The 288358-nt window shown below is 43.0% G+C and overlaps 4 protein-coding genes across 9 annotated transcripts; 3 read left to right on the forward strand and 1 right to left on the reverse strand.

The window, feature by feature from the left end:
• The first annotated feature begins 302 nt into the window (after nt 1-302).
• On the forward strand, nt 303-20031 carry CARNMT1 (carnosine N-methyltransferase 1). Of its 6 annotated transcripts, none has more exons than XM_084834278.1 (9): nt 303-750; nt 2747-2942; nt 3141-3203; nt 4828-4991; nt 10478-10618; nt 11570-11748; nt 13804-13917; nt 14362-14465; nt 17200-20031. In XM_084834278.1, the coding sequence occupies exons 1-9, from the start codon at nt 413-415 to the stop codon at nt 17308-17310; spliced, it is 1410 nt and encodes a 469-aa protein (XP_084690404.1). In that variant the 5' UTR covers nt 303-412; the 3' UTR covers nt 17311-20031. The 6 variants fall into 6 exon arrangements, with proteins under 6 accessions (XP_084690404.1, XP_084690399.1, XP_084690401.1 ...); XM_084834272.1 differs by having other exon boundaries at nt 344-750; nt 14392-14465; XM_084834273.1 differs by lacking the exon at nt 3141-3203 and having other exon boundaries at nt 331-750.
• A 5151-nt stretch (nt 20032-25182) lies between these two features.
• C2H9orf40 (chromosome 2 C9orf40 homolog) lies at nt 25183-31546 on the forward strand. The gene is made up of 2 exons (XM_084834290.1): nt 25183-25580; nt 30342-31546. The coding sequence occupies exons 1-2, from the start codon at nt 25191-25193 to the stop codon at nt 30492-30494; spliced, it is 543 nt and encodes a 180-aa protein (XP_084690416.1). The 5' UTR covers nt 25183-25190; the 3' UTR covers nt 30495-31546.
• Nucleotides 31547-34321: 2775 nt separating this feature from the next.
• Nucleotides 34322-154110, forward strand: TRPM6 (transient receptor potential cation channel subfamily M member 6). The gene is made up of 39 exons (XM_084829662.1): nt 34322-34390; nt 51455-51534; nt 53669-53707; nt 54185-54365; nt 55961-56174; nt 58690-58814; nt 62187-62358; nt 63617-63791; nt 68543-68666; nt 71236-71308; nt 71434-71534; nt 71747-71881; nt 74474-74527; nt 75833-75973; nt 77781-77903; nt 80305-80585; nt 82049-82277; nt 87531-87686; nt 89496-89639; nt 90763-90891; nt 96719-96970; nt 99081-99255; nt 101581-101695; nt 104547-104746; nt 106106-106238; nt 108042-109180; nt 111522-111628; nt 112565-112691; nt 114270-114367; nt 116213-116277; nt 117499-117524; nt 120185-120232; nt 128439-128504; nt 128812-129098; nt 129995-130077; nt 136643-136848; nt 140147-140198; nt 151017-151123; nt 152454-154110. The coding sequence occupies exons 1-39, from the start codon at nt 34322-34324 to the stop codon at nt 152582-152584; spliced, it is 6162 nt and encodes a 2053-aa protein (XP_084685788.1). The 3' UTR covers nt 152585-154110.
• Nucleotides 154111-205781: 51671 nt separating this feature from the next.
• On the reverse strand, nt 205782-275967 carry RORB (RAR related orphan receptor B; the record flags this gene model as incomplete). Its single annotated transcript, XM_084829663.1, has 10 exons — nt 205782-205937; nt 213982-214094; nt 217157-217267; nt 221454-221561; nt 224421-224553; nt 227798-227919; nt 254477-254878; nt 267484-267625; nt 272439-272524; nt 275940-275967. Coding segments are annotated over 10 exons (1401 nt in total), but the record flags the coding sequence as incomplete, so codon positions are not given.
• Between the last annotated feature and the right edge of the window lie 12391 nt (nt 275968-288358).

Below are 288358 nucleotides of genomic sequence, written 5' to 3' on the forward strand. Positions count from 1 at the left end.
CTGCCGCTGATGCACACCGTAGTCCGATGCGCACTTTCTTTGTCCGGTAGGGCTGCAACCCACGGAACACCAGGCCACATTAAGGCCACCGTGGGCCCTGCGCTGGCAGCCTCTACTCCGCCCGCCACTCTCCCCCACAAATCCGAACTCGCAGGCGCACGCGCGCTGCACGTGGCCCAGGCCGCCGGCCACTAACGAGACGGGCGGCCTCCGCAAACCTCCCCAGTCTTCTCTCGAGAATTCCAGTTCGCGACGGAAGTTTTCCTGCGCATTGCGCTTGCGCAACTTCGTCGCCTCTTTCCCCCCCCCCCGTAGTGCGCTTGCGCGCCGGCAAAATCGACGGAGTGCGCGCGCCGCGGCGGCGGCATCGTCGCGTTTCGCGAAAGGTGGTTGGTCGGGCGGTCGCTTCCCTATGAAGCCGGAAGCGCGCCCGCGAGCCAGGAAGCGGGCGCGCGGGGCGACGGCCGTTGGGCACTGGAGGGAGGGGAGCGGGATGTCGGTGGCCGCCGCGTGCGCTTTGCCGCCGGTGAAGGCGATACGCCGGGGGAACCGGCAGAGCGCGGAAGGCGGGGACGGCGAGCAGGAGCCGCTGTGGGACGGGGAAGTGACGCTGGGTAGCGAGCGGTGCAGGCGAGAACCGCAGCCGCTCCAAGAGCTCGTGTCGACGGTGGATGGAAAGGAGGAGGAGGAAGAGGAGAAGCTGGAGCGGGAGCACTTCCGGAGAATCATCAACGCCTTCCGTTACTATGGGTAACCGACACCCCCCTCCCAAGTTACGTTGATAGCCCTCAACCCCATAACTGCGAAGGGGTGCAGGAATCCCCAGCACAGCCCTGGTTCCTATCATGAATGCCCCTCAAAAGTAACTTCCACTGAGCACAATGGGATTTACTCCCAAGTAAGCACGCACTAGATTGTAGCCTTAGGACATACCTGCACCACAAGCTAAGGCTGCCGTCCCATACACCCCTGGGCACAAGCCCCATAGAGCTCCGTGCGACTTACCTCTGAGTAGGCAGGCATGCATAGGATTGTGCTGGTAAACGGGCTTAATCGGCATTGGTCTTCCAAAGGAACCCTGGGAAGTGTAGTTTCGGATCAAAGATCTGTTAACAGGATTCTCAGCAACTTCCCCACACAACAGTTTCCAGGAATCTTTTAGGCAAGTCATGATAGTTAAACTGGTAGAAAGCAGATTACATGTTTGTAGGATAGACAATGTAATCATTTTAGCTGTCCACTATGGATGAAGAGAGGCAAGCTGGCAATCACTTCTGAATCTAATGAATATATATGATCCTCCTCCTCTCTTGCACGTTAAAGAAATAAACATAGCTAGTTACCTAACAGTAGTATCAAAGTCTTCAGTTTAACATCATAGCTCAGGTACTTACTACTTCACTTGTACTCCAAAATGAATGGAAACTTGAAGTTGGCACCTGTACCACGTTAATGGTAAAGACTTTGTATAGTCTTCCTTATAAATTACGTTCTGTTCACTCACACTTTGCCTTGGTATTTCAGCTTAACATTGAGCTTGGGGGGGGGGGCGCACCCAGTTAAAAATTGAGCTGGTGCAGTTGTCCCAAGTACTTGCCACACACACACACAGGCTTGAAGCCAACTGTCTGTCTGCCAGCAGAACAGACATCGCTAGTGGAACTGATTCCCCTTTCCCCTGTGCACACCTCAGATCTGCTCTGGTGGGAACAACAGGAGCAGATTTGGGGGCGTGAAGAGGAGAGGAGGAAGTCCCATTGTATGAGCAGTATTTGCTCACGTAACATTGGATGTCTCCCATAATGAATACAAATGCTGTTTTCTTTATCTTACAGTTTAAAAATTAGCACAACAAGTTAATAGTTATAAGAGTGAATAAACAAAACTATAAATAACTCATGCTGCATATGTAGACCAGACGCTGTATTGACTACAGGTGAAAGTTAGACCATATATAATTCTAATTGCTTAAGGGCGCAGTCTTATTGAGATAGTCGGCAGGCTCCGAATTCGGAGGCTGCCAACTATCCAATGCAGGGTGGCTGTAGCATGGAGGCGATCCTCGCCTCATGCTCCAGCCACCCTGCATTTCTGGCTTGATGGCTGATTTCAGCTGTCTAGCTGCAGCTTTGGGGATGGAGAGGGAAGGAGGCCATGTGGTGCATAGGAAGCTGCGTAAAGCGGCTTCCATGGTCTCCTCCCCAGCCCCTGGGACTGCCCTCTTTTTTCTGTCTCCATGCTCTGTTCCTGAGCGCAGAGACGTAGTTGGCACAGAGAGAACCACGCTGGCTACAAGGGGGAGGGGGCGGGGAGCACATGCTCCGACCTCGGTTCCCAGAAACTGAAAAATCCTATGGCAGTCTAGACCGTGTCTAGTGGCCATAGGATTGCTCCCTCCACCTTTTTCTGAAATACAATATGATCCAGTCAAATCAAGCACATTTGGTCCCATGTTAAACTTATTGTTAACTCTTCCACTGTAATCTGTGGGATGTTACACTGGCTAATTTTGGCTGGATTGTAACCATATCTTTTCTTGTCTTAAGTTATTGCCATGTATTGGTTTTGGTTACATAGTGGGATGTAATGTTGTATCTTCTGCTAATAAACTTATAAATGTATGATTTAGAAACTGGCCCAATGTGGGAATTCTCAGTAGATGTATAAGACTGATAGCAGAGAACATCAGTTTTATTTTATGTTTATGTTAGTTTCTGATATTCATGTTACCGTTTTTCATTTCTAGAATTAATATGCATGAAAGAGTGAATCGTGCAGAAAGACAGTTCAGATCCCTTCCAGCCAGTCAACAGAAATTGCTTCCTCAGTTCCTTCCTCATCTTGACAAGATTCGGAAATGCATTGACCACAATCAAGGAATCTTGCAGTCAATTGTGAATGACTGCACACACATGTTTGAAAATAAAGAATATGGTGATGATGTATGTTTAAATTGTATTTTGAAAGACACCATGTATGTGCTGCTTCTATAGATGTAAAATTTCCAGGAATTTTGATGCCATGGGAAAAAAGTTTCCCTGTTTTTTTTCCGTAGGGAAAAAAAGAAAGATTGGGGGGAAATATGCAGTATTCACCTTTTTATTTTATTTGTTATCCTGCCTTTTTTTTCTTCTTGCAAGGAACCCAAGGCAGCTTACATGGTCCTTCTCCTCTCCATTTTATCTTCACAACAACCCTGTAAGGTAGGTTAGGCTGAGAGTCAGTGACTGGCTCAAAGTCCCCCAATGAGCTTCATGGCTGAGTGGGACTAGAACCTGGATTTCCTGAGTCCCAGCCCAATACTCTAACCACTACACCGCAGTGGCTTTTTAGCACTCTTTATGGATCTAAAGTCACTTTGTTACTTTAGGAACATAAAATATATTGCGTATAACTTGGTTTGCTCATTAAATTGTTGTTAAAATTAAAAACATTTAAGAGCAAGCTCAGTACATTTTTTATTGTCTGAATAAACTATACTTTTAAATTTAATGTACCAAATATGCTAATTTTATGAGCAAATACATTTTCAGAACTTCAGCAAGTAGTCCCTGAAACACTTGAATCATCCTTAAAGCCAGAGTAAGCAGGTAGAACTGAAGGCAGAGGAAGACTGCTGTACAGCATTTGTTCCTGCCTGAAGAATTCTTTAGGATGAAGTTTAGAGAAATCTGGTCTAAAGGAAAAGCTGTTGAGAGCTTGTTTAGCTGGGTAAGACCACAGGACCCACCACTAGTGCAACGGGGAGCTAGCTGATCCTGCAGCAGTCGGAAACTAGCAAAACATTTGTTTCCAGATTGGCGCAGGTCAGTGGAACTTGCAGAAGGGAGCTTACTGATCTCCGTTTCTGCTCGTTTTCAGGATTACTGTTGGAAGTGCTAGTTCTTGTTGCATAAGTGGTAGGTTCCAAGATCACAACAGAACCAGAGATGCACAGCGCATTATTGGATACTGGCCATTTAATTTAAGAACCTTTAAGCACTCTCAACTTATTATTTGTAGAGTGACATTTCATTCCCTTTTGTAAATCCCCTTAATAAATACCTTAATTTCTGTTCATTTTGAAAGGTAGTCTCTAGAAGTAGTGTCAGTTCCATGTCTGTGGTATAGGAACCAGGCTGCTGAGTTGCTTTTAGGTATATAGGTGATTTATTTTGGTGACAGTGGATACAAAATTCATCGCTAAGGCAGCATTCCCTAACAGTGAGAACTAATTAGGAACTTCTATTAAAGGCTGGCAGACCCAAGCCTGAAAGGTGTGTTTTGTTTTTAAAGAAACATAGGTGGGATAACCTATATGCTCTGTCACATGTGGTGGTAGAGGCAGGATAACGCACAGTGTTTGTCACATTTGGATTTTAGAACTACATTCATTGACTGCTACAGGATCAACCAGAGAACTCCATAGAACAAAACCCAAACTGTCAAAAATGCATGTTTTCTTCATGTATTATGATACAGTTACTCTAGTCACATGTTGGGAAACCGAGCATGACTTGGAACACTCCTAGACATTTAATTGGTAAAAGATAAATTAGATCAATAATTTTAATAAGGAATGGAAGAAGTAACTGCTGGGACTCTTACAGAGAGGATTAAAAATCGCCTCCTCCCCATGGCTTCAAATGTCCAGAATGTTTACATTTCTAGTTTTCCTATTACTTCATTTAGAACACAATTATTAACCTTAAGCTCTCGTGTGAAAGTACTTGTCAACTAACCACTCAGTGATATAGCTATTTATTATGGCCAATGGTTACTTGGTTGTTGTTGTTTTCAGTTTCTGGATTGATACTGTGGCTAACTTTTTTTTTACACTTTTATCAGGGAAATGGAAAGATTACACCAGCTTCAACTTTTGACATGGATAAGTTAAAGTCCACTTTGAAACAATTTGTAAGAGATTGGAGTGAAACTGGGAAACCTGAGAGAGATTCCTGCTATCAGCCAATCATTAATGAAATTGTAAAGAACTTTCCAAAAGACAGATGGTAAATAATCTTTTAAGATTTATTTGAAGAGAAGGTATGCACAACAATGCAAGGATTTTTAGACAGAAAAAAGTAAAATACCATTAGAATTAATATCTGGAAACTCACTTGTTAATTGCATAAGGAGAAATTATCATAAACTTTGGTATACCTTTTTAATATAGTTAAGATTATTGGTCCAGTGGCTCAAAGTAAGGGTCCAAATTTATGTTGCAGGGACAACAATTCACTTAGGTTTGACAGGATAACACCTTGGATTAGCAAGTATAAACTTCATGTATACTAATTATATTTAATCATGTAGAATACTATGTTGGGATGTAAACATCTGATTTGACTATATCTTCGAGTTCTCAGAGAACCAGAGTTGAAAGGGGCTAAAAGGCTCTCTAGTCCAACCTTCTGTTGTGAGGCAGAGTAACCACAGTGCACCACAAGCGGAGAGAAGATAAGCTGTTGGAAGATCTTTATTCAGCCAGTCTCCAAAAGAATCATGCAGGAGATCAAGCCACACATTGGAAGAGAGATAGAAATATATCCTTGAAGCAAAATCAGAAAAGAATGAACGAGATGCTGTAATTCACATGGTGCTTATTAGTTTGTGCTCTTTATATCCATAAATGTGAGCATGCATGGCAGTCTCGATCCATTGTGTGCCTCTTCTAATGTGTCACTTGACCCTGCTGATAAATTTCTAACTGTAACTGTGGTGGGCTAGTCTGAAATAACCAGTTTTCTTCAATCCCACTTTTAACTTAGTTTGTGCTCAGTGCTACCGCATTATTAGCCAACAGAATTTTAAAGAAGATAAAGGCTCAACAGCTCATTCATTCAAAATATAACATGAATACCCTTCCCTTGTTAGATTCAAGGCATTCAAGAATGTCTTCAATTATAGAAAAACCTACGGTAAGTTTTTATACATTTAAATCAAGAGGTTTGGGTTTTAAAAATAATCTCTCCCCTGCCCCCCAGCTTAGTGAAAAAGGCAATATTTCCATGTATTTGGTAGTTTTAAGTTGCACAAGAATGCTTACAGTTGAGGATTAGCACTGGAAGTTTTCTGTTTTTCTACAATGTAACTTTTTTTTACTAGCTAGCTGTACTGTATGCATATATCTGGAAGGCTAGTGCCACTGTTGTTATGGGTTCACTGAAATTTTCCTTTTTTGGACCATGCAAATGTGCTACCATTAAAACTATTTGTAGATAAGTAGTTATTTATATTGTAGTAGTAAATAAGCTGGATGCAAACTGGAAATAAGTTTGATGCTTTAAAAAAAAAACCCTTTAAGGGCGCAATCGTATTCAGATAGGTGGCCGCCTCCGACTCAGAGGCAACCACCTGTCTATCCAATGCAGGGCAGGAGAAGCACAGAGGGAATTGTTCCCTCTGTGCTTCTCCTGCCCTGCATTTTTGGCTAGACAGCTGATTGTGGCTGTCTAGCTGTGGGAGGGCTGAGCAGAGGGGGAAGCTGCTCTACGACACATTGGATGTGTCGTACAAGCATTTCCATGTGCCCTGGAACGCCCCTTTTCTGCTACTCTGTGCTCCTCGTGCGAGCATGGAGTTGTTCCGCGCTGCCTCCAAGGCAGCACAGAAGTGCAGGGAGGTCAGTTCCCGGAAAACCAGATATCCTATGGCCGTGTAGCTGCTGTCTAGTGGCCATAGGATTGCTTCCTAAGTTGCAAGCTGAAATTAGACACAGTGATGTAGGAGTTTTATAATGCAATCCAATGCATGTCTACTCAGAAGTAAATCACACTGTCTTCAGTGGGCCTCAATCCCTAGTCGTGTTTAGGCTTGCAGCCTTAAAGCACATGTTGAATTGTACTCGCAAGTGGAAATGTTTAGTTGCGTACTTGCTAAAATTAATAAATAAGCAAAGTAATTGTATAAAAAGCGCTCGGATGGTTTTTATTAATTGAAATTGCTATACTTTTTGAATGGGTAGAACATTCATTTCCATAAACCTCTTTCATTCCAGCTTAAATTGGAAGCCATTTTTGTTTTCTAAAAGAAAATAAATTGTGCATAATAAAATGTTCCTAGAGGTTGGGAGATCATCCAGAACAGTACCGGATATGATACAGAGGACTGCGTTAGATAGGGAGGAATGGCAAAAAATGGATGCTCTGCAATTCATGAACATAAGTTGTTTCCACTAGTGCAAAGGCACCACTAGATACAAGCCATATTTCACCATTCCAATGCAGGTTTATATGTGTCTTAAAGCATTTGACCAGCCTAAACAAGTGTAATCAGGTTTTTAAAAAAATAAATATTAGATCATTGAAAGGTGTTCTAATTAAAAAGTTATTTCACTTATAGTTTTGAAACATTTTGGTGTCATAAAGGCCAGTTGGTTGAGCAATTTCTTGGTGGTAATTTTGTGGTTTTTTGCAAACATTTTATGATTTGAAAAAAATGTAGGCTCTGAGCAACCCAACTTGTTGGGTTTGTGAGAACTGTGAACAGTATTTGTAGTTACACACACAAAACTGAAATAAGAAGCTTTTCTGTTTACTGTATCTTTTGGGTTTCCTTGTTTTAGTTAATTGACTTACTACATTTGGTTTAATTGTGTGCAGTTTTCAGTGAATTAAAAATAATGGGTTGGGGTTGGTGCAGAAGTCCATTATTCGACTAAGGGAAATCTTATAGTTGAACATTAGTGTTAACGTTCAAATAGTCCTGTGAGATACTGAAAAACATACACTGCTTAAGTCTTAACACTGTATGTCTGAAAAAATACATGTCAGAATTTCAAGTTTGTTTTGTAATATGCTTGTGTCATTATATTTTAATTGATGGTTAAAGACTGGTTCATTATCCATCACAAGTTTATGGAGGTTAAGGCTCTGTATGCCTGTTGCTGGGGAACATGACCGGGGGGTGGGGTGGGGTGGTGAGTTCTATTGCACTCATGTCCTTGTGGTTCTGAGTTTCTGACAGGCAGATGGTTGGCTACTGTGTGAACAGAAAGCTGAACTAGATAGGCCCTTGGTCTGATCCAGCATGGCTCTTCTTATGTTCTTAAGTTTGGTACTGCTGAATTTCACTAGGTTAGTTTCAGAGTACACTTTCCTTAGCCACAGAGCTCTGGGTGCTCAGATACGCACTCAGAACTTGCATGTGGGAATGCAAAGAGTTGTGTACTCAGATTAGTTCCTTCACCAAAAATAAATGGAGCAGTTCTTCTGAATGGGAGAGCTCCTCACGCGTTGAAATGAATGCACATGAACCAGATTGCTTTAAGTGCTAGAAACTGTAATATATTATAAAAATTAGCTAACCAGACATCTCATTTGCCCCTTTCAGTGACATAAGTGGAATTAGGTTAATCTTTGGGTGCATGTCCAAGTTCATTTTTTTCCCTCCAACCTTTCTACAATCTAGTACCCTCTATTCTAATGGGTTTTTTACATGTTAACATAACTAATAACACCTGCATTTGACCAATCCAGGGCTGTTTTTATGACCTACAATATAGCCACAGGTTTATTCAGCTGTAAGAACTGATAGGCCTTGTTTTCCCTGTTTAATGAAACAAGAGAGTTTCATTGCAAGGAAGTTGGTGAAAAGTTCCAAGAAAGGGGCTATCATGCAGGAATTTAGATGGTTGACTTAGAACAGGGGTACAAAACCTCTGGCACCCGAGTCCAGCCCATGCAGGTTTAGAGGCATCCCCCTGCAGATAGCCTGGATTCAATCCTGGGAGGAGGCACAGTAGGGAGGATAAAGGGGGTTGATGTCAGGGGGCAGGGTCATGCCCCTTGATATCATCCAGCCCACCACCACAAAACTGTTGACCACCACTGACTTAGAACATGCCTCCAAAGACCATAGCCAAATGTTCAAGCTGCTTTCAGGGCTTTTGATGCAAGTAAACTAGTACTCCTTGCAGTGGACTAGCAATGATCTTGTATCAGCAGGATGTGCAACTGAAAAAAGATCTGCATTCATTGTTAAAGAATGAGAATGGTGATACAATAAGCCATCCACAAACTTGCTTGTTTTACTATGATTGTATATAAAATAAAATGGTGGAGCTAAAGGTGTCGGTGAAATACAAATAGCAGCAGTAACAAAAGCAATGAGCTAGCTTTCAAATTTCACAAAACAGGCTAAATATTAAACAAAAGTGTGTGTGTGTGTGTGTGTATAGAAGAGATGTTTGTGGTGAGGGGCATAGTGAGGTTTGTCTGCAACATGAGAGTCTTAGGGCACAATCCTATGGGGATAGGTGTCCGCCTCCGAACTTGGAGGCGACCGCCTATCCAACGCAGGGCAGGAGAAGCATGGAGGGGATCATTCTCTCCGTGCTTTTCCTGCCCTGCATGTGCAGCTAGATAGCCGATTTCAGCTGTCTAGCTGGGGGAGGGCGGAGCGGAGGAGGAGGCTGCCGGACAACACATAGGATGTTTCGTACCAGCATTTCTGCCTGCCCTGGAACGCTCCCTGGAACACCCCATTTTGGCTGCTCCGCGCTCCTGTGGAGCACGGGGCTGTTCCATATTGCCTACGAGGCAGTGCAGAAGGAGGGGAAGGTCAGTTCTCCAGGAACTGACCTCAGAGCATGGGCTCTGAGGTCAGTTCCCGGAAAACCAGGTATCCTATGGCCCTCTAGCCGCTGACTAGTGACCATAGGATTGCTCCCTCCAGGCACAATCCTGTGTTTGAAAAATGCAGCATGGCTGGCTGGAGATGCTGGGAGTTGTAGGACTTTTTCTGTCTAAATATGCTTAGGATTGCGCCTTTAAAGTGACGATTCAAGGAGCTCCCTGCAGACTCACTAGCAACATAAATAACACTATGCATATTTACTAGGAAGTAAGATCATTTTCACCTCTACATAAGTGTGCATAGGCTTGCGATCTAAGGTTGTAATCCTATACACACTTACCTGGAAGTAAGCCCCGCTGAAGAAAAGTGGGACATAAGTTGTGAGTAACATAAAGTATTTGTGCAAAGTCCAATCTGAGATCAAAGAAACAATAACCGTTTCCCCCTTTGAAAATATAAAAGCCAGTAGTTATTCAGAACTGTCTCCAGCACTAATTAGAACATATGGGTGGCTTGGAAGACAGCAGAAGAAAACATGATAATTATATTAGCAGATTTTGGAGTTTAATTTTCGATGATACACTATAGTAGATGTAGAGAACATAAGGCCTTCCAGATGTTGGACTCCAACTCCTACCAGCCCCAGTTAGCATGGCCAATGGTAATGCATGATGGAGGTTGTACTTCAGAACATCTGGAGGGGCACAGTCTCTCCCCTCCCATCCCCCCATGTACAGAGTCAATAGAAGCCAAATAGGATTTACGCATTTGTCAGAACACCTGATAAACCAAGTTTGAGAAAGAGCACAAAACCAAATAAATGGGATTGAACCTGTGTGAGTATATAAAAATATTGACCAAGTTTATCTTATCAAAGATACTTAATAAAGGGTTAACAATTATTTTTGTTGTGTTTCAGGGATCTCTCCAAAGTTAATATCCTGGTACCTGGTGCTGGGCTAGGTAGATTGGCCTGGGAAATAGCTATGCTTGGTTATACTTGTCAAGGAAATGAATGGAGCCTCTTTATGCTCTTTTCTTCTAATTTTGTACTCAACAGGTACATAAACTTATTTTAGTTGTTCGTTTCCTTACTTGTACATCTTGTTCTGTATTTGTATCTCTGGCCCGGCTGGTGCTGATATTGTGAATTGTTTAAACAGGGAAATTCTGGCGTAGTCCTTGCTTATATAGCAGGATCTGATCCTGGCCTCATATGCTAATTAGTAAACAGGTATTAAACTACATTTTTCCAGTTCAAATCTAACAGAAAGCTGTTATGGTGTAAACAAGCCACAAAATCTGTGCCAGCACTGGGTGCACATGGGGAGGAGGGCTGGGGTGGGGCAAGGAGGAAATGTGCAAATGCATGGCTTATTCTTGGGCCAATAAATCATAGTTTATCGGACTGAGATCATTACGTTTCAACTGGACCTGTGTGTGTGTGCGCGCGCGTGCATGTACATGTATATAGATCAATAGTCAAAACAGTTAATATGAAATGGAATAGACATAGGCTATCTTTATACTCAATACAAATCTTATAAAGGGCATGCAACTTCAAATATAAATCCCAGCAGTTTGGTTTACACAAATATAAAAATGGTGATGGCAATTTGGAAGTACGCTGGTGAGCGGTATGTTGGAACTCTGTGCTGGCTGCAAGCCACCAAACTCTTAAATTTTAAAACTGGTTAATAAGGTTAATAACAAAATGTACACTTGACTTCCATTTATTGCTTTAAGAATCTTAGAATTTACTATACTTTCTTAAATAGAGCCAACTTTTAAACTGGCAATGGTTTCTTTAATGGCTTCTTTTATAACCCTGCGTAGTATGTTATTAATAGAGGCTTAAGGGAGATCTTCCAGGAACAATTAAAAACACACACATATAAACATTAACTATCAGCTTGTGTTAGTAAAGTTAAAAATATTAAAACTGGTAATTTTTGCAAGGCTGTTTCCTAAGTGACAAGGTAAACCTGTTTCTAATAATCATGTATTACAGATGCTGTGAAACCAATTCATACAAACTATATCCCTGGATTCATCAGTTTAGCAATAACAAGAGATCTGCTGATCAGATACAGCCAGTTTATTTTCCTGATGTTGACCCTCACAGTCTTCCTCCTGGTGCAAACTTTTCTATGACAGCAGGCGATTTTCAAGAAATCTACTCTGAATGTAGTAAGTAAGAAAAAAAAAATGCAGAGATAACATTGATAACATGCAGATGATAACATTCATGAACACATGATAACAAAAAAATGCAGATGATAACATTCATGAACACACAAAACAGAATCATAGAATAGTAGGGCTGGAAGGGGCCTATAAGACCATTGAGTCCAGCCCCCTGCTCAATGCAGGTATTCAAGTCAGAGCATCCCTGACAGATGGCTGTCCAGCCTCATCTTGAATACCTCCAGTATGGGAGAGCCCACTACAAATAGTTGTCCAACTATGTAAAACAAAGTTATATAACACTCATCCCCAATTTGCTGCCCTCCAAATGTTTTGGACCACAACTCCCAGCATTCCTGACCATTGGTGATGCTAACTGGGGCTGATAGAAGTTGAAGTCCTGGTGCCATGGGGAAGGCATCAGGTAGGGGAAGGCTACTGTAAAACAACACTTTGATTATTTAGGTGTTTTTAATACTACATTCTTTTCAAACTGAAACAAGATCTAACTGGTATTTTTTAAAGGTGCCTTGTAGTTGTTTCCTATTTCTTACATTTCTTTTGTAGATAATTTAGGTTTTAATTTCTTCGTTGTCTTTCAATTTTCTGTCTTTTTCAATATACATCCTTTTACTGGAAATAGCCTAGATCCTAATCTGAACCCCTCCCCAACAAATATTGATGGCTGGAGTGGGTTAGGATGTAGCGTTGATGCCCCTACCCCAGTGGGTGGGCTCCATGTTGGTGGAGGCCCCTGCAATACACGGGTGGGTGGAAAGCTACTTCCATTAATTGGTAGCAGTGGGTGGAAAGCCCTGAAATGGGGCACTCAGGTGGTGGTCTGTGGACAGGCCAGAGACAACTTTGGATCCACTGTATCCAAAGTTGCTTTGTCTCTCCTGAGGCAGGGAGGGGCTTGCCTATGCTAGCTTGGACCCCTCACCTAAGCTACTTGGAGCAGGCATAGGGAAATTCCATCCTGTTATGACCAATGGCATGGAAAACCAAACTACCCTCCTCCTCTAGCAGTGAAAAATTGAAGGGAAAAATGGACCCCGCCCACCCAACTTTCACCCTGGTTAGTGTGAGCTATGAATGAGGCAGTAACATTCCTCCCGTCTCCCTGCCAACCCTTTTTAGGATTGATCTGCTAAACTGTTTATTTTCTCATTGAAAAGCTAAGATGATGAACTTATTTACTGACCAATATTCAGTTAGTAGAGGAATGCGCAGATCTTTCTAGGTCAGCTGGTTATTTTTCCCAATTAAGTGACTAGACAAATCAATTAACTATAGTGATGGGCACTATGTCAAGAGGATCCTGTACTGGCCCTTCTCTGTTGGAAAAAGGACATGTAACAATGTTGCCTTTTCAGTAGTGAAATGGTTGCAATCATCTTAGGAAGAAACTTCTATCTTTAACATTTAGTTTTCCATTCCTACTCTGGCTGTTCACATTTGGAAATTGTGAGATTATAATTGAAGATCAGAGGCATCTACCCCATTGGTAGAATACAGGACAAATGGATTAAGCAATTAGCATTTGTACATAACCTGTGTCAGTACCTGAGACATTGCAAGGTCTCGAACTAGGGTTATTGTTGATGTTAGGAAGTTTGTATCTGTGATGTATATTGACCTGCCCAGGGATCCTGTGGAGTGTCGTGCTGGTTATCCATGTGCTTGATTAGCTTTCTTATCTGAATCCACAGTTTACCTAATACCGAGGCCTTTGCCTGCCATAAGAGCCAAAGAGTTTAGTTAAGGGACATTATTTCAAGATAACTCTTATGTAATTTACTTCTGTCTTATTGTGTACAGAGGATTACTTTTCAGGCCCAAGGGATCCAAAAGCAATTAAACAAGCCTATGAGTAATAATGTGCTTCAGTTTCGTTTTGAGAAATGGTTGGATCCTACAAATCATGAGCAGAATGGGGTTTTCCTGCTTCAGACCCTCCCTTTTACTTGTGGTATCTTAATTTTAAAGTGTGGCTAATGTAAGTCACAATAAAAGATTTACAGCTAGATTTACTTTTTTTTTTCTTTCTTTATACAGATATATGGGATTGCATAGCAACCTGTTTCTTCATAGACACAGCACATAATGTCATAGATTACATTGATACAATATGGAAAATACTCAAACCAGGAGGAATATGGATCAATTTAGGTAATTTACTCAATTGTTTGTGCTGTTAGAATTAAGAGGGGAAATCCAGATATATTGCTTGATGTTAACCTGTTTGAACTGAGTGAATTTTAAGCATTTGTCGATATTGTTCTTTTAATGCCAACCCATTTTGTAGAACTTTCCTTCAAAATTGGACTAAGGCAGATTTGGCATAAGGGATTGGTTCCAGACTTAGTCATGCTTAGAGCCCTGTGAAATAATCATTAAGACTTAATTAAATCATACCTAAATTCATTACGTTCAATAAATTCATTAAGTTTACATTTCTACTCTAAGCATGACTGAATCCAACTCAAGAAACTAAAAGCTGGCTTTACAATTGTAGTTCTTGAACTATATTACTTGTAGGGGATGTAGAATTTATAAGCACAATTGTCAGAAGTTTGATAATTTAAATGTACTGATTGTTCTAATATATCTTAGGTCCTCTTCTTTACCACTTTGAAAATTTAGCAAATGAATTATCTATTGAGCTGAGCTATGAAGATATAAAAAACGTTATATTGCAATATGGATTCCATATAGAGGTAAGGAGTTTGGTATTATGCTAACACAACAACAATATAAAACATTGGCTATTTGAATTCAGATACTTCCCTACCCAGCCTTATCGTCCATCTACATCTTGTAACCTTTTATCATTGTGATGCCATTTCAGTCATCATAAAAGTTTATAGTTGAGTGCCTTTCAGTTTGGCAGTGAAACAGGCCACCAAAAAATAAGTTTGAGTTTCAGCACATTTGGGGAACTCCCTAGGTATGCAGAAGTATATACATCCATAATTTAAATAAAAATGAAATGGCATGACAAGGACCTGTAGCTTCCAGGACACATGGAACATTGAGGTGTCAGTTGAGGGGAGAATTGGAGTTGGGAGAAGAGGGAATTGGCTTATAGGCCCCTAACAGCTAATAGTAAGTAACCTGGAGGGGAAGAAGCATGCAGTGAATTTTTTTAAAAAAAACTTTCCCTGCACAAGAATGTTTCAGGACCAAAGAAAGAAAAGGGACATCTTTCCCCTTCCACTCTCCAGAAACCTTCTTGCCCTGCTGATATAGCAACAGAGGGGCCCAGATTGCAGTGAGCACTGTACAGCAGAGCAGGGGAGAGTTCAGGAGTGGGTTTTCCTGCTTTAGATCTCCCCCTCCCCCAGCCCCATGAGGTCCAAGGCTCCTGTTCTAGCCTGAAAAGAGCCCTGATTAGGGCTGGAGATACAGTGCTACATTTTGTTGCAGATGTCACATGTAAGATTTGTTTTTGATTAGCTCAATATTTTCAATGTTTCTGGCCATTCAGATAAATCAAGGTGCATTTGATACCTACAGTGCCTTGCATAAGTATGCACCCCCCTTTTCCACATTTTGTTGTGTTACAGCCTGGAATTAAAATGGATTTAATTAGGATTTCTTGTCACTGTTCTACACAAAATAGTCCATAATGTTGAAGTGGGGAAAAATCTACATATTTTACAAAATGATTTACAAATAAAAAACTGAAAAGTCTGGCTTGCCTAAGTATTCAACCCCTAAAGAAGCTCTTATGCAACCAACTGTCTTCAGAAGTCACATAATTAGTTGAATGGAGTCCACCTGTGTGCAATTCAAGTGTCACATGATCTCATTAAATACACCTGTTTTTGGAAGGCCCCAGAGTTTGTTGGCGAGCATATCTAAACAAACAGCATCATGAAGACCAAGGAGCTATCAAAACAAGTCTGGGATAAAGTTCTGGAGAAGCACCAATCAGAGTTGGTTTACAATTCCCCCCCCCCCCCAAACTATGAACATCCCCCGAAGCACCATTAAATCCATTATTACAAAATGGAAAGAATATGGCACAACCACGACTTGTCTAGAGAAAACCGTCCACCAAAACTCAGTGACCAGGTAAGGAGGCCATTAGTCAGAGAAGCAACCAAGAGGCCAGTGGTAATTCTGAAGGAGCTGGAGAGATCCACAGCTGAGATGGGAGAAATCATCCCTGGGACAGCTGTCACCCAGATGCTCCACAAAGCTGGTCTTTATGGAAGAGTGGCGAGAAGAAAGCCATTGCTGAAAGAAAAAAAACATACCGGGTTCCGTTTGGATTTTGCCAAAAAGCATCTGGGAGACACAGCAAATATGTGGAAAAACGCTCTTTCGTCTGATGAGACTAAAATTGAACTTCTTGGCCTTAATGCAAAATGCTGTGTGTGGTGCAAAGCCAACAGTGCTCATCACCCTGAGAACACCATCCCCACGGTGAAGTATGGTGATGGCAGGGACCGGGAAACTGGTCAGGATTGAGGGCAAGATGGATGGAGCCAAATACTGAACAATTCTAGAGGAAAAGCTGTTCCATTCTGCAAGGGACCTGGGACTGGGGTAGAGGTTCACCTTCTAGCAGGACAATGACCCTAAACATACAGCCAAAACAAGAACCTGAATGTATTTGAATGGCCCAGTCAAAGCCCAGACCTCAATTCGATTGAGAATCTGTGGCAAGACTTGAAAATTGCTGTTCACCAATGGTCCCTACCCAGCCTGGGCAAATTTGCCAAGAAGAATGGGCAAAAATTGCAGGATCCAGAGGTGCAAAGCTGGTAGAGGCTTACCCCAAAAGACTCACAGCTGTAATTGCTGCCAAAGGTGCTTCTACCAAGTATTGACAGGGGGCGGAGGGCATACTTATGCAAGCAACAAATGCCAGTTTGTTTTTGTTTAATTAACTTTTGTGTCACAGTAAAATGTTTTGCACCTTCAAAGTGTTAAGAATGTTGTGTAAATCAAATGGTAAAAATGCCAATTAAATTCATTTTAATTCCAGGTTGTAACACAACCAGATGTGGAAAAGTCAAAGGACTTGTGTGTGAATACTTATGCAGGGCACTCTGTTAACTTGAAGATAGTTTATTTCACTAAATGGTGTATTGGAGCTATTAATCAACGGCTAGCACAGAATATGTTAATCCTGAGTAATGATGACACCAAACAAATATAGAGAGTGGGTTTTTTAAAAATTTTCCCAGCATCTCTAGACTTATTTAGCCCTGCTGACTTTTAAAAAATCTAGATGTTAAGATCTTGCTGCCTATTTAGTCCTTGTGTTTTAAGTATTATCTGTACTTTAATTGGGGGGTGAGGGTTGTATGGTTTATGTAAAGTACCTGGAGTATTTCAATTGAAGGGCAATATAGAAATGTCTATAATAGTAATAATAATAAATATAAATATTTTGAATGAAATCCATACAAGAATATTAAAGAAAATATTTATTTTCAGGTGGAGAATGAATCTGTTTTGACAACATATACTGTGAATGAGCTATCTATGATGAAATACTACTATGAATGTGTGATGTTCGTGGTTAGGAAACCAGAGAGCAGTATCTGAAATGGATTTTCCAAGGAGGAAAATGCTGGCATTTTTGTTAATAATGTTAGCACAAAATGGCCTCTAGGAGATGACTGGACACAACCTCACATCAGCGGTGCCTTCTTCTTCCTCATAGAATGTAGCTCTGTTTATTTTCTTATTCTCTCATATGATCTCCAGATATGTACTTCTGGATATTTGTATTTCAGTAATGAACGTGGAGTGCAACTATTCCTACAGTTTTCCTTTAAATTCGATTATTCAGTCCTTCCTGAGACGTCTGATACTTTTAACACTCACAGTTCTCTGTAATATGCAAAACTGTCTATTTCTGTCTTTCTCTGAAAGAATACCTAGCCTTATATTGGATACACAGTTGGTGTCCTTTGTCCCCTATTGTATAGAAAACAAATTGAAACACCCCCCCAGCCCTCCCCCCCCCACCCATGCTAACCTTTGTTCCACATAGACATTTTTTTGGTGCATATTTCACAAGCAGAGTCATGTGAACTTGGCCATCCACTTAACAAAGAGTTGCAAAAAGGTAAACAATTTGTAAAACCATGCACATGCCATTATAACAACCCTTAACATGAAACCGACATTTGGGGCTGAAACTCTTAATGATGCCACTTTTGGTCATGCCATGTCGAGCATTTGATAAGTAATTTGAAATATTGATATGTTGCAGCAATCACTCAAACTAGTATCTGATAAAATTAGACTGTTAACAGTAATGTTTGTATATTAATACTTTGATCACTTGAACTTTATTGCCACAATCCAACACTGAAATGGCTGCTGTTAAATATGCTTAATTCTGTGTGGGATTGTCCTATGATTTTAAGGTGGTATTTTTTGATGGAATTAAAAGCACAAAAACTAAAACCAACCTCTAGTTACTGTTCTTTGGGACAGTGGCATTGGCAATTCTACCGAGCTCACCCACCCATGATGTATATATGTTAATAAACTGGATGAATACGGCTTTGATGAAGCCAGTTGTCATCTCTATGTGCTGCCAATTCTAGCTACTACCATTTAGCTTGACCTGCTTGTTGAAGATTCTTATCTGGATTTCATGCTAATCACCCACTTGTCCTCTTCTTTACTGCATACCTTAACGTTCTAATTATGTTTGGAGTTATGCACCATTAATGACTCTTTGTGTTCCCAAAGTATGTGCAAGATTTCTTAAAAATTAACCACAGTCAAATTTACTATTGAAACATCCACATTTTCAGATCTCCCAAGACATGAAGATGTGTTTAGGTGCTCTTGTCCTTACTCAGTGTGCTGACTTGTATGGCAGATACAATCCAAAATGCTTCTGGTGGGCTAAGTGAGTTTACATGACTTAAAACTGTTCAAGTCATACTAATGAATCATTGAACTCCAGGGGATGTGAGTGGCTTTTGCTGAGGCCACCAAATAATGCAAGCGGGGCCCGGTTTGATGTTCTTCCTGTGCTAGCAAGGTCTGGTTAAGCAATTATGCTTTAAATTTATATTAATTTAAAATGTAACATATTGCTCAGTGAGCAAAACTGCTTTACTAATTTAAAACTGATTAGTTCAGAATGCAAGAATTCAAATTTCCCTGTTTGGGGTTGCTTTGGTCCAATATAAATTGCAGAAAATTAATGCTTTGAACTTTCTCTTCTTAGCCTTTTTATACAGAAGGAAGTTAAAGGGGTTTAACCAAAATAAAATTCCAAGGGACACAGAAATTGTCTATTAATTTTTTTTAAATAACAATCTGAACTGCACTCATACAGTTAGGCCCCAGTTCTCCCAGGTGTTAATTCAAGTGATGCTGCAATCTTATACAAACCTACCTGGGAGTACGTTCCATTGAACTTAGTGGGTTTTACTTCTGAGTAGACATTTATAGGATTGCACTGTTACTCTTACTGAATTTAGTGGGACTTTTCCTGGAACCTATGCTTAGAATTGTCTATTTAGGTGGCAGTGCGCTAGCACAGTGAACATAGTGCAGCACTACCTTAGGAGGCAGCAGCTCTGGCTGCTTCTTGGTCTTGGAACTCCCTCATCTCTGTTACCATTTCTATAGCACTGCTGGGATTGGAGCAACGTTTTGTGCTTTGTTCTTTCCGATAGTAGTATTACCGTGTGGATTGAGATTGAAGCAAGATAGTGCTTGACAGTTAAATATACATTTGTATTCATCAGTATTTATGCATAAATAGTTAAAGTAATTTTACTATGCACATCAAGTTTCTTAAATTCATAAAAACTTGTTAAGGTTTTAGACTGCATATTTGGAGTTTAGCCAAAGAGGATCCTTTGTCTTGCTGGTTGCTTTAACATCCCCCCCCCCCCCCCCCGTTTTCATGCAGAGGACTTGTCTGTATTTACTTTCCGAAATTCAGTACTTTCTGAAATTCAGCAATAACTAATTTTTGAAGAATATTAAGATTTTTTTCCTTCAGTGTGTATAGGAATTTCAGAGTAAAGGCAGGGAAATTATTGTTGAATATTAGGAATGAAGATTGTCTCTCCACTGTTGATCTCTGTAATTCATGTTCTGTATATGATGGGACTGATCATGGATTAATCTGTGTCTTTGTTATTCCGTGATGTTTATATACAAAGGGGAAATTACCTGGCCAAAGGAGGCTGACAGTATTGACCTTTTAAATATAAAATGCTATGTAGTGTAAAATTTAAAGGTGCATACTCAACCAATTACATTTGAGTAAAGAAAAAAAATGTAAAACATCTCATTTTAAAATAAGTTTGCAGTCAGCTATGAACATGTTAGTTGGAAACCTTGTTGCAACATGACTTCCAATTTCATCAGTAGCAAGTAAAATTGCCTTTTCCTCTACTAATACTAGTTGTACGCATGGCCAATATTCTGTTTGCTTTTCTATAATACATACCATGCTTTGGAAAGTATTAATATCTTTAATGCCTTTTCCTCAGCTTTTATTATCTGCCAGATACAGCCGACCGGGAGCCTATAGTTCAAGGATTGAACATTTGCTTATTTAAGGGCGCAATCCTATGAGGATAGTCCGCCGCCTCTGAACTCAGACGTGATCGACTATCCAGTGCAGGGTGGGCGGCGCATGGAAGGGATCTCCTCCATGCTCCAGCCACCCTGCATTTACAGCTAGACTGCCAATTTCGGCTGTCTAGCCAGGGCGCCGTGGGGCGGGGGGAGACGGATGGTGCATAGGAAGCATTGTAACAGTGCTTCCGCTGTTCCCGCACCATGCCCAGGAATGCCCCCTTTTCACCCACTCCGCACTGCTCTTATGAGCATGGAGTAAGGGCTGAACCATGCCGCCTACAAGGCGGTGGGGGAGGGGAGTCAGGTTTCTGGGAAGTGCTGGTTCCGAGCTCAGTTCTCAGAAAATGAAAAATTCTATGGCCATCTAGACATTGTCTAGTGGCCATAGGATTGTGCCCTAAATGACTTTAAACAAAGAACACTATAGTTATGATTAATGTGAATTAAATACATCACAAATGTAATAAAGTTTCATGGCTCTGCTTCAGTTGCTCCATCTGTAGAGGATCCTTTACCTAGATGCATACATAGGCATACATGCAGGTACCTCAACAGGATAGTGGGAGCAATTGGAGTTCTCAAGTGGATTGTGTCCAGTAATAGAGATATGTTGAAACACTTAAAGTCAGCAAAAGTCCATTGGTGGCTTTAGTAAGTGTGCTTTTACTTGATCCAACATCTATTCTAGATCTCACTTCTCTAACAGAAGAATAGCCATACTGGATCAGACTAAGGGTCCATCTAGTCCACCATTCTGTTCACACAGAACACTGTTCACACAGTGGCAAACCAGCTCCCTGTAGGAAACCCACAAGTAGGACATGAGTGTAATAGCACCCTGTCTGTTCTTTTTCCCAGCAACCGGTGTACCTGGGCATCTTTCCTCTGATACTGGAAGTAGCATATAGCCTCAGGAGATAGTAGCCATTGATAGTCTTAACCTCCATAAATTTGTTTAATCCCCCTTTAAAGCCATCCAAATTGGTGGCCATCGCTACATATTGTGAACAGTAACATGGTGTGTTCAAGTCAGCTTTAGTTCCCCCCTCTCTATTTCTGGGTATCCTTGTGTACCCTGTCTCATTTAGTTACATGGGTGATCCAATCATGCCATTCCACCAGTGGAAAGTAAACCAGTGGTGGATGGATTTTCTCCCCCCCAAATCTGCTCCAGAGGGTTGAGGGACCCTCTGGAGCAGACTGCGGGGGGGGGGGGGTGCATGGGGGAGGAAGGGACGGGGAAGTCCAGTTGTGTGAGCAGTCTTCCATTTGCACAACCTTGGATCCAAGCCATTGCTTTAGACCTACCTGGAACTGTCTTTCCATCTGCCCTTCTAATCATAGGGCCTGAATATTCCTATGAAACTGCTCATGCTGTTCCCTAGAAAATTAAGGGACCTTAAGCCAGGCTGTTATCCATTATTCTCCTTTTTCCATAAGTGCACAGGGCCTAGGCCTTAGCTACGCCAATAATATCATTGATCTAGCCTAGCGGTGGGGAACATGTAAACCTCCAGATGTTGTTGGACTGCAACTCCCATCATCTCTAGCTGCATAGCTAATGAAGGATATGGGTGTTGCAGTCCAACAATACCTGGAGGGCTACACATTCGCCACCCTGGTTTAGCAGGTACACTGGGAGTTTTAGGTCACATACATAATCTTTACTTGAAGGATGGAAGCTCTGCTTGTGTAAATAATTTGAAGACAAAGAATACCAACATTGTCATAGTTATGATTTAATATTAAATCACAAGCATCACTTTGACAATTTCAGACAATGTTACAGATAATAATGCATAATTTAAATCTAATTTGTGGTTCACTGAAACGAGTGCTAAAATTGTATCTTTCACTCTGAACAAGATTGTAACTTCGGTGAAATCGTTACTCTAATTAGTTTTACTGATTAGAATCTACATTTCTATGGATTGAATTAATCTGAAATAAATAGGGTAAATGTCCTCCATCATAACTAATACATATAAAATATAATAAAGCAGCAGTGAAAAAATAACACTATAGACCTATACCGCCCCAATAGGCGGTTCATAATTCACAAAAATTACAAACCAGATACATGATAAAACAGTATAGTTTTTTTAACATACAAAATTTAAAACTATTTAAACAGCTGAAAGTAATTTCAATAAACAATTTAAGTACTAGACCTGTTGAAGACAGCTGACATAAATGCCCCATCATAAGCCATTAAATGTCTGGGAGTAGTCTTAACTTGGCATGGAAAAGATGACAGTGTTGGCACTAGGCAGGCCTCAGTGGGGAGATTGTTTCATAATAGGGGCCACCACTGAGAAGACCCTTCCTTGTTGCCACCTTCCAAGCCTCCCTCAGAGGAAGGTCTCATGCTGATCATAGTGTCTGGGTAGGTGTATGACGAGACAGCTGCTCTGTCAGGTACTGCAGTCCTGAGCCACGTAAAGATGTATGGGTTAAAAACAACACCTTGAATTGGGCTCTGAAACATACAGGCAGCCAACGCAAGTGGGCCAGAATTGGTGTTATATGCTCAGACCTTCTTGTCCTAGTTATTAATCTGGCTGCTGCATTTTGCACAAGCTGCAGCTTCTGAACAGCCTTCAGGGGTAGCCCCACATAGAGTGCATTGCAGTAATTACTTTGGAGGTTACCAGAGCAGATTTTTGAAGCCAGGTTATCCCTGTCCAGATAGGGGCATAGCTGGGCTACCAGCCGAAGCTGATAGAAGACACTGTACCACTGAAGCCACCTGAGCCTCAAGTGACAGAGATGGATCCAGGAGAACCCCCAAGCTACAAACATGCTCTTTCAAGGGGAGTGCAATCCCATCCAGAATGGGTTGAGCACCCTCCATCCTGTCAGCAGAACCACTCACTAGCATCTCAAGTCTTGTCTGGATTGAGCTTCAGTTTATTAACCCTCATCCAGTCCATTGTTGCAGCCAGGCACTGATTTAGCACGTCCACAGCCTCACCTGAAGATGAAAAGAAGCAGAGCTGTATGTCACCAGCATACTGATGGCAACACACTCCAAAACACTGGATGACCCCACTCAGCAGTTTCATGTAGCTATTGAATAGCATGTGGGACAAAACAGACCCCTGGGAAACCCCCATGTTGGAGAATCCACGGGGCCTAGCAATATTCCCCAAGCACCACCTTCTGCAGCCAGCTAGCTAAGTAGGAGCGGAACCACTGCAATACTGTCCCACCCTACTCCCAACTAAAGTTGCCCCGGGATACCATGGTTGATGGTATCGAAAGATGTGTATCAACAGGTCACACTCCCATTGTCTCTCTCCCATCATAGATCATCATACAGGGTGCCAAAACCAGACCTGAACCCTCACTGAAATGTATCCAGACAAGTTAGAATATTTATATGTTTGAAAACATGTTAAGTGTTGGCGCTTTAATTTTAAAGTCAAAATGCATGCAACTGATGGAAGAAATGTTTAGATATGAGAAGGAATCCAATGACTTAAGTAATTACCCTGGACAGTATCCAATGGGGCACTTGTGAGTCCCCCTTGCACAATGGAAGTGGAGGGAGGGGCCGCTTGAACCAAGCTGGTGGAGGCACAACAGAATTGCCAGAGGTGCAGTGCCCCACTGGATGCTTCCTTTTGTATCAACATAAGGCAATATTTTAATATATACACAATTATTTTATCTTTCATCCCTAAGCATTTTGCTTTTATGTTTCTGCCACTGAAGCCTCATTTTTCTATACATCTCTGTACCAAACTCACTTAACCTTTATCACCTGTGGGCAATGAGCTGCTGAAACGGTGCTAGTTAGACATACTGTATTACATGTTAGGAGGAAAGACCAACTCAGCATTTTACACTTAACCCAGCCAGCTGAAGAGAAAAAGTACAGAACTTTTATGTTACAGCACTGAGTGAAATGTTGGATTATGTGCTCAGGCTGATACCCACCCTCTACCCAGAATGAAACGGCAGCAGCTCTTCATAATGAAAGCAGGAAGCTAAAATGGACTGCAGGGGCTTTCATGTGACATTTTTATAGCACCATCACCCTGCCTCATTTACAGAGGCTGGTGGTCCTGAGAATGGTGTTTTCTATTTGTAACCTCATGTTTTCCCACTGCTTCCTGAGTCTTTTGTTTTTTTGGGTACTACAAAAAAAAAAGAAACAGGTGATAAGACAGATTAGCTGCACAATCCTTTCTGATTGGTACTGCTAGGAGTCCTCCCTCTGGAAGCACCTTGTAGCTTCAATCCAGTAGTGATTTGGAATAAACCCTTTCAACTCAGTAGCATGTATTTCCTAGTCAACATGTCTGTGCTTTGAAGGCATGCTCACATAGCTATTACGTATCGCTTATAAAGCGCCTGCGCAAGCATACGTAAGGTTATGGTTTGTGAATGCTTCCATAACTAACCAAATCCAAGGCATGCTTGTTCCTAAATTCCACTGAACTAAATGGATCCAGGTTCTGCACACAAATTGGAGCCTTACAGGCTGCACACCTAATTGGGAGTCGTGCCCCACTGAATTTAGGATTAGTGGCATAGGGTTTGGCTATGATCCCATACATACTTACTTGAGGAGAGGGCCCCTTAGGAGCAAATGTGATTGATCGATCTGCGAAGATGAGGCAGAAGCAAATACGTGGGCTCGTGAGCGTAGTAGTAGCGTGTCAGCGCTTGGCTGGCTGTCTCCGCCAGGGGGCTCCGGGCAGCGCGGAACGCAAACCCCCGGGGCCGCGCGCGCTCCCCGTTAGCCCCGCCTCCATCGTCGAGCGTGGCGCCGACTACCTACGCGTGCGCGGCTGGTTGGGGACCCCCCCCCTTCTCCTCCTTCCCGTGGGGCCGTACCGAGCCAGGGCTTTATGGCGAAACGCGGAGCGGAGGCGCTGGCATGCCGCGCGCCCTGCCAGAGCTTGCTTCCTCACGCGCCGCTGCCGAAGCGCTCGCGGAGCGATTTCGAATGGCGGGATCCGCGACACGCTGCGCCCCGGAGCGAAGGCGGCGGCGGCAAGAAGCGGAAACGGGCGTGGGCGGCGGAGGAAGGAGAGGAGGAGGAGGAGGAGGAGGAGGAAGCAGCAGCAGCAGCACCTAGTGGGAAGCGGCCTCCGAAAGAGCAGGGACGGGGCCTCGGCGCCAGCCTCCTGGAAGGAAGGGCGCGGCGCCAGCCGCTGGCTGGGGCAGACATGGACGCGGAGGCGCCGGCGTTGGAAGAAGACTCGAGCGACCGTCGGTCGCCGAACCTGCCCGCCCAGGTAAAGGGGCTGAGGGAGAGGCTGGGACTAGAAAGGGGCGGCTCCTCCGCTCGGGGCTTTCGGGGCAAGCGTCGCTGGAAGGGCGGGGCGGAAAAGTCCCGCGATTGCTCTGAAGAGCTTCCGGTTGCCGTAGTCAAGGGGGCCGCGACGGCGATCGCAAATCGCGCGTGTCGGGGGTGGCCGCTGCTTCGCGTGCTAGATTCGTTTCCATCCTGGAGTCGCTTCCTCTGGTCACCGCAGCTCAGCACGCTCCGGAGTTTGTTAGAGCCTGCAGCAACGACGCGCACTGTGTTTTAGGGTTTTGTGTACGAAGTAAAGTGACTTTAAATCAGCCATGAGGAAGGCAGCAGAGGAAAAGGATGGAGAAATAAATGTATTTATTTATTGCGTTTATATCCCGTCCTTCCTCCAAGAAGGTGGCATACGTAAGCCCACCACGAATCTTTATCTTCCCAACAAACCTATGAAGTCGGCCAGGCTGAGAGAGGGTGACTGGCCCAAGGTCTCCCACTGAGCTTCATGGCTGAGTAGGGATTTGAACTCGGGGTTTCCCCAGTCTTAGACCAGTACTCTTAATTGTAAAGGAGGCAGAGTCATCATGGGTCTTTGCTGCTATGAAGTTTTGTTACAGAGGGAGCACTGACCACACAGCTGTTTGAGCGCGAGCATTCCTTTGTTACGTTAATGTATCTGGAGAGATCAGAAAGGAATAAAAAACGGTAAATGATAAAGGGTAAAGTAAATGTCATGTGTTTGCAGTGAGGATGACCATCTGCTCTTGTTCCCCCCCCCCCCAGCAACTGGTATTCAGAGGTATACCATCTGTGAACTTAGATATCATTCCTAATTACCATTGATAAAATGCATTCAAGAAGGATAGGCTTATCTCCTTTTGTGGCTACCATAGCTATCAAATCTTGTGGCAGCAAATTTCATAAATGAAGTGTGCATTTATGAAGAACTTTCTTTTGTCTGCCGTGATTGCTAATCAGTTTCATGGAGTGATCCTGAGTTCTAGAATAACTTGTACCATTAATGATTCTGTAAACGTCTATTAAAGGGCTGGGCCATATGTGGCCTGCAGGCTGCATATGCTCCCCCAAATCTTTTTTAAAATCCCTCCCAATGGTAATCCTAACACCTACAGTGCACCCAAATGGCGAAATTTAGCTTGTTTGCAAGCGAAATTTGGCCCTTTGGGCACTCCATAACTGCTATGGGACACCAAAAGGGTTAAATTTAGCTTGGGGACAAACTGAGTTTAACTGCTGTAGCACTATTTCAGCAGCAAACCACTCTTTTTTAAACTTTTTTTTCAGGCGCCCTATGGACTGCAATTTGTGCTGAGGGTTGAAAATGGCCCCAAGGCCTCCGAAAGTTGCTCAACCCTGCTCTGTTGTATCACCCCCAATTGCCTCTTTTAAAAAACTAAAAAGTCCCAAATGTGTTTTCTAGTAGCAAACGTGCTCTGACCCTTGATTATTTTGGTTGTTTTTCTGCACCTTTTTCAGTTCCACAATACCTTTTTTTAAAGATGGGGAAGGCCTATAAGCGTACACAGTATTCCAAATAGTGATCACACAAAACTGATATGATATCAATTTTATTTTCAGTCCCTTAATAATTTCTATCATAGAATTTCTTTTCTTCATCTCCACAAACCACTGGGGGCAGGCTGTAGATAAGAGGTAATGTGGATGCCTTGCATGCAAAAGGTCACAGATTCAGTTTCTGGCATCCTCAGGTGGGGCTGGGAAAGATGTGTCTAAAACTCTGGAGAGCTGCTGTCACTCATTGTTAACAGTACTGAGCTGGATGGGCCACTGGTCTGAATTAGTATAAGGCAGTTTCCTACATTTCACTGAATTAGGGTGCAATCCCATGCACGTTAAGACACAAATAAGTCCCACAACTCCCCGCGTTCCCCAGCCAGTTTGGGAATGCTGGGAGTTGTAGGACTTATTTCTGTCTAAACATGCATAGGATTGTGCCCTTAATGTTTTTGTTGCACTAGTCATTACCCCAAGATGTCTTTTTGGTCGCCACCAGTTGAGACCCAGTCAATGTATATGTGAACCTGGGACTTTTGCACTTCACAGTTATTTACACAGAGTCTTATTTGCAGAGAGAAGATAGATAAGAACTAGTTTGTTTATTTGCAATTCATACTTACTGCTTTTGAACTGAATGTTCCCATAAATGTTTACATAAAAATGTAAAACAGATACTGGCTGCATAGAAGAAAACCAAATCATTTTTCAGTATTTGTATTAAGATTATAGACTGGAACCTAAAGAGCAACTTCAGATTTTTCACTTTTTTCCTTTGGACTGTAGATTTTTATACTATACCACAAACCTTTTGGAAAGTAGAAGTTACTTGTCATTTGCCATGGGGGTGGGGCTGCTATTTGAAAAACACAAGGTCACTTGGGCGTTTAAAACTAGTTGTACATTTCTTTGGATCCAATTCAGATGCAGGAAAGAGGGAAAAATGTTACCTAGGAAAATCTGACTTGAAAATAAAGGCATTGATTAAAGCTATGATTCTGTGCCCAGTTGCTTGACAGTACATTCTGTTATATGCAGCAGTGTTACTTCTGCTTAACATTATGATCTGGTTTTGAGATAGTATGTATCTCAAAATTTTACAATAGTGTATGAAATTACTGATATGATGACATACATAAATATAAGGAGGAAAATAATACAAGTGGGAATTTATAGTAATCTCTCTTCCCTCCCACCCCAGATGATACAACAGCTTTCTACATAACCAACAATCTCACTTGCTATTAGCACAAAAACCAGTTTTATGCCTACTTTGTAGCCTCTGTGCAGCAGGCACAACAGTAGTATTTGTATTTCCTACATTCTTTAAAGCATTGGTCTTCATCTGGTGGATCAGGACCCTCTACTTAGTTGTAACCAGACTTAAGGTTGGTCGCAACAGCAGTACTACTACCATGCAAATCTAGATTCTCGAAGGCATGTTTGTACTAAAGGTTGGTCCCATATCCGAAAAGGTTGAAGGCTACCTTAAAACATTATGTGAAATCCAGTGAAGTAGCTCTGCTGATGGAATTGCTTCTGTCTTCAGAATGGAGGGAGGAACAGATTTGGTGCTGGAGACCACAAAGGGGAGAGGGAGAAAGTTCCATCGCGCAAGTGGACCTAACAGTTATTTCCTCTTTCCTGCATTTGGGTGGAATTCAAAGAAATAATACGTATTGCAGCTTCTAATTTAGGTTGGTAAAATGTTTAGATTGTAATTTCCTCTCATAGCTAAGATAGGGTACGGTGCTCAACAATCTTGCTCACCACGCTCTTAATGATGAGTGATCAGCCAGGCTCTGGTGACCATAATGAGCCTTAAGACTTCCTCTCAACACCACAGATGCAGAGGTTGAGGGGAGATGGCTTTTGTCCTCTCCCGAGCCCTAAAGTTGGGTGGAAGTCTGGGATTTATTTTTGTTCAGCACGTGCTGAGCACAAGTGCAAAGCCAAAATGAGCCTCTGGTTCTGAGCTGGGAGCAGAGATGTGTTGGCTTTCTTTGTGCTTGCTGGACACTTGGAGTGCTTGGCAGACGCAGAGGCAAAGCAAGCCCACATATTGCTGGTTTTTCTCACCAGCTTTGACTGGAGGAGGGAGGCAGAGCCACGCAGCTTATCTCTGCCCCTGCCAGGTTCTCCAATCTCAGAATGTCCAGCAGGTGCAGACAGAAAGCGAGCCAATGTGCCTTTGCCTTCCGTATCCAGCTTAGAGCTGGAGTGGGGAGGTAGAAGCAGGTGGACTTGCCTTTGTTTGCTGGGCCCTCCACTTGCCTGGAAAAAGAAGGAAGAAGACCTCCAGGTGCAGAAGCTTTTTTTGGTATGTTAGCGGCACTCTTGAAAAACAAATTTCAGTTTGTTATCTGCACACTGTTGCAACTTCATTCTGCAGCTGGCAGCTTCCTTTCTGCCTTTTCCATGTGATTGGTACCTTCCTAGTTTTCTTTCCTACTCCAGGTGCCTAGCAGGCAGAAAACCAACGCAAGGCTTGTTCTTCCTCCAGCTGTAAGCTGGGGGTGAGTTTTTGTCTTTCATGGAATTCCCCAGCCTCTTTGCCAACTCTACTCTTAGGGCTGGAGAGGGAAACAGGATAGTCCCTGACTTCACAATGTGTTTCAGATTGCACAGCATGACCCTTCGGGGCATGGTCCTGGCAGCCACACATTTTTGGTTGACTACCAAGGCCAGTCAAAATTTGTAGATCCCTGGCAGGCTATGGAATATTTATAATTCAGATTAATGATTTCATGAGATATTATTGTTTGTTCTCCAGCTAATCCACCAGAGGGAGAACAAGTTAAACCATTCCTTTTGTCTGTTACACTTGATATTAGAGGAGGCTTTTTCTTTTATTTCTGTTTGTGTGTGTGTGTGTGTGTGTCTGTGATTGCTAGCACATACTGCAGCAAACAGGTATCCAGAAAAGAACATGCATGTGAAGGGGAGGACTGTGCATATAGAGGAATGCAGGTGTTGCCATTATTGAAAAGATCAACTTAAACCTAAGCAGTGGGAACTGCTGCAGTGTTAACAGCTAGAAAACTTTTGGCTGTTTTTGTGATTCTTTCTGTGATGTAGATGTTCATTCTTTAATAAATGTAAGGTTTTTAAACTATTCCTGGAATTTGATTTCTCATATGCAAAGGGATTTTTCAGACGTATTTATTTTATTGCTGCAATGATATCTGTTAATAACTTTTTATTTTTGTAGAATGAAGATGACGTTTGGCACTACAACTCCTTCCAGTACTGGAGGTCTCCATTACCTATCATTGATTTGACTGATATTCTGGATTTAGAGAAAAACAACACAGTAGAAGCAAGAGATTCCAGCAGTGGTGGCCTCTCAGAAATGGAAACCTGAAAAATGGCCCATTGGCAAATCTATTTTGCAGAATTTGGATTCTGTTTAATTCTGTTTTTGCTTGGAAAAGTAAGCAGAGATGAGACTCTGTAGGAGAGAAAACTGCCTAGAAGGAAGGATAACATTTCCTAAAATGAAGGAATAACAGTAGAACTCAGCAATGGGTTGTCTAGAGAAGCTGATGGTGTCCGGAATGAAGAGAGTATGAAGCTTAGAGGACTACAGGAACATTTGAAAATCGATAATATCCTGACCAAAAGGCTTTACTTTCATAGCCAGTAAAATAAACAGCATGCAGTGCTCCAGAAGGGTGTGTGCTAATGTGCAGCCAGTCAAAAGAATAGGAATGAACTGTCTAATTGTCTTTGTTGCTGGAACAGCTTAACCAAATAAAAATGAAATTCCACACTTCTATGCAAAATGAAAATGACTGTGGCAATCACTCTTTGCAAAGAATGGCCATGGTACAAGTTCCCTTGTTCTTTACTGGGGTTAACTTAAGTTCTTATGTGAGAAGATACAAATGATGTTAACATCTTATTACACTTTGGCTTTAGCCAAATACAGTGACCATGATGGACAAGGAAAGGGAACCATCCAGAGCAAAGTGAAACAATTGGGCACACTTCTCAGGCCTTACTGATCAAGGAGAGGCTCCAATCCTGACTATATAGTATCATGTTTTGCCAGATATTGGCCATAGTATTAAAGTACTCTACCACTGAATCATCTTTGCTAGCAATGAATGACTGCCTGAAACTAGAAGCTTATCAGTAGACTTCAACCATTTGTTACTTAGTTTTCAGTCAAGTTATATGTGTTTCTTTCATTGTACACCATAATTTTGATATATCTAATAAAATATTTTTCATTATATAATAAAACTGCTAGATTTTTTTAAAATTATGAAGTAGAGTTCACACTGGTGATCTTTTATGTTGATAACTATTTTCCTTTGTACAGTCAGTAAACATGGGGAAGGGGGACTTATACAATGTTTGTGTTTTGTTTTAACAGAATTTGTTTATATTTTTCTGCCTGAAAATCTGGTTAGACTCATATGAAGCTTGGGCTGTGAACTATTTTTAATTGTTTTTCCAGTATTCTCTTAAGAGTGTATATGCACATTTCATCTTTTACCTTTATATCAAAATGTAATCCTGTGCACACTTTTTATAGCTATAAAGTAGAGTTTCACAGTCAAATCCTATACATACTATGGGGGATTTCCTCTCTCCAGCACTACCGTCGCCTATGGGGAAACTGCTCCTTCACTGGGCAATCCCACCTATGGGGTTCCTTTATATAGAAAGTGCTTATTTTTCAGGGCCTAAGGAACTCCCTGCCACTATAACATCAACTAACCCTTTTCCGATGCCACCTGTTCTGTTAGAATACTTTAAAACTTCCTAGTAGCTGATATAAGAGGCTTTGGCAAGAGATGGGCACCAACACTAGAGACAAGATAAACTATTAATTTATTTAAAGGGATATTTTACACATAAAGGATTAGTAATATTTACTTTAGGGTTTTCAAGAGAGCTTAGCTACAGTTCTTAAGGTCTCAAGAGACACTGTTGCTATTATAAGCCTCTAATGACTTGCACCTCAGGCCAAGTTCCCCAAACCTCCACCTCAGCCAAATGCCCTTACAAACAGGTCCAGCTTCTGGGCACAGTCTTCCTTTGTCACCAAAGCTTCTCCTATTCTATTCCTGGCTGCTTGGACAGTTTATCTGGGTTTTTGCTGCCTGCTTGTTTAACCTTCTGGTAAGATGTTAGGGGCTGCAGTGGCTTAGTGGTTAAGACACTGAACTGCAGACTGGAAGGTCGGCAGGTCAGCAGTTCGAGACCCGGGTGCTGCATGATGGAGTGAGCTCCCGTCTTCAGTCCCAGCTTCTGCCAACCTAGCAGTTCTAAAGAAAGAAATTGCAAGTAGATAAAGAGGTACTGCCTCGGCGGGAAAGGTAACAGCGTTCCGTGCACCTCGGTGTTCGGTCATGCCGGCCACATGACCACGGAAGCGTCTTTGGACAGCGCTGGCTCTTCGGCTTAGAAACGGGGATGAGCACCGCACCCTAGAGTCGGACACGACTGGTTGGGGACACCTTTACCTTTTTAAGATGTTAGGGCAGCCTCCTGGCAGAATACAGCCACCTGCTCCTTACAGGTGATCTTTATCAGCCACATATGGCTATTTCACAGAGAAAGGATAGCTTACTATCCAAGCCTTAGCTATTCACTTTCTCCTCAGCTTTCTCCTAGTCCTGTTAAAACGCCCCACTTCAACCAGCGGACCTTCTTCCTCTCCGACTCCCAACTGGCATACCTTAACTGTCCTTTCCCAACCGCTCTTTTCCACCTCGCTAGAATCCCCAGGCAGTCAGAATAGAATTTACCTGATCCAGTTCCCATCTAACAATACTCAAAGCAATTGTTTTCTCTTCCCCTTCAGAATATCACCAAGCAACTACTACACAGGCCTTTGACAGTAACAAAACAAGGCCTCCAATGTACTCGGATACATTATTGCCACACAAAGCAAACATTACAGAACAACAATAGTTATATACAGGACATTTTTTCACACATGCCTACTCCAAAATAAGTCCAGTTCAGTGGTGCTTACTCCCAGGTAAGAGGGTATAGGATTGCAGCCTCGCTTAGCCCAATCAGGTGTGCATATATGTTCTTCCTCCTTGTTTGTACTAGAAGATGTTGAATGTGGATATCCAGCCTTTTTCTCATCCCTATGTCCAGGCCAGGTATCCTGACTACTATACTTGTGAAGCACTCTGCATCTTTCTCCTAGCTGGGGAAGGAAAAGGAAATGTGGTCTTTCTCTCTTCCTCCCCCTGTTTATCATCTGTTGGTGGTGTGGGGAAAGGTTATCCACGGATCTCTGGATTGGCTTATTCCTTTGCCAGTGTTATTTCCTTATGTAGCTCACACAGCAAAAAAAAAGTAGGAAAAAACCCACTGGGGGAAAATGAGAAGGTACAGAAATAACCCATGGGATAGTCAGAGGAGCCACCATTGTTGCAAGAACTATTGATATGTTCACTTCTGCTTGAACAATATTATGTTCCTAAATAAGTGTCAGAGTGGGGATGGGGGAGATATGTGTTGACAGAGCTCTTTTAAAAAGAAAAAATGTTATACATGCACTGTAACTTAGGCATTGAATTTTTTTCTCCTGAACAGTCTGAGTATTCACCCAGGATGATGACACAAACTGGTTTTTGCAGTATACAAGTTCTACCAGAACAATAAGTTATAAGAATATCTTTGGTTACATACAAAGAACACGTTTTCTGAAGATAATTGTTGCAACTTATTTTGTGGCAACTGCTACCATTTGAGAACGGCCCTGTTTTTATATTATTGAGATTAACTAGTTGGAACTAGTGCAATCCAAATAGCTTTTTGGTGACTATAAAGCAAACACCTATAAACCATACTCTTCAGGTGGCAATAGAAATGCACAAAAAACTAAACTGTAGAAAATCTGAAATTCTTTTCTTTGGTAAAATTTTATTTTGAACCAAGTTTCTGTTCAAACTTCAAACACGTGACAATGTTAACCATTTCCCTAATGTGGCATATAAACTTGAAACCACACAAAGTCACATGTTCTTGATTATAAAGTGATAGTCTCTTCAGTTTAATTGCAGTACAAATATTTCACTAGAGTTTTCGGAGTCCATCTCTTTCCCTCTCCCATTAAAGCTTTTCAGTGTAAGCACATGGAAATTTGTAATCATTGCTTTTCAGCAGTGTTTCCATTAGTTGCTAGTGCTAAGCAAGCTTTATCTGATTGTGAGGTAGATGGAAACTTCGGTCTTAAATCCAGTGGCTGAAGGCTACAAAAATGTTTTAGTGTTGAGGATGAAGAAGGTAAGTAAGTGGACTTTTCTAGTGCAATGTTTCCAGTTTTGATATGGGTAATACTTACATTTGGAATACGAATGTATAAAATGTTTTTACTGTTGGAATGTGGGCTCTCTCTCTTTTTTTAGAAGACATGCATTTCTGACAAACATTTGCTAATATGATCTTTATGGAAAGTTAAGGACCGGAGAAGGAAAAGTTGAAATGAAAACATGCTTGCGCTGGCAGCCCTTGTTCAAGGTTCAGTTCAGCTTGGCTAGTCACCCTCTCTCCATCAGACTATGGAAATAGTTTAGGGCAAAAGAGCAGTATTGTGACCAATGTAAGGAAATGTTGGCTTTGGTCCTCACAATAAATCACTAAGAATGAGACTTTAACATGCTTATGGATCTGTAATTGAGCACAAGGACCCATGAAGCAGGATGAAGAATTGGAATTATACACTTAAATTATAGATGTATAATTTAGACTATAAATTGTACCAAATAAGGCTTCCATTCCATTCTTTTTTCTTTATTTTTTACTTTAGCCAAATCTAATTGTGAAAATTCTTGAACCCTCCAAATCTGGTTTGTTTGTTTGTTGCTTATCTAAGGCATGTTTACAGCCCATTAATTTTTTGATATAGCTATTCTAAGAGTGAAGCTAATCAGTGGGGTGATACCTTAACTACTGCTCATACTACTTTAAGAAAGAAGAATTACTGTTTGCTGTTCATTCTTGCAGATTATTTTAAATAAAAATATTAGAAACGAAGAAAAAACAGTATCCTTTAGGTATTTAACCAATAAATCTCAATATCAAAGGACTTTTTCCATAAATCGTGGAGAAATCCAAAAACATGTACATTCTTTGAAACTAGTAAGAGAAATTATGCCAAGAGATTATGCCTTAATAATATAGAGGATTGCTTTTAGGAATTTCCAACAGGCTGCACAAAGGAGTAAACCCTATTGAGCACCAATCATTTGGGACGCATGAGTAAACTTGCCAAGTATGGTTGCTCTTATAGCTAAGTTTGCCATGTGTAAATGTGACAACAAATTGACGAATGTGCATTTTTTAGAGGTTAGTACTCCTTTGTAAGTATGTGCAGGATTAACCTTGCATTTCAACAATAAACTTCTGCATTCTGTTTGTGATGTCTCATTTATACTTGATCTTGCACTTATCAGGTGATAATATGTGTGTATAACCCAGGTCAGTAGTTTGTATGTGGTCAGTTTTGGTTCTAGTCGACTGATCCAGTCAAGCAGGCCTGTGACTGGAAAAATTTCAGGTGATCAAATTGAAAGGTGGTTGAACTTGTATATTTCCATGTTGGCTGTTCCTAAAAGATAAGGTAGATCTGTAATTAGGTGTTCTGTTGAACTGTATCTTGATGGTGAAATTAGATCTGCAGTGACACACATCTTACATTCAACAATATATATATTTAAAACATATAGACAGACAGACCATTTAAAACCAAAGTATATTTTTTTTAAATCAGGAGGCTGTGAGTTCATAAGAAGCTGCCTTATACCAGATTAGACTATTTGTCTATCTAGTCCAGGATTATCTACCCTGACTGGCAGTATCTCTTCAGGGTCTTAGGCAGAGGCTTTTTGTATCACCAGCATCCTGAGCCTTGCTTGAACCTGGGACTTTCTGCATGCAAAGCTGAGCTGTGATCCTGAGTTATAAGCAGAAGAATGTTCTGGGAATGCTTGCTCCTTTGGTCATTTCCCCATAAAAATCCCCATTAAAGCTGCTTCTCCTGACCCCCCAGTGGGATGAGATATGGAAACCAAAATCTTATCCCCTGCAGGGAAAAAATATCAGTGGGATGGCCGGGGGGGGGGGGGGGGGGGGATTTTGAACAAAAAAACTTCGTACAGGCTTTGAATGCAGCCTTCTCCGTAGTGGCCTCCCATCTGTGGAATATCCTTCTCAGTGAGATCTGCTTGGAGTCTATACATTTAGACACAAGGCTGAGACCTTACTCTTCTGGCAGGCATTTAGTCTTTGCTGTATTTAATATCAGTTTTACTGCTGGCTCTTTAATATTTTAATGTTGTTTTTCAATATTTACATTGGCTGTATTATGTTGGTGGTTGTACTGTTTCAGGTTTTTATGACTGTAATCCACTCAGAGGGCAGCTTTCAGTTGGGTGGTATATAAATCAAATAAATAAATACTGGAGGGAAAAGGATTAAAGAGCCCTTTTTTCTTCCAGTATGCCTCGACTTCTATGGCCTTCTGGGTTTTGTTTGGGTTTTTGTTTGTTTAAGGAGTTGAGAAGGTACCATTGAGTTCATACCCAAGAAATCATCATTTAATTTGTATGCCACTTTCCTATAAAATGTGCCCCAAATGGCTTATACACAACAGCAATATAAAAGCAAGAATACATACCAATGCATCAATTGCAGTAGTACATCATTACAATAATAAACAACCCAAACAGATCATTTCACTAATACTAACATTATAACATTTCAAATTAATTACAAAATAGGCAATATCAACCACTGCAACACAATATAAATTATCGGATGTGAGTTGATCTCTAGAGAAGGATATGCTTCTATTTTTCTATGTATGTGCAAATACTTATGGCTGAAACATCAAGTATTAGCTGCTTATTTCTGGAGACTCCAATGAATCCTTATATAAATGATGCCCCAGCAGATATGAAATAACAGCAATGCCAAAGTGACTTATCTATTTCAGACAGCTTTTCCTCTTCCTTTTTTTTTGCCTTGAAAAATCTCTACTTTTTGGAAAGCACAAGGCAAGCCAGTTTTGTGTCACAGTTCATGACCTTAAAGTAAAATATTTTTGCCTACTTGGCTTTTAAATGTGTTGCAGAGAATCCCAAAACTATGACAGCAGCTATACCATCACACACGAGCCCCCATTCGAACTGAAAGCTGAGATTGGCTGGCCGGCTGGCCCAGCCCAACCCTGCTTGACAAGTTCCCAGTAAAGGCTCCAAAAGGTTTGAAACGTTACTCCCTCCCATTTATTATTTTAACCCAAGAGTTGTGGGTTAATCTGGGGTGGAGAGACACCAGCTGGGTGTTTATAACAGAACAAACTGCATAAAGCAGAGCTATCACAAATGGATGACGCACCTTAGCCTAAATGCTTAAGTGTTGTGCAAGACAGAGCCTTGGTATGTAACCTACAGAGTCCTCGGAAGAACCCACATCATAAAGACAGTTGCCAATCACCGATAGGGGAAAGTGGAACATTAACCATCCTCTAGTGTGGTCCAAGGATCAAGCAAAGTATTTCTTGAGATTTGAATGGACTTTCTTTCCTCCTGCGTACACTGGTGTTCCTGCAGGAGCTTCAGGGACTGGAAAACAGAATGTAAAACTTTGCTTTATGAGCACAGCCCAGACCTGCAGAGTCCCAGACCAAGAAGCAAGAGAGCAACGGCTGGACAAGATGAAAGTTCAAGTGAAGGTAAAAAGTTGTGCAATTAGAGCTGTGCAATTAGGTGAATTTGGAGCTGCTAACTAGTCCCTTTAGTGTATTCTTCTTGTTGTTCAGTCATTAAGTCGTGTCCGACTCTTCGTGACCTCATGGACCATAGCACGCCAGGCCTTCCTATCCTCCGCTCTCTCCCGGAGTGTGCTCAAGTTCATATTCATTGCATCGGTGATGCTATCTAGCCATCTCATCCTCTGCTGTCCCCTTCTTCTTTTGCCTTCAATCTTTCCCAGCATCAGGGTCTTTTCCAGGGAGTTTTCTCTTCGCATTAGGTGGCCAAAATATTTGAGCTTCAGTATCTGTCCTTCCAGTGAGCAGCCCAGGTTGAAATTAGAGCATCTTAAAATTGCTGGTCTAATTTCTTCCCGTCTGCAGTTGACTTTCCATCTGTTTTCACATTGGCCTAGCCATCCTGCTAACCTTGTTGCCATAATGATATGCTGAAGCAGGAAGGAAATGTAGAAGCAATGTAGCATATGCTGTGAGTGTAGTCGTATTTGGGGGAGCTAAATGGCTTTTTGTTGTTGTTGGTTCTGTGGCTTCAGTAGTTCAAGAGGTGATTGTGTATTTTGAATCTTTTGCCTTTGTGACTGTGAATGAAGAAGAGAGACCTATAACAGCATTCATGGCTTGGCAGTATATTCAAGAGAATAGACTGTGTTGTTCTAGGTTGCAAAACAAGTTAAGATGTTTGTTCTGTGCTGACGGAGGAAGGAACAATCCTTTAAAACAAGCCACCTGGCATCACTAGTTTCAGCAGTGATGATTTCAACAGAATTGCCAAATATGTGTTTGTTCTTCTTTCTGGCAGGGTTCCTCTTTGGAGACCTGGTATCCCCTATAGAGCTAATTGAACCTGCCAAACTTCAGGAAGTTAGGTGCAGTGGTTTTTGTGCTAGTAACAGGTAAAATTTGCTATTTTCAAGAAAAACTGTCAAAGCAAAGAGCTAAAATGGGGGGGGGGGTTTCCACATATGTACATGGACTTTGTGGACCTGGCTACCCCTATAGAGCTGAATGAAACTGCCACATTTCAGACAGTTAGGTCCAGTGGCTTTTGTGCTAGCCACAGGTAAAATTTGCTTTTTTCAAGAAAATCTCTCAAAGTAAAGAGCTATACTTTTTTTGTGCATAAGTGCATGGAATTCGGGGAACTGGCAGCCTCTTTGAAGCTGCCTGAGCCTGCCAAACTTCTGGAAGTTAGGTGCAGTGGTTTTTGTGCTAGTAACAGGTAAAATTTGCTATTTTCAAGAAAAACTGTCAAAGCAAAGAGCTAAAGTGGGGGGGGGGGGTTCCCACATATGTACATGGACTTTGTGGACCTGGCTGCCCCTATAGAGCTGAATGAAACTGCCACATTTCAGACAGTTAGGTCCAGTGGTTTTTGTGCTAGCCACAGGTAAAATTTGCTTTTTTCAAGAAAATCTCTCAAAGCAAAGAGCTATAATTTTTTTGTGCTTCCACATAAATGCATGGAACTTGGGGAACGGGCAGCCTCTTTGGAGCTGCCTGAGCCTGCCAAATTTCAGACAGTTAGGTCCAGTGGCTTTTGTGCTAGCCACAGGTAAAATTTGCTTTTTTCAAGAAAATCTCTCAAAGTAAAGAGCTATACTTTTTTTGTGCATAAGTGCATGGAATTTGGGGAACTGGCAGCCTCTCTGGAGTTGACTGAACTTGCCAAATTTCAGACAGGTCCAGTGGCTTTTGTGCATAAAATTTCCTTTTCTCAAAGACTAAAATAAAAAGTAAAAACTGTCAAGCCACACAGGGGATTAGAGATCTTAATCAGAAGGTGTTTAAGGTGACCATTAGGAGGTCACTATCTCTAATCTCTGGTGTAGGTTTTTTTTCAGGTGCAAAAAACCTCTGTCCCTCTACTTTTCTGCTCTTACATGCCCACTGTTGTGAGCTTGCTTGCAATTAAATTTTGAAGAGGGAAAAGGAATGGAAGAAAGAGCTCCATGTGAAATACTGGTATTTCACATAGCATCTGATTTCACTGCCCCAAACTAGAACCTTTGCCTTTTGCAGAAGTTTAGTAGCTTCAGTACAGCAAAGGATCCAATCAGCCCCCACAAACGTCTTTCTCCCCCTCTACTTTATTTTCTCCTAAATAGCTGTAGGACTCAAATTATTCCAAAAGGAGGGTTAGGACTATGTGGCGTCATGATGGAGGAACTGCTGAGGCTTTTAAATAGGTTCTAGAATTTTTAAAAAAGCTAGAAAAAACCCTCAGCCACCTCACCTCATAAAGTTAATGTAAGTACATGCAATCCTTACAAACCCTCCACAGCCTCCTAAATTCCTCTGAAGTACTACCTCTCTGAAAGGAGCCACTTGGCTTAGGGAATTCTCTCTACCCCCCCCCCCCATTTCCAATCACTAGTCTTCTTTTCTCCTTCCCTCCCCTATCCTTTCTTTCTCTTCTTTATTCCATCCAGGGTGTATCTTGGGGAATTCCTAAAGAGAATTCTCTTCGGTGGGCAAGAGAAGTTCTGAACTGTATTTGACTTTATACAAAAAGACAGGAGGGTTAGTTTTTCTCCTTCTCCTCACTCAAGTCTTTGAGAAGAGTGGGTTCATATGGTTGCAGACAAACAAAGTTAGGGCTGTTTTGTTTGGCAGTTGCCATTATCCAGCAGTAGGAAGGGCTGTAGCTCAGTGGCAGAGCACATGCTTGGCATTCAGAAGGTCCCGGGTTCAACCCCCAGCATCTCCAGGTATGCCTAGGAAAGAATCCTGCCTGAAACTCTGGAGAGCTGCTGCTGCCAGTCAGTGTCAATAATACTGGGCTAGATGGACCCAGGGTCTGACTCAGTATAAGGCAGCTTCCTATGTTTCTATGAACAGAAAGCTTTAATAAAAATAGGAGTTTTTGGTTTTTTTTTTAAGTGGAGGGGAGATAAATACTGCTCATATATGCAATCCTATGCCTACTCAGAAGCCCCATTATGTTTAATGAGGCTTACCCTCAGGAAAGTGTGCATAGGATTCCAGCACAAGTTGCTTTTGCAGGGAGGTTTGCACCTTGATGTTCTGAATGTTTACTCAAAAATAAGTCTTGAGTTGTGAGTATGGTACTGCAGGCTTAATACAATGCCTACCCGATTCCAGCTAATGAACTGACTACCCTTTCAGCTCAGTCCTATGCATGTGTTGTCATTTGTGGGTGGGGTGGGGTGGGTGGGTGGTTTTGCATGAACTCTAGCTTCAGTGGTGAGGGAAAGGCACTTAGTACATGCTCAGAGTTTCTCCATAACTTAGCCTTAGTTTTGAAAACAGACTCATTGGCTGAATTCTGGTGAAGTCTTGGCACAAATGAAGTAATGGGGAGGAAGATACAATGAGAGTTTGTGCGTAACAGAGAGGAGGTAGAGGAGATTTGCACAAAACAAGACATCTGTTTTGATGAAGAGTTGCTGGAGGATGGTAGGATGAGGAGAGATGGTTGCATGGAGAGGAATAGAATTGGTAGGGGGAGAATGTAAGTGCTCAGTGGTGAAAGATAAGCATTCTGCATATGCTCAGAGGCACTCTCTATTTAAGAACATAAGAGCCATGCTGCATCAGACCAAGGTCCATCCAGTCCAACATTCTGTTCACACAGTGGCCAACCAGATGCCACGGGAAACCCACAAATAGGACATGAGTGCAATAGCACCTTCCCACCCATGTTCCCCTGCTGCTGACATTGGTGAAATGTAAATGTTGAAATGTTACATTGGTGAAATGTAAATGACATTGGTGAAATGTAAATAAATTCTAGTAATTCCAAATGTGCAGGCATGTATATCCTTCAGAAACCAATCTACCCCAAAACTATTTGGGAGGGGCTGAAGGGAAGGGAGAGCAAATCACCCCCTCCTCCAAATTGGAGAACTCCCCTTCCACATGAACTGCTGTACCTATCCTTCTGAAACTTTGCTGGTTTCTTACCTAGGGACAACTCTAGACTGTCTATAATTTTCAGAACAATGATCCACAACATAGAGAGAAAAATATGTCCTCTTTTGGAGACCTCAAAATATCAAGGCCACCCTTGCACAAAACCCCTTGTGGCTATCATTCTGAAATTTGTCAGGTATCATCTCCTCTGATGGGGCAATGAATCCTGAAATTTTTTATCCAATTCTTCCAAGGAAGAACAATGTTATTGGCAGTTCCCTTTAAAAGAAAATCAAAATACAAACCCTGCACCTATTTTTTCTGACATTGGGCAGGTGTAATCCCCTTCTAGGGGGCTACTATGCCTGAAATTACCATCCAGTTCTCACCAAGAGAAAAAAGTTACAGGTTTGTTTTTTTTTCTAATTTCCCATGGTAGTCAACAGGAAGAATAAAGACTCATTTTTCCAAACCTTGACTCAGGTCTGGTCTGAGCTGAAGTGGACTGACTACAAACTGGCCCGAGCAGTAGGGATGGGCAGATTCCCTACCTGTCATTCTGGGGGGGAATCTGTCTGCAGGGGAGGCGATACCTCCCTCCCCCCGGAATCCATCCAAGCCAGCTCCGCTCCATGTCAGTTCTGCAGTGCCAGCTGCCAGCTCCGCTTCACTGGAGAATTTCGTTGATATGGGCAGCCAGCAGCCATTGCCGTGCCGTACCACTGTATAAGTAAGTCTGCAGGTGCAAATGGCGTAGTGGGCGCCATTTGCAGCTGTAAAGCTGGTAGATTAGCCTAAATGCAGCCATTTACAGCTGCATTTAGGTTAATCTACCAGCTTTACGGCCACAAACGGCGTCCAGTACGCCATTTGCATCCCTGTTTTTTGATGTGATAGGCTACGCAAATATTTGCGTAGCCTATCACGTGAACGGGATGTTTTCCAAAATGCTGAATCGGGGTCTGAGTTGAAGTGGGCCAGTGGGTCAGTGCACACTTTTTATGTATGTATGTAATCTATGCACACATGTAAGCACACCACATGCACACCACACACACACACACATATTAGAGGTCCACTTAGACTTGGAATTATATAAATATATATACGTGCAAATTTGTGTTATGGGCCTGTGCCCGGGATCTTTTAAGAACCTAGCAACACCCATGCTCTACAGCCTAAAACCCCGCATTTAAAAGGGGGCTTTCTGCTTCTGTTTTAAATGCAGGATCACAATGGACTCCCTTTACACATGCTTTGTTTCCCCCCTCATCGGAGTCTTCCATATGTTTCATTGATCTAGCTCCTCTTTTTGCACCCTGAAGGTTAATGGCATCATATAAAGGGCCCACACACAAACTTCTGTGAGTGAGCAATCTCAATAGGAGGATAAAAGCTCCGTGTGAAGAAGCCCTGTCTCAGTGCTTGAAAAAACGTCACCAGCTAACTTCTTGTGAATCAGCTGTTAAACACAAGAGGCCTGCCAGGAAAACAGTTGGCAACCCCAGTTACAAGTAACATTCCCATCTTCCATGTCAAAGGTCCTGCTTATCCCTCAAACTCTTGAGGCAACAAGAGAGGAAAAAGCCCCTAGTACCTCTTGCCCAGTTTCTCCTGCTGTGGCAAGCAGGCCTCTAGGTTTGTCTCCACAGCAGGTAGAGGAGGAGAGTGACCAAGGGAAACAAGAGAAGGAATGGGGCAGGGCAGGGGAGAGTATAAGGGTTCATCCTTTCCCATACCCTGGAACATTTAAAGGTAGGATGAACAGGATCACTTGCAATTCTACTTGCTAACACACCTTCGTTTGAGATAGAAAATAATGGCCCAATCTTGTAACTCCAATCCTAAAAGCTCCTAGAAAGTAAGGCTACATTTATTCAGTGGAACTTATCCTCCAGATCAAGAATGTTTAGGAGTTGCTGAGCCAGCAGGTAATTGGAGTTTACGTGTGCATATTAGCTGTTATGACAACAGAGTCACCAGCATTAGCATGATGCTAATGCTGGCAATGCGCCAATGTTAAATTAGTGCTGAGGGTGCAGTTATTTGTCCTGAGTTTCTCCCTGCAAACACGATGTCCCTCTGTCTTTTTAATCTGTTTAAAACTCATATTTACTCCCTGAAATAATGTTCCCTTTTGGGTATGCATTGTCAATTTATATAGGTCATGATAATGTTGTACACTGCCTGTAAATAATGTATGAAGTACACTTTCACTAGGAGCTAATACACTTAGCTTCAATGTGCAATTTAGATTGAAGAAAAGAGTGAGGGCTTTTCATTCCAGAAGGATATATTGTGATCAATTGGTCATCAGTTTACTGTATAGCCAATATGGCCATTGCACTTAATTTTTCCCTGTTTTATGTACCCCCTGTTCATTTATTTATTAACAAAACAGATAACACAGAAGTATAATACAATGAACACATCTTTTTACAAAAATAGCAGAAATGATAATAAGAATAATTATAATAAAATAACACATTACATTATATCCAGGTAATTGTAAGATTATCCCAAAACAGAGTAAGGTTGAACTGCACTTTGAACTCTTTCATTACAATACAAAATGAAGAGGCTCCATTTTTCTATATACCATCATCCATTAATTTTCCTTCTCTAACTCTTTATTATGTTAGTCTATTTGGTCATAAAGGTCATGTCCAAAATCCTTACACACCACTCATCAATTGTAGGTGGATTAACTTCTATCTGTAACTGATTGCCATGCATACTATCACTATTTCAGTATCCTGTGTAAACTGAACCCCAATGAATAATAGGTGCTGTCCCTGTAACAATGTTGTGGTGTAGTACATCTTGCATGTTCTATTCCATTGTAGCTATTATCAAGAGGCCAGAAAAGACCTAATGTCTTTTCTGCATCATGCAGTTCTTCCCTGGCCGGACTTATGGTTATTTTACTCCAGGTCATCAATAAGCCAATCACAGAGCAAGTGCCTGAATTTTTGAATCTGGTTATTTGTACTAGACCACTTCTGATTGTCTGATCATATTCCTTGAGGAGACAAATTTACTGTTTAGTTTTTCACAGATTTTGTATTTTATTAAGTATTAATAGGTATTTTTATTTCATTTATTATATAAATATGTATCGATATTTTTATTGATATGTATACATTTAATATGATGTATTAATGATCTGTTGACTGTAATAAAGATTGACAGTATCCTGTGGTGCAGCTATACCTTAAGATAACCCCCACCCCCAAATCACCGATGGATCTAAAGAACACTCATAAACAAACATATTTTTAATCTCATTACCCAATCAATAAATCTGTAATCTTGGGTTACATCCAAAAACTGTGAGATATATTTGCTCTTATTTGTAAATAGTTTTTTTAATTTATTTATTTATATGAAATTACACCGATAAAGTGTTGTCTGAGGTTCCTCTGTTTCATGATAAGAATTATCCAACCTTATTATGAAAATATAATTTCTTATTGGGCAGCATTTAAACTTTTTTTTTTTTTAACTTGTCATCTGGGCCTCATCTGGGTTTTTACTCCAGGGCGGTGCGAGTCAAGGTCCATTGTGATAGATGACGCAGTTGTGCCTTTGCAGCCATCCGTGGTTTTTGCCCGGAAAAAACGGAATTCCAAGGAGTCGTTTTACTGCAATTTTTGGGGTTTGCTGCGGGTTCCCCTGCAGTTGCGGGCCGTCTGTTCCTTCCCCAAACTGACTTTGCATCTTACAGTGGGTGTGTTGTAGGCGTGCGTAGTGCCTGCATCACTCTGTGATGCCCCTTTACTCCCCCATCCCTTCGCAGCTGCGCAGTTAGAGGCACAGTTAGAGGCACAGTTTTCATTTATTTAATCACACTTTCACACAGTTTTGCAGCTTCGTATCTTCGCAACAGTTGTGGACTCAGTACCCAAGGGCCAGGGCAGGGTGTCTTTGGGAAGGGCCAACATCACTCTGGCCACCATTTCGGAGTGATGGCTAGGCACATAGCGCTCACGCTTGTGAGTGCAAACCATCACGAGAGTCTCAGGCTGGGGAACTGACAAACTGATGGTGTTGAAATGAAGGAGCACAAAGCACCCACTTTTTACCTAAAACAGGGCCAGAAAGACACAGCAGAGCTCCTGAAATATCAAACAGCCGCTGAAGTGTTGCACTCATGGGACTGCACAGTTGCACATTTCAGTATAATGGCAAAAAATGGGCACAGCGAGTCTCTTAGGGAAGCACACAGTACGTCGCGAGTGTATTGCAGGGCATGGTGATTCGAAGCTGCGTTGCTGCACAGTTGTGATAGGGGGGAGGTCAAAGCGGTGCCATATAGATGGGGCCCTGGAATAAAAAAAACTGGGTCTGACTGACATGAAAGCCATCTAGTTGGCAACTCTATCTTCACCCCAGGATAAGCTTGTGGTATAACAGTTCTGGAATACTAATGGTTGTATTTATGCTGTAACTTAGTTTTTTCCAGTTTGCCAGTCAATTTCTGAACAATGCTTGTTTATGTCCATACTCGTGGAGACTTGAATTTAGTGAAATTATGGCTAGAGCTGCCTAAATATATGTTATCCCTTGCTCATCAGTGTTTAATTAGTGTACTGCATTAAAAAGTTTTGACTTCTAGTCTAGGATCAGCTTTGTGACAATTGCTAAAGCAAGTATGGTTTAAGGTGGAAAGCCCAAACAATGAAATCAAGCTAGGGCATAACAAACAGCATATCAAGTTCTGGTGCACATGACCTACCTGCTTGTAGCAGCTATTTTTTTTTTTTCTTCTTCTGCCCTGGTGGTTGGCTCCTGAGGGCTAAAGTGTAGTTCTTTTAAACAGCAGATGAGATGGCAAAATGGACTTCAGAGTAGGTGGTGTCTTGCATGGGTTAATATTTCTCCATACAAAAGTATCTCGACATACATGTAGAAATCCCCCATGTGACTCAGTCCCAACCATTCTTGAGGAAGTACCTCAAGACTTATGTCTTTCCAGGCCTTCTCTAATTCACTGAGATCATTAAAAAGTGTAGCCATTGTCTTTCCTTACCCAGTTTTTCCTTTTTTTCTCTCATGTGTCTGATTGTTTAGATTTGGGGTTAGCAACTGGTGGTCATCCAGATATTTTAGCCTACAACCCGCTCAGCCCTAGCTGGCATAGCCAATGGTGAAGAATCATGTGAGTTGTGGGCTAAAACATCTCCCTCCCCTGATAAACTGTAAAACTGCTGGCAGGGTTTTGTCATTGAGGGTGCAATCCTGTGCATGTTCAGACAGAAAAAAAGACCTACAACTCCCAGAATGCTGGCTGGGGAATGCTGGGAATTGTAAGACTTTTTTCTGTCTTAAACATGCATAGGACTGCATGTTTGGAAACATGCGAAACATTAGAATGTTGGAAACATCGAAAACATACATAGGATTGCTCTCTAATTCTATGATTTTAAGGTACTTACATAGCCTTCTCACCAGCCATCTCATTTTAATAATAAGTTAAAACATAATGTCAGGAGAAGGATTCTAGCCTAATTTGTTGTTAATTAAAGGGTAAATTCAGGAATGCTGCAGCTGCCAGTGTTAGAGCAACTAGCTGAGAAGTCACTTCAACAAAAAGGAGTGCAGAGGAAATGATTAAAAGGCCAGTAATTGCAAGAAGCCTCAATCCACATTAAAAATGATGAAGAAAACATGACAGCGCTGTCAATGGTTTCCACAATGCTGGGATTTTCGGTAGATCAGCATGCACACAGTAGATCAGCATATATTTCAGTAGATATACTGAGATTTCAGTAGACCTAACAACATGGCACTGGGCAGGGGCGGGGTGTGCGAGGGTGCATGTGTGTGTGTGTGTGTGTATGCATGGCCTGGGAACGGCACTGGGGGTGGGAAGGGGAGGTGTTCCCTTGTCCATGGGACAAGCAGCCATTCACTGAGTATATGAGGGGTTTTGTTTGGAAGCCCCTATGACTTCTTGCTACCTGGCTTTAAAATTTGTTTCCATTTTAATAGTAGGCAGAGGGTATTCAAACAAGATTCTAGACCAGAGCTTTCCAAACTTTTTGTGTTGGTGACACACTTTTTAGACATGCATCATTTCGTGACACGGTAACTCAGTTTTACTAGCAAACCGGAGGTTAAACTAACCCGTTATAAGAGATATGGACACATACATAAATTGTAATAACAAAATGTATGGGGATACAACATATCTCATGAAAACCTTTCATTTATATTTTTAAAAATATATGATTTGTAAGATAATAACATACATTGTTGTCATTTATGAGTAACAGTATGTAAATATGTGCAAGAATTTAAAAAAGTTGAATAACACCAATAACTACTTACCATTTTAATGGGATGTATAAGGTTGATGGGATGAACACAGCTTTTCAATATTTGGTGGAATATTAGATAAAGACACTCGCATTTCGTCATCAAGCATTTTTAAGCTTCCACGTTTCAGTGTCTTTTGCCATCGTTGAAAAGGATACTTCACAAATGTATGTAGTACAAAACTGCAGAAGAATTTTTAATGCTTTTTTAGCTATGTTTGGATGCATTTTTTAAATGTGAATCCAAAAGCTGTCTAAGTCACCCTGTTCATGCATCATTAACAGATTTCGATCATTTTTTATGTCAGCTAATTCTTCTTCAATAAGTGAAAAATTCCTCATTGCAGTTGAAAGAAATGGATTTCTGATCCAATCATAGTCTTGGATTTCAACATTTGGGAAGTAATGATGAACTTTCTCTCCAAGCAATGTTAAATGGTCAACAATTAGCGAGCTGATATCACATTTTAGCTGGCACTCAGCAGTTTTGGAAAACATTTCAAAATTTCCTTCTTTCACTTTCCTTTTCCAAATTGCTATTTTGTCTCTCATAGCACAAATTTTATCTACCGCTGTTAAGATATTTTCTTCTTTTCCTTGCATACTGGTGTTTATTTTATTCAAATGTTCAAATATGTCAGCAAGATATGCCAATTTTGTGCACCAAAGTTTGCTTTGAATTAGATCGCAGAATTCATTCTGCTGATTTTCCTCAAAAAGTTTAAGCATCATTTCCCTCAATTCATATACACGACAAAGCACTTGACCTCTTGAGAGCCAACGAACTTCTGTGTGTAGTAGAAGCTTTTTAAACCTTGCCCCCATGTCTTCACAAATATGAGCAAATAATCTTGATTGAAGAGGTCTACTTTTAATGTAATTAACCATTTGAACCACTTTGTCCAAAACTTTTCTTAATTCATTTCCAATGGTTTGCGCGACTAGCACTTCGCGATGTAAAAAGCAATGAGTAATTATAAGATTTTCATTCTCTTTCTTTACTAAAGCTATAAAACCTTTTGTTGAACCAACCATTGAGGGTGCGCCATCTGTGCATATTCCTACACAATTTAACCATTGCAAATTATTTTCCTTCATGAAGCAATCAAAAGTTTTAAATATATCTTCACCTCTAGTTCTCATTGGAAGTTCTAGACAACACAAGAATTGCTCAATAATTCTGTCAGTATGAATGAAGCGTATAAAAACCAATAATTGTGCTAACCCACTGACATTTGTTGCTTCATCTAATTGCAATGTAAAGATCATATTATCGTCTTGAAAAATATCCTTCATTTGCTGCTTAATGTCATCAGACATGTCTTGAATACGTCTTCCGATTGTGTTATCTGCCAAAGGGATTTTATTAACTTCTATCTCAAATTCGGGCCCAAACATTGTTTGAACAATAGCACAGCAAGATTCCTTTATGGTGGTGTCGGCAATAGTGTGTGGGTCCTTGTTTCTGGCAATTATTTGAGCAACCAAGTAACTTGCCTTTTGAGCTTTCTCTGATGTCTTCATTCTCTTTGTGAATGATGCAGACTGCTTCTTTATAGATTCTGAAAGCTCAATAAAGTATCCTACTGGTTTTTCTGACAAATGACAGTGTTTTGAGGTAAAATGACACTTTAATTTATTTGGTACCATACTTTCATGTTTTTAGTGCTTATCTTTCTCTGTTTGTTCTTATGAAAATAACAGCACCTGCGCTCCACTCCCACAGCGATAAAGTGAGATAAAGATAGGAATCAGGACCAGGAGAAAATGTGAAAAATAAACAAAATTAACTAAAGTATTTACAATACATATTAGGACGCATAGGCCCAGGTAGGAGCTCAGCTGCAAAAACACATGAAGTAGAGAAGCAAACGTCCAACAAAAATGGTGTAAATATATATGTCTCACTACAAGGCTATACTGCTGTAAATATTTGCAATGCCTATGTCCAGAGTCCAGTTCCAGCACTCTCCGGTGGTACACTGCCAGTGGGTGGTTAATCCACAATTACAGCAGAATAAAAATAAAAATAAATGGCAGAAATCAACTGAGCTCCGTTCTGACTGGCCAAGATGGTGGACGGCCCACTCGGTGCAGTCCCAGGTGGTGTTTCCACCTGTGTGGTACTTTGGCCAGAAGTCCGCGAAGGGCACGCCCGAAACCACGCAGGGCTGGTAGCCGCTGCCAGTTCTCCGCGCCGGTGTCGGCCGAGCTCTGTTCCCAGGGCAGTGCCTCCCTTCCCCTCTCTTCACCCCGCACCTCTACCTTTCTGGGGAGCGCAGGCTCGAAGCTCCTCGCCTGCGCAGCGCAGCCCTCCCTGCTCTGGGGGCGTCCAGCGGGCCGTTGTTCTCCCCCGCTGCCCTGCAGCCACACCGAGGACGTGGGGAAGCCACTCACCCAAGCTGATTGCAAATTGCTCGACTAATTGCTCTGCTAACTTGGAATTCTCCACAGTCCTCGTGCAGCCAGCGTTTCCACACTCCTCATGCAGCCAGCGTTACCACACTCCTCACCGTACCACTCCAACACCGCCAATCACGTGCGTCCTGCATCAAGACGCCACATGATCCTAAAGCAGCGAATGTTAAAGCACCTAAGCCTTAGCAGCTAAGCTGCTTTAACATTAGCTGCTTTAGGAAGTTCTGGGGGAGGGACCAAGCGAAGCAAACGTGAGTAAGGGAACTCCGCGGTGCCCTTCCGCACAATTTTTGCACGACACATCTACACACTGCTGGTGGCGACACACTAATGTGTCGTGACACACAGTTTGGAAAGCTGTGTTCTAGACTGTTGCTAGGTTGGAATTTCTCCTATAAATCTTCCTCTGTGGCTGTCATTGCTAAAGGAATAGCAGGTGGTTAATCTTCCTAGGATTGTATATCCCTACTGGTAAGTGATAGCTGGTACTATCTCATTCTATTGGGAAGACTGTGAGCTTTTCTTCCTTTCTCTAAGTACAGGTTAGTGAAATGGAATTCTCAACTCTAAAAGTGACCTCTAGAGGTGAAATCAGCACAGACTAATCTACAGTGCTCTGACACAATGAAGGAAAGGATTGTGTAAACTAGACTTCCCCAGCCTGGTGCCCTTCAAATGTTTTGGACTATTGTTCCCAACATTCACGACCACTGGCCATGCTGCCTGGGGCTGATGGGATTCTTTGATGTCCAAAGCATCTGGAGGACACCAGGTTGGAGAAGCCTGGTACAAACTGATCTCAGGCACAATTTTAACAGTAACTTTGTTCAGTTATGCATCAGGATGAAAATATTACAAGATGCTTCATATGTGCAGAATTTACTGCAGCTATTATGGAACAGTTGCTTATTTTTGCCTACCAAAGTATAGGTAAATTCTTTGAGATGTATTATTTCTGTTTAGTCCCAGAAATCTTGGATTGAAGGCGTCTTCAGAAAAAGAGAGTGTGCAAAAATCATACCAAGTTCCAAAGATCCTCACAGGTACTTTGCTTCATTTTGTTTTGATTGAATTGTACAACATAGAAGATAGAACAAGAAGACAGAAGCTCTGTAAAAAACATGTAATTCCCACTTTAACAATGTCAACATTATATGAGTAAATATAGACATTTGCAGCTGCTGCAAACATAAATACAACTTTAGTTAACTAACTGTAGCCATATTTTAACTTGGTACTTCCTGCTCTTTTTCTATACTTCCTGCTCTTTCTCTTCATACCCTTAAATTAGCAGGCACACTTCTCAGACTACCAATTTATACAGGATACTGCAAGTGGTATATTACCAGCATGTAATCCATGAGTATTATATTTCCAAAACAGCCATTCCGCCCTAGAACAGCCTTCCTTAACCTGATGGCCTCCAGATGTTTTGGACAACAACTCCCAACCTCCATAACCATTGGCAGTGCTGGCCAGGCTGATGGGAGTTGAAGTCCAAAACATCTGAAGGGCACCAGGTTGGGATGGCTGTCCTACACTAATATTTGCTTAAATATTGAAGGAAGAAAAAAATACCTTCATCACAAGTGACTTGGGGGATTATGAAATGTCCAGTTCTTTTCATAGCACTTTAAAGCAGCATCCCCAAACATGGTGTCCTCCAGATGTTTTGAACTATGACCCCCAGCATTCCTGACCATTAGCCATTCTAGCTGGGGCTAATGGGAGTTGAAGTCCAAAGCAGCTGGATGGCACCAGGAGTGACAGCCACAAAGTTGAAAGGTTAACCTAGCAGAGCTGGAATAAATCCAAGGTGAAAATGATGATGAGTATAGAAACGGAAGATACTACATGCTATATATTAAAGTTGGTCCAACTATCTAGGGCAGCTATCTTAATTGCTCTGTTGTATGCATTAGCCAATATAGAACAGCCCAACTAAATTATGTCTGGTTTCATTGAAAAGTAATTTAAGTATAAGATTGCCATCTTCTTGTATGTAACTGATATTATGGGGATTTTATGGTATCTGATTTTTGGATTACTTTATAAGATACAATACAGGTGATCTGAGCTGGTATTGATGCGGTATCTGTTATTAATTGTTTAAATCAGTGTTGCGAGCACAATTAGGAAGTGGAAGCTAGAAACAGTGGCTTTTTTGTCTAAATGTGAAGCTGTTCTCTTGTACTATTGCATTTTCACATATGAAGCTTTCTGTACAGCCAAGTGATTATGTGAACCAGATTTCAAGTGAAAAGTGTGATTCTGTCTTGTGATACTCCTGCAGTGAAATACTCAAATGAATGACCTGCCTTTTCAAAGAATTTTAAACATTTTATTTTAAAATAGAATTGTGCAACATATTGTTTCCTGCCTTGGAGCCAGATGACTTAGACTAGCAAGGATAATCTGCACATACAAATGTGCTGCCTCCATTTGACCCTGCATGTCAAAGGAGCTACCCAGGATTTTTAAAAAATGCAACAAGTTCAACAATATTTGGGGCTGCACACATGGTTATCTGTGCTGGGCTAAACCTATGCATACAGCCCCTACAATAGGCATGGGGAACTCTGGTCTTCCTGTGGTCCCATATGGCCCTCTGGGGTTCCCCAGTCAGCCATGCCCCCTTTCCCAGGCCCCACCCCCTTTTCCCGAGGCACCAATCATTTGGTGGTTTCCTGGGTTTTGTGTAGTTTGCCCCATTCTAAAAGGTGACTCTCCAAAGGCTGACTTACTGGCAGGAACATATGCTGGCATGTTCTGTATTTTGACCCCACCCCTTTTGCCTTTGGCCCCGCCTACCACTGGGATGCAGTCCCCAAGAGCTCTCTGAAACTGAATTCAGCCCTTGAGCTGAAAGAGATTCTTCATCCCTGCCCTACAAGGTGGTCAGTACAGTCTGTGTTTGAGTGTGTATGATGAAAACTTAATTAAACACCTTCTCCATTCCCCTCCCCAGACCAGTGGCTGGTACATACAGTCCTTGGGTAATGCAGGTCACAGCTATGCATAAGGTGTTTTGGAGCAGAGCCGCAATGCCAGAAAAGAATCCACTACAGCCTTTTCAGATGTCTTTGCTAAACAGCATGCGTTACCTTTTATGAATGACATCATTATATAAAACAATTTAAGTATGTACTGGTATTTTTAACGGATGCTTTTTTCTAGATGTCCTGCAGGATGCCAAGTATGCCAGAACTTAATCCGGTAAGACCATGAACAATTGGAGATTGTATTTTCTAAAATAAAGAATGGGCACAACTTACTTTTAATTGAGATGCAATTACTGTATGAGCATTCTTTATTAATAAAACTGTTAATTGTATATTTCAATAAGCTGCCAACAGATTTACTAGGAATCCTGCTGTGGGCGATAAACTACATGCTGCCTTCCAAAGACCTCCATGTGCGGCTGGGATCGATTGTGCAATATCGAAGAGAAACATTGGATATCTACTTTGGTTGCATTTTACTTATAACTTTAACGGGATCTTTCAGACATCACAAGATGTTCAGCAAGATCTGTGGATTAGTTATTCAGGATTTCTATAAAACTTCAGAAATGTCTAATAGCATTATAATACAATACATTACGCAAGTCAGTGTTTATATGTAATAGCTCAGTATTATGTCATTCATTGAACTGATGCTGTAGTTAACGGCTTTCTTGTCTTTTTATTTGAGATGTTGCTGTGGACGGCTAATTGGTGACCATCTTGGGATAGATTATGACTGGCCTGTCTTTCAGTCTGCAAGGGAGAAAGAGAATGAGGAATGGTCTGTCCAAACAGACACAAAGACAAGCCCCACTGATGCATTTGGTACTATCAATTTCCAAGATGGTGATCACACCTACCATGCGAAGGTTTGGATACATTTAAACTTTGGATTGTAACAATTATTGAATATCTCACTTGATTCTGTAGCATTATGACTGTAAAACTTCAGAAAAGAATATTACTGCTAAACATAAAGCTGTTGAGGTTAGATAAAAAGAAAAAGAAAAAGTTTTTTGGCACCTTAGAGACTAATACATTTATTCTGGCATAAGCTTTCATGGACACTGTCCAGTTAATCAGACGCTAGAATAGTTCATGCTAGAATAAATGTGTTAGTCTTTAAGGTGCCAAAACCTCTTTTTGTTTTTGCTGCAACAGACTAACATGGCTACCCCTCTTGAAATAATAAGTTTGAGTTTTCTACATGATTTCTCATAATGTGATGAGTGCAGCATCAAGGGAGGACATGCATGTGTGAAATGCATGAAACACTATAGGTGGTGTTCCTGATACTTCACATTGTCTCAAGCACAAGGCTTTTAAATTAAGACAGCATGTTCAGCTCTGAGTGATGAAACAGATAGATAAACATGTATGTTTGTCAATCAGTTATGTTTGTCAATCAGTGTGTGTGTGTGAGAGAGAGAGAGAGAGAGAGAGAGAGACAGAGCCAATCTACATTACAACTTTAAACTGGTTTCAAACTGATTTATTTAAAGGGATCCTGCAGTTCCATGAGGGTACTGAGAATTCTTTGCTGGCGACCCCTGTCCCCTGCCCAAGCGGCCCCTCTTCCTAGAGCTACAATTCCCAGAATTCCTGTATAAAAACAGGTTTGAAACCAGTTTAAAGTTGTAATGTAGATTGCCCCTCAGACAGAATAAGAGAGAAGGTGTCTAGGCAAGCATGTTGGGGGCTTCCCTACCCTAGATGTAGGCCAAGCCAAAAACTACTAAGGTCAGTGATAGCATCTTTTTTATTTCACTATAATTATTAATGAATGGATTTCCATTCCTGTTAGAGTTTTGAAGCCAGGAAAGGAAAAGGTGAGGCAACGTTACATTATGCTAACCATGATTTTTGTGTCTGAATATCATTACAAGCATGTCTTTGAAAACTGACCATACTATACAGTTGAAAATATTTGAAATCAACTGAATACCCACACACTGCGATCAACAACTGAGTGCCTCCTCTGAGGGAGGTTCAGAAGAGGGCAACAAGGGGAGAGGGCCTTTTTCGTGGTGGCCCCCCAACTGTGGAATGCTTGCCCCAGTGAGGACCATCTAACATCAACATTACCATCTTTTTAGTGCCAAGTTAAGACTTTCCTCTACTACCAGACATTTGATTGCATATGATGAGGCATTTTAGTTTTTTTTAATCAGGCCCTGGTAGTTTTATTGTTAATTGTTTTTAACTTGTGTTCAAACTGTTTTAAATTCTTGAAAGTTAAAGGTTTTATATTATGTTTTATAATGCAGCAAATCACCCAGAGAGCTTTGGCTATTGGGTGGGTGGTATAAAAATGTAAGGAATGACTAAGAACTAAGCTGGCATCAAACTGAAGAGGCGAGAACTAAGATACTATCTCCTCTCTGGAAAAGATATGCTCTCTTTTCTTTCACAGTGTGTGTATGTGTTCTAACAACCACCGCTGTTCATTTTCCCCACCCCCCAGTATATCAGAACCTCTTATGATACCAAGATGGACCAGTTGTTGCAACTCATGGTGAAAGAATGGCAGATGGAATTGCCAAAACTGGTCATTTCTGTTCATGGTGGCATCCAGAACTTCAAACTTCCATCTAAACTTAAACAGCTTTTCAGCAAAGGCTTGATCAAAGCTGCAGAGACTACAGGAGCATGGATACTAACAGAAGGCATCAACACTGGTACAGACCTCTCTCTTTTTTAATGTAATGTGATATCTTAGGATCTTTCAGGGATGAGTCCAAGCGCCTGGAGATGTCTGACAGCTCTGATTCTGAATCAGAGTTGGAGCAACTAGATCAGGGACTGGGGGAGGGATCCTCCCTAGTGAGCCAAGAGGCTAGGAGAGATTCTTCCAAAGACCTTTACAAACAGATGGCCCAGGCTAAATCCCTTCCCCCTCCCTCCACTGTGAGAACTCAAGTTTCCAAGGAGGAGGAGGAATTGAGGTGTGACTTGAGACATGCTAGGGCTCATTGCAAGGCAAAGCAGGAAGAGTTAGGGGCAGGGCTCAGATGCTCTGCCAGGATAGCCACTCTTGGAAGCCAATGCAAGAGGGTGCCACCCTAAGGGAGGGGCATCACGGCGAAGCAAGTCTGACCGTGAGATTCATGACCAAACTGTTGGCAACTTCTCTATCCTCTGGTTCCTCTCCTCTAATTAGGGATCGCAAATTAGTTGTTTAGAGGCCTGAGGCATTCTGAGTGTTTTCTGGAATCTGCATTTGTAAAGAGGCTAGTTTCTAGCAAAATAAAATAATATTAATCTGGAGCTTTGTCTCCTTGTGATGTTGATTGCGAAGGGGGAAGGAGGATCTATTGATCTGACAGGATCATAGAAACATAGGAAGCTGCTTGATATGGAGTCAGACAATGGGTGTGGCTAGCTCAGTATTTTCTACATGGACTGGGAGCAGTTTTCCAGGGTTTCAGACAGGAATCTTTCCTAGCCCTACCTGGAGATGTCAAGGACCGATGTCTTCTGTATCTTGGTGTGCACATGCTTATCGGGTATGTTGTACACTGGAGTATTCTGGGCATGCGATCCTGCTGCTTTCTGTAATGGATGCCTAGGCTCATTGGTACTTACAGGCAGAGGAAACTCCAGAGAACCAACCAGACAGCAGTGCATCTGTTTGTTGAAACTTGAGTCTGCCTTAATCGTACACTCAGAGGAGTAAGGAGGGATTGAACTTTTAGAGTATGAGAGGGTTAGTGGAACTGTATTCTTCCCACATTTGTTGCTGAAATTCTCTGTAGCCTTTCCCTCCAAGCACTTTTCTCCCAGTTGACTAGTTGAGCTCTTGGTAATCTGAACTTCGCTGACGAAAAGCAGCTTCTAGACTGGCTGAGGGGAGGTAAACTACAGGCAGGAAGAGGGTTTAGCATCCCCCTCACCTGTGTGCCATCCTTGCTCTGAAAATTGTACCCCACCCTATGCTGTATATGAGGTTGGAGCAGACTCGAGTTGAAATGAACTTAACTGCCACCATTACATCTAGTTTGGCCCTCAGGCTGCTTCTGGCTAGAAATTAAGTACCACCAAGCTCCAATCTCAGGCAGGTTTTCTTTAGTTGAGAGGCACTCAGGCTCACTTTCCTCCCAAACTGTCCTGCATCATGATATGAAGAGACAGCAGGCCTGGTAGGCCTGGTTTGTGGCAATGGTGGCAGAATAAGGAGGCACAGAGAACCCTCCTGCACTTTCCCACCCCTGTGTCCAAGGCATTGTTGTCACAACAAAATGTTGGGTTGGACACCAGAACTTAGGAGCAGGGGAGGCTGAGCCAGTTCCCCATAGATTGTTTGGTATCCCCTCACCTCTCCCAACAACTTAGGACTCTTTGAAGTCAGGATGTATCTTATTTTAATCCAAAGGTACCCATGTACTGAAAACATGGACCTGAGTATTGGCTTCCAAGTATGATCACAAGATATTATCTTGTCCTCTTCCTTTGGGAGCCAGTCCTTCCATCCTGTTGAGCAACAACCACCATTGAGAAGATCATCTTGCCCCTCCTACCCCTTCTGAAGGCTGCTCCAAGGCTGCGGAGGAGAGGGAAACATATTTGCATTGCTTCTCTTCCCATGAGAAACATCCGTGAGTTAGGATTGAGATTGGGTTGAAAGGGATGCAGCTCTTAGGTTAGGAAGCGGAAGTGTTCCTCACCTCATTCTCAGGGCTGGAAGCCATGTTTGGTTCGGGGCTATGGGGGGCAGGATTCGGTTTTGAAAAGTAGGCCCACACTTTCACTTTCACAATTAAATGTCACATTTTCCCTGCTCTAAAAGAACTTGCCAAAAGTGCTGGTTAGACACCAAAGCAAAACTGGAGAGTCATAATATTGTTTAAGGAACTTGTAAACAACTGTGAGTAGGGAATGACGAACACAGGATAAATGCCTTGTGCAGAGGATGTTGTGGAAAAGTATTGCTTTATCCCATCAAGATAGTATTTCATTTTGCTGATATCTTGAGGAAATCCACTGGATTTCCAATCCAATAACTGAGTAACAACTGCACATTATTGTGGAGCATTTCCACAGGTGCTACGTCTTCCATAATAGTGCTGCAGTAACTCCACTACATTCTTTGTTGCTCAGCTTCTTTTAAGCTAGGGGCCGTTTCCTTTTTCCTGCTGTAAATGTGCTGTGATGGCAAACTGCCAAGTGTTTTCTAATCATAATAATTTTGTCTAGGTGTGTCCAAGCATGTGGGAGATGCATTGAAAATCCATGCTTCTCAGTATTTAAGAAAGATTTGTGCCATTGGAATCCCCCCATGGGGTATAATTGAGAACCAGCAGGACCTCATTGGAAAAGATGTGAGTTAATGAATGCTCTTTATTTTGTTTTGCCTTCCTAGGATTAGATGTTGGCAAATAGAGGTAGAGATGGATGTTATCTACATATTGATGATACCTTAGAGGTTTCATGTAGATGTTGAAAAGTATGGGGGCCAAGACACCCTAAATGTCAATGGCCAAGGGGCAGAACAAAAGCTCTCCCCTCAGTATCACCTTCTGGGTCTGTGCCCCAGAAAGGATGAGCCACTGTAACACCATGCCCCCCAGTCCCATCCCAGAGAGACTATCCCAAAGGTTTCCATGGTCAATGGTACCAAAAGCTGCTGCAAGGTCCAGAAGAACCAATAGGGTCACAGTCCCCCTCCATCTATTCCCCAGCATATGTCATCCAGCAGGGTGACCAAGGCAGTTTCTGTCCCAAAGCCATACTGGAATGGAACTAAATAATCAGTGTTATCCAAAATTGCCTGTTAAACTGACATGAGACGACCTGCTCATATGTAACATCTGCTTGTTTGATCATCATATATGTCATTTGCCCTCCTTCTAGGCATAGGTGGGGTTATCCCCACCTTATACTCACAATAGCATCATGAAATAGCGGGGGGTGGGGGCTGTTCACACAACACACTAACCCACACTCAGTGGTTGAGAGTAGGTTGTTTTGAATTGTGGGTTGTTTGTTGAACTGTGGGTTATTGTGTTGTCTGAACATGGCCAGGGTGGCTTGTTAATCATGCAATGTGGCTTCTTTTTCTCAATCAAGCCACCTTGAGAAACCCATGGTTCATTGTTGGGTTGTTCAGGGTGGTTAACAAGCCTGGCTGCATTCAGACAACACAATAACCCACCCTGTAGAAAATATGCTGTGTTCAGACAACACGTTAACCCATGGTTTAACAAACAACCTGTGGTTCAAAATAACCCACGCTCAACAGTTGAGTGTGGGTTAGCATATTGTGTGAAAAGCCCCAAAGTGTCTTGCCCAAGGTCATCTAGTGAGGTGTATTGCTGAATGGGGATTTGAACTTGAATCTTGTGATCCAAGTCTATTCTGTCCACTACACTGATTCCTATATAACCATATGTGACTACATCTGGGTCAGAGCTCCTGTAAACTTGGAAATTAACAGTTGCGAGCCTTTCTTTGCAGCTGTATGAATTTTATTTATTTATTTATTTATTAAATTTATTAATCGCCCATCTGACTGGTCACCCAGCCACTCTGGGCGATGTACAACCCACCATAAACAATTTTAAAACAATAAAATTTTACCATAATTTTTTTTTTAAAAAAATACCCTAACCCACCCCAAATGCCTGCCTGAACAACCACGTTTTTAATGCACGACGGAAGCTCATTAAAGAGGGGGCATGACGGAGTTCCCTAGGGAGGGAGTTCCACAGAGTGGGGGCCACCACAGAGAAGGCCCTCTCCCTCGTCCCCACCAGTCTAGCTGTCCTGGCTGATGGGACAGAGAGAAGGCCATCCGAGGCTGATCTTGTTAAGCGGCCTGTCTGGTGTTGCTGGAGGCGCTCCTTAAGATAGGCTGGGCAGGAACCATATAGGGTTTTAAAGGTCAAAACCAACACCTTGAATTTGGCCCGGAAAACAACTGGTAACCAGTGCAACTCCTTCAGCACTGGAGTGATGTGATCTCGCCGGCGGCTGCCTTTAATCAGGCGAGCCACCGCATTCTGTACCAGCTGCAGTTTCCGAACCGTCTTCAAGGGTAACCCCACGTAGAGCGCATTACAGTAGTCTAAACGAGAGGAGACCAGGGCATGTACTACCGATGGGAGCAGATGGTCGGGAAGGTAGGGGCGCAGCCGCCGTATCAGATGGAGTTGATACAGCGCTGTCCGGCTCACAGCTGACACCTGAGCCTCCATGGACAGCTGGGAGTCCAAAATGACCCTCAGGCTGCGGACCTGGTCTTTCAAGGGTAGCTGTACCCCATTCAACAATGAAATGCATTGTTGCTAAAAAAAATAAAATAAAAAGAGCATTTTATATTTGCACATGAATAGCATAAATCTTAATATTTTCAGGGTGGTAATAGGGTGTAGTTTTGTTTGTTTGTTTGTTTTTAATTGCATCTCTCCTGTTTTCAACATGAAAAATGCCTTCTTATCATGCCCCTTTTGAATCTCTTTTTTAAAAAAATAGGCATTTATGATGCACTTTAAAGATAGGTGAACATAAACCGAGGTTTGTGCTTTCATTTGCACATGCAGTTGAAAATTTTATCCTTGATCATTCATTTTTAGTAGGTATTTACATACAGAACTAAGTCCAACTTTTTATCTTTATGAGCTTTATTGCGGGATTTATAATAGAGGAAATGTTCAGCTATAAAGTACAGGGAAACTGTTTGTGTACCATTAACTCAAGGTTTACATATATGCTAAAAAGTGTATTCATATCATTTTAAATACAGCAACATAATACTATTTGATTTTTTTAAATGGTAGCAATGTTGTGGGAGAGATTTGAATGCAGTGGGAATTACTTCTGAGTAGACATGCATAGGGTTCTTCCTTTGATGAAAGACTACTTTTTGTGGGGATGCATTTGCAATCCCTTGCTTGCTAGTGTTTAAGTTAAGCAAGGGGACAAACACTATCAGGCCACACCCTGAAGCAATGCCCTTCCATTTTGTCATGTTTCTCTTTATTTTCAAAATGTAGTTCTTTTTTGTGCACTTGCTAGAGCACACATCTTGCATGATTTTTTTTTAAAGTGATAAAAGGGAGACTTGACATCTGATAGTGGGATACACATATTTTGTCCCACTGCTGCAAGGCTACCATTATTCCGTTACGTGGGGACAGGATAATATGCAGCCAGGGCTGGATCACCGATGACATAAATTGAGCACTAATGCGATTTTTAAAAACAACAGCGAATGTTATCTGGAAAGGACCATGATACATCACCCAGCCAATAAAGGCGCAAGCCTATGCATGTTTAGGCAGAAAAAAGTCCTACAACTCCCAGCATTCCCCAGCCAGTTATCTTGGCTGGGGAATGCTGGGAGCTGTAGGACTTTTTTCTGTCTAAATATGGATAGGATTGTGCCTTAAGTCAATCTATTATCATCAAGCCACAACCCCAAGCAATGGCCTTGAGCACGATTTTTGGTGGAGAGGAATAATAAAAATTTAATAAATGAATATTTCAGCGAGGCCTCTCAGCTCAGTGCAAGGATACTGCCATGAGAGAGAATACTACGAAAATGACTCAGAATAAGTTAATGTCATGACCTGCTCTAAAATAAAATACTTTGTTTCTCTATTAGGCAGAAAGAAGGGATTACGGTAAGAATGGGAGGTGTCCTGGGGGACATCTTCTTTGGAGGGGCTGTTTTTTACTTTGATTCTCCTCAGGTAGTCTGCCTGTATCAGACATTGAGCAGCCCTCTGAGCAAGCTGAGCACCCTCAACAGCATGCATTCCCATTTCATACTGGCTGATGATGGCACAGTGGGCAAGTACGGCAATGAGATGAAACTCAGGAGAAATCTGGAGAAGTACCTGTCACTTCAGAAAATACATACTAGTAAGTAACCCTTAGTCTGTGTTCCCTCTGTAAGCAGCTGCTTCTTTCAGGCACTTCTCAAAGAGGTGACAGTGGTCTAGACCAGAGGTGGGCAGAAAGTAGATCTCCAGACGTTTTGGACTTCAACTCCCAGCATTCCTGACCATTGGCCATGCTGGCAGGGGATTCTGAAAATTGGTCCCAAACATTTGGAAATCTACCTTCTGCCCATAGAGAGAATATACGCTGGGTGCCACCATGACATATTTTCCAGAGAGGTGATTGAGACACACCTTAAGTCTGATTTGCAAATCTCTAGAGCATTTCAGCCACCTGCTCATCATCTGATTCCCATCCTGTCCAGTGTGTGGGGGATTAACTGACCATGAAATTGGCTTATGGTATTCTGGTGTTTATTTCAAAGGGAGCTGAACAAAACTTGGTCCAATTTTTGTTTGGTGAAATGGTACTACATAGGTTTCATATAGAATTCTGTTTGAAAGCAGCTGTTTGTTTTGAAGCCTCTACTCTTGTGTAGTGTTCTTTTCTCATCTCCATAAATTGGTGACAACTCTTTTGGTAGCCAGTAACAACTTAGTCGCAAAGTATCTTGAAAGAGACCATTACATTTAGCACCTTTTATTACAAGTTCATGTGTATTTATTTTTTGCTTTGCATTAAAACTAAGACCCAGAAATAAAAAATGTTATAGCTCTGTCAGTATTATTCTTGTTCTTTCCACATGTTCTTGTTCTTAAATTATTTTAATACATTTGTTATATTAGATTAGTTATGGAACTACTACTATTTGCCTGTATTAAGATGTTTTAGCTCAGGATATCTATGTAGATCTCACCATATGATTTGATTTTTCCATTCAGTTCTAATTAACAGTACAAAATGTTTTTCATCAACAGTAAAAGTACTTATTAAAAAATGCAGATCTTAGAAGAGGCATCCTTCCTTCCCTCTCACACAGTGGGAATGCATCTTCTAATAAGATGCCTGCTATGACACTCAAAAGCAAATAATGTCTGCTTGTTTTCTGCAAAAACATTGCTTTTACTTATATGGAAGTTCGTGCAAATTTAATCGATGAGATTAATTATTTAATTGACTAGAACTCATTTAATTGACTACAATTTCTTTAATTCGGTGTCAGCCTTGCTTTCTCTTTTAAGATTTTCCTCCCCTTAGTGGGAAAAACAATGGATGATGATATGTATTGAGGAACTCTGCCTTGTACTGCTGGTTACAGTTTCTGTGTGGTTTGAAATAGGAATGGGCCAAGGAGTGCCCTTAGTTGGGCTGGTGGTAGAAGGTGGTCCCAACGAGATCCTGACAGTGTGGGAATATGTAACGGACAAACCTGCTGTCCCTGTAGTAGTATATGAGGGAACTGGTAGAGCTGCTGACCTTCTTGCTTTTACCCATAAGCACACAGCGGATGTGATGTGAGTACTTTCAAGTTATAGCATTTGTCTTAGTTTGTAACTTTATAACATAATGCAAAAGATGTCTTCAAATATTTAAAAAGAAGTAGCAGTGCACCATAGTAAACAGTTGTAAAGCTGAGAATTTTTGGATTCAGTTCAAATCTAGTTTTTCTTTAAGCCAAGCATGGGGAACTGTATTGCCCCATCCGTGGGCTTCGAACTTTTAATTTAGAGGTGCCAAGGTAGTGATAAATCAGATCCAGGTTTACTTAAAAGGAGCACTTTATTGAGTACAATCAGTACACAGGCGTACCCAATGGTTGGATCAGACAGCTTCTCTGAACCCAGAGCCATTGGGTAACATGGGTTTTATACCATACACATTAGCAATGAGGCAGCATGACAGCAGCAAGCATCCCCTCGTGTTTATTCCCAGCGTGGACTAACAGCGTCTGGTTCTCAGCACAGCCACCTGCAGCTTTAAGACAAACAAACTTCACTTCCAAGGCAGAGTGCTTGATAAAGCACTCTACTCATTAGTATGGAATGTGCTAGGCTGCGCTATTGGCCCTTTGACTCATCTTCACATGCTCAGAGGCTTACTAGCAGGGGAATTGCACTAATAATGAACTTAAGCAAGGCATTATGGATCTCTAGCCCCTCTAACACTACAGGTGACTTGGTTATGCTCCTGGGGCCAATGCAGGAACATGTGGCTCTCCAGGTGTTGTTGAACTCCAATCCCCATCTGCCCCAGCCAGCATGGCCAATGGTCAAGGATAGTGGGAGTTGGAGTCCAACAACATTTGATGGGCCATGGATTTCCCACCTGTGCTTTGAAGAGTGTGGTAAGACTCTCCAGGGGTGTGTTTCCACCAGCGATTTACTTTGAACTGGCTGCATGTGGAGGTCGTTAGGGATACATGGCGTTGTGGCCATCCAGCAGCCACCCCAGAGTTTATCACGGAAAAACCGGTTCTTCTGAGGCTGATTATAGTCTGACTTTTCCTCTTTACTTCAGCTCAGTTACAATCCTGTTGGGGTGTGTTCCATCACCCGCACCTGCGTCGGTATCATAGACCTGCATATGGGGGCGTGTAGCCAAGCCCATGGGGGTGTGTCGCTCACCTGCCTGTGACCTCACTGACCCAACCCTTTCCTTCCCTGTTTTCAGGAAGTTTCACTGCCATTTTGGAGCAGGATGCCAAGGGACCAATTTAAAAAACAAACCAACAAACATTGAAAATAAGCGCTAGCTCACTAGTGTATATAAGCGTGCTATCGCGGTCCAGCAAGTACTCCCACTACAGTCTGAAAATCAGGTTTATCTCAGGTCACTTCCCCAGAGCTACATATCGGGAGGGTCCACAGCCTTTGTGTCCTTTGGACCTGGGAAACAATTCTGCAAGCATCATAGTCCAGTTTTCGTATTACATGTTAAGGCACTATCTCATTATAACACTATTGCGCAGATCTTCCATCAATATGCATACCCTCTATGTCAGGATGTCGCTATCACTCTATCACTCAATCGCAAAATAGCACTAACACGCATTTGTGCTATCACGTGATAGCACATTAGTTGGCCACCAATTTGGATGGCTTTAAAAGGGGGTTGGACAAATTCCTAGAGGAAAAGACTATCAGTGGCTACTAGTCTTGATGGCTATGTGCTACCTCCAGTACCAGAGGCAGTGAGCCTATGTACACCAGTTGCTAAGGAACATGGGTGGGAGGGTGCAGTTGCGCTCATGCTCTGCTTGTGGGTTCCCAGTCCACACCTGGTTGGCCGCTGTGTGAACAGAATGCTGGACTAGATGGACTCCTGGTCTGATCCAGCATGGCTCGTCTTCTGTTCTTCTGTTCTTAGTTCAGGGGTTCCTGCTAACTCCTGTTGTAGTCAATGAGGCTTGTTCCCGAAAATGCACTATCACACGTTTGTGCTATTCAGGGGTGCCTGCTAATGTTGAAGCCTGGTATTTAGAGGGAAAGGGAAAAAAATGGGCAGACTTGGGCATTGGTCCAGGAAGTCTACTCAGAAGTAACTCCCATTGTGGTCAGTGAGGCTTGTTCCCAAGATTGCCATGAAGGGGAGAAGAGCCTGAAGGGGGGAACCTATCTTATTGGTTGAGCAGCCTCTGCCGGTCTGAGGACATTCACTTCCAACCCCCCCACCCCACCCAGAAGTATGTTTCTGTCAGACACTTATAATGGTGCGGTGCAGTCCTTTGTGGAGCCCTGCATGGAGCCCTGCTGATTCCATGCAAAATCCAGTATTCCTTCATTTACTTCACCCTTCTGTTGTCATGGAAACATGGCACAAGTCTCAGGTTGACACTCCCTCCTTGTGTGTATCCCAACTTCTCAGTCTGGAGGAAGGATTGAGGAGGAGCACAGCCAAGCATTCACAGGCCTTTTAAACAGGCCCCTTCCCCAGTATATTCTCTGCAATATGCTGTCTCACTGCTCTCCACTTCCTCATTGACTGAAGGGGAGTGCTGTGAATACATGCCTGGTAAATCTGGGGTCCTCTGGTTACCACTATTCTTTTCCTTGTGTCCTAACAGGGTGGTTCTAGAGAAACGGACAAAGTGGTGCAGCTAACAGTGAAAGCAATTAAAACTGGGTTGATGGTCAAATTATAACCCTGATAGGATAGTCTTTTGGCCAAACATTCCCAAGAATCCCCATATTGTCAGCCATCCCATCTTCCACTGCCTGTCCAGTTTTACCTCCTTCACCCATATATATTACCATCCAGAGATGTTTTCCTAAATCTAGGTTTGAAATTTTCACTATTTTTACTTCTCATTTAGTCATGTTTTCAGTATTATTCATAAGCCGTTATTTTTTCATGACTTGTACCATAGAAATTAGTGGCTGGCAGCCCATCATCCAAATAGTTGACCCACCATTCCTTTCTGTGCATCTTGTGGTTCCTTTTAGAACCTTTTAGACTGAGCAACATTTCTCATAGCTAATTCTGTCTGCTTGTTCATTTAAACATAAAAGTTAAACCTAAGAGCATAAGAAGATCCATGATAAATTTCCACATGAGCCTTTATTGTGCACCCATGATTGTTGTTGTTCAGTCGTTCAGTCGTGTCCGACTCTTCGTGACCCCATGGACCATAGCACGCCAGGCCTTCCTGTCCTGCGCTCTCTCCCGGAGCGTGCTCAAGTTCATATTCATTGCATCCGTGATGCTATCTAGCCATCTCATCCTCTGCCGTCCCCTTCTCCTTTTGCCTTCAGTCTTTCCCAGCATCAGGGTCTTTTCCAGAGAGTTTTCTCTTCGCATTAGGTGGCCAAAATATTGGAGCTTCAGCTTCATTATCTGTCCTTCCAATGAGCAGTCAGGGTTGATTTCCTTTAGGATGGACTGATTTGACCTCCTTGCAGTCCAGGGGACTCGTAAGAGTCTTCTCCAGCACCACAGTTCGAAAGCATCAATTCTTCGGCACCCATGATTGCTCATTCACAATAGTTTGTGGATCCTTTAGAATACACTGTCATCCTCCATGGCATGTCCCACTCTTTGCAACCATTATCGCTGTTTTTTTCATAACGAGGAAAGTTTAGTATTTTCTCTCATCCCGCCATAGAAGCTGCATATAAAAGTGAAGTTCCGCTATATCACAATGCCATCTAGTGGTTGTATAATGAACATATAGAAGAGCAGAGAGAAAAAAATCCCAGAAAAAGGCACATGTAAAAGAGCTGATTGATCTTAATTTCACAAAGAATCTGGAAGCCTGGGAAAGGATGTGGGATAAATGCTCCAAAGGTCTATCTGGTGCAGCATTCTGTTCACACAGCAGCTGACCAGCTGTCTGTGGGAAGCCCCTAAATAGGACATGAATGTAACAGCACCCTCCAGCTCATGTTCCCCAGCAACCTGGATTGAAAGGCATATTCCCCCTGATACTATATAGAGGTAATATATACCTACCATGTCTAGTAGCCATTGCTAGCCTTATCCTCCATGAATTTATCTAATCCCCCTTTAAAGCCGTCCAAGTTGGTGGCCATCACTATATTGAATTCCATAGTTTTGCTATGTGCTGTGTGGAGAAGGACTTCCTTTTGTATGTTCTGAATCTTCCACCATTCAGCTTCAGGGGATGGCGGGGGGGGGGGGGAGGGAGAGAGAGAGAGAGAAAACGTCTCCCTATCCACTTTCTCTACACCAGGTATAATTTTGTACAGCTATCTCATGTCCGCCTGCATTCCACTTTTACCTAAGCTAAAGGGTCCCAGACATTGTAACCTTTCCTCACAGGAGAGTTGCTCCAGGCTCTTGAGTTCAGAAGGAAGGGGAAGCTTCAAGAAACCCAAAGAGGCTGCACTGATTGCATACCCTACCCAGCTTGTTTCCAATTTGCCAATGAAAAACAGCATGCATATGTCAACAGTAGCTACTAGCAAGTAATTAGGCCTCCAGCCAATCTAGTTACCAATTGCTATTGTATAGTAGTTGGTTTAGTGTTATATGGGATGAATTCCTATAAAGTTGCATTAATTTAAATGGGATCTACGTATGTGTAATGATCCCAAGATTGCATCCTTCATTGTTTTTGTGGATGAAGCTTGACTTTGGTTGTTTACAGGTGATGCTATAGTGGTACAAGCAGTACAACTGAAAGGGGCAGGGAGGCTTTGCTTTGTGTGTTACTCATTCATTGAAAAATATTTACAATATTAAGGTAATTGGCAATAAGTATCTAATGATGTCATATTATCTTTTTGTACATATGTTTCTCTCTCAGGAATTTGAGCCCTCAGCTTAGGGAAGAGATATTATTAATGATTCAGAACACCTTCAGTTTTGGACAGAAACAGTCCCATCACCTATTTAAAATTTTAATGGAGTGTATGGAACACAGGGATTCAGTAAGTACAATGAATTCATGGAATCTCTATCTCTACAGTGCCACTGCATTTTTACTTAGGTTCAGACGTTGTTCCACTAAAATTATCATCTTGAAAGTAGTGATTACAGTAGTCGATAAGTCTTATCCATAATAACCCTTGCTCAGTAGTAATGTGACAACTGCATAATTTGAAGGAAGCATGAGGACATTTTGTGGCAGGAGCATGCAGCAGGAATTAGAATGGCAAATGCAGTTCAGTCATCTGCCCATTAACTGCTGCATGTTATAATGTGCAAGGCCACTCTTGAGTATGATAAACTTTCACCTCCTTGTTCCTGGAAAGGCTTGATAAAAACTGTTGTTACAGGAATTACTAGCCGGTTGCTTATAAGTTATTGACTAGTACATTAAGTCACGAAGATTTTGATCCCATCTGGAGAAAACGTTCAAAGGGCAGATGCAGGGGGTGGGGTAGGAATAGGAGAGAAGTAACTTATTTCAAGATGGGTGTGGCCTAGAGCTTGCCGTCTTGTCCCCAAGATACAAACCATTCTTCAGTATGACTTGTGGAAGTTAAGATACTGGCGTAGGCAAATACTTTCCCTGCTTTAAGGCTGGGCGAGCTTGGGGGAGCTCCTCCCTCTGAGGCTCCTCTAATGGCTTCTCTCAACCTCATGCTCAATAGAAAACCTTATCTAGGAGTTTCTCTTGCTCTTGAGCTGAGAATGGAGCTAATTTCAGTTTCAGGAGCTCCTTTCCTTTTCTGATTTTGCTATACTACTCCGTCAGAATCCTACCTTTCTTGCTGATCCTCTGGGCTTTTCCATATGAAGCATTTCTCATGCACTCACTGTTCCCTACTCATTGTTGTTTATGGGTTCTTTAGACCCACTTTCACTTCTGTGTCTAACCAGCACTTTAGGTGAGGTTTTTTTAAGAGCAGGGAAAATGCGGCATTTAATTATGAAAGTGAAAGAAAGCGTAATTTCCTCTTGTGTATTTCTGCTATTCTGCTATACTTCAGTGCCAACTACACGTTATGTAATAGAAAAGCACGAAAGGAAACCCTCTTTGTGTAGTGCATGGCTCTCAATTCTGTTTGAGAGCCATGCACTACATGCACTAATACCAAAAGTATATACAACAGATTAACAGCCAATTATTGGCCTCATGTAGGAAAGCTCCCAATTTTAGGGCTTTCACTTGTCAATAGTTACTACTAACAACCATTCCCTGTGCTGCCAGTCAGTGGCCCTATTCACACAATCACAGGGATGTTAAGAAGGTACAGTGGCTTGTTTGCTACTCTTGCGTGTGCCAGTCTCGCACCAGTTGATTATGCTTATTTGCATAATTACCTACACTGGGCACAGGTTCTCATGTCATCCATACCCAGCAAGGGTGGCTTGTTGGGGTGGTTAGCAAGCCAATAAATATTAATAAAGGTCTTATCTTAAACCAAAATCAATAAAAAAGCAAATGGGTTTAAGAGAACTTACAAAGTGGAAGATTAGGATGGACTACCATTATATGGGTTGTCATATAATAAAATTTTTATAATTACTTTTTACACTTTGTATTACAGATTTGTTATTTTATCTAATTTTATTAAATGTATTTAATGGTTATTAATTATTAAATTAATAATTAAATGTATTAATTTAATATAACAAACCATCAACCTATGGCTGGTTGTAGGGTTGTAGGGTGGTTTGATAAGCTGCAGCCAGGCAGTGATTGTGCAAATTGTGCCTGGCACAAGACGTGGCTCGTTTAAGCCATGATGGTTTGTTTCGATCATGCAAACTGGGTAATTACTTTAAAGACGTGGGTAGTAGCTATGTCCTTTGTCAATTTTATTCTAGAGTCAGTGCTGGGGGCCTGATCCAGATCAGGACCCTAGCATGGGTGTAGGGAGGCTTTAACCCTTCTCACACACTATGGGCCTGATCCAGATCACACACACACACACACATAACTGCAATTTTTAGTGCAAAATAGTAATCTTTATTACTATTGAATTATTAAATTGAATTGGCATTATTAAATTGAATTAAAGTAATGTTTAATTATTCTTAAAGTAACGTCTGCTTCAGCCCTGAGTAACTCTTCTCCCCTGCGTACACATTTCAGTCATATGCAGTGTCCTCAAAGGGTGGCAAGAGCTCCTATTGCTCATGCTTAGAAAAGTGCACCCAGACATTGCACCCAGAAAAGTGTAAATGGGGCACACTTTCCTGGCCGCCCCATCCGTTCAACCTCCATGCCACAGCTATCTCTTTGATACCCCACCTTTGATTAAGTCTTACTGGTCTTATTCATGTAAAAATAAACTTATTTCCCTACTTTTAATTGTTAAACCACAATTTTCAGGTTTTTAGTAATCTTCTAGCATATTATTAATTCAGTTATTTCCTGTCAATCTTCCCCCTGCCACACACAGTAGCCCTGAATTGTCAAATGGTTTCCTTCCTTCCTTCCTTCCTTCCTTCCTTCCTTCCTTCCTTCCTTCCTTTTCCTTCCTTCCTTCCTTCCTTCCTTCCTTCCTTCCTTCCATCCATCCATAACATGTTTTACCATTTTGACAGATAACCATATTTGATGCAGAATCAGAGGAGCTTCAGGACATCGACATGGCAATCCTGACTGCACTCTTAAAAGGTACTTGCACATCATCCTTTCTGCACCCTCCTCCAAATGCATATCAATTCGTAAGAACTTCTTATGAAACAGAAGCAAAAAACAGTGCATCTTTAACATCTAACAGATGCTTTGCTTGTTCATAGGGACAAATATGTCTGCTCCAGATCAGCTAAATCTGGCACTGGCCTGGAACAGATTGGACATTGCAAAGAAGCATATATTGGTTTATGGACAACACTGGAAGGTAATTTTAACATTTAGTTTCCATGTTCTGTGAGTGAATGTTTACCCTTCTGCTCTCTGTAATCTGTTACATGTCTTATCCTGCCTAAGAAGCATCTTATATCAGAGTGCAGCATTGAGATGAAATATCTCTTTTAAAATATAAAATTAATAATCAATCCTCTCCCCACCCCAATCCCTGATTTCCTTTGCATTCCCCACCAATGCTTGAAGGTTGGCTCCTTGGAACAAGCAATGCTGGATGCTTTGGTAATGGATCGCGTAGAATTTGTCAAGTTGCTAATAGAACATGGAGTGAATCTGCACCGTTTTCTTACCATATCCCGACTGGAAGGACTGTACAATACTGTGAGTGCATGAACCACCCAATATGAAATACATTTTGCTTAAATATGCGTCTTCTCTGTTGATATTGAGGGTTAGTTCCAATTTAGCAACAGGTAAATTGTACTCAATATTCTGTATTTTACATGGCTGTTTGGATCTATAGCCTGGAATCCAAAGAGCTATTTTAGGCATGCCCAGTTGGACTTTTGGCATTTTTTTCTTTGAACAGCAGACCCCATCCCAATGCAGTATCACAGACTGCTTTTTACAACTCCCTTCAATTTCAAAAGTCTTTTCCCATACAGAATGGAAGGAGGAGGGCTGCTGTTCAAGACACACAAAGCTGAAGACTCCTTGGGCACACACAACTAGTTGTGCAGTTCTTTAAATCCTGACCATAGATCTCGGTAAGTGTCTGTCATGTAGATGCACACCCAGGATACGTACAGATGCTCCTGCAAACTTGTGAATCACGGATACTTCATCCCTTTAGATCTGTAGATGCATGGATGGGTAGGTTAAATTAACTATATAGAGACATCATAAAAAGCAAAGGTAACTGCACTGGTCCAGCAGAAAATTTCCAAAATCCACAGTTGGGCAATATTAATTAGGACCAACCAAAATGGCACAAAATAGTAAGCAAGTTTTCAAGTTCTCTAGAACTCTTTGGGCATTTCTACACAGGACTTTCTGCTTCCATTTTAAATGCAGAATCACAATGACTCCCTTTTTCACCTGCTTCCCTTTCCCCCTCCTCCTCCCCATATCTGAGTCTTCCATTATCTTTCATTGATCTCACTCCTCATCTTGCTGCTTTTCCTCTTTTCACAGAGGGAACTCAAGCAGAACACAAGGGGGTAATTTGATAGCTCATTATCAGTGATCTATTTAAAAATGGAACAAAGGGCATTTAGTGCAGACGGGTCGCAACGTCATGTGATGAGCCCGCAAACCTCCATGAAGGAGCAATCTCAATTGCAGGATAAAAGCTCTGTGTGAAGAAAGCCTTCGTCAGTCTGGATGTTACGTAAAGCAGGAGGTAGAGGGAAGAGGGGAGAAAAAACAAAAAAGTACAAAAACATTGGCTTAGTGTTGTAGCCCAGGGGTGGGCAACTTGTGGCCCTCCAGATGTTTTTGCCTACAGTTCCCATAATTCCTCACCATTGGCTATGCCAGCTAAGGCTGATGGGAGTTTTAGGCCAAAACATCAAGAGCCCCACAAGTTGCCAAGCCCCTGTTGTGGGCATAAGATATGCAACTAGACTCGGAAATTTTAGAGTTTATTGGATTAGTCTCTACTTGATGCTGCAGGTCTCAGTTCTGGGGCTAAAGAAGCTAAGGCTGTCACACATTTTTGGAAACATAAAGTCCAGCTGTTATCCATGTCTGCCTCCAGCCTTAAGAGAAGTACACGGGGTTCCTTGTTAGGCAGTAGTAAAGAGAAATATGGTAGTCTTGATATTAGCAAAGCTGGAAATTAACTTTAGGTGGTGTTGTAGGTAGAAAAAGTCACTTGAGGCCAAATTGAGCAGTACTGTGGATATAGACATAGAAAATTCCTCATTACTTTTGTCTTGGAGATCAAATTCACTATTAAGAGAGCATAAAATGTTCTTATTTGAGATCATTTGCAGTGGCTTTGTCATCACATGCAGCCTTCAGAATCTTTTCTGAAGAAAACATGCTTTTCTGTTAAGCCCTTCATAGAACTGGGACATCTAGAATCCAAAATGGTTGCCAGTACACATTCTGAGAGTTTGGCAGGATCCAGATGGAAATAAGATGGAAACTTACTCCAGAGCAGAGCTTGGAGATTTCACCCAGTTTACATGTGTGGTATTTAAAGCAACACCACTGTAATAAAACAAAATCAGTGCCTTAGTCCTTCAGTTTTGTCCTAATGACGCTATCTAAAGTGGTTTGTTCGTTATGTCCTTGCATTTCCCCAGCGTTAACACGTGACAGAGAAAATTGCAACAGATTTCATCTTCCAGTTGAAGGCTCATAAAAATTGTAAAGGACAGCTTCACTTAGGCCCCAAAACAATGAAGAGTGTTGTGGCCCCTTAAAGACTAACAAATGTATCCTTAGCTTTTGTGGATGTTGTCCACCTCATCCCAAAAAGTGCGTTAAGATCTATGAGGGAGGAATGCAAGAGAAGACAGTAGGAATGAAAAATGGGGGATTTACACTTGCACAAGTACCCAAATTCATACAGTCTCCACCGAAATTAAAAAGAAGGCAGTAGTGGGCAGGAGGTTTATGAAGCAGGAGCAAGGAGGGAAGTGCAAGCATTATGGTTCTTTACTAGTGTTTAGCTAGGTGACATACAGCTGACAGTTTTGTTATGAAGGTGGGCAGGAAGTACAGCTGAAGAACGTGCTGTGAGCTTGCTCTTTTTTATTACATCTTCAGCCCAAGTCTTCAACCAGAACTTTATATGGAAATATATACTTGCTGGGAAGGATAAATCTACACACACACACACAAACTGCCCAAGGAAGCTGTTGTGATTTTCCTGAATCTTCCATTCATATATAGTGAAAAATTCTTTATTTTCTTCCTTCCTTGTATTTATTTCATTCACTATCCTTTCTTTTAAAATTTCAGAAGCAAGGGCCAACAAATCTTCTTCTGCATCATCTCATCTGTGATGTGAAACAGGTAACCTAAATCCCAGCAATTTTTGTCCCTACGTTAATGCTAAAATTATTTGGACCACCCTAACAATAACTAAATAAAATAAAGGTAGGTTAAACAATGGCACTCACTTTTGTTATAGATCAGGAGTGGGAACTTCTGGGAGTCTGGGGGACACAATGCCCCCCCCAAATCACCCAGGGGCTGCACTCCATTTCCACACTACCACCCAATTGCTGTCAGTGCTGAAGTTGTTGCTGAATTTCCTGCTGCAGCACTGGCAGCAAAAAAAGTAGCGCACACCTTGTCTGCAAGCAGAATCACACTCCCAGGAGGCTTCCAGAAGGGTGATTCTGCTTGCAGACAAGGCTTGTGCTTTGTTTCCAAGGAAAATTGCTGCGGTGGGGGGGTTTGCCAACACCATAGCAGCAAATATGGCAGCGGGAGCAAAAATAGCCATGGGTGACCACACGCGTGCCGTTCTGCCACGTGTTGCCCACTCCTGTGCTATGTGCTGGAGCTCAAAGATCAGAAGGAAAGGGAAAGAACAAGGCCACACAAGGCCACAGTTGTCCTTAAGGCCACTGAAGACTTGTGCAACTCTGCTTTCCCCCATTTTCCTCATCTCGGTGATTCCCACAATGCGCTGAGAGCTATTGGGCCAGTTTGTGTGATTGTGGTATGTTTAACAAGCCACTGTGGCTTATTCTCCCCACCATGCATGCTTGTTTGGGGGAGGGCAGCAACCCTCAAATAACCCAACAAGAACCCATGAGTCATTTAAGGGTTGCTCCTCCTCCAAACAAGCCATGCCATTTGGGTTTGGATGACATGGCAAGCCGTGCCAGTGAGGGTAGTTAGAGAAATGCAGCTGGGATGCACCTGACACGTGTGGCAGGGTTAACAAGCCACTGTGGCTTGTTAACCACGCTGCATTCATGCAAACCAGGTCAGTCGTTTGACAAGCTCCACATTCTGGCATGTGCAACTACTGTAGAGCTAGAACAAGGTTTGCATCTCTCTTACAAATAATCACACCTCTTAGGGAGGCTTGGCTCACATGTTCAAGCGCCCTGACCATAGGAAATGTTGTTAAAAGTATGTTATTAAGTCCTGGTTCAAATATCACTGTAGCCAGGAACATGCTAATTGGCCTTGAATAAGCCACTGTCTCTTGATTTCAATCCCCAATGGGGATATAACACTGAGTTATCTTATAGGGATGTTGCAAGGATCCCTGAAAAGTGTGAAGCAGTTCAGAAACTCTAAAGCAATGTAAATATGCTAAAAATGTATTGCTTTATAAAATGTCTAATATTTGTGTTATAGAGTACCCTTCCAGTGGACTATACAATTTCCCTGATTGACATTGGGCTGGTAATAGAATACTTGATTGGTGGAGCTTATCAGAGTAGCTACACAAGAAAGCACTTCCGAGTTCTGTACAACAGCCTTTACAGGAAACGCAAGGTACACTCAATGGAAGGGTCACAGCTGTTTCTGCCAGAGAGAACATGCAGAAATGTAGTTTAGGGGAAATGGCCTAGCATAAATGTATAATGACAATTTGGGGCTGAGATGGGTCCAAACAGAACTGGAATATAACAACTACAATCCCACATTCAGGCTGCTTCCAGATGGTTCACTCATGTTTTACAGGGGGTCCACATAACATTGTCATCCATTTGTAGTCATCCTGCGCCTTCTCAGTGCTGTGTCAGTCTTTTTTCTCACTGAAAAAAGTCTGACTTTTTTGAGGAGGATGGAAGAGTAATGCAGTCTCCACAAGTGTAGATGCCCTTAGCACTGCTCTTCTGTTTTTTAAAAGAGGTGTTGTTGTGACATGGACAGTTACCTATCAGGCAGGTGAACCTTTCCTAGGTCAGCCCCCATTCAGTCGAACCTTTGTGGTAGGTGCTGTATTTACCATCCACTTTTAAAAAAAATAAGATAACCTAAAACACGTTTCCATTAAAACTTTTTTGAGTAATAGCAAGATACCACATATATGAAACAGTATTATAGTGCTATATTCAATATTGTTGTAATGTAAGATATATATATATATATATATATATATATTTAAAATGATGGGGTAGGGTGGGGGAAAATCCCCTTTCTGTTCACCACTATTTTAGAGAGGTAGTTAATAGTGGTGATCAGAAAGGTCTTTTTTTTTTTAATGATTTTTGTTTAAATCAGCATTATAGGGGTATACCATTGTATCCCTATAATGCTACTTGAAAGAAAATGTATTAGAACCTTGTTGGGGTATAGCACAATATCTTATAATGCTTTTTTTTTTTGTTAAACCATGTTATTTTCCCCTGTCATTGCCACTAACCACTTTGCTAAAATGATGGTGACTGGGAAGTGTGTGTGTCCCCCACATCACTTAAATATATATATATATATATATATATATATATGTGTGTGTGTGTGTGTAAACACATGCTTGCACGCACGTGTATGCACACACACACACACACAGCACATTTTATAGGTTTATATATTGGAATAGTTTGCATTGTAGCACTACAAAAAATCAAATAAATTAAATAAATAGATGATAACAATGGTGCCCACAGCAAAGGATACGGTGAATGTGTGCTGAGCTGTGGTAGGCTCACCTGCCCACTAAGTCGCTACTTACGTCAAAACCGTGTCCCTTAAAGATGGAAGGGTAGCACTAAGGACACTAGTGTGAATGTAACATAGTGGGCTTTAGAGACACAAAATGCACACAATATTCCCTGATAGTGTGGAAAGTCAATTGCAGTTCTGCTTGTAGCTTACAGTGGAAGAGCTATGATTTATTAGCACAAATGCTCAAGTAAAAAAAGCATTTTCTTTCACCTGTAAACAACCATGAGTTGTAGACAATTATGAGTGCACAGTAAGAGTCACCACCCTCCCCTAACATACTGGTCTTTTTTCATTTGCAGCCTCTGCAACTGCATTTTATAAAACAAACAAAAGTTAGGGATAGGGATAAGAAGGACTGGGGGAAAACTAACCCTATTTCCAGGCCTTTGCATCCCTTCACAAACCCATCGCCCCCGCCCCCTGGCCCAGTCTATATCTCTAATGGATATAAACAGACACATCATATATTGTTTTGGTCCTTATTCTTTAACTCTTTAAGAAAATATAATTATGAACCTCTGAGTGTGAGAACGTTTTGGTGAAGATTGTCATGATCAGATTATAATGATGACCCAGCTCTATTTTTCTTTCTTTCTCTTTGTTTCATGTTTCCTGGCATCTTTGGAACCAGGGCATTGTTTCCAGCTTGGCACAGAACCTCTCTCTTAATCAGCATAATCAGATGGAGAGCAGAAGTGGATCTGCTGAGAACACCTTGCATTCCCAGTTTATCAGAACAGCACAGCCATACAAAGTACCCAGATTCTTTGTTTGCTCATTCAGTTAGTTAGAAGAGCACTTGATGGAAAAATCCTGTTTCATCACCCAGAGACTTTGTGCATGTGAGGGAGGCTGACTCAGTCATGTAATGAGAAGCCACCATGGGTGAATTTTCCCGCGGGGCTTCTTGTTCCCGTGGCGGCTGCCATTTTGATTATTCAAGACCCAGTAGGGGCATGCCATAGGTTGTCATTATGTGTGAACCCAGCAAGGGTGGGTTGTTGGGCTGGTTGACAAGCCACCCAGAACCCGTGGGCTGTTTTAGGGTTGCAAGTGGCTTGTTAACCACCCCAACAACCCACCCTCATCAGGTTCGCATGTAACAACAAGCTACGGCATGCCCCTGCTGCAATTTGAATATTTGAAATGGCTGGGGCCACTGCAGCGAGAAACCCCATGGGGAAATTTACCCAAAGTGGCTTCTCATTATGTGCAAACCAAGCTAAAGTAAAACACTTTCTCTTCGGGGCTTGAGTCAAGGTTGTATCAGACAAAGCCTGGAAAGTACAGTTGGCTATATTCCTCCTGGAGGCAATGACTCATTCTGTGTGGTGAGAGCCAGAGGAAGACTTCAAGCATTTGCTAAAGTCTGACCCTGGATGACTACAGATCAATGGGTCATCAATGCCACTTCAGTTGTGTATTCTTTATAGCATTTTCCAGAATCCTGAGGGTAGAGGTTTCTTCATTCTCCAATGTCCCACAATCCAAGGAAATACGTATGGATGTCCCATGCCATTCAATAGCTTCTCTAGATTTTGGTCATAGAAGGTTGTTCCTTTTCAAGAGAAGGGCCAAGTGACCTTCTCCTTCATTTTCCTCAAGAAGGGTGTTCGGCCCATTGTGGACCTGAAGAAAGTCAGCAAGCAATTGTTAAAGAAAAAGAAATTCAGATGGAGACTTTTTTGTTTTATCCTGGCCAACTCAGAGCAGCGATCATCTGACTTCAATAGATCTTACTCAAGGCCTGTCCTCACCAGCCCTTGTCATCATAGGTTTTGTTAGTTTTTCTAAGTGAACCAACAATTCCTTACTTCAGCTGTCCAGGGTCCTCACAACAATCATGATGGTCCTTGTGGCTCACCATTTTCAGAGGGGGATTCATGTCTGATTCTGACACCATGATACATTCTCCACCAGTTGCCATGGTGGACCTTTTTTTTTTAACAAGAGCTAGCACTTTTCTTCACAGAAATCCCCCATTTGAGAATGGTATCTGGAGAGTTTATGTCTTTAGAGAGGCAAACAGCTTTTTTATTCCTCACCAATAAGACATGGTAGATCTTCCAAGCTGTTAATCTTAGCAAAGTTGCTTGAATAATGGTGCTGGCCATGAACTCTGTACTGTAGGCCAGACTCCATGCCAGGCCTCTCCACCCTTCCTCTTGCAATTTCAGGTGGAGGTTGCAACAAGACAAAACCATTTAGTCTGAGTTCCCCTTTTGCTACGTGAGTTCCTGGTTCCGTGGATCTCACAGCCAGTACAAAGGATCTTAGGACTATTTTCCAGTTGTGAAAGGTGCAGAGGTTCTTCAACACTGGAAAGCGTCCTAACTCTATGACCCAATGAAATCAAGTCAACACCACCAGAAATACCATTTGCAATACAGGAATCTTCAGGAACAGAGACCACAAAGGTTCAATGTGGGGTTCTTTTGCACACTTATATGAAAGTAAGATGTATTGAACTCTATGGGATTTATTCCTGAATAAACATATATTCAGTCTGATGTGTCACTTGCCTCCAACATCAAGTTAGTACTATGGTATGCCTAGTTTAAATATGTAGGTATGCATTGGGATGTTGTTTGTTTTAATTGTGAGCATTCTTATTAAGGGTGGTTTGTACTTAAGTTATACTTCAGTTAATGCTGTCAGAGGTTGTTTCTGGGTGGAATCCAAATATTCATTATGATTTATGTTCTTTGTATATGTAGCAATAGCAATGTAGATGATGTCTGTCACTACATCTTTCTGTGCCCAGTTTTGAAGAATCCAAAGCAGAGGGGTTTTTTTTTTACAACTTTAATAGGGGCAGATATATTGGTCTATCACATGAAAAGTTTGTTGACAAATACTAATTTGCTCTGCAAAACTTGCTCTAGCTACCAAGAGAGAAAAGTTGACATTAATAATTACATTTTGTTAGTTAGGGAGTTTTGTGAATATTGTTTTATATGTTTTACAGTTCCTTTTGTGAATGTGTGATTCTCTGTGCATTGCAGTTGGCATTTTAATGGATTTTATGATCCTTTGTTTGATTATGGCGTATAGCCCCAAGGCACACAAACTTGAGCTGAATGGAGTAAAAAAATAATAGGATCAGACTGCTAGATGTCTAGTAACTTACCTAGATTTCATTTATTAACTTGCAGGAAAAATCAACTGTTCTTCATAAGTCCAGGAAGAAGCTCAAAGATGAATTTACTGTCTCTGATGACCAAGAGTCAGTTGGCTTTATTTACCCATATAATGATCTCTTGGTTTGGGCAGTGTTGATGAAAAGGCAGAAAATGGCCATGTTCTTCTGGCAGCATGGAAAGGAAGCTATGGTCAAAGCGGTGGTAGCTTGCAAACTCTACAGAGCCATGGCACGTGAAGCCAAGGAAAGTAACATGGAGGACGATATATCAGAAGAATTGAAGAAGTATTCAAAGTAGGAGTTCTCCCTTCACTTCAGATAATAAAGATCTACAGTGCTTAGAATGGTTAGACATTTTTCTCTCCATCAACTAAGACTGTATAACACTATGGCTGGTAAGAGCTGAGGGATGGCCTTTGGTTTTGCAAGAAAAGGAGGCATTTTTTTTTTTAAAGGACCAGGTTGATCTGAAATATAAATTAACCAAAGGGCTTACATTTCCCCACTATAATGAAAATAAAATTATATGATGAAAAGCATACTTGACACTGAGAACCCACTATGCCAAATTAATGTTGAATTTCTGTGTGATTCCTATGTTTAGTGTTGTAGTTTCAATAATTTAGTTACTGAAGTTCATTACTCCTACTTTATCAGGTAACTTATTCATATGATCATCTACTTCCACTGCTAGGATACTCAGATCTATCATCTTTTCATCTGTAGGGCACAGAAAGAAAAGGCAATGATTTTAACCATAACTGCTCTTTTAAAAGACATATGCTACCTTTTGTAGTAATATGAAACATTTCCAAAAAGGATCTAAAATGCTCTCTAGTTTATGAATACAGCCCACTAAAATCAGTGGAATTTTTGTCATAGACATTTTATATTTTTATATGAATTCTTTGTGTCTTACAACATTATATAATGTTGTAGAGAGCTTCGGCTATTGGGCGGTATAGAAATTAAATAAATAAATAAATAAATAAATTTGCACAAATGTTGATGAATGAATATTATGAGTTATTTATGCAATATTACATTATTTATATTCAATATTTTTGATATCCATATTTAAATATCTTTTGTTTTAGTGCCCTTGAGTAAGATCCATAATGCATTGGCCATTCTTCATAAAATAAAATATTACTTTCTAGCACCAGCCTGAGATCCACCTCTTCCTTCACTCTCACTCAACAATTCCTATTCGTTTAATCGGATGGAATTCACAGAATCTGGTAGATATTTTAGGCTGCAATTGAGACACACTTCTGAGAGAGAAAGCCCCACTGAACATAGCAGAGCTATGAGCAGACATGCATAGGATTGCACCACAAGCTGTTCAGCAGGTTCCATATCAATGGAGCCCCAAATCCACCAAAATGAATGTCCTAGAAACAAATGGGTTGCTGGTGATACTGTAGTGTTCAACCACATACAAGAATCCTAGCAAAATAGAAAGGTCTGGGCCTGTGATTAGGAGAAGAATTTTTGCATCACCAGAAGAGTTTTCAATGTGATGAGCATGAATGGGAAACAGTAGGGAAAAGATAATGTTGTATATGGCTGCCCGCCTAAGCACACTTTACTTGGAGTAATTCCCATTGAAGTCGACGTTTAGGATCAGGCTGTTCATATGACAAGATCTTTATACAAGTCATATTGCCTGCTGTGGTTAGGTTTGCTCAGTCAGTACTCTAAAATAGCAATATCTCGCTCTCCATCCCCCGCCCCATTTTCTTTTGCCGTCGTAGTGAGTTTGGGCAGCTTGCTCTAGATGTCCTGGATAATGCATTCAGACAAAATGAGCAGATGGCCATGAAGCTGCTGACGTATGAGCTGAAGAATTGGAGTAACTCAACATGCCTGAAGCTGGCTGTGTCAGTGGGTTTGCGACCCTTTGTGTCTCACACATGCACACAGATGCTGTTGACTGATATGTGGATGGGACGGCTGAAAATGCGGAAAAACTCCTGGTTTAAGGTAAAAGATCCTTTTGGTAGCCCTTCATCAAAATAGTTAGAAGGTACTTCTTTGGCTTTGTGCTGCTGGGTTGTTTGATTGTCTTACAGTGTGACTGCATGAGGGTGCCTCTCGTTCCAGTTCAGTGGGTTTTTTGTTATTGACTGAGACGTCCTTCCTAACAGGAGATCAGGCATGGCATGGGAGTCCTTGTCAGCAGTGGTGTAGTGGAGCCAGGACTAGCAGTGATGTAGTGCTGGCAGTTATTTATTAGCAAGGACTCTGATATCGTCTGCCACCCCTTCAGACTTCCCTTTTCCCTCTGGACTTAGCTACAGTTCTCACAGTAGCTGGGAGAGAGTGAATGTTCTCAGCAACAGTATCTTGTTCCTTGTTGTAAAGAGAAGTATTTTGGAGTGCCTTGGTCTTGAAAGGACAATTAAGAACCATTAGCTTTACAAAAGACCTGCTCCCAGTAGAGATGAAAACTGCTAGAACTGGTTTGATGATACAAATAATCACAGCTGCCTGCATTTTTGGCCTCTCCTTGGGGGTGTCGCTATGGGGACTGTCGTGATGACTGCCTGTACTTCAAAACTGATCACTATTCCACTGCTTGTTGGCATCATAACTTTGATCACACAGAGTGTAGTGAAGCCTTTCCTAACCTGGTGCCCTCCAGATGTTTTGGACTACATACCCCATCATCCCTGACCATTGGCCATGCTGGCTGGGGCTTGGGGATTTGTAATCCAAAACCTCCAGAGGGCACCAGGTTGGGGAAGGCTAGTGTAGTATGCGCTATTTTCCTAGGGCACAAATACGTTTTGTTTTCCCCATAGTAGGTTGACTATGTTGATGCATGGACAGATGTTCCCCTGGTTCATCCACTACAGCTAGCAGCAATTGCTGTGAGTGCTACAGCACTTTCCCCATAACTGCTTTCAGCTCTATCTGTGATTGTTAGCTGAGGATGCTCATTATGATCAAAACTTGTGTGACAAGCCTGTTGAGCTTGGGCCAAATGATGCATTCTTCCAAACGTTTTGGTGTAGTTCAGCCTGTTATTCTTCTTTACTTTCATTTAAGTGTGTGCAGTCCCAATCTGAATCAGGACCGTGGTGCTTTGGGAGAGGAGGGTTTAAGTTGGTTTAAGTATACTAACTATGCCCTTATCTGGACAGAGATAGCCTAGCTACAGTTATCCATGCTCTGATAACTTCTCATCTGGATTACTGCAATGTGTTATACATGGGGCTGCCTTTGAAAACGGACCAGAAACTTCAGCTGGTCCAAAATAGGGCAGCTTAACAGATTAACAGGGACTGGCCAGCGAGCTCATATTACACCAGTACTTTTGCAGTTGCGCTGGCTGCCAGTCCATTTCTGGGCCTGATTCAAAGTGCTGGTATTAACATTTAAAGCCCTTAACGGCTTGGGGCCAGGTTATCTGAAGGATCGCCTCCTCCCATGTGTGCCTGCCCAGACCTTAAGATCATTCTCAGTGGCCCTTCTCCCTGAGCCCTTGCCAAAGAAAGTGAGTTGGGTGGCTACTAGGAAGAGGACTTTTTCTGCTGTGGCACCCCGGCTGTGGAATGAGCTCCCTAGTGAGGTTCGCCTGGCACCTACATTGTATTCCTTTCGGCGCGAGGTGAAGACCTTATTTTCCCAGGCATTTTAGCTTTCTAGACTTTTAGCTTTGCTGTTTTAAATGTGTATTTAAAATCCCTGCACTGCTGCTAGGTTTTGTTGTGGTTGTATTGTTATATTGTGGTTTTAATGTTCTATATATTTTATATTGTTTTATTGTGTGCTGTTTGGTTTTAATTTTTGTGAACTGCCCAGAGAGCTTCAGCTATTGGGCGGTATAGAAATGAAATGAAATAAATAAATAAGTGTCCCCCCACTCAGTTTTCCTTGAAATAATCCTCCCCCCCAGTGTTAAAAAAGAAGTCTGAATTGATTCCAACCCTCCTCTCCTGAAGCACCACGCCCCTATCTGGATCAGGACCACACATGCTCACACAATAATAATGAGAAACAGCAGGCTGAATTAAACCAATGCAATTAGTGGAATGTATAGTTTGGCCCCTAGTGGTAGACAGCAGCTCTATGGAGCTCAGGTTCTTGTAACAAACTGTGTCATCTCTGGTCATGAGAAGAAAAAGGGAGGATGGAAACTCCACGTAATCCTTCTGCCACACAACAAACAAGTGGGTGAGTATTATATGGAGAAGGGATGTTGTGAGGGTGAGGCCCAAGAAATCAGCTATACCTGGAGCTCTGACAAGGCACTCCTTCCTGTTTCTCAAGTATGAAGCAGTTTATTATCTCTTCCAAAGCATTTATGTCTAGGACTGCTGTGGGGAAGGCAATGTACTGTACGCTCTTGTAGCCAATTAAAGAAAATTCTGCTTTACAATCCCACAGAAGTACCTTGGCTCCTTTTCTGCCAAAACAAACACAGATTAACAGACTCTTACATTTGATTGGATCCTAATCACTTTCAAAGTCATCATTGGCTACTGCATTTTGCTCACTTGTCCTAGTGTGTAGCAAGGAGACATGAATTCAGAACTGTTTTCTTTCCCAAGCAATAGTGTGCAACAGGCTTCCTCTGGGCCTGTTTTGCTGGGGCTGGTTCCATCTTCCATCATGATCTTTTTTACAGATTTGAGAGAGAAAAAGTGGAAGCAGCACTAAATACAGTCAGTGGCTTTTGGACTCTCCCGTCTACTTGAAGATAAGAAACGAGCATGGGGGAGGAAGAACCAGTACTAAATGTGCATCATATAGGCTAACCATATTTCCTTGAGACAAAAATGGGATATTGGGATGACAAAAACGGGACGGGGTTATGTAATATTCCACTGTAATAAAAAAAATAGCTAACACCCTGTTGAACCGAAATATGAGTTTGAAAAGTCCGAATCAGACTGAATGTAGGGCAGAAAGAATCTCAGTGGGCAGAACGATGGTAGAAATAACAGTAAGACTCACCCTCCTGGCTCCCACACGCTGAATGGGGCATAGCGACTGCCTCTTGAATTCCTCACCGCCCACTGCAGACAAGCCAGGGGGCGGTGTCTGATCATTGCTAGCTCAAGAAGCCTGGCCCTGACTGGATAAAGTCAACGGAACTTCCTCTTTCGTCACACTAGTAGTTTTACTGCACGCATTGATTAGCATAGGGCCTTATGATAAATGCGTTCAGTTTTTTACAAAAAACTAAAAACGGGACAAAATTGATATTTATATTAAAACGATGGGATGGTCGGGAAATATGAAAAAAACGGTACTGTCCCATTTAAAATGGTACGTATGGTCAGCCTAAGAAAGAACATGGGGGCGGGGAGCAGCGGGAAGAGGGAGAGGAACTGATTCTCTGTGTGTAATTTTATGGCAGAGTGGGTGGGTGGGCTAGTGTAATGTACTAGAAGATCAGATCAGATTTATTTGTATATAGTCATCAGACCGTTACAAAATATTTAACAAAAGATATAAGCATCCGTAGACAGATAACATATTTACATAAAGTTAACACAAACCCAGATCCTATAGAATAAACTTCAAATTCTGGATCTCTAGTTGAAATACATAAAATTACACAAACCTGTATAAAATTATATAAGATCAATCATGAAGTTAAAGTTCTGAATCCCCCTGACAAGGTATAGCATTCTCCTTCGAGAATTTTTCCGTAATAGCAAATAATGTAGATTAAAAATATACACATTCTTTGCAGTTAGATACCTATCCTGCCCTCAAAAAAAGCTGGATTACAGAACTAGCTGTTCACTGCACTGGCTGAGTCAGGCCCAGAGTGAAAAGATTTGGGAGCGCCACCCTGATCCTCGCCAGTAGTAGAGGGTGTGTTCTGCCATGATTGGTGGTGGAGGAGTTAAGTGACTAGTTCCATCTGGAGCCAGCGTAAGAGTGGGGATATTCCTAAATTTTGCCCCAGTGGAGATCCCAGGAAGTTAGTACAGTTGCTGGCTCAGGCAAAAGCCTTTTTGGAGCCCCAAGAAGGGGGTGAGTCCAACCCTCCCCCAAGTACTCTGCCATCTGGAGTGGCCAATGGATAATGTCACCACCCACTGGATTGCACTGGACACACTATGCAAGCATCTGAGATGGCTCCCTAGAGTATCTCCAGAGCACTTGAGGAGGCTTCCTTCACTGCCACTCCAGACTAATGGCTGCTATCACATCTTGTGGCTGTGAATACCATGAGTTACATCTACACTGTCTGAAGAACTAGTAGCATGTGCAGCATAGCTTTGTGAAGCTGCTGCTGTTTGTTTTTCCTTCTGTCTGCAAACCACAGAAGTTGTGGGGAGGGAGACGGGGAAGAGAAACACATAGCACAGCAGACCATGGCATTGCAGCAAACACTGGGCCAGGAGTGGTATTTTTTTAGAAGGGGAAATGGTTGGGGAGGGGGTTTGCTTCTTTGGGGCTTAGGGCCTCACCTCTCCCTTGTATCCAGTTTGTGGTCTTGGGCAAGTCACTTCTCTCCATCTGGTTCAACATTCTGTTTTCAAAAGCAGCCAGTATTGAAAGCATCTGGGAAGCTTAGAACTGGGGCACGAGTGAAGCAGAATTCCCTGGCTGTTTTTCACCAGGCAAATGGTGGCACCACCTGGTATACAAAGGAACTCCACCTCTGACCATTTAAGGGAGCCTTCCCCAACCTGGTGCCTTCCAGATACATTGGACTACAGCTCCCAGAAGCCCCCAGCTAGCCCTGCTGGGCATTATGTAAGGCTGAAGTAAGGTCAATTTAGCCATGCAATTAGGAATTGCATGAATGGCTTTTAAAAAGGCAATTCCAGGTGTGAGGGCCTGATCCAGACCATGACCCTGGCATGGGGTAGAAGTGTCAGATCCCATAATCCAGATCATAATGAGAGGCAAAGGGTTAAAGTCCCCCGTAATCCTCAAACTATGGTCCTAAACCAGATTGGCCCTCCTGCGCCTGCTACTTACTTTTAAAATGTCATTCATGCTAAATTGCAGAATGGTGCCTCCTCTGCTTTGGCCCCAATAGGAGGGGCTTCCTTTTTCAGAGCTGGGCTGGAACAGTTTGCAGCAGCTTCGGGTAGTGAAACAGCAGGAAATTATGGCAGGTGTGCCTCGGCAGGGTGGGACTCGTAGCACCTTCTGGTTTCAGAGGCGTCAGTTGCTGCTGCTGTCTAGTGCATCATCAGTACTACATGAAGGCGGAATAATTATACTGAATCGATTTTTGGTAACCACATCATGCTGTTCTAGGTGATTCTAAGTATTCTTCTGCCTCCCACCATCTTGATGCTGGAGTTTAAAAGCAAGGCTGAGATGTCGCATGTGCCTCAATCACAGGAGTGCCATCAGTTCACGTGGTATTATGGCGATCCTAGCATCTCCAGTGTTAAAGATGACCTTTCCTTGGTTAGTATGGTACCAGGTGTAATTTTACTAAGTGTGGGCAATATCAGGGCTTTTACTGCTAAATGTTTTATTTGAACTGTTGTGTATACCAGAAGAACTCAAAGCTGGAGATTCCAATACTGTTAAATGTGGCTAAAGCTTTCTTTATCTTTAATATATATCATTTGACGTTACAAAATTGCAAGTTGGGCCTGCAACAAGATGTTGCAGCATGGAGTGCTCTTGCTCACAGTTTTAGACTGGTAGCCCTCTTGCAGGGTTCTATCCGAGGGTAGCCAACCTGGCGCCCTCCAGATGTCGTTGCACTACAGCTCCCACAATCCCACACTGGTTGGGCCTTATGGAAGTTCTAGTCCAAAACAACTGGAGGGCACCAGGTTGCCTCCAGTGCTCTATTCTATTCCCCCCTTGCGAGTCAGTCAGTATCCCGTGCCCACTGAGCATGTTCAGTCCTCATTAGGCTGCTTGGGGAGCTCCCCCATCGGGCTTTCCTCTTCACCTTAGGTTATTTTTCTCCTAAAGATTTATTGTGCTTCTGCAAATCTTGGGTTTCCTCCAAGCTTGCTGATAATTTTATTTTGTGTGTGGATGGTGCTGTTTTAACTACATAAGGATCTTCACTCAGAATTTCACTATTAGCATATAAGATTGACACTTCTATGAGATCTAGAAACTTTTTGTAAGAAGTAAGCTTGAAATCCTGCTAATCTGACTGCTTATGGACATCTCTACTACAGAATATTCTCAGAAGCACCATGGACATTGTAGGTACCAGTACTAGGAACATAAGAATCTCCCTTATACCAGGGCAGACCCTTGATCTGTCTAATTCAATATTGCCTACAATGACTGGCGGCAGCTCTCCAGGGTTTCAGAAACGGGTCTTTCCCAGCCCTACGTGGAGATGCTAGGTACTGGATATGGGACCTTTTGCATGCAAAGCTTGTGCTCTATCACTGAGCTACAGCCCTTTCCCAACTGGCCCTTCCCTTGGAATGGGAAGCTAGAAGAAAAAATTGCTTTGGATTTTGGGTTCAGAAAAATGCATATCCTCTGTAGCATCATGCTAACACAGTCAGCTTGATGAGAATATCTGCCATTTTCCAACTGCTGTGCTACACTAAAGGGAGGTTATAATTATGTACCCAACAAATGGTGTTTTTTTCACCCTTTTCACCTGTGTCAGTGGAACTGGTGGGCTCAGGATCCAATGGATCCAAGACCTCTTTTGATCTACACCCAATATGCCCTCTTTCCCCTGCTCTCACCACCGGAGCACTGACAGTGGAGGATGGATGACAGCAGAAGTTTCCTCTGCCACAGCAAGGAAGACTCCAAGGGCAGACCTGCCTCTCCACCTGCGGAGAAAGACATCCACAGCATCTTACAGCGCCTTAGCTGCCATTCCTGGGTACTCTGGACATGTCTGCAGTCTTCCATTTTTTAAAGAAACCTTGAAGAATCACTCAGGGCTTAGTGTTTAATTCCTTTTCCTAATTAAAAGACCTTAGAACTGAATAAGGCCTTCTGATTACAAGCTTAGAACACTAATCTCAATATTAGCTTTTATAATTATCGTTTAAGCTTGAAAGCTAAACTCATTGTATAGTTTATTGTAAATAATGAGCTCCTCTTAGTTTGTGAATGGAAAATATTAATTTTTCTTTTGTTTTATACAACACAGTGTGTCCCAACAAGTTGTTGTTCCAGTTTTCTCTTCCTTTTTGCTTATTTACATAAGATGGATAATAGAATTTTGTTTATCTAGCTGGCTGACCGCTAACAAGAACATCTTATTTCTTTATAAAGGGCAATTATGATTTAGAGAAAGGAGTTGAAAAAAAAGATGAAAGCCCGACTTTTCCTATCAGTAATGAGCAGGGAAGCCTTCCGCGGACTAGGAAAGTCTATGAATTCTACAGCGCCCCAATTGTCAAGTTCTGGTTTCACACGGTCAGTCACTGTTGATATTGTAAATGTTTTCACTCATATGCTAATTAAAATATAGATAACATATCCACTCCACTTACCACTGAAGTGGAGCCACTTTAGCAGAGCATGAGAAACCAATGAAATTAACGTTAGCATTTTAAGAAATTTCTTTAAATATCTGTTTTCAGTTTTCTAGTGGCCAGTTCTTCTTTTGATTAAATTAAAGATCTAATTTGGAAAGGTGGTATTCAAAACAGGAGAGGTGGTTCTGAAAGGTATTCAAATATTTGACTTCAGATGCTTGAGAATGTTGCATTAATAAGATAAGGCGTCTGTTCAATGACACAGTGCCTGGATGTTGTTTGGTTGACTTGAGTGGCTGGCCAAATATTGTTATCTGTCATAGGCTTCCACAAGAGATCAGTGTTTCCAGGTTTGGGGGATCCCTTGGAAAGATGTCTTCAGTGGCCTCCCCTCAGTATTGCTGCCTGTGGTGTTGCTGGTGGTGGTTGCTCCTCCTCCTATCCATTTACTTACCAGACATTTGGCAAGCCAACAGATAGCTAGGAGTGGTGAACAGTAGCAGCTAGCAGGCCCAATCCTCACCCGGCCTCCAAGATGAGAGGGCAGACAAGTGAACAGGTGATGGAAACTGCCTCTGCTCCTCAATACCAGGTCTAATTCTCCTGTCTGCCCATCTGAGGAGAATGAACACAGCAAGGAGTAGCCATCTTGGGTGCTTCTAAGAGTGGTCCTACAAAATATGTTCAGTTACATAATCTTTATTCTTTAGCTTTCTTCATAGGGCTGATTCGCACAATACTTTCTCACCCACACAAGCTCCTCCATGGAGTCAGGCTTCTTCATACAACTGTAATATGTGAACATGGAACTCATGGGTCTTAACCATGAAAACTCCTGCAGTCTTGGAAGCAAAATTTTCTGCTCTCTTGAATGCCAGATGTTGCTGTACTCAACATCTATGAGTTTCTGACTCGCTTGCTTTTGTTACTCATGCATACCCACACTGAAGAGTTCACATAAGTGGTGGTGGTGGAAGGAATATTGTGTTGTGCAAACTGTTTGTTTCTATTTTTTCTTGCAACTGTCTGTTTATATGGAATATGTATGGTGTATTCTTCAGATGGCCTATTTAGCTTTTCTCATGCTATTCACTTATACTGTCTTGGTGGAGATGAAACCAACACCCAGTGTGCAAGAATGGCTTGTGATCATCTACATTTTCACCACTTCCATCGAGAAAGTCAGAGAGGTAGGATCTTTATTTCATTCTGATTTTGCTGCAGTCTATTTCTATGGTAGGACTGCACCTACAATTATATTTAGGGTATACAAGGAGAAAGGAGTCACCATTAATTTTAATCAACTTAAAATTCTCATTAAAAATTAGAACTGCATTTTTTCAAAAATAGGGGACTGAATAACACTGAAACAGAGTGTTGGGTAAGGAGCTTTTCAAAAATCCTTTTACTTTTTAGGTACCATATGCATTTAAATGTAGAAATGTACATCGAATTTAATCTGTTCGATGTTCGTTTGCAGTTCTTTTCTGCAGTCTTGTTGTTGCAAAGTCTTTTTCATTTTGATTCCTTAGACTTTAAAGAAATTATTAAGAGGGTTTAGTAAGGCTTCTATTTGGTAGTTACAGGACATTCTGACGTTTCTCATTCAGATGTGATAGCTTCCTGTATCTGTTGGGGTTTTTCCAGGTGATAAAGCCTGCGATTTTATCCTCGACAGTAAACTTGAATTAGACCCAGTTCAGCAGCAGTAGCACAATACTCCTTCTCACTGTAATGAATGGGAGACAGGATAACCTTGCTATGGAGGAACAGCCAAGCGTCTATGGCAACCCTTAGCGGATGCCTTCCCCAGTCGGGAACGTTCCAGATGTTTTGAACTACAGCTCCCAGAATTCGTAACCATTAGCCATGTAACTATGAGACTATTCTTTTATGAAGCAATTACTTAACTCATGTACTGGTCCTGGTCTACTGAATAAAGTTCTGCAGGACAATGTGTCTTAGACATGCTTAATTAATTTCTCAGGAGTTTGCTGTGTGCAACCCTGGCAACATTTTTTCTTTAGATTGTATCAAGTTATTGCTGTACCCTCAGGCCTTTCATTTCTTTTAAATACTGTTATTTCTGACAATAGCATCATTCAGATCAATTGGACTGTTATACATAAAGTTATTTATACATGCCTCCCCCCCCCCCAAGGCCTGGAGGCTAACATTTTAACATCACTCTTTCATTCGTTGCTTATCAGTGTGATCATAGCAGTGTATAATTGTACTCTGTCGTATAATGTGTAAGAACCTTGTTTATGGCCTTCCAAAGGTTCTCATTCCCAATTTGCTTAGCAATGCTGAAAAAACCCTTTGGGGCACTCTTATTGTTCAAGGAAGAAACATGACATTTTCCACCTTCCTAATTTTGAAAAACTCCCTTTCAGGATCAGTATGCCCTTGATAAATGATAAAGATTTGTTCTCTTCTGTTTGTACCAAAGTAAAACTAATTTATTATTTTACTTACAAGAGCTGTTTTGCTTTTTTCCATGCCTCCTGGGGCTTATGTAATATTCATTGTCATCCACAACTTTATCTTTCCATTTCAGCAAAACCCAAGTTTATTTAAACACACACACTTAGCAATTGTACCCCTGCACTCACTTTAGTGGAATAATAAACAAACAGAAACAGAAGTATGTTTCAGTAGAAAGAGCAGAGATGAATTTAGAGTACAGTGTCTTTGAGGAGCAGCTGAATGATTCATTTTCAACTTTAACAAACCACAAGAATACAGCATGTGCTTTGCAATATGAAAAGCTAAACCTTGGTTTTTGTTGTACTGTTTGTATGTCCTGGAAATGTGGGGCCAACCAGAGATTTCCCTGTCTCCTGATTTCCTATCTCCAACTTGCACCCCAGTTGGCTTAATATTAATTTAGGGAGCAATCCTATCGCCGCTAGTCAGTGGCTAGACGGCCATAGGATACATCGGTTTCCAGGAACCAATCTCCGAGCCTACGATCCGAGGTTGGTTCCCTGAGAACTGACCTTCCTCCCCTCCTGCGCTGTCTCTCAGGCAGCTTTGAATGGCCCTGTGCTCCAAAGAGGAGCATGGACCAGCAAAAATGGAGCATTCCTGGGGGTGTTCAGGGCGGGGAATGTGGAGATGCTGGAATGACACATCCTATGTGTTGTCCAGCAGCCACTTCCCCCACTCCACCTTCCCATGGCTAGACAGCCGAAATCGGCTGTCTAGCCACAAATGCAGGGTGGCTGAAGCACGGAGGGAACGATCCCCTCTGCCTTTCACCTGCCCTGGATTGGATAGGCAGTCGCCTTTGAGTTTGGAGGTGGCTGCCTATCCCAGTAGGATTGCGCCCTCCATTAATATTAAATAGGGATGTCAGGGAATTCCGCCACGGATCTCGGTGAGGCCTAATGCCAGTGCATTTGGCCCCCCGAAATCCATGGCAGAATGAAGGCCCCCCCCCCCCCGCGAAATGGGCCCGGAACGGAGCACCTACCTGCTGCTGTCCGCGCTGATTTGCGAATGGCTGCTGTTTCTGCGGCCGCCCTTCGCTTCTGCCATGTAGCCATGATAGGCTAAGTAAATACTTACGTAGCCTATATCACGGTTAACGCAGGGATGCCATTTGCATCCCTGCGGAAGCCGTGATAGGCTACGTAAGTATTTACGTAGCCTATCACGGCTAAACTAAGGGAATGCAAATGGTGGCGGATACGGCGGCCGCCATTTGCATTCCTTTTTTTTTTTTTTTTGCCATAATAGCCTACGTAAATATTTACGTAGGCTAAAATGGCAAAAAAAGGGGAACGCAAATGGCGGCCGCTGTAGCTGCAGCCATTGGCATCCGCTGTGTGTGTTTTTTTTTTTGCCGTGATAGGCTACGTAAATATTTGTGTAGCCTATCATGGCAAAATACAGGGACACAAATGGTGGCAACTATGGCAGCCGCCATTTGCATCCCTGCAGGCTGCCCAGCAGCCGGATGTCCAGCTGCGGGTGGCCCTGGCCGGCGGCTCTGCGGAGCCGCCTGGAGAGAATTTCAGGGGGAGGGACAGAGCACCTCCCCCCCACCGCGAATGTCACCCTTCGAAAAGGTAAGTGACTTTCGTACATCCCTAATATTAAAGAGCCAGCAGCAAACTTAATAATCAGAGCACTGGATTAGAAATAAAATGCCTGCTGGAAGAGGAAAGTCTTATCCTGGTGTCTAAATGTATATAGCGAAGACACTAGGCAGATCTCACTGGGAAGGGCATTCCCCAACCGGCAGGGAGGGGGGCACACTAGAGAAGATGCTCATTCCCTGGTAGCCACCATTGCACCATTATGGGCAGCAACACCTAGAGAATAGCCTCTGAAGATGATCTTAGCAAATATGGGAAAAGGTGTTCCTTCAGGTAGATTGGTCCTAAGCAATTTAGGGTTTTAAAAGTCAGTGCCAGCACTTTGAATGGGGACTTTTCTACACAAGGCACTTATCATGTGCTCATCATTCCCTACTCATGGTTGTTTATGTGTTCTTTATATGACATTGTGACCCTCCAGTTTTGCTTCTGTGTCTAACCAGCACTTTCAGCAAGTTTTTTTTAGTGCAGGGAAAATGCGGTATTTAATTGTGAAAGTTAAAGAAAATGCAATTTCCTCTTGTGTATTTGCACTTTACTGCTATACCACAGTGCCACGTAGAGGTCATGTAGCAGAAAAGCAGGAAAGGAAATGCTCCTCGTGTAGTGCTTGTATCTCAGTTCTGCGACAAAACCAAAAGTAGATGCAGTGGATTAACAGCGGATTTGGAACAGCCTCATGTAGAAAAGCTCTGGGAAACCAGTGCATCCACTTTTCTGGTGATGTGAACTAATTAATAGCTGATATAGGTCCTCCAAGAGACTGTAAAAGGAAGGGCTTGTAAAATGTTAATCAGGAAAGGGTAAGACATGAATGATGCCATCTCTACCATAGTGGAGCTTCTGCCCAGTAACAGTATTGCTGTCAGGGTTCCCTTTTTGCTCCCACTGAACTTCAAATAGCCAAATCAAAACACAGACAAGAGGTTTCTGTCCATGGCTCTTTAATCCTTTTACTTCAGTGGGTAATACAGATGCAAATTGTCAGTAACTCACAGTCTACAAAGGAAATGCCTTCAGGGAGTACAAAGGGAAGCTACGAAGGTTGAAAGTTGCCCACCATTTGAGAAAAGGTGGACACGCTTTCCTAACTTAAGGGTTGGTGGGAATTGCACTCTATCTTGTGAGGTCTCTACGTGTAGCTGTTCCCACCGGGCCAATCGGGCAGATCGCCTAAGCTCTGCCCCTGCCTCTCTCTCTTGGCTCTGCGTCTGTGCCTGGCATCTAAGAATTCAGGCTGTCCAAGCCCCACCTCTCCCTGTTCGCTATCTCTCACAGGGGTGTGTGAAGAGAGGCCCTCTCCAACCAGTTGGACTATTGAAACCTGAGGAGTCTGTCTCTCCCTGTCTGGAAGAGTCTGGGAAAGTTCCTCCCGCATGTTCTGCTGTTCCTCTTCGCAATCTGAGCTACTCTGCCACTGCCTATGCTCAGAGGCACCCCTGATAATTAGGGAATGAGGGCAAGGGTTCCAAAAACAGAAGGATGCTTCCAGATGGAAGGCTCCTAGCACTACCAACCAAAAGGCATTGTGCAGCTATCCTGTCTTTTCCCTCCTTAGCAGATTGGGTAGGAGTCACACACCCCGCCAATTCCCAGTCCATATGCAGCCTCTACCAATGGCAGTGGTGATGTAGCACTTCTGGGGGCAAGCCCCCAAGTGACTGGAAACTCAAGTTTCTGGAAGGTGCGATTTGTCCCTTCTGGAAACTTGTGTTTCCAGTCATTTGAGGGCTTGTCCTCGGAAGTGCTACCTTGCCGCTGCTGGTGGTAGGGGCCATGCATGCACTGCTGTCACCGGGGCTGACCGTGTGCATACTGGGAACTGGTGGTGCTCGCCACCAGCAGTAGGTCCCCCTAGGATCCTACCCGTTGCAGTTTTTCTTCTGGTAAAAAAAGACAGAAGAAGTGGTGGGAAACACAGGAGGGTTACGGATGGACCCCCTGTAAAATTCCGTGAATGAGGCACGGTGAATGCACCAAAAAAGTCTTGTCAGGAAGCACCAGCAGACGGAACCCACACTTCTTGACAATGGCTGAGCAGTGAATGAGGTGTGATTGTCCCCTGCTGTTTGGAGGGATAGGATCACACTAGAAAGTTAAACATAAACAGGAACCCCAGCAGACAATCCATTTACAATGGGATTTCCGGGTATTAGAAAAAATAGAGCAGGTCAGGTTACCCTGACGAAGAAATCTTATCAAAATGTGCCATTTCCATCACGTTGTGTCTAATTGAAAAGGCAACATTTCATGGTCTGAGACACTACAAAGAAAAGGAAAAGGTAGTCAAATAATAAATGAAACATACTGCCTTTGATGTTAGCCTCTCCTGAAACTGTTCACCCACGACAATATTCTTATTCAGGAGCACATTTAGTATGTAAAACTCTTCACCATTTCTATCTGATTCATCCCTATCATGAAAACCATTACAATTGCTGTTTAATGGGTGGGAAACTGATGGTGAGAGAAGGCAACTTTCTAGAGGTGACCCAGTGAGACTATGGGTACTAATGTTTTGAACCCGTTATTCGCTTCATAAAGATTACAAGAATATAACATATACTTTTCCAGGACAATGCTCTCTACTAGCTTCTTCTGCCTTCTAGAAACTGTACTCAATGAGATTTTGTAGTGAATTATGGAAAAGACTACAGAAGAGAACTCTGGTAATACCTTCACCATGATCTAGCTTGTATGGGGAAATGATGCACATGGCTTTTTTTGTTTGTTAAATGTGTGTGAGAGCAGTTGAGATGTTGGGCACTTACACTGTGATGGGCCAGGGGGAAAAATGGGGAAAAATGTGTCTTCCCCATTTTCCCCTCCCGTTGTTCATATCTCTCCATGAAATACATAATGTTGTTTACATTGTTCATGTGAATTCAGGTGACTTTCCATCTTTTTTTAGGTATTTATTTCAGAACCAGGGAAGTTCAGCCAAAAGGTGAAAGTATGGATTTATGAGTACTGGAATTTTACAGATTCTGTTGCCATCATCTTATTCATGACTGGCTTTGGCTTGCGCTGGGCTAGACCTCCACTACACACAGCAGGAAGGCTAATTTACTGTCTGGATATAATTTTCTGGTACACTAGGCTGCTTGATTTCTTTGCTGTGAATCAACATGCAGGTCCATATCTGACTATGATTGGGAAAATGGTAAGTGTCTCTCTACAGAGTACTTTCCCCACTGATTATGCCATTTTTTCTTCTGGTGAGGCTTTGGGCTTCATCACACAGAGCTTTTATCCTTGAGATTGCTCCTTCACAGATGTTTGAAGGCTCTTTACTTGACGCCGTGACTCTGCCGTGACTCCCCTGCACGAAATGCCCTTTGTTCCGTTTTTAAATAGATTGCATATAATGAGCTATCAAATTACCTCATTGTGTTCTACTTCAGTTTCCTCCACGTAAAGAGTTAGAGCGACAAGAAAAGGAGCAAGATCAATGAGAGATAATAGAAGACTCAGATATGGGGAGAAGGGGTGGGGGAGGGAAGGAAGGAAGGAAGCGCATGTAAAGTGGCGATCCCGCATTTAAAATGGAAGCAGAAAGGCCCGTTTTAAATGCAGGATTTTAGGCTGGTGTAGAAATGCCCTGTAACAGCTATGCGAGTGGCAGGATTTTAACAAGTCAAGTTTGAATCTTCACCTATTCAAATTTGTCTGTCATGTACAAGGAGCCATGCCAGAAAAAAGGTGACAACCCTTATTTGTTACTGCTGTTACATAAGACCATAAGAACTGTGTTGTCAGATCAGACCAAGCCCACCTGCTCCATCGTTCTGTTTCCAATAATGTCCATCCAGATGCCTCTGGAAGTTCAAATGCCCTGTTGTTTGTCTTCAGAATCAGAGGAATACTAACTCAGAACACAGAGGGTTCTTTCTTTCTTATGGCTATTACCATTGATAGACCTAGCCTTTATTTTTTAAAAATACAAATAACCATCTAAGCCTAATGGCTATTGCATCTTCTGGTAGTGTGAATTCCATAATGTAAGTATGGAATGTATGAATGCTCAAGGAATGCCAACCAGACTCAAACTGGTGAAATTGTTTTGTACAAGTACGCACTATGTGACACTAGCTGTATCACATGGAATGACAAGCCACAATTCTAGAGAATCCCGCCTTATCATGAACAGCATGCAGGCTGTTTGCTCCACTTTGCAACAGGCTAAGAATGATTTGTTTAGTCTATCTTCCGAACTGGGGATCCTGGCTTGTTGCTTTACAAGCCAGGGTCATAAACCTGTGAGGCAAAGGTTGTGGGAAGGGAAGGGGACCACAACACTCTAAAGGCTCCCTCAAAAATATTACTACTTGGAGATTATTTTTTAATTTAATATTGGCCTAGCCCTGGGTGCTTCTTGGAAAGGAGTTGGGATAGACTCTGATAACAATGACTAAGCTGTCCCTCCCCTGCCCCCCAACCTCTTTAGGAAAGAGGAGAATCTATACTCTCATTCCAGTAGTCAGGGGAGCGTAAAGTTTTTGCCCCATCTGTCCTGGTTGGAAGTGTAGGAGGAAGAAAAACAATGCTTCCTTATATATGTGAATTAATTTGAAGTTATTTCCTTCCTCTGGAATGGAAGACTGTTATGTGCTTAAAGGTGGCTTTGCATAGACTAAACCAGGTGTACTAGTCTTATGCTATTGTTTTTACGTGTGTGTGTTTTTGTGCCCATATCAAAGGCTCATGGTGCATGAACAGCACATTTTGGGCACAGTTCTTCTGCTTAGGTGCTTGTGTATAAGTAAGTACAGGACTGCAGACATAATTTTCTACATGAGGCATTGGTGGTCTGCTTGTCATTCCCTACTCATGTTTGTTTATGGGTTCTTTAGAAAAGTTGGGTTTTTTTTAGAGCAGGGAAAATGTGGGATTTAATTGTGAAAGTGAAAGAAATCATGATTTCCTCTTGTGTATTTGCACTATTCTGCTATACCACAATTCCACCTAGAGTTTATGTAGCAGAAAAGCAGGAAAGGAAATTGCTTGGATCTCAGTTCTGCAATGAAACATGAAGTAGGTACAGTGGATTAACAGCCAGTTAATAGTCTTGTGTAGAAAAGCTAATTCTGAATAAATTAGTATGAAAATATCTTTTAGATGCTGTCACATTCTTTCTTAGTAAGTTGCCCAGCCAAGTTTATCCAGATCAAAAGAGACAGTTGTTCCCTATGCAAAGGAAACCATGTTTTCCCTTTTTGCCGTCAAAGTCGTATCACTCTGACCACTGTGCTTAATTTTCTTTTTTCATGCAGACAGCAAACATGTTCTATATTGTAATTATGATGGCTATAGTATTGTTAAGTTTTGGAGTTTCTCGAAAAGCAATACTTTCTCCGCATGAGCAGCCATCATGGACTCTTGCACGAGATATTGTATTCCAGCCGTATTGGATGATGTTTGGGGAAGTATATGCTGGAGAAATTGATGGTAGGTTTCTCTGAAATGCTGCATGCATGCAACATATATGTACATAATTATACAGCAAAACCAACAAAGAGTCTTGTGACACCTTAAAGACTAGCACATTTATTCTGGCAGAAGCTTTTGTGGACACTAGCATCAATGTGTTAGTCTTTAAGGTGCCACGTGACTCTTCGTTGTTTGTGCTGCAATAGACTGACACAGCTAATCCTCTGGAAATAATTATATAACATATCTCTTAAGACAGCCACTCACATTTTATGGGCTAGTAATGGTAAGACATGGTATGGGATTCTCTCAGCTGTTCTCTGCAACCTGAGATGAAAATCAGAGATATAATTTGACACTATTCAGCTTCCTTGGCATGAGCAGCAATCACTCCTGGCTAATCAGAGGAGTGCCCAATCATCCCCCTCCTTCTGCCAACGCCGGAGCACTGTGGTGATATCACTGCTCTATGACTGTCTTGGAGCATTCAAGCCAGGGTGCGAAGCAGAGACAGCATGGATGACAATAGGTGCTTTCAGATGAGGCTTTCATTGTGCAATTGCATGGCCTCAGTCACAGCATTTTACAAGGGTCCACACAACATCATCTTCAGTTGATAGCACTCCCGTTTTTCCCCACCGCTTCTTCCATCTTTTTTTCTTTACACAAACAAACAAAAAGCTATTAAGGGGGGAAAGACAGAATAGCTGCAAACAACATTTTATTATTAGCGGTAGGAGACCTCTGTCTGGAAGCAATGACTGTTGCCCAGAGGAAGGTCGAGCAAAGCCCAGCTGCCTAGTGCACGGCTGTCATGCACTTTCACCAGGCCCTTTGAGGGCCGGAGAAAGAATAAGCACAGGCCTCTGGCAGACCAGCCTTGAGTGAGTGGTTTGGGAGGACAGGGATGAACAAGTGGCTGGGTAGGCAACCAGCTGCCATTTGCAAGTTTATGTTTTCCAGCTAACATTTTGATGCTAAAGTTTTTATAAGACTCTTTAAAATGTTGAAGATATGATGTAGATGTCCATGATGAAACATCTAATATGATGATAGTGAAGAAACTTCATTTCACAATAGAGTGGAAAGCTGAGACAGCTTTCCAGACCAAAAGGCTTTCCATCAGTGGTGGGGAACATGTGGCCCTCCAGATGTTGTTGGACTGCAGTTCCCATCATCCCTCACCATAGGTTATGCTAGATAGGGCTGATGCCAGTTGTAGGCCCAAACATCTGAAGGGCCACATGTTCCCCACCCCACTTTACACGATGGCTGTGAGAGTGTTCCATATCTGGATCTTTGTTTAGTGATTACTCATTTGCAGATGGATTTTTGATTCAGGAAACCAAGGATGCTTCCATCCAGACAAGGCTTTTAACTGCAGTCACCCTGCCTCATTCACAGCATTTTGTGGCCGGGTCCAGATGTTCCCATATTCAATTTGCATTTCTCCCATGTTTTCCCACCACTGCTTCCATCCTTTTTCTTACCATGGAAAAACTGTTAAGGAAGAAAAGATGGAATTCCTCTATCTGGAAGCACCCCAAGGTTCAAGTCCTCCATCATCCATGGACTTGTAGAGTGGCCTTGGGCAAATTATTATGTTTCCATCTCAGCCTGCAATCCTATGCATCACTTACATGGCTGTAAGCCTGCTGAACACAATAAGACTTATGTCTGAGTAAACATGTATAGGATTAGGATCCTATAAAATTCCATATTTATAAAATGGAAATAATGTTAATATTAATTCATTGGAATTATAGATCCTTATCTGTTAAACGGAAATTAATATTAACTGACGTCATAAGATTGTAATGAGGATGAATGAGATCATGATCAAAAGATCATCTGCATAGTGGAAATGTTATATAAATGTTTAATACTGAGATATCTGGGTGGATGTTAGTGGGCCTTGGTATATAGAGCATTTGAGGATAGGTGTCTTAGCCTGCACTACGGCCTGAGCTATAACACATGGGATTCTCTAATGAAGATGTAGGTCGGTAGTTTCTTGTTTTTAGTATAAACTGAAATAGACGTCAATATGATATGGGTTCTAAAGAGAACTCTGATATTTTATTAGATGTCTTTAAATCTAAACCTGTAAATAGAAAAATTCTCCTTCATTGTGGAGTGTAGAGCAGAATAAAAGAACACCTTTAAAATGATGGGAGATGCTGCATTTTATTGCTGTTAATTATTCATTCTTTAGCATTAAAGTCCACAAAGCTTCACACTTGGTTTTTATCCTGGCCAAAGCTCTGGAGGATGTATGATTAACTAGCTTACCATTTCTATGCCATTTTTATATATGAAGTCTGTCCTTTTCTAAATCTACAGCTTGTGAATTAGATCCGGAATGTCCACCAGGTTCCTTCCTCACACCATTCCTTCAAGCTGTCTACCTCTTTGTACAATACATCATCATGGTCAATCTGCTGATTGCTTTCTTCAAGTAAGTTCGCTGATTGCTTTCTTCAAGTAAGATGAATTATATTAAAGGGACCCAGCCCAGGGGCATTACAGAAATAGGAAATAGATAAAAGTGAACTTTCTGGGATTATAATATACAGGGCAGGATCTGCACTAGAGTCCCTTTTGTTCATGAGGTATTTCTGGCCAGGTATTTCTTTGGAAATACAATTGCTACACTGGGGGCACCCATCAATTTATTTATTTATTTATTTATTAAATGTATTAATCGCCCATCTGGCTGGTCACCCAGCCACTCTGGGCAATGTACAAAGTATATAATAAAACAGTTTAAAACAATAAAATTCTACAATAAAAACATTTTCTAAAATACCCTAACCCACCCCAAATGCCTGCCTGAACAACCACGTTTTTAATGCACGGCGGAAGCTCATTAAAGCAGTATATAATGCAGTATTTGCCATGTTTATAACACGATCAAGTGCCACACACCAATGCATAGTGTTGTAATTGAGGGAGGAATAGGAGGAGTTTGAAAGGTCCCAAAGGTTGTTTGCATTTTTAGCACAAGCATGGTACATAGTGCTGCAATTGCAGGAGAAATGGGAGGACATGCTGCTGTTTCAGTTTGGGATTGTTGTTTTGAGTCAGCTAATTGCATGCGGACCTTCGATGCCACGCAAAAACAGATATTTAAAAATAAATTGCACAGCTGCGTAGCTTTGTAATAAAAGAATAGCTGGGGGGCAGGCAGGACACACATGAATTTCCTGCCTGTAAATCACATCATAAGAACATAAGAAGATCCATGCTTGATCAGACCAAGGGTCCATCTAGTCCAGCATTCTGTTCACACAGTGGCCAACCAGTTGCCCAAGGGAAACCCACAAGCAGGACATGAGTAGAACAGCACCCTCTTGCCCATGTTCCCCAGCAACTGGTGTACATAGGCATACTGCCTCTGATACTGGAGGTAGCATATAGCCATCAGGACTAGCAGCCATTGATAACCTTATCCTGCATGAATAATCAGTGTGAGGAAAGAGCAGGAGAGGCGGAGGAGAGAGACAATGGAGGGGTAAGAAGGTGGGGAATAATGTTGCAGAACAGGTTGTAGAGCTTTAAAGCCACTCCCATCGGTAAGAGTTATAATACCATTAGACTGAAACACGTATGATTGAAGCACCAAAGAAGTCATCATAAAAGTAGTTTGGGAAAGAGTGGAATATTGAGGGAGAAACAGTGTCAGGACAATGGGTTGGAGAGTGCATTGTATTCCCCATGCGTAATCCAGATGTTACAGTACTGGGATTATAGTACTAGTGTAGATTGACTCCTGATGCCCAAGACCTAAGACAGAAGAAATTAGCAGAATCCATCCAAAGACATGTTTGTGGCCTATTGGTAGATACCATCTTTCTAGGGATGTTCAAAAATCACTTACCTGTTCACGGATTATGCTGATGGTGGGGGGGGAGGCGCTCTGTCCCTCCCCCCAGAATCCTGGACGGGGGGGGAGGCACTCTGTTCCTCCCCCCCCGGAATCCTCCTTGGCCGGCTGTGCTCCACGGCGGCTCCGCAGAGCAGCTGGCCAGGTCCAGCCAGGCCAGAGCCATCTGCAGCCGGATTTCCGGCCACGGAGGGCTCTGGGGAAAAAAAAACAAAAACAACTGCATACGCAAATGATGGCGGCTACGGCCGCCGCCATTTCCGTTCCTTATTTTTGATGTCTTAATCTACGTAAATATTTACGTAGACTAAGACAACAAAAATAAGGGGAACGCAAATAGCGTAGTGGACGCTATTTGCGTTCCCCTTATTTTTGCTGTCTTAGTCTACGTAATTATTTACGTAGACTAAGATGGCCCAAAATAAGGAACGCAAATGGCGGCGGACATAGCCGCCGCCATTTGTGTACGCCTTTTTTTTACCCAATTGTTTTAGGCTACATAAGTTTTTACTTTTACTTTAAAAAAAAAAAAAAAAGGCGTACGCAAATGGCGGCGGCCATTGCCGCCGCCATTTGCATACACCTTTTTTTTTTTTTTTTACCCAGACGTTTTAGGCTATGTAAAAACTTGCATAGCCTATCATGTGGGTGTAAAAAAAACCACCCCAAACCTGCAAATGGCGGCGGCCGGTCAGAAGACCAGCCGCTGCTGCCGCCGCCTGGAAGATCCACCCCAGGTAAGTCTCATCCTGGGGGGATCCACGGGGGGGGCGGGGGGGGCAGGCCGTTCCACCACAGATTTCAGGGGGCCGAATGCACTGGCATTCGGCCTCCCCGAGATCCGTGGCGGAATTCTCTGCCATCTCTACATCTTTCTCTATCTTACAAGTGACTTAGACTGTTGAATACTCTCAACAGATTCTTGCTTATGTTTATTGAATTACCTTGGACATAACTTTAGGAATTGTTTTTCGCTGTCAAGGATCAAAGGGAAAGCTACTGTTTAACAGCTATTACTCATATTGTTAGCTGAATGGCTTTGTAAGATCTACGACATAAAATGGAGCATTAAAGAAACCTGTATTTTGTGTGTTGGCTTTCCGCCATATGTCAGTCATAGGATCTTTACTCCCAGTCTTACTAGCCTCATACGATTGATTATGAATATAATCACTAGTGGTGTTTAGTGAGAAATTTATGTTCAGTTCCAATAGCAAGCTTTGTAAATCTCAATCTGTGTGTGCTTTCTTGTCTCTTTTTTACATCACTTTCTCAGTTGGGTTTTGTTAATACATTTACCTTTGCTTGGTTACCTTAATTGGAATAATATACTACACTGTGAGGCAGGTATCTTTTTAAGGTTATTTAGGAAGATGTCATATGAATCTCTCCCCCCACCCCTCTTTTTCCCCTGAACTTACAGTAATGTTTATTTTGATATGAAATCCATATCGAACAAGCTCTGGAAATACAACCGTTACCGCTACATCATGACGTATCATGAAAAGCCATGGCTGCCACCCCCTTTCATCATACTGAGCCACATTGGCATCCTCATAAACTGCCTGTGTCATCGCCGACTGCTAAATGAACTGGATCACGAGGAGGGGCATGTTGAACTGAGTAAGCAGGGTTGCTTATAGTAGGACCAAACCATACATAAAGTCACTGAATCCAAAAACATGATCTCATGGCTTGCCATCTTTATGCTTATATCAGTCACAGAAGTAAGGTCTGTTCCATTTCCTTAGAGCAGTGAGTGACTCAACATGATTTCTGTGTGAAGCAATGTGACGAAGCTTCTCCCCTACACCCCTACCACCAGCTGTTCCTATTTCAGTACAGGTGCATTACTCCTTAACACATTTTCTGGTTTGGGTACATTACCAAATTATGAGAAGACATAAGAAGATAGCACCACCCAGTGGAAACTGACAGCAAATACTCCATTGTAGCAACCTGTTTAATTCCTCAAGAGATCATATATAGTGCCAAAATAGATTACAATCTATGGCAGCATTCCCCAGCCTGGTGCCCTCCAGTTGTTTCGGACTTCAACTCCCATCAGCCCTAGTTTAGCATGGCTGATTGTTAGGAATGCTGGGAGTTGTAGTCCAAAGCATCTGGAGGGCATCAGGTCAGGGAAGGCTGATCTATGGGATTATTGGGTCAATCCCATTGCATAATAGAGATGTGATTCTTTAATACGGGATTCACTATCTGAATTCAACATTTATTAGCTGTTTTCATAATTTTTTTTAATGCATTTGCATTTCCACTTGTTTCTGGGGTTATTTTTAGAAGTGCGAAAGCCCCATTGGATACTTTAAGGGAGCAATCCTATGGTCCAGGAGAGTGTCCCAGGGACCATAGGATTCTTTAGAGTCCTGCCTCTAAGGCCATCGACTCTGCTGTGACCTCAGAAGGGGGACTCTGGTATCTGATCCCTTCCCTGCCCCCTCACAGCTGCTGTGGAAGGAACTATGCCAGCTGTTTCCTGAGGTTGCAAATGCTTCCTTGGAGGGAAGGAAAAGGGGGCATTCTGGTGGGCAGAGAGGGGAATGGAGAGGCCAGGATACAAAGAATCCTTTGGTCTCTCCAGCTCCAGTCCCCCTCCTCCCAGTGTGCCCTCTTTAGACAGGCTCAGATGCTCATCTGGAGAGAAAAACCAAACACAGAGGATGGAGAGGCAAAAATTGTCTCTGTCCTCCCACAGCCCTGCTGGCAGCAGCTCCGCAGGGTGCTGGATATGTGGAAGCCTTTTGGATACATGGAAGCCTCCATTTCACGAAGGTGCAGCCCATAGGATTGCACCCTAAAAGGCTTTAAAAGCCTGGAAGAACAGTAAAGTCTTGGCCTGGTGCAGAAAACAAAGCAGTGTGGGCACCATCTCAACTTCCCTTAGGAGAGCAAGAGGTTATGGCCCTGAGACATAACAATCTATGTCAGTGGCCTTATCTCCTCCTTATTGTCATTATCCAGAGCTGTACATGAGCGATGAGGAGTTAAAAAAACTTCATGATTTTGAAGAGCAGTGTGTGGAAAAGTACCTTCATGAGAAGAATGAAAGCCTGCATTCCAGTGACAGTGAAAGGATCCGTGTGACAACGGAAAGGTAGGAGAGCTCTTGCCATGACAATATTAGGCTTACTGCAATCCATCAAAGTAACACAAAGATAAACTGAAGTTCAGGACTACAGTCCTAAATGTTTAAATATACAGAATTAAATATGTTCAGAATTTTTATGCTGATATACTGAGGAAAGTATGTTTATATGTAAGCTTTTGTTGACTGGCAGGCCATTCTGGAGAAAACTCATCAAAATCTTTGACCTCCCTTGATACATCAGATGCAGCAATCTGTTCAACTGTTGAAGGACACCACTTCAAATACTGATTCAGAGCATTGTCCCAGTATTTTCAACTAAGAAGCGTACTAAAGCATGAAAAAAATTAGGCAAAGCTTTAGCAAGATTCCCTGAAATTACTTAATTAAGATATCAGGGGTGGATGCTGAAGGCCTCTGACAGACAAATCAAAGGTTTATACAGCTGAATTATGGAACATGCATATTTATATAAACATATATAAATATGATCAGGGGACTGGAAACAAAGCCCTGTGAGGAGAGACTGAAAGAACTGGGCATGTTAAGCCTTGAGAAGAGAAGAGAAGAGAAGAGAAGAGAAGAGAAGAGAAGAGAAGAGAGGAGAAGAAGGGAGATAGGATAGTGCTCTTCAGGTACTTCAAAGGTTGTCACAGAGCGGGAGGCTAGGATCTCTTCTCGATCATCCCAGAATGCAGGACATGGAATAATGGGCTCAAGTTACAGGAAATCAGATTCCGGCTGAACATCAGGAAAAACGTCCTGACTGTTAGAGCAATATGACAATGGAACCGATGACCTAGGGAGGTGGTGGGCTCTCCCACACTGGAGGTGTTCAAGACGAGGCTGGACAGCCATCTGTCAGGGATGCTTTGACTTGGATTCCGGCACTGAGCAGGGGGTTGGACTCGATGACCTTGTTGGCCCCTTCCAACCCTACTATTCTATAATTCTATGATATTTCATAAAAATCCAAGTGGATCATTGTTGAAAGGGGTTTTGAGCAGTGACATTACTTTGGTAGACCTACAATCCACAATAAATGTGTCTTTGGCACAGAAACCATGGAGAGAATCAAAGGAGGACTTACAATGAATAAAACCTTTTCCACTTATTAGTCCTTGTTTTATACATGCACCAACTCTATTGCAGAATTGAACATTTTCTATTAAAAAAGAGCAATAACCCACATTTTACACATTCATTTCAAACATAACCACCAGTTTTCATGTATATATTCTTTTTTCAGAGTTATTTGAGGTCAAATTCGTTGGAAGTATAATGCACAATATATTACTCTCCTGCACTCTGTAGCATTCCGTAGAACTCAGTAGCAGTATATATTAACTCTACAGATTATTTATTGGTTTGTTACATCTGCACCTGTCCTTCCCTTTAAGAAACTCTGAGCAGTGTGCGTGTTATGTTCAGGCAGTCTCTAGACCAAATACTGGCCAGGCCCAAACCTGTGTATATTTAGAGAAGGCTTTACTTCAAGCCATTCCCTGGGCCACAAATAAGGAAGTCCACTATAGTGCCAGAGATTTTGGCTTATAGATTGGTAGTCTTTAAAAGCTGCTCAAGAGTACTGTATCAAAAGCTAATTTACTACAACAGGATCTCATGTGAATAGAACTTGGCTAGAAAAATTCAGAAAGTTAAGTCACCTGTGGGACACTTAAACGTTTTGTCCTCTGATCTAATTAGTAGTTTCATTCACCAGCTAGAAAATGAAATGAATAAGTTTCACTGAGGTAGTGAAGAATGCATATGAAGGTGATTTTGTAATATATGTGTATTCTTTTTCTTTAGAGTTCAGGAGATGTTTTCACAGCTGAAGGAAGTGCACGATAAAGTATTTTATATCAAAGATGCCCTGCTTGCCCTGGACAGCCAGCTGGGACACTTACAAGACCTGTCTGTTTTAACTGTCGATACGCTGAAAGTCATCTCAGCTGTGGACACTTTGCAAGTTGAGGAAGCCCTTCTTGTGGATGCGAAGCATCAAACCTGTCAGAAGTTTCCCCATAGCTGGAGCAATGTCATGTGTTCAAAGGTCTGGAGCAGTATGGAAAGTGTGTGTGATAAGAAGTGCAATTACTACAGCATGCCACCTTCCCTTCAGAAAAGCTTGGCAAGGAACCAATGGTCAGTGAGAGATCATCATTACATTCTTGGTGCCATAGACTCCAGCAAGAACAAATTGGCAGGCAAATGTCAGGAGCAGGAGATTGAAAATAATAACACTCCAACCTCTGGAGCATCTTCAGAGAGTAAATCAACCCCTAGGTATGGACAATTTCTTCTAGTTCCTTCTGGTCAGCAAGGAGCCCCGGAAGATGCTGGCTTAAGTTCAACATTTTCAGCTAGTCTGAATGAGTTCAGTGAAGATGGACTGAAACCTAAGACCCAAACCAAGCACGGCAGCACTACTGCGCAACTGAATGTACACGGTGCTGCTGATGCTGCAGAAAGCAAGCCAGTTTTCAGTCAAGGTCAGGAACTGCAATGTTCACCAGCCAAGAAGGACAGTGAGACTCCAGTTGAATGCTGTTTCTCCTTTCAATCATCTAGCATTGCCAGTGAGATCTCTCAACCTTCTCATCAACATAGTGAGGAAACCGGAGGAGGTTATGTGAATTGGGGTTTTTTGGAAGATGAGGGACAGGATTTTTTTAGCAGCTGGTCGAGGCAGCTACCGTACATCCATTCTACAGATAACAAAGACTGCGATTGTAGCCCTCGACATGTGCAGATAAAGGAATCTAAATCATTCTCCTACGATTCTGACCAATCAGGATACAGCAGTGACAGCTCACAGTCTCATCTCCCGTTCCAACGCAGCAAGTCAGTCTGGATCAATCCGCTTACGAAAAGCTGGACTCTCTACAAAGGAAGTGGCTTCTGCTCCCACCGTGCAGAGAAAGTGGGAAAACCCTGCAAAATAAAAGGCAATACTAACATGTTGTTTAGTGAATGCTGTCAGATTTGGTTTTACTGCTGTTCTTATGGTTTTATCATCCATTCTTTTACTGCTGTGTGTTTTCTTCTTTTTAATAACGATTTTTAGTGTTTTACTGTTCTGACATCTTAAACATTTTAAAATTATATTTGTATTTCTTTCCTATTTTTTAGTTGTCTTGAACTTTTATGAAAGGGAGGATATAAATGTTTTAAATAAATTAATGTTACCCTGCTGGAAAGCACTTGCCACAAAGAAGCTTCAAGCCCTTCACAGCTATTTAGGGGGCATGGTCCCGGTCACTTTTGGGTTATAGCTAGTGTCGTATGAGGAATTAATTTCAGTTCATTTTAGACCAGAATTTACCCCGTTTGAACCCCCTGAACGTGAACTCAGACTTGAACGCAATCTGCATTTGAAGCCCACATATTTCTGAGCTTGAGGTGCGATTTGTAAACAAAAGAAAAGTGTGTTCGATAATGTGTATATCTGAAAAGCACACATGGAAAACGTGTGTCCTTTTGAAAAATGCACTGGGAGAAAAGTGCTTACTTTTAAAAATGCACAATGAAATATGCTCAAATTCTTATGTGAATGAAAAAGGAAAAAATGCTTGCAATCTGATATGGACATGAGTTGGGATGAGCTTCAAGGTGGAAATTGGAGAACCTTGATAAGCTACAATTTTACAGATTTTCATATCCCTGGTTATAGCTGTAGGTTGTGCTGGACCATCCTAGATTTACCTCCTTTCCATTTCACTTTTTTGTAAAGCGTATAGGACCTAGAGTTTACTGCCAAATAAGGGCTCTCTACTATTTAATTAATTTTTTAGTTCCACCAAGTAAGGATTTGATTGAATTTATTTTTACATATATTAGCATATTATCAAAACCTCAATATAGGTGCCTTTAAAAAAAAACGAATAAAGCACAAGAGCTTACAATAGAGTACTGAAAAACTACAACTTATTATTTGAAGGAAAGGTAGTCTTTTCCTTTCCTGTTACAGTAACATGCCAGAGCCAATATAGCCTCAATAAATAAAGAAGTGTGCCATTAATTTTTAGCCTCATTTGTTTAAAATTACCTTTTACTGATTATAGTTGCCCCCCACCAACTGTACAGTTGGACCCCTCAACCTTGACATTTGAGGTTAAACTGACACTCAAGGGGGCGTTTCATTTCAGAAATTACACAGAAGTAGACTTACAAATTAGGCCATCTAGGGCAGGAATGGGCAAGCCCCACCCCCTGGAAGAACCAAGGAGGCTCCACAGGCCAGATGCGGAACTTGTGATAAGCCCCACTGAGCACAGTAAGACTAAGTTCTGAGTAAATATCTATAGGGTTACATTTCACATGCATTAGAGAAAGGATAAACAGAAGCGACAGCATGATGTCTTCAAACATGCAGACTAATGAGGAAGGCAGTATAGAAGAAGGAAAAGTGTACTGAATTGTTTGTGTTAGTTTCACTTTCATCACTGTATGATCAAATCAAAGACTTACTCCTCTGTGTACTTTTAAAAATCAAAGTTTGTTCAAATGTGGAATGCATAGATACTAAACACATTATAATGATCAATATATTGTATTGATCATTAGTAAAGAGGCCTGGCTTTGCATGGGTTGGAATAGCCCTTAGTTTGATATAGCGAAGTCTACAAGTAAACTTACAGTGCTGTCAGAGCTGGACACATTGTACCCAGCCCATCTGAGTGAAGCCAGGCATGCTGGCAGCCCTAGGTACAGCCCCAAGAGCGGGCTCTGCCTGCTACATTCCACTTCTCTGTGTGATGACCTACTTATCTCCCCTGGCTTCATACTGTATGGACTGAAAAGCTATGTGATAGTTAGGGACGTCCGGCCTTAGTGGCTGAAGGTGTTACACATGGAGACATTTAAATTAATTAAAATTGATTAATGCATTTTAAAAACAAAATAACCCCTAGGTGCACACTCCTTAGGTCCCCTGAGTATACGTGCCAAGTTTCAGGTGTCTAGGTTTCATGGCTATGGTAAAGAAAGACAGACAGAGACGCATCCTGTTTTATTACTATAGATATTTTAATGCTCAATGATCTCCAAGTACTGACTCCATTGTAACGGATGAAGTCATGGCAGCACAGTGGCTGGATGTGAAAACGATTAGTAATGTGTAAAGTTGTACTCTTATACCCACTTACCTCAGAGTAAGTTGAACTCAATGGGACTTAGGTCTGAGTAGATATGCACAGAATTGTGATGGTAATCATTTCAGTTCTTTGAAATATGAATCTGTTTTTTCATATTTTCAAAAATATGTTGTCGTCCCCCTTCTACTCTCAGAGCTATCAAAATCTACTGAGTTATGTCAGTCATTATGGGCAAAGGCAAAACTTGGAAACAAAGAAAGGAAATCTTTGAGGAAGAAACGGAAAACTCTTCAGGTGCCGGTAGGTGCCATTTTGTTTTTGTTTTTAAAATGTAATAAATATAGAATGATAAAGCTATGAAAGTTCAGCTCAATTTCAAGGTGATTTTTTTTTAACAATGTTGCTGGCATGGCTGATGAATCACTGTTTATCTGGAGACCACCCAGTCAGTGCTGCAATTATGGGAGGAAAGGTAGAGGCCCTTAACGATATTTACATGTTCCATCCTCTGATTCCCCCAATTTTAGCCAAATCATTATCTCCTCTGTAGGGCTATAAAAACAATAACTGTAGGGTCTGGCACAAAGGTAAAAGGACTGAACCTCCTCTCCCTCCACTCCATGTAATTCAAGTGCTGTGCTTGGTACTTAACATAAAATCTTGCATTCTACTTCACTAATTTCCATATAAATTTAGGGTGGGCAGAAAAGGACACAGATTTGCATAAAAATTGCAGATGCTGATTTATATGTGTCAATGCAAATTTAGAAATAATTATTATAATTTAAACTGAAATACAATACATTTCACCATAATGGGGAAGACCCCTTTTCAGGTGGTTTTGTCCATTTTTTCTTTCTTTCTGGGGAAGTTCTATATGTTTCATTATACAGCCACTGGATGGCGCAGCAATACAGTACAACTCCAGAATTTCTTTCACCAGAAAGTTATTGCGCTTTGAAGTCCCGTATCGTGTTTTCCCAGCAGAGAATCAAGCCACTATAATCACCAGAAGGGATGAGAGGGGTCCTGGACATTGGCAATGTCATGTAAAGGGCCCGCAAAAAACAACAGTGTGAATGACCAATCCCGAGAGCTCAATAAAAGCCTCATGTAGAAATGCTCTATAAGGGATAGTGGGCCTTCCTTTTGAGGTGGCTGAAAGGCTTATGCTAGCAGCCTTACGTTCAACTGCTAGTCGCCTTCGGCTGATTGTTTTCTCTTTTCCCTTGGCAGGTGATCACAGTAGACAGTTGTCCCCAGAGCACCCACGTTAGCTCAGAGCCACTTGAGAGCATATCTTTGGGAGACAAACAGGAGCACAGAACCGGCTGGCTAACAGTGTCTCGCTTCAGTCAACTCAGTACGTCACCTTTATAAAATAATAGTGTAATAATTAGGCCAGCTCAAAGATCACGAAAATTGTACAATCTCTTGATCAGGCAAAAATTACAAAAAAACAACAGGCTGCTGGTGGTGGGATAATCTGGAATATGTAGAGGGCGATGAGAGCAATGACAGAGGAGGGCAGAGCTAGCATGTGCCCCCTCCTCGCAGGTGCAATCACCACACTTCGGGAACACCCGAAAAGCCCTAGAGTTTTAAGATGATATGGAAGAAAAGGGTATGCAGAAATTCAGATTGGGCTCCGCTAAGTGTTTTAATAGTTTCAGTTAAACTAGGACCCCTTGGAAGAAGAAAGTAGCAGACATTTATTGATCCTCCACCTTCTAGCTTATATGGATTTTTTCTTATGGCCAACGCAACTCCTGTTGTTTCATAAAATAATGATGCACATGTCAGTGGCAGCCAAGAACAACCATACATATACTTCCCACAAGGGTGTCTTTAAGAAAACAAATTGCAGAGACAGGCACTCTAGAGAAGAGTTGCACGTGCTGTGAGTCCACGGCTAGGAGAGCAAGCAAATACAGCATTGGCATGCCAGCCTGACAGCAAAAACGGGGAGAGAGAGAGAGAGAGAGAGAGAGAGAGAGAGAGGAGGACTGGGTGGAGCCTTGGTTCTCCTTGGCTGACAGGATGGTGATATTTGCAGACTCAGATGACAGATGAACTTCCAAGCAAGTATAAGGAAAGCTGGGAACAGCTCTTCTGCAGAGCGAAGAGTGCTTGCTGTTTTCATGGCATCCCACACTGCCTGCTGGTAGAGCATTTCTTTTGATTTGATCACCAGTATATTTAGTTCCATTTGTGGCACAGTAATTAGCCTCATGAATAGGAAACTGATTTATTTCTACTCCAGTGGTAGATTTCTTTCTACCCCCCGAGCAATGACACCTAAAGAGTAGGATACTTTTCAGATCTGTCGCTGCAGAGAACATAGTAATATTGAGAACTTGCAGACAGCTTGATTGCACAGAGCATCAGGAAAAAATCCACAGATTCTGTAGAGAAAAGTAGGATGGACAATGTGCCCCCTTCCCAGCATGCATCAGAGTGCTTCAGAAATAAACTGAGCAACTGTGCCCCAAACTGGAAAATAGTTCAGCTTGTTTCTAGGCCCAACATCTAAATTTGGCCAATCCCCCACACCCATACGTCTCTAAACTTTCTCCTTTCCAACCTCCTACCCAGCTGCTTTACCCTCACCCTTTAATTCCCCAGTTCCCTCTTTCATTCCCTTCAGTTTCACTTCCTGGGGTGTCATGAGTGGCAGCAAAGTTCTAGTGGTGGCAAGCAATAGGGAGAAGGGTGTTCTCTGTTCCCTTCCCACATCCACTTCCTGGCCTGGCGAGAAGCAGTGCACCACATCCCAAGACGACAAGCAGCCCCTTGGGTGGGCAGCTTTTCCAAGGAGGCACAGAATAAGGATAGCTTTGCCTAGAATAGGCTATTCATGCTGATTCTTTTACTCACTTTTGGAACAAAAGTTTTGTTTTAATTTCATATGCACTCTAGCTATTTTTGTTTACTTGGCTAGGTTTGGATCATGTCAGTTGTATGCATCAGAACATGAAAAATCAAGAAACACTGAGACACACAGTACAGATTTGTGACTATTTGAGACAATCACAGGAGGTAAGGCTTGAGGACGTATAGTGAGTTACACTACACTCACTATACACTCTGTAAATCTATACTAGTCCATTGAGTACTGTGCTCCTTTAGTTTAAATTCACAGCTGAGCACAGTAAAGATACTTTTCTTGAGGAATTTCATTTTATGCAGCAGGCACAGAAGAATCTGCAGAAGAAATAATTAATTAACCACTTAGCCTTCAGAAAAGATTAATAAAAAGACATTGAGGCATTGAATCATGAAATGGGAGCATATATGAAGAGGACAGTTTAAAAAAACTGAGATTTTATATGGTAGTTCTCTAGGCCATTAAGAAAATAAAGTCAGTGGGATTGACTATATTGAAGAACTTAGTTCTTCAATATATTAATATATTTGAGCAAATTCCAGCTGTTTGGTGATGATATTATTGCTTGCAGTTTGTGGATTAAACAAATTTGAGGATTAAACTCATTGTACAGATGAGGGGAAAAACCTGCTATTTGTAGTTTGCACTATGCATTTACCTTTAGATTATCATTTGAAGTAATTTATCTAAACTAAATTGAAAACCAGGGCAATTCAAACCAATTACGGTTTTGCCATTGATTTGAATACTATAGTCTGCTGATCAGAAGACAGTTGAGAGTAGAGATGGTGGGACCTTCGAACTGATATCCCCTTGCCTTTCCTGATTCCACCAAAGTTTGATATAAAATACTGCACCAAACCAGTGAAATCTTGCAGTTATGGTCAAACATTACCAATCTATGTAGTGCTCCTAAGTGAAACGTCTGAAACAATCATTGCAAACTGGGGACAGGAAACTGTTGTTTCCTTTTGGCGCCATGTAGAAAGAAATCCATAATATCCAAGCACTGATGACGCAGCTAAATTTAACAAAAGTTTCTGATGGGTATCAGAATCCCAGTTCTATGTTTTGGTGAGCCTCCTTAGCAGTCATCTGCCTTTCCTTAGGCTTTCCAGGCCCCACTGTGATATCAGAGCAACTAAGCCAATGTCAGCCAAGGGAGCAGTGACATCCTCCCTCCCCTGCAATTCCCCACTGTGACATCAGAGCTTATAGCATCAAGAAAGGTGGGGCAGGCAGAATTTATAAAAGTTGAAAATGAAATTGCCAGAATGAAGTGAACAGAGATTTTATAGTAACAAAATACAGCCTATTATACGATGGGTAGTGATGCCACTGATGTTAGTGATTCTTTGATTCAGAATATGAACACTGGTGACTGATAATGCTCTCCTCCAATGTGACATGAGATTTACAGCCCTCAGAGTTCTTCTCTTGGGTTGTAATCTGAATTGGAGAAGAACTCTTTGCCCCCTCCAGTCACTCAGTAACCTCCCAACCCCACTTCATCCTTCCTTCTTCTCTTCTGTTTCCTGGCTGCAGTTGCAGCAGGGACTGCAGGCCTTGCACCCTTAATCCTTGGCACATGGGTTGCTGCTGCTTCTGCCTCTGCCATTGCTATGGTAGCAGCCACTTCAGGTGGGCAAGTATGGGGAGGGAGACACCGGATGCTGCCATGACAACCAGATAAGGAGGTTTGGGTGGGTTGGGTAGAGGATTACTCTCTCACAGAGATGGTGGTGGTTGGAGAGACTGAGCCCCTGTCATAGTTCTGATGATGTCACCATGACTTAAACTTTTACTTAAATAAATAAATAAATAAATAAATAAATAAATATATATATATAGATAGATAGATAGATAGATAGTGGACATCTTGGTTTGTTAGTTTGATGAAAAGAGGGTGTGAGAGGTCACAAAACCAGGATATGCTTTTAGTTAAGAAAATCCGTACGTAAAACAATAATCACATTGTCTGTTTCCTCTCCTTTCAGGATCTAAACAATAGTGTGACCTGGACTAGGAAAAATAGGCAGAATAATTTGAGCAGGAGCCAGTCGTAAGTACTCCTATTTGTATCACCAAGTATGGTTCCCTTTGTTTTCTTTACGGCAGATTCCTCCTATTGCTGTTAGCTGAGCCACTCATGGGACTTTTAATCAACTGTAGCTGATGACCTCATGGAGACGGCCCTGAGGCACTGCCTCCATAGCTCATTTCTGGTTTTTGTGTGATGCGTTGGTAGCAAGCTGACTGGTCTCTGTGTGTCAGGGTGGAAACTGAGCCCATAGCTCCCCAGAGCAGTTCTGATTCTGAGGAAGAGCAACAACTCGTGGGAGAGGAGCTCACTCATCTCTCACAGGCACAGCGGCAGGGAGAGATTCCTCCTGCCTGCATTCCTGGGAGAGATAGTGACCCTAGCAGCGAGAGAGGGGGGGATGGGGCCTTGACACTCGGCACAGACTCAGGGAGCGGTACCAGTTGGAGGGCGCCGAGAGGAGGCGCTCTGCTTGCTTGGTGCTAAAACAACGGTCGCATCCCAAGGACCCAAGGGTAAGAGGGAGGACCTCTCTATAGCCCATAAGTTCAGAGTCTTCCCGCCCTCCTCTTTCAAACGGGGACCAACGGCCTTACCTGGAGCTTAGGCTACTCTGCTAACTACCCCGGTGCAGTTCCTTGCTTAGTCGTTGGTGATTAGCATCTGAAAGAGTCATTAAGTTGTAAAAGGAATAAAGCCTTAGAAAGAATCCTTTTCGTCTGTGTCTTGAGTTGGCTATTGGAGGGGACTGCAAGAGGCCGCTAGAGCGCTCCTGACACTGTGCATTGGGCGCCAGTCCATTGGTGCACATGCCAGTGGTACCCATGCTGAACAATCCTGACACATAGAAGATTATGAGGGTGCTCTTCTTAATATGGATATGAATTCATATTCGCCCCAGTCTGTAGCACTATCTACATGTAGTACAATTTACACATCTGAGCATCTCTGTATGGGCCAGTTACAAAGACCAACAAATACAGTACAGGTAAAACAAAACTGGAAATCATGATGGGAAATATAACTTTTCATTAGTAGACGACTAGACCTAAGTATCACTAAGAAATGTATGTCAGTGTATGAATGTAACACATAACTTGTTGTAGTTGTTGTTTGCAAAAAACAAATAAAACCTTTGTATGTTTTCCCCATGGATTCAAGCCTTTATTATAGTCTCATATAGTTATGTTTTCAAGCATATAAAACCATGAAAATGTAACTTTAATATTTGTTTTTGAATAGGCTGCAAAGTTCAGATGGATCTGACAGTAAGTGTTTGCACTTTCTTCTTTGTTGCACAATAACAGACATGGCTAGAGGCCAGTCTTAAAAAGTCTACTAATGCCAGCTCACAGTTTTTCAGACCCTCCTATAGCATATATCATGTCACCATCATCCTTTAGTACATTTATTTATTATTTGAAACAGTTTTACCTGCTGTTGAACTGAAAAAGCCTCCCAGAGCAGCTGACAAAGATCAGTAATAACAGACCCTGCCCTTAGGCTTGCAATCTAAAAGACATGAACAAAAGGAAAAACGGATTGGGAAAGAGGAGGAAAGAATCCATCTCAGGCACTAGTTCTTAGCTACTTATCCATGATGACCAAAAGGAACCCAAGTAAAGAAGCAGGTCTTGAAGGAAGGATGGAAACTTCACAAATGGAGAGGAAGTTGCTATTTCAAGTACAGGACCTTTCAGGAGATGCAAAAGTAAAGACTGGAGAGACAGACAAAGAGGACAAACATGGATGAATCTGGGCTGAATGGAGGGAGCAAGATGTTGGGTATATGAAAGAGAAGACAGTTTGAAGGCTCCTTTGAAGACAGTTTGTCATGAAGCACAAACTTATGAAGTCCATCTTGAAGGTGTCTTTTCATTACAGAAGTCTCTAACTCTGAGGGTTGTAAAGCCTTTCAGTCATCATGGATAAGTAACTAAGAACCCAAGGTAAATCCTCCCTGAAGTGTTGCCATCAAATTCTTCTGCAGATATAGAAGCTCCTGGTGTGCATTTCAGGGAAATGAAAAGACTTTTGATAAAATTAGTAACATTTCTTGGGAGTTGTGCACATCCCTATATTTCAGAGGTGTTGAATCTCTTTCAGCCCAAGGGCTAAAATCAATCTGGAGGGGCTCACGGTGGCTGCATTCCAGTGGTGGGCAGGGCTGAAGGCAAAGAGAGAAGGGTGAAAATACCAGCATAAGTTAGCTTAAATCTCTTAGGGCACAATTCTATGCATATTTAGACAGAAAAATGTCCTACAACTCCAAGCATGCCCCAGCCAGCCATGGCTGGCTGGGGCATGCTTGGAGTTGTAGAACTTTTTTCTATCTAAATGTGCATAGGATTGCGCCCTTACTATCAGTAACTCAGCCTTAGGAGAGGCATTTCAACCTTTTAGGATGGGGAGTTGGAAATATGCAAAAGCTGGGAAACCATCAAATGATCAGTGGTTGGGGGAAAGGGGGTGGGGCCATCTGAGGAACTCCAGGAAGCCGGAATTCGCCCACCTGACTGAGGTTCTGCAGCCCTGCTATATTTCCTGCTGTTCCACTGGGATCTGATAGTCCCAACTCATAATGACTCATTCCCTGACCTTGTATGCAATGTGTCTTGTCTTGTAGATTAAAAGTCCCCCCCGGCAGAGATAGTCAGCTTCCTGTTCTGTCCAGTGCCTGGCACACCATTGGTGCAAAATGTTATGCGGGTCCAATAATCCACTTTGCTGCTGTTGCCATCACTGTGAATAAGACTCTCTCTCTCTCTTTCCCCCCCCATCCCGCAACCCCCACCCCCAACTCCAAAATATGAACATGTTAATCTGTTTTTTGGAGATGCACTCTTATTCACAGTAATGACAGCAGCAACAAGTAGAACTGCAAGGTCCATGAAAGAAACAAATAGAAAAACAAATAGAGAAAACTAATTTCTTATTCTGTGCTGCTGTTTTAGTTATAATAGTCTTGTTTGGGGGGAAAGGTTGGGCTTAAAGTTACAAACAAAAATGTCTCATTTGCACTCAGTTAAGAAGTCACCCTGAACCATGGCTTGCTTTAACCATCGTTTAGAATCCAAGCTATGGTTTGAGCTTCCAAACGTATACACAAGCACTAGAATAGAGCTGCTTTTCTGCTTTTGTTTTCCATCTGCACAGCACTCCCATTCCTATGGTACAGAGGACCCCAGAAATTATGAGTATAACTAACGTTTGTCAAGTCGAGCATCATGCCAACCCATAGTAAGCACTAACCATGGTTTCTGATTCTGGTTTGCCAGCAGATGCAAACCATGCTTTGTCCCTTCAGATTAGATCACACCAAACCATAGTTAAGCATCCTTAACCATGCTTTGGCATAATGTTTTTATTGATCCCTTGTCTTTGGTAAGGTCAGAGTTTGTTTCAAGACAATGTGGAATCTGGACCACTGTATAAACGTCTCTTTGAATTAGTTTTGCTTCACTGTTATTTGTCTGTTTTAGACTGTACAACATTTTAGATGTCACAGATTAATGAACCAGTATTACTATAACATCAGTGTCATAATGTACTTAATGGGATTCATAATGACTAGGCAAAGAATTGAGAAAATCATGCCTTTGAGATCCCATGAAGCATAGCGGGCAGTAAAAGGGTTTTTACCATCCTTAAAGTGCAATTACCAGCTCTTCAGCTTTAGACAAACTGAGTGTCCTTGAGGTGAATATTGCCTGTCATTCTGTAGTCCCAGTATAATTATATGTTGTTTTATTGATAGTTTACACAGCTTACATTTTGGACTTTATAACCCAGTTAAAGTAATACCCCCCCATAGAATGCCAAGTCCATCACTTTGTTTCATGACAATATTGTCATGGTGCTCACGACAGCACTTTTCTCTCTGTTTCCCCTACTTAAAATAATAATCCTTTTTTCATTTTCCCCCCAGAAATCTCATCCTCAAAACCCCCTCAAGATCTGCACCATCATTACTCAGGTAAGTCATGAGTATCTAAATGGTAGCTGAACCACTGTATTAGTTGATAAGCATATTAATTCCTTCCCCCTGTCATTTTCTGATATTCTCACTTTGAAGTTGCTCGTTATCAAGAGCAGTATGTTAAGACTATTCCTAACACAGGAGCCTGGGAAGATTAAGATTATTTATTATTTTAGCACTAGCTTTTACATATCAAGTAATGGTTGGCAAAATAAGTTTGGAAATAAATTTTTTTGGAAAGGAATAAATGACAGATTTATTTACAGCCAAACACAACAGAGGGTAATGACAGAGGATTCCTAGGAAACACAGAAACAACAGTTTGCTAATAGCCATCACTTCCTGCTTGTGATGAAATTGAAAACACAATCTTTACTGCATATTTTTCCTCCCATCCAGCTTGTCTAAATGCTTGTCTTCATTTTTATGTCCATAGAAATCTCTAGAGAATTGATCAATCAGTCCAAATATATTATACAGTCAGTCACATGGGAGCAAGAAGGGATTCAAAGATCATCTGATCCATCCCCTGATCATATAAACCCATATCCTATATTAACTCCCTAAAAATGAATTCACATCTTCATCTTGTGTTAGAAGCAGTGAGCTAGGGTGTGTTGTGCAATACAGGTCTGCAAACAGGGACAGTTTATTTTATTTTAAAAAGTGGTTTGAGCAAGCACTGTCAGTCTCCGTTGCATCCAAAACTGGAAAAGAAAAATCCCCAAATCTTGGGAAAGGTGAATCATTCCTGTCTCCCCATGGACTACAACTGATGCACCAAATTAAATGTAATAAAATATTTTTCATATATTCTGATCTCCAGCCCAAATTCATTAATGGACATGCAAACATTTGGACACTAAATCAGTCACAGCTCTCCTTTACATCCTTCAAGCAAAATGTAACAGTCAATAGAATGCTATGAAGCTGTGTGTCCCGTCCCCCCGCCCCGTGGAGGATGATGAGATGTATAGAACCTGCCAGCAGATGTCTCTATAGTCCACACTTATTTTAGAATAGCTCATTTTGTTCAGGAAGTGCATAGTGAATTGAAATTTCAAAGTTATGACATATTTGCATATAATGGTGGGTTTCCTCCCACCACGCTACCTAGTTATTATATCATAAACTAGATGAATATATCAGCAAAAATTAAACACACCTCCAATGAGTGAAATGTGCCTATGAATGCCAAGGCAACCTAGGACAGTATCCAATGCTGCCCACATGCTAGTAGGACCCACCGCTAACGAAATGGGAAGCTGGCAGATCTTGCAGCGATTGGGAAAAAAGCAAAATACTCTTTTCCAGAATGAAGCAGGTCAGCAGAGCTTTCAGAAGGCAGCTCCACTGAGCTCGCCCGTTCCGGAAATAAGTGTTTCCATTCTCAGGGCATCTCTACCCCAGCCTAAAATCCCGCATTTAAATCCTACATTTAAAATCCTACATTTAAATCCTACATTTCTGCTTCTGTTTTAAATGCAGGATCACGACGACTCCCTTTTTCATGTGCTTCCTTTTCCCCCTCCCCTTCGCCCTCCTTCTCCCCATATCTGAGTCTTCCATCATCTTTCATTGATCTCACTCCTCTTCTTGCCGCTTTTACTCTTTTCACAGAGGAAACTGAAGCGGAACACAATGGGGTAATTTGATAGCTCATTATCTGCGATCTATTTAAAAACGGAACAAAGGGCATTTAGTGCAGGAGATGCCTTGAATGATCATGGCATCATGTAAAGAGCCCGCAAACTTCTGTGAAGGAGCCATCTCAATCACAGGATAAAAGCTGTGTGTGAAGGTGCCCTCAGTGGGTCCTGCTAGCAGAACAAAAATGTCAGGGACATAGCAGCAGTATTGGATACTGCCCCTAGTGTGCACTCAACAAAGAGGATTTGTGTTTGGGAACCCCACTCCAAAACTAGGTTTAAGAGGACTGTTCCTAGATTATATTACCCTGTCCCTGGTATTTATCACTTGAGTCTTAACCCTGATTCGTATTCCCTACCTTTGGAATAGTTCTTAAAATCCAGATTCAACTTTCATTTCCATCCTGAAGAATAGGTACACCCTAGCTGGGCCAGGATGCCTGGTTAATTAGGGCTGTGAAGAATTAGGCTGCAAATTAGGGATGTCAGAGAATTCCGCCACGGACTCCCCCCGGAATCTGTGGCGTAATGGCTCCCCCCCGCCACCCCGTGGAATCCCCCCAGGACGGAACTTACCTGGCGGCGGATGTGGCTCCGGCGGCAGATCCAGTGGCAGATGCAGCGGCAGCGGCTCCTCTGGCTGGTCTCCCAGCCGCTGCCGGGCTGCTCATGCTGAAGCAGCCACACAAATGGCAGCTGCTACGATGGCCGTCATTTGCGGCCGCAGCAGCCCAGCAGTGGCCGGGAGACCAGCTGGAGGAGCTGCCGCCGCATCCGCCGCTGGAGCCACCGCCGGAGCCACATCTGCCGCCAGGTAAGCTCCATCCTGGGGGGATTGCACGGGGTGGTGGTGGTGGGGAGGCCGTTCCACCACGGATTCCGGGGGGCCGGATTCTAAAGAATCCAGCCTCACTGGAGTCCGTGGCGGAATTCTCTGACATCCCTAATTTGCAGCCTAATTCTTCACAGCCGTAATTAACCAAGGATCCTACAGAAGTATTTATGTAGCCTATCACGAAAAAGGCAGTCACACAAATGGCGTAGCGGCCACCATTTGCAGCTGCAGCAGCCCGGCAGCGGCCAGAATTCTGGCTGCAGCCGGCTTCAGCCGGCAGCTCTGTGGAGACACCACGGAGTGGAGCCAGCTGGGGAAGATTCGGGGGGGGGGGACGGAGCGCCCCCCCACCGCGGATGGCCCCAGCGGAACCAGGTAAGTGTATCGTACACCCCTACTGCAAATACAGCCTTGCCCACTTCAATTCCAGTCTGTACCACCGACTTTTCGTTCAGCTTTTGGGAAGTCTCTTATATATTGTGTACTGAAATGTGTGTAATGGGTGCTAACCAAACATTTTGTCCCATGTTGTGCTCTGGTGAATTTTCCCACGTCTCCTGAGAAGAAATTCAGGAGATGATATCTTAGATCTAATTCAGACACAGATCCATTGAGTAATCTGCAAAAGGGTAATCTGCATGCTATTGTCAGTTTTCCTTTCAAAATGAGGGGAAGACTTGCTAATGGCAACCTCTTGCCTTGCTATCTTGCATCAAAGCAGCAAACGGAACAGATCATAGCTCATCTTGGCCATTCTCCCCAAAAGGAGGGATCCAACGTACCTTTTCAGCCCTGAGCCACTGGCGATGCTGGGATGCTAAAAGCTTGCCAATTGTGGGGCAGTGTCGGATGGGCCTAGTTTCCTCACTCTAGGACAGGATGACAAAGACATAGATTCAGTGATTAGCTTTATTCAGAGGCAAATCAGGTTGCTCAGATCATACCAGAAGTCATGGCACTTCATCCTAGAAGTTATTAATCAGTTAACTCAAGGGCTAACAGCCTATGGCTTAGATCAAGGAGCAGTCCAGAAGCAAGTACATAATCACAACATTAGGGGTTCAAAGCACTTAGGGATTCAGGTTCACAATGCAAGATTCAGAAACAGGCTATGGCCTAACTCAAGAGGATACATGGCTAGACCCCCAAGCAGAAATAGAGACATTCTCAAAAGTGAGATCTCCATGTTCAGGAGCCCTAAGCTGATTCGGGTTTAGGGTCAAGAATAGTTACAGCCAGACAGAGACCGTGCTTTTGGAGTAGCTCCTTTTTCAGGAGTGCTACATGACAGGGATCGAAGCTGAGCTAAGTGCAGGGATTCAAGAATAAACTAGGCCAAAGAGCCCTAAGTGATAGAAACAGCTCTGAATGCAGGACTTACACACACAGAAGGTCCAAGCTGACTCAAGTTGAAGGATGCAGGAAGAAGTCATGACTAGGCAGAGTCCCAACTTATTGGAGAGATTCCATATTTCAGCATCTCTCATTGTTGTGGTCCAAGTTGAACTAAATTCATGGATTCAGGAATTAACTAGACAAGGAGAAGTCCTGGGTAGCAGAGAAGTTTTCCATTCAGAGCTTCTACTGAAAAGAGCTCCTGGCAGATCTCGGTTCAGGAGACAGGCCTAGAATCAGGGAAGGCTAGAAATACACACACACTGGCAGAGATCAAGTCCAACAACAGAGTCTGCATTAGAAATCTCTAATGTACAGTTATCGATGCAAAACAACAGTCTTAAAAGTCACTAACAGTACAGGCCAGAAAACTTTCTGGACAAGCAAAGATGAAGGTACTCGGTTCATGGTAAACAATAATCCCTGGTCTATGAGAAGGCTGGCATTATATTCCACAGCAGGTTTTAACAATTCAGGGTTCAAGAGAGTGAATGCTGAGTCCAGGGTAGAGAGCATTTCATTAGTCCAAATGATGGAAAGTCCAGGCAAAAAGTGTAACATGAAGTAAAGACAGAGCAGCTGTTCCCTGGCAGGGAACCAGATATCTCAAATTCCTTGTGTAGCATTACTTATCAGTTTGGAGTTTTCTGGTTACAAGATTCTCTGGAAACATGAAGAGACCAGGCAGAAAGTGTTCAGCAAAGGAAGACCATTGCAGATGAGGAAGAAGAGCTCTAGGCAATACAAGATATTGGGCCGATCTACATTGCACCTGCCATCGCAATGAATTCGGTGTCCCGTCGGGTTAAATGCTCTCGCATTAAAACGTGATTATCCACACTCACTCATTTTCCCCATTGTGATGCTTCATCGAATTCGCGAGCTTGGTTCACACTCGAGCGCTGTTCTGTTTTCCTGCGAAGGCTCCCATTGGAGGATCAGAAACTCTTCCTGTTTCTGCTGATTCCACGCCCACCATGCTCACAGCTCTTGATGGCCCCATGTCATCTTCCAGTTACTGATCTCATAGCTTCCTCAGCACTCAATGTTTCCTCAGCAATAAGCAAAGGGCTGGATGTGCCCACGCTTGTCTGATCTTGGAAGCAAAGCAGGGTCAGCCTTGGTCAGTAGTTGGATGGGCGACCGCCTGGGAATCAGGCTTCCTGCTAAGTTTTACCCCCTCCTGTCCTCTGCTCTGGATTTTTTTTTAATCAAGGCATGATCTTCGAAGAATCATGGCTTCTCCGCGATGTTTTTTTTTTTTTTCTAATTCAGGCATGATCTTCGAAGATTCGAAGCTGTGAAGCTTCACAGCTTCGAATCTTCGAAGATCATGCCTGAATCAGAAAAAAAAAAACATCGCGGAGAAGCCACGATTCTTCGAAGATAACGCCCTAATTTAAAAAAAACAAATCTGGAGTGGGGGATAGGAGGGGGTAAAACTTAGTCTCATTGGAAGGGATAAAACAACCCCCTGCTCAATGCAGGAAGCCTGATTCCCAGGCAGTCACCCATCCAACTACTGACCAGGGCTGACCCTGCTTAGCTTCCAAGATCAGACAAGCACGTGCACATCCAGCCCTTTGCTTGTTGCTGAGGAAACATTGAGTGCTGAGGAAGCTATGTGATCAGTAGCCAGAAGACGACATGGGGCCGTTGAGAGCTGTGATTGGACAGAAGGGAAATACAAACACCGTCTTATATGGACAGGCCGGGGAGGGGACTGCAACCAGATATGGTAGCGAAGGCAGACAGTCAGAGCACATTAAAGGGAAATACCGGGATACCCTGAGGGCATTGAAAGTGGGAGCACAGAAGCGGGAAATTCTGATTCCAATTCGAGGCGGGTACTGCGTAGTGTGAAAGATGGGCGGTGAAACCTCATTGGAAGCGAAAAAACCCATACGTGTAGATCGGCCCATTGACACTCGGGTATCAGCTTTTAAATAGGGGAGTGGTTTCTAAGACTCGACCTAGTCATTCTAAACCCACCTGACAAATGAATCTGACCCATAAGCAATCAACACATCAAGACAGTGTGGTGTAGTAGCTAGAGTGTTGGACTGGGAGTTGGGAGATCAGGGTCCTAGTCCCCATTTGGCCATGGAAGCTCACTGGGTGACTTTGGGCCAGTCACAGACTCTCAGCCCAACCCACCTCACAGGGTTATTGTGAGGATAAAATGGAGGAGGAAGAGGATTATGTAAGCCACCTTGAGTTCCTTAAGGAGGAAAAAAGGTGGGATATCAATGTAATAAATAAATAAATAAACCAGGGCATTTTGGCTGGATGGATACCGAGAGCTGAAACATCCCCCTAATAGCCCTCCTCACCTCCAGCTTGTTTTTCATGCAAGACTTTTCTGGTAATAAATCAGAAATCAGCTCAAGGCCAAAATGCAGCTGTTTGATGAGGTGTACTGACCCTTTTGAATTTCACCCCTCTTTTTGCTTGTAATAGCTGAAAAGTTGAACAGTGATGTGCTCCCATGACAGCCACCTTGAACTCTGTGTTATGCTTACTAAAAGCTGAAGGAGACTTTGGTTCAGAGGCAGCCATAGCCACTGAGCCAGGGCAACATCCTGATAGGCTGAGACAACCCTCTCCCTGCTGTTCCACCCAGTTCAGGGGAGTGAATTTCAGGGCAGTGGGGAGGGTTAAGGGCAAAATACTTAGGGGCACCTGTTGTGGAGGAAGCAAATCTTTTCTGTTTTCTTTTTTTTTAATTGCTTTAAAATATACTGTTTGGGGCAGTGGCAGCCAAACCTAACCGCATTCAATAGCAGGGATGGAGTAATCTCTCTCTTTCAGTTTCTCTCTGTTTCTCATTTTTCCAATCATGAGCTCATTCATCCCATTTCTGTATCAGTTTGCAATTTCTTTTTTAAAAGTCTACATGAAAATTCAGACCCACTTTTGTGCGCATTATTCCTAATGTGTGCGGTTTTATGCCTCTTTGCCTAATATAATGCATTTTTGTATGTTATTTTCACCAAGTACACAATTGTGAGTGCACTTTTCTCTACTATATGCATGCTGTATACATTTTTTTCATTGGAGAACTGCATGGCAAAATTCAGAGAAGTAGAAATAGTGAAGGATAACTCTGTTTTGGTTTGCATGTCGCTTCAGGAAGTGCAAATTGGGTCAAATTAAAATGTGAACCAGACTAATTTCTCCCCCATCCCCATCCCAGAGTTATTCTGGGGGGAAATGGCAGCTGGAGCAGCAGTTTTTTAAGCAGTAAAAAATAAATGCCAGAGAAGAGCTACTGTCCCTTCCACCATGGTAAGAGCCCCTAAACACCCACTTGCCCCAAATAAGGCAAGCTGTTTTGCCTCCCACCTGAAAATGTTCAGAATACCCACCACCTCCAATTTGCCATGTGAAATGGGGTGGTGAATTCCAGAGGGCTGTTTTCAGGTAAGTCCAGTTCTAGAGTACTTCCCAAACACTTCATCCTTAGGAAGCTGCTGTGAAGGCACCCTTACTTCCACGGGAGATGTCTGAGAGCCACATTACATGCAGTTGCATATATCTGTCATTAAAAAAAAACTGCTTTCTTGCTGAAAATCATCCCATAGCTGCTTTCGCCCCTGCAAGGGAAAAGATAAATATATGTCCCACATCTTTCCCCTTTTGGGAAGTAAAGCAACTTGAGAAGGTGATTTTGAGCTGGAAAATGGCTGAAAAGGATTAATCACCCCTTCTTGCCACCACTCTGCTCAAGATACTTTTGTGCTTCCTCTGCCCCCCACAGCACACACTGTTCTCAGCCTAAGTTCTACACAATTGGTAAATGTGCTACTTAATTCATACTGGGGTCTGCCCTCTCCAGGTCTCAAAAGGAAGACATCGTAGTGTAGGTATCACCTCCAGAATTCCAATTGCTAAACATGGGAGCCCAAGAAAAAAATCCCACTGTATCCCCAACTTAGCTGATTGCATTGCCTTGAACAAAGAATTGCTATGGGAAGGAAGAGATGGATGGATTGCTCTGTTGGGGAAAACAATGCCACCCATGTGAGGAGTGTTTATACAGGGTGTTTGATGTTTCCCCCTTGGTTATGAAAGACCTGCACAACCAATTTAAATGCCCCACGCTCCTCTATTTTTCTTCCAGCACTCATTGGCACAACCCTGTGCCCAAGAGGCTTTATATGGGCAGGGTAGAGCTGATATTTGGAAAGCTATAAATATTGCTGTAATGGGGATATGATACACAGAAACCAAGGACTTTGTCAACATATATATGTTGACAAGTATCATTCATGGGTAGACAATAAGAGTAAATCATACGACTGACCTGTCTCTCTCTTTGCAGCGGTCGAAAGGAACAATTTAATGAGATTGGCTCAAACAATACCTTTTACACCAGTGCAGCTTTTGGGTGAGTATCAATTTCTGTATTATGGTATGAAGATATTTTAATCATTAGGAGTTGTAATCATCACTTAGGTTTCAGTCCTACACCTACATACTTGGGAGTAAGTGAATGAAAATGAAAAGACATGCATAGGATTACAATGTTAACTCGATTATCTGCATGAAATCATAAGATGTGTGTTATAGATACATTACATCTTGTTACTGTCTTGTAAATAAATTGTTTTAAGAATACAAAGCCAATGCACATTGTTACTCTTGTGTGACTTGTGCTTGTTCTAAACAATATTTACAATTTCCTTTGATCTTAGCTGGAGAAGAAGTGACAATCTACAGATTAGAAGAAAGTTCACCTTTGAACCTTGATAAAAGCATGTCCTCCTGGTCCCAGCGTGGCATGGCTGCTATGATTCAAGTTTTGTCTCGGGAGGAAATGGATGGAGGCCTGCGGAGGGCTATGAAAGTCATCTGCACCTGGTCTGAGGATGATGTGCTACAGTTGGGCCAAGTTTTCATTGTAAAGTCTTTCCTCCCTGAGGTAGTTCAGACTTGGCAAAAGATCTTCCATGAAGGCACAGTGCTTCACCTCTGCCTCAGAGTGAGTACCACATGGTCAGGAATCCATACTGATCCCATATGACCAGCAAAGCCTTCTGTGAAATATACTAATTAAAATATTTGCTAAAGTTAAATGCTTGACTACCACAAGTAGAAGGGCTTATAGTTGGTGGAGGTTACAGCTGCAGTCCCCTTGTGCACCAGAATGGCTGAACAAGGCTGGAAGGACAGAAAATTACAACGTGAATAGAGAAAGCGATGGGGGGGGGGGTTGCTCCATGGTAGAGCATATGCTTTGCATGCAGAATGAGACCTCCTGAGTATTGGTGGGGGCGAAGTGATTTCATCACATAATGTCTATACTGCGCCAGCTGCACTAGTTACTGGTGTGTTTCTGAGCCCAGTTCAAAGTGCTGGTTTTGACCTGTAAAGCCTTAAACGGTTTGGGACCAAGTTACTTGAAGGACCGCCTTCACCCATATCAGCCTGCCTGCACTTTAAGATCAGAAAGAAGGCCCTTCTCATTTGCCGACCCGTGAGAACAGTCAGGTGGGTGAACACACGTGAGAGGGCCTTCTTTGCAGTTGCCCCACACTTTTGGAACAAGTTGTCTTTGGAGGTCCACCATGCTCCATCATTGCAGGCATTTAAGAAGGCCTTGAAAACCTATTATTTTACTGTAGCCTTCCCTTGATTTGACTGCTGCTGTTGCTGTTACTGCCGTTGTTGCTGGATGCTGGTTTTATTGTTGGCTTTTATTGTTCTTTTTATTGTTTTTATGTTTTTTATCGCTTTTAATATTTTAACTGTTTTTATGTATTTTATTACTGTAAGCTGCCTTGGGAGGGCTTCTGCCCTGACAGGCGGCCAAGAAATGTTTTAAACATATAAATACATACATACATAAATAAATAAATAATTTATTACTATTATTAGGAAATACAACAGCAAAGGGCAGCTCAGAAGTTGATATATACCTTCAATCAAGTGAAGCCACAATCCATTCCATATACTCCAAGGTATGGGAGATGGTTTTTCAGACATTTGTTGTTCAGTCATTAAGTCGTGTCCGACTCTTCATGACCCCATGGGCCATAGCACTCCAGGCCTTCCTGTCCTCCGCTCTCTCCTGGAGTGTGCTCAAGTTCATATTCATTGCATCGGTGATGCTATCTAGCCATCTCATCCTCTGCCGTCCCCTTCTCCTTTTGCCTTCAATCTTTCCCAGCATCAGGGTCTTTTCTGGGGAGTTTTCTCTTCGCATTAGGTGGCCAAAATATTTGAGCTTCAGCTTCAGTATCTGTCCTTCCAATGAGCACTCAGGGGTGATTTCCTTTAGGATGGACTGATTTGACCTCCTTGCAGTCCAGGGGACTCGTAAGAGTCTTCTCCAGCACCACAGTTCGAAAGCATCAATTCTTCGGCGCCCAGCCTTCCTTATAGTCCAGCTCTCACAGCCATACGTTACTACTGGGAAAACCATAGCTTGTATGGACCTTTGTTGGCAAGGTAATGTCTCTGCTTCTTACTATGCTGTATGCTGTAAGTGTCTTTTAATTTCATGGCTACAGTCACCGTCTGCGGTGATCTTGGAGCCCAAGAAAATACAATCTGTCACTGCTTCCATTTCTTCCCCTTCTATATGCCAGGAAGTGATGGGGCCAGATGCCATGATCTTCGTTTTTTTTAATGTTGAGTTTCAAACCACCTTTTGCACTCTCCCCTTTCACCCTCAACAAGAGGCTCTTTAGATCCTCTTCGCTTTCTGCCATTAGTATCATGTATCATCTGCGTATCTGAGGTTGTTGATAATTCTCTTGGCAATCTTAATTCCGACTTGTGATTCATCTAGGGATGTCAGAGAATTCTGCCATGGATCTCGGTGAGGCCGAATGCCAGTGCATTTGGCCCCCTGAACTCTGTGTCAGAATGGCCTGCCACCCCCCCCTGCCCCCCGCAGATCCCCCCCGGGACGAGACTTACCTGGGGCGGATGTTCCGGATGGCGGTGGCTCCAGCGGCAGCTTCAGCGGCAGCGGCTGGTCTTCCGACCAGCTGCCACTGCCACCACCATTTGCAGTCTTCCCCCTCCCCATTTGTGATAGGCTACGTAAAGACTTACGTAGCCTATCACGTCTGGGTTAAAAAAAACACAAACACATACGCAAATGGCGGCGGCTATGGCCGCCGCCATTTGTGTTCCCTATTTTTGGTTGTCTTAGTCTATGTAAATATTTACGTAGACTGAGACGGCGAAACTAAGGGGGAATGCAAATAGCGTAGCAGACGCTATTTGCGTTCTCCTTTATTTTCACCATCTTAATCTACGTAAATATTTACGTAGACTAAGACGGCGAAAATAAGGGGGAATGCAAATAGCGTCCGCTACCCTATTTGTGCTCCCCCTTCGTTTCGCCATCTTAGTCTACGTAAATATTTATGTAGACGAAGACAACCAAAAATAAGGAACGCAAATGGCGGCGGCCATAGCCGCCGCCATTTGCGTATGCGTTTGTGTTTTTTTTAACCCAGACATGATAGGCTACGTAAGTCTTTACACAGCCTATCACGGCTGAATACAGAGACGCAAACGGCGGTGGCTATGGCCGCCGCCATTTGTGTCCCTGCTAGCCAGTGGCCGGATGTCCGGAGGCTCCGCGGAATCCCCACAGAGCGGAGCCGACCAGCCAGGATTCCAGGAGGGAGGGACGGAGCGCCTCCCCCCCCAGCGGAACCTGGCGGAGCCAGGTAAGGGGGGTTTCGTACATCCCTAAATTCATCCAACCTGGCGTTTCTCATGATGTACTCTGCATATTAGTTAAATAAACAGGGCGACAATATGCAGCCTTGTCGTCCTCCTTTCCCAATTTTGAACCACTCGGTTGTTCCATGTCCGGTTCTTACTGTTGCTTCTTGACCCTTGTACAGGGTTCTCAGGAGACAGGTAAGGTGGTCTGGTACTCCCATCTCTTTACGAATTTCCCATAGTTTGTTTTGATCCACACAATCAAAGGCTTTAGTGTAGTCAATGAAGCAGAAATAGTCGTTTTTCTGGAATTCTCTTGCTTTCTCCATGATCCAGCGAATGTTGGTACTTTGATCTCTAGTTCCTCTGCCTCTTCGAAACCCAGCTTGTACTTCCGGTAGTTCTCAGTTTGCATACTGCTGAAGCCTAGCTTGTAGGATTTTGAACATCACCTTGCTGGCATGTGAAATGAGCGCAATTGTGCGGTAGTTTGAACATTCTTTGGCGTTGCCCTCCTTTGGAATTGGAATGTAAACTGACCTTTTCCAGTCTTGTGGCCACTGCTGAGTGTTCCAAATTTGTGGGCATATTGAGTGCAGCACTTTAACAGCATCATCTTTTAGGATTTTAAATAGGTCAGCTGGAATACTGTCATCTCCACTAGCTTTGTTGTTAGTAATGCTTCCTAAGGCCCACTTGACTTCACTCTCTAGGATATCCGGCTCAAGTTCAGTGACCGCACTATCATGGCTATCAGGGACATTAAGATCTTTCCTGTATAGTTCTTCTGTGTATTCTTTCCACCTCTTCTTAATCTCATCTGCTTTTGTTAGGTCCCTGCCTCCTTTGTCTGTTATCATGCCTGTCTTTGCACAAAACGTTCCCTTGAGATCTCCAATTTTCTTGAAAAGATCTCTAGTCTTTCCCATTCTATTGTTTTCCTCCATTTCTTTGCATTGTTCATTTAAGAAGGCCTTCTTGTCTCTCCTTGCTATTCTCCAGAACTCTGCATTCAGTTGGATATATCTTCCCCTTTCTCCCTTGCTTTTCGCTTCCCTTCTTTCGTGAGCTACTTGTAAAGCCTCATCAGACAGCCACTTTGCTTTCTTGCATTTCTTTTTCTTTGGGATGGATTGAGTTGCTGCCTCCTGAACAATGTTAAGGACCTCCATCCATAGTTCCTCAGGCACTCTGTCTTTCAAGTCTAATCCCTTAAATCTATTCCTCACCTCCACTGTAAGGGATATGATTTAGGTCATACCTGAATGGTTTAGTGGTTTTTCCTACATTCTTCAATTTAAGCCAAAATTCTGCAAGAAGCAGCTCATGATCTGAGCCACAGTCAGCTCCAGGTCTTGTTTTTACTGACTGTATGGAGCTTCTCCATCTTTGGCTGCAAAGGACATAATCAATCTGATTTCGATATTGACCATCTGGTGATGTCCATGTGTAGAGTCGCCTCTTGTGCTGCTGGAAAAGAGTGTTTGCTATGATCAGCATGTTCTCTTGGCAAAACTCTATTAGCCTTTGTCCTGCTTCATTTTGCACATCAAGGCCATGCTTGCCTGTTATCCTGGTGATTTCTTGACTTCCTACTTTAGCATTCCAATCTCCTATGATGAAAACGACATCTTTTTTTGGTGTTACTTGTAGAAGGTGTTGTAGCCTTCATAGAACCGATCAACCTCAGCTTCTTTGACCTCAGTGGTTGGGGCATAGACTTGAATTACTGTGATGTTGAATGTTTTGCCTTGGATTCGTACTGAGATCATTCTGTCGTTTTTGAGATTGTACCCGAGTACTGCTTTTCCCACCCTTTTATTGAATGTGAGTGCTACTCCATTTCTTCTAAGGGATTCTTGCCCACAGTAGTAGATATGATGGTCACCTGAATTAAATTTGCCCATGCTTGTCCATTTTAGTTCACTGATTCCCAAGATGTCGATGTTCAATCTTGCCATCTCATGTCTGACCACCTCCAGCTTACCTTGATTCATTGATCTGACATTCCAGGTTCCTAAACAATATTGTTCTTTACAGCATCGGATTTTCTTTTCACCACCAGACACATCCACAGCTGAGTGTCCTTTCAGCTTAGGCCCAGCCACTTCACTCTTTCTGGCGCTACTTGGAAATTCCCTCTGCTCTTCCCCAGTAGTATATTGGACACTTTCCGACCTGAGGGGCTCATCTTCCAGCATCATATCTTTTAGCCTTGTGATACGTTCCATGGGGTTTTCTTGGCAGGAATACTGGAGTGGGTTGCCATTTCCTTCTCCAGTGGACCACATTTTGTCAGAACTCTCTGCCATGGCCTGTCCGTCTTGGGTGGCCCTGCACCGCATAGCTTATGGCTTCACTGAGTTATGCAAGCCCCTTCACCACAACAAGGCAGTGATCCATGAAGGGGTTTTCAGACATAATGTGGACTAAACCCATTCATTCTGTAGAACATGCATTGCTTGAATGGATACCCAGTTATGAATCAGTGATGGATTTCAGTATTGTCACGCAGGTGTAGTCCTGGTTCAGAACTCCGACATTTTCTCACTGAAGTTAATGGGGAAATGTGCGCAGTAGCTCCGTGTGCACTCTGAAATGCATATGGAGCTCTAAACTGGAACAGTAGCATCAGCTTACAACATGCATTATTTTGACATAGACAGCCATGGTGTAAATGACAGAATTGTTAAAACTGTGTAAGCTTCAAGTCCTATATTTAAAAGTGTTGACAATGTCTACATTTGGCTTGCGTATCTCTCTTTCTCTCTACATACACACGCACACACACACACACACACACTGTGTGTCAATTAAGCTCTCTTAGTCAGCTTAACTGAAACTATTGTGCATGTGTACCTTACGAGGATCCATGCATTCATTTAAAGAGACATCCGACATATGCCAGGGTTATTCCCTTTCAGGTTAGGGTCCCATTGCTTGTTAACTGCTTGATCTAATGACTAAGCACATAGTACAAGTTTAGGTTTTGACAACTGCAGTTCACTACATTTTTTGTGAGCTGCCTTGCATACACTTTGGTGTGGAAAGGTGGGATAGACATTATTTTAATCAATAACAAAATACATATATACATAAATAGAAGTATCACATGGACATTATAACATAGGCATGTACCCTTGGAAACCAGCACCTTAGCAAGAAAGGCAAAGGGGAAAGAGCAGGATAGAAGAAAATATATGCTCTGGTTCATTGAGATCCTGTGATGCATACTAGAGGCTGAACACGTACAGTATGTATGACTAAGGCCAGCTTGTTCCAGCTATTCGGTATTTTACTGTTCTCAGTTCAGTTCAAAGCTGATCAAATCAGTTATCACCATAGTGAAACAAAAGCTTTTCACGTTTATGTATTAATTTCCCCCATGATGTAGCAGGCCTGTATTTACACACCCACTTATATGGCTCTATTTCAAGTTTCCCCATCCTTCTGTATTTATTTGATGAGAAAGAGATCATAACTTGGTTCTGAGTACCTAAAATAAATTTTTATGATTTGTTTTACAAGCAGTTTTGTAGAGTATCAAGAGTAACATTGGCCTTTCTCTCGTAAAAAGATCTTAATGTTTTATCAGAGTTAAAATCAACCTTCCATTTCAGAAGAGTTTTAACTTGATTTTTATTAGAAGGGATGAGCCCTTTCATGATTTTGAAAGACTTTGTTGCCACTTGTTTGGAGGACTATAACTAGAACAATAATTTTGCTATTATCTATCTCCTCTGATGGGTCTGGTACAGAAATATATGCTTCTGATGAGATTGTGAAAGTCTTGGTGTAATGGCTTTATATAGAGCTTGATCGAAAGCGTACTGCAGTAAATGGGAATGTTTTCATTGACTTCAGTGAACTGTAGAGAATGTAATTGTGTATGGTCCTCTTCCTTTTGCCTCCAAAGAAAATGTCATTGAGTTGGATCCAACCCTCATGCAAATGGAAGTCTGCTCATGCAATGAAACTTCCCCATCTTCTCCTCCTGGCAGCCCAAAGTCTGTGCCCCAGATTTGTTCCAGAGAGTCCCCCAACCCTCTGGAGAAGATTTGGAAGGAGCGTGGGTAGCTGTAACATGGAAGAGGAAATCCATTTCACCAGTAGTTCACTTCCGCTGGTGGAATGACACCATTGGATACAACCCATTTATAGTAATTTATTATAGTAATTTCATATTAAATAGCCCAATAAATAGATAATATCAAGATTCCATTTCATGGAAATCAATATGTACAATACATGTACACCAATCTATTTTAATTCTTATGAACAAGTTTAGTTTGGGCTATGCAACATCTCAAACAGAAGCCATCAGTACAAAATATGTTGGGAAACTGGGCTTTACAGTTTTTTGAGGTAACGGAGCTGCTGAGTTTGCAAAGGATCTAATTTTGGGGGGCTGGGTAACACATTTGAACACTTAACCACCATTTTACCATTAGGTGTGGGGATACTGTGAAACTTGCTCTGTAGATTAGGCTTCCACTTACTCTAAGCCAGAAACAGTGGGTGTGTTATGGAATGCATCTTTTACAGGTGACATTTTAAATGTCAGACATATTCCTTAGGCTGCAACCTTGTATCCACTTACTTGGTTGTAAGACTGATTGAACTCAGTGGGACTTACTTCTTAGTAGACATGTAGAGGATTGGAGAGTGTGTGTGTATATATATTTTTACACACACACACACACACATATGTTTATGCTATTCTTAAAAATTCTCTGTTGGGTGAAAGTTTCAGGTGGGAGCAGCGCCCTACATGCATCAAGAGTGGGATGGCTCCTACTAGTCAGCTAACTCCCTGAATGACACTATCCTTTCCTTCAGGTTCCTGGAGGTCTTCTTAATTTATTGCCATTCAGCCAATCAGTGGCTGACGATAGAAAAGTACATGACAGGAGAGTTCTGCAAATATAATAACAACAATGGGGATGAGATCACACCCACCAATTTGCTGGAAGAAGTTATGCTGGCCTTTTCTCACTGGACGTATGAATATACTCGAGGAGAACTCCTCGTATTGGATTTGCAAGGTAAGTAATAGCCTCAAATACCATACTATGAAATACAGGGTAGCCTTCAAAGTTCTGATGTGCGATATGCACCTGAAAAATGGGGGACAGAGACCACCGTAATGTCTTCATTCTTTAATGATGGCAGTGTCTGTTGTGTGTACTGTCAAGTTATGGCAGGCCATAATTGCTGGGGCAAAGCACTCCCTCTTCATTTTCTCTCCTCCCTTCCTTAGGGTTGCCAGGTTAATCTCTGCAAGCTGATCTGGTCTCTTTTAAAATCTCTGAGTTAGAGGAGGAGAGAATGGAGTCATTGTGTCTCTCACTCTGCTTGCCCACTAGTCCATTTTCCCATTACCTTTCTTTTCCTGCTGTGTGACAAGCAAACAAAATAAGATTCCCAGTTGCTACTGGATGCAGGAGAGGAGGGTAGGCAAAGTAGGGTGGCCACTTATGAGTGGTCAAAAAACCAAAAAAGGTTTTTGCGTCACCAAAAAAGAGAACAAAAAAGGACACTGATATGTATAAAATTTCCATATGCTAATTTATATGCATAGATGCAAATTTAGAAATGAAATTATTAGAATTTAAATAGAAACACAGTACACCTCACCATAGTGTGGAAGACCGTGACCAGGTGAGCTGTGTTCTTGCTCAGTCTGCTGTCCAGGTGCTGTTGATGGACTACTTCAAGGCCCATCTCTTCTTTCTGAGGGTTCTTCACCTTTAAACTGGACAGCCCTTCAAATAGAGCATGCCTTCAAAACAGAGGACAGTCCTCTGTAAAGGAGGACCCATGGCCACCCTAAGGCAAAGGAACTGGTGGGGTAGAGCAGTGTGGTGTAAGGCACAGCAGCAGTATCCTTTTCCACTATCCCAGAACTTTTAAAGAGGTATGCACGACCTTTGGGTGCTGACTTGACAATGCTACCTTTCTTTTATGGAAAATACCTTTCTTTTATGTTGTATGCTTCTGCCTGCTGCCATTATTCAGCTTGGTTTCAAGACTTCCCTTACCTTGAACCTTTGCAGATTTCTGTAGGAGAATGCAGACTTCTGTAATAGTAAGCTTGAGCTACAAGAACCAGGCTACCCTGGGTGGTTCTTTCCTGGCAGGAAAGAACTATGGAAAAAACATGGGCAGATGTTCTAAAATACTTCTTTCAGAACTCTGGGGAAGCTCTTGTTCATGCACGAGATCCATATGCAAAACTGATCACACACACACGCACACAAGGAGACTGGGTTGGGACTAATTTGTTTTTAGGGAAATATTAGATGGTGTTAGAAAGATGAACAGCCACCTATAATGTAAATTAAGTGTCCTTTTTTGCTATTTGTGTCAAGGGAAATGTGTACTGTAAGACAGAGACTTAATTTATTTACAGTGTTCAAAAGGCCTGAATTACACTGAGGTACATTTTTCAAGCAAAATAAACCTTCCAGGCCCCTGACCTCATTTATTGTTAACTTTACATTCAACATTTAAGAGACAAGTATTCATTATAGAATGCTGAAATATTTAGACAGTTATCTAAAATGGCAGTGTGGGTGGCTTCTTTTGAAAGCTTCTGTGAATGTGAAGGTCTTTGCACAGAGCCAGGAAGACATGTGGGAAGGTATGTGAAAATCAGAAAAAGAAGGGGAAAAAGCCCTCTTGACCTATTCGGTTCAGCTTCATCATTGGTTTGGGCCTTGGATCATGATTGTCTTTAGATTTATATTCAGACTGTCTGCCCTGACCATATTTCTTCCCACTTGCATGTGGAAGTTGCTAAAAGCATAACAAGCACTCCATGTGTTATCCGGATATGGCATTAGTACTGCTGTAGAGAAGTAGTCGTGCTCCACAGGGATGCGGTGCAGCAGCTGTGTGAACAACTGAGTAAGGGGGTTTTGCCATTCATCAACCTCACCGACAGTATCCATGTGGATGCTCCGTGAGCGAAAGGGAGAATTGCATTTTCCCAGCAACCAAATATTATCGTCTGAATGCTGGCAAAATGGATATCCCTGGCACAGGAATATTGTCTGGAGTAACTATGATCACAATTAAGTTGGAGTTGTGTTTCTGTTGCCCCCCGACAATGTGGAGAAGCATTTATTTTACTTAACCCTGTTTTCAAGTCCTAAAATTAAAACCAAGCAAGGTTGGAATTTAGGCTGATCTGTCTCAAGCAAGCTGAACAAAAAATGCCCCCCACTTTTTGTGACCCCATTCTCACGCTCCAAAAGTTTGTGTGCTCGCAGAGGGGGGGGGGATTTCTTTCAATAGGCAGGAGGAATGTCTCAAAACTCACTCCAAGCAGCGACCGAGCTGCAGCCAGCAGCAGCGGCAGAGCGGCGCATCTTTCTCCCCCTGCCCCCAAATGCCTGAGAATGACCCCACACCCTGACCCAGCTGTCTCCCCAAGAAGGCACTGGGCAGGGGTGGCGGCACCCTGCTGGCCGTTGACTGTTGCAGCTGCGTCACTGCATGTGGCAGCAGAGCAGCTAGGTTTCTAAAAAGATTTTTCTTGAAGAAAGGCAATGCAGATGTGGATTACTTTTCCTGATAAGCCCCCCCCCCCATTTTGAGAATTTTCCTCCCCCCCACATACAATTTTAATGTTTTCTTCCCGCCTTTCTCCCTAGTCCCTCGCTTTCTCTGAGAAAACTTTGGTTCAGCAGCAGTGTCAAGTGAGTTATGAAGGAGTCAGAGTGATGGAAACTGTTTTCTCATTCACTTAGTCTTGCCCTGAGTGACAACACTACAGTGACAAAGCATGCAGCACTCATAAAGGACCAGATGTAGCCATTAATGCACACCAGATGCGGCTATTGATCCAAGTTGGCAAAGCTGGATTAACCAGTGTGAGAACACACATTTCCCTCTTGATCCAATGGCTGCAGTGTGCATGTGGAGGCTCAACAGCAGATGTGGAGCTCTGTGTCTGTAGGGGTTGATCCATTCCCTTCAGTGTCTGGGACATCTCCATGCACACTATAGGGATGCATTCCTTGATCTCAGTTTTCCCTGACGTAGAAATATAGCCCATATTCACATATATTTCGAGGCATGCGTTTGGATCCACAAAGCACTCTGGATTGATGTACTTAAGTTGTTCGGCATTACATTACAATGGAAAAATAAGAAGAATTGGCTTCAAAAATGAGATGAGCATGCAGCATTTTATAGTTTTAATGTTGTCTTTTCGGTTTCTACTCTATAAAGCAAAAGATTAGATAAGTATAAAATAATTGCATAGGTTACAATCTCACAAGTGATTTTTAAAAAGGCAATTACCTTCTAATACCCTTGTAAATGTGACTTTTGCAGGTGTTGGAGAGAATCTTACAGACCCATCCGTTATTAAACCTGAAGACAAGCAGTGAGTATCTAGTGTCACTTTATCACACAGAATATGACATGTTTCATGTGATTCAATTAATATGCAATATTACTTCTGAGGCCTATATGCATATTTTCACACGCTGTTGACAGTGGCGCTCTTTGTGTTTTTGTTATCATTACAGTTACCTGTTTGTATCTTTTTAATTGACCAATTACAGTACTCTAATGCATTGTACTTGCAGCATGGCTTAAAGGTCAGTAAAGGGAACTTCATATAGTTCTGAATACAGACACTGAGAGTTATACCCTAGATTACATCCACTAGAGCGTTACACTAGTGGAAAAATTACAAGACTTATTGTTGTTCTGCTAGCAGTTGCACAGCCATTAGCAGAACAACTTGCCAAACTACTGCAAGCAACACCTAGCCTATTTAAATCAGAATGCCTTGTGCAAGTGGAATCAAAGTACTGGGTCTGAAACTTGTGCAAGGATGAAAATGGGGTTTCCGCAAGAAGAGTTTTTGTGCTAGCGAAGTGACACCATTGGATCCAACGCTTCTCTGTTGAAAAACCTTGGTTACAAGGAGGGCATATGTTTTACCAATATTGAGTTAGTTTCTGATTTGACTTTCGACACAACTGAAGATGCTGAATTTTAATATACAGTGCCATGGATTACTCAGAGTCTGTTTAGCTTAGGGTGTACTCATATGCATCCTCCTGATCTTATGTATAGGCTCATCTGAATCACAGTGGAAGGCAATTATTAGGGGCAGGGTGTGGAGTTACATGTCCTACAAAGCCTGGGCGCCTTTATTTTGAAACTAAGCACATCACATTCATGGGTGAGGCTTGTCAAAAGTAGATCCCCAAACCCTTAGGATTGCACAAGAACTGGGGATAGTGCAGTGAATGAAATGTTATCTAAGTTGGGTTTCTGACATGGTGTGGCCCATGCTGCTTGATCAAGTGAATGGCCTTCATTTGGCCAGAGGTCAGACAAACTGAAGAATGTTGCTTCAGGAAATAACCAAGGTCAGTTAAATCTCATTCACTTGATTCACAGGTGAAAACTGGACAGTCCCATACATGCATGTATATGTATTTTTTTCCATATACAGTCAAGGATGAATGGACCTTAGGAAAGGTGTGTGTGTAATGTTTCAAATCGTGTGGCTTCATGTATGCCAATTTGCAAATGATTCTAGAGGAGCTGAAGGTCAGGGGTCATCTGTTTATTAATTTAACCACTTATCGAAAATGAAGATAACAATGAATCCATTGTTCAGTTGAAGGGAGATCCAAAATTCTTAGTTGCTGCAATTGATTAGAATAGCAGTCAGCAACTAGAGGCAATCAAAGACTAATTTTGCCTCCCTTCCACCCAGCAAATCCATCCATTCACTCCCTGCTTACATTTTAGAAACAGAGGAGGGTTGTGGATAGAGTGGTGGCTGGGGCAACAGGACTTGCTGGCAGTCCAGCTAGGGGCCAGTAGATGGTCTCTAAAACTAGGTTCTGTTTATGGGTTTACAAAATGCTTTTTTAACAGATCAATGAAAAAAAACAATTGCTTTGTCATTTCCATAAATAGCAATATATTTGGCGACAATGTAGGAAGAACTCATTAACAAGGTGGAAAATGCCGTTTGATTTTCAAACGTTAGTGAAGATTAAAAACAAAACCAGTATTGTGTTGATGGTAATGTGAGAGAGTATGACAGCAACACCACAGATGGAGTTTGTATGTCTGTGCCTAGTGTTAACTTCAGATATATTCTTCTTACAGCAGGGGTGGGGGGAGTGTTGTGTCTTACCTCCTTGTACTAGAGAAAAAACTATCAGTATCAGAATAATCTTCTTCTTCTGGGGAGGGTATGTGTGTTTCCACCAGTGATTTACTCTGAGCTGGCTACATGTTGAGGCTGTTAGGGATAGATGACGTCATGGCCATCCAGCAGCAACCCCAGAGCTTATCACGGAAAAAACGGATTCCCTGAGACTGCTTAAAGTCCAATTCTTTTCCTTAAGTTGAGTTCTCCCCAGTATAGTTGCTGTGTGCCCCAACCCCTGCATTTAGGTCAGGTATGCTAGGTGCATCTCGACTTTCAGGGGAAAGGAGAAAGGGTGGAGTGGGGGGAAGCCTCTCTTATTGGTTGAGTAGCCCCTGACAGTCAGATGACGTTCACTCCAACCCCTATCCCCACCAGGAAGTACGTTCTGTCAAGCGATTTGTACTGCTGCAGAGAATCTGCTCGTGGTGCTCTACCCACAGCAAAGCCAATTCCTTTTAAAGTATCCAGTACTCCTCCATTAGCTTCCCCTTCCATTGTTGTGGAAACACAGCCTTGGTTAAAACCAATATCTGAAGACCCTTGCAGGAAACAGATGTGTGCCTTTGAGCTTGCACTTTCAGACATCCAGGAAGAGTGGGTGATTTCTGACTGACAGATTAGTTGCATTCATTAATACTGTTTGCAATAATTATAGTTCAGTATTTTGTTGCTTTAGCCCAGCCTTCCTCAACCTGGTCCCCTCACACCTGGGTGTGTTGGACTACAATTCCATAACCCCTCAGCCAGCTGGATGGAGGATTATAGGATTTGAAGTCCAACACATCTGAAGAGGATCAGGTTGGAGAAGGCTCCTTTAGTCCCTCATCTGTTCAAAGGCACATTTTAAATGTAATTTGTGTGTGGGAGATGCAAATACTTTTATCTGTAATGACTCTTTTCTTTTATGCATCCTACTCATTGCCTTGAAAAAGACTTGTGGTTTTCTTTAAAATGCCATTACTTGTTCTTGTTAGTGATATAATGCTACTGTTTCTACAGTGTTGCACTAATTCAGTGATGGAAAATTAGAAATCTTAGGGTGCAATCCTATGCATGTTTAGACAGAAAAAAGTCCTACAATTCCCAGCTTTCCCCAGCCAACCATGTGACTGGCTTGGCCTATGAATATGAAGACAATCAGTGCTTAGTTTTAAAAATAAAAGGTCCTCACATTCAAACCTCCTTGGAAGTAGGGATGGCAGAGAATTCCGCCACGGATCTCGGTGAGGCCGAATGCCAGTGCATTCGGCCCCCGGAACTCCATGGCAGAACGGCCTGCCCCCCCGCGGATCCCCCCCGGGATGAGACTTACCTGGGGCGGATGTTCCGGGCGGCGGCGGCTGTGGCAGCTGGTCTTCCAACCAGCTGCCACCATGTGCAGTCTTGTCTTGTGAAAAACAACAACAACGACGTGATAGGCTACGTAAAGATTTACATAGCCTATCATGGCTGGGTTTAAAAAAACCCAAATGCGTACACAAATGGCGGTGGCTACGGTCGCCGCCATTTGCGTTCCTTATTTTTGGCCATCTTAGTCTACGTAAATAGTTACGTAGAGTATGATGGCGAAAATAAAGGGGAACGCAAATAGCGTAGCGTAGTATTTGCATCCCTTTTTGATTCGCCGTTTTAGCCTACGTAAATATTTACGTAGGCTAAAACGGTGAATCAAAAACAGACGCATATAGCGCCCACTACGCTATTTGCGTTCCCCTTTATTTTCGCCGTCATAGTCTACGTAAAAATTTACGTAGACTAAGACGGCCAAAAATAAGGAAAACAAATGGCGGTGGCCATAGCTGCCGCCATTTGCCTATGCTGTTTTTTTTTCCCCCCCAGAGCCCTCCGCGGCCGGAAATCCGGCTGCGGACGGCTCTGGCCTGGGCTGGGCCTGGCCAGCTGCTCCGTGTACCTGCCGCGGAGCACAGCCAGCCGTGGAGGATTCCGGGGGGGAGGAATGGATCGCCTCCCCCGCCCGTCAAGGATTCCGGGGGGAGGGATGGAACGCCTCCCCCCCCCATCAACATAATCCACGGAAAGGTAAGTGATTTTCATACATCCCTACTTGGAAGTCATGTTTTCTGCTCCAGAAGTGTCATCACTAATCAAAGATGTGTGCAGAATGAGAAGGGCTATTCAGGAGTAAAGGAAAGGCTGGGTCTAGCGATGCTCAAGGCGATATTATCACTTTACATATTTCTAATGTTACATATTTTTCACTGAAAAGTTTTGGACCTATAAACCCTTGGATTTGGTTCCGGATGGAATCCCAGAGTGCATTCGGAGGGTTGGATCCAACCCTCACACTAGTGAAAGTCTGCTCGTGCAGCAGGACTTCCCTGCTCTCTCTTCCCCCCTGCAGCCCACCCCCGCATGCTCTGCAAATCTGCTCCGGATGGTCTCCCAACCCTCCAGAGCAGATCTGCAGCACACACAGGAGGCTGCAGGGGGAGGGGGAAAAGTGGTCCACTAGGGGTTCCATTCCACTGGAGGAAAAGCACCATTGGATACAACCGAGAGTGGTCATGCTCAAAGGGATGTTTGGTAAGTAAGTGTAGATAATCGTATAAGTTACAAATGCTTCTCTAGCGGTAATTTTCTATACATGGGCTCAAGTGATTGCCCAAAGCATCGGTTAAGAAAAGCATTGGGGTAATTATGCTTGAGTAAATCCATGAAGAGAAGTAATTGTGCCAGTCCCCCCTTGTTTATAAAGTTTCATTCAGAGATGCCAGTTTCTTTAATGCATAGCGTCTCTGAAAGTTTACAAACAGCCTGGGGATTATATCTTAATCCATAACCTGGAAAGATCTTCTAGTTCTACAAGAACCGATCTCCAGACTGTTCACAAACCTTTGGTCAGAGGACGCAAAAGCTTGCATAACCTTACCTAATCATAAGATAATTCATTAAGAGATTATGTGATGCGCTATTAAAGAAGATGCCTCTCAGAGTTAGTTTAGACCCTCTAAACTCTTTGAGAAAGCTAAATGTTTTCCAGCTTGGCCTTAAAGTAAAGATAGCTGGCTTATCAGAGAGGCTGAGGCTTTTCTCATATATAGTCCAAAGGTCAATTAGTCTTCCTTTTTTTCTAAGGAGAAAAAAAAAAAACTTCCCTGGGAGGAGGACTGAGTCCCAAGAGCACCTCTGTCTCTTTCCATTTCCCCCCAACTGATTTATATGCAGGTTCATTACCTGGGATCAGGTCCATCTCATCCTCACCTCGTAATTAGTAGGACATAATTTCCAAAGGACTTTGCAGAGTCCTTGCTCCCCCGGCTCATCCCTAGTCCTGTGCAACAGACCAACAGCCTGTCAGAAGTAACAGAGGTCTATCATTGGTGTGGTGATCACAGTATATTTTTGGCATTGGTGGTCCTCTGGAGTCTGATAACTGAGTCTGAGCCTGGTACTGGTGGATATAAGAGTGAGATTTTGCCCTTTTCTCCATTTTAAAATGTGAGGTTTTCACACATGCATGTCATACAATTAAACAACACTTAGTGTAGACAGCATTTTTTTGTGCATCCTCTTCTAGAGTCTTATCTAGATTATTTTTAATGAAATTTTCGAGAATGGTAGGTCAGCTGTATTAGAAACATTACCTTTAAAATATGTTATATTTTTTCCACAGTGATACTACATTCTTAACATATTGTAAGTAGATAGGCCTGAACATACACTCAGAAATGCTTTCTTTGTCAGCACTGCTGTTTTGCCCAGGGAGTGTCAAGTTGCAGACATGTATTCAGGGCTGGACACAGATAAATATAATGTATTGCACTGTAATTTTTTTTTTAATTGAGGTTGTGATTCTAGGTCTTGCCTAGAATCTGTATTCTGGCAATAATCTGGCTCTTCAGTAGGTCGTGCTCTATGTACACAGGAAATGTGCTCTACGTACACCAGTTTGTGTGTTCCTAATTCAAATAGTTGAAGAATGTTTTTGCTTGTTCTGAGAGAGCATCTTGAAATACAGTGCAAATTAGGGATGTCAGAGAATTCCGCCACGGATCTTGGTGAGGCTGAATGCCAGTGCATTCGGCCCCCCAAAATCCGTGGCAGAACGAAGCCCCCGCCCCCCCCCACGAAAAGCGTGAGAAACGGAGCACTTACCTTCTGCTGTCTGTGCTGACTTGTGAATGGCAGCTGCCCTGCGGCCGCCATTTGCTTCTTCATCATAGCTGTGATAGGCTACGTAAGTATTTACATAGCCTATCACGGCAAGCCAAAAACCCCCCCATTGTATGCAAATGGCGGTAGCTACGGTGGCCGCCATTTGCATTCCCTATTTTTAGCCGTTTTAGCTTATGTAAATATTTACCTAGGCTATTACGGCAAAAACAAGGGGAACGCAAATAGCGTAGTGGGCGCTATTTGCGTTCCTTTTTTTCCCACCGTAATAGCCTACGTAAATATTTATGCATAAATATGCATAAAAATAGAATCCGGAGTGTAACGATGAATACAGTTCACAGGACCACACAGGAACCTGCCCTATATCAAGTCAGACAATGGTCCCACTAGGTCAGCATTGTCTGGTATCAGCTCTCCAGGGTTTCAGACAGAGGTCATTCCCAATCCTACCCGGAGACGTCAGGGATTGAACCTGGAATCTTCCGCATTCAAAGCATGTGTTCTGCCACTGAGCTAGTCTTTCCCCAGACAAGAAAACAGAGATTCTTGTATAATACTTATTACAAAACTACAGACATAGAACTTTTTATCGTTTTGACAGACTGTAAGCGGAATGTGCAATAGATGCAGCACAGACCACATGTGCCCAATCTCCACATTCTTGATGTAATATTAAAAGGGGGAGGAGTACAAACATAAATCCCTACATGGGGATTCCTGACCGATATGACCCTTACCTCTGATGGGGGGGTGTGGTGGTAAAATACATATGTCCCATTTAAATATTTACGTAGGCTAAAACGGGGAAAAGAAAAGGAACACAAATGGTGCCCACTACGCTATTTGCGTTCCCCTTGTTTTCGCCGTAATAACCTACGTAAATATTTACGTAGGCTAAAACGGCTAAAAATAGGGAACACAAATGGCAGCTGCCATAGCTGCCGCCATTTGTGTCCGCAGCAGCCCGTCTGTGGCCAGAACTCCAGCTGTGGATGGCCCTGGCTGGCGGCTCCGCGGAACCGGCCCAGGGAGGGTTCTGGGGGGAGGGACGGAGCGCCTCCCCCCCACCGTGAATCCAAGCTGTGAAAAGGTAAGTGACTTTCGTATATCCCTAGTGCAAATGCTCTATGAGGAAAGAAGGAATTGGGTAGCTATGCTTTCTTAGGCCTAGGAGGAAGAAGAATGAGGGTTCTGATGTCTTGTCCTAGGAGTTCAGGCCTACAAAGCTGAAAGGACACTCAGCTGTGGATGTGTCTGGTGGTGAAAAGAAAATCCGATGCTGTAAAGAACAATATTGTTTAGGAACCTGGAATGTCAGATCAATGAATCAAGGTAAGCTGGAGGTGGTCAAACATGAGATGGCAAGATTGAACATCGACATCTTGGGAATCAGCGGACTAAAATGGACAGGCATGGGCGAATTTAATTCAGGTGACCATCATATCTACTATTGTGGGCAAGAATCCCTTAGAAGAAATGGAGTAGCACTCATAGTCAACAAAAGGGTGGGAAAAGCAGTACTGGGGTACAATCTTAAAAATGATAGAATGATCTCAGTACGAATCCAAGGCAAACCATTCAACATCACAGTAATTCAAGTCTATGCCCCAACCACTGAGGCCGAAGAAGCTGAGGTTGATCGGTTCTATGAAGACCTACAACACCTTCTAGAACTAACACCAAAAAAAGATGTCCTCTTCATCATAGGGGATTGAAATGCTAAAGTAGGAAGTCAAGAAATCACCGGGATAACAGGCAGGCATGGCCTTGGTGTACAAAATGAAGCAGGACAAAAGCTAATAGAGTTTTGCCAAGAGAACATGCTGATCATAGCAAACACTCTTTTCCAACAGCACAAGAGGCGACTCTACACATGGACGTCACCAGATGGTCAATATCGAAATCAGATTGATTATGTCCTTTGCAGCCAAAGATGGAGAAGCTCCATACAGTCAGTAAAAACAAGACCTGGAGCTGACTGTGGCTCAGATCATGAGCTGTTTCTTGCAAAATTTCGGCTTAAATTGAAGAACGTCGGTAAAACCACTAAACCGTTCAGGTATGACCTAAATCATATCCCTGATGAATATACAGTGGAGGTGAGGAATAGATTTCAGGGATTAGACCTGATAGACAGAGTGCCTGAGGAACTATGGACGGAGGTCCGTAACATTGTTCAGGAGGCAGCAACGAAATCCATCCCAAAGAAAAAGAAATGCAAGAAAGCCAAGTGGCTGTCTGATGAGGCTTTACAAGTAGCTGAGGAAAGAAGGGAAGCGAAAAGCAAGGGAGAAAGGGGAAGATATACCCAACTGAATGCAGAGTTCCAGAGAATAGCAAGGAGAGACAAGAAGGCCTTCTTAAATGAACAATGCAAAGAAATCGAGGAAAACAACAGAATGGGAAAGACTAGAGATCTCTTCAAGAAAATTGGAGATCTCAAGGGAACGTTTTGTGCAAAGACGGGCATGATAAAGGACAAAGAAGGCAGGGATCTAACAGAAGCAGATGAGATTAAGAAGAGGTGGCAAGAATACACAGAAGAACTATACAGGAAAGATCTGAATGTCCCTGATAGCCATGATAGTGCGGTCACCGAACTTGAGCCGGACATCCTAGAGAGTGAAGTCAAGTGGGCCTTAGGAAGCATTAGTAACAACAAAGCTAGCGGAGATGACAGTCTTCCAGCCGAGCTATTTAAAATCCTAAAAGATGATGCTGTTAAAGTGCTGCATTCAATATGCCAACAAATCTGGAACACTCAACAGTGGCCACAAGACTGGAAAAGGTCAGTTTACATTCCAATTCCAAAGAAGGGCAACGCCAAAGAGTGTTCAAACTACCGCACAATTGCGCTCATTTCACATGCCAGCAAGGTGATGCTCAAAATCCTACAAGCTAGGCTTCAGCAGTATGCGAACCGAGAACTACCGGAAGTACAAGCTGGGTTTCGAAGAGGCAGAGGAACTAGAGATCAAATCGCCAACATTCGCTGCATCATGGAGAAAGCAAGAGAATTCCAGAAAAACGTCTATTTCTGCTTCATTGACTACGCTAAAGCCTTTGATTGTGTGGATCACAACAAACTGTGGCAAATTCTTAAAGTGATGGGAGTACCAGACCACCTTACCTGTCTCCTGAGAAACCTGTACGAGGGTCAAAAAGCAACAGTAAGAACCAGACATGGAACAACCGATTGGTTCAAAATTGGGAAAGGAGTACGACAAGGCTGCATATTGTCACCCTGCTTATTTAACTTATATGCAGAGTACATCATGAGAAATGCCGGGTTGGATGAATCAGAGGTCGGAATTAAGATTGCTGGGAGAATTATCAATAACCTCCGATATGCAGACGATACCACCCTAATGGCAGAAAGCAAAGAGGATCTAAAGAGCCTCTTGTTGAGGGTGAAAGAGGAGAGTTTAAAAGCTGGTTTGAAACTCAACATTAAAAAAACTAAGATCATGGCATCTGGCCCCATCACTTCCTGGCATATAGAAGGGGAAGAAATGGAAGCAGTGACAGATTTTACTTTCTTGGGCTCCAAGATCACCGCAGACGGTGACTGTAGCCATGAAATTAAAAGACGCTTGCTCCTTGGGAGTAAAGCTATGGCCAACCTAGGCAGCATAGTAAGAAGCAGAGACATCACCTTACCGACAAAGGTCCGTCTAATCAAAGCTATGGTTTTCCCAGTAGTAATGTATGGCTGTGAGAGCTGGACTATAAGGAAGGCTGAGCGCCGAAGAATTGATGCTTTCGAACTGTGGTGCTGGAGAAGACTCTTACGAGTCCCCTGGACTGCAAGGAGGTCAAATCAGTCCATCCTAAAGGAAATCAACCCTGAGTGCTCATTGGAAGGTCAGATAATGAAGCTGAAGCTCCAATATTTTGGCCACCTAATGCGAAGAGAAAACTCCCTGGAAAAGACCCTGATGCTGGGAAAGACTGAAGGCAAAAGGAGAAGGGGACGGCAGAGGATGAGATGGCTAGATAGCATCACGGATGCAATGAATATGAACTTGAGCACGCTCCGGGAGAGAGCGCAGGACAGGAAGGCCTGGCGTGATATGGTCCATGGGGTCACGAAGAGTCGGACACGACTGAACGACTGAACAACAACAACAACAAATATATATATATATATATATATATATATATATGTGTGTGTGCACATACATGTGTGCATGTACACACACACACACACAACATAGTTTTATTGGGGAGGCATTTTGCTGTTGCTCCTGTATAGGCACTTTTATCAACCCCCTTTCCTAATCAGGTTACACAGTCCAGACCACACACAAGTGCATATTGGTGGATTGCAGGCAGATAGCTCTTGATGATGATTCATGCGAGTGAGCCAAGCCCCATGCTGCAGCAGACAGAAGTACTACACTTTTCAGAGTAAATTTACGAATGCCAGCCGTACTAGGCAGTGTGTGGAATATTTTCCAGGTCAGCCCCAAATATGTTCTCTCTCTCTTCTTTTTTTTTTTTTTAGCAGGGGTAGGTAACTTGCTTAGATCTCAGAAACAAAGCAGAAATATATCAAAATCTGGAGGATCCTGGCAAATGTATGCATTATATTTACATGTAATGTACAACTTTTCCTTATACAGATGGTAGATCTTCTGTAGTACCTAATCACTGCTGGATTGCCACACTGCTGAACTGGCTAAATTTTGTAGCCGAACTGACATTTCTCAATGTAGCAGAGAGGAGGCACTATGTGTACACACACACACACACACACACACACACACGAACAAAGTTGAAATTAAAACTAACTTTAATTTTTTGAAGGCTTTGCAATATTATGGGCAATAGATCAAAACACAGGCTACACATTTACTAGTTCTCTATCATTTCTTCCAGATCTAGAGGGATGGCATTTGGACCTGCAAACCTTGGGGAGGAAGCAATCAAAAACTTCATTTCAAAGCATCACTGCAACTCCTGTTGCAGGAAACTCAGACTTCCTGGTATGCAATAGGAAAGCTCTGCGTATGTCTGAACAAACCAGCCCTGAGAACAGCTTATCCCTGAGTCTAGGATAGATGATAAATTGTGCTCACTATGTTGTCCACATTCTAGTCTGTGCTAGTTTTCTATCTCTGGGATAAGATAAGATAAGATAAGATAAGATAAGATAAGATAAGATAAGATAAGATCTTATGGTAACAAAGAACTCAAAGGCCTAACAAGAATTATTTTAAGAATTCTTTCAAGTTTCCATATGTCTTTGGGTTTCTATAGAGTACCAATATGTTTAGGCAGAAGCAAAACTAAACTGCATTCTCCAGCTCTGTATTCCAGTTCTTGATTTTGCAAACTCTTTTGCTAAAGAATTTTATTTCACCCCCGTTAATCTTACTTATTAAGAACTAAGGTTCTTTTATTTGAACTGTTTGATTTGTTAGGACCAGACAAACCTAATATACTCTGTTATGATTACACATGCTTTTTGGTTTTGCTAAAGTGTTTGCACCTCTCAGTGACAACTAATTTATGTGGTGTCCAGAATATTGACAAATACTGTTCACATATTTTCCAATTGATTTTGTAATTCCACCATCAAATGGATGGTTGGCAAAGATATGAAAGAGCCACATCTTATGAATTTACATGGTGCGATAGGCTCGTGTTGGGGGATCTCAGCCCCTCTTCCCCATCAGGCACATAGTCATAGTGCTCTGAACTATTTGCACATAGCGGGTTATTGTTCTGAGACTTGGGTCAGAATTTTGGTACAGCGTTTTGCTTTCCCTGTCTTTGGTGTAGTACTCCATAGGTCATAGGTGGGGAAGCTGTTTCCTTTCAGATCTTTTTGAACTCCTGTCACCCCTAATCATTGGTCATGCTGACTGAAGCTGATGGGGGTTGTAGCTCAACAACATCTGGAGGGCCAAGGGTTTCCACCCATTCCATAGGTGCTGTGTTAGAAAACCAAAGTCTGTCTTTCAGTCCTTCTAAAAGTGTGTGTAGAAGCATGCCCATTGTCCCAACCTTAACACCCATCAGTTGATTAGCACTGTTTACGAAGCGCAACAAGCTTACCACTTGTACATGCATAAGCTATCTCTTCTTCATAGAGAACCTGCTTTGTTTCACGGGGCACCCAATCATACATACAGAGCCTTCTGGGATGTGAATTTATCTAGGGGAATACGAGAAAGACAGTAACAGAAGTATGCTTCCTTTCTGTGCACCACCATGTTATGGATTGACTTACCACTTGTTCTTAGTCTCAAGAGCTGGCTCTTTGTATAAGCTGAACATCTGATTTGAAATTTTTACCTGTTTTCTCCATAGATCTGAAAAGAAATGATTACACACCTGGGAGGCTTAATCCAGCTTTTGAGGCTGAAACAGAAGCAATGGCAGAAGCAGGAGATGAGGCTACTAACAACGATGAACCTCTGGAATGCTATACTCGGCTGTGATACAAGGGATAGAGAGGCAGGACCTAGCCTTTGAGCACCGAAATCATACCCATTATTGAATTTGTCTGAAGGGACAAACTATAGATGCTCAAATAACTCTGTTATCCATACATTTGTACACCAAGGAAACGAAAGCAATTGATTGATATGCATGCGAGTGGGTGAAGAAATCTCCTATTAGAAAAAGGAACCTCTTTAGTTACTGACTTCAGCACCCTTTTATTTGTATAGGTTTGTCCTGAGATTATCCATTAAAGTCACTGATCCCCATGACAGTGATTCAATTTATTTATGCTTTAGAAATGTTGCTGATAATAAGTTAATAGAGAAGAGTGGCAAGAAAATACATAGAATTGTTTTGAAAAAGGGAAGTTTTCAAGGAGGTTATTTGATTTTCTGTCCTCCACTGTTCCCAGATGGAGATCTCTTTTATCTGGAGGATATACTGCATATCCAAATTTTCAAGAAGCCAAAGCAAAAACCCTGCTGCTTTCCCCTCTGCTAGGAATCCTAGGGTAGGATGACATCTTCCAAAAAGAGAGTCTTCATCCTCTTCTTTGAATGCTTCTGAAGCAGGGCAGCATTTGCCAGGTACTTTCTCCTGTTGGTGCAACAGTGTAATGGGAGAAGCTCTATCTGTGGAACATCTGTCTTACTCCAAGCATACTACAAGGACAGAAGCTCTATCTCTTTGGAAATATGATCACACTTCCATGGCACAAAATGAATAGAGACCACAAAGGAGCTAGAAAGGGACAGATGGAAATGGGATAAGGACTTCTTTATTCCTTCAATATACAAATGGTTTGATTTTAAAATCCTAAAATCAGTGATTTCACTGATGGGCTGGAAAGAAATAGTATGAGAGAAAGATGAAGCAAAGGGCTGGATGCGTCCGATCTTGTCTGATCTTGGAAGCTAAGCAGGGTCAGCCCTGGTTAGTACTTGGATGGGACACCGCCTGGGAATCAGGCTTCCTGCACTGAGTAGGGGGTTGGACTCTACTGCACTAAATGACCTTTATCCCATTTTAAAAACGATTGGAGATAATAAGCTATCAAACTACAGCGCATTCAGCTTCCTTGTGAAAAGAGGAAGTTGCGCAATAAGAGCAGCTAGACCACAGCACCATCTAGTGGCTCTATAATGAAACATATAGAACATGCAGGTATGTGGGGGGGAAAGGGGGGGAAGGGAAGCACATGTAAAGGGAGCCCGTCATGATCCTGCATTTAAAATGGACGCAGAAAGCCCTGGTAAATTTGTGGGATTTTAGCCTGGTGTAAAAATGCTCATCATCTAGACATACTAATGGGCCATTGGTTGGTTCAAGTATTTAGTATGAGAATCACAGCAGGGACTAAAAGTAGATTTGTCTGCTCTGGAGAATGGGCAAAAAAGTTTTTGTGGTAAAGCAGTTGTAGAGATTTATTTTTCTGTGGGACTAGCACCACCTGTCTATGTGTTTGCTTCTGTACCTCTGTAATGCCTGGTCAATCTGTAAATTTGTAAATAAACATCTTATTACAAGTATATCGCAAGACTCCAGTTCTCCCTCCTCCAAAGGAAACTCATACTAAACTTCCCATTGCTTGGGGAAGGAGACATGCAAAATTGAAAATGACAAGAGCCTTGTCCCACATTTAAGTACAAACAGTAAAAGACAGTCCCAGAAAGGTACAATACTTTTTAAAAGAGAAAACAAGTAATATAAAAAAGCAACCACCTTCATATGAAGAGACGTCACGCTTGTGACAGCATAAAACCGAAGACTATAAGGACTGAAGAATACAATATGCATAAAAATAGAATCCGGAGTGTAACGATGAATACAGTTCACAGGACCACACAGGAACCTGCCCTATATCAAGTCAGACAATGGTCCCACTAGGTCAGCATTGTCTGGTATCAGCTCTCCAGGGTTTCAGACAGAGGTCATTCCCAATCCTACCCGGAGACGTCAGGGATTGAACCTGGAATCTTCCGCATTCAAAGCATGTGTTCTGCCACTGAGCTAGTCTTTCCCCAGACAAGAAAACAGAGATTCTTGTATAATACTTATTACAAAACTACAGACATAGAACTTTTTATCGTTTTGACAGACTGTAAGCGGAATGTGCAATAGATGCAGCACAGACCACATTTGCCCAATCTCCACATTCTTGATGTAATATTAAAAGGGGGAGGAGTACAAACATAAATCCCTACATGGGGATTCCTGACCGATATGACCCTTACCTCTGATCGGGGTGTGTGGTGGTAAAATACATATGTCCCATTTAGGAGATTCATCAAACACATGGAGATGGGGGCTTGAGAGAGCAGGCAGGCAAATGCGTGATCGTTGCTCCAGTTTGCTAAATGAGAGAAAAACGTCCACAGCATCTCCCAGGTTTAGCTTAGAAAACATTTATTGCTGTATTGACTTAATGGAAACAGTTTCCACAGTATCAATAGACGTGAGTGCTAACTTGCCTCAAAAACCTGTCCCTCCTTTTTGTATTAATTTTTTCTTTACCTTTCTTTTTTTAAAAGGATGAAGTAAAGAGGCTTTCATCCTAACTCTTAACATGGTCATCAATGTGCATGTGTGTGTTTGTTTCAATCCTATGTTACAAAAAAAGTAACGTTCTTGTCATTGGTAACTGTCAGCATTTTTCTACTTTCAGACATTCCTTATTGCCTCAAGGGCTTTTAAAACCTTTACTGTACTGCTTCTGTCTTGAATTCACTTCAGTCCACTTAATTTACAGGATCCCTCACAGGGAAAGGAAAGCTTCAAACGAAGAAGAAAAATATTTTCCTATTTTGAAGAGTGTGAAAGCTATGCTAAAAAAAGAAAAAAAAGTGGGGAGAAGGGAACCCCTTACTTTGTCAACTTGATGTTCATTGTGTTAGCATATTTTCTCTCCCTACAAGCATATGAAAATAAATGAGTGCTTCCAGATAATAGGTTCTGTGGAAAAGTTAATAGCCTTATCGAAATTTTTTAAAGGAAGCTGCATACACAAAAACCTAGAAGGGACAGATCAGCAATTCAGTGCTTGTACAAAATGGTTTTGTGGGGGTGGCTGGGGATAACTCTGATCTGATATTTATCTGCAAGTGGGGGGCTCCTTCTCTCTTTCCCCCATTTGGGCTCCTGGGGTATCCACATGCAGGAACCCGAATTGACAGAGTTATGAAATCAACAGGGCTTGCTTCTGTCTAAATGTACTTAGGAGCAGGGCATACATTCTTCAAGATAAGTTTAGGTGCTGGTTTTTAGTACCATTTTGTTTGTATATTTGCCATGGAGAAATGCCAGGAAGGGGGCATTAAATCACACCAGGTAATAACTATTATGTGAATAAACCCCGTTAGTGCCATTGGCTAAGCTACTTTCTGTGAAATTACACATTTTGTGGCCACTTTACTAAATTGGATGCAACTCAGGTAGCAGACAAGTAAGTAGTGATGTAAGCGTAACTATTTACATAAGTAGCCTTTTAGTCTTAATATATACCACACAAATGAGGATCCTGTGGAGAATCTTAATTCATTTCCTACACTGAATGGTCCTAATTATTAGAAATGCTAGCCATGTCAACAGCTAATGCTGGGGGAATGTGGCATGTTATAGTTTATATGCTGCAGCCTGCAGGGAATTATGCAAGCCTTCCCTTTATGTAAGGCAGCTAATTGCCACATGCTTTTTTGTGCATGCTCTCAGTCCTTAATCCTTTGGGTTGGAGGCACCTATTCGTTCCAGGCTTTGATGTTGACCCTGCTCGTGGGTCCACCATGGTGATGATGGGTGCTGCTCCTGAATCCACTTGAATGTGTTGTTAATGGCAACGACTACCATACCTTATACAGTGCCAAGAGTCTTCTAGGCATTGTTATTAATATTTATCTTAAAAATATTTAAAGTATTTCTGAATCGCCCCTCTACTCACTGAGTGCTCGAGATGATTTACAATAAAACCATAAACACAATAAAATACAGCAATTCCAAACAAAACACAAAACAAAACAGATAAAATACATAATAATAACATGGGGACCTTCAAAAACCAAAGAACAGCTTTAATATGTAACAGCTCAGTGGAACAGTGTAGAGTTTACCAGTTGTCTAAAGACCAGTAATGAGGGAACCAACCTAACCTCAACAGGTTCCATCATCAGGGTGCTACTACACAGAAGTTTCAGGTCCCCAGCAATCTCACCTCTTCAGAAGGTGAGATATGTAAGAGGCCCTCAGATTAAGAATGTAGACTGGGCAGATTCATATAGAAGGAGGCAGTCTCTCAGATATCCTGGCCCCAAGTGATTTCAGGTGTTATTGTTGGCTTTTATTCTTGTTTTTATTGTTATTTTACTGTGTTTATGTTTTTATCATTTTTAATATTTTAACTGTTTTTATGTGTCTTATTGCTGTAAGCCATCTTCGGAGGGCTTCTGCCTTGAAAGGCAGCCAAGACATATTTTAAATAAAAAAATAAAAAATAGAGGCTTTATAGGTAAGAACCAGCACCTTGGATTGGGCTTAGAAACAAATAGGAAGTCAGTGAAGCTGTTTCAAGACTTGTGTTATATGGTCTATAAAATGCACACCATGTTAGCTGTACTTTCCAAACACTTTTCAACAGCAGCCTCATGTAGAGCATGTTACAGTAACCTAAACATGAGCTGATTAAGGAATGGACAACAGTGGCCAGATCCGCCTTCCCTAGGAAAGGTTGCAGCTGGTGTGCTAGTCAAAGCTGTTCAAAGGTGCTTCTGGCCACCACCACTACCACCTGACCATCCAAGAACAGCGCTGGACCCAAGAGCACCCCCAAACTGCAGACTCCATCATTCAGAGGGAGTACAACCCGATCTATGATTTCTTTAAAGCCATTGCTATAAATGGTGCTTTCCAGAGGAGTAATACTAATACATTATTATTATAATATTATTATTATTGATGATGGTGATGGTGATGATGGTTTGTGTCAGGAGCACTTGCAGTCGATCATTTACTGTTGCGGCACCCACCCTCTGGACCACTACCTATTGACATTAGACAGGCCCCCACAGTTCTGACATTTAGACATCTTCTTAAAACATCTCTTCACACAGGCTTTCCCTGAAGCGGGATCCAGCTGGCTATCGTTTGTAGCACACAGTAGATTTCATTGTTTTATTGATGATTAATTTGTATTGAGTGGTTTTATTGCTATATTTACTGTTGTTTTGATCTCATGGTATTTTACATTCACCACTTTGATACCTTTGTGGAAAGCGGTATATAAATTTGAATAATAAATAAAAGGACACATATAGGAAGTGGAAGAAAGGCCAAGCTACAAAGGAAGAGTACAGGCAGGTAGCACAGAATTGCAGGGGTGGCTTCAGGAAGGCTAAAGCTGAGAACGAGCTGAGGTTAGCGAGGGATGCTAAAAGCAACAAAAAGGCTTTCTTCGGATACATGCATAGTAAAAGACAGAGGAAAGAAATGGTGGTTCAGCTATTAAATAAGGATGGCAAAATAATAACAGATGACAAGAAAAAGGCAGAAGTGCTCAATTCCTACTTTGGCTCAGTCTTCTCCCAAAAGAGGGTCTATGACCCCTCTGGCAAAGGCGAAGTACAGGCTGAAGGGGCAGGATTGCAGCTTGGGATCCATAGGCATATGGTCAACAAACACCTAATTACTTTGAATGAGTTCAAATCTCCAGGGCCAGATGAACTGCACCCTAGAACTGGCAGAAGAACTCTCAGAACCACTGTCTATTATCTTTGAGAAATCATGGAGAATGGGTGAAGTGCCAGATGACTGGAGGAGGGCTAATGTTGTCCCTATCTTCAAAAAGGAGGAACCTGGGAACTGCAGACCAGTCAGTCTGACATCAATCCCTGGGAAAATTCTGGAGCAGATGATAAAGCAATCCATCTGTATGCACCTTGAAAACAACACAGTGCTTACTCGAAGCCAACATGGATTTGTCAAGAACAAATCCCGCCAGATGAATCTGATCTCATTTTTTGATCAAGTAACCTCCCTTGTGGACTGTGGGAATGCTGTGGACATAATATAACTTAACTTCAGCAAAGCTTTTGACCAAGTGCCCCATGATATCCTGATTAGCAAACTAGCTAAAAGTGGGCTAGATAAAACAACTATCAGGTGGATCTACAGTTGGCTACAGAATTGGACTCAAAGAGTGCTTATCAATGGGATCTTCTCAAACTGGGTAGATGTAATGAGCGGGGTACTGCAGGGCTCAGTCCTGGGCCCAGTGCTCTTCAACATTTTTTATTAAAGACTTGGAGGAGGAGGTGCAGGGAATGCTGATCAAATGTCCAGATGACACAAACTGGGCAGGATAGCTAATACCTTGGAAGACAGAAACAAAATTCAAAGTGATCTTGATAGGCTGGAGAGCTGGGCAGAAAACAACGGAATGACATTTAATAGGGATAAATGCCACGTTCTGCACCTAGGAAAAAGAAACCAAATGCACAGTTACAAGATGGGGAATACTTGGGTCAACAATACTACAAGCGAGAAGGATCTTGGAATTGCTGTTGATCACAAGCTGAATATGAGCCAACAATGTGATGTGGCTGCAAAAAAGGCAAATGCTATTTGGAGCTGCATTAATAGAAGCATAGCTTCCAAATCCCGTGACATACTAGTTCCCCTCTACTCAGCACTGGTTAGGCCTCATCTTGAGTAGTGTGTCCAGTTCTGGGCACTGCACTTTAAGAAGGATGCAGACAAGCTGGAGAGGGTTCAGAGGAGGGCAACAAAGATGATCAGGGGACTGGAAACAAAGCTCTGTGAAGAGAGACTGAAAGAACTGGGCATGTTTAGCCTTGAGAAGAGAAGACTGAGGGAAGACATGATAGTGCTCTTCAGGTACTCGAAAGGCTGTCACAGACAGGAAGGCCAGGATCTCTTCTCGATCATCCCAGAGTGCAGGACACGGCGTAATGGGCTCAAGTTACAGGCAGACAGATTCCGGCTGAACATCAGGAAAAACGTCCTGACTGTTAGAGCAATACAACAATGGAACCAATGACCTAGGGAGGTGGTGGGCTCTCCCACACTGGAGGAATTCAAGATGAAGCTGGACAGCCATCTGTCAGGGATGCTTTGACTTAGATTCCTGCACTGAGCAGGGGGTTGGACTCGACGGTCTTATAGGCCCCTTCCAACCTTACTATTGTATGATTCTATGCTGGATCAGACCAAAGGCCTATCTAGTCCAGCATTCTGTTCACACAATGGCCAACTAGATGCTTATAGGAAGCGCACAACAGGACATAAGCACACTGGCACTCTCCCACTTGTGTACCCCAGCAACTGGCATACTGCCTTTGATACTCGAGTTGGCATATAGCCATCAGGACAAGTAGCCATTGGTAGTGTTATCCTCCATGAATTTGTCTAATCCCCTTTTAAAGCTATCCAAGTTGGCGGTGATCATTACTTCTGATCCCTGATAAACCCTGATAAAGAGTTCCCAACCATGCCGAACATGTGGCAATGAATTCCATAGTTTAACGACGTGCTGTGAAACAGTATTTCCTTTTGTCGGTCCTGAATCTTTCACCATTCAGCTTCATGGGATGACCCTAGGTTTTAGTATTACTGGTGAGAGAGAGAATGAGAAAAATGCCTCCCTATCCACTTTTTCCACATTTGCCTCCCCACCCCCAAGTTAAAGAGCCCCAAACATTGAAACCTTTCCTCACAGGGGAGCTGCTCCAGCCCCTTGATCATTTTGGTAAAAAGAATAAATAAATGCAGATGCCTACAAATCTAAATTTAGATGGAGGAAAGGCAAAGATAATGGGATAAACAAATATAATAGCATATCGCAACAATTATTAGCATTTTAACCCGAAACAAGCATTTAAAACAAAATTTAAAAGTTTCATATCCTACCCTTCAATTATATTTTCCCCAGGGCAGTTTATAACACATCACATTTTATTTTAACCAATAAAAAAGCAACAATATTACATAATAAATAGCAGCTGCATATAAAAGCAGCATAAAGACAACTGCAGAAGGAGTAAAATTATTAAAATGCCTGGGAAAATAAAAAGGGATTTGTCTGGCACTGGGAAGATAACAAGGTAATTGCCCAGTTAAGCTCCCTGGCTTTCACAACTAGGGTGCCACCACCAAGATGGCCTTCTCTCCTGTTCTCCCTAACTGACCTTTATATGGTGAAGGTGCCTGGAGGAGGGCTTCCAAGTAATGTTTTAACATAACGGCAGGCTGATATGGAGAGAGGGGATTTGGCACACCTTATCCCATGCTCATTTTAAGTATGAGGATGACCCAATGAATTTGTTGCTTTTCTTTTGGCTTCAGCAAAAGCCTCTAAGCTCTCTGTATGGACCAAACCTAAGGTGGAGATCCCTTGATCCAGGACCCAATGTAACTATGGGTCTGTGCAGGCATTCACCTGCATCACATGCAGACCTAAGTTGGGCACAGGTACACATGCAAGCCCTGTCCCCAAACGTCCCCACACCCCTGGCTGCCTTAAAGATCTTTACATGTTTAACACAAAAATCTGAAGAAGGCTTTGTAAGCAGGTTCAGCTGTACCCACTTTAAGCCCCCACACTTTCAGGTGAATGGCTGAATAGGGCTACAACCACCCCACCTGTCATTTCCTAGAGGAAACCCTAAGTACTCCCAATTTCCATGCTTCGCAATGGTTGAATGATTAACTTCACTGAAAGGTCGTTCCTATGCAGAGGACCAGCACCAGATTCCAGTAGGTCCTTGTGTTAGAAAAAAAAAGGAGACTCCATAACCATTGGTGTCTCAAGTTACGTAAGAGCCCGAGTGGCGGGAAAATATAGGCGGAGCAAAAAGGGAATCATACTGACGCACTCATGACTAACGGCTTGGTAAGCTGATAGTGACTGTTTATTGGATATTAACTTAGTGAGCCGATGTACTAACTGTTTCATTGGTTACTGGTAAGAACAATAGAAGCGATATGATATAAAGGGCTTTTGCACACGTGTCTCAGGGTTCAGACTGCTCTGCACCCGTTTTGCAAAACGTTCAATAAAATAGTGTTGGATCCACTGCTGCCTGCCTGGCATTCTTTTCTTCTAAACCGAAAGCAAGGACTTTTTATCTAACAATTTGGTGCCGTGACTCGGATCCTGCTTCGGGGCGCGTCCCCTTTGCGCTGAGCCGAGGGGCCGCGGAGGAGAAGTGGCCACAGGCGGTTGTTTTATACTGCCTTCTCCTCACGACGGTGGCGGCAGAAGCGCCTGGGGACCAACGCCAGAGGAAGAGGGAGATGTGATCACTCCTTTTAGGCACCGGCAGTGGATCAATAAGCAGCTGGACGCAGCTGCGGGCGGGACAGAAGAGGCTTTTGGGGTAAGTGAAACAGCTTACATTAGGGGATAAACGCGGGACGGTGGTGTGTTTGTGATTGTGTGAGACGCCTACGGGCGAAGCGAGTGAGGAGCCCCAATCTGCATTTCCTTACCCCGGAGACGGACTAGGTCAGAGGAGGGCGAAGCGCAAGAATTGCTGACTGAAATTCCCACCGTCATGGGCGGGTCCCAATCTAAGTCTGCGAAGAAGTCCCATACGCCCTTGGAGTGTTGTTTGCGCAATTGGTCACATTTTAAGCAGGATTATGGAACTAAGATGACAAAGGATCGTCTTGTCTTTTTTTGCACCCGGGAATGGCCAATATTAGAACCCAAATGGCCACCCGAGGGGTCTTTTGACCCAACCTTGGTATCTGATGTGCGAACAATAGTAGCACAGAGGGGAAGTTGGGACCAGTTCCCTTATATTGATTCGTGGGCAACTTGTGTGCCCCTTGGCGGCAGGCCTGCTCCGTGGGTTGTTAAATGCATGTCCCTTGCCCTTCCCATGGTGGTCAAAAGGAAACCACCAAAAGAAGGACCACCCAGGGTCGTGGCCACGGCACCGGAGGACCTACTGCTTCCTCCTCCCTACGGGACAGCCGTCGCAGGGCGCTCGTTGCAACCACCACCCTCTCCTGAGGGGCCCGCCCAGCGGTTAGATGCCCCCGAGAAGGACCCCTCTCATGAAATAGTACCAGAGGACCCCACCCCTCTAGTTGAATGCCAGAACACTCTCCAAGATCATCTATATTCCCTAGAGGAAAGATTGGAGGTCCTACAGAGAGAGGCAAAAGGGGGACCTAACTACAACCTGCGAAAGGACCCCCAACCACCGGTGAAGTTCACCTTCCCCATCAGAGAAGTCCCCGACCCTACCGCCCAACATCCTCAAGGGACGATGTTTGTTTATGTCCCATTCACAACATCTGATTTGTATAATTGGAAACAATTTAACCCCTCCTTTGAAGAGGATCCCGGGCCACTCCTGTCTCTGATGGAGAATGTGAGGCTTACTCACAACCCCACATGGGACGATACACAAATGCTATTGAACACCTGTTTTCTCAGCCAAAAGCCAACCATCCTTGCGGGGGCACGAGCCAAGTATAGGGAGGAAAATCCCCAAGCAACTGAGGAGGAGACGGTGGAGGTTCTGCCCACAGGGCGACCCAATTGGGGGGTGGCCACAGCGGCACATAGACGCTTACATGCTGACTATTTTCGACTCATTTTAGCAGGCATGAAGCAAGCCGCGAGAAGGGCCCCCAATTTGCAAAAAGTCCTGACTCTAAAGCAAGACAAAAACGAACCTCCTGCTGTGTTCCTCCAAAGGCTGAGGGAAGCCTTCGCTAAATATACTGACATTGACTTGAATGATCCAAATAATTTAAGGATCCTCACGACTCAGTTCGTGGGAAATAGCTGCCAGGACATCAGAAAGAAGTTGCAAAAAGTTGAAGGAGGGTTGGCAGCTGACTTAGGAGTTTTAGTTGAAGTAGCTCAAAAGGTTTATGAGAGGCGAGAAGAAGAAGAAGGAAAAGAAAAAGACAAGAGGCAGGCCAAGCTCCTTGCTGCGGTTCTTAAACCTGACAAGGAGGGAGCTAGAAAGGGGAGGAAAGGGGGAAGGAAAGGATCTCCCCTGGGGAAAGATCAATGTGCCTTTTGTAAGAAAATGGGGCACTGGAAGCGTGACTGTGAGGCTTTGAAGCAGAAAGAGAGAGGGGAAAATACGGGAGAAGCGCAGAGAGTTCTGTATGAACAGGAAAGAGATTAGGACAGACCGGGGCCCGGCCCCCTCTTAGCCGTCTCTGAGGCAAGACGGGACCCCATGGTCAAAATAAAGGTTGGGGGCCACTCCTACAAAGCCCTTGTGGACACAGGGGCCGCCCTGTCCGTCCTCCCCCTCAGTGAGCCCCCAACGGGAGGTGGGGGGTTCACCACCATAATGGGGGTCGAGGGAAGGGCAACCCAAGTGCCCCTCTCTCGTCCCCTGTTCACCAAGGTTGGGAAAACACACCTAGAACATGCATTTGTCTGTACCCCCTCCTGTCCGGTGGCATTGCTAGGGAGGAACTTATTGACTAAACTCCAAATTGAGATTGCTTTTACTCCTGACGGAAGGATGGAGATACGGCTCCCTAAACAGCAGAGTAGTAACTACCAAATGGCCCTTTTGAAGGTTGCAGAAGAATCCACCCCAGAGGCCACCGAGGACTGGAGCTTAATAGAAAACAGAGTCAACCCTCTAGCTTGGGCCGGGATTGGAGGGGCCTCTCGTGCCAAGTCGGCAGCACCATACAAAATTCCCCTCAAGGAGGAAGCAAGGCCTGTTCATGTGAAACAGTATCCCCTTTCCCGCCAAGGAAAGGAGGGCCTACAACCAGTAATAACAAAGCTCCGAGAAGAAGGCCGGCTCATTGAGATAATGTCCCCCTATAACACGCCCATCATCGCTGTGCCAAAAAGGGGAGGGGGGGGGCAAGGGCTTTCGCTTAGTGCAAGACCTCCGGCTCATTAATCAGCAGATCGAGGCCCCCCATCCTGTGGTCCCCAACCCACACACCCTCCTTGTAGGAATTCCGGAAGAGCACGCCTGGTTCACTGTCATAGACCTAAAAGACGCCTTTTTCAGCATCCCCCTCCACCCTGATTCAAGGCCTTTGTTCGCCTTTGAATGGGAAAGCCCGGGGGGGGGGGTCAAAAGTTCAATTAGCATGGACAGTCATCCCTCAGGGGCTGAATCTCTCACCGGTGGTCTTTGGCCAGCAGCTCCAAAAGGATCTCGAACCCTGGGTCCAGCAGCACTCAGAGGTGCATCTCCTCCAGTACTGTGACGACCTCCTGATTTCAGCCAAGGCCAAGAATGCGTGCCTGAGTGGGACGGTTTCCCTCCTCAACTATCTAGCAGGGGGGGGTATAAAGTGTCAAAAGAAAAAGTACAGTTGGCCCAACCAACTGTAAAATTCCTAGGCTACCACATAACTAAAGGGACTCGGAGCCTAGGGCAAGAAAGAGTTGAAGTCATCCGTGACACTCCTGTCCCTAAGTCCCCCCGCGAATTGAGGGCCTACCTGGGGTTGACCGGATTCTGCCGACTATGGATAGCAAACTATGGGGAGACAGCGCGGCCGCTGTATGAGGCGCTGCAGAAAGATAGACTGGATAAATGGAAATGGACTAAGGAAATGAATAAGTCTTTTCTCAGTCTTAAAGCTGCTCTTGTGTCACCACCTGCTCTAGCCATACCAAATCCCAGCCAGCCATTTAGACTTTATGTGCATGAAAATAAGGGCATAGCTTCGGGAGTGCTTTGCCAGCGAAAAGGGCCCTCTTGGAGACCAGTGGGATATTACTCCAAGGTCCTAGATGTCGTAGCGCGAGGATGGCCAAGTTGCCTGAGGGCAGTAGCGGCAACGGCTCTGGTTTGCGCTGAAGCGGAGAAAATGACAATGGGAGGACCCATTGAAGTTTGGGTGCCGCATGGAGTGCCACAAATTTTGGGATCAGGAGGAGGAAGCAAATTTCTCAACCCAGCCCGGCATTCCCGATATGAAATAGGTTTACTAACAAACGAAAACCTCACTTTTAAGGCTTGCTCCAGCTTTAATATCGCCACACTACTGCCAACATTACTGGGCACAAACGGATCAGGACTCCCAGATCATGACTGCCTTGAAGTATTAGACCTAGACACCAAAGGCCGACCGGACCTTGAGGATGAACCAATAGAGGGAGCCAGAGATCTGTTTGTAGATGGATCTAGCTATATGCTGGATGGAAGGCGCTACACAGGCGCGGCTGTCATTACTCTAGAGGAGACTGTGCATGAGGAAAGGCTGCCTCCTCATTTCTCCGCCCAATCCGCTGAACTGGTAGCCCTGACAAGAGCCCTGCAAGCCAGCAAGGGAAAGCGAGTAAATATTTATACCGATAGCAAAAATGCCTTCGCCGTTGTGCATGCTCATGGGCAACTGTGGAAAGAGAGGGGATTCCTTACAGCAAACGGATCTCCAGTGGCTAATGGTGGCCTAATAGTGGATCTTCTGGATGCCCTCCAGCTACCCTCACAAGTAGCTGTTGTCCACGTCCGAGCCCATGGGAAAGAAAAAGAGGAAAAATGGAGACAGGGAAACCAGAAGGCAGATGAGGCCGCAAAAAGAGCAGCCAGAGAGGGAATCCAAGGAACATTCCTCATTCTACCCAAAAGAAAAGAGCGCCCCACATACTCCCCTGCTGAGTTACGGATGGCACAAGAACACGGAATAAGTCCCTGCGATGACGGATGGATCCAGATGACAGATGGAAGACTGCTTCTTCCACAGACCCTGCAGAGGGTTGTTCTAGAGCAAGTTCACCATTCTCTTGGACACCCTGGAGCATCAGCCATGATCGACTATTGCAAGAGGCTGTTTGTCTCCCCTGGCTTAACTGTATGCGCCCACCGACTAGCCGCAACCTGTGAAGTCTGCCAGAAAACCAACCCTCCCAGGGCACCCCCTCCTCCAAAAGGAGGGCGACCATGGGCCTACTATCCTTTCCAGAGGGCGCAGATTGATTTTGCTGAGATGCCACCATGTAGGGGTTACAGGTACTTGCTTGTAATAGTATGTCAAATGACAGGGTGGGTAGAGGCGTTTCCATGTAGGAACTGCCAAGCTAAAACTGTTGTTGCTAAATTGTTACAGGAGGTGGTGCCCCGGTTCTCCCTGCCCGAAGTTATAGAGTCCGATCAGGGCTCACATTTCACCTCAGTTATTACACGGGGGCTGGCACAAGCTCTGGGAGTAGAGTGGCATTTACATTGCCCCTGGAGGCCCCAGGCAAGTGGACAGGTTGAAAGAATCAATCGGAGCCTCAAGGAGACTTTAACCAAACTCCAACGAGGGGTGAAGCTCACTTGGGTTGAGGCTCTGCCAATAGCTTTAACGAAGCTTCGAAGGATGCCAAGAAAGGACATAAAATTGTCCCCCTTTGAACTGATGTTTGGGTTCCCGCCTCGGGTACACTGCGGAAGGAGGGAGGAAGTCAAGTGGGAGGTGGGTGATCAGACGCTAAGGGATCAGTTGACTTCTCTACAGTCTGTTCTTTCACAGCTACGAGCTTATTCCGTTCCGTTTCAGAGACTGCCGTTAGATGCACCTATCCATCTCTTCCAGACAGGAGACGAGGTGTTGCTGAAAAAGTGGAATAAAGAAGCTTTAAAGGAAGGGTGGGAGGGGCCTTATTTGGTGGGACCAACCAGCCACTCGTGTGTAAAGCTTGTGGGTTCTAGTAAATGGACACATTGCAGCCGGATAAAGCCATTTAAGCGACCCTCGCTTCCTTCTGTCACTTGGAAAGAACAGGAGGACACAGGCAACGGTCCTTTGCTCCCTGGCACCCCTCTGGAAGCTGCCAAGGACACAGGCGAAGAAGCCATCCAGGAGCCACAATCGCCTGTAATATACAAGTCACAACATCTGGGAAAAGCTCGGGTTCGAATTACAAAAAACTTGTAATATGAAGCAAGTATTGTGGGTGGTGTTGGTAATGTTGGTTAAAGAAATATTAACGTGGATGGTGATACCTCAAGGACTTGGGCTTGACAGCTTTAAGATAAAACCCCGAAATGTCACACCAACACCCCTCAGACCACTTCTGGTACAGATCCCTGAGAAAGAGAGGCGTCCCTGGAGAACCAGGTTAGGGATCCCAATAACAGAGGAAACTGATAATGTGTGGTTAGAGTGGATAAAGTATACAGCCAAGTCTTTAAATAAGTCTGACTGTTTTGTTTGTGCCACAGGGAGATCTGTAGCAAAGGTGCTGCCCTTTCCACTGGGATGGGACACTCCTTCCCTCCTCACCTGCGTGATCCGTTTGTTCCAACACCCTGATGCATGGGGAGAGGAGGAATGCCAAACCCTCAATAAATTATACCCCCCACTCAAATCAAAGGATCGTGTCAGACCTTCCACAGTCTTCCTGCAAAGAAGAAACCATACCGGATGCATACACCGAAACCTTGCAGACACAGAGGGGCATATAGGGAACCTGACGAGTAAAGTAAGATGTGTTAATTCTACCCGCTTTAGGAATAATTCCCTTTCAATCCCACGAGCTGATCTCTGGTGGTATTGTGGTGGCCTAGAGTTGTATGAGGTATTGCCCTCCAATTGGTCCGGAGCTTGTGGGTTAGTTCAGTTGGCAGTCCCCTTTTCAATTGCATACCATCCAGCAGAGAAGACTGGCCAACCCCGGCAGAAACGATCAGTAACCCCTTTTGATGATCAAATATATATTGACTCCATAGGAGTACCAAGGGGAGTGCCAGATGAGTTCAAAGGAAGAAATCAAATTTCTGCAGGATTTGAATCTACCCTGTTTTGGTGGGTGACCATTAACAAAAATGTAGATTGGATCAATTACGTTTATTGTAATCAGCAGAGGTTTATAAACTATACTCGAGATGCTGTAAAAGGATTGGCTGAGCAGCTAGATGCCACCAGCCAAATGGCTTGGGAAAATCGGTGTGTTCTTGATATGATGTTAGCAGAAAAAGGAGGGGTTTGTGTCATGCTAGGTGGACGGTGTTGCACCTTCATCCCTAACAACACTGCCCCAGATGGCACGGTAACAAGGGCTTTGCAGGGTCTCACCGCCTTGTCTGAAGAATTAGCCGAGAATTCAGGGATTAACAACCCCGTGACTGACTGGTTGGAGAGATGGTTTGGAAAATGGAAACACCTAGCAGCCTCAATCCTTATTTCGCTTGTAGTGATGATAGGAGTTTTAGTGTTATTTGGTTGTTGCATTATCCCCTGCGCTAGAGGCTTATCCCAGCGGTTAATTGAAACCGCTCTGTCAAAACAGATGCTCTTGCTTTATTGTGCTGATAAAGAAACTCCGTTTTAAATGCTTTAAGACGTGAATAAAGACTTAAAGGAGGGAATTGTTAGAAAAAAAAAGGAGACTCCATAACCATTGGCGTCTCAAGTTACGTAAGAGCCCGAGTGGCGGGAAAATATAGGCGGAGCAAAAAGGGAATCATACTGACGCACTCATGACTAACGGCTTGGTAAGCTGATAGTGACTGTTTATTGGATATTAACTTAGTGAGCCGATGTACTAACTGTTTCATTGGTTACTGGTAAGAACAATAGAAACGATATGATATAAAGGGCTTTTGCACACGTGTCTCGGGGTCCAGACTGCTCTGCACCCGTTTTGCAAAACGTTCAATAAAATAGTGTTGGATCCACTGCTGCCTGCCTGGCATTCTTTTCTTCTAAACCAAAAGCAAGGACTTTTTATCTAACACTTGGCATAATGCTGCCAACGGGTTCATGACATCGCTGAAGCCCCCTGCCCACTTGCCCAAGCCCCCCATGTGCCCACCTGCAGAAGACCTGCCCACTGAAGTTCGTGGCCCACTGCTGAAGTCACCTTGCCCACCTGCCACCCCACCCGCTCTCTGCCAAAGCCCTGCCTGTCCTGCCTGCCCGGCCGCCACTACAGGCCTGACCACTCACCTGCCTACCCACCTGCCCGCCTGCAGAAGCCCTTCCACTGGCCAAAACTCCCTCCCGGTTTTATGTTTCCTGGTATGTGTGTGGGGGGCGAGGGCAGCAGCTCTGCAGCTCTCCCCCGCCCCCTCGCCTGGCTGGCCCCACTGGCAAGCACCACAGAACCTGGCTCGCCTAGCCTGCAAGCCCTGCACGCTTTTAAAAGAAAAAAACAACCCTTACATTTTGAGTAACAGTGCTCTGAACCAAACAGACACAGCCTTCGGGGATGACTCAGCCAATGAGTACACAGGGCAGTCTTTACTTCGCTCTTGTGCCCTCATTGGCCGAGTCCCATTGAAGGGCGGCGTCTGATTGGTTCAGATCACTTTTACTCAAAATATTCTTTGTTCTTTTAAAATGGAGTGCCTTCAGCCAAGGTGCTTCCTACTGCCAGTGGGGCTGGCTGGGAGGTGGAAGAGGAGGTTGGCGGCAACTGTGGCAGGAATGGGCCCTTCTGACGCACTGGACTCTCATCTGCTGCCCGCCCGTGCTAACTGCTGACGCCAGGGCTGCCTATGGACAAGGCTGCTTATGTTACATTTTCTCATGCAACACTGCAAGTGAGAAATGTTCTTTTTTTACTGCATAGTGCAGATGGCCAGGGCTATGCAAATTATTAATCCCATGCATTGTTTGATCTGTTCATGTCTACAGATGGAACAAGGTGTACTTGTCAAAATGTACTACAGTGTACAGAAGTACATATTACATAATTAGATAACCCCCCTTTATGACATGGATTTTGATGTTCTTGTAGATTAATACAGTGCAAAAGGGGTGATGAAATAAATCCTCTAATAATGAGATGCAATTATTTTCTTTATGCTGAGTTTGATTTGCTAGATGTCACAAATACATTAGAAATATGAAGTCTAGCGCAAGGAATGGGGGCAAGACATTGCCTCCCCACTACAAACTCCAGATATTTGGGGCTTGTCATTTGGAAGAAACTCATTTTAGAAGACTCAAGGAATATATTCAGAATGAGAACAGAAATGTTGAGGGTCACCAAGGAAGCTATAATCCCACTGTATGTGAATATAGGAACATAGGAAGCCGCCTTATACCGAGTCAGACCCTGGGTCCATCTAACCCAATATTGTCAACACTGACTGGCAGCAGTTTTTCAGAGTTTTAGGCAGAATTTTTTTTCCAGCCCTACCTGGACATGCCAGGAATTGAACCTTGGGCCTTCTCCATGCAAAGCAGGTGTTCCCCAGGTTATTTAAAATGGAGAAACTATGGAAATAACATACCCCTCTAAAAATATTTTGCACTAATTTTCTGCTTCCCTTTCATGATATCTGAAATCTGCTGCCTGAGGCAGTTTCGTCACTCTGCCTGATGGATAAGCCAACCCTGATGAAAAACAGGATATAGGTGAGAAAAAAATAAAAGGGGAAAAAATTCAAGTGTTTAAAGATAGATAAAAAGAATAGCCTGTTAGAACTGTTACCTTAAAATATTAAAGATACCCAATGAAATATGACGATAGGAGGTTTTGATCACTGAAAAACATTTTTCTTCTAATAACTAACACAAACTGCATCTTTTTTGATGAGAAATTTTGATGGCTCATAGCATACAACCACCTGGAGTCTTGCATGCTACAGGATACATACAACAGTGTAGAAGAGTGGACAAAGAGACACCAGGGGAAGGGAAAATTAGTATCAACTTCCTCAGCACTTTTAAAGATAGCTTTTCCAGGTTGTGTGACCTGGCACCTTACCTGAAAGTCAGAAGGCTTTTTCTAATTAAAAGACTTGGCAGAGTTGTAGAGCAGAATTGTATTGTAGTTTGTAAGGTGTGTTTTTTTTGGTAAACGTTTGCTTCTCAATTTCTTCTTAAGCTACAAAATGTGATGATGATAAGCATAAATACTACAAAGAGAAGACCTAGGTATTTAATAAGCACATCAGGCATGTGATGTGAAAGGTCATTCTGAAGGCTTCAGTCATTTCCTAGCACAAAAAAGTAAATAAATAAGGGGTCTAGGTTAATGCAGAGATCTTACGAGAAATTTAGATCCAGAATTCAATCTGAAAATCCCAGCTGGGCTGGCTTTTTGGCAGGCATCTTGATTTTGCTAGCACCACTGTGCTCCTTTGATTGTTACTACTTAAGATTCTGTCTCTGTGTGATTCTAATTATCTCACCTCTCCTGCCTTTAGCAGTATTCGAGGTCACTTTATCCACACTTACAATACAGCTGTGTTGCACTATTTGTGCCTTCAGATTTGACAGCTTATTAACCTTCAACAGCACATAAATACATTCCCTATGCATGAGGTGTTATAACACAAACATTTTAATGGGAACTGACAGAATCGTAAATGTTGCTTTCTTAGGATAAAGATCCATGGTTTTCCCAGTGGTCTCCCAAGTGGCTTTTCTGCTCTCCAGTGGCCATGTCCAGACCAGAGAAATGGCTGACAAGATTTTACAGCGTGATAAAAATTAACTATATTGCATGATAAAAGAAAACAGTCAATCCTAAAGGAAATCAACCCTGAGTGCTCATTGGAAGGACAGATACTGAAGCTGAAGCTCAAATATTTTGGCCACCTAATGCAAAGAGAAAACTCCCTGGAAAAGACCCTGATTCTGGGAAAGATTGAAGGCAAAAGGAGAAGGGGACAGCAGAGGATGAGATGGCTAGATAGCATCACCGATGCAATGAATATGAACTTGAGCACGCTCCGGGAGAAAGCAGAGGACAGGAAGGCCTGGCGTGCTATGGTCCATCGGGTCACGAAGAGTCAGACACGACTTAACAACTGAACAACAACAATGATAAAAGACTATCTTGCCATAGTCTTTGGAGAGGACTAGAACAGTCCCAGGAACATGCAGAGATCTTTCCTGGGGATTGGTATCCCACTGGTATTGGTATCCAGAAATCCCTCTTATCTGGGAAATGTTAGATATTCCAAGTGGGTACATGTCAAGACACCAAGTGGGTTCTTGCTAACCTTTTCATGCAGAAAATTACTGCATAATGATTTCTCCCATTTTGGCAAAGCAGAGATGACACAGACATTTTGGGGCCTGAAGCCAAAGATTCAGTTTTTTGTTGCCTTGCAGTAGTATCCCCAGATCTGCCACCTGAGATGGCCTGCCTCATTACGCTTGCCACTTACACATTGCCAAAAAGAGGACAATAAATATGTGTAGATGCATATTTGGAAATAATCAGTACAATTTAAATAAAAATTTAGTACATCTCACCATAGCGGGGAAGACTGTGACTAGGTCACATCTTTGTCTGCTCAGTTTACTGTCTAGCTGCTAACTGTTGATGGGCAACTTCAGGGTCCCTTCTCTCCCTTCTTATGGCTCTTTATCTTCAGATCAGACTTGGACTGGACAGCTGTTCAAACAGAGCATGGTTCTCTGTAAAGTAGGACACATGGCCATCCTGTGCCTCATTCTGCCTAAGAGTGGGGCTGGCCCTGCAGGAGAAGTTACAAAGAAGGATGTAAGATTGAGAAAAGAAGTCAGTAGCATAGAATCATGTTCTCCCATCACAGCAGTGTGATGGTAGAACTTGTCCAGGCCACAATCCTTCCCACATTTTAAAAGCGCAGGACAAGCTCTTTATCGTGCTTCAACCAAAATTAAAATCCAAATGTGCAACACTTTTACTGTGTATCTCTTATACCACCCCCCCCCACACACACACACCCTCTTAAAAGAGAGAGAGAGAAGAGAAGAGAAGAAAAAGTCTTAAGGCTCATTTATCTTAGCTAGCTTATGAGCTTCTCTACAATAAGCAAAAAACCCACATCCTTACTGGGGCTTTCTGCTTTTGGTTTCTTTGCGGGATTATGATGGGCTCCTTTACACGGCGGACACGTGGTTTGAATCGGGGAAAGTTCTTCCTAGGCAAGTTCTATATGTTTCTGTGTGTTTCAGGTTACAGCCACTAGACGGTAGTGTCATTATAGTGCATTAGAATGCTATTTCACCCCGCTGATAGATCGGAATAACGTCCCTTTTCGTACTATCTCTGATCTTTTTGAAAGTGGAATAAATGGGGGGAAAGTGCAGAGATGTCCTGGAGGTTGATGATGTTGTTTAAAGGTCCCGCTAACTTCCATGTCTGACCAATCACGAGCGTGCAATAAATTGCTCATGTAGAAAAGCTCAAAGTCTAATTGTTTTTGCCCTTTCCTCCATTTTTAGTTAATTTGGTTTTGTCTAATTTACAGCAGAGCTTATTTATTGTTATGTGTTTTGTACAGTGCTTAGTTTGTAAGGCACTTCAATAATAATAATAATAATAATAATAATAATAATACCGCTTTTAATCTATATACATGTTAAACTGTATTCATCATATACTTTTAAAACAATATACATAGTTCATATACACTTTATATTAGGGAGTCCTTTCAAGATGTTTGGTTGGTCAGGAGAGATGCTGGCCAGGGATTCCCTACTTGTTTGAACTGGTCCTAACCTTCTGTTGTATTGAAATCAGTAGAATTCTGAAAGCCACTTCTCCCTTTAAAGCCCCTTTTCCTTAGTGAGCACTGACTTTTACCATTCTTGATTAGTGGGGATCAAATATTAGTAGAGAGTGTGAGGTAGACATTGCCAATGCACAATTAGACCATGCTTTGAGCAAACTGTAAAAAACAACAACCTCCAAACAACTTGCTTGAAACGGCGGGCTGTGGCACCATTCCAATACATTGGTGCTACTAGATACGTTTCCCGTGAGAGATCTGGCACTGAGAGCAGGATCTGGGGCTTGAACACAGTTACACTTATGGCTCCAGAGTCCATTAAATATTGAACCCCTTCAGACAATTTAGTTCCACTGTGTTTCTGCCATCTTGTGACTGTCACTGAGGGAAGATCTGGATGTCTGAGTTCATGATTACTATCACACAGTTAAGAAGGGGATATTAGGATATTAGACCATTAAGACTGGGATATTAGGATAACAGCAGGGAACATCTGTTTTACCATAAATGTGTTGTGCCATAAACGTGTTCTGCTAGCATTTAAGGCTTTGTGCGGGCAACTATAAAAAGCCAACGCTCATGCTTTGCCATATATCAGACCCCACGTTCAATTCCTGTCATCTTCAGTTAAAGGATCTCAGGCTGGGAGAAACACTGTCAAAATGCTGCCAAAGTTAGGGTAGATGTAGTTCTGGACTGCAGGGACTCAGTATAATGTGACATTATGTATCCAGTCAAAGCAGTAGGCTATTCCTATTGCTTGGTAGTTGGTATCACCGGTGGCATTGGCCAGACTTAAGTGAGCTCACTGTCTTGTCTATGCCACATGCAGACAGCCCATGCTGTTAGCAGGTGACCAAGCGCATTGACCTGCATCTCAGGCATGTGTTTCAGTGCCCAGAGTTTTGAACTCATGGTTCCTGAGAGAAGGCTGGATTAATGTGCTGAGCTCCCACGCTGACTCCATCAGTGCCTCCCTATGAACATCCTCCATTATCTTAAGAGCTCTGTTAACCAAACCTATTATCTTTCCCCCCTGGTTTTTCAAGTTGAGAGAGGGAAAGCAACTTCTTTAATAGCCCACAGATTGATGATTAACATTTTACACGTCCCTGCTGGTAAGTAAAAGAACTGCTTTGTGGACAGTGAAAATGCCTGTGAGAAGGAAGCGGGAGTCAACTTGCTTTATTAAGTTGTGCTGCTTCATTAATCACCATCTTTTTTTATTGCTGTGTTTCAAGCCAAATCCATTGCACTTCCCCAGAATGGGTTAGAGCAAAACCAAGTGCTCTTAAGGCACCTTTGACATCTGGCCTAGCAGCTGGCTATCTGTTACACAGCTCTCAAGGAACGTTGAGAGCCACGTTCACTGTGACCATTCTGTCCCTTCTGATTTAAAACCACTGCAGAGGGCAATGAATTACCTTAAAGGAGCTCCTCTATAAAAACCCTAAGTTTTATGCCGGACCCCTGCCAGCCTCACTACTTTGTGAGCATGAACAATCAGACAATTGAACTGATTTGACTTTGCTGCTCCCGGAGTTTCATTGCCTTTAACCTGGGGATGTAATGATGGTAATGCTATGCTAAGTGCCTCTCTTACAAGGCCTGTCGGATCAAGTAGGGCGACCCGTTCTTGTTAGTTGAAAACTGCAGTGATTTGCAGCGATAGGGAAAATAGATTGAGCCTGATTAACTTTGCTCGGAATGTAGCTTATTTTCATTTAAAGGTTTTGGAGGCTGGAAGTGTCCTGATTATCTTCTTTAATTGTCTGCTCATTACAAAGCAAGATTGTTCTGAAATACATAAACTTTGGGGTCAACCTTTCCATTTGGGTGACTGTACTCACCACTTAGAGCAGGAGTTCACTCCTGGGCATCATGAATGGTGCAGGGAAACTGATCAGCCCCCTCTGTGTGACCCTGGGGAAGCTGTGTCTGCAACAGACCAGGTTGGCGCTCAGTTTGAGAATATAATACCAGAGGAAGCTCTGTGAAAAGCAGCATCCACAGCAATGAAGTAAAAGAAGTACATTTTAAAAGGGTTAATGAGGACAATGTATGTGAGTCACTATAGCGAGTGCCATCCTGAATGCAGCTAATGTAACTATTGTCTCTATTGCCTCCTACACTCAAAAGCTTAACAATGGGGTGGGCTGTGCATTATCATGTAAGCATTTAGTTTGCCATTATTTGCCTGTTTTAATTTGTTTCACTTTAGTAAAGCAACACCGGGAAGAAGCCAGCTGGAAAAGAGCTGATAAGTCTTATTCTGTGCAGGAGGAATAAATGCCCAAGGAAGTGAGGTATTCACAGAAAAAGCAAGGAAGAAGAGAGAGCAAACTGGAAGTGAATATGTGTTGTTCTGCTTTGCTGTCCATTATAGTCAATAGATCTTGACCCCAAGTAGGCTTCTGCCTTTAAGGGTAGGGCCACTCTTGTCCCAGTGATAGGAGAAGTCACCCCAAACTAGCCCTGTGTGCACATTACTTGCATGGAGGGCACACATGTGTAGAAGGAGGAGTGAGGCCATGCCACTGACCCTGCCTCATGCCTGTGGCCTGGCAACCCCCCCCCCCCCAAATCTGTGCGTTGAGCATGGACATTCGTTGAAGAAAACCTATGGATAAGCAGTGGCTCAGGCTAACGTATGATCAGGACTGCCCTTAGCCCCATCACATGTTCACTGTGTGAAGGGGTCTCCATGAGTATAAGGGGCTGCCTGTGTGGACATCTGGTTCTACATGATCCAGAATCCTGATCGCACTTGCGTGAAAGGTTACACGCATAGAGGTTTACACAGTAATTTACATGATTAATGTATGGAGGGTCTTCGGCCACTATTCTATCTGCCATGAAGCTCATAAAGCTTCATGAAGACCATTTCTGAAAGCAGATCTTTACTGATGCAAAGGTTGCAGATATCACACACTGTCTAGATGGCCTAGTAGATAGTTCTGGGGTGAAGTCAGTGGTTGTAATCCATGTTGGTACCAACAATGTGGGGAAATGTAGTTGTGAGGTCTCAGAAGCCAAATTTAGGTTGCTAGGTAGGAGGTTGAAATCCAGGACCACCAAGGTGGCTTTCTCTGAAATGCTACCTGTTCCACACGCAGGGACAGCTAGACTGGAGAAGCTGAGAAGTTTCAATGTGTGGATGAGACGGTGCTGCAGGGAGGAGGGGTTCAGATTTGTTAGGCACTGGGGAATATTGGGCACTGGGGGCAAGCCAGGCCTGTACAAGAGGGACAGACTCCACTTGAACCAAAATGGGAACCAGACTGCTGGCACTAAACATAAAAAGGGTGACAGAGCAGCTTTTAAACTAAACCCTAGAGGAAAGCTGACAAGAGCTGGGAAGCATCCGGTTCGGGTTAAATCATCCCAAAGGGATAAAGATGAAAATGTTTTTGATTGCCCAAATGTAGAAGGGGAGGAAATAGGCCAGGAGTACATGGTAGAACATAATAGCCAATCAAAAGGGCCAAAGTCCCATGGCAAAAGATGTATATGCCAGAGGCATCTGGGGAGGGACACTGTGTATTGGTGTTTCTATGCAAATGCCAGAAGCCCCTGAACCAAAATGGGAGAGTTGGAGTGCTTGGTTTTAAAGGAGAACCTGGATATAGTGGGCATTACAGAAACCTGGTGGAGAGAACCAGTGAGATACAGTCATCTCTGGATATAAACTCTATAGGAAGGACAGGGAAGGGCATGCTGGGTGCTGGTGGTGTTGCCCTATATGTCAAAGAGGGCATAGTGTTGAGCAGACTAGAACACCTAAAAGGGGTAGACTCTTCCACAGAAGTGTTTTGAGTGACAATACCAGGCTCTAAAACTAATTTAGTGCTATCATCCCCCAGACCAGAATGCCCAAAGTGACCTTGATGGAAAATGAAATGAGGGAGACCTCCAAACAAGGAAGTGTTGTAATAACGGGCAACTTCAATTACCTCCACATTGACTGAATAAATGCATGTTCCACGGGGTGTCTCCACAAGCGATTTTCTGTGGGTTGGCTGCGTTTGGAGGTCATTCAGGGCACATGACATCATGCCCATCCTGCAGCCATCCTGGAGATTTTTGCGGAAAAAAAGGTTTTTCCCAGACTACTTTAAGTCCAATTGTTTTCCTTAAGTTGGGTTCTCCACGCTTTTATTTTTCTGTGCCCCAACCCTCTGTATTTACTTTGTATATGCTAGCCCTGCCCAGGGGTATGTCTTTCACTGTGACCTCAGTTAAGGCAAGGGGTGTTTCCTGTCCCTGTGTTTCCCAGCACAAACCTATGTGTGTCTACTCAGAAGTAAGTCCCAATGTGGTCAATGAGGCCTATTCCCTAAATGCGCATTCCTGAAGTTACGTGGGATTCCCATCAATCAAAATAGCGCATTTAGGAGGCTTAAAGCACTAACTAGACCCAGGGTAAATTGTTCAAGCATTTAAAGGGTTAAAGTCTGACTGGAGTAACTCCCCTCAAGGCTGTCTTGCTTCTCAGTGAAGCACTATGTCGATGCTGCATTTCTTTGCCATTTTGGTTGTTGTTATTAGGACGTTGTTAATACGCAGTTTGGATCCTTCGCAGCTTTGCAACATGGGAGCTTCAGGGGGAAGGAGAAAGAGGGGTAGAAAGGGCTGGTTGGAGCAATAATGTAGTAGTAGCAGAGGGGAGCCTGGACCGGGGAGGGGGCTCTCTCATTGGTTGAGCAGCCCCTGTCAGTCTGATGATGTTTAGTTCCGCCCTCCCCAGAAATATGTTCCCGTCAAGTGGATTATAAAGGTGCAGTGTACTTGTTCATGGGTCCCTGATGGACCAAAGCCGATTCTGTGAAAAATCTGGGTAATCCTTCATTCACTTCTCCTTCCGTTGTTGTGGAGATCCCCCCCCCCCGCCCCAGTCATGACAAAGAAGTTAAATTTCTCACAATCCTAAATGATTGTGCACTTGAACAGTTGGTCATGGAACCGACCAGAGGGGAGGTGACCTTGGATTTAATCCTAAGTGGTGTCATCCAGGACCTAGTACGAGATGTAAATGTTGTTGAACCAATTGGAAATAGTGACCACAGTGCTATCGGATAATCGGATTTAATATATATTTAAGTGGAAAATTGCCCAGGAAGTCCAACACAGTCACATTTGACTTTAAAAGAGGAAACTTCCCTAAAATGAGGGAATGAAGGGTGAAAAGGAAGTTAAAAGGGGTAAAGAGAAGTCAAGAGGAGTAAATCCCTTCAAAATGCTTGGAAATTACTCAAAACCACAAAAATAGAAGCCCAGCTAATCTATAACATAGGTTATGAAAGGTAGCACCAAGTCCAAGAGGTCATCGGCATGGTTAACAAGCAGTGTTAAGGGAGCTATTAGAGAAAAGAGAGCTTCTTTCAGAAAACGGAAGTCTTGCCCAAGTGAGGAAAGCAAAAGGCAGCGCAAGTGTGCACAAAGGTGATGCAAGCAGACAATGAGATGCAAAAAAGCATTTTGAGGAGCATATCACTAACAACATCAAAGCCAATAATAAAGAATTGTTTAAATATATCAGATGCAGAAAACCAGATAGGGAGGCAGTTGGACCACAGGATGACAATGGAGTTAAAAGAGTACTGAAGGAAGACAGGGAGATTGCACAGAAACTGAATAAATTCTTTCATCTGTCTTCACTGCAGAAGACATAGGACAGATACCTGTGCCTGAAGTGATGTTTTCAAGAAGGGAGTCTGCGGCAAACTGAGGCAAATAGTGGTGACAAAAGATGAAGTTCTCAAGCTATTGATAAATTGAAGGCAAATAAATCACTGGGCCCAGATGGTATCCATCCCAGAGTTGTCAAAGAACTCAAATATGAAATTGCTGAACTTCTAACCAAAATATGCAACATGTCCCTAAGATAAGCCTCTATACTAGAGGACTGGAAGATGGCCAATGTAACACCAATTTTCAAAAGGGGATCCAGGGGAGATCTGAGAAATTACAGGCTGGTTAGCTTAATGTCTGTTCTGGGTAAATTGGTTGAAGGCATTATTAAAGATGAAATTAGTAAGCATATAGAAGGACGAGCCCTTCTGAAAAAGAATCAACACAGCTTTTGCAAAGGTAAGTCCTGTCTCACTAACCTTTTAGAGTTCTTTAGACAGGGGTGATCCAGTGGCAATAAACATGTAGACAGGGGCGATCCGGTAGACACTGTTTACTTGGACTTCCAAAAGGCTTTTGACAAAGTCCCTCACCAAAGACTCCTGAGCAAACTTAGCAGTCACTAGGGATGGCGGAGAATTCTGCCACAGACTCCAATGAGGCCAGATTCTAAAGAACGGACCCCTTACTTCCGCCACCCTGCAAACTTTGCTGCAGACTGACCCTACCTGCTGCCAGCCGGGTCCGTCCGCTGAGTCCGCTGCTGCGTCCGCTGCCAGTCTGCGGACGCAAATGGCATCCGGCGTAGTGGATGCCCTTTGCGTCCCTGCTCTTTGCCGTGATAGGCTATGTAAATATTTATGTAGCCTATCACAAAAAGAGCAGGGATGCAAATGGCGTCTGCTACGCTGGATGCCATTTGCGGACGAAATCCGGCAGCGGACGGAAGTCCGGCTGCGGATGGGCCCAGCCAGCGGCTCTGTGGACTCGCCGCAGAACGAAGACAGCCAGGGAGGATTCCAGGGGAAGGGACAGATCGCCTCCCCCCTGCGGATCCCCAGGCGGAACGGTGAGTGGGGTTTGTACACCCCTAGCAGTCACGGAACAAGAGGACAGGTCCTCTTATGGATCAGTAACTGGTTAAAGAACATGTCAAGGGCTCCTTGGAGGCCTCTCTCAGTCTAATCCAGTAGCTAAGTCCAGACACAGACAAAGGGATTCCTTTCAAAGCTTTATTCTTCTTTTACAACTTAACAACTCTACTGTTTGCAACTAGATCTGAGCAGCACAGTACCTATGCCTTAAGTTGGAACAGTTGGTCCCCGTTTGAAAGGGAATTACTGGCAGACCCCTGAACTTAAGGACTAGGGAGAGTCCCTCCCCTTTTCCCTTGGATCCTCTGGACGCAGCCGTTGTTTGCGCGCCAACTGGGCACTACGCTTCTTTTCTGTGCCCTCCATTTGGCGCCACTCTCTCCGTCGGCGTCGCACGTCCACCAAGTCTGCTATCCGCGCTCTGTCACTCCCTGGACTGCTGTCTAAGCTAGGAATGCTGGTGGGAGGAATCTCCGTCAGCTGTTGGCCCTGGGAAAGAGGAGCGCGCTCCTCTCCCAGGAGTGACAGCTCTTCCTCAGAATCAGATCTACTCTGGGATTCTATGGGCTCAGTGTCCACCCTGACAGAACAGAAAGTAGGGGTGTATGAAGCCCCCTTACCTTGCATCCGCTGGGGGGTTTTGGGAGGGGGAGGTGATCCAGTCCTTCCGCCCCAGAATCCTTCCTGGCCAGCTCCACTCCGCGGCGAATCCGCAGAGCCACTGGCTGGGGCCGGCCGCTGCCGGACTTCGGGCCACGGCCAGTCTCCAGACGCAAATGGCGTCCAGCCTAGCGGACACCATTTGCGTCCCTTCCCCTTCCGTGATAGGCTACGTAAAGCTTTACATAGTCTATCACGGGAAGGGACGCAAATGGCGTAGTGCACGCCATTTGCGTCCCTTCCCCTTCCGTGATAGGCTATGTAAAGCTTTACGTAGCCTATCACAGAAGGGCAATGGACGCAAATGGCATCCGCTAGGCTGGACGCCATTCACGTCTGAAGACCGGCCGTGGATGGACCCGGCCGGAGCCGGTGGTGCCAGCCTGCCAGGTAGGATCCGGCCGGGTCGGACTTCGTGGGCTGGCAGGGTCCATTCAGCCACAGACTCTGGGGGAGCCGGATTCTTAGAATCCCCCCCCAGAATCCGTGGCGGAATTCTCCTCCATCCCTAACAGAAAGCAGAGAGTGCAAATATATGGTAAATCCTCCCAACAGAGAGAAGTAAATAGCAGGGTCCCACAGGGATCTGTATTAGGACCAATGCTTTTCAACCTGTTCATAAATGATCTGGAATTATGAGTGAGCAGTGAAGAGGCCAAGTTTGCGGATAACACAAAATTATTTAGGGTGCTTAAAACAAAAAAGGATTGTGAAGAGCTCCAAAAGGATCTCTTCAGATTGGGAGAATGGGCATCTAAATGGCAAATGTGGTTCAATGTAAGTAAGTGTAAAGCAATGCACATTTGGGCAAAAAATCCCAACTTCAAGTAAAACCTGATGGGATCGGAGCTAGTGGTGACGGACCAAGAAAGAAATCTTGGGGTTGTAGTGGACAGCTCAATGAAAATGTCAACCCAGTGTGCGGCCGCTGTAAAAAAAGCAAACTCCATCTTAGGCATAATTAGAAAAGGAATTGAGAATAAAACTGCCAATATCATACTGCCCCTATACAAATCTATGGTGGGACCACACTTGGTCTACTGTGTCCAGTTCTGGTCATTACACCTAAACAAAAGATATTGTGGAGCTGGAAAAAGTGCAGAAAAGGGCAACTAAAATTATCAAAGGGCTGGAGCATCTACCCTGTGAGGGAAGGTTACAACAGCTGGGATTATTTAGCTTGGCAAAAAGGAGGATAAGGAAAGACATGATAGAAGTCTACAAAATTATGCATGGGGTAGAGAATGTGGACAGGGAGACATTTTTCTCCCTCTCTCAAAATAGTAGAACCAAGCATCATCCTATGAAGCTGTTTGGTGGGAGATTCAGGACAGATAAAAGGAAGTACTTCACACAGTGCATAGTTAAACTATGGAATTCGCTACCACAGGCTGTAGTGATGGCCACCAGTTTGGATGGTTAGAGAAATTCCTGGAGGAAAAGGCTAGCAATGGCTACTAGTCTTGATGGCTATATGCTACCTCCAGTACCAGAGGCAATGAGCCTATGTATACCAGTTGTTGGGGAACATGGGTGGGAGGGTGCTGTTGCACTCATGTCCTGCTTGTGGGTTCCTAGTTGACAGCTGGTTAGCCACTGTGTGAACAGAATGCTGGACTAGATGGACCCTTGGTCTGATCCAGCATGGCTCTTCTTATATTCCTCATGCTAGGAAAAAAGATAACTCTAGAAGTGTAATTGCATAAATTATCTCTCCAGCAGACCACAACCACAATATATTCCCTTCATATATGAATTATTGCTGTATTAATAATATAGAGATCTAGAGATCTCTTCAAGAAAATTGGAGATCTCAAGGGAACGTTTTGTGCAAAGACGGGCATGATAAAGGACAAAGAAGGCAGGGACCTAACGGAAGTAGATGAGATTAAGAAGAGGTGGAAAGAATACACAGAAGAACTATACAGGAAAGATCTTAATGTCCCTGATAGCCATGATAGTGTGGTCACTGAACTTGAGCCGGACATGCTAGAGAGTGAAGTCAAGTGGGCCTTAGGAAGCATTAGTAACAACAAAGCTAGCGGAGATGACAGTATTCCAGCTGAGCTATTTAAAATCCTAAAAGATGATGCTGTTAAAGTGCTGCATTCAATATGCCAACAAATCTGGAACACTCAACAGTGGCCACAAGACTGGAAAAGGTCAGTTTACATTCCAATTCCAAAGAAGGGCAACGCCAAAGAGTGTTCAAACTACCGCACAATTGCGCTCATTTCACATGCCAGCAAGGTGATGCTCAAAATCCTACAAGCTAGGCTTCAGCAGTATGCAAACCGAGAACTACCGGAAGTACAAGCTGGGTTTCGAAGAGGCAGAGGAACTAGAGATCAAATCGCCAACATTCGCTGCATCATGGAGAAAGCAAGAGAATTCCAGAAAAATGTCTATTTCTGCTACATTGACTACACTAAAGCCTTTGATTGTGTGGATCACAACAAACTGTGGCAAATTCTTAAAGTGATGGGAGTACCAGACCACCTTACCTGTCTCCTGAGAAACCTGTACGAGGGTCAAGAAGCAACAGTAAGAACCAGACATGGAACAACTGAGTGGTTCAAAATTGGGAAAGGAGTATGACAAGGCTGCATATTGTCACCCTGCTTATTTAACTTATATGCAGAGTACATCATGAGAAATGCCAGGTTGGATGAATCAGAGGTCGGAATTAAGATTGCTGGGAGAATTATCAACAACCTCCGATATGCAGATGATACCATCCTAATGGCAGAAAGCGAAGAGGATCTCAAGAGCCTCTTGTTGAGGTTGAAAGAGGAGAGTGCAAAAGCTGGCTTGAAACTCAACATTAAGAAAACTAAGATCATGGCATCTGGCCCTATCACTTCCTGGCATATAGAAGGGGAAGAAATGGAAGCAGTGACAGATTTTACTTTCTTGGTCTCCAAGATCACCGCAGACGGTGACTGTAGCCATGAAATTAAAAGACGCTTGCTCCTTGGGAGGAAAGCTATGGCAAACCTAGACAGCATAGTAAGAAGCAGAGACATCACCTTGCCGACAAAGGTCCGTCTAATCAAAGCTATGGTTTTCCCAGTAGTAATGTATGGCTGTGAGAGCTGGACTATAAGGAAGGCTGAGCGCCGAAGAATTGATGCTTTCGAACTGTGGTGCTGGAGAAGACTCTTACGAGTCCCCTGGACTGCAAGGAGGTCAAATCAGTCCATCCTAAAGGAAATCAACCCTGAGTGCTCATTGGAAGGACAGATACTGAAGCTGAAGCTGAAATATTTTGGCCACCTGATGCGAAGAGAAAACTCTCTGGAAAAGACCCTGATGCTGGGAAAGACTGAAGGCAAAAGGAGAAGGGGATGGCAGAGGATGAGATGGCTAGATAGCATCACCGATGCAATGAATATGAACTTGAGCACCCTCCGGGAGAGAGCGCAGGACAGGAAGGCCTGGCGTGCTAGGGTCCATGGGGTCACGAAGAGTCGGACACGACTGAACAACTGAACAACAACAACAATAATGTATACTTTAATAGTATATGTTGTACCCAACACTACATGTATTGGTGTAATGCAAGCCCATTTGGCCTATTACGTGCTGTGAATTGAATGCTCTTGTGTTTCAGTTTTCTAATTGCTGCTGCGAGTTACCCTAAACACTATGGGACTTGTAAATTAACTAGAATAATTATTAATACAATACATTTATTGTCATCTGTGGCAAATGGCTTCCAGGTTTTGTCTGGATATATTCAGCTGTCTACACTAAGCCCACTGAGAATAATTGCAAATAGTTTATTTCTTTTTTAATTTAATTTTTGTACCTCAGTTTATTGATCTTCATCAGTTTACTGACCTTCATCAAATCTATTGCTGCACCTAGGGACTGATTCAGAACACCCAGTGCCTTACCTGGATTTAATGAAAAGGAGAGATAGAGCTGGATGTTATCTACATATTGGTGACATCTTCAGACTTAGAGCATTTCTACACTAGGCTAAAATCCCGCAACTTTACTGGGGTTTTCTGCTTCCGTTTTCTTTGCAGGATTAGGAGGGGCTCATTTAGACAGTGAATATGTGATGTGGAATTCAAAACATCCTTTCTTGGCAATGCTCTATATGTTCAAGGAAACAGCGCCATCTAGTGGTTGAATTATAGTGCTAAGCTGGCTTTACACACTGCTGATATTGCACAATTAAGTTTTGAAAGCGGGCTAACCGAGGAAAAGTGCAGGAGACATCCTGGAGGTTGACGGCATTGTGTAAAGAACCCGCAAACTTCTGTGAGTGGCCAATCACAAGTATACAATAAATCGCTTATGTAGAGAAGCCCTTAGATGGAGCATTTTCTGGGGAGATGTCAGGTTTGCAACTGTTTCTATTCTATTCTTAGTTTATTCCCTATCCTACTACATAGGTTTAGAATGCCTATCAATAAATATATTTTAACATCCTCCTTCGCTTATCTTTTCTAACAGTCCTTAGATTAGAAATGCCTCCCGACCAAACCCTCACTTCATTCCCATACTCACCGTGCCTTCTCTGAAGCTTCCCTCACTCACATCCACCCATTCTCGCTCTATGTGCCCTCACCTATAGATAGGCTATGACTTCTCTCAGCCAATCTATCATCCACCATCACATTTCTTTTCTCTACCCAGTTATTAAAAACTAAGAATACGGCCTAAACACATTTACTAGAGAGTAAGTCCCATTTAACTTAGGGGAACTTACTTCAGAGTAAGCATACTTAGAGTTGTACCGTAGGGCTGCAATTTTGTAGCCAATTAACAAAGAGTAAGTCTATCTGCACTCAGTGAGACTTACTTTGGTGTAAACATCCATAGTAACACACCAATCCACTCTATTACAAAACTGTTATTTCCTTTACATCCTCACCCTCTGGGAATGGTATGGCTGGAGCAGCTGGACTATGTTCATTTTTTGGAATTCTCTTCTTTCCTTACTTGGCAAAGCTCCTGTTGAGCAAATTTAAGGGGATTGTAGCTGGTGCTATTATGTGATTGATATGTCAGGTTCATTGGATAATGGATAATTGTTTGAAGTGTTGTCAAATGTGAGACCCTTTCTTTGGCATCCCTTGAAACAAAGCTAGGGCATTTCTGATTCCAAATGCTTTTTGTGTGTGTTTGAATGAAATATCTGCCAGATCTTGGGGAAGAAAACAATGCAGCACTTTTGCAGTTTGGAAGAGGCACAGAGAGAGCTGAAGGTACCTTGAGAATAAAGGGGCTTTGTCTGTAAGTTTCATGTGATATAATGAACCTTCATGTGATGTAGTGAACCTGTGGGAGTGCCTCTTATTTTCCTTTCTTCCTGCTCTGTATTTATATTTGTAAATAAAGCCAATATTACAAAATAAAAATCCATCTCCAAATATCATTACGTTTCCAGTGTTTTCTCATCCATAGGAAACCAAACCCGGGAAAGGTGCCCCTGCCCCTGGAAACTTGCACTGCTCGGGGAAAATGGGAAGCGTGAAGCAGTATGTTTACGTTGGATGAACGTTTAGGTCTTAATTTATACCAGAAAGCAGGTATCTTGAGGGTGACGCTATGGTCTGTAAATGTCAGGTCTGATTTGCATCTTGGAACTATAATCACAGGAGATGCTGGACTGGTGAGCAATAAATTATGAGACAGACTGTTTGCTGCTTGTCCCAAGTGGCTATGTCAGTGACTGTGCCCATCTATAACTAAAATGTCTATTATGTAAAATAGATGCAGTTAATTTTTAGATAACAACTACTACAGGATGGCAGTGTTTGCTTCACAAACAGGTTGCATGGCTTTTCAAGAACAGATTATTTCCAGCCTGAACAGAACTAAAGCCATTGTTATTCTGTGGTACTTGACAATATGGTACTGTAACCCTGGGGTATGACCCTCTAAGAATGGAAAGGACTAACACTTTGAGATGCACACGTGCTCAGTGAGATTTTTGTTTGGAGGGTTTTTTCTACCCCTCATACTGGTTGCTATGGAAATCAGGCCTAGCTGGGAAAAACCATCTGTATTTTAAACCCTGAACAGCTTGATTTGGGTAAGTTAAAGATCTGGACATTATATGGGGCATGATAAAATTGGTATGTAGCTTTTTGGCCTACTTGACCAGCTCAGCCAGGCAGGTTATTTTTCAGATAAGACAGTGATCCAGTTTAGGAACACAACAGATGCTTCATTTGTTCTTCTTCTGGTACACAAGCTAGGCCTTGCTAATTGAAACTCCAGCCATACATAGGCAGAAGCCTTACTTCCAGAATGTTCTCTGTGGCCTTTGGGCCTGCCTCTTGACAGACTAGGGCCTGCCTTTAAAGATAGATAAAGGTGCAATCCTATGCATGTTTAGATAGGAAAAAAAGCCCTGGTTGGGGGACTGCTGATTGGGGGACCAGCCCCATGGCTGGTTGGGGGAATGCTGATAGTTGTAGGACTTTTTTTCCTATCGAATCATGCATAGGATCACACTCTAAAGCATACACTGACTTTATGTTACAGTCTTAACATAAAGTATTAACTCTGTGCTTGTTGAGTGGGCACGTTACGTTTTTGCCGCCGGAGTGGAGTGGTGGTGGTTCTTCTTCCACATCCTACCTTCTTGTGTCACTCACTGCTTTAAGGGGAAAAGAAGGCAAATTCTCCATCGTAGCTGGACAGAGAGTGATGCCCTTTGTGCTGTGATTGTAAAGAACTGTACCTTATTATTGCTGGTATTAAAAGAGGAAGAGTGATTAAGTATTGAGACATTTTGTATTTTGTAAAATAATATTGTGTATTTCTGTTATGTACTCCTACAAGCACCAGTCTGTTATTCAGATCTGAGACAACTGTATCTCTCCTGACAATCAGAATTGAATAATTGTCCTCCAACTATGTCCAGGTCCCATGAGTTAGCATTGCCTACAAGGGACATGTTTCCCCATTTTCAACTCTTTCCCTACTAGACTGCAGTCCATTTACTTTCTCTTATAATTGAATAGGAGTAACTAAAGAAGTAATCTGGCTTCTTCATTTTCATAAATGAACATTCCATTTCTTGGTCATGCAATAGTGTGACAAAATCTTGGGAACAGGTTTTTAAACAGACAGACAGACAGACAGACAGATAGCCATTAATAGATTTTTCTGTTGTCTCTGAGGGACAAGTTTAGATTTCATGATGAAAGAAACTCACGCCAGACTCTTTAATTTCTTATACATTTTTTTTAATTTTGTTTAGCATTAAAGAAAGGAACTTCATCAACATTGATTGTCATTTACAGAAAACATTCAAAAATCATGTGTGCATTATTATGGAATGCTAACAGTATCAAACTAATAACTTACAGGACATGAAAATAAGACAAAAAAGCTATTACATTCTAAAGAAATATAAAACCTTTAAAAAATTTTGATGGGGGAAGGGGATGCTGGTCCTAAAACATTTGTAAGAAAAAATTGTCACTTTCTAAATGAATCAGGCTGTAGTTTTTACTCACATTCACATAAATATTAAACAAGGGAGAAAGAGCAGAGAGAGAGAGAGAGAGGTCAGAAGGACACTGCAGATGTCAAACAAATGCTATGTCACCTGTCTGTGTTTGTTTTTGCCATCTACCGGCCAATAAAATACATATTTATTAATATCATACAATTAAGCTTCACGGGGGAAATTAATATTGAGGCTGTGAGGTGTTTTCTCATAAAAGATAATTCTTATTACGGGTTTCAAATGAACCTTTTCAGTTGGATTTTTTTTTGTCAGTGCTTGTTTTCAGGCGACAATACAACCCTGATGTTTTTTTTCCAAGAGTGGTGAGCATGCTTGATCAAAGTTGCAATTCAAACTACTCCTAAAAGGGAGATAAAATAAACTTACAACAATAACAGCTACAGCCAAGCACCAAATAACTTGTGGCTCCAACAGCACAGAGATGTAACATCTCACTTCACGTTAACAAAAGTTACTGGAAACAGGATAAAAATATTAAACCTTTGAAACTTGGAAGTATATGAAAATCAGTTTCTCTCATAATTCTAAAAGCAAGGAAGCATTTCCAGGGATTTCCCCCCCAAAATATTAGAAAGTTTTATTTAAATCTAAATATCTTTTTTTTTAAAATAAATTGGTCATCATAAAATATTACTCATGAAAATCAAACTTGGGTAACCTGCAAAGGCAACCCAAATGATTTACACTTGCATTTTTGCTCATGTCTGCTTTTTTCATCGCTGTTAATACATTGGAAATATTTTTTTTCCTTATGAATTCATGAGCCTTAAAACATTTATTTGGTGATGGTCAGTTATGGCTTCATCTTGTGGCTACTGAGTGATCTGACCTCAAATTTAAATAAGAAATGAAAAGTGTACAAAAATATTTTGTTCAGTGGAGAGAAGGAGTAGTTTCCATTAATTCACAAACTGGAAGGGTTTATCAAAAGGCATTAAACACAATCCACCAAGACATTTTCCTGTCCAAAATCCACTGAAGTGAATGGGAATAGCACCAGTATGCACTACCATTATTTTTTAGTTCTCTTTAGTCTTGTACAACTCTCATTTGTTTCAGTAGGACCTGAGCAGGAGAACTTCCCAGTGGATTTGCCCATGTGCTGTCAGGAAATAGAATTTACTTGAGCAATTATTTTGCAAATAGAATTTTCTAATGCAGTTGATAGTAGCATAATTTTCTGTTTACAGTCTCACTTGGAACAGGGTTCATTGACAACTCCCCCCCCCCATTATAAAACAGGAGCATGACACTAAACACCAAGGCTGTTCAAAAGGCTTTATCTATTACAATCAGTTTCCATAAAAAACTGAAGAGTACATTACACTTATAGGAAGCAAGTACATAATTTGCTCTTTGATGGTTTTTTTTTCTCTTTAAAAAAGCATTACAAAGTCTTATGCTTAAACAGAGACATAGAAAAAAATCAGTGTTTTTTAACTGTCCCAAAGTTATTTACAGGAAAAAGTACAGAGACAGCGTACATAGTATTAGACCTTCTGCGAGTATATATTAAAAGTAATTCCATTTGAAAAAATATTGTATTTGTCTTCTACATTTCTACAATACATACTCAGGTTTTATTCGTGTGTGTGTGTGTGTGAGAGAGATTTTCTTCAGTGTTGTTCAAATGAGGCAGACAGGAATGAGCTGAGTGGCAAGCAAAGAGATTATGTAGGTATTCCAATTCCTAATTTTTGTGAGTCGCCTCTCATTTGCTGCCAAAGCAAGTTACTTTGACATGGTAATCATCTGGACTGCTTCTGGCAATGCTTTTTAAATTGCACCCTTCGGATTCATGTCCACGTTTGAACATTTTTAGCAAAAATGATAATCGAAAACAGCTGAAGTGGCAGAGCCGTCGTGGATTGATTTTTGGTAACATGGCCATTCACGGGAACGCTGTGATATCAGATCATGCTTCTTCACCTCCTGGTTCATTCAGATTTCAGAAGAATTCCAAGAAGTAAAGAAGTGCCATGGCTTACATCTATGACATGTCAGAAGATTTATTTAGAATGATGATTGATAGCCAGACGTATCCTGAAGACATGGGCTACATTTCAAAGCCAAATTCAGCAATACAGAATATGATCTCACCAAATTCAGTTACGTTTTCCTACCCTTTTCTGATTTAATTATGATGCCCAAAGGCCAGCCCAGCAATGCCTCTGAAATATGTTGTGGCTTGGACTTTGGTGAACCAGCACTGTCTGGGAGGGAGTTGTAGGGCAGCCACTGAAGACTGAATCTGACACACATTCGGATAGTGTCCTTAGTGGATTGAAGAGATCATAATAGGACACAAGGACAGAGGAGGTCTCTAAGGAATTTTGGGCCTAACATTTTAGAGCACAATCCTATCCGGATAGTCGCCAACTTCCGAAATCGGAGGCTGCCGACTATCCTATGCAGGGCGTCTGAAGCACGGGGGGGATCCTCTCCTCCATGCTCTCCCCACCCTGCATTTTGGCAAGCCACGGCTTTGGGGAGGGAAGGAGCCCGGGGACCCAATAGGAAGATGCGTAAAGCAGCTTCCGCGGTCTCCTCCCCTCCCTTCTCAGGACTGCCCCTTTTCCTCGTCTCCACACTCCACTTCTGAGTGCAGAGGCGTAGCTGGTGCAGAGAGAACTGCGCCGGCTACGCGGGGGCGGGGAGCACAGTTTCTGGGTACTGAGGTTGGAGCCCTTGTTCCAACCTCAGATCCCAGAAACTGATCAATCCTATGCCTCCCCCCCCCGCCGCCTGATGCTGTCTAGGGGCATAAGATTGTTGTCTTATTCACACACAGTCACCACAGTAAAACAAAACAAAATACAGCCTGTGGTGGCTTCACTTCAGTTACCACATTAACTTATTCATCTGAATCTACTCTGAAATAGTTCATGGGCCTTCCAAGGGAGATAGCTATGTACATTAATTTATATTTACCCTCAGACTTAGGTGTGCCTCATGCCAGGCCTGGACAGGTTTCCTTTTGACACTTACTGTGGCTTTCTTGCTGATTCTTATCTTCTCCTCTGAGCACTATTGTGCCCTCAGCCAACCCATACTGGTGCTGATATCCCTCGCTGTCTCTTCACTTGCCTTGCCATTGTAGCCTCCCCTGGTGGAAATCAGAGCCAGCACAGTTTGACTGTTCAATGATTCCCTTCCTCCCATGTGACAGAGGATCTCTCCATGGACTGATGTGAGTGCATCAAAAAGTAATGTAAGAAGCAGCCCTAGGGGGAAAAGTTAGCCTAAAGGTATCACAGCATTCCTACCTACAGTGTTTCAAAGGGGGTTTGGAAAGCTCAATATATTTCAGTTGTGCTTTATTCATGGCAGTGAGTACAATCACAGTGCCTCTATGTCTTGTGTGCCATGCTACAGGAACTGGAGAGGCAAAGAGAAACACATTTGTTATTGTTATGCCATTTGATGGCTTCCCAAAATAAGTGCAGGAGCAAATCTCCACCACCCAGAGAGGAATGCTTGGTTTACATGACAGAACTTCAAAAGGTCACGTTATTGTAGAACATCTTATTAAATAACACATTTTTTGCCTGATTCAGACATTGAAGTGACACATTGAAAAGAACACAATCATAGTGCATTTGATCCCATTTGAAGAAACTGTCAGACTAATATAATATTTTGCTTCAGTTCTTTAAGCTGGGAATCTAATCAAAGACAAACATAAGTGCTTTTTTATAAGCTGTTTTAAGTAGAACACTCTTCAAGGTAAAGTCTGTTCTCTGCAGCAGCCCAGTGTTGCCATACTATTCATCTATTCATTTGGTGTTTTTGCTGCTTGTATAATAAAGGACCCAATGTGGCAATGTTATAAAAAACCCCAAGGTATTTAAAAAAAAAATTATGACCGAACTCATTCACTATTGAACATATTTGACTGTTGCCAATTCATATCTATACTAAAGGGTCTCTGCCTTTTCTAGAAACACGCATACATTTCCCCCCTCAACCAACAGCAGTATCTTCAGTCGCAAGTTAGCAGCTCCATCCTCTGAAAAAAATATTTTTTTTCTCCAACAAACAAATTTTTAAAAATCAACACTGGTATATCTACAGTAGATGAAGCTTTTTCTTTATGTTAGCTTACAGAAGACAGCGTGCAAAGCAAACATTTTCTGCAAATATTCTTACCAAAAAAAAAAAACACTTAGATTTTATTGCTGCTATATCCAATGCCGCTGTCTTTCACTCATCCTATGTTCTGTGGTTGGACCACTTGGATGAGAAAAATAGGCAAGTATTATACATCAAGTTACTAAACTCACTGTACGCAGTTTTATCCTCATCGTCTGTAATAATGGAGAGGACCGAGCCCCACACCAGTTACCTCTCCCCACAAATATTTGTGCGTTTCTTTATTCGTTTTATGTAATCTGAGTGGATGGATTATTTTGTATAAAACAATATATGAGCACAATCAATCCATGTCATTATACATTCAGATTGCTGTTTTTAGGAAGTACTGTTGCATTAGTTACCACTGGAGAAATATTAGCTACCTTATCAATAAGGAAGAGAAACTAAGTGTCACTGAGGGAAAGAGCAGATTCAGAATTAGGTGTGAGAAAAAATTCCTAGCTGTAAGAATGGTTGGACAATGGGGTAACTTAACTAGAGAAATGGTAGATTCCTTACTCTTTTGAAATTCTTATGAAGAGTCAGGATCGCTTATGTTGGGATTGATTTAGATAGGAGTCTTATCAGAGCAGAAGGTTAGACTACATAAGATACCTTCCATGCACAAGTGACCAGTGTGCCCCTTTGTGAATACTGTTAATGTGATATAGAAAGCATAAAGAGCCATTTAAAATCAAATGTATGTTAAGATAATTGATTTGCAAATAGGGAAATTGAGATATCAACCTTAGCGTCACTTGTGAAAATACTCTAACCTCAGTCCTAGGCATATTTTTGGGGAAAATAAATTTAATGATTTCAGTTGAATTTATTGAATAATAAGCGTGCATGGATTACAGTCTGAAGTTGCAACCTTAAGGATATTTATTTTAATGAAATAAATCATCAGAACATACATAAAAGTAAATGTGCTTAGAATAGTGGTACCAAATTCTGTACTTCTTAGTAAAAATGAAAGTTTTACAGAGTGTGCACGAAAGTGTATAGAAATTTCTGTGGCTTCAGAGATGACATTTGTCTTAGGCTTTGGGGTGTGTGCTATAGAATAGAATCATAGAATCATAGAATAGTAGGGTTGGAAGGGGCCTACAAGGCCATCGAGTCCAACCCCCTGCTCAATGCAGGAATCCAAGTACTATATTGTACAAGAGTGTTAACTTCACCTGGACCTTTGCGGGAGGGACTGCAGCCAGTGGCTGAGAATATGAGGATCAGTCCTTGGCATCTCCAGTTAAAAGAACCAGGTAGCAGATGACGGGAAAGAACTCTGCCTGAAATCCTGGAGAGTCACTACCAGTCGGAGTAGACAGTACTGGGCAAGTGAAACAAATAGTATGGCATGATATAAGACAGCATCCTTATACCCTTTCTTAAGTGTCACTGAGTGCAATGGAAGAGATTTATGCAAATTTAACTCTGCTATAACTGGATTGTACCCAAGATGTCCATAACATTACGGTTGGCTTTTTGAAGCTGACAGAAAGAGAGTACACAGAAAGTAATTGAGGATATAATTAACAATCAAACAGAGATCCTGCATGAGCTGCATGTCCTGGCTATGCTTCAAGTAAAGTTCTTACTATTTCAAGAAATTTTGACAAAGCTTTTGTGACATTTTACATAAACGGCTTTTTATAACTGAGCATTGATGATAACTTTTCAGAGACTTAGAAGTAGTCCAGTATGGCCATCATTCCCCCCTCCCCCCATGGTCTTTGCTCAAACTGGTTTTGATATTTTTTGTAGCATTTCAATTAGTACTTGGAAAAAGCTGAAATTACATACTAGCAGCATGAAGAACACTACTACTATAGAAAATGTAGGGGTGCTGGTTGTGTGACATTACTAGTGATTTCTTAACATGCCAGCGACAATTCAAAATGTTTTCTTAATTTTTTGAAGTGTGTTGAAAGATATGTGCATATCCACATATGTAGCCCTTAAAAAAAAGATACTATCCACTTCCTAACTAAACAGCCTGCCATTTCAATAACATTTTCTTTTAAAAACCCATTTAAAACTCCATTAACTTGTATGGGACTAATGGTAGCATATGTGGTCAAGGATGCAATCCTAAACAGTCTTCCTAGGGAGTGCCACTTAAGTCCGTGGGATTTCCTTTTGAATAAACATGCCTAGGATTGCATGATGAACTACAAGGCAAAAAACAGCAAGCAGGCCTTTCGTTGCAGCCATCCTCTTCTCCCCAAATGGGAGTGATCTAGACAAAGTTAAGCACTTTCCAAGTCATGTTATAGTGGGAGTGATTTAAGGAGGTACTTAGCTCTCTCACTGAAATCCACAGTACTTAGAAATACTTAACTTTAGCACTATACCACTCTTGCTCTATGTTTGTGGAATTATAAAGCTGCTAATGCTGGACCTGACCTACTGCGTATGGAAGAAGCCAGTCTCTCTAGACAGTTTATGGTAATCTCTGAACAAGTATTTGAATAGTTCAAACCCAAACTGATATGTAAGGAATGAATGATTTGAATTTGAAGCATCATTTGTCCATCTAGTCCAGTCAGTATTGTCTGCTGTGACTGAAAGCAATCTTTAAGGTCTCACACAGAGTTATTTACATCACCAGCTACTAGACGAGAGCTTTTAGGGGCTGAATGTGGGACTTAGGTTTGTAAAGCATGTGCTCTACCTTTGTGCTATGGACATCTTGCAAGCCAGGAAATATTTATCAGTATCCTGCAATGATAATAATCCAAAAGGCTAGTTCCCAGGCTAATTTGAAGTGTGTTTTGTTTTTATGTCATGTGAGCTGATCTTCCATATGAGATTGTATAGCAAAACATGTCATGAGAAATGGTAGTACAGGGGTACACAGTACAGCAGTTCCTGCAATGGCAATAGTTTCAAAAAGTACAGATATAAATCATGGAATAATTCCAAATATTTGCCAATTCACACAATACTTTCTTACATGATTGTAGGCATGTGTGGAGAATATGGAGTAGTAGAAATGACTGCCTAAATGGCACTAACCCTATTAATGCTGGGAAATCCAATGAAAAGCTTTGGTTTGCCAACAAAAAAAGGAGGGCTCTTTTATAATAATAAGAAATGCTGGTTATGCTCTTCTTTTTCTGCTGTTGTCCCATATATTTCTCCATGTGGTAAACCAGCAAAACTGTGGCAATTACTGCTAATACATTGCAGTTTTCGGAGTCAAAGATCTCGATCCTAACACACTTACTTAGAGTTAGACTTAGTCCCAAGTCCCACTGACTTACAAAGGATTTATAGTCAAGTACGTATGTTTACAATGTGCAATTAAGCCACCGTTCTTTGACTCTAGAGAACATACCTTTTACACCAAATCTTAATTTTTGACAATAGTTTGAAATCCCACTTATGTGCACAGAATTTGATTCTGAAGGATGAATGGTCACAATATGGATCTCGTGCTCATGGTGCTGAGGAAATAGTAACAGTGAATTCAGTTTTCTAACCACATCATTTCTAATCGCTGGCTTGAAAGCCTTGTCTGGGTCTTCCACATTTTGGCATCTGAATGTGTGCCTTTCAACACATTTCTAATAATTGTTTCCTTATTATTACTGTCATTTTATATATCTTATTATTTTAAATAAGGTAATAATATCCCTGAGTGGCATACAGTGCAACATCTGCATCAAGCAGTGATTGTCATTTACAAAGTATGAAGATTTAAAGGAAAGAATAAGATGGTGCTAGTGCTCGACATACAGTTCTTACAGCATATCAAAGACACTGGTTAGTTTATAGAAAGGAGGCAGAATGGCTGAGGCATGTAACACAAACACTCACAAACACACACAACTTTCTAGTGCCAAGGGAAATTGAGCTGTTTGTCTCAGGTTTCAAAGTTTCAACTCCATATGTATCTCAGTATTATTCTCATATTACCGTCTCGGAGATTACTCTTGCACCCTGATCCAAAGCTCCACATTTGCTCCAAAGTCTGTGTGGGGCTCTTGGCTGTGGGCTCCCTTCCTCCTTTCAATAGAATTAGTAGATATGTTTGTGCAAAGGAATCATAATGCAAATCTGCCTGTGTATCACAAGTCACACTCCCCATATGGAATTGCTGGAAGGGCAATGGCTTGGCAACCTAACTATATCTTTGGACCGGATGACTGGAATTCTTCAGTCTTACTGATATACCAATCAGATGTTGGAATACCAGCTCCTTATTCTTCCGTCATTTCTACCTTATTGACAGAGTGAACAGAAGGAGAGTTAAAACGAGTAATGATCTTCAACCCATAAAGTAGCTGTTCATATAGCCCTAGGGGAAAAACAGTGTGAACCCAAATCCTGCTGCTTGGAAGTTACCCAGCCTCTCCATAATGTAGAACCAAGACAGAGTAAAAAAGAAAGAAAGAAAGAAAGAAAGAAAGAAAGAAAGAAAGAAAGAAAATTACGTTAGATGAGAGTTGAAAGAGCTCAAGACCTCCCAGCTTCAAATCCTGCAAGGTCCCTAACACAAACCAATCATCAAATATATATTGCATTTGGAAACAGCTTGGTTTAATTGAGTGTCTTCTATTACCCTGTTTTCCTAGCAATCAGTAAAGTAATCTTTCCATTAGAAGGAAATATGACTCTTGGAATTAATTCTTTATACAGAGAGCCAGCAGGAGTGACATTTATACAAAATTAAGTCCCTGTAGAAGTGTAACAAGCAGCCTACATCTGTCTGCTCAGACACTGAGAATAAAGTGGCTCAGCGCTCTTACATTATCAGAATACAATATAAAGTGTTATTGCTGTGTTTGTTCCAGAGGCGAAGAGACAAATCAAGTAAAGGAGGAAGGGATATTGTTTTTAAGGACAGTCTCTGTTGTCTCTGTCCTGTTATTTGAAGAGGAAAAGCAGAAGAAAAAGAAACAGGAGGTAGTCCAAGGCTAATTGATAGAGGCGTTTCTATTTATGGGAATGTGGTTCACACCCTTATTTTGTAAAACAAGTATTTGTCAGTCACTATAAAACCAGGAGCGTGTATAGTGTAACTTCTGTCTGTCCCTCAGTTGTTAAAGGCACAGGACTCTGCAAGAGAAAAAACGGTAGTTCTGTACTAAAGCCAAGCAGGTGGAAGTACCCTATGGTAGTGGTGTGGGGACTAATAGATATGATCATAGTATTATCTTAGACCCTCAGAGTCATTAGCTGACCTTTTCAAAATATTCTTGAAATAATTCCACTGTCATCTTAGACAGCAGCTATTGAGACTAATAAGTACAATGAAGTGCAAGATTTCTGTGAGCCCCTATTAAGGTCAGGGCCTTAAATATTCTTATTCAGTTCTCCTTTTTAACAGAGGACAGACATAAATTATGGGTGGTATCCAATTAACCTCTCCCACCAACAGAACGGGTTCTGTCAGTGGAATGGGAAGGGGGGCCATTCCCCTTCATCCCTGCACTCCCCCATTCACGCTCAAAATTGCTCCAGAGGGCTGGCAGTCTCTTTGGAACAGATTGGGGGGCAGGGGAGGCAGGGAGCTGCAAAGGAGAGGAAGGGAAAGTCCAGTTGTGTGAATAGGAGTTTGTGAGGTGTTAGATTTCATCCTCTGTTGGAATACCTAGGTAGCACTGTCAATAGCATGGTGGATTTAATACTTTAGGAGATGGAAAGATAATTTTCATGTGGACTGTCAGGTAATGTGTTCCCAGTTTGGAAAATGGGGGAGCAGCGGTGGTTTTGGTAACAAGAAACCATGTTATTTGTACTACAATTGTGTTATGTATTTTCCAAACTAAAACCTGGAATGCTGAGAAATGACTACAATAAAACGATAAGCTACCTATAGTATGGGCTTTTAAAGGGATTGTCTTGACTGTTGTGATTGAGAAGAGAAGTCATGTCAGAGGCTACAAAGAAGGGCCTTATATCATACAAAAGATGCAAGAAAAGTTGAAACAGGAATGGTTGGACTGCAAAATAAGGAAAGGAGAGCAAGATTAATCCCATTCTTCTCAGAATATCCAGTGAAGTTTTCCAGAAGGAATAGAAGGCAGGGCAGGGCAATTCTAGAGGCCTGTGGATACTCAGACATTTCAGAGAATGGGGGAGCTACACATGGATGGGGGAGCTGTACATGGATGCAAGCATTTTCTATAACCATCCTTGGAGACTTGAACAACTGCACACTCCCTCCCAAGGCATTTACTGTACAACATAGCTTTGAAGAAACACTGCTAAGAGGAGCTGGAGCCATTGTAGAGTTAGAAGATATTTCCAGTGTTCCAGCTCTCAGAATTCTTGCCACCTTTACTACCATGGGGTGGGGGTGGGGGAGCAGAATGTGCTTACTGCAAAATCTCCTAGGCCCTGATGTGTGTATATATGTGTGTATATGTGCTTGTGTGTCCGTCCCCCCAGCCATGTTAGCATGTGGTCCTTGGGGACAAAAAATGTGTGTATTGCTGTCCTAGGAGCGAGTGGAGAAAATGTTACATAGAGTAATAACTTCCTTATTGTGGATCGAGGATCTGTTTTATAAATATCGCAATTAATAATAAATCTATCTATAGACTGAGCTACCAGCCCAGTTTTATTAATAGGTAACAACTGAGCAATCAAAGCCAGGGATATGAAGTTTTTTTTTTTTATTTTTTTTTTACTAACTTTTTTTCATTTATTTGTCTTGTAACACACACTTCCACACCAGTGGGACTCTGCTTTTAACCTCTACTGAGTAGAGGAGCAGGCACAGGCTAGTCTAGAACAATCACAAAGCTAGACACAAAAAGGGAAAAGAGGCTATGGAAGGACAAGACTCTCCAGTGGTGGTGACCTGCAAGGTGTGTGCAATGTTTGTTTTCTTGCCTGAGAACAACATGGCCTACACCTGCAACAAGTGCAAGTTGATCACGCTGCTGGAGGAAAAAGTAAGTGGACTGGAGCGGCGACTGTCAACCCTCCGGGGAATAAGAGAACACGAAGAGTTCTTGGACAGAATGGGGGAACTACAGCAGCAAAGGGCAGACCAGAAGCTTGAAGAGCAACAGCAAGATGAGGCAGTGGGAAATGCTGAGGTGAAGAAAAATGGAGTAGAGGATACTCCTTGGAAAACGGTGACAGTTAGGAGAAGAAGAACTAGACGCCACTCTGCACCAGTGGAAGCGGTGGAGCTGTGGAACCGATTCCAGGTACTTGCAGATGAGACTGGAGGACAGCCTGCAGAGGAAGAATCACAGGGGAACCTGCATGAGAGTGAGCAAGAGGCTAAAGGTCAGTCAAACAGAGGTGATGAAACCCAGGCCTACAAGAAGAAGAAGAGAAGAGTGGTAGTAGTGGGAGACTCCTTGCTGCGTGGGATCGAGACCCAAGTATGTCGCGAAGACCCGTGGACTCACCAGGTATGTTGTCTCCCGGGAGGACAGATTAGAGACGTGACTGAAAGGTTGCCTGCACTCATAAAGCCCACTGACAGGTATCCCTTTCTTCTCATCCATGTGGGAACAAATGATACCGCCAAGCGGAGCTACGAAGAGATCACGTCAGACTTTGAAGCTTTGGGAAGGAAACTCAAGAACTTTGGGGCCCAGATAGTTTTCTCATCCATCCTTCCAGTAGTTAGAAGAGGGATAGAAAGGGAACGAAAAATACTCCGGGTGAATGACTGGCTACGAAGGTGGTGCCGACGAGAGAGATTTGGATTCTGGGACCACGGGCTATACTTCCTGGAAGATGGGCTGTTGGCTAGGGATGGGTTGCACCTCACAAAGGCTGGGAAGAATGTGTTTGGCCACAGCATGAAGAACTTCATCAGGAGGGCTTTAAACTGAATCCTACGGGGAAGGGAGATGTAATGTTGGGGGTAACAATGGACGTAGGCGCATGCACTGCAATGGAGAGAACAGCGCTGATAGCGCCCAATAATAGTCTTCAGACACATGTAGGAAGAAAGCCAGACTATGAAGCACATGGTCTTCGATGTCTATATACTAATGCCCAGAGTATGGGAAACAAACAGAACGAACTTGAACTCTTAATACAGGAGGGAAATTATGACTTGATAGGTATAACTGAGACTTGGTGGGATGACTCTCATGACTGGAATACAGCAGTTGAAGGATATAACTTGTTCAAAAAGAACAGGAGGAACAGAAAGGGAGGCGGGGTTGCACTGTATGTGAAAAATACATATCTCTGCACAGTAATACAGGAGGAGGAGCTTGGTAGCCCCATCGAAAGCATCTGGGTTGAAATAAATGGAGCAAAGAATAAAAGGAACCTGGTGGTCGGAGTCTACTACCGGCCACCCAATCAAGGAGAAGCCAAGGATGAAACTTTTGAAAAGCAAATAGCCAATGTTTTAAGGAAGCATGATGTAGTAGTAATGGGGGACTTCAATTTCCCCGATATTTGTTGGGAGACAAATTCTGCAAAACATGGCCCCTCCAGGAAATTCCTGACTTGTGTGGCGGATAACTTCCTCCTACAGAAAGTAGAGGAAGGAACTAGAGGATCGGCTATCCTTGACTTGATCCTAACCAACAGAGATGACTTAGTGGATAAAGTAGCAGTTACAGGAACTCTGGGGGAAAGCGACCATGTTGTACTTGAGTTCTTGGTTCTAAGGGAAGCAAAAGCCGAGTGTACTCAAACGCGTACCCTGAATTTTAGGAAAGCTGATTTTAATAAACTCAGAACAATGATCAGTAAGGTCCCATGGCAAACAATGCTAGCGAGAAAAGGAGTCCAAGATGGGTGGGAACTTTTAAAAAAGGAAATTCTCAAGGCACAATCACAAACAATTCCAACAAGAAGAAAAGGTGGAAGACAACAGAAGAAGCCAATGTGGCTTCACAAAAAGCTTAGGGATGACCTGAAAACAAAAAAGGACACATATAGGAAGTGGAAAGAAGGCCAAGTAACAAAGGAAGAGTACAGGCAGGTAGCACAGAATTGCAGGGATGGCGTCAGGAAGGCTAAAGCGGAGAACGAGGTGAGGTTAGCGAGGGATGCTAAAAACAACAAAAAGGCTTTCTTCAGCTACGTGCATAGTAAAAGGCAGAGGAAAGAAATGGTTGTTCAGCTATTAAATAAGGATGGCAAAATGATAACAGATGACAAAGAAAAGGCAGAGGTGCTCAATTCCTACTTTGGCTCAGTCTTCTCCCAAAAGAGGGTCTATGACCCCCCTGGCAAAGGCGAAGTACAGGCTGAAGGGGCAGGATTGCAGCTTGAGATCGACAGGCATATGGTCAAGGAACACCTCATTACTTTGAATGAGTTCAAATCTCCAGGGCCAGATGAACTGCATCCTAGAGTCATAAAGGAACTGGCAGAAGAGCTCTCAGAACCGCTGTCTATTCTCTTTGAGAAATCATGGAGGACCGGGGAAGTGCCAGATGACTGGAGGAGGGCTAACGTTGTCCCTATCTTCAAAAAGGGTAAAAAGGAGGAACCTGGGAACTACAGACCAGTCAGTCTGACATCAATCCCTGGGAAAATTCTGGAGCAGATCATAAAGCAATCCATCTGGAAGCACCTTGACAACAATGCAGTGATTACTCGAAGCCAACATGGATTTGTCAAAAACAAGTCCTGCCAGACAAATCTGATCTCATTTTTTGATCAAGTCACCTCCCTTGTAGACCGTGGGAATGCTGTAGACATCATATACCTCGACTTCAGCAAAGCTTTCGACAAAGTGCCCCATGATATCCTGATGAGCAAACTAGCTCGAAGTGGGCTAGATGAAACAACGATCCAGTGGATCCACAGTTGGCTACAGAATCGGACTCAAAGAGTGCTTATCAATGGGACCTTCTCAAGCTGGGGAGAGGTAACGAGTGGGGTACCGCAGGGCTCAGTCCTGGGCCCAGTGCTCTTCAATATTTTTATTAATGACTTGGAGGAGGAGGTGCAGGGAATGCTGATCAAATTTGCAGATGACACAAAATTGGGCGGGATAGCTAATACCTTGGAAGACAGAAACAAAATTCAAAGTGATCTGGATAGACTGGAGTGCTGGGCAGAAAACAACAGAATGGCATTTAATAGGGACAAATGCCAAGTTCTGCACCTAGGAAAAAGAAACCAAATGCACAGTTACAAGATGGGGGATACGTGGCTCAACCACACTACGAGCGAGAAGGATCTTGGAATTGTCGTCGATCACAAGCTGAATATGAGCCAACAATGTGATGTGGCTGCAAAAAAGGCAAATGCTATTTTGGGCTGCATTCATAGAAGCATCGCTTCCAAATCCCGGGAAGTACTAGTTCCCCTCTACTCAGCACTGGTTAGGCCTCATCTGGAGTACTGTGTCCAGTTCTGGGCACCACACTTTAAGAAGGATGCAGACAAGCTGGAGAGGGTTCAAAGGAGGGCAACAAAGATGATCAGGGGACTGGAAACAAAGCCCTATGAAGAGAGACTGAAAGAACTGGGCATGTTTAGCCTTGAGAAGAGAAGACTGAGGGGAGATATGATAGCGCTCTTCAAGTACTTGAAAGGTTGTCACAGAGAAGAAGGCCAGGATCTCTTCTTGATCATCCCAGAGTGCAGGACACGGAATAATGGGCTCAAGTTACAGGAAGCCAGATTCCGACTGAACATCAGGAAAAACTTCCTGAGTGTCAGAGCAATACGGCAATGGAACCAATTACCTGGGGAGGTGGTGGGCTCTCCCACACTGGAGGCCTTCAAGACGAGGCTGGACAGCCATTTGTCAGGGATGCTCTGACTTGGATTCCTGCATTGAGCAGGGGGTTGGACTCGATGGCCTTGTAGGCCCCTTCCAACCCTACTATTCTATGATTCTATGATTCTAAGTGAACCGGTGAAAACAGCTGTTTACCCAGACACTGGAATATTACAATTGCATTAGATGATGGGATGCATATGGAAAGCCTCCACTCTTATCTCACAGCTCACAATAATGTCTTAGCTGATGACTGGTTGGCTGTTCTTCTAATTTTTACTTTACTCTTCAAAGTTATATCACAGGGCTTGCTCCATTATCCCTTGGAGAATATCAGAGCAATATTGAGCCTATAACAATTTTTGTTTCAGAAAATTTTAATAAAATAAACTCTCTTTCTGATTCACAAAACAAATGTATTGTTTGGGATAGTGTAGTTTTTACTCTGTGGTTTAAATACTCTATTGGCATTGTGTTCTATAATATTATGTTTAATATATGCTTTATCACTATCACTGAGAAAAAAAATATCCCCATTAACTTTCTCTCTGTCCATTTGAATTATCCAGACAAGGCTTTGGCACCAATAATACTAACCTGACTTTTCATTCACTGACTGCGTACTGCATACACATTATATACAAACTGATCAGAAATGGTACCATCTTGCCATTATATATGGATGGATGGCAGAGCAAAATCCTAATTGCCCAACATAAAACTAGCACATTACATGGAAAGTTAAAAAATGCAGGAGAGCATCCTTAGAAAATAGGCATTTTTAAAAAAGTTACAGCAAGTGTGTGCATATTCCATATATGTATGTGTATATATGTACTGTATTGGGATATAGCAGGGATGGCTAACTGGTGACTCAAAAAGCAATTTCATCCAGCTCCCAGTGCTGCTATCAAATTTGAATCAAGGTGTGGTTAAAACCTTGCCTGCAATTTAACTCAGAGAAAAGGAAAATTGTTTTCCAAAAGGGGTGTGTGTATGTGAGAGATAAAGAAAGAGAGAGAGAGAGAGAGAGAGAGAGAGATCCCACTTCCTAATACTGCATCTCTCTTTGGATTTTCTACATAATGCCCCAGCAGAGAGATTTTATTAGAGCATAGCCACACGTGATGGTAATAAGATTGAGCTGTGCAGCAAAACGGTGACCACCATTAGGATAAAGTAGCCCCTGAGAATAACAAAGTCGGCCATCCCTGATATATACGACCCATATATACAACGGACATGATCCTTGCCTATGTGTCAAATGATTCCCATAGGGCTTAACAGAGCCCTGTTTTTCCCATCTCCCCTCAGTTCACACATATGTAATGGACAGTTACAAGCAATGGGTAGTCTCCAAAGCTCACTCACGTAACCTGCTCGATTGGAAAGGGAGGGCTGGATGGGGATACGGAAGGCGCACACAGACCACTCATTGCCTGCACTAGTCTGGAATGCGGCATGCACACACCTGTGCACATCCACTGAGGGGAAATGAGGCTCTTTTAAGCCATCCAGGGAACGCTCCATACACAGATGCTGCACTCACGCAGGGAAAGCTCATGCCCCTATATATTACACACACGCACACCTATTTCCAAGACAGCTACAAATTGCCACATGCATTTAACTAGCTAAAACATAGAAACAGGTAAGCCTAGTTTAGTGGAGTTTTCTTAAATTATATTTGAACAATAAACAGCAAGAGTAATACTGCAAATTACTCCTCTGTTTTCATTTATATCTACAATAAATGTCTATAAACAGTTGTCTCCCAAAATATACCCCCAATAAAATAAAATAAAAAATAAAGATAACACCCAGTGTTCTATATTTGCAATTTTCTGGTCAGTTAAAAAATAAAAAGGGGGAAATTAACAAAAAGAAGAGAGAAATGAAAACAGGCCCCACTCAGAGGTGCATATTTACATTCTTCAAACTGTTGCGGTGAAAAGTAATTCTATTAAGTGCAGGACATTCCTAGTGTTGCAGTAGTGACATTTTAAAGAAAGTCTTCATGAAAACAATTCTTTTGTCTTAACAGTGATGCATTCCAGGACTATATGACATATTATTCTATCATTCCCTTCACTTGCAGCCAGTGGTAGAGTCTGGATTGAATAGTTCCTTGTATAACGGAGGAAACAATGTGTTCACTATATCAGGATGAGATTGTTTAAATACCTGCAGTTTTTCTCCATGCAGGTTGCAAAGTGCAGTGATAGTTGGTATCTTGGCTACTAACTGTAAGACAGAGACAGAAGTAAAGGGAGAAAACTTTTATTCTGAAGAAATAGTTTCATGAATCCTGCGTTTGAAATTGATTGGATCTCCTACTGTAATTTTTCTCATTCTAAAAGCAGCTGCAGTGGGAGGGGGTCTGATTTGGATTGGGCTTGCTGAATGGGAAGGGTTTTTAATCATTCTCACTCTCTGGGGTCCCCTGATCACGTCCCCCGCCCCCCGAAATCACCTGGTTACCTTAAGGGTCATTTCCTCCCATACAGTTCTGCCTAGGTCTTAGGATTTTAGAGGCCTTGCTTTTTGTGTCATCAGCCTAGGTCATTAGGCCTTTTCAGTGCTGCAGCCCTGGAATACCCTCCCGATGGAGATAGACAGGCTCCCCTTTGGCCTTTATTTGCGCTAAACTGAAAAAAAATCTCTCTTTTAACAGATGTTTAGTATTTAAAGTTTTACTGTTGCCAGTGTTGGTACTATATTTTAGATGGCTGCCTTTTAGGTTATTTATGGCAGTGTTTTTAGTCTGCATTTTTTTATTTCTTTACATAGATACAAACATTTTGCATTTCTTACGTTGTGACCTTTCTCTGAATGCTCTGTGAGTAGAGCAGCAGGGTATAAATTAATTACTAACAATCGGGTTGGGAGAGGAGGAATGAAGTGGCAGATCCTCAACCACTTCCACAGTGCTGCAGATCTTTGGTTTTTTAAAAGCCCTCCCCTCCACCAGCCGCTGCACTGAAAGCAATAGAGGAGAATTTCAGTATGCCAGCTCCAGGCCAGCATTGATGAGGGGCCTAATCCTGGGGCCCCCCTGAGGCTCGGTGGAGCTCTGAATACAGCAGATTTAAAGCTATCTGTGCCCTGTCTCTGCCTCTCCTCCAGAACACTCCATGTTAGGGCATTATATCAACTATAGCCAGTGGAAACACCGCTGGCTGTAGCTTTCTACCTGCGGTGTTTTCTGCAGATGGAATTGGGTGGAGCTTCTGCACTGGTAGGAGGGCACCTCCATCCCATCTTAACTCTTCCCAGCCAGTGGATCTGGTGGTTAGTTACTTACTACTTAGCCACAAATATCTTAGTTGTATGTGGCTAACAGCAGCTTCACAGGCACTAGACTCCCTTCCCACCATACTGTAGACACCCAAATTCTCTGCTTTTTATGTTTATTGTTTATTTAATTTATTTTTAAAATTATGTCCTACTTTTCTTGGTAAAATAAACCCAAACCAGTTTATAAAAAAGTTCACAAAATACAATAAAAACAGTTGAAATTATAATAAAACAGTTCAAACTTCTAAAATAAATTTTATACAATAAAACAAAAAACAGGTGAAAACAATTCAGCATAAAAAAGGGAGCAGAACTTTAAACAACCAGAAACATCCCCTATAACAACTAGTTAGACCCTGGTTAATAAATTTTCTTAAGTTAACTTTTAATACAAAGACCTCAGAGCATGGGAACTCAAACTGCTTTTTCCCCCAGTTTGAATTCCCATGGTATGAAGAAGACATGATAGAGGTCTACAGAATTATGCATGGGGTAGAGAATGTGGATAGGGAGACATTTTTCTCCCTCTCCCAAAATACTAGAACCCAGGGTCACCCGATGAAGCTGATTGGTGGGAGATTCAAGACAGATAAAAGGAAGTACTTCTTCACACCCAGAATATATTTAAACTATGGAATTTGCTACCACAAGATGTAGGCTGAATCTACACATAATAGTTACACTGTTATCATACCATTATCATAACTATTGGTGCCCATTGGTGTCATGTGTACCAATAGTTATGATAATGGTATAACGGTATAACTGCTATGTTTAGATTCAGCCGTAGTGATGGCCACCAATTTAGATGACTTTAAAAGGGGGTTAGACAAATTCCTGGAGGAAAAGGCTATCAGTGGCTACTAGTACTGATGGCTATGTGCGACCTCCAGTACCAGAGACAGTGAGCCTGTGTACACCAGTTGCTGGGGAACATGGGTGAGAAGGTGATGTTGCATTCATGCCCTGCTTGTGGGTTCACACAGGTTGGCCACGGTGTGAACATAATGCTGGACTAGATGGACCCTTGGTCTGATCCACCATGGCTCTTCTTATGTTCTTATGAAAGGTTTTATTTGGGGGTTCAACCTCCACCTGTGGGACTTCTGCTCTGCCTCCTTGCAGACCCAGGTCCAGCCCAGTGCCTCCCCACTCCCAGCTGCCACTCCTGTGGGAGCTGGGGCATAAAACCCAGGCCCCGGCAGGAGCGGGACTGCTGCCGCTGGCAGTCTCCACCGGTGGGAGTTTCCCCCAAAGGGGCTGACACCAAACGGGGTTGCCCCTTTGGGGGAGCCACTTCGAGGGAACATGAGGGCAAGGGCCTGTCTCCCTGCTTGAAAGGAGGGAGGGGGACTGCTTGCATCCGTGCGGCCTGCAGGACTGCCTGCACTAGAGATGTGTTTTTTAAAGAAGGGGGGAGGTGTTGGGAGCCATGGAGCAGCTGTTATGGTTCTTCAGGACAGAGGGAGATACGGAGGTGAGAGACAGTCACACTCTAAAGGCAGAGTGTATACCAATACTGCTGACTGTCCCCAAATTGTCCCCCAACTCAAATAACCTGGATGGCCCTGGCAACAGACCGTCTGGGTTGAAACTGCTGCTGCTGCTGCTGAATGCCAGGTCGATGAATAAAACAACTGCTGTCCAGGACCTGATCCTGGATGAACACACTGACCTGGCCTGTATTACAGAGACCTGGTTGGATTACCCCCAAACTCTCTCAGCTCTGCCATCCAGGGTTCTCTGTCCAGCAGCAGGCAAGACCTGGGGGGTGGGGAGGTGGAGTGGCAGTGGCAGTGGTCTATTGGGATTCTATTCCCCTGACCAGGTGCCCTATCCCACAGTCTGCTGGATTTGAGTGTGTGTATTTGAAGGTGGGTGCCTGGGACAGAATAGGGATTCTGTTGGTGTACTGTCCACCCCACTGCTCAACAGTCTCCCTTCCTGAGCTAGCCTGGGTAGTCTTGGGATTGGTGCTGTAGATCCCTTGGCTTGTTATGCTGGGGGATTTCCACATCCATGCTGAGGCTGCCCTGTTGGGAGCGGCTCAGAACTTCATGTCCGCTATGACAACCATGGGTAGGGATGGTGGAGAAATCCTTTAGATTCTAAATTCTTTAGAATCCGGCCCCCTGGAGTTTGTGGTGGAACGGACTACCCCCCCCCACTGCCACGCCCCAAAATCTCCCTGGGACGGACCTTACGTGGGGGTGGCGGCTGCTCTGGGTCGGGTCGTCTTCCTTCCGCAGCTGGGCTGCGGAATGAAATGGCGGCCATCATAGCGGCCGCCATTTGCGTCCCAGCCCGTGACTGGCTACGTAAATATTTACGTAGCCTATCACGGCAAAAAGCAGGGATGCAAATGGCGGCCGCTACGCCATTTGCGTACCTGCGTTAGCCGTGATTGGCTACGTATATATTTATGTAGCCTATCACGAAAAGAGCAAGGACGCAAATGGCGTAGCGGCTGCCATTGGCATCCCTGCAGTCAGCCGTGATAGGCTACGTAAATGTTTACGTAGCCTATCACGGCTGATTTAAAAGAAGAAAAAAAACATGCGTACGCAAATGGCGGCACCCATGGGCACCGCCATTTGCGTTCCTTATTTTGGCACGTCTTAGTCTACCTAAACATTTACGTAGACTAAGACGGTGAAAATAAGGGGAAAGCAAATAGCGTAGACGCTATGCTATTTGCGTTCCCCTTATTTTCGCCGTCTTAGTCTATGTAAATGTTTGCGTAGACTAAGACGTGCCAAAATAAGGAACGCAAATGGCGGCACCCATGGGCGACGCCATTTGCGTACACATGTTTTTTTCTTTTCTTTTAAATCAGCCGTGATAGGCTACGTAAACATTTATGTAGCCTATCACGGTGTTTTTTTTAAAATCTAGCCGTGATAGGCTACGTAAATCTTTACGTAGCCTATCATGTTTTTTTGTTTTGTTTTTTTTAAAACTGGAAATGGCGGCGGCGGCAGCCGGTCGGAAGACCGGCCGCCGCCACTGAACTGCCACCGGAGCCGCCACCGCGAGGAAGATTCGCCAAAGGTAAGTCCTGTCCCGGGGGGGGGGGGGCAGACCGTTTCGGCACCGATTTCGGGGGGCCGAATGTGCTGGCATTTGGCCTCCCCGAGATTCGTGGCGAAATTCTCTGACATCCCTAGTGATAGTGATCTGAGAGTGGAGGAACTCTCGATAGTTCCATTGTCATGGACAGATCACTACCTGGTAGGTTTTAGATTTGCTGGCACTTGGAACCCCTGCAGGGGTGGAGGGCCGATTAAGATGGTCCGCCCCAGGAGGCTGATGGATCTGGTTTCCTGATGGTTCTTGGGGATTTTTCTGTTGCCTTGGAGGCGATTCTGTCTAAGCCCTGGCCGATCTCTGGAATGGAGAAAGGGCCAGGGCCGTGGACTTAATCGGTCCTGATCATCCTCTCTCACGAAGTGGAACCACACCAGCACCCTGGTTTTCTAGGGAGCTAGCAGCAAAGAAATGAGTGAGGAGGTGACTAGAGCAATGTTGGCAGAAAACTTGGAGTGAAACTGGTCAAAAATGGGCTAGAGCCTATTTGAAGGCTTACTCTGTGTCAATATGCACAGCAAAAAAATATTTTTTTCTGCCACTATTGCATCTGCAAAAAGCTGTCCAGGGGAGCTGTTTTGAGTGGTCAAGGATCTTTTATTCACTAGCTCACAAGAGGAGAATTATACTGCTCGACAGCGCACTGTGAACAATTTGCTCAGCATTTTGCAGACAAAATTGCTTGGATCCTCTCTGACTTGGATGCTATAGTTGATACAGATATAGTTGATAGTGGATGTAACTTTGGCACCTGCTTGTCCAATGTTGTTGGATACTTTTCATTTTTTAATAGCCTGAGGATGTGGACAGGATCCTGGGAGAGGTGAGAGCCACCACGTGTGTTCTAGATCCTTGCCCTTCCTGGCTCATAAAAGCAGCCAGAGGTGGACTGGCCAAGTGGGTAAAGGGAGTGGTTAATGCCTCCCTTAGTCAAGGCAGAATTCCAGCCTGCCTGAAGGAGACAGTAGTGAGACCTCTGGTAAAAAAGCCCTCCGTGAACCCCACCATATTGGATAATTATCAGCCAGTCTCCAATATTCCATTTCTGGGCAAGATATTGGAGCGCATGGTGGCCTCCCAACTCCAGGGATTCCTGGATGAGACAGATTATCTAGATCCATTTCAGTCTGGCTTCAGACCTGGTTATGGGACGGAAACAGCTTTGGTCGCCTTGGTGGATGACCTATGCTGGGAGCTAGACAGGGGGGATGTATCCCTGTTGGTTCTGCTGGACATTTTAGCGGCTTTTGATACCATTGGCCATGGTATCTTTCTGGGCCGCCTTGCTGGGATGGGACTTGGAGGTACCGTTTTACAGTGGCTCCATTCCTTCTTGGGGGGGCGGACCCAAAAGGTGATGCTGGGGGACTCCTGTTTGACTCCCTAGCCATTGGCCTGTGGAGTTCCTCAGGGTTCTCTTTTGTCCCCCATGCTATTTAACATATACATGAAACCACTGGGAGAGGTTGTCCGGAGTTTGGGGGTTCAGTGTCACCAGTATGCTGATGACACCCAACTCTACTTTTCCTTTCCATCCAATTCCAAGGAAGCTGTTCTGGTGCTAAACCGGTGCCTGTTGACAGTAATGGACTGGAGGAAAGCAAACAAATTGAAGTTTCATCCAGACAAGACAGAGGTGCTCCTGGTCAGTCGAAAGGTAGATCAGGGAATAGGGATTCAGCTTGTGCTAGATGGGGTTACACTCCCCCTGAAGACACAGGTTCGCAGCTTGGGTGTACTTCTGGATTCAGCCCTGAGCCTGGATGCCCAGGTTTCAGCAGTGGCCAGGAGTGCATTTGCACAGTTAAAGCTAGTATGCCAGCTGCACCCATTCCTTGAGATGTCGGACTTGGACATAGTGACACATGCCTTGGTTACATCCTGTTTGGATTACTGTAACGCGCTCTACGTGGGGCTGCCTCTGAAGAGTGCTTGGAAACTTCAGCTGGTTCAAAGAGCGGCTGCCAGACTGTTGACTGGGGCTGGCTACGGGGAGCATTCAACTCCCCTGCTAAAACACCTTCACTGGCTCGCTCCCAGTCTGTTTGCGGGCACAATTCAAAGTAGGGATGGCGGAGAATTCCGCCACAGATTTCAGTGAGACTGAAATATTTATGTAGGCTAAAACGGCGAATAAAAATGGAACGCAAATGGCAGCTGCCGTAGCCGCCGCCATTTGCGTACGCCGTTTTTTTTTAAAAAAACCCAGACGTGATAGGCTACGTAAAGACTTATGTAGCCTATCACGGCTCCCTGGCTGGACACAAATGGCAGCCGCTATGGCAGCCGCCATTTCCGTCCGCACCAGCCAGTCTGTGGCCGGAAATCCTGGCCAGCTGCTCTGTGGAGCCGCCGCAGAGCAGAGCTGGCTGTCGATTCCGGGGGGGAGGACCGGATCGCCTCCCCCCCCACGAACAGAATCCGCGAAAAGGTAAGTGACTTTCGTACATCCCTAATTCAAAGTGCTGGTCATGACCTATAAAGCCCTATATGGCTCAGGTCCAGGTTATCTGAAAGACCTATGAGCCAGCTTGTGCCCTGAGATCTTCAGGGGAGGCGCTTCTTGCGGTCCTACCACCATCACAGGCTCGCCTGGTAGGAACGTGGGAGAAGACCTTCTCGGTGGATGCCCCAAGGCTCTGGAACTCCCTTCCCAGGGAGGCAAAAGTGGCACCCTCCATGGTATGTTTCCACAGGCAGGCGAAAACTTTTTTGTTCCGGGAGGCCTTTGGGGATAGAAAGTCTGGACCTGATAGATATGATGGATTGATACTATTGTTTATTTTGTTGCTGGCTTTTTTAAATTCTAAAATGTTATACAATTTTAATATTATTGATTTAATTATATTTTTAACTTTTGTATATCTCTGTTTATATATTTTAACTGTGCAAGTTTTTAATGTTGTAAAGCTGCCTTGAGTCCCAGTATTGGGGAAAAGGGAGGAAATAATAATAATAGTAATAATAATAATAATGTTTTTTGAAAGTTATGTATTTTGTGGAATTAGTGTCTGTAAACTCAATTTAAAATTTGGCAACACCCATCATTTAAGGCAGGGGTACAGAACCTCAGGCTTGGGGATCAGATGGGCTCCCAATACAGCCCTTGAGAGTTCCCCAGAAAGCCCCTGGCCCCAGTCCCTTTCCTTAACTATTGATTGTTTGGTGGTTTCCCAACGTTTTTGCAGTTTTTCCCCATTCTCAAAGGTTGAAGTGCCTCTCCTAAGGCCTAGTTACTGGCAGTGAGAGCTTTAAGCTAAAATATGGTGGCATTTCCCCCCTGCCCTTTTTGCCTTCGCCCCCCCAACCACTGGAATGCCCCCCCCCCCGAGCTTCTCCGAAATGAAATTTGGCTCTCAGGCTGAAAGAGGTTCTGCAGCCATGGTTGCTTGATTTGTATGCTTTCTTCCCACTAGGGCAAAAATTGCAGGGCGGAGAGGGAGACTCCATGAACACAGGTCGAGGTGCACAGCCTGCTGGATTTGCATTGGTAGCAGCAGATTTTGTTTCCTGGAGGAGTGTCTTAAAGATGTGGAGTCAGCACGTGGAGTAGTTTTCAAAGGACTGGGCCATTGCCATTGGTTGAGTGCTGTTGCATAAAGGAAACCCCTGTGTAAGCAGGCTTCCCTATGAATACCTTTATGCCTGCAGAGCTGTTTGCTCCTTTGATACAAATGGGAAGGCCCCATTTGGGGGATTGGGGGCAGGGCTCCACATACACGTTGGAGATCCTCTGCCTGCAGGGAATCCCTGGATCTGGGTAGTTATTTTCTGTACTGTGGAATGCTGGAATCACTAACAGTCAATCAAAAAAGGTAAAATTAAATACGAGGATGATTAATTACAAGTGTACGTATATTTGTCTCTATATGCAGTAGTGAGTCAGTTTGTACTAAAGATCTACCTTTGCCAAAGTCTCATCATCAAGATGATTCTTCTGGATCACATGTTGAAGTGCAAAATAAATCTTTTCCTGAAGCTTCTGGACCTTCCTTGGTTCTAACAGCCAAGCTCGATCTGGCCGAACAATAAAATAACACAAAATTAAAATAAAGGCATAAACTAGAGGCAATAAGAAAGTGGAAATAAAACCCATGATATCTGCTATTAACTGTTACTGGCATTGTAGCCTCACTATCGGAAGGAAGCACAGTATTTTAATTCTCAGTCACCAAAGAGCCAAGTTGTAGTACCTGGGTTTTTACTGATCCTATCTTCCACATTAATTTCCAGGCAGCAATGTAGTGCTCCCCTCCCTGCCCCCACCTTGCCTTTCAGCCTTCCCAGCCAGACCAGGCCCCTCACATATTACAAGTGTGCCATGCAAGTTCTAGGGAAAGCATGTTCTCGCTTTCCTACCATCCAAACCAATGGACCACTCAGTTAGTCTGTGATTGAGCCATCTGTGAATCTAAGCACATGACTTTAAAGGACATTATACTGATTATACTGAAAAGAAGGAAACTTGCTTCCAAGTAAATGTGTTTTGAACTGATAGGCCATTTGGCTTCTCTGATTGTGATTGCTGAATCTTTCCACAACTGGCAGCCCTGTTCAGTTGCCTACTTTCCAAATCCTTTTGTTTCTCTGTCTTCTCCAAGAGAGCTCTTTTATGGCCAATATGAGCTGCTGCGTGTCAGATATGCAGGATAGATGCTGAATGTCCCCTCTACCTAACCAAAGATTTGTGCTTCCTGCGTATTGGAACAGGAACAGACACAGCAGAAATTTTTCTGTAACTCTAATTATTTCATATCCTGAGATATCTGGCAAGGGGCTTGCAGAAATGGCAGCAGGCCCATGGAGAGGCAGGGAACAGCCCGGTAGATCTGGCTTTTCTTCTGCAATTTTAATTTTTTTTTAAATTGCACTGCAGATGAGAACCATCAAGATAATGCTTAATGCAAATACAGCCAGCTGTTCAGGTGGGAGAATATATGTATTGATTCTAGCATATTTTAGAATATCGAATGACTACCAATAAAACATCCTAAACAGAGCTGGATTACAATGTAATGGGGACCTATGTTGTTGAACAATATTCAGAGTTATATGTCTATAGAAACAACATGCCATGCTTTTAATTCTTAGTATACATCTTTTGCACCTGGCTCCAGTTTGGTGGATTTGCGGGTCCTAGTAAAAAACCAAAAGTAGATCCTGCAAGCCTGACGACCGCCCAGTTCTATCATATGCCATTATATTCACATGATCACACACAAGTATTATATTCACACAATCATAACCAGTTGTTTTGTGTGCAATGTTTTCTCTGAACAAGCGTATACTTGAGAGTAGGTACATGCATGCAACCATAGTTCGTAAGCATTGGCTCTCCTCCATATACATCCAGGCAGTCATGCACATATATCACTTGCAACAGCCATTCTTCTCCTTTCCTGCTAAATAATTCCACTCCACATGCCTGGCCATTCTACCCTTGAGGCTCAGCTGTGCAAGCTGCCGGTATTTTATGTTGATCTACCACACTCTGGTCACTCGCTTCTCTCTGCCATGAGATAAAAGATGAGCCATCATACTGTGTGCTGTGAAGCACTTTAAAGAGTCTGTCACATGAAGCAGGATAAACTTACTCTGTACTCCAGCCTTCCCCAACCTGGTGCCCTCCAGATGTTTTGGATGTCAGCTCCCATCAGCCACCATGGCCAGTGGTTAAGAATGCTGGGAGTTGACATCCGAAACATCTGGAGATCTGCTTTCTGCCCAGCCCTGCTGTAGAACAGCCTTCCCCAGCCTGGCACTTTCCAGCCATGCTTGCTGGGGATGATGGGAGTTGTAGTCCACCACATTTGGAGGGTGCCATGTTGGAGAAGGCTGCTCTAGAGCAGGAGTGAGGAACTTTTTTCTGTCAAAGGCCACATTCCCTTTGGGGTAATCTGTTGGGTGCCACATGCTGGCAGTGGGTGGAGCTGAAGCCAATAGTGGGTGCGGGCACCCCTTTTCTCCGCAATCCCTTCCTACCCAGCAGGTTTCCACATGCCTGAACTGACAGCTTACAGAGGGCTTTTCAAATTAGGCCAGGGGCTGTATGTGGCCGTAAGGCCATTGTGCTCTGAAGCAGGGTTTCACAATCATTTTGGCACCCATGGGGCAGTGGTGCAGCTAGGGCTGAACCTTGGGGCCAAGGTCCAGGGCACCATAGCCCAGGGTCCCCAAATGACCACCCAGAGAGCAGCTGGCAATCACGGTAGTGGTTCCATTTTATTCCCGTACTCATGATGATTTAAGTGAGTTTTAAATGCTCCTGCTCAAAGTCTGTGTTTTCAATCAGGATTGGCAAACAGCTTTGTTATTATTCTAACATACTGGGAATGTAGAAGCAATTGTAAAGCATAGAATTGTGGTTTGGGGCAAAGAGAAATGTTAGTTGTGTGTTTCAAAACTGAAGAAATAGACATGGCCATCTAAAGAGGAGCCCCCTTAAGATCATTAAGTCCAGGGTCTAAAACCACCTAGCTGTACCAGTAGCCATGGCCACATATAATGCTAGCTTGGGGGCTGGGGGCCATGTGTGCATACACATACACATACACATGCAATGCACACACACACATGTACACATTGCAGTGATTCTGATACAGGTCACTCTGTCATTGCTGCAAGCAGGAGCAGGGAAAGAGCTATCTATATGAGGATCTCTGGGGGAGGGAGTAGAGAGTACAGGTGGGGGGAATTAAGTGGCAGTGGGATGGTCAGGGCACCCTTGGGGGACTGCATTAAAGGCCTTGTGGGGGCAGGTTGTGCACCCTTGCTTTTAAGCGTATTTACTCAAGAGCTTATTCCTCAAAATGTTTTATAAGCGGGCTGTAGTTCAGTGGTAGAGCATATGCTTTTCATGTAGAATGTCCCAGCTTCGACACCTAGCTTCTTAATTTGTAAGTTATATCCAGTTAGAGGCAAAACACAAGGCTAAGTAAATCCATTCAGACTATCTTTCAGTTATTTAATGTATATGTTTAGGTGAGAACAATAGTTATTGATATAGGCTGAAAAAGACTGAAATGGCAGAGTTTGTATGTGGGGTGAGTGGGAAAGGAAAATTGGTTGGAGATAACTACCTGGTGATATCAGAACAGTAGATGAAAACAAGGCAATTTCTTCCTCAGTGAGCTGCAAGGAACATAAATTCTTTGCAAAGTCAAATGCTTCATTCACCAGGTCATCTGAACCTATATGCAGCACAGAAAACAAAATGAGCATGAAGTCCATGAACTTCTAAAAGTTGCTTCTCATCTAATATTCCCCTAAACATGAATATACTTGTGAACAGGTGTGTGTATGCATCCATACTGCATGGGCTTTCTGCATATCAGATATATATATATATATATATATATATATACACACACACACACACACACACACACACATACACATTATATGCCTTCAGGCAGTCATACTTGTATTTCATGAGTGGAAGCAGAAAGAGTTCTCTCCAATAACAGTGTGTGTATTCAGTATTCCACTATTTGTGCTAAGAGATAATGTTACCAGAGAAGTGGTCTGTGATCACCCTTGAATTGCTGTCATTGAGATCAGTGCAAAGACATGAGTACTGTTAGTAAATTGAGGATTAGAAACACTTTCACTGGGGGTTGTCATGTCGAGATTAGATGCCATTATGAGCTGTTCATCACGTATGGCTTTTCCTGCCACCTTACAGCAGTGTTGGAACAAGTCCCACTTGCCATTTTTCTCCATGTTGTATAGCTAGTAAAGGCAGAGACGCCCCCTTTTCCTGTACAAATGGTAAGCCAAACAATGCATCATATCTTGAATAAACCCTGAAAATACAAAGGAAAACCAGAACCAACTCTTGTAATTAACACTAAAAGCATGGTTTTAGTGATCTTTTTAATGATTTTGTGCAACATTATTGTTTTATATCAGCTTATTGGTTGCTCCCAATTCAGTATAACTGAGTACTTGGAAAACAGCTTTTTTAAAAATTGACAGATTGGAACAGAACAGTGGGCAATATCCAACTGTATCATTCCACTAGCGCAAATGACATTGCACTAACAGAAACTAGGCTCCAAACTATGGCAAGAGGATAATCCAACTACAGTTATGTTTGTGCAAGCACAAGTGCACACCTGGTTGTTCATCCAGTTGTGCAAGGGTAACGCACAAGTGTTTGCACAGTGGAAGATTTGGTGGAGCTCCACTATTTGAGTTTGTGGAATGACACCATTGGATACTGCCCATAGTATAGAATAAAGGGCAAACTTTAATCTGAAGTTCCAGTCAAGTGTATAGCTGCAGGTGCTTAATTCTAGTTTCTTTGTACCAGAGTTTTAGACCTTATGTTGGATTGTGGCCTAAATTTATATGGCTTGCATGTGAAGATATGAGCTAAACGTAATCAAATCATCTAAAATTCATAAATCAGCTTTTGTTCTTCATTACTTCATGATTACTATAACTTTAGTCTGATTACTTTTACAGTTTGAGGAATGCTGTAATTTGTATAAAACAGCACAAGGTTTATTTATTTATGTGGGATATTTTTATGCCCCATTCTACCATACAGTGGTAATTAAAGCAGGCTCACAAAAGGCTAAAAATTACTAAAGGAAAAATATGACAACACTATAAACCAAACAGCATCAGGTAAAAACCCTGAACTCAGAATACAGTAAAAATAATTCAATATCAGCTGCCTACAAATCTTAATAATCAACAACTTTAACCAAAACAAGTATACAAACTGTCAACCAAAAGCTCAGTCAAACAGGGCAGCCTTTGCCTGGTGCTTGGAAGACAGTAAATTAGGTGCTAGGCAGTTCTCTCTTGGGAGGGAGTTCCATAACTGGGATACAATCATGGAGAAAATATTTTCCCCTAGTGACCACCCTTAGTCCTAGTTCCAGGTTTTGGGAGACCATGGGTAAGCTGCCCTCAGAGCCCCCAGGACACTATAGGCCCTCCCCAACCAGCATCCTCCCCCAGCCACATACTAGTTGGTGGGCAGGTTGCTTGCTGGCCTGCCTGTACTAAGACCGCCGAGCGCTCGGTAGTGACACCATCATAATTACACCAGTTCTGTCCCTAACGTACATATATTTGGGAGGTCAACTACTAAGCACAGGTGTGCAGGCCCAAAGCTCTGCTCAGCACTGCTAGCAGGTTGCTGTCCAGTCGCTGCCGGATGCCTTTTGGCAGCAGTGGTGTTGGCCTAGCAGCAGCCGTTAGTGAAGTTCTGGGCCTGTGTGCCTGAACTTCCCATTGCCTCCCAATGTTCATGTGATGGGAGTGGGGCCAGATTAATTACAATGGTGCTGGCAGGAAGTTCGGGCACACTGTGCAGGTCCAGAGTTCCACTCAGAATCATTACCGGGCTCAGACAACACCCAGCTCCCCTATATCGGCTGCAGCAGCAGTGGCAGTGGGCTCTGTGAGGTCCCTGGAGGGCTGGCATTTGTTCCAAGTATCCTGCATACTGCCATTGGGCCTGGCCTGATCACCCATCTCACCTCTAAAGATGTTAACTAGCTGTTAACCAGGGTTGTATGGGAGTTGGCAGTCCTTTAGATACCCCAGGCCACTTAGGACTTTATTGTTACTTATGTATTTATTTGCAAGATATTATATACCGCTCTGTATCCAGCAGGATTCCCGAGCAGTGAACAATAAAAGAAGCAAACAGAATCAGAGTACAAAATTAAAATATTTAAAATTAGATTATAGCAGTAAAACTATGACTGGTCAATTAGGAAATGCTTGTTTGAACAGAAATGTCTTCAGCAGGTGCCGAAAATAAAAACAATGTTGGTGTCTGCCCGACATCAACAGGCAGGAAGTTCCACAGGGAGGGAACCAGTACAGTGAGACTCCAAATGGGCCAGAGATCCATGTGGAACCACCAGGAGTGTCTCATCTGGTGACCTCAGTGACTAGGCAGGCTGGTAAGGGAGACAGCGCTCTCTCAAATACCCTGGTCTCAGGTTGTTTAGGGCTTTATACCCTGGTAACAGAAGTGTAAACCTTGCCCAGTAGTGGATAGGCGGCCATCACAGTTCTCTCAGCAAAGGAGTTATAGGTTGAAACTGGGTAACTCTTGACAATAGCCAAGATGCTGAATTCTGCACTAGTGCTGCTTCCAGACTAACCTTAAGGGCAGCCCCACATGGGGCATATTGCAGTAATCCAGTCTTGAGGATACTGGCACCATTGTGGCCAAGCTATCCCTTTCTAGCAGAGGCTATAGATAGCATACCAGTCAAAACGGTAGAAAGCACTCTGAGCTGCCACGGCCACTTGGTCCTCCAATGGCAGAGATGGATCCGGGAGTATCCCTAGACTACGAACTTGATCTTTCAGAGGGTGTGCAACCTCATCCAGAACAGGCAATAAGCTGATCTCTCAGACTCAGGAACCTCTCACCCACAGATCCTCCTTCTTGCTGGGATTCAGCTTCAGTTTATTGGCCCAACACTGAGTCTAGGCACTGATCCAGGACTTGCACAGCCTTACTTGATTCAGATGTCAGAAGGAGATAGAACTGTGTGACATCAACATACTGATGGCACTTTGCTCCAGATCCCCTAATGACTGCCCCCAGTGGCTTCATATAGATGTTAAACAACACTGGGGACAAGGCAGTACTCTGCAGAAACCCATAGCTCAATTGCTAAGGAGCTGAGGAAGAGTCACCCAGTATTACTCTTCTGAAATAGACTGCAAATAGGACTGGAACTACTATAACACAGTCCCTCCAATGCACAACTCACAGAGCTGGTCTAGGAGGATACCATGGTCACTTTCCTACCTTATAAATTAAAACTGTATTCTGATCCAATTCCTAATTCATATCCCCCAACACATTTTTAATATGGCTTTTTAGGATTTAATGCAGCCTTTCCCAACCTAGTGCCCCCCAGATGTTTTGGACTTTGACTCTCTTCAGTCACAGCCAGTGTGGCCGATGGCCAGGAAGTTGTAGCCCAAAACATCTGGAGAGCACCAGGTTAGGGAAGGCTACTTTAATGTTTTCCACAGTTATTTGCTAGCAGAAAACAAATACACTATAAAACGAATTCCCAACTCGGTTTATCCAAATGGCTATGGTAGAAGCACCTAAAATGACAATTAGATAATCAGAAGTTCAGATAAATGGGAGTGCTATTTACGTAGGTCATCAGTTATATGGGAAACAAGCAGTGCTTGGGGAAAATCAGAAGATTCTTATGAGAATCAGATGCAGTAGGATCTAGCAGATTTCTTTTATCTCAAATATTGCAAGTGGTAATGAGTTGACACTCAGTTGATAATGTATGGGTGCAGCTGCCACTCTTGTATATCCAAATTACTTGACAATTCTATGGCTTGGGTAAACAATAAAAAACAGCCTACCCAAAGCCTTGAACATTTGCATTCCTCCATATTTTCCTTCAAACAGAACAGTGTTGTTGAGTGGATTGAAGGCACGGCACATTCTCACTAAAACCACTTCCAAGCAGCCTGGAAAGACAGCAAATGGCCTGAGTTACCACACAGAAATATCCCAACAAGATGTTTTCAAGACCCAGCTCTTAACCCCATCTCCAGATCTATTCTAGAAACAATGGAAGTGTAGCCAAGTCTGCAGCTCTGTGCTGCGGCAGTACTGTGACTGTGACTAGTACTGTGAATCTTGCAACAAATGACAGGATGAGCACCTACTGTTCCAGCAGAAGGCAGATTCACAGAATTATTCTAATTTGGTTGCTGTCATGATGGTGATTGTTGAATTTCAAGCAAGACTGGACTAGTGCATTATGAGAACAGATTCTGGGTCACCAAGCCCTTGCTCAGCCTTAATTTGGGGTTAATTTGCCTCCTCGCTCCTCTGTGCTTTACTGTGAGGAAAGCAACGAATAGTTCAACATGCCTCTCTCCAATAGGTCTCCTTTAATCTCATTATTACCAGAGCAAAGAGCAACCATTTCACACAATTTACAGCCAGCACAAAGTCTGTAAAATACCATGTTTGCGAAATACTGCCACTGCATTTTGATTTACCATCCAGTGGAAGGCATCAACTTATTAACAGGCACGTGCACAGACTGTAGTGATAATGCAGGTTCTATTGTTTCCTTGCTGTCTGTTATTTTTTTGGCAGTCTCTTCTATATCCCTTTCTCAGCTCATTATTTACAGCACAATCCTATACATGTCTGCTTAGAAGTCCCATTAATGGGACTTATTCCCAGGTAAGCGGGTATAAGATGGAAGCCATAGTTTCTTCGGTCTTCTATCTCCTTTTCAAAACTAAGGAGGGTACAACAGAGTAATTCCTGCATAATCAGTCCCTAGGCATTGTGCAACACTGTTACAAATACTTTTTTAAGGGTATAATATGATGTCCCATCTGTATAACCTACCTTGACTCCTACATAAAATAATTTATTTGTGTTGTCAGAAGTGAATTTTCCCTAATTCTACAGAGAGTATTGAAGTCTTCTCAGAAACTGTTCTTTCTAGGTTGGTGTTTACTGTGGTGCCGTGGCTCACTTAGAGCTTTTTCACATGGAGCTTTTATCTTGCTATTGAGATTGCCCACTCACAGATGTTTGTGGGTCCTTTTCATGATGTCATCAACCTCCAGGGGTAGGTCCATCCACCAATCCAGAGGTATTTCCTGGTTTTTCCATCTCAAAAAGATCCGGAAATAATGAACTATTTATTTTAAGTTGGATTGTTACACAATTAAAACAGCCACTAGATGGCACTGTTTCATTGAGTTCTATGGAATCTTGAAAATAAAAAACTTCCCCTCTGAGCAATCACATGGTTGCCATCTGGGAGCCCACTGTAAACGCAGAAAGGCTCCACAACGGGAGGACTGCAGGTTTTTCCTTTAATGTAAAGGCAGCCTTGGTCTGGATTTAATTCAAGCCAAACAGTGAGTTTAAAGAGTATGATTCAGACAGCCCAACCAAATGACTCCTGGTCTACCTGTCTACTGTAGGTTTGAAGCTAGATAACTGCAATACTGGAGAGGTGAAAACAAAGATTTGACTAATTATTTCAGATTATGAGGTGAAATTCCACTCACCCACTTCCTCCTTGGACTTCTTTCCTGCCCACTTTGTTGTATAGCCCATTACCTCATCAGCCCTTTTGCCTTTCTGTAACAGCTAGGATTGTCAGCTTTTCAAAGAGAACAAAAAATCATGCCTGGAGTATAGCCCACTAGTAAAAATGGGGGCTGGGGGAGCTCACTTGCTGGGGTGATGCCCAGCAGTAAAGGGGAGGGTCTGTGCTCATTCAAGATTTATAGTTATTGCATATACTTATATGTATCCTGCCAGCAAGCCATACAGCAGGGGTGGGCAACTTGTGGCCCTTCAGATGTTTTGGCCCCTGCCATCCCTCACCATTAACTATGCTGGCTAGGGCTGATGGGAGTTGCAGTCTAAAACATCTGGAGGGCCACAAGTTGCCCACCCATGCCATACAGGATATCAGACCAATACTGATCAACCTGAAACAGTGTGCTAGCTGTATCACACGTACTCTCTGATTCTTGACCTGGCTGCTGCGGCAGTTTGCCTTCCTCCTCCTCCTCCAGGCTTGGGATGGATAGGAAAGGTGGGGCTGGGTTGTTGCCACCATGACTGCAGTACAATTTAAGCAACTCCAGTGGCTATCTACTATAGCCCAGCCAAAGATGAAATGTAGCACTTGCTCCTCCTCTTTTTGTGGCTATGTGAATCATCCAGCTGAACTTTCCCTTTTCAGATTTTTCATGTACACTCAAAGCTTCAGGGGTCTTCAGTCCCCTATACTGACCAGTGTTTGTGCATGGACAACACATGTGTGTGCAAACCAAGACTAATTGTTGTGGGGTGAGGGACAAGATGGAGAAAAACATGCCTCCTTAAAACAAAACACTTATCTAACAGACAATCCCAGTCTCAAAAACTGGCCAGTCTGGGGAAAGGGGCTGGCTGGCAACCCTCTTTACAGCATAGAACCCTCCCATCCCTTGGGTCTTCATGATGGTTTTTGAGCAGGCAAAGGCACGTTGTAATACTTAGCAGCTACGTTGTTGTCAATATTCCCTCATCGAGAGGTTTGCTGTTTCCAAACACATGTATGTGTAGCAAAACACATGCGTAAGCTGTTTCCATGCAACAGTCAGTGTACTCATTTTTCTTGCGCATTGGTTTAGAAATATTTTTGTGTTAGGGAGTTCTGAGCTACATGAGGATTTCACTGCTTTGTCAATAGCCCTGTAGGTTTTTGTACTTTAGTTCCTCAAGTACTGATATTAGAATATTAACTGTTAAGTGATGTAGACTCTAATCCTAGCCCTGTTTCACTCTCCTCCACGCACCTGATTTGAGAAGTAGAATTTGATCATTTTGACAGAGTTCCATGAAGCCCGTTATCCGCTTTGCAAATTCCACCACGTACTGAATGGCATGTGTGATCTGGATTGCACACTGCTGCCACAATGCTTCTCTTGACTTCCAGACGAAATGTGTATGGAAAAGAAGAACAGATGAGTGAGTATGTTCTCAACATGATTTTGATCACAAAATAAGTTGATTCTTGCGACATTAAATCTCTGGCCAGCTTTGTCTAAGGTATGCTATTCAGACTCGCAAGATCAATAACATTTGCAGTTACCAAGAGGCTCAGCCTCTCTGCTCTTTTGCGTATCTCCCTACTGTAGCACCTTGACTCCAAATTCTCAGTTTTGTCTGATAAGGTAGACTGAGTTGGAACTTAGATACCTAGAACAAGAAAGCAGCAGGAGTGTCTTCCATGGCTGTCCTCAATTAAATAATCACAGCAGTGACTCTTGCTCAATGCATGAGGTGTGAGACCTCTGGAATATGTAGATGCCTTACATTTTTCTAGGTTTCCAATGCAATCAAGTCATCCAGACACATCTACTGATTATTTAGAACTTTGATGAAAGCATTGTGCAGGAAGCACTAAATACTATCATAAGTATTTATTTGCCCATTAGCACACGTTAGCATCCATCAAGGTTAGGGACCTACACCCAAAATCTGCATATAACCCCCCCACACACGCGCACACACACACGCACATGCACGCACACACACACACACACGCATTTTGCACTTCTGTAGTAGATTCCCATGGTGGGAAAACCAAATCCTGCTCTCATCTACATCCCTCTCAACCCCTTTTTAGTCCTGGGAAAAAACCCTTCCCAAACCAAAATTTTTAAGCAGGAATTCTTTGCAGTTAGAAGTTAGTTCATCCATCTGACTCTAAGTAATTTTGTCATACAGCAGAGATGGGGAACATGCGGCCCTCCAGATGTTCTTGGACTGTCATTCCCATCAGCCCTAGTCAGCATAACAATGGCGAGGAATGATGGGAGTTGCACGTCCAACAAAATCTGGAGGATTACAGGTTCCCCATCCCTTTCATGCAGAAATGCCTATCCAGTTTGTCTGCCACACACTACTTTTACACCATATAGGAGGGTTCAAGAAGAACCTAGGCTTTATTTTCTTTTGAACATCCATGCCATATAGGGCTCAAGGGAACCTATAAGAGCTTAGCCTGCCCTTTGTCCCCTATCATGACCTGGTGCCTATTCTCAGTACAGTGTTTGAGAGACAGTTGTGTCTAGCCAATCTCTAATTGGTGAGGAACATGCTTCACTGAACGATTCCATGACATTCTTTAAGAGAAGGGACTACTTCTCCAGTCCTCAGTGTCTCTCTCCTCATGATTCCTAGTTATAGTCATTTATGAAAGCTATCCTGCAATATGTCTCCTTTGAACTGGCTTTAGTTGCTATGTTAAGGGTCTACCCTTAAAGGCAGCCCATGTATGTATGTATGTATGTATGTATGTATATAAGTAATACATACATACATACAAATGAATTCGTTGCAATGATGGGTATGCTGAGCTATGGCTGATAAAAGGGAATTCTTCACATGTCCAGAAGCATCTAACAATGCCCCATTTGCCACAAGCAACTCTTTCTCTAGGGCAGTGTTTCCTAAACTTCTGATAGCAGAGGTAGACGTTTTCCTGAATTACACTCCAAAACTGTGTAAGAATTACTGAGCCTCAGTGGTGCCAGCATGGTGTAGTGGTTAGAGTGCTGAACTAGGAACTAAATTCCCACTCAGCCATCAAGCTTCCTGGGGACCTTTGGCCAGTCATGATCTCTCTCAACCTAGACTAGCTTACAGAGTGGCTGTGAGGATGAAATGAGGCGTTGGGAAAAATCATGTATGCTGCCCTGAGCTCCTTGGAGGAAGGGCGAGCCACATACATAACAAATAAATGATAGATAAAAAAAATAAAGTGCCCCTTATGTGTGGGATCCAACACCACTGCCCCACCAGTGTAAGAGCTGAAAGTGAAAATATTTTTGTTCACTTTAGGAAAAGGCAACCAAAATTATCAGAGGACTGGAGCAACTCCCCTATGAGAAAGGGTTACAACTTTGGGGGATATTTAGAAAAAAAAAAAAAGCCAAGTAACGAGGCCCATGATAGAGGTTTATAAAATTAGGTTTAGTGTGGAGAAAATGGATAGAAGGAAGTTGTCTCCTCTTCATAATAATAGAACTCAGGGACATCCAATGAAGCTATACAGTGGAAGATTCATGAGAGACAAAAGGAAGCACTTCTTCACACAGTACATACTTAAATTATTCCACGAGACATGGTAATGGCCACCAACTTAGGCAGCTTTAAAAAGGTGTTATACAAATTGGTGGCAGATAAGGTTATCAATGGCTACTAGTCAGGATGGCTATATATTACCTCCAGGAGCAGAGGCAGCATGTCTCTTAATCCCAGTTGCTGGGGAACAATAGCAGGAGAAGGGTATCACCCTCATGTCCTGCTTGCGGGCTTCTCATGGGCATTTGGTTGACCACTGGGAAAAGATGATACTGGACTAGATAGGCTTTGATCTGATCCCTCAGGGCTCTTCCTATGTTCTTAAGTGTGCATTTATGACTTACTGTTATAATACATTTTTATATCAGGGCGGGGGCTTTGATGACTATTCTTAAGATTATCTTCAGCGGCCCTTCTCTGTGAGCCCCTGCCAAAGGATGGGTGAGCTACTAGGAGGAGGGCTTTTTCTGCTGTGGCACCCCGGCTGTGGAATGAGCTCCCTAGTGAGGTTCGCCTGGCACCTACATTGTATTCTTTCCGGCACCAGGTGAAGACCTTTTTATTTTCCCAAGCATTTTAGCATTGTAGCTTTCTAGACTTTTAGCTTTGCTGTTTTAAATCTGTATTTTAAATCCCTGCATTGCTGTTAGGTTTTATTCTGGTTGTATTGTTTACTGTGGTTTTAATGTTTTATATATTTTATATTATTTTATTGTGTGCTCTTTGGTTTTAATTTTTGTGAACCGCCCAGAGAGCTTCGGCTATTGGGCGGTATAGAAATGGAATAAATAAATAAATAAATTTTAATACCAGTTTGCTCTGATCTTATTTTTTATAGATATTGTTGCTGACAGCCTTGAGCCTCTGCTCAGAAAGAAAGCTGGGGAGGGGATTCAACTTAATAGATAAGTCGGGAAGCTTATAAGCTGAGGCTGTAAGACTTTGCCCCTTATTTAAAATGTCATTTTTCAAGTCTGCTGTCATCAAGTGTGTTCACCGATTAACAGTCAGAGATAATGCATGGAACGAATGTTATTAGCAAGGAAGAAGGGAAGCAAAAGACATCCTGTTGCATTTTTTGTACCTTGCTCTGGTATACTTTGATTTCTTCATATGTGTGGGTTTGCCAGGCTAGCTGGTGTAGTTCCTCTATTGTGTACTGACATGTCTCCAGATGGGACTTAATGATATTCTGTGCAATTCGATCTAAGGAAGAGAGACAAAAAAGAAGAAACTTAACATCTGATTTAGGAATAATCATTTAAAAATACGTTATACTTTGTATCATGTTGCTTTAATTATGTTGCACATCACTTAGCATTTTTGATTAAAAAGGTAGGGTAGAAATCAAATAAAGGTGGTAAAGGTGTCCTCAACCAGTCGTGTCCGACTCTAGGGTGCGGTGCTCATCCCCGTTTCTAAGCCGAAGAGCCAGTGCTGTCCGAAGACGCCTCTGTGGTCATGTGGCCAGCATGACTGAACATTGAGGTGCACGGAACGCTGTTACCTTTCCCGCCGAGGCGGTACCTATTTATCTACTTGCAATTTCTTGCTTTCGAACTGCTAGGATGGCAGAAGCTGGGACTGAAGACAGGAGCTCACTCCGTCACGCAGCACTCGGGTCTCGAACTGCTGACCTGCCGACCTTCCAGTCTGCAGTTCAGTGTCTTAACCACTAAGCCACCGCGGCCCCTTAGAAATCAAATAAATAATAATAATAATAATAATAATAATAATATGCCATGATCATTCCTTTATGGTAGCGACTGTATGATGAACTGGCAGCTGAACAGTAATTGCAAGAATGCTCTCCCCATGATTGCATTTTACTGGACACACTTACTTAGGGGTACTCCATTGCCATGACCACACTTAGTGGCATATTGCATCAATATTTCAAAGCAGTGTGAAATCTTTCAGTTTATTAATGTGCTATTCATCGGTTTATAATAGAAGTCTCTGGAAGTATCCAGGGTAAAACTGCAGAATTTTGCAAGCATCTAATATCAAAATTATCTCTGAAATTTGTCTTTGGCCCTAGATCACAACTCCTTTGATGAGATGATGATGGTGACATGGCAAGAAACTCCTGTCTCAAAGCAATAAGTATATACAGAATGCTAGTGCTACAGTTTTGCACAACAGTTGCAGACAAATAGTTGAACATAGGATATGAAGGCTGCAATTCTAAACCCACTTACATGGGCATAAGCCCCACTGAACAAGTATCGGATTGTCCTGTGAGTGGCCTCTGTTGTTTCTTACTGGCTTTTTCAGCAGTTTCGCTGTATGGCAGAATGTCTCATTCCAGTACTACTAAATTACAGTAGGCTGAGGCATTCTGCCATGAAGTCAAACTGCTGAAAAAGCCAATAAGACACAACAAAGGCCACTTAATATCCTGTGCTAAATCATTTGTGGGTGTGTATGTATATACACACACACTCACACAATCTGATGTGAGCCATCAGCTTACCCCACATGCCTCTTGTAAAAGGACAAATCTCCATATGGCAGTATGGTGTGCATATATTCACATTCACAGTGTATGCACCTCTCTTCAAATACAGCCACCCTCATATGCATCTGCACTGACTGCAACAATAATTCAGTTGATTTCCAAGATGTTGAAGTCAAGCCACTAACATTCTGGTTAGGAAACAACCCTGTGAGCCACTGTGCCAAACACCTTCCCAAGCAGAAGCAGGTAACCATCTAGACTAGAGCAATTTCAAGCAACTTCCACGAAGTGGCCAAAATAACTAAACTGGCTTGCCGAGAAAGGTGACTGAGATCTAGAAATTGCAACATGGCACATCAGTTTGATTCAGCTGTCTTGTAACATGGTTGATTGGCAGTTTACGCATTCAGAGGTCTGCCCTTCCGATTCTGCTTTGTTATGGAAATGTCTTGAAATAAGTTGGTTTGGCAGCAGTTTCCATAGTCCTGTATGTTTGGCCTCTGAAGTTACAGTGCTCTATGGCTGCACATCACAAGTTTCTGCAGATTTGCCCACTGTTTTTCAAGATGATGGCAAGCCCTTATCTAAGTGTGCAGTGCCTTAGGGTGGGCAGCAGAAGCAGCCGCGGCTGAGAAGCCTCTGTGTGCTGACATCTGAAAACAAGCCAGGTACAAAGGCAGACTTGAGATTCTTGTGCCGCAGGCCAGCAGAGCTGGAGTGTATCACAGTAAGGCTGTGTTTAGACGCAGGGGACTGGAGTCTGACAGCTCATTCTGTGGGCTGATTAGAGTTGCATAAGCATCAGAGGCCGCTTACTGGCTTGCTTGCTTAGTTGGCATTGATGAAAGGGAGAAAAGGGATTAGTGTGAGAATGGAAGACGGTAGGCTGAAAGGTCTAAAAAAGTATTTTTGTAAAAGCTAAAGATGAATAATACAAGTTAATGTGGGCTTCTTCATAGACCAACTAACAACATAGCACATGCCAGTTAAAGTGGCTGGGTGGGTAAGAAGGGCAAGATTTGCTTTTTGCCCCAACACATAAAGACTAGTGCAGCTTTCAATGACATTAAGAAGCCTTTACTCATCCAGTAGAATCTTCATTATCCAAATCTCCTGATATTCAGGTTTAATTATATGCCCTCCCACCTGTAGGTTGTTATGCTGCCCTTCAACATATCCACTGTGAAACATCTTGTTAACAACAGGTTACTTAGAACTCCTTTCTGCCGATAGGACTAAAACAGGTGAAGCTCAAATTCTATTATCCAGGCTGGTTGGATGAATCTTCACTATCAAATTCTTCATTTCCCTTCTTTTTTTCTTAAAAAAGTGTAACCTTCTGCCAGTCATTTACCCCGCTGCTCTATATCCTCAATCTCTTCTTCAGTCAGAAAGCATTCTTGGTCTTCCATATCCTTTCATGTGTAGGATAGGAATACTGCTGTATTCCTATCATAATTAAATTCTGTTGTTTGCCTCCCACTGTGACCCTCTTGCTCTTTTACACTGGTGCTTTCATTTTGCCTTTAAGCATGAATTTCATGCCATGGGTCAGTGCTAATGTTAGGCATGAATTATATGGCCATTTGGGGAAGCAAATCAGGAGTTTTAGAATAATTTTCAGAAAAGGAACCATTTACTTGACAACTCTTCCCCTTTGTGGCATTTGGTAAAAAATGGATTGTGTTCACCCTTTTGAGAGCTCATCCCAGGACCAATTCTCACGTTATGATTTTCATTCATAAGTGTACCCATTAAACAAAATGTGGGATGGATTTATATCTGTGTCTGCTCGTGAGTCAGGCCCAGTCTGTGCTTTGGTTATCATGTAGGAAATGCTTAAAATGGGCTTGCATGAAGACTTACCTTTACTAGTGTGTAGAGTCCCCATATGATTCTGCATTATGTGGAGATGCCCCAAATCAGTGCCAGCTACCACCAAGAATTATGTAGCTCTGGCATGGGAGTGTTTACACATGATGTGGAAATCAAATGCTGTGGGGGCTATTAAAAGGAGAAGCAGCAGCAGCCAGGCACCCTCTATTGTGCCTGGATACAGCTGCAGCTGAGAGTGTCCCCTCCTGCTACAAACTATCAGCGCTGAGGCCATCAAACGGAGAGGAAGCAGAAGCCCTTACCTTGTGTTTAGAGCCATCTCCATGACCTGCTGAACTTTGCAACACTGATCTTTTCTACATGAGGCTGTTAATTGGCTGTATCTTCTTTTGTCACAGAACTGAGATGTGAGCACTATACAAAGAGCATTTCCTTTCCTGCTTTTCTGCTATATAACCTCTAGGTGGCACTGTGGTATAGCGGAACAGCACAAATGCAAAGTGAAAGCAATGTTTTCTTTCACTTTTACCACATTTTACCTGCTCTAAAAAAACTCACCGAAAGTGATCTCTAGATACAGAAGCAAAACTGGAAGGTCACAATATTGTCTAAAGAACCTATAAACAACTGTGAGTAGGGATTGACACACAATAAATGCCTCCTGTAGAAAAGCCCTAAGAAAGAATCTAATGCCTAAATTTGCTTTTTTCTCTCTTTCCTCCCAATCCCTTTTCTTTTTATGTTGTGTCTCTTGGATTGTAAGCCTACAGGCAATGACTGTCTTATTTCTGAACGTTGTGAGTTGCTCTGGGAACCTTGGCTGAAAAGTGGAATGAAAATGCTTTGAATACATACATAATAAATGTAATGAACAGATCTGTACTATGGCAGCAATAGGGATATGTGGAGGTTCTTTAAATTGTTTGTGACAGGCCTCAGATTCAGTATACGAGGCTGCTGCTTGAACTGCAAGCAGATGTGGTATACATCCTTCCAGTATTACAATCTCATAGGTTATTGAAAAGTGACTCTCACCTCTCCAGTTCCACAGGAGTCGCTTAATGCAATGACGTAGCAAAAGTCACCATGCAATAGGAAAAAGAAAAGAACTAGTTGTCTAAATTCATTCTATGATTTATTAAATTTCAAATAAATAAATAGTCCACAATGTATTTCATAATGAAGGCTGGCCTAGTTTATGATGAAAAATGAACTGCCAGGGAAAATGACAATGTGTGGTTTACAGCATTGATGCCACAAAACTGGAGTTATATAGCACACAGCTTTCAAAATAGCAACTGACCTTTTCTGTTTCTGATTTCAGTAGCTTCTCTTCCTGACACTATAGTTCCTTATTTTTAGGCTATGGTATAGCAGACTTTTCAGGATAAGAGTTTCTTCAAAGGTTACTTACAGCTAAGGTGTGAATTTTGTTGGAGGTTTAAACAAAATGCCAGCATCTTGGACATATACAGGAATGGAACATTACCAGCTAGATCTTAAGCTGCTGTAAAATGATAATTACTGACTTCAGTAGACATACCAATGTATTATTTACTGATTCCATACTTCATGCTACCATCCATATTTCATTTCCATTCTTAAAGCTCACTGCTCTGCTTTATTGGCTTTGTGAAGTACCAGCTGCTCATAATCCTCAACTCCCTCCATCTCTCTAACTCTTGGAAAATGTGAAGGATTTTAGGCTGCCTCTTACAAGCCTGAGAAATAACTGGTTTGCTTTTCCACACAAGTTTCACAAGCTTCTAAACTGCATACGTGTACACTTTGAAAATGGGGTATATTTCAGAGCTGGCAACCAAGCAGGAGCATACTGTCAGGAGCGCCCTAGCTGCCTCTTGCAGTCCCTTCCAACAGCCAACTCAGGACACAGACGACGAGGATTCTTTCCAAGGCTTTATTCCTTTATTACTTTATGACTCTTTCAGATACTAATCACCAGTGACTTAAGCAAGGAACAGCACTGGGGAAAGATAGCAGAGTAGCCTAAGCTCCAGGTAAGGCAGTTGGTCCCCGTTTGAAGGGGAACCACGGGAAGACCCTGAACTTATGGGCTATGGAGAAATTCTCCCTCTTTCCCTTGGGTCCTCGGGACGCGACCATTGTTTGAGCCCCAAACGAGCGGAACGCCTCCTTTCGGCGCCCTCCATCTGTCATCGCTCCCTGCGTCTGCGCCGAGCGTCCAGCAAGCCTCCCTCCCGTGCTCTCTCACTGCCAGGGTCACTATCTATCCCAAGAATGCTGGCTGGAGGAATCTCTGCCAGCTGCTGTGCTTGTCAGAGATGAGCGAGCTCCTCTCCCACGGATTGCTGTTCCTCCTCAGAATCAGAACTGCTTTGGGGCTCTATGGGCTCAGTTTCCACCCTGACACATACAGATATGAGCTAGACATTCATGTTACATGGACATTCATGGTTTTATCTCTGCATTTTGAAAAAGAAAGAATCAGCCTTTGAGATCAGGCAGAAGAATGGTGAGTAGAGATCAGGACAAACTTTCTAGATACTTTTTGTAGTTCATAATCTCCTCAAGCTGCTTTTTCACCCACTGGTGGAAAGATAAGGGGAAAATACAGGGACCTTACCCACCACAGTTTGGGAAGAATAATTATGAGGTGGAAAATTACTAGAGAGGAAAGGGCTGAGCAGCTCCATCTCCAGCTTCTGCTCTCCTAACTGGAAGCCTACTCAGGCTGATTTTGGCCTTTAAAATCTTGGAGGTAAAAGCAAGGAACTGGAAGGGTTACTTTCAGGTGAAAAAGACCAGAGGGCAAAGGGTAACATGGGTTTTATGTTTTATCTTTCCTTTCTCTCTGTCCTAACAGCCTGCCTAGACTGATCTTGGCTGATCTTAAAACCTACTTATAATGAGAAGTTTGAGTCTTAGACTGTACAGAAACTGACTTCAATTCATGAGTCATATTCTTTCAAGACTAGGATGCCAAGCAAATGAGGCCAATATGCTGGAATGGAGTCATTATTTGAGAGTACTTCTATCCCATTCCCTGTCCTAGACATCTTTTACATTTGCCAGATAGCTTATATTGCTTTGTTTTATGTTATTTTTATTGAGATTTTAATATTTCTTTAATTAGACTATGTACACCAGGAGCATGAGGTGAAAAATAATATAGACATTTCATAAATAAAATCAATATGAATAGCAGAACCCTTTTAGGCTTTTGACTGGAAAAAACAGTCTAATGGCAATTTTTCATGGCTTTTGCTCTTTTTCCTTTTTATTATTATTGACAATTTAATTCAGACTGATTTTAGTGATAATGTTTTCCACTTTAAATTTGAAAGCCCTGAAATATGGGAATAAGAGAATTAGAGTTTTGGTGGTGAGCAGTTTTGAAGTAAACCAAACACAGTTCCTGAGATATTTTAGTGAAATCTCTTCAGAAAGGGCAGAATATGGTAGGAAAGAATTATACTTTTGGGTTGTCCATTGAACAAAACATAGCTTCCCAAACTCACAGTAATGTTTTGTGGGGAAACGAGAACATAGCATATTGGGATTATAGCTTGTTGTGAGTAGTGATTCAATTTGCTATGGCCTGTCTCTTCTTCTGAGGTGAATTGGGCACAAAAGAATGAGCTAGGCTGCCCCTCCTTCCCTAGTGACAGACTACAGTATTGACCCTTCACAGCCTTTCACTTTGTTATCATAGGACTTTGTCAGAGGTTTGGAGTGTTTTTTAAAATAGAAAAAATGGAATAAAAGTGCCCAGAAATAAAATAAAAGAACAATAAAAGATGGAAAAAAAGAGCACAAAGCCATTTTCATGAGATTCAGGGCTTTTCTACATGAAGTTGTTAATCAGCTGCATCTACTTTCAGTTTCGTTGCAGAACTGAGATCCGAACACTACATGAGGAACATTTCCTTTCCTGCTTTTCTGCTACATAATCTCTAGGTGGCACTGTGATATAGCAGCATCATGCAAATACACAAGTGAAAACAGCGTTTCCTTTTGCTTTCAGAAATAATATCCCATTTTCCCTGCTCTAGAAGCTCACTGAAAGTGCTGCTTGAAAACAGAAGTGAAACTAGGGGATCATAATATTGTCTAAAGAACTTGTAAACAACGGTGAGTGCACAATGATGAGTGCACAATAAATGCCTCATGTAGAAAAGCTGTCAGAAACCTGGGCAATCTGTATCTATCTCCCTGCATTCTCCCCCCCACCCAACACACAATCCATTTCCCTTTAGAATTTGACAATTCAACAGGTAAAAATGTTGGACATCTTCGGTTTTCTTATTACATGTTGGTGTTAAGACTAGCAGGACAGGAGAAAGATCATAGACACCAAGATTGTGGCATATAGGTCAGCAAGGTATTTGGCCCCATAATATGGTTCAGCATAGGACCCTCATGACTTTTAATCAGGGACTTTTCTGTCTGACCAAGAATACACTGTTCAGAGAATAGTGTGTTAAATGCATCTCTCAAGCACCTTCCTTTTTTCGTTTGTTCCTCTTTTCTCTTGAGAGAGCCTCGGCTTCTTAGCATCCACTTCTTATGCAGAGGGAATCACAGAACTTTGAAGTATGTCTCCTAAAATACTGATAATCATCCTCAATTAAAATTAGTAATGAATTTTAATTTGCTACTTACCCTTAGGATAGAGTTGAGTTGCTAAGAGCTCATTTCAGCTTATATCCTAACTTGAGCTCTCTTAGGGATCCAGTTTGAATTAATGCTGCAGTAGCTTCATGGCTTCACTCAGTGGTGTTTGGAAGTATTTGTTTCAGGTTTTTTTTTTTTTAAGTTACATTTCCTGTCTTTCTTAACTAAAGCTAATATTACTGACACCAATTCTTCTATACAGCCACATCATTTGTGGCAAATGGCATGTTTCTGAACCCTAATCTAAGGACTGGCAAACATTTTTGAAGGAGCTATAAATGGGAATGCACTAGGAGAAAAGAGAGTGAACCAAAGAAACAATTAATTGCCTCAGTCTCTTTTTTTTTAATGAAAATGACAGCAACATAGATTAGGCCACTGGTGGACATTGCTACTGAATCCACCACTGATGCTTAAGAGATACCAGCAAAAATATTTGATGTATTCAATTTAAGTATGTATGTTGATGCTTTGGGAATTTTCAGTTTGGGTCATCCAATAACATCCTGAATGTTCCATCTGTTTTAAAGGAACCATCTATAGAATACAAATACATCTGGGAAATATATCATGACTCCACTCTTCACAGTTATTGTCATGTTGCCTGTGCCTTTTATTCTAAGGACCACTTCTTTTTACGTCTTTTTTTTTTTTTTTTTTTGTAGTTTCCCATGCAAGTATTGCCCCAGTTTCTGGGAAAGGTGATTCTGGCAGGGAGAGGCTCCTGCCAATGACTCAGGCTTTCTCACATTATCTGAGAACCATGGGAAACAGCTGTACTGCAACGGCTCCCATACAGTAAAGATAACATAATAAAGGAGGCATAATATTTTAATGGTTTTGTGCTTAGGTTGATGTATAAGCATGGAGAGGTCTGGCCCTTTTCAATGCTGTCTACTATAAAATTTCCTGAAGATGCATCATGGTTGTCCACTCTAGATTTCTCAAAGTTCTGTCCTGGTTTTCTCCAACACCGTAGCAAAGCTATCGGTGCATGTAGGAGGCGCATGTATTATTATTATTATTATTATTATTATTATTATTATTATTATTATTGCATTTATATCCCTCCTTTTTTCCTCTTGCAAGGAACCCAAGGTGGCTTACATTATCCTCCTCTTCTCCATTTTATCCTCACAACAACAACCCTGTGAGGTAGGTTGGGCTGAGAGTGTGTGACTGGCCCAAAGTCACCCAGTGAGCTTCCATGGCTGAGTGGGAACTAGAACCCGGATCTCCCAGCTCCCAGTCCAACACTCTTGCCACTACACCACACTGGCTCTCTGTATGCATATTTAGTAACATTTTAAAGGGAAAGGAGGCTAAACCCCCACCTAAGATAGACTGAGGGTGTGGCACCACACCCAAGGGGTGATAAGGCAAAAAGGAAAGGATGCTGTTGTAGCCAAGGCTAGAAAAGGAAAAGGCATTCGGCCCCCCGAAACCCGTGGCGGAACGGCCTCCCACCTCCCGCTACCTCGCAGAATAGCCCTGGAACGAAACTTACCTGGGGCTCCGGCAGCGGCGGTGGCTGGTCTTTCGACCAGCTGCCGCAGCCGCCATTTGCGTCCTGCTCTTTGCCGTGATAGGCTACGTAAGTATTTATGTAGCCTATCACGGCAAGCTAAAAAAACAACAACAGCGTACGCAAATGGTGGCGGCTACGGTGGCCACCATTTGCGTTCCCTTTTTTTCACCGTTTTAGCCTATGTAAATATTTACATAAGCTATTACAGCAAAAAAAAGAGGGGGAACGCAAATAGCGTAGTGGGTGCTATTTGCGTTCCTTTTTTTCCACTGTAAAAGCTTACGTAAATATTTACATAGGCTAAAACAGCGGGGGGGGGGGAAGGAACGCAAATGGCGCCCACTATGCTATTTGCGCTCCCCTTTTTTTCGCCGTAATAGCCTACGTAAATATTTACGTAGGCTAAAACAGCTAAAAATAGGGAACGCAAATGGCGGCTGCCATAGCCGCTGCCATTTTCGTATGCTGTTTCATTTCGTTTTGGGTTTTTTGGCTTGCTGTGATAGGCTATGTAGGTATTTACGTTGCCTATCACAACAGCTTTGCTGGACGCAAATGGCGGCCAGTATGGTGGCCGCCATTTGCGTCCGCAGCAGCCCGTCCATGGCCGGAACTCCGGCTGCGGACGGCCCTGGCCAGCAGCTCTGTGGAGCCGCTGCGGAGCGGAGCCGACCGGGCAGGATTCCGGGGGGAGGAACGGATTGCCTCCCTCCTCCGTCGAGGATTTCGGGGGGAGGGACGGAGCGCCTCCCCCCCACCGTGGATGTCCCTGGACGAAACCAGGTAAGTGTTTCGTACATACCTAGAAATTTGTTTGTCATGTTTTCATATTTTCCCAAACCTGTAAACACTGAATGCCTTTAATGAACCTAATATTTTACTGTTGCCACTATCCTCTGACCTTGGATACAATTACTCTACCCATTTTTCCACAACATAACATTATCAAGAGATTTGAACCCCTATCAGATTTGAAAAAGGTCTCTCCCTTTTTTAAGTGAATGTGGATACTTCACAGTATCCATTGGAGTTTTCGCTATAAAAAGTGTTCTCGTACTCTGAATTATAAAGTGGTGGCTGCAGTTAAAAGTACAGGAAGATTTTAGGGCTGCTTTCGAACACTGTTGAACCCTATTTTTGACCCAGGACCACCACATACTTTGCTGAAGCAATGGTGCATACATTCAGGAAATGAAGGGGTAAAGGGCCCTTAGGATCAGCATATCAGTGCCCCATAAAATGTGGTATGCAATACTACTGATTATGTATTCTCTGTTCCATTGCCCTAACACTGGGTTGGATCCAGATTTAGCTGTGTGCAAGTGAGATGGTAGAAGCAGACTTTCCCTCCCCCTCCTCCCCATGGCAGCCCCTCCAGCTCAGTGGTCAGGGGACCCTGCTGGATGGGGTAGGTTGTGGTGGTGATGGGGCAAATTCTGAAAATTGGGGGGAAGCAGTTTCTATGAGTGGTTGAACAGTGGAATATACATATTTTAAATGAATAAATAAATACAGCGAGGTCTGCTTCCTATACTTAGGGTTTAGCAACATGCAAAAAATGGGATTTATAAAATAATCCCCAACTGTGAATCATACCTGCTGGCCTATAAGGCCATTTCAGAAGTGATATTTCCAGGCTAGCTTTTTGAAAACATGACATCCTACGCCACAGCTTGCGGTAATAACAAAAAGAAGTGAACTTTTTGTTATTACCATCTTAGAAGTGCAAGGCTCAAGGTCACAGACAAGGTCACTGCTACAAGGAGCGTTCCATGCCTAATGTGGTCCTACAGTTATTTATTTTTTTTAAAGGCCTCCTTTAAGAGAAGAATCCTTGCAAGGTAGCATATAGGATTAAAAGAATATACAAAAGTGTACAAATGGGCAATACAGAAATATACAATAAAATACTATAAAACACTATAATATAGATCACACTAATAAAACCTGCAGCCCACAGATTATGGAAAGGGCAGCAAAATTTGGTAGGTCTTCAGAGTCTTCCTGAAGACCTGCAGAGAAAGGGGCCTGATGAACCCCTAATGGAAGCTTATTCCAGAGGTGTGGGACTACCACTGAAAAGGCTTCCCACCAGCTTAACCAACGTTGACAGCAGGCAGTTGAGAAAGGCCTCTGTTGGTGAACTCAAAATGCAAACAGGCTGGTACAGGAGAAGGCAGTCCTTCAAGTAACTTGGGCTCAGACTATATAAGGGTTTAAAGGTTAAAACCAGCACTTTAATTTTTTGTACCTTTACGTATGATAGATTTCTATCCATACAGGTCATTTTCTTGGGGCTATGTAAACCTACTTGTGTCTACAGTGAAAACAATTTGAAATCTATCAAACACAATTCAAATGTTAACTATACTTACATTGATCATGCAACCTAAAATTGCATTTGCCTTTTCTGCAGCCAATCTCACTGTTGATTAATATTCACCTTGTGATCAAGGATAACTCCAAGATCCTTTTTACAGCTATCAAGATCATTTTAATTTTGTTTCTGCCTTCTAAGGTATTAGCTATCCCACCCAATTTTGTGTCATCTGCAAATCTGACAAACATTCCCCCCACTTCTTCTTCACCAGCAATTTTCTCCAAGCCGGCTGCATGTTGAGGTCGTTAGGGTAGATGACGTCGTGGCCATCCAGCAGCCACTCCGGAGCTTATCAGGGAAAAACCAGACTTCCCAAGACTGCTTACAGTCCGATTCTTTTCCTTAAGTCGGGTTCTCCCTGGTATAGTTGCTGGGTGCCCTCGGGTATGCTAGCCCTGCCCAGGGGTGTGCCTTTCACCATGACCCTAGTCAGTGGGTGTTTCCGGTGTGTTTCGCATCCATGCACAAACCAATTTGTGTCTACTCAAAAGTAACTCCCATTGTGCTCAATGAGGCTTGTCCCCTGAATGCCCACATCAGAATGTACAGAGATCCTCCTCAATTGAAATGGCACAGTTTAAAGTACAAATTCCCTAAATGCTGTAAAGTGTTATCTCCAGGCTCCAATTCTTCTTTGTTTGGTTTATTGCCTTAGGAAGTAACCACACCTTTGTTATAGAGATCCTGCATAGCATTGATGGGGGCTGGTTTCCCATCCCTGTTCTCCCCCCCCCCACAGGCTTTCCCAGCACAAGCATATGTGTGTCTACTCAGAAGTAACTCCCATTGTGGTCAATGAGGCTAGGTCCTGAAATGCAGGTGCATCTGGACCTTTAGAGGAAAGGAGAAAGAGGGAGAATGGGGGGGGAGCTTCTCTTATTAGTTGAGCAGCCCCTGCCAGTCAGATGATGTTCACTCCAACGCCCAACCCCTACCGGAAGTATGTCATGTGATGTGAGTTGGAATGGTGCAGTGCACACCCACGTGGAGCCCTGCCCAGGCCAAAAGTGGCTCCTAGAAAGATGCGGGTAAGCCACTCCTCCCTTCTCCTTCCATTGTCGTGGAGGCATGGCCCAAGTCATTAATAAAAATGTTGAACAGTACATGGCGCAAGACTGAGTCCTGCGGCACCCTACTTGATACCTCCCTCCAGTTTGATGAAGAACCATTGACAAGCTTTCTTTGGATATGGTTCTCCAGTATTCCCCCCATGCACCCCAACTGTATGTAACATTTCAGCCTATTTAATGTAGTTCACGCATTCTTCCTTTTGTGTTCAATGAATGCACGAGGAGAGGAGCTCTCCAGCCCGGCTTCCTTCTGTCGTCACATCCGTCAACCTGTACACGTGGTGAACGACTGTCCGAACAGGAGAGCCTCCATGGGTACAAAAGGCTCTCCTGTTCAGACCATAGCTCTCCACATGTACAAGGTGACGGAAATGCGTGAGGAGGGGGGTGAGGCTGCAGTGCTCTTCGCCGCATGCATCCATTGAACATGGAAGGAAGAATGCCTGAACAGGGTTTCTGTCCCATTTAGAAATCAGTGGAAGCCACTGAGTACTGACTAGGGATGCTGGAGAAATTCGAGATGGACTAAAATGAGCTTGGATTTCTAAGAATCTGACCTGCGGAATCTGCTGCGGAGCAACCCCCGCAGGCCGCATGGAGTCTGTGGACTTTCGGATGATTTCTTTACTTTCCTGAAATTTACGCATATAAATTCATAGAAAAATATGTATGTTTCTGCTGAGGAAACGTTGAATGGAATGGGTGACAATATGCTAAATGTTATGTACTAAGGTAAATTATGTAAATACATAAATACTTACATAATTATTTACGTATTTTTCCGCATGATGTAAAAATATTCGCATCCGTCTGTGGGCAGCTGACAATCGGCGAAACACAGATGGAGCGGATTTTACACAGTCTATACACAGTCCCTAGAAGCAGCTACATCTACATAACCCCTTCTTCTGCATAGCCCACCCTGTGTTCCATTTCTTCATTTGATGCAGGGGTGTGGAACTTGTGGCTGTTGTTGAACTGTAACTCCCATCATCCCTGTCCATTGGCCATACTGTCTGGGGCTGATGGAAGTTTGAGTCAAACAACATCTGCAGGGCCCCAGGTTCCACACCCCTGCTACAGCATGACCCATCATAGAACACTTGGAACAAATTTTTATAGACGTTGATAGGCTGCCAAGTGCTGAAAGGCAAATAAGGTATACTGTTTGTTAAATATCATATACTGGCCGATATCAAACATCAAAAGTCATATTTCAGATGCCATCAGGTGTCAAACACTAAATAAGGTCATAGCAAAAACCAAATATTGTAGCCTGTCAGTGTTTAAATACTGTTGGCTGCAAGAACATTTTAAAAGGTAAATGCTGCTGTTGAAAATGTACTAATTTGAAATTTCCCATTGATCTCCCATTTTAACCCTCTTGTGCCAATCCCAGAAGATCCATCAGATTTGAAAGAATAGCTGGGCGATCTATGGGGACACTTTTTGAAAAACGAGCTAGAAAAAAATTGAGCGTATGCATGCATGATACGTGCATGCACACCCCTTTGGATCATTGCCAGCTAAACATACTGTTGAATTTGTTGAGGTAACCCCCTTGACTTTTTTATCCATTTATATGTGTTTTTATTACAGTAGTGACAATGCCCCACACTGGAGCATGGCTAATTATCCTGGCTACTTCCCAGAAACATTTTCATAAGAAAATAGTCTCCTCTTCTCCCCAAATCCTTTGCCCTGAAAATTATACAGCATAAACAAAACACGAAGGGGGGAAAAACCCAGCTCACTGTAGACAGATGGCTGCTTCCACTCCCACTTGGAATGGAACAGTGTTCTAAACAAATAGGAGGATATTTGAAAGGCTTTGGCACTAGTGTAAATTGATTAAACCTCAATTAGGAACACTGCCAAGGGCCATCATTTGCAATTTTATAGTGACCTTATTAGATGGTCCATGTTGTGACATATGATGAACTGGATTAATTTATAGAAACCTAAAATCACTGTGTTGGTTACTAGTAACTTTAAAAAACCCCTCATTTTCGTGTTGCATCACTATGATAACGGCAAAAAAAAAAATTGTTACAATTTTAACTCAGTGTGTTCTTTTTAATCCATTTCCCATTGACCTTTTCTTTTTCTCTCTCATCCCAAAGCACGTAGTATCCAGTACCACCGGTCTCTCTAAAACCTTTTCTGTTCACCTTCCTTCCTTTTCTTCTTTCTGTTCCCTAGTGCTCTCTCTTCTCTCTCTGCACTGCACTGCACAGTTTGTTTATTTCATTTCATTTCATTTCCATACCATCCAATAGCTGACGCTCTCTGGGCAGTTCATAAAAATTAAAATCACAAAGCGCAGCATAAAACAATATAAAATATGAAAGCTTAAAACCACAATATAACAGTACAACCAGAATAAAACCTAGCAGCAATGCAGAGAGATTTAAAATATGGATTTAAAACACCAAGGCTAAAAGACTAGGAAGCTGAAATGCTAAAATACTGGGAGAATAAAAAGGACTTCACCTGTGTCAGAAGGAATACAATGTAGGTGCCAGGCAAACCTCTCTAGGGAGCTCATTCCACAGCTGGGGTGCCACAGCAGAAAAGGCCCTCTTCCTGGTAGCAATCTGCCTCACTTCCTTTGGCAGGGGCTCACAGAGAAGGACCGCTGAGGATGATCTTAGGGTCCAGGCAGGCATATATGGGGGGAGGTGATCCCTCAGATAACCTGGCCCCAAGCCATTAAGTGCTTCGAATGTTAATACCAGCACTTTGAATTGGGATTGGAAATGGACTGGCAGCCAGTGCAGCTCAAAAAGTACTGGTGTAATGTGATCTCATTGGCCAGTCCCTGTTAACAATCTTGCTGCCCTATTTTGGATTAGCTGAAGTTTCCGGACCATTTTCAAAGACAGCCCCATGTATAAATGCATTGCAGTAATCCAGACGAGAGGCTATCAGAGCATGGATAACTGTAGCTAGGCTATCTCTGTCCAGATAAGGATGTAGTTGGTATACCAGCCTAAGCAGATAAAAAGTGCTCTGTGCCAGAGTTCACCTGTGCCTCAGATGACAGTTCTGGGTCCAAGAACATCCCCAAACTATGAAACTAGGGGAGTGCAACTCCCTCTAGAACAGGTTGAACATCACCTAGCAGACAAACCACCCACTAACAGTACCTCCCTCTTGTCTGGATTGAGTTTCAGTTTATTGGCCCTCATCCGGTCCATTACCATGCCCAGGCACTGATTCAGAACAGCCACTGCCTCACCTGGGTTTGTTTGATGAAAAAGAGAGGTAGGTCTGGGTGTCATCTGCATATTGATGGCACCTCAGCCCACACCTCCAGATAACCTCCCCCACGGGTTTCATGTAGATGTTGAACAGCGGAGGGTATAAAATAGAGCCCTGTGGAAGGAAAGGAAAGGTTCCTCCTGTGCAAGCACTGGGTCATTACTGACCCCTAGAGGGACGCCTGCTTACGCTGGCATTTTCATGGCAGACTATAGTGGGGTGGTTTGCCATTGCCTTCCCCAGTCATGACTACCTTTTCCCCAGCAAGCTGGGTACTCATTTTACCGACTGCAGAAGGATGGAGGGCTGAGTCGACCTGAGCCGGCTACCTGAGACCCGGCTTCCGCTAGGATCGAACTCAGGTCATGGGGAGAGTTTCGGTTGCAATACTGCCGCCTACCACTCTGCGCCACATGAGGCTCTAGAGCCCTGTGGAACCCCATGGTATAATTGCCAAGGCACAGAGCAATAATCTCCCAGCACCACCTTCTGGAACTGGCCATCCAAGTAGGAGCGGAACCACTGCAGTGCAGTGCCTCCAACTCCCAACCCAGACAACCTATCCTGAAGGATACCATGTTCAATGGTACTGAAAGCTGCTGAGAGGCCCAACAGAATCAACAGGGTCGCACTCCCCCTGTCCCTCTCCCGGCCAAGATCATCCCACAGGGCAACCAAGTCAGTTTCCATTCCAAAACTAGGGATGACGGAGAATTTCTCCCCGAATCTTCGGGGGCCGAGCGCCAACGCATTCGGCCCCCCGAAATCGGCAGTGAAATTCTCCGCCCCCCCCGGGACGGGACTTACTTTTGGCGAATGTCCCTCCCGGCGGCGGGTCCCGGCGGCGGTTCATCACGGGCGGGGGCGACGGCTGGTCTCCTGACCGGCTGCTGCCGTCACCATTGCAAAAAAAAAAAAACTAAAGTAAAAAAAACACAAACACACCCGTGCATAGGCTATGTAACGATTTACGTAGCCTATCACGGCTAGATTTCCAAAGTCAGCCATGATAGGCTATGTAAATCTTCACGTAGCCTATCACGGGTGACTTTGAAAAAAAAAAAAAGTGCCGATGGTGCCCATGGGCCGCCACCATTTGCGTATGCGCTTTTTTTTCCCCCCCAAAGTCACCCGTGATAGGCTACATGACGATTTACGTAGCCTATCATGGCTGACTTTGGAAATCTAGCCATGATAGGCTACGTAAATCATCACGTAGCCTATCACGGGGTCTTTTCTTTCTTTTTTTACTTTTTGTTTCGCGGCCGGGGAGATGGGGCGCTTCTCCCCGGCCTGAATTTCGGCCGGGCGAGGCGGGAAGCCTCCCCCCCGGCCTGAATTTTGGCCGGGCAAGGCGGGAAGCCTCCCCCCCTTCACCTGAACTTCAGGGGGAAAAGCGAAGCGCCTCCCCCCCACCGCGAAGCCAAGCTGTGAAAAGGTAAGTGACTTTCGTACATCCCTATCCAAAACCAGGCCTGAAGCCAATTGAAATGGATCCAGATAATCCATTTCATTCAAGAGTTGTCCTGCAACCACCTGCTCAAGCACCTTGCCCAGGAAGGGGATGTTGGTCACCGACCTAGAGTTGTTAATGTCCTCCAGGTCCAGGTTAAGCTTTTTCAGCAGTAGCGTAATTACCACCTCTTTTAAAGAGGCTGGCACCACTCCCTCTCTCAAGGAGGAATTTACAACCTCCTGGACCCAGCCAGACATCCCTCTCCTCATTTAATGTAATAAGCCATTAAGGGCAAGGGTCAAGCACATAGACGGTCGACTGGACTTGGCCAAGCACCTTGTCCACATCCTCGAGCCTCAATAATGCACATTCTCTCTCTCTCTCTCTCTGCAGCACCATATATCTGTAAAGACCGTCTCTGAGTTTCTCCCTCTTTTTCTCTTTCCATACCCCAGGTCCCTCTACACCAGTGGTTCTCAACCTTCCTAATGCCGTGACCCTTTAATACAGTTCCTCATGTTGTGGTGACCCCCAACCATAAAATTATTTTCGTTGCTACTTCATAACTGTAATTTTGCTACTGTTATGAATCGTAATGTAAATATCTGATATGCAGGATGTATTTTCATTGTTACAAATTGAACATAATTAAAGCATAGTGATTAATCACAAAACCAATATGTAATTATATATTGTGAAATATTTATTTCTAATTACAAATAAATGAAATTTTGTCTTGAAGCATGGTGTAGCATAGGTAACAGTCTTAATATAACAACCCCAAATTGGGACTGGAGTATTGGACTGGAGAGGAGCAGACAGCATCTACAACTTACATAACCCATCAGATCAGGCATGAACTCAATCAGCTGGTGGAATTTAAGAAGGTCAGAAAATAAGACACTTGGGTCGGGAAGTCCAAGAGCCTCCTCCTTGATTAGGTATCTCCCCGCTTGATTAGGGATCTTGGCAGGATGAAAGACATCCTCTGTGGTGAAAGAGACTCACCTTCTATCTAGGCCACTTTCCCCAACCTGCTGCCTTCCTGATGTGCTGAACAACAACTCCTAGCATCCCCAGCCTGTTCAGTTGGCCAAGCTGGCTGGGGATGATGGGAGATGCTGTGCAACACATTGGGAAGGCACCAGATTGGGGAAGGCTAAGCACGTCATCATATTCTCAACACATAGAAAAAGAGACTTTGATTGTTTCTTTATTAATTATTTCATAGATTTATTTATCGCTTATCATATTTTTAAAAAATATCTCTGAGCAGTTAAAGATGTCAGGAGTGGGGGCTTTGGAGAAAGGAGGTGGGGCTTCAGGAGAGAGTGAGCCCACCCCAACATCATCCTGCCCCCAGAGGTTGTCCCAGGAGGCAATCCGGCCCCTGGGGCCAGAACAGTTCCCCATCCCTGGACCAGAGTTCATTCCAACTCTGATGGTATGATTTTATCCCTCTGCATCTTTATGTTCTCCTCCCGGTCTTTTCCTTTTCCTTCTCCCTTACTCCCTCACCCCACATCTTGCCATTTGCTTTGTGTCATTGCTCCCTTAAAAAACTGAAAATTACTATAAAACTTTATAAACTAAAACACACACAGCAGTTGGAGGCAGATGGTCTGATCTCTGGCGCACAACCCACCAGGGCGTTCCACTGTGTGTGCCCCACACTGAAAGCACTTGCACTTTCAATGGGGCTTGTGCAGGAGCATGTCTTGGTGGGTCAGGTCCCATGTTAGCATGAACTTGGTAGCAGGAAGAATTATGTTTGGATTTTCTGCTTCAGGCACCCAAATACCTTGGCCCTGCCCAGGAAGTGAGCCCCGCTGTCAATTCAATAGGGGCTTACTCTCAAGTAAGCTTACTCCCACATAAGCACACATTTAATTGCAGCCTTAATGACACCCATAGCCCACTCACCCCCTTTGACTGCCTCTCCAGTGTTCCCTTCCAACAGGGCCATTTTGCACATGCCCAAGACCTTTGCACATGCTCAAGAGGCCCACTCTGCATCTTCTCACAGCTGCAACTCTGCACACGCTCAGAGACACCGTTCCTCTCTTTACGTAAAAGGCCAAGACAGGGGCGGAAAGCCAGGCAATAACTTCAAAATCCACAGCTGGGCAATTGAGCAACTCTGGATAAAATCCAACTAAAGCCCTTCTTAGAGTAGACCCATTAAAATGAACAGGACTTAAAACCGTCATGACTACCTTGGGGTTGGACTCGATGGCCTTATAGGACCCTTCCTACCCTACTATTCTATGATTCTATGAACGTCAGTCCCATTCATTTCAATGCGTCTACCTTAAGTAGGGCTTTCGTTGGATTTTACCCAAAGATTTTGGGCTTCTTTTGACGGTTAACCTCGAAGGGTTGGCTCAAGACCAACCTCCTCATCCTCATCCCCATCCCTATCCTCCCTCGCCTCCTGGATAGGCCCGTCTCCAGAACTCTTCACATGGTCGGAGGCAAGCCCTGGGCCTGTTGCGGAGCCTGCCCACGAAGTCTGCCACGAAACCCCGCCGGTCCCGTCCAGCGCCTGGAGCCCCTCTGAGCTCACCCTGGAGCAGCGGGACACAACAGCGACGCCTTTGTGTAGCGAAGAGACGAGAGCGAGGCGAGACGGGAGCGGGGTGGTGAGGGAGAGAGAAGCCGGTGGGGGCTGGCCGAAAAGCCCCCTCGGGGGCGGCAGCTCGCCGTCGGCCCGACGCCTCCTCCACTCACCGTCGGAGCTGAGCATATCGTAAGCGTCGCGCTGGCGAGACGTGCGGCGCGCCCCGTCGGAGCCGCCGGGCTCGCTGTAATCCACCCAGCTGAGCCCTTCCAAGTTGTCGTAGTGATGGTCTAAGGCGACCCCTGTGAAAGGGTCGTTCGACCCCCAAAGGGGTCGCGACCCACAGGTTGAGAACCGCTGCTCTACACTCACTTTTAGTTCCTTCTCTTTTTCTCTACACACCCCATAGACACCTCTGTTTCTATCACTATAGATTTCTCTGCACCCCCATTTCTGTTACTCCCTTTCTCTATTTCCCTATCACATTATTTGTTTGCAGCCCCATCTCTCAGCTATTCCCCCTTTGTTTCCACAGCACACATATCTCTTTGTATCCCATGTTATTTCTGTTTTCTCTTTGTACCCCATTGTACTCTCTTTATGCACCACCACAGGGGCCTCTGCATCACTGTTTCCCGCCTCCTTTTATCATTCTGTACCCCACAAATCCCTCTGCACCCTGTTTCTCAGTTCTCCCTTCATTTCTGCTCCATCCCCTCCCACTCATCACTGACTTTGGTGGCAATAGCACACAAGGCTTTCATTCTCCCAGCAATTCATACCAGTGAAAGAACGCTAGATATGAGTAGGGTGTGCAGCGTGGTTCTTACTGTTGCTTCTTGACCCTTGTACAGGTTTCTTAGGAGACAGGTAAGGCGGTCTGGTACTCCCATCTCTTTCAGAATTTGCCAGAGTTTGTTGTGATCCACACAATCAAAGGCTTTAGCGTAGTCAATGAAGCAGAAATAGACGTTTTTCTGGGATTCTCTTGCTTTCTCCATGATCCAGCGAATGTTGGTGATTTGATCTCTAGTTCCTCTGCCTCTTTGGAACCCAGCTTGTACATCCAGTAGTTCTCGGTTCACATACTGCTGAAGCCTAGCTTGTAGGATTTTGAGCATAACCTTGCTGGCATGTGAAATGAGCGCAATTGTACGGTAGTTTGAACACTCTTTGGCGTTGCCCTTCTTTGGAATTGGAATGTAAACTGATCTTTTCCAGTCTTGTGGCCACTGCTGAGTGTTCCAAATGTGCTGGCATATTTAGTGCAGCACTGTAACAGCATCATCTTTTAGGATTTTAAATAGCTCAGCTGGACTACTGTGATCTCCCCTAGCTTTGTTGTTAGTAATGCTTCCTAAGGCCCACTTGACTTCACTCTCGAGGATGTCCGGCTCAAGTTCAGTGACCACACTATCATGGCTATCAGGGACATTCAGATCTTTCCTGTATAGTTCTTCTGTGTATTCTTGCCACCTCTTCTTGATTTCATCTGCTTCTGTTAGGTCCCTGCCTTCTTTGTCCTTTATCATGCCCGTCTTTGCACAAAACTTTCCCTTGAGATCTTCAATTTTCTTGAAAAGATCTCTAGTCTTTCCCATTCTATTGTTTTCCTCAATTTCTTTGCATTGTTCATTTAAGAAGGCCTTCTTGTCTCTCCTTGCTATTCTCTGGAACTCTGCATTCAGTTGGATATATCTTCCCCTTTCTCCCTTGCTTTTCACTTCCCTTCTTTCCTCAGCTACTTGTAAAGCCTCATCAGACAGCCACTTTGCTTTCTTGCATTTCTTTTTCTTTGGGATGGATTGAGTTGCTGCCTCCTGAACAATGTTACGGACCTCCGTCCATAGTTCCTCAAGCACTCTGTCTATCAGGTCTAATCCCTTAAATCTATTCCTCACCTCCACTGTATATTCATAAGGGATATGACTTAGGTCACACCTGAATGGTTTAGTGGTTTTCCCTACGTTCTTCAATTTAAGCCGAAATTTTGCAACAAGAAGGTCATGATCTGAGCCACAGTCATCTCCAGGTCTTGTTTTTACTGATTGTATAGAGCTTCTCCATCTTTGGCTGCGAAGTACATAATCAATCTGATTTTGATATTGACCATGTGGCGATGTCCATGTGTAGAGTCACCTCTTGTGCTGTTGGAAAAGCGTGTTTGCTATGATCAGTGTGTTCTCTTGGCAAAACTCTATTAGCCTTTGTCCTGCTTCATTTTGTACACCAAGGCCATGCTTGCCTGTTATCCCGGTTATTTCTTGACTTCCTACTTTGGCATTCCAATCCCCTATGATGAAAAGGACATCTTTTTTTGGTGTTAGTTCTAGAAGGTGTTGTAGGTCTTCATAGAACCGATCAACCTCAGCTTCTTCGGCATCAGTGGTTGGGGCATGGACTTGAATTACTGTTATGTTGAAGGGTTTGCCTTGGATTCGTACTGAGATCATTCTATCGTTTTTGAGATTGTACCCCAGTACTGCTTTTCCCACCCTTTTATTGACTATGAGTGCTACTCCATTTCTTCTAAGGGATTCTTGCCCACAGTAGCAGATGTAATGGTCACTTGAATTAAATTTGCCCATGCTTGTCCATTTGGGTTTGCTGATTCCCAAGATGCCGATGTTCAATCTTGCCATCTCATGTTTGACCACCTCCAGCTTACCTTGATTCATTGATCTGACATTCCAGGTTCCTAAACAATATTGTTCTTTATAGATAAAAGCAGGTTTGAAGGAGTAAAAAAAAAGAAAGAAATCTCTGCTGTTCACTATCCCCATCCCCAAAATATTTAAGAAGTTTGCTAGCCTATGCTTTCTTTGCATCCCCTTTTCACTCCATGCCACCCTTATAAGTGTGCTGAAAAAGCTTGTACTTCTGCAAACTCAGGGAACACCCTGAGCATGCTGACACTTTCCTCTTGTTTCTCAGGACCCCCATATTGGCTACAATCCTGTTGGCACTCACAACCTAAGTTCTCTGTTAGGAGTGATACATATGATATGCTAAAGTTATTTACAAAAAATTGGCCTATGTCTTTATGTTGAGCCTTAAACTGCAGACCATGAAGAATTTATTTGGTTTTTTCCAATGTAAGTCAAAATAAGTGTATGCTCAACCATTTTAAACAGCATATTCTGAGATTGTATTAAGCTCTTCTGAAGAACTGACTATGTATCAGGTGACTTTTCACTTTTGTAAAATATGAAAATTCAGTGCAAAAGAGATATGGGGCGCTTCCAAATGGAGAGGTCCAGGCGCTATCAAAAGGCATTCTGCTTTTGTCTTCCTTAATGGGTTTGCTGTGGCAAGAAAAAAGGATGGAAGAAGTGATGAGAAAACATGGGATGGTTATGGGTTGAAGATGTTATTATCTGGAGCCCCCTGTAAAATTCTGTAAATGAGGCATGGACATTAAAAGCCTCATCTGGAAGCATCCAAGCAGTGAAATAAGATGTTTACAATCTATATTGTACAAAGTTTCAATTCAAGGAAAGCTGAGTGCATTTATGACTGCAATCTGCACACTAACTTTGGAGTAATTTCCATTGTCCTAAGTGAGGCTCACTTCTTAGTAAACAATCTATTTTACTAAAATGAGTTGAGCTGAGGCATAGAAATTCGAAGGAACTTTTGGTCAAGGTTTGCTGCACCCTGTACAGTTAATATAGTTTACCACTGAGAACACCTGCACCCTTTGAGTTGATTTTGGCACAGTGTCAGAATCATTATTGAGTAGGATTAGAACGTTAAAAGAACTAGATACCCTGTTACTTAGATAGTGCTCAATATCAATAGCATCTGGGAAGACTGATTATAGTAGTAGTTAAATAACTCACTAGATGGCAACATTGATCCATATAAATATAACTGCGAAGTTTACAAGGGATCTTTAAAGATAGAGTGAAGTATGGTTCTCTAAGAGGGAAATTAGTTAAAAATTAGTTGTGGGTAAGAAAGATAAAAGGGGATAGTGGAACAAGAAGCCCCAAGAATAATCAGTGTGTGTGTGTGTGTGGGGGGGAAGTCTAGTTGAAAGTAATTGCATAAAAAAAGGAGGTATCTTTTGTAGCTCATTGAAGGACACATAGTAAATAAACCCAAACTTGGAACAGCTGCTGCCTTGGGTAAATTCTGTGGAGGAGCGTGAGGCAGAGCGTATCTAGTCTGAAGTGCTGACATTTGAATAGCACTCAGTGAGCATTTCTGCACTACAAACCTAAACTGTCTTAAATGGTCATGTCCCCCCCCCCCCCAATCCAGCTCTGTGAGCAGGCTAGGGATCTCCAATGTAACATTTTTAACATTCTAGCAAAAAAAATTCCTTAGTTTCTTTCAAGGATGCCATCACCTTCCCAATTCAAATCAATATGAAACTGGTACATTTAAATATATAAATGTACACAAAGGAAAAACAACAACACACTAAGCCCCATTGAACTAAGCTGGGAACTTTGGGAGAGTTTGTATCTTTGGAAAAACAAGCAGCTGCTTTTGAAAAGAAGCAAGGCTTTCCAGCTCCACTCCTAAAAAAGTTCCTGTGAGCCTTTAAAGACATCAGAGCAAGGAAAGATTTGGCAGGTGCATCAGGCAGCTTTTTTTTCCAGCAGCACCTGCTAAACTTTTACTCACTATACAGCATTTAAAGGCACAGGATTTCCCATTTACTCAGGATCTGGCAATCCTATACATACCAGAACAAGCTTCTCTTGGCAAGCATGCTTTAAAAGCCACTGCTAGTAATGTGCATAGAGAGCACAGCATTCAAGGCTTTTATGCAGCTTTAAAGCAAAAGGAAGCATTGTTTAGATTTGCAAGGAGCTGAGTGCTATAATCCCAATCTGGAAAATGTAGTTAGAACCTTTTCAACCTTCAATCAGGCTTTCTCATGGGATGGCGGGAAACCTAACAGGGTAACTATTGTATTCTCCATCCCCTCTGAACCACTGGCTCATACTTTGTATATCACTAATGTAACTAGATCAAACAAACTTTAATATGATATTTCCATTTTAAGAATCTTGCAATTCTTTCATGGTTTGGTTGGATCAGAACCAGTTCTGCAGTTTTCAGGGATGCTGCCTCCTAAGGCTGTCACCTTTTTTTTTTTAACTGGCCCATAGATGAAGTTTTCCCCATCATTCTGACTCCATGCCAGGAAATGATTCCTGCTTAATTTTCGCATGCTAGGCTGCTAATAAAAGCACAGAAGCAAAGATGGTGGTAGCCTTTGGTTTCCTCTAATTTCTCAGCTCCAACTACCTCTGGTGTTGTTAATTTCTAGAAAGGGAGGTGGTGAGACTGTCTAGAAGCTATGCTTGATTATCTACTTTGTTAGAGGCTTTTAATCAGAGGTTGGATAGCCACCTATTTAAGGATGCTGTGCATTAGCAGGCGGTTGGACTAGATGGACTTTAAGGTTGCTTCTAGCTCTATTATTCTATGATCTGGAAGACCTACTTTTTTAACTCTTGTATGTTGGGAGTGGAATATTTGGCTATTGTGTGTATTTAAAATGTTTGTTAATATTTTTATTATATTCCAAAATCCACAATTAGGAAATACCTTAATTAGGACCAAACAAAATGTCACAAAATAGGGAGCAAGCTTTCAAGTTCTCTAGAACTCTTCATCAGGCTGGATGTTATGCAAAGCAGGGGTAACTCCTGGACTTTGTTTCCAAAAATGGAGGTCAGTCATTACTACTTTGTCCCAGAATCCTAGGTGTAAACTAAGACTTGCACATCTAGCAGACACTCAAAAACAGTCTTGTGGCACCTTAAAGACTAACAAATTTATTCTGGCATAAGCTTTTGTGGACTATAGTGTTTGGGGCGAGAGGGTCATGTAAGTTTGAAAGTAGAGGACAAGTTCAAAAAAAATGAGAAACTCAGTCCTAGAGGATCAGTACGACATGCAGTGGCTGGAAGCAAAGGTTAATAACTGGATGGTTTCTGTAGTTACTAGTATGAAGGAAACATTGCTCACTAAGACACATAATAAGGTGACATTGCCAATTATCAGAAGCTCCACTGAACAAATGATACATAACACATGAAACCAAATTCTCCACAGATTTTACACAGACAGTTCGAACCCAGATCCTTCCTGACTGTAATTTTACTGGCATATATTCAGAGCATTGAATGCAAGATCACAGAGTGAAGTTGTGCATTGTAATTATTTCAGAGCTAGTTCTATTAATGATCCACCTTCGGAGCTCTTTGTTGACAAGAATGTGTATAGTTGTCAAAAAGATCATTAAACCCTCCTGATAATGAGCTCATTTGATACAAGCTCCCTATTTAGTAATTATCACTTGATTGATTCATCAGTGGCTTTGGTGTTCTAGCTTCATAAACAGATCATGAATTGCTCCGTTTAAGCAATGTAAACATTTTAGAATTCTGTTAACTGAATCCACAACAAACCCAGTCAGACATATGTCTCAGGATCAACCCATTCCAAATGAAGCCTCACAGTTCAAAAATATATACACACTGTCATTGTGAACGTTATGTTGAATGTTAAATGAAGGTTTTTTCTTACCTATTTCTGCCACACTTATTCCTGGAGCTAATTGCCCATTGGTGCAAGAGCTATAGGTAAACAAGTTTGGTACCGAAGTGAGGTCATAAATAGGTTCCTGCTTGATCTGTTTGATTCCAGTCATGTCTAGGCCAGACTGATCTGGGGAGGGCTGGGCAGAATCCACATTATAATAACCCTCAGACTTTGGCAGGTCAATGACATGCCCATTTGAATACGTGCCACCAGTTTCATTGTTCAGGTTGCTCAAGCCATTGCTGATGCTGCTACTGTAGACTCTGGCCAAGGCTTCAGCCTCGCCACTCTGCTGCTGCCGTTGCTCCTGCAGTCGCTGTTGATGCTTCTGTACCTCAGCATACAGGCTGTCTCTCTGCTTTTTGGACATTCTTCCAAATTTTACAGCTGAAACAGATCAACCAAGAAAAATATTGTTGTCTGGTGTTTGTTTGTAATTTCAATTAGCCCCATACAACATGTAGGGTGCAAAGTGTTTCACATTGGTTTGCTCATTCGTCCTTACAACAATTCTGTAAAGGAGCTTGTTGATATTCTTCTTAGGTTCAAACTAGGTGTGATGTGGGAGTTCTATCACTGGAACTCTCAGGGTGCAATCCCATACATATTTTGAGAGAGAAAAATCCTTCAACTTCCAGCATCCCCTACCCAGCTGGGGCATGCTGGGAATTATAGGACTTCTTTTTTCCCCAACTAAACATGCGTAGGATTGCACCCTCAATGACTTTTTCTTTTACAAGGAGCAGCTGCAGAATGTCCCAATCTGGATTAGGACCATGGCACAAGGGAGGAGGTAACCCTTTCCCAGCACACTGTTTTCTTGCTGAAAATCACCCCCCCACACACATGCAAACCCTGAATCTCATATTTGCCCCAATTGGAATAACATCCAGGCATAGTCCTCTATGCTTGTAGGTTTTCCAGTGGGGGCAAACAGCAGGCAAGGGAACCATTTTCAGCAGGGAAACAGCTGAGGACAAAGGTTGAACCCCACTGCCTCTGAACCATGGTTCCAATCACCACTGGGGCTATCTGCAGCTGCTTTTTGTAAAAAAGAAAAAGATGTTGGGGGTTCCAGTCTTGAAACTCCCATGTCATGTCTGGTTTGGCCCTTACTATGCAGAAGGAGAAAAAAATGAGGCTAAAAGTGCATGTCCACGACTGCTTAGAGAACTCATGGAAGAGTACTCAATTAACTAAAGCCAAATACTCAAGTAACTAAAACACACTAGCTCTCTCTTTCCATTTGCTTAAATGGGGAAGAGAATCTGTGCCTTTAACAGCTGAAGTAAGCAAGTTTTGTTTGCCATCTCTTTATCTAAATGCCAGGAGAAGTTCTGCTTGTTAAAGGCATAGAATCACTGCCCCTAAAAGGAAAGACAGCCACTCTATACTCTAGGGGTGGATCTCCACAGCGATGGGTTTAGTTCACTCTACACTTTGCTGTGGTTTTTATTGGAGTTGAATCTGCTCTGTCTGGGGACACATGGGGCTAGAAAGCCTGGATTATCCCAAAGCTAGCCTGGGGTTCTTGGCAGGTCACTAGGCAGTTTACCGCAAATTGTTTGGGTGGCTCCCGGGTGGAGTTTCATCCACATCATCACCACCCAGAGAGCGTGTTCCCTCCCACCCACTCACTCACTCACTCACTCTCAACTTGTTCCACCCTTTCTGCTTTCTCTGGCCAGTGTGTGTTAGTACCTGCCTTCGCAACCTATGCCTGATTCCCCCAAATTTTTTATTACTGTCCCTCTAAAACCGCAGTAGCGCAATAGCAGGTATAGGCACTCCTGTACAAATGCGCTATTTTGCGATAGCACTATTTCGCGATAGTGCTATAGGGGGTATAGGAGTATAGCTACTCCTATTCAATGCACAAAATGGTGGAAACATTGGGGAAACACAGGCAGTGAAAACATTGGGGAAACACCCCTTGAACAGGGTCAATGAGGTCATGGCCAGATGAAAGACACACCCCTGGGCAGGGCTATAATGCTGGAATAAATGCAGAAGGTTGGTACACACCACAACAGCAGTGCAGACAAGCCAAAGTAAGGAAAACAATCAGACTAAAAGTAGTCTCAGAAAAACTGGTTTTTTGGCAGAAAACTCTGGGATGGCTGCAGGATGGCCACAACATCATGTGCCCCAAACAACCTCTAACTGCAGCAAACTCACAGAAATCATGGTGTAGTGGACACCATTTGCGGCTCTGGTTTTTCACACGATAGGCTAGCAATAGCCTACCTGACTCTGGACACAAATGGCATCCACTATGCCATTTGCGACTGTAAAGCCCTTAGTTTAAGCTAAATGCAGCCATTTATGGCTGCATTTAGCTTAATCTAATTGCTTTCCAGCTGCAGATGGCGTCTGCTATGCCATTTGCATCCAGAGTCAGTCAGCCCAGCCAGCAATACGGCAATGGCAGCCGTGTTGCTGGTGCTCTGGAGCCGGCCAGCAGGGAAGATCCGGCCAGGGAGGATTCCTCAGGGAGGCAGAGGTAAGCGATCTGTTTCTCCACGGACTCTGGGGGCCAGATTCTTTTGAAGCTGGCCTCACTGGGGTCTGTGGAGAAATTCTCCACCATCCCTAGCTCTACATGTTCTGGGTTAAGAACATCTTCTCCACTATCTTCTCCTTAGTACATTAAGATCTGCCAGGGAGGCTCTTCACCGTGTAAGGTGCTCTCATTGTCTAAGGCTTGGCAAGAAGTAACCAGCGCTAGGGACTTCTTGATAACCATTCTATCAGGTCTCTCTTGTCCTACCCTCTCTTGTCCACCAGGAAACATGTTGCCTGTCCTTTTTAGCCATCCTGGAAATGTGATTGAAGGATGGCATATAAATCCATAAAACACAATTGGATAGGGGTGACGGTATCACTCCTGTCAACCCTATCCAGCAAAGCCAATGGTGAGGGATTATGGGAGCTGTAGGCTAAAACATCTGAAGGGCCACAAGTTGCCCATCCCTGCCATAAAATAAATTTAGAAGGGTGTTTGACTAATGAATGTTGTATTTGGGCCTACTGGTTAGTTTTTTGTTGCTGTCATAAATATTTTAGTTGTTATTAAGTTTATTAATTTTATTAAACTATATATTTTGTATGGTTGATAATATATTGCAGAACAATCATGTTATGTTTTACTTGGCAATAGATTATTCTCCATTGATTTTAAACCCAAGATAATATTCTTTCGGTTTGGTTAAAAATACTTTTGCTTTGGCTAAAAATACTTTTGTTAGCCACTTTGAGCTTTGCTGAGGAAAGGTGGGATATAAATATTCTAAATAATTTTTTTAAAACCATAAAAATAAGTATATACACACCAACACACACACTCATCTGTCCCTATTTTCATCTCTGAAATGATGGAGGACACATGGTATTGGAAGCTCTGGTTAGCAAATCTAACTGACAGGGAGATTTGGAGCATATGATATCACCACCACAAAGTGGTAACCCGTTCTCTTACATGGGCAGAGTGTCTGCTGCTAAATTTTTTGACAGACAAAGCCTTAGGGCCTAGGCTCTGATCCTCACCCCAGTCACTTACACAAAAGTAATTTCCATTGAAATCAACAGGACAGACTTCCAAGTAAATGTGCCAGGCAGCCATCTCCCTGCTGTCAATAATGAGCAGGCCTGCTATTTCTTTTTCATCTCTCCATGTTCACCAAACAGCAAACCAGAGCAATATTAAAAAAAAGTGCAGCCTTCAGATTTGTATCCTGTGTGATTTATCAATTTTCCCCAAACCTTTAATCTGTGCACTAACAGGATTAGTACCTTCTGAAGATAACAAGCCCTAAAGCCCTATTATCACAACCTGTCAACGGGGCTGTTATCTTCACATACTTATTTTGAATGGAAAAAAAAAAGAATGTTACAGGTTACAGTTAAGGCCTAGAGGGAAATAACAGACTTGAATGTAAACACTGTATAGGAATGGCATTTCCTCTCAAGAAGCAACATTCATGGATTACTTTCCAGACATACATTTGCAACACATAATCTTAAAGTGCTAAATGTGTTCATTCCTCCTGAGGAGAAAGGGAGAAAATTGTGCCTCTGTTGGAATAAGTCAAAATCATAATGCAAAGCTACCTCTACATCATTTGCAATAGGCAGAGCAAAAGTAATGTGCACACAGTGCTATTCCTCAGTTTGATGGTATGCTCTCAACAGTATAGTGAAGTCTTCCCCAACCTGGTGCTCTCAGATGTCTTGAACAACGACTCCCATCCTCCCCAGGCAACACGGCCATGTTGAAGAAGGCTGGTCTTGGGTAAGGGTGAGGAACCTGTGCCCATCCAGTTGATGGACTACAACTCCCATCACCCCTGACCATAGGCTATGCTGGCTTGGGCAATGGATTTCCTGTTCAATTTGAAATTAAATTGAACAGGCAAACCAACAACATCTGGAGGGCCACTGGTCTAGGGTGTTTGTGTGGAGAGATGAAACTGATCAGATAGTTACTTCTATATTTAGCTAAAATGAACTTAATTCTTAATTACAATAATGCCACATGTCGTTTTGGCAACACTAAAGTAGCGTTAGTGATGCGGTGGCTTAGTGGTTGGGGCCGCGGTGGCTTAGTGGTTAAGACACTGAACTGCAGACTGGAAGGTCGGCAGGACAGCAGTTCGAGACCCGAGTGCTGCGTGACGGAGTGAGCTCCCGTCTTCAGTCCCAGCTCCTGCCAACCTAGCAGTTCGAAAGCAAGAAATTGCAAGTAGTGTCAAGAGCTCCTTGGAGGCCTCTCTCAGTCTAATCCAGTAGCCAAGTCCAGACACAGACAAAGGGATTCTTTTCAAAGCTTTATTCCTCTTTTACAACTTAACAACTCTACTGTTAGCAACTAGATATGAGCAGCAGAGTACCTATGCCCTAAGTTGGAGCAGTTGGTCCCTGTTTGAAAGGGAATCACTGGCAGACCCTGAACTTAAGGGCTAGGGAGAGTCCCTCCCCTTTTCCCTTGGATCCTCTGTGCGCAACCGTTGTTTGCGTGCCAACCGGGCACTATGCCTCCTTTCTGCGCCCTTCATTTGGCGCCGCTCTCTGCGTCGGTGTCGCGCGTCCAGCAAGTCTGCTTCCCATGCTCTGTCACTCCCAGGACTGCTATCTAAGCTAGGAATGCCGGTGGGAGGAATCTCTGTCAGCTGTTGGCCCTGGAAAAGATGAGCACGCTCCTCTCCCAGGAGTGACCTCTCTTCCTCAGAATCAGAACTACTCTGGGATTCTATGGGCTCAGTGTCCACTCTGACAAGTAGATAAATAGGTGCCACTTCGGCAGGAAAGATAACAGCGTTCTGTGCACCTCGGTGTTCAGTCATGCCGGCCACATGACCATGGAAGCGTCTTCAGACAGCGCTGGCTCTTCGGCTTAGAAATGGGGATGAGCACCACACCCTAGAGTCGGACACAACTGGCTGGGGATACCTTTTTTAAAGTAGCGTTACACCATAGCCCTGTTCAGGCATTCAAACACTGCTTTATAATGGCATGTGAGGAGGGAGGGCAAGCGTGAGCACACTAGCTCTGCCCCCTCCGTCCCCATTGTTGTCACCCTCTTTGCAAAATTTTCCAGGTTTCTACTTTGCGCAAAGAGTCTCCACAGAAAGACCAGCCCCTCTGCTTCAGAAGATCGTCCTCAACATGAGAAGGGAGAGGAGAACAGGGATGGAGAGAGGCCACAGCGAGCGTGTTGTGAATGCCCTCCCTCCTCGCACATTGCTATATGGCAGTATTTGAACAGAGCCCTGAATAAGGCTTATGTAGGAAGCAATACTAGCATCCGCCTTAAAGGTGCTTTAGCAGTGCAATCGTATGTATATCTACCCAGTAGTATGTTCCATTGAATTCAGTGGGTCTTGTTCTCACATAAATTGGGAATAGGATTGCAGCCTACATTTCTAAGATACTAGAAAACACGACTGGAAAGCTGTAGCCAGGCTCACACCAAATGTGATTTATTGTAACTTATGGTTGGTGTAACACTGATGTTTAAGGGGCTACAATGCTGAAGGATTTCTGGCAATTTGTGTTCCTATCTCTTATCCCGGTACTAACCTTTAAATCTTGCCTTTCTATTCTGCTATGGCTGGCAAGCAGGAGAGGGAGGGAGCAGAAAATATAACAGGCAAAAGGTGGTAAAATGGTCATCTGTATCCATATCCTGTCTGTATTTTTAGAGCTCTGGCAGAGAACTGCCTTGTCTCTAAAGGGTAGCTAACTTGCCTTCCATTGTATGTGCTATAATTTGCCCTCTGCCAGCATACAAATCTGGCTCACATGACTATGGAAGCAGACTATGGAAGCAAAACTGAGTGGGGTACTTTGCCATGGAGCACTTTGCCATGGGCACAAGTTGAGATCCAAGCACCTGCACGCACACACAAATTATGTTGCTTGAATGGCTGTGTGCTCAAATTGTGAATTGTGCCCATGAGAGAGCATTCAGATGACTGCATCCCTTTAAACTCACTTGATTCCAGGTTAATACAAAAAGTAAGCCTGTATAGAAAACATCAGCCGTGTGCCAAAGGCTCTGGGAATTTGCCCTCAGACAGAAAACACATTTTCTTTCCTACTTCCTTTCCACACTCGAAGTCTGCTAGATGTAGAGGCCACATCAGTTCTGCTTGCCATATTATTTAAAAAATCCCTAACAAATTGGACAACAGTCATTGCCTTCTTGTTCTATGATTAGGTAACAGCCACCTTTTTACTGGTGGTGGTAGCACAAGCACTTTTAAAATGAAATAAATGAAGCTTACATTCTCTGAGCTGTGATCTTTGCTGAAACTGGGTGTACCCATCCCTTAAATTGAACATTAAATTAAATTAAATTTAAACGTTAAATTAAAATTAAATTGAACAGGAAAGGAACTTCCACAACCCAACATTCTGCCTGACATGCAACTTGGCTTGTGCTGAATTGCTGGGCTATGTTATGAGGCACACTTTATGCTTCAGGTTTTGACAGTGAGTTAAAAATGTTTAGTAATGATGAGTGTATCTCCACCTAGGTGTGTACCCAGTTTCAGCTTTCTGGATGGTCTGGAGGTAATTAAAAAGTTGAGGGTATACCTCTTGCTGCTCCCTGATTCTAGGAAGAGGCCTAGATCACATCTGAGTGGGCCTTCTCTTCAGTGGCCCCACACCTTTAGAACAAGCTGTCGTCGGAGGTCTGCCATGCTCTGTCATTGTAGGTTTTTAAGAAGGCCTTGAAAACATATTATTTTACCTTGGCCTTTTCTTGATATAACTGCGATTATTGCTGTTACTGCTGTTATCATTGCTGATGGTTTTATTGTCGGCTCTTATTGTTGTTTTTATTGTGTTTATGTTTTTATCACTTTTAATATTCTAGGGAGCAATCCTATGCGGAGAGCTGCCTCCGAACTTGGAGGCGACCACCTATGCAATGCACAGTGGGAGGAACATGGAGGGGATCATCTCCTCGGTGCCCCAGCAGCCCTGCATCTGTGGCTAGACGGCCAATTTCAGCTGTCTAGCTGTGGGACATCAGAGTGTGGGGTGGGAAGGCCAGACGACAGATAGGAAGTGTCATACCTGCATTTATGCCCGCCCCACCCTGCCCTGCCCTGGGAATGCCCCCTTTTGCCCACTCCATGCTGCTCTTCCAAGAGCGGAGTGCAGGGATGATCTGTGCTGTCTACAAGGTGGCAGGGGAGGGAATGGAGAGGCAGTTTCTGGGGACCGACCAATCCTATGGCCATCTAGCCACTGTCTAGCGGCCATAGGATTGCGCCCTTTACTGTTTTTATGTATTCTATTGCTGTAAATCGCCTTGGGAGGGCTTCTGCCCTGAAAGGCGGCCAAAAAATGTTTTAAATAAATAAATAAATGAAAATTGCATGTATTTTTTTTAAAGGAAAACAGTTATTATCTTTCCTCAGCCTGTTGTTGTTGTTGTTCAGTCGTTAAGTCGTGTCCGACTCTTCGTGACCCCATGGACCATAGCACGCCAGGCCTTTCTGTCCTCCACTCTCTCCCGGAGCATGCTCAAGTTCATATTCATTGCATCGGTGATGCTATCTAGCCATCTCATCCTCTGCCGTCCCCTTCTCCTTTTGCCTTCAATCTTTCCCAGCATCAGGGTCTTTTCCAGAGAGTTTTCTCTTTGCATTAGGTGGCCAAAATATTTGAGCTTCAGTTTCAGTATCTGTCCTTCCAATGAGCAGTCAGGGTTGATTTCCTTTAGGACTGACTGATTTGACCTCCTTGCAGTCCAGGGGACTCGTAAGAGTCTTCTCCAGCACCACAGTTCGAAGGCATCGATTCTTCGGCGCTCAGCCTTCCTTATCATCCAGCTCTCACAGCCATACATTACTACTGGGAAAACCATAGCTTTGATTATACAGATCTTTGTCGGCAAGGTGATGTCTCTGCTTCTTACTATGCTGTCTAGGTTTGTCATAGCTTTCCTCCCAAGGAGCAAGCGTCTTTTAATTTCATGGCTACAGTCACCGTCTGCAGTGATCTTGGAGCCCAAGAAAGTAAAAACTGTCACTGCTTCCATTTCTTTCCCTTCTATATGCCAGGAAGTGATGGGGCCAGATGCCATGATCTTCGTTTTTTTAATGTTGAGTTTCAAACCAGCTTTTGCACTCTCCACTTTCACCCTCAACAAGAGGATCTTTAGATCCCCTTCACTTTCTGCCATTAGGGTGGTATCGTCTGATGTTGTTGATAATTCTCCCGGCAATCTTACTTCCGACCTGTGATTCATCCAACCCAGCATTTCTCATGATGTACTCTGCATTTAAATTAAATAAGCAGGGCGACAATATGCAGCCTTGTCATACTCCTTTCCCAATTTTGAACCACTTGGTAGTTCCATGTCTGGTTCTTACTGTTGCTTCTTGACCCTCGTACAGGTTTCTCAGGAGACAGGTAAGGTGGTCTGGTACTCCCATCTCTTTAAGAATTTGCCAGAGTTTGTTGTGATCCACACAATCAAAGGCTTTAGCGTAGTCAATGAAGCAGAAATAGACATTTTTCTGGGATTCTCTTGCTTTCTCCATGATCCAGCGAATGTTGGTGATTTGATCTCTAGTTCCTCTGCCTCTTCGGAACCCAGCTTGTACTTCCGGTAGTTCTCAGTTCACATACTGCTGAAGCTAGCTTGTAGGATTTTGAGCATCACCTTGCTGGCATGTGAAATGACCGCAATTGTACGGTAGTTTGAACACTCTTTGGCGTTGCCCTTCTTTGGAATTGGAATGTAAACTGACCTTTTCCAGTCTTGTGGCCACTGTTGAGTGTTCCACATTTGTTGGCATATTGAGTGCAGCACTGTAACAGCATCATCTTTTAGGATTTTAAATAGCTCAGCTGGAATACTGTCATCTCCGCTAGCTTTGTTGTTAGTAATGCTTCCTAAGGCCCACTTGACTTCACGCTCCAGGATGTCCGGCTCAAGTTCAGTGACCTCAGCCTGACTAGCACCTTTAATCATGAATTACATTTCAAAACCAACTTGTGTAGTAAATACTGTACACAAATATATTATAAATCTAAACTTAAATATAAATAATCTTATATTATTCTAATCTCTTTAAAGGATCATATTACTATACAGTAAGTGAAAAACTTTTGTTTTTATAACACATTCTAGAGGGGAAAAAAGTGATATGATAAATACATGGCAGCAAGATTCTAAGGCAGGGGTGGGCAACTTGTGCCCCTCTAGATGTTTTGACTTAAAATTCCCATCATTCCTCACCATTGGCTATGCTGCCTAGAGCTGATGGAAACTGAAGGCCAAAAGATCTGGTAGACCACAAGTTGCCCACCCCCGTTCTAAGGGGTTGTAGCAGCTAGAGAATGGCTGTGTTTGGACTTCATGCTAAACTATGGTTTAGTGAGAGATGCATGAACCTAGCCTCCTCCCATGTGGCCAAGAGGAGGAGTTTGGAAGCTTCCACTTTTACTTAACTGTGATTTGTTATGTTGTTTAGAGTAATAAACTGTAATTAACTTTGGTTAGCTTAAGGCAGGCAACTTCAAACTATGGTTTCTAAAGCTGGCTGTATAAACTAACCATAGCTAATGTTAACCATGTCACCTGGTTCAGAATTGGATGACTTAGGAAGCCATGATTAACTAAGGGCACAATCTTAACCAGATGGGCGGCCGCCTCCACACTCGGACCGCCTATCCAAAACAGGGCAGGAGAAGCACAGAAGGGATCGTTCCCTTCGCGCTTCTCCTGCTCTGCATTTTTTGCTAGACATCCGATTGTGGCTGTCTAGCCGTAGGAGGACGGAGCGGGGAAGGAGGATGTGTCATACAGCATTTCTGCCTCCCCACCCCAGAACACCCCCTGCCATGCCCCTTTTCGGCCACTTCGCACTCCGCTTGCAAGTGCGGAGCACGGGGCTGTTCCGCACTGCCTCCGAGGCAGCGCAAAAGTAGGGGGAGGTTGGTTCTCCAGGAACCAACCTCAGAGCGCAGGCTCCGAGGTCAGTTCCCAGATAACACGATATCTTGTGGCCGTCTAGCTGCTGTCTAGCGGCCATAGGATTGCTCCCTCGAAGTGGGAAAGAATGCTTATTAAGTCTTCCTCTTGGCTGTGTGGGAGGAGGAGGTTTGGGAGGAGGCTAGGCTCATTTATGTCTTGGCAATCCTTAGTTTAGTGTGATATCTGAACGCAGCCATTGGGAAATAATGCTTCAGCCAAACCATTTTGTCTTACTTGCTCTTTGCTACAGACCAACCCTGACAAGGGTCTGTATCTTGACAGATCAGACACAAATTTATGAATAGTCTATGCATTCACAGTGCCAGATCTGCCTTGCAAGAAAAATGAAAGGTACCAATGAGGGAAAGTTGCCCTTATTGTTGTTGTTGTTGTTATTCCAACTTGTAGGATATTTTGCATACCCTACTATATCTCTGGAGGGCCTGTGAAATTAAGACCTCTGAGCTAGGCTTCTTTGCAACCTAATTAGCAGGCTTTGCTCCAGCCTCTTGGTTCCTTTGTTTTAAAGAGCTTCAGACTAATCTCAGGAACTGACAACATGAGCATTTAACAAAACATTTCCCTTTTATTACTCTTGCTCTGAGGAATACTCTTTCTCTGAAGAAGACTGTCATTCAAAAGCTTGCATATTATTTTAACTGCTGATTGGGAAAGTAAGATGCATTGTCTCGTTCTGAGACCCATTCTTTGGAACAAATCCGGTTGGTTACTGTAATGGAGAGCTTATCTGTTATGTCACTATTCCAGCCATAGGTGACACTGTGTCTGAACTGAGGCTGTCAGGTATTGTTTTTGACTGACCTTCGTCATCAAGTTGTTGTTCTGTTAGGAATCCATTTTGGCCTGACCTCTTCTCTGAAATAATGTGGCGTGGTGTCAGAAGTCTAAGCCTTAAAGATTGTACAAGAATTGCTTGCCATGGCAAAGTTTTTATCTCCAGAAAGCTTCAACCTCGATAGACCCACAGAATAGGCCAGACTGTGTGGTTGATCAGGCAGAAGTAAAGAAAATAAACCATAAAGTGCTTACATGAGAATTTTGCAGGTCAAGCAGAAAAACCCAGCAATCATGAAGCACAATCCATCACCCAGATACTATATTATCAAAACCAATGAAGAAGAATTCACTAGAAACCACAGAATGCATAGTTAATACAGAAACTGGACAAATATGAGAAAAAAATTCCCCACGTGCCTCTAGGCACAGCATGAGGAGATCTAACCATGGCAACTCAGCCAGAGTTAAACACTGAAAGACAGCTGAGTGGCCAAGTTGTTACTTGTTGTGGTTGGCTTGTCAGGAAACCTGTTTGTTTTGAGGATTATTATTATTATCATCAGACACATTGAATATCTAAAGTAGGATGCGTATAGTAAGGGCTAAAAGTAACTGGAAGGGAGATGTGATATAGGAAACTTAACTGTTATGTTGCTATTCCAACCATAGGTGGTGCTGCGTCTGAACTGAAGCAATTCGCTATGCTACTACTGCTGTTCTAGACTGGCCCTAGCAGTAAAGACTTTCTTCACGTGGGGCTTTTATCCTGTGATTGAGATTGGTTACTCACGGAAGGTCCTTTACATGACTTTGTCAGCTTCCAGGGCCTCTCCCGTGTCTTCTGACCTTTCCCCCATTTTTTTTTAAGATTGGAGATAATGAGCCCTTAAAATATAGTGTGTTGAATGTCTCCATAAAAGGAGGAATAATAATAAGAGCTATACCACAGCACCATCTATTGGCTGTATAATGGGACATATAGAACTCGCAAATAAAGTGGGGGGGGGGAAGGCAGGAGGAAAGGGAAGTGCATGTAAAGGGCCAATCTTAATCTCACAAAGAACAGGGAAGTAGAAGCCTGGTAAAATTGCGGGATAAAAAGCCTCTGTGTGGAGAAGCCCAAAGCTGTTGTTCTGCTGGGTATCCATTTTGGCCTGACCTCTTCTCTGAAATAACCTGGCAGTTACTAAGGTCACAGTCCCACACAGCCTTGTTGCAAGCAGGGGAAAAGTGTGTGCACAGCCAGAGATGTTTTGAAAATGCTTGCTGCAGTGACAACCAGGCTGACTAGGCAAGCTTTAAATGGGTTTTAAATGTGAAGCAGTTGCTCATCCTGCTAGGTGACTGGCAGCAGTAAAAATATTTTAAAACAGCTGAGGCTGTGTACACACTCTCCCTCATATTATGATTCAGTAGAACTGTGGCCTAATGCATATCAGCAATTCTGTTTCAAATCCTCCAGTGTAACATCTCTTGTTTGGAACCATTTCACCATTCTCACGTTGCCCTCTTTTCCTTTGTTATTTGCTTCTCTGTTTGCACCATAGACACCCTATTAAAAATGCTTTAGGTTTGGGGAACAGCAATAATCAGTGTTATAGAGCAGTAAGATGCCTTTCTTTGCAAGGTAAAAACAGAGTGCAATGAAATACAGTTTCAAAGGATTGATCTGTGAAGTGGGAAGCAAGCTCTTTACCATCTCTAGACATTCCTAGGGCAAGACACTTCTGCAGTCGGCAGTGTTGGCAACGATTTCTGTTGGTTCTGTCAATTAAACAGTTTCTCTGTCTTGGGCAGGAGTATGAGGCATTGTTCTGTTGACTCCTCCTAAAGAATCCCTAGCAAGAGAAAGAGAGAAACAGCTGGATCACTATATACAAGATGGAACTCTAACACCATTTATTTATTTATTACTTATTATTGCATTTATATCCCACCTTTTTTCCTCTTGCAAGGAACCCAAGGCGGCTTATATTATCCTCCTCCTCTCCATTTTATCCTCACAACAACAACCCTGTGAGGTAGGTTGGGCTGAGAGTGTGTGATTGGCCCAAAGACACCCAGTGAGCTTCCATGGTCGATTGGGGACTAGAACCCAGATCTCCCAGCTCCCAGTCGAACACTCTAGCTACTACACCACACTGGCTCTCAACTCAGTGAAAATGGTTTGCAGTGTGTTGTAAGTTTTGAAAACCGATTTTGCCATGTACAAGTAAAGCCATAAAATAGTGAACTTCAGCCCAAGATATCTGGACTCAAATCCCCACTCAACCATGAAACTCTGGGCAATCTTGGTCTACTTACACCCTCAGCCTAACCTACCTCACATGTCTGTTGTAAGAATCAAATCATGATTACCCCCCCCCCCTTTCTCAGCCATAAAATCAGGGATGGTGAGAATTTCGTGTTATATATATATATATATATATATATATATAAATATAAAAATATATATAAACTTATCAACATTCATAAATTTCGTTATAATCAGGGTGGAAAGAACTTGAGATTTAAAAAAAAAACCTGAATGTGGAAGAAACCAAAACTGACAGATTCGTTCATCCAGGCCCAAGACTTTGTGCTTAGCTCTTAAAAGTTTGGGTTTTAATCCCTTTGTTTTCAGGCATGTTTGTGGTGCTGAATTAGGGTTGCCATCTCTTTTTTTCTGACTGGTTCTCAATTTTAACAACTATATGGCTGTCAAGTATAACATGGTTCTCTCCATGCTGGGAATAGCTGTACCTATTGAATTTGGCTGGTACAAATGGCTGGAAATATCATTTTTTTTCTTTTTTTGATAAGAATTTACCAAAATGTGCAAATTTCCTTATATAGAGGACACACAAAAAATGAGATTTAAAAAAAATGAATGTAGGAGAAAGTGAAACAGATAGATTTGTACATCCCTACCTATACTAAAGATTAAATTGCTCCTAAATATGCAAAAGAAAGACTTTTACTAACCATTGAGAAACCACAGCCAACCTCTGTTCAGTTGAATTTAGGGAGCAGGGATTTCAGGGCAGAGAGCATAGCATTTAGAAAACCTGGGCATCTCTCTTTTCAAGAGACATATATTTATCGTCAAGATGGAGGCAGGGGAAGTGTTCCACTTCATCCAATCCCTCCCAGATGCATGAATATTAACAAACCTCTGTAGTTTGGATTTCGTTTTAGTCAATAGAGCAGGTTTCCCTCTTTCCTTGGCCAGCACATCACTTATGAAATTGGGACCAAACTGGGACTGGAAACTCCAACAAGGAAATGTAGGGAAATACGAAGTTGTTTTGTCTGCACTGATTCTCCAGAGTTTCAGACAGAAGTCTTTCTCAGCCCTATTTGGATGTGCTGGGGATTGAACCTGAGACCTTTTGTATGCAAAGCAGATGCTTCTACTGCTGAGCTATGGCTCTTCCCAAATGTAATACAAAACAATGTGCTAATGGACACTATGAGAGTTGAAAAGATTGTTAGGTGGATACAAATGACCATTTAACACACATTTTTACATATATGGGGTTGGATCCAGAATCTGCCTTCGGCGAAGGGAAGAGCTCTACTCATATAAGGTCCCTCTGCCCAGTTTTTGGGGATTCCCGCTCCCCATTCAGCAGGGTCTCCTGATTCTCTGTGTAACACTTTAAGGGTGCTGGAGGGCCTGCTGTGGGAAGAAGGGGTGGGGAAGTCCACTACTGCCTGTGAAGTCAATCTAGTCTAAAACTGGATCCAACCCATATACATTGTTCCTGATGTGTGGGAAAATTCTCCTGAGCACTGTCTTGGTAGGATAATACAGCTTATCAAGCAACCTCATGCATCGCAGGCAAATTACCATGTGGAAAATGATTCTTTATATCCACCCATTGACACAGTACAGCAATGGGGCAAAAAGAGCAAGTATTGTCAGAGGTGCAACAAGGAAAGAAACAGCAAGATAAAATATATGATGTGAGAGTTACACTGGGGAAACTAACAAATCTTAAATGCAATTGTGACTGTCATTACATTCCTAAGAATGTTTAGGCTCCAATCCAATACATGCTTACCTGGAACTAAGCCCTGTTGAATGCAATTGCACTTCTGAGTAGCGTGTATAATATTGCATTGCAGATTTGAGTCATTGCATTTAGATTAAAGTGATGCATTTGCTGGTAAATGTATATTTACCACACTTTATGGTAAATGTATACTTTCCCCACTTTCATAGGGTGGTAAATTGTGAACTCCTGCCACAGCTGGCAGATTTTGTGTGGCCCAGGGGGGAAAAAACCAACTTGCCTGTTGGATTTAAAAACTCCTCTTACCCCACAAAGCTGCCGATCATTTGAACTGGAAGTTTAAAGAAAATCCTATGAAGGAGGGGTGTGTGTGTCTGTGTCTGTTCGAAGGCTGTTCTCTGTTCATGCAGAACAAATAGTTCTACTAATATCAATAACACATATCCTAAGACATTTGGTAAGAAGCATGTATGTAGCCTGAGATCAGAGAACAACTTGGAGAACCTCTGAAATAGTTCCCACTGTGATGCTGAAATGGAAGCTGGCATTTTGCCCCCTCCACACCACACCATACCACACCAGGGCTGCAGCAGAAGGGATTAGGCTAATTGATCTGATAGTTTAAAACCGGTTCAAAAACAATAGGGTTAAACCTGCTTGAAGTGGAAGAGCCTCTCCTTATCTCCATGAGCTGTCTACATGTAGCACAGCTGAGGGGATCATCTGCCCATAAGGCACACACAAGGGTAGCCATTAATGCTAATCACATCTAAACAGAGCTGAGACTTGGAGCACTGCTGGTTAGATAGCATAGGAAGACAAGGAACTCCTTTTATTCTAAAAGCAATTTTTGCTCTGATTTGTCTTTGGGTTTTAAACAATCAGATCAGTCAGACTAATCGGGCACTGCGACCATCGTAAAGAGATGTAGATGTTTCCAGCCAAGTGTTGCAACAAAACAGCACTATAATGGGAGCTGTTTTAACTATAATGATTTACCTATCTGAATCTGAAAGCTGAAAAGTGGCAAAACATAGGATTAGATCCAGACTAAGTTAGTTGCACTTAGGTCCCACTGAAATCAATGTGAAAAGTTAGCCATGGCTAACTTAAGCTCAGTGGATTTCAATGGGGAAAAAAGTGTGACCAATGGAAGGTCAAACTATTTGTTATTTTAATCATGTAGTTTGCCGTTCTACTCTTTATTTATTCCAAAGTAACTGCACAGCCCTTTTCACCACTAAATGCACCTCTGAAGGTGGTGGTCTCAAAAGAAGGGCCTCTTCAGGTGTTCTTATGAACCAGGCAGGCTCGTATGGAAGAAGGAGGTCTTTCAGGTAGCCTGGGCTGGCCCCAAGCCATATAGAGCTTTATAGGTCATAACCAGCACTTTGAATTCTGCCTGAAACAGACTGGTAGCCAGTGAAGCTGCTATAACACGGGAGTCACATACTTCCTGTAACTGGCCCTGGTCAACTGTATGGTTGCAGCATTGTGGACCGGAGCGGGGAATAGATCCCTATTCCTTGATCTGCCTTTGAGCTGACCAAAAGCCCATCTGTCTTGTCTGGATTAAGCTTCAATTTGTTTGCCCTCATCCAGTCCATTACCGACATCAGGCACCAACGTAGATTTAGATTTCACTGTTATTTCTAATGAAAGAATTACATACTAGTGACTCATATCAGATAATGTCTAGAAAACTGAATGGAGAGACTATAGCCTCTTTCAAATGTGTGTGTGCGTGTGTGTGTAGGGCTGGGGAGTAAGAAGTGGGATTGCACATAGCAGACCAGGGATAGACATATCTGTCAGTTTTGCTTTCCCCTGCATTCTTTTTTTTTTTTTTTAAATCTCAAGTTCTTTCCTTCCCGATTATGAAGAAATTTGCAAATTTTGGTAAATTCTTATCAAAAATGAACTGAAATAAAATTCTCACTCATCTGCATTGGCCAAATCTAATAGGTACAGCTATCCCAGTATGGAGGCAGCCACGTTGTGCCTGCCTGCCATATAGCTATTAAAGATGAGGAGCCCGGTTGAATATAGAAGGATTAAAATCCAGACTTTTAAGAGTTAAGTACTCAAACTCCTGAGCCTGGATGGACAAATCTGTCAGTTTCTCCCACATTCATTTTTTTAAAAATCTCAGTTTCATTCGTCTAGAATATGAAGAAATTTGTGCGTAAATTCTGATCAAAAACAAAATGAAATGAAATTCTCACCTATCTGTACAGCTCACCACTATGTGTTAATTGTAATAGCTGAAAAGAACCCCACACTCATGCAACAGGATATGTGTAGCGCTCTCTCTGCAAAATTGGGCACCCTGAAAAAGCAGGGTGCCCAACTGTCAATTGAAGCTCCAACTGCATGTACTTCCACACTTTTTAAAAATGGGCAACTTCCACACTGAGTTACCAGTATTTATACTGCAGCTGGTGCAGATAGTTCCAAAATTAAACATGGCACCATCATTTATAGAATTTTTTTATTGCTGTGTCAGAGACGGGACTTGTACAACTTGGGGAGCCAGCAAGGCAATTTTGTGCAAAGTCTTTGTCTATATTGAAAGGATATATGACAGCTTATTGTTAAGTACAGAAATGATGGGAGCTGGCACAGAAGACACACCCAGAGATACTTCTCATACCTTGCAGCCTTCACATGTGATGACTCCATAGTGTATTCCGGAGGACTTGTCACCACAAATTTTGCATGGTATCACTTCAATTTGTGCTGGAAAAGAAACAAAAGAGATTGTGCATGCTTGACAATGCAAATGTCTCTGTTTCTTCCTTAATTTTGCATCGTGGAATAGATGGATGAACAAGCCCTTTTCCTGAACAGCCACCGCAAGAGACTGTGAAATTGTATCCTACGTTACTGTATATTCTCATACACTTCATCCAGTTCAGTTTTAATGGCCTAGAGCTACTCCCATTTCCCTTATAGAGCTACTCCCATTTCTCTTGAGAGGGTGCTCCACAGATTTCACCCTGAATTTACTTATCCTGACATTCAGTTCAACTTCTCCTTTTGTTAATTACATCTCATGAAAATCCATTCTTATTCTTTCCAAATTAGTCTCTTGCTTCTCATTAACCTTCTAATAATTTTGCAGACAGTGATCTTGACCTCTCCCACAGCCCTGGCTAATGTACTGTGCAATAACAGGCCCTCTCAATTGCATTTGACATGGTACAGTTCATATCATATGATCACAAGTATTATCATTAGATTTCTACAATTTCCATGAAACTTTGTATGACAAATAAGTAGATTCTCACAAAGACGACAGTTTTTTTAAATGAGCAACTGCAGATTTGTGCATCCAACTAGCAAGATTGTTTGCATTTGGGAAGCTAGTGAGATTCTATTTCCCCCCCTTCCATCTCCAAATATGTGTCATCTCACATTAAGTTGGCCACTTACACATCACCAAAAAAAGATGAAAAATTCACAGCCAAAAAATATTTGCATATACTGGGGTGTGTGTGTGTGTGTGTGTGTGTATGAACATATAGAAATAATAACTATAATGCAAATAGAAATACAATGCATCTCACCATATGGGAAAGACTGTGAGTAGGTCACGTGTGTGTATGTGTGTGAGAGTGTGTTGAATCTGTTCTCCAGGTGCTAAAGTTGATGGGCAACTTCACTCCCATCTCTGTGTTCCCATCTTCTTATGGTTTATTTTTAAAACTGGGCTCGGACCAAACAGCCCTTCAAATATATGACTGTTCTCTAATAGCCTTGCAAACTAAGGTCTGTCCTCGGTAAAGTAGGAAACATGGCCACCCTAATTCACATAGTAGTTTCTACTGTGGTAAACTGCTCACTTTACCACCTCGTCACATGATGACTTTATGTATGTAGCCATAAACTAACTCAGAGCAGCCCAACAGCCCTGCCAAACTTCATTTTTACTAACCTGAGAATCAAACAGGAAGCAACACTTCCTGTAAAATAAGGCATGACTTAAAGCAGGGATGGGTAACCTCTGGCCTGCAAGTGGGATGTGGCCCATGGGGGTTCTCCATCTGGCCTGCAAGCGAGATTAGGGTATTTCAAGGTGTTTGAGCTGTCCTTTGTAGGCACTGAAAAAAGTCGCATAAAGGAACAGGCCATACGTTATGAGATGTTTGTGTGAAACTGTCCACATCCGGAAAAAATTAGAGGCTACCACATTAAGCAAACAGTGGTAGGCAAATATTTTCTCAGGTTAACTTTTGATTTTTTCCCACATGGGGACTGTTTTACACAAACATACAAAATGCGGTGATAAAACTCACCACTTGAGCATTTTCCCATGAGAAAGAACTCATATATGAATCAGTCTGAGGGGCAGTTACTCAGTCAAAGACACCGAAAGTGGTAACATGGATCAAGAACCCCTGGCCCTATGTACGTATTATACAGGAACGGAATAGCAAGATGCCATGCTTTATAGTAAACAAGTAGGCTGCTCTAGAAAAAACTGCACATAAAAACAAATAAACATATAATTATAATTTACAAATACATCACAACATAGGTATGATATATGACGAAGACTTATGACTAAATAAAATAATTTCGCAGTGATTACTTTTTGGCTGATGCATATTCCACAGCCGCAAATGATTTATATACAAATGCAAATTTGTAAATACAAATACAAATATACAAATATAAAGGAACACATTCATCATAGACAAATGAATTACAAGCTGGACGCCAGAACATAGCAATGTATAGGTTCATTGGGAAGGAAGTTATTTTTAATCTGTTCATGCAGCACACGTTCCAAGCACTGAAATTACTTGAGGAATCCACCATCTATACAATATTGTGCAAATTACTGGAAAAAAGCCCTAGTGTATGGCATCTGTGAAAAGAAAGGCTGTTTCCTTCTGGAGAGAAAGTAAAGGGAGGAAGGAGTTAAGCTGCCGTACTCTCTATGGCCCTGCAAGAGCTCCTGGGACACATGTCTCAGACTGCACAGTGACAGCAAAATGCCTGATATACAATATGTTTCCAGAATTGCTACTTTGGGGAGCTGGTCTGAAATTTCCTGAAGAATATATAACTTTTGGAGGTTATATAATGAGCTTGCTTTTTAAAAAGCCATCAAATCTTTTGTTCACATGTCTGTTGAGTATACTGTGGATGAGTTCCAAAGAACCATACAACTAGATACATATGTGCAAGGGAGCTTATTTCTACTTGTGTTTTGTAAACAGCAGCCTCACTTGCCACAAAGTAAGCAGGTGTGAAAATGAGAGAGACTTTCAAAAGCAGATGGTGATGTGGTATTTGAGCGGGGGCAAGGGAGTTGTTCAGAGGGAAAAGGGAAAAGTTTCTCTGGGCATGTCCAAGGCCCCATCTACATGGCACCGCTTTCACCCCCCACCCCGTTGCAACTATGCAGCAATGTGGCTTCGAACTACCAGCATCCCCTGTGATACACTCACGATTTACTGTGTGCTTCCCTAACAGACTCGCGGTGCCCCCCTTTTTTGCCATTATACTTAAATGCGCAGCTGTGCAGTCCTGTGGGGGTGCAACACTTCATTCGCCCTTTTGTATTTTAGGGGTTCTGTTGTGTCTTTCCCTCCCTCGTTAGTTAAAAATTGGTTGTTCTGTGCTCCTTCATTTCCACGCCATCTGTTTGTCAGTTCCCCAGCACGAGAGTCTCGCGATGGTTCGCACTCACAAGCATGAGCTGTACGTGCCTACCCATCGCTCTGAAATGGTTGCCAGAGTGAAGATGGTCCTCCCCCAAGACCCCTCCAGGCCTTTGGGCACTGAGTCCAAAAGCAACCGTTGAGAAGATTGTTGTTGTTCAGTCGTTAAGTTGTGTCCGACTCTTCATGACCCCATGGACCATAGCACGCCAGGCCTTCCTGTCCTCCGCTCTCTCTCGGACTGTGCTCAAGTTCATATTCATTGCATCGGTGATGCTATCTAGCCATCTCATCCTTTGCTGTCCCCTTCTCCTTTTGCCTTCAATCTTTCCCAGCATCAGGGTCTTTTCCAGGGAGTTTTCTCTTTGCATTAGGTGGCCAAAATATTGGAGCTTCAGCTTCAGTATCTGTCCTTCCAATGAACACTCAGGGTTGATTTCCTTTAGGATTGACTGATTTGAACTCCTTGCAGTCCAGCAGACTTGTAAGAGTCTTCTCCAGCACCACCGTTCAAATGCATCAATTCTTTGGCGCTCAGCCTTCCTTATCGTCCAGCTCCCACAGCCATACATTGCTACTGGGAAAACCATAGCTTTGATTATACGAATCTTTGTCGGCAAGGTGATGTCTCCGCTTCTTACTATGCTGCCTAGGTTTGCCATAGCTTTCCTCCCAAGGAGCGTCTTTTAATTTCATGGCTACAGTCACCGTCCACCGTGATCTTGGAGCCCAAGAAAATAAAATCTGTCACTGCTTCCATTTCTTCCCCTTCTATATGCCAGGAAGTGATGGGGCCAGATACCATGATCTTAGTTTTTTTAATGTTGAGTTTCAAACCAGCTTTTGCACTCTCTACTTTCACCCTCAGCAAAAGGCTCTTTAGATCCTCTTTGCTTTCTGCCATTAGGGTGGTATTGTCTGCATATCTAAGGTTGTTGATAATTCTCCCAGCAATCTTAATTCCGACCTGTGATTCATCCAAACTGGCATTTCCCGTGATGTACTCTGCATATAAATTAAATAAGCAGGGCGACAATATACAGCCTTGTCATACTCCTTTCCCAATTTTGAACCACTCGGTTGTTCCATGTCTGGTTCTTACTGTTGCTTCTTGACCCTCGTAAAGGTTTCTCAGGAGACAGGTAAGGTGGTCTGGTACTCCCATCTCTTTAAGAATTTGCCAGAGTTTGTTGTGATCCACATAATCAAAGGCTTTAGCATAGTCAATGAAGCAGAAATAGACATTTTTCTGGGATTCTCTTGCTTTCTCCATGATCCAGCGAATGTTGTAGGGATGTACGAAAGTCACTTACCTTTTCGCAGCTTGGCTTCGCGGTGGGGGGAGGCGCTTCGCTTCTCCCCCCGAAGTTCAGGCGAGGAGGGGGAGGCGTCCTGCCTCGCCCGGCCGAAATTCAGGCCGGGGAGAAGCGCCCCGTCTCCCCGGCTGCGAAACAAAAAGTGAAAAACAAAACAAAACCCCATGATAGGCTACGTAACGATTAACGTAGCCTATCATGGCTAGATTTCCAAAGTCAGCCATGATAGGCTACGTTAATCGTCACGTAGTCTATCACGGGTGACTTTGGGGGAAAAAAAAGCGCGTACGCAAATGGCAGTGGCCATTTATTTAGTGTTGCCCTTATTTTCGCCGTAGTCTACGTAAATCTTTACGTAGACTAGACGTGCCAAAATAAGGAACGCAAATGGCGGCGCCCATGGGCCGCCGCCATTTGCGTACGTGCTTCCCCCCCCCAAGTCACCCGTGATAGGCTACGTGACGATTAACGTAGCCTATCACGGCTGACTTTGGAAATCTAGCCGTGATAGGCTACGTTAATCATTACGTAGCCTATCACAGGGTTTTGGGTTTTTTTTACTTTATTTTGTAATGGCGGTGGCGGCAGCCGGTCGGAAGACCGGCCGCTGCCCCTGCCCCTGCCGAAATGCCTCCAAACCGCCGCCGGGACCCGCCGCCGAAAAGGACAATCGCAGGAGGTAAGTCCCATCCCGGGGGGGGGGGTGGCGGGGGGGTGGCAGAGAATTTCACCGCCAATTTCGGAGGGCCGAATGCATTCGCATTCGGCCTCACCAAGATTCATGGAGAAATTCTCAGAAATTCTCCGCCATCCCTAGAATGTTGGCGATTTGATCTCTAGTTCCTCTGCCTCTTCGAAACCCAGCTTGTACTTCCGGTAGTTCTCGGTTCGCATACTGCTGAAGCCTAGCTTGTAGGATTTTGAGCATCACCTTGCTGGCATGTGAAATGAGCGCAATTGTACAGTAGTTTGAGCACTCTTTGGCATTGCCCTTCTTTGGAATTGGAATGTAAACTGAGCTTTTCCAGTCTTGTGGCCACTGTTGAGTGTTCCAAATTTGTTGGCATATTGAGTGCAGCACTTTAACAGCATCATCTTTTAGGATCTTAAATAGCTCAGCTGGAAGACTGTCATCTCCGCTAGCTTTGTTGTTACTAATGCTTCCTAAGGTCCACTTGACTTCACTCTCTAGCATGTCCGGCTCAAGTTCAGTGACCGCACTATCATGGCTATCAGGGACATTCAGATCTTTCCTGTATAGTTCTTCTGTGTATTCTTTCCACCTCTTCTTAATCTCATCTGCTTCTGTTAGGTCTCTGCCTTCTTTGTCCTTTATCATGCCCGTCTTTGCACAAAACGTTCCCTTGAGATCTTCAATTTTCTTGAAGAGATCTCTAGTCTTTCCCATTCTATTGTTTTCCTCGATTCCTTTGCATTGTTCATTTAAGAAGGCCTTCTTGTCTCTCCTTGCTATTCTCTGGAACTCTGCATTCAGTTGGGTATATCTTCCCCTTTCTCCCTTGCTTTTCGCTTCCCTTCTTTCCTCAGCTACTTGTAAAGCCTCATCAGACAGCCACTTGGCTTTCTTGCATTTCTTTTTTTTGGGATGGATTGAGTTGCTGCCTCCTGAACATTGTTACGGACCTCCGTCCACAGTTCCTCAGACACTCCGTCTATCAGGTCTAATCCCTTAAATCTATTCCTCACCTCCACTGTATATTCATAAGGGATCTGATTTAGGTCATACCTGAATGGTTTAGTGGTTTTCCCTACGTTCTTCAATTTAAGCTGAAATTCTGCAAGAAGCAGCTCATGATCTGAGCCACAGTCAGCTCCAGGTCTTGTTTTTACTGACTGTATAGAGCTTCTCCATCTTTGACTGCAAAGTACATAATCAATCTGATTTTGATATTGACCATGTGGTGATGTCCATGTGTAGAGTTGCCTCTTGTGCTGTTGGAAAAGAGTGTTTGCTATGATCAGTGTGTTCTCTTGGCAAAAGTCTATTAGCCTTTGTCCTGCTTCATTTTGCACATCAAGGCCATGCTTGCCTGTTTTCCTGGTGATTTCTTGACTTCCTACTTTAGCATTAAAATTAAGGGTGCATGAAAGTCACTTACCTGGTCTTGCAACTTGCTTCGCGGTGGGGGGGAGGTGCTTCACTGCTCCCCCCGAAGTTCAGGCCGGGGTGGGAGGCTTCCCTCCTTGCCCAGTCGAAATTCAGGCCAGGGGGGAGCTTCCCGCCTCGCCCAGCCGAAATTCAGGCCGGGGAGAAGCGCCCCGTCTCCCTGGCTGCGAACTTCAAAAGAAAAAAGAAAAAAAAACGCCCCTGTGATAGGCTACGTAATGATTAACGTAGCCTATCACGGCTAGATTTGCAAAGTCAGCCGTGATAGGCTACGTTAATCATCACGTAGCCTATCACGGGTGACTTTGAAAAAAAAAAAAAAGCGCGTACGCAAGTGGCGGCCCCCATAGGGAGCTGCCATTCGCGTTCCTTATTTGGTCCCTGTAGTCTACGTAAAGATTTACGTAGACTACGGCAAAAATAAGGGCAACGCTATATGCGTTGTCCTTATTTTCGCCGTAGTCTACGTAAATCTTTACGTAGACTACAGGGACCAAATAAGGAACGTGAATGGCAGCTCCCTATGGGGGCCGCCATTAGCCGTATGCGCTTTTTTAAATTTATTTTTTAAAGTCACCTGTGATAGGCTACGTGACGATTAACGTAGCCTATCACGGCTGACTTTGCAAATCTAGCCGTGATAGGCTACGTTAATCGTTACGTAGCCTATCACAGGGGCGTTTTTTTTTTTTTACTTTGCTTGTAATGGCAGCGGCGGCAGCCGGTCAAAAGACCGGCTGCCGCCCCCGCCCCTGACGAAGACCTGCCGAACCGCCACCGGGACCCGCCGCCGGGAGGGACATTCGTGAAAGGTAAGTCCCATCCCGGGGGGGGGGCGGGGGGGGAGAAGTTCTCCACGAACAACCTTCGGAGGACCGAATGCATTGGTGCTCGGCCCCCCGAAGTCTCGGGGAGAAATTCTCCCCCATCCCTAAAAAATCCCCTATGATGAAGAGGACATCTTTTTTGGGTGTTAGTTCTAGAAGGTGTTGTAGGTCTTCATAGAACCAATCAGCCTCAGCTTCTTCGGCCTCAGTGGTTGGGGCATAGACTTGAATTACTGTGATGTTGAATGGTTTGCCTTGGATTCGTACTGAGATCATTCTATCGTTTTTGAGATTGTACCCCAGTACTGCTTTTCCCACCCTTTTATTGAGTATGAGTGCTACTCCATTTCTTCTAAGGGATTCTTGCCCACAGTAGTAGATATAATGGTCACCTGAATTAAATTTGCCCATGCTTGTCCATTTGAGTTCGCTGATTCCCAAGATGTTGATGTTCAATCTTGCCATCTCATGTTTGACCACCTCCAGCTTACCTTGATTCATTGATCTTACATTCCAGGTTCCTAAACAATATTGTTCTTTACAGCATCGGACTTTCTTTTCACCACCAGACACATCCACAGCTGAGTGTCCTTTCGGCTTTGGCCCAGCTGCTTCACTCTGGCGCTATTTGGAAATTCCCTCTGCTCTTCCCCAGTAGTATATTGGACACTTTCCGACCTGAGGGGCTGATCTTCCGGCGTCATTTCTTTTAGCCTTGTCATACGTTCCATGGGGTTTTCTTGGCAAGAATACTGGAGTGGGTTGCCATTTCCTTCTCCAGTGGACCACATTTTGTCAGAACTCTCCACCATGACCTGTCCGTCTTGGGTGGCCCTGCACGGCATAGCTTATGGCTTCACTGAGTTACGCAAGCCCCTTTACCACAACAAGGCAGTGATCCATGAAAGGGGTTGTAAAGATACGAAGCTACAAAAATGTGCAAAAGTGTGATAAATAACTGAAAACACCCCTCGGTGCCTCTGTAACTGCGCAGCTGCGAAGGGATGGGGGGAGTAAAGGAGTGTCACAGAGCGACGCAAGCACTACGCACGTCTACAACGTGTCCACCGCAAAATGCGAAGTTGGTTCGGGGAAGGGACAGAAGGCCCGCAACCACAGGAAAACCTGCAGCAACCCCCCAAAATCACAGCAAAACACCACCTTGGAAATCCGCAGTTTCAGGGAGAAAACCACAGATGGCTGCAAAGTGGCGACTGTGTCAACTATCCTGAGGGACCTCAACTCGCAGCCACCCTGGAGTAAAAGGCTCATGTAGATGGGGCCCAAGTCTTTGTGCATACCTATAGAAGTTCTTAGGATCCTGTTCTGCATTATTCTTTATTTATTCTGACGCCATGTCTTCCCCATTTCACAACTCTGGCACAGGAGTACTAACTATTGTTTTTACAAATGAGAAATACCAGCAAAGCTACTCATTCCCCCACCCACATCCCGCTGCCAATAGCAGTGCCCACCATTTTGTGAAACTTTTAATTTTATGTTCTTTAATCTAGAAGAACGTAAAAAGAGGTGTACTGGATCAGACCAAAAGCCTTTGGCCATTAAGTCCAGCATTCTGTTCCCATAGTGGCCAATCAGATGCCTCTGGGAAGTCTACTAGCAGGACATGTGCACAATAGCATACTTCTGCTCATGTTCCCCAGAAATTGGTATTCAGAGGCATATTGCCTCTGATACTGGAGGTAATATATACCCATCACGACTAGTAGCCATTGATAGCCTTATCCTCCATTAATTTGTCTAATCTTGTTTTAAAGCTGTTCAAGTTCATGGCCATCACTACATCTTGTGCTAGCAAATTCCACAGTTTAACTATGCGTGGTGTGGTGTGAAGAAATAATTCCTTTTATCTCTTCTGAAACTCCCACAATTTAGCTTCATTGGATGACTCTGGGTTATATTATAGAGACAGAGAGAGAGAGAGAGAGAGAGAGAGAGAGAGAGACTTCTCCCTATCCACTTTCTCTGCATAGTTTTATTCACCTCTATCATATCCCTTCACCCTTACTTGCTTTTTTTCTAAGCTAAAGAGCCCCAAATGCTGTGATCTTTCCTCATAGGGGAAGCGCTCCAGCCCAACCGAAACTCTCCCCATGACCTGAGTTTGATCCCAGTGGAAGCCGGGTCTCGGGTAGCTGGCTCAGGTCAACTCAGCCTTCCATCCTTCTGAGGTCGGTAAAATGAGTACCCAGCTTGCTGGGGAAAAGGTAGTCATGACTGGGGAAGGCAATGGCAAACCACCCCGCTATACAGTCTGCCATGAAAATGCCAGCGCAAGCGGAGTCCCTGTAGGGGTCAGTAATGACCCAGTGCTTGCACAGCAGGAACCTTTCCTTTCCTTACATTTCTGCACCTTTTCCATCTCCACAATGTCCTTTTAAGGAGTAGTGAGCAGAACTCTACAGAGCATTACAAGTGTAGTCACACCATAGATCTGTATAAAGGCATTATTATATTGGCAGTTTTATTTTCAGTTCCACAACTCCAATATCTTTTTTCTGGGAAATCATTGCTAGCTCGGGCCCCATCAGTGTATATGTGAAATTGGGAGGGGTTTTTGCCCCAAACGTGTATCACTTTACACTTGATTACACTGAATCACATTTGCCATTTTGATGCCATTTCCCCAGTCTGGAGAAGTTGTTGGAGTTCTTTTCCTTCCTGTTTTGTTTTACCCACGCTAAATAATTTTGTGTTGTCAGTGAATGTGGCCACCTCACTGCTTACCTCTAACTATCATTTATGAACAAGTTAAAAGTACTGGACCCAAATCCCAATACAGATCCATGGGGGACCCCACTGTTGATGTCCTTCCATTGTGAGAACTGACCATTTATATTCCTACTTTCTGCTTTCTGTTCTTTAATAGTTAGTGATACATAAGAGAACCTTCTCCTTTTATCCCGTGATTACTAAGCTTGCTCAGGAGTTGTGCACTCTTGCTGTCCTTCACTGGAACACACATCTAGCCATAATTCTCCTCCCGCCCTCCAGGAATTAATAAATAGTAGCGTGCCTATCATTCTACAGCCAATCTACTGTGCTCCTCCCCAATGCATTAGAGAGGTTTATCATGTTGACTAATTCTGTGAAAGGCCTCTAAGAAGCAGAATCTAAGCATGCTTTATGCAACATGTAGAGTGGTGCATGAACATGCACAAATTTTCAAAAGCTTCTCAGGAGCGCTTTGCATATTGGATGGAACTGCTTAATTCTTTCATAGCTACACAGAATTGCTATGTTCCTTATGTTTGTATGTTCTCCCACCCACCCCAAATGCTTGTTTTGATTGCAGGACTCACTGCAATATGTATTACTTCATAGATATGTACTTCCAGTTTTCAAGGACCCTGTCCATATAACTTTGGGCCTGAGCAAACTCAAAGACCATCAGTGTGGCGTGAATTTGATGGTACCACTTCCAGTGATAATCTTTACAAATAGAGAGGTATGAGAATACAAAATATACCAGGCAGAGCTGGAGCCTATCCAGATATCAGCATCTTAAGTATTGTTGTGCACAGCCAAGAAAGCATGATGTGCTCCTGAGAAATATAGGTATCAGTGCAGGGAAATTATACTGCCACCATTGCTCCCATTCTTTGCTCTCATTCTCTCAGTTGTAGAGTTGAAAGACAGTCTGGACGTTATGATGAGTTGAAACAACAACTGAACTTTATTCCTTAGTCAAACAGCCAAAGCTCTGTACACAGAGCCATCTAATGGCTTGTGTGAGTAGATACCAAACACTACATCAGCCATATGAATTAAGGGGCAATGTTTGGCTGAAATATACTGCACAGTTCTTGACTGCAGTGACTGGAAGTGCTAGAACAATTTTGTTTCCCATCCTTATCATTAAAGCCACTTGGATGTACCAAATGTTGTACAGGGTAAGTGCCTCCACATTCTTGTCATAATGAAAAAAGTGGTGGTGGTGGTGGGGAGGAAAATAAGCAAGTTCAATTTGTTTAGTTACAAGCACAGTTTGATCACTGAATCAGTGTCCGTGATAGCTCATGGAACAGGCATCGTTGGTAGCCTAGAGAAAAGAGATTCAAAGATGCTGGGAAATGCAGACTCTATGGCGTTCTCCTAGGACCTAGGCACTCCTCTTTTGTCTAGAAGTCAGCAGGACAGTTTAAAGGCTTGTAACAGAAAACTTGACTCAATTAATTGTACAGGCCAGAAGAAAAAGAAGCTAGTGTATTCTCTGAAACATCTTGAATTACTGTAATTAACACCCAGTGTACCAGGTTTCCTTTGCAGATTTAATGATTGCCAGCAGCTCCTACACCTTGTTCACATTGCAGCTTTGTTCGACAATCTAGAACTAGGTTTCCTTCTCCCTTTTTTCAACCCACCCTTCCCCATGCAGGTGAACAAATAGTACACACCGTGCCTCTTTCTATTCCATTTAGGCAAATGATGAATTTACCCAACCTGGTGTATCTAAGGAAGCAAATTTGAAGGCTTCGTGTGTTTTGCAGAACAGTGGGTTGGATCCTGCGTTCTCTTCCACAAGTGAAAGAGCCATCAGTGGGTGGGTCTCTGATCCAGCAGAGGCTTCCTCTAAAGGTAGGGGAAAGGCAATTTGCACAGATTTTCCTTCTTCTCTGCAGCCTCCTGTGCCGCCCCCCCCCTTGTTCAAGAGGATCCTCCAAATGTTTGGAGCAGATTTCTAGAGGTGCAAGGGGCTGCAGGGGGATTGGCAAAAATTGCTTCCCCCCTCCTACCAGCGGGAGCATTCTGTGAGTAGAACTCTGCTCAGGGGAGACTCCTCTCAACAGGATCCAAGCCGATGTTACTTTAATGTCACACTGAAAGTAAGCAATGTGAGCATTACCCAGTATACTGATGTGGCCTACCTTAACCTTACTCACTCCTGCTTGTAGCACATTGTCATCTTCATTCATGGACTTGCCTCTGTGCAGACAATAATTTCCCGCTCTCTTGATCTATATTGCGTAATTGATTAACACATTTTACCCATGCCAGAAAATGTGCCTATTTCCTAATAGCTAAACCCTAAAGCTAATTTACTAGGGTGCTTACTTAAGGTCATGTAATGTGCAGATCTGCTATCCCTTCACGTATTTTGTTGTTGTTCAGTCGTTCAGTAGTGTCCGACTCTTTGTGACCCCATGGACCATAGCACGCCAGGCCTTCCTGTCCTGCGCTCTCTCCCGGAGCGTGCTCAAGTTCATATTCATTGCATCGGTGATGCTATCTAGCCATCTCATCCTCTGCCGTCCCCTTCTCCTTTTGCCTTCAGTCTTTCCCAGCATCAGGGTCTTTTCCAGAGAGTTTTCTCTTCGCATTAGGTGGCCAAAATATTGGAGCTTCAGCTTCAGTATCTGTCTTTCCAATGAGCACTCAGGGTTGATTTCCTTTAGGATGGACTGATTTGACCTCCTTGCAGTCCAGGGGACTCGTAAGAGTCTTCTCCAGCACCACAGTTTGAATCACATATTTAACCTACCCTTATTCCTCATGTTTAGGATGGCTGAAAAATGATTGAGAATGATGGCTCTTTCTCCCCATGTCTTGGATTCATCTTTGGAATATCTGTAACTGTTCCTTTAAATACTCAATAGATAGAAACACATTAGAAGTGATCCAAAATTTTTCTTGGATCACTTCTAATGTGTTTCTACCTATTGAGTATTTAAAGGAACAGTTACACTTCCCCACCTCATCCTTTCAAAGCATGTTTATATGCACAGAAATGATGCAGAATCAACTAATGACATTTATAAACTTAGAACAGGAGATTGTGATCTTCTACATGTAGGTCTTCTATGTGCATCCCAGGTAACTACTTTTATTCTTGGCTTCAAACCATCTTTTGGGTATCTTATCTTATACCCAAGCAGCCTATCTTATGTGATGTCAATCTGTCAGTGATGTTGATCTTGATTGCTCTTTAATCAAATAATTAAGCCCTGTGCAGATGACATATCCATGTTGATCTTAATTGCTCATTAATCAAATGCTCAAGCCTTTGGCAGATAACATATACAGGGGAAATTAACACAAGGGTGGTGGTGATAGTTTGAGATCATGCCCTCTGGCCCCACCCTTGACCTCCAGATATTCAGCTATATTTCTGCACAGAGCCTACATGTGTACAAGGGCTGTCTCCACACAGCTTGTATCCTGAAAAAATGCAGAGCATGGATCTTGTTTATAGAGCTTATACACATGCAGCTTTTCATGTGGGCAGGCTCTGCACAGAAGGTCAGATGAATGGATGAATGCAGAGAGATCAAGGGTAAGGCTAGAGGGGTGATCCCATCTCCAGCCCCCAGTGCATTACTTCTCCTTCAAGTTATCCTGTTAAGGAGTAGGGAATGTCTTTACGGTGGTGGTCTGAATTGCCCCCTGCAGGGCCCTTTACAGCCTGGATGACACCAGTGGGTGTGGCCACATCCACTTACATTACCCCACCCATTTTGCCTTTCTCCATGCTGAGAGTTCCTTGTCTCTCTCAGCCCAGAGAGTGCGGCTGAGTCAGGTGTGTCCTTTGCATGCCTCTTGCCATTCCCTTGAGGCAGCACATGAAAGACCACTCAGCTGGTACCTTGAGGATTGACTCCTGAAGGTTCCAGATGAGTCTCTGCCTCCAGGCATCATTTGTTGTTCCAATTAGGGTGGCAAGTGGTGCGCAAATGGACTCAGTCAGCCACATTCCTGCTGTTACCTCGAATTTGTGATTGGAGATTACAGTGGGAATCCCTTGCACACCGCCCCCTCCCCAACTGGGAGCGGGAGTGGCACAGAGGGGAATCCCTGCTGTTGTTAGGTCTGATCTCTGATAACAGTAGGGGTTCCTTTGGGTGAGTGGCTCAGAGGCCAAGTCTTGTGACCTAGAGGAATCCAAGGAGGCTCTACGGACCAGAATGTTTCTCAAAAGTAGACTATGAAATCAAATAGGGATCCTCACAACAAAGAAAAGAAGTTTTTAAAATCCTACTGGATATGTTCAAGCCATTTGTATTCCAGACAATATTTGCAAGCATTCCATGATGTCCCAGCATCTCAGCCAGCAATTGGTGGGGCTAAGAGGGAGCCTCGTACATACACTACAGATGTGCATCCAGCATCTGTCTGTCTGTCTGTCTGTCTATCTGAGTTAGGCTCCAGGGCTGGTCCAAGGCAAAGGATAAGATGGTGCTGCCCACCCCGCATTCTATAGAATCTTTTTGATCAGGTGGCTGAATGAATCTTATTTCAACACTAGTGAAGAGACATTTTCCTCTGCGACACGACACCTGGGGGCAGCAGGCAAGCTTTGGGGCAAATGGTGGGGAGCTGCTCCCAGCATCTGCTGCCTAAGGTGGTAGAGCCAACTTTGTTCAGCTCATGCAAGATACTTGCTCTAGCCTAGTGAGCTTTTTGACTTTCCCCCCAATCTCATATCACAAATTGTTTTTGAAATTCCCCATCAAAAGCAATTTGCCATGTGCCATTGGAGGGCTGTGGTTGAGTCTGAAGCCTCTTCGGGCTCACAGAACTAGTCCCACAAGTTCTCAGGACCTTGGCTATTATTTATTACTTTATATATGAAGTCATAAATGGATATATACACGAGCTTGTATTTGGTTTTGAGTGCCTGGGCCAATCATGTTTATTGAATGAAACTATACAAGCTATATATTCTGGACACTTTGCATGGCCTGAAAGGAGTACGGGGAGGGACTGCTCATTTAGTATAGCTTTGAAGATAGGATACCAGTGAAAAATGAATGCAGAATTACTTGTTCTTCAAACCCACTAGGCCTGAATGATTCAAGACACTGTTTCCTTGATACAGCAACTTCCCCTAAAGGGATTACTACTGTAATCCCAAATATTATGCTATGCAGGCCATCTCATATCTTAACTCATCAGATCTAATGTTCTGCACATAATCTCCAACAGCTTTAGTTGGTGTTTATATAAGCTGCCCAGGATATGGCGTCTAAGTAATGATGACCACCCAGTAAAGTAGTAATAGCTACAGTTTTCAGCACCCAAGGGAGTTGTGCAATCATTACATTTTTTCACTTGGTTGATGCATTTATTTATTTCTGTTTGTTTATTTGCTACATTTCTCTACTCTCCGTGTGCTTCACAATACAAAAAACATAAAATACATAAATATAATCACATAATGTGAACTCTAAAACAAATTAAAACAGCCAGGAATAAAACCAAAGTAAAACCAACAGTGGAGTGCAAGGCTCAAAGAAGCACCAACACATTTTTAAAACTGAAAGGCTAAAAGGTTTTCACCTGGTGCCAAAAAGGCCATTACAGAGGCACCAGGTAAAAACCTCTCTAGGAAGGACATTCCATAAACAGGGCGCTACCACTGGAAAGGTACCAAAAAGAAAAGTTCCAGGTACTTGCTGCAAGCGAAATGAAAATGTCTTCACTAGGTCCAGAATACTGCATTTCTATTTACAGCAGGGTCAGTGTCAAGGTTAGGCATGGTAGGGCACCTGCTGGGGGCCCACACCCCAGCAGGGGCCCACTGACAAGACCCTCTGGACTTGCTCCTCCTCTTCACCACTGCAGCCTGCTTATTCACCTGCCTCTCAGTTTGGCCCAGACAATGGAGGTGG

Source organism: Heloderma suspectum, chromosome 2, assembly GCF_057233095.1.
Source record: "Heloderma suspectum isolate Gila_16-S chromosome 2, 16-S_ref, whole genome shotgun sequence".
Taxonomy (NCBI): Eukaryota; Metazoa; Chordata; class Lepidosauria; order Squamata; family Helodermatidae; genus Heloderma; species Heloderma suspectum.

What these genes read in the sequence shown, in the direction of transcription:
- CARNMT1 (XM_084834278.1), top strand. Translation starts at nt 413, where the DNA reads ATGAAGCCGGAAGCGCGCCCGCGAGCCAGGAAGCGGGCGCGCGGGGCG. An exon ending in AACGCCTTCCGTTACTATGG is followed by an intron (nt 751 to 2,746) that starts GTAACCGACACC and finishes TTTCATTTCTAG; the next exon opens with AATTAATATGCATGAAAGAG. An exon ending in AATATGGATTCCATATAGAG is followed by an intron (nt 14,466 to 17,199) that starts GTAAGGAGTTTG and finishes ATTTATTTTCAG; the next exon opens with GTGGAGAATGAATCTGTTTT.
- TRPM6 (XM_084829662.1), top strand. Translation starts at nt 34,322, where the DNA reads ATGGAAACTTCGGTCTTAAATCCAGTGGCTGAAGGCTACAAAAATGTT. An exon ending in TTAAAGATGACCTTTCCTTG is followed by an intron (nt 87,687 to 89,495) that starts GTTAGTATGGTA and finishes TTCTTTATAAAG; the next exon opens with GGCAATTATGATTTAGAGAA. An exon ending in TACACCAGTGCAGCTTTTGG is followed by an intron (nt 128,505 to 128,811) that starts GTGAGTATCAAT and finishes CTTTGATCTTAG; the next exon opens with CTGGAGAAGAAGTGACAATC.
- C2H9orf40 (XM_084834290.1), top strand. Translation starts at nt 25,191, where the DNA reads ATGGCGAAACGCGGAGCGGAGGCGCTGGCATGCCGCGCGCCCTGCCAG. An exon ending in CGCCGAACCTGCCCGCCCAG is followed by an intron (nt 25,581 to 30,341) that starts GTAAAGGGGCTG and finishes TTATTTTTGTAG; the next exon opens with AATGAAGATGACGTTTGGCA.